General features: G+C 47.4%; 3 protein-coding genes and 1 long non-coding RNA gene across 8 annotated transcripts; 2 read left to right on the forward strand and 2 right to left on the reverse strand.

The window, feature by feature from the left end:
* Positions 1 to 59249: 59249 nt before the first annotated feature.
* Positions 59250 to 95113, reverse strand: BANF2 (BANF family member 2). Of its 5 annotated transcripts, none has more exons than XM_058433077.1 (5): positions 94966 to 95113; positions 72194 to 72346; positions 71298 to 71463; positions 69902 to 70030; positions 59250 to 59453 (listed from the first exon to the last, which is right to left on the reverse strand). In XM_058433077.1, the coding sequence occupies exons 3-5, from the start codon at positions 71373 to 71375 to the stop codon at positions 59307 to 59309; spliced, it is 354 nt and encodes a 117-aa protein (XP_058289060.1). In that variant the 5' UTR covers positions 71376 to 71463; positions 72194 to 72346; positions 94966 to 95113; the 3' UTR covers positions 59250 to 59306. The 5 variants fall into 5 exon arrangements, with proteins under 5 accessions (XP_058289060.1, XP_058289058.1, XP_058289061.1 ...); XM_058433075.1 differs by lacking the exon at positions 71298 to 71463 and adding an exon at positions 82584 to 82753 and having other exon boundaries at positions 94966 to 95102; XM_058433078.1 differs by lacking the exon at positions 94966 to 95113 and adding an exon at positions 74488 to 74508.
* Positions 95114 to 112699: 17586 nt separating this feature from the next.
* RRBP1 (ribosome binding protein 1) lies at positions 112700 to 181238 on the forward strand. The gene is given in 25 exon segments (XM_032142810.2): positions 112700 to 112940; positions 134481 to 135792; positions 135795 to 136283; positions 151782 to 151930; positions 153089 to 153211; positions 158269 to 158421; positions 159343 to 159461; positions 161400 to 161553; positions 165077 to 165215; positions 167258 to 167436; positions 167558 to 167592; positions 169334 to 169424; positions 170261 to 170353; positions 173017 to 173109; positions 173191 to 173274; positions 173417 to 173506; positions 174163 to 174255; positions 174601 to 174672; positions 175242 to 175337; positions 176285 to 176368; positions 178127 to 178234; positions 178948 to 179031; positions 179431 to 179529; positions 180079 to 180222; positions 180694 to 181238. Coding segments are annotated over 24 exon segments (4101 nt in total). The 5' UTR covers positions 112700 to 112940; positions 134481 to 134501; the 3' UTR covers positions 180733 to 181238.
* A 5431-nt stretch (positions 181239 to 186669) lies between these two features.
* DSTN (destrin, actin depolymerizing factor) lies at positions 186670 to 224803 on the reverse strand. Its single transcript, XM_032142811.2, has 4 exons — positions 224649 to 224803; positions 193843 to 194150; positions 190281 to 190357; positions 186670 to 187886 (listed from the first exon to the last, which is right to left on the reverse strand). The coding sequence occupies exons 1-4, from the start codon at positions 224649 to 224651 to the stop codon at positions 187777 to 187779; spliced, it is 498 nt and encodes a 165-aa protein (XP_031998702.1). The 5' UTR covers positions 224652 to 224803; the 3' UTR covers positions 186670 to 187776.
* A 7041-nt stretch (positions 224804 to 231844) lies between these two features.
* Positions 231845 to 237559, forward strand: LOC131382218 (uncharacterized). The gene is made up of 4 exons (XR_009211501.1): positions 231845 to 231947; positions 234080 to 234156; positions 234285 to 234506; positions 236032 to 237559. It is a non-coding gene; the product is annotated as an uncharacterized LOC131382218 (long non-coding RNA).
* The last annotated feature ends 15404 nt before the right edge of the window (positions 237560 to 252963 follow it).

Genomic DNA, 252963 nt, shown 5'->3' on the forward strand with positions numbered 1-252963 from the left:
ATGAGGTAAGCATTACTCCATTTAAGAGCTAAGTAACTGACGCCCAAGCAATTTCAAAGCTCTGCTACCAGACGTACTCTAACAGTAGAAAGTCTGATTTTTAAAAATGACCTAGTTTACAGAGTCCAGGGTTTTAAAAGTTTCTTCCAAAACCTCAACCTGCATCCTGTTTTCAGAGTTGTTACTGCAGTTGCTTATTAACCAAGATTAATAAAGACCATGGCAGTTATTATCTGATAGTCACAACTGTTGAGAATCTTAGGAAATAGACACATGGGTGAGAAATACCAGAGCTTGATGCTTGATTGGCATTAGCCTTATGGGGCTCATGAGATAGTGACCATGGTGTTTGCAAAGCATTTCTTGCTGAAAAAGGGAAGCTAGAGCTTAATGCTGGGGCTACTTCATGCCCGACCATGACCAGGATCTGTCAGGCAGTACTCTCTGAAGCCAGTCTCCTAATTTTTCAGACATCACAAATGTGACCTTTTTTTTTATAGTTGTGAAAGCCCCCAAAACATCAGTTCTCCCAGATCAAGGACTGACTGGGCCCTGGCTTCTGGTCCTTTGCTCTCCAGGGACCATGGTGAATTATTTGGCTTAGATGTGTGGCAATGAGGCAATGGAATAAATGCAACTTTCCATTTTGCCGCAGAGTATCATGAACAAGCCAGCTGACAAGCAACTCCCTGGCCAGTTCTGTGGCCTTGGGCAAATCGCTTAACCTCTCTGGGATCCAGCTGTTTGTATGTGAAATGAAAGTGTTTGGTTAATCAAGCAGGTAATCTGGGGCACTGGTGCTGCCACTCCTCTCTCCCTGCCCACGGCATAGGGTACTATTATGGCACTTTCCGTCCAAGCTAGACATTGGCCTCAGAATCCTCAACACAGCAAATCAGGGAATCATCACTGAGCACTCAGAGTTGGCAGGTGGGTTTGAAACCTGTCTGCCCTCCCTGGCCTGGTTGATCTCTGAAGTTCCTTTAATTCTAACTTGTTGGATTCTGGGAACATGTAAACCAGGGATCTGCAAAGTACACCCAAAGGTCAAAGCTGGCCCTCTGCCTGTTGGTGTAAATAAAGTTTTATTAGAACACTGCCATTCAAAGGCCCATTCATTTATGCATTGTCTATGGCTGCTTTCATGCTGCAATGGTGGAATTGGGTAGTTGTAATAGAGACCATATGGCCTGTAAGGTCTAAAATATTTTCTTTCGGGTCCTTAATAGAAAAGGTTTTGCCACCTTGTGATTAAATTTCCCTCCTTCCCTCCGTCTTGTCTTCCAGGTCATGAGGGAAATTCCTCTTTGTCCCTGAGGGGCCTGTGTGGCTGAGCAATGCTCCAAGTGCCTGTGGGCCTTCTGCATCCCTAAGTCAGGAGAAAAGCAGGAGAAAAGCCAGTAGGAAAATACAAGGAATGAAGACATTGTGACAGAGATAGAGGTAGGGGGAGGCAGACGGGTGGGGAGCCAGGGTTCTCAAGGAAAAGGTCAAGGGGCACCCAGAGGAGAGGACCATGGCATCCTTTTGTGCTGTCACTGAATGGTCACAGTGGTACTTGGAGACCTCCGCCAGCCAGCCTATCCTGGCATCCAGCTGGGGGCTGAGCCACCTTGTTTGGTTCTGTGCTCCAAGAACCCTGGCATGGCTGGCTGCCCGCTGGCTTCCACCAGTAGTTTGGCATGAAAAGTGCTGGCTTGGGGCCTTTTTTCGTGAAGAAAACAATTGCCTTTTCCTGGTCCGTGGACAACCACTGCTGCCTGCCTGGACGTTGGCAGGAATGTTAAATTGCACCCTTGATGGCTGCCCTAGAAGCTGGGGTCTAGGCAATGTCCCTACAGCTATGTATGCTGGGCTACCATATCCATTTTCTCTCTGTGGGGTCAAAACCCAGTGCCTCAGCAATGAATGCTGCAGTGTCTTATATGAATTATTGGTGAATGTAATGAACTGTACACCCTCATCTCTTCTCCCACTTCCAGGTCCACTGGGGTCTTTTTCCAAGGTCTGTGTGCTTTGCTGTGAATGGCTCACCCCCGAGACCTTCAGGGACCTGCCCTTGGGCACTGGGGCTCCCGGGCAGCCCGTGGCCACGACTAGTGGTCATGTGGACAAAGGCCCAGCTCCTTTGCTGTCGCGCCCTCCAGGGCTCCCTGCAGGATTAGGCACTGGGACTTTGTCAAGCTCAGGTGCATATAATTCAGGGCAACTCCAAGCCCTGATTCAGGGGCTTTATTTATAATAGATTCAGACTGTTTATTACTTACATAGACAATGAAGAGTAAGCCAAAGTTACCAGTGCCCCAGGTCCTCATTCGGCATATCAGAAAGGAGGGCACCCAAACAAGAGAGGCCAGGTGACTGTCATGTGAGCTGGGGGATGACACTTGGCTGAGATGCCAATTCTCGACTGAGGCTGAGCGGAGGCGGGACAGGGAGCCCCATCACTCAGCAGAACCCAGAAGGGATGACACACAGACCCACGGCGGCTCTCTAGGGGCTGGGAGGCGATGGGGAGATGGCCTGGAACTCTGCAGCCTCTGCCTCTCACCCACTTCTGATCCAGGAGGACCACAAAGCATTCCTCCAGCACTCAGCGTGTTCAATTCCTGTTGCTGCTCCAACAAACCATCACAGATTAGTGGCTTAACACAAAGTTATCTTACAGTGCTGGAGGTCAGAAGTCCAAAATGGGCTTCCCTGGGCTAAAATCAAGGTGTCAGCAAGGCTGGTTCCTTCTGAAGCCTGTAAGGGAGAATCCTTTTTTTGCCTTTTCCAGTTTCTAGAGGACGCCTGCATTCTGTGGCTCATGGCCCCAGCAAGCGCGTCCCTCCAACCTCTGCTTCTGTCTTCACATCTCCCTCTCACTGCCCCTTGTGATTATATTGGGCCCATCTGGGAAATCCAGGAAAATCTCCCCATCTCAACATCTTTAATTTACTCACATCTTTTTTGCTTATAAGGTAACATATTCACAGATTCCATGGATTAAGACACAGATGTAGGGGTGAGGGGCATTATTTCACTCACCACATTCAGATTGGCTGTGGGTCAAGCTCAGCTGAAACGGACGCCTCTTTAACCCCTTCCCTCTCCCTGTCCTGCTTCTCTCCTGCCCAAACTGGTTTCCCTTGAGGGTGATTCCTTCATAAACATCCGCATGGAGTCTTAGGAACCTGCCCTGAGACAGTGGGGGTCCCTATGTGCAGGAAAGGATAACTTAAGTGGCTGGTGCTTCCTCTACGCCCCTTACCTAGGATTGCAGGCTACGAGTCCAGCGCCTCCCTTAATTACGGAGAAGCCTGGATGAAATTTCTGAGGGTTTAGGTAAGGCTGACTCTGAGGGAGGGGAGGTTGAGTGGAAGTGTCTCAGACCCCTGTGCAGTCTAAGGAAGACTCAACAGGGCTTTCGGGGAGCTCCATGTCTCCCAGAAGTGAGCCTGCCTTAGTATCCCCACCATGTTTGGTCACTGGCAGGTGCAGCATATGGCACCGCCTCTGTGCAAATGTGGTGTCCTTACACTCCCTGAACTTGGAAGCCTCATGGCTCCTGCAGAATGGTGGGGTAAACAGGACATAGAATTTGAACTTCATCACTGGTAGGCTGGGAAACTCCTAAGAGGATTTAAGCAGAGGGATGACATGACACAGCCGGATTGACCATATTGAATGGTCACTCTGGTTGCAGAGGGGAGAATGGATGTGGTGGGGCCTGAGAAGGGGCAGGAAGGCCAGAGGGGAGGCTAAGCCATTGTCCAGGGGACAGGTGAAGGTAATGGGCCTGCACCACTCATGTTCTCAGGATCCCAGAAGGAATGCTCTCGGGGAGCAGAGCAGAGACCTCAGCTCAGCTGCCCGCCTCACCTCCTGGGTTCCCAAATCCCACAGGGTCTGTCGTTTCCTACCCTGCCCACCTCCTTTCCCATGTCCTTCCCCCTTGACCACGCCCCTCATGCTTCACCCGAGGCACACCCTGCCCTGGCATTTCCCAAATCCCTCCACACTCTGCATTTCTACTCCCAGCTCTCTCCCCAAAGAACAGATTGCCCCTGTTTTCCAAAACTCTCCTGCATCACTTGTTAGAAGTGCAATTCTGTTAGCCAGGCATGGTGGTACGTACCTGCAGTTTCACCTACTCCAGAAGCTGAGGTGAGAGAATCACTTAGCCCAGGAATTGGAGGCTGCAGTGAGCTGTCACCATGCCACTGCAATCCAGCCTGGGCAACAGAGTGGGACTTTGTCTCTTAAAAACACACACACAAAAAAACCCAAAGCATGGATTCTGGAGTCTCACTGCTGATCTACTGAATCAGATACTCTGGGCAGAGGTTGGAGGAGCAGCAATTTGTGTTTTAAAAAGCCCCTCCCCCACCTCCCGCCCGGGCCCAAGGGATCCTGATGTGGCTCAAGTTTGAGAACTCCTGTTGTACACACCCTGGAATCATCTGGGTAATTCTTTTAAAAATCTCATTACCTGGGTCCCAACCCAGACCAATCCAATCAGGATCTCTGGTAGGACCCGGCTTCAATGCTTTTTTGAGGTTCTCAAGTGATTCCGACGTGCAGCCAAGATTGAGAGCTGCTGTATCTGTGGCGAGTGGCCCTTGTGTGTGGCCCGCACACAATCCATTCCACAGACATCCGTCAAGCCCTGACAACATGCTCCACGTGGAGTCAGGTGGGCCATGCGAATGCAGAGCTGTGCCTCCCTGGGGTTTTGGTGTGCGGACAAGGGACTGCAACTCTGTGTGTGTTGCCATCTGTGCAGAGGGAGAAAAGGTGTGAGAGGAGAACACCACCCAAGACAGGCTTTTAAGAGAAGCCATTAAAAGTTGAGGAAGTTGAGCTGGGCGCGGTGGTTCATGACTGTAATCCCAGCACTTTGGGAGGCCGAGGCGGGCAGATCAAGAGGTCAGGAGTTCGAGACTAGCCTGACCAACATGGTGAAACCCCTTCTCTACTAAAAATACAAAAAATTAGCCGGGCATGTTGTCGCGCCCCTGTAATACCAGCTACTCAAGAGGCTGAGGCAGAAGAATCGCTTGAACCTGGGAGGCGGAGGTTGCAGTGAGCTGAGATTGCGCCATTGCACTCCAGCTTGGGTGACAGAGTGACACTCCATCTAAAAGAAAAAAAAAAATTGAGGAAGTTGCAGCTTCTGAGAGGTCGGCATCCTCACGTCCTGCCTTCCCATTTGGGAATGCAGGATGTCAGCCTGACTCTGAGTGCTTAGGATGGGTCCAGTAACTATCTGGATAACCCCAAATCATGAACCTGAATGTGGCTCTCTGGTTCATAACCTACAATCACACTGTCCCCTGACCACTTGCAGGCTGAGCACACTTCTAAGAGTTGGGGATTGGGGCCTGGGAGATATGTCAGGAATTTGCTATCATGCTCACTAGAGGGGAATCCCCTGTGCCCTGTGCCACTGGCAGAGAGGGGAGCATGGTGGGTGACCACTCACATCTCCAGGCTATCGGAAGGCTGCTGTGGGACTCTCCTGATTTCTGCAGGCAGAGCTCAGAGTAGTCTCTTTGTCCAAGTCCCTCTATTAGGAAAGGTCATTTATATCTGGAAAAACTGTGAGGCAATGAAACTCTGGAACAAAAATTATGCAGGCCCCTGGGCACTTGTCTTCTCCCAGTTCCTTCCTAATGGCTTCGTTTTTGCCAGGAGGCCTTTCCAGGGAGGGTGCCGGGTGGCCGAATCTTGAGTGCTGAGAGCTATGATTTTGTGGGGAAGCCCAGCTGTGCATGTGTTCTTGAAAAAAGAAGCGCGTTGAGGCAGAATTCTTGTTTGGGTTTTGGCAACATCAGCCCAAACAGGATTTGCATCCTTTCTTGTAGAGGAGCTCAGAGCTGTGGTAAAATTACTCCTTGTGGCCTCCAGGTCAGATATGGGGTCAGCAGGAGCTGTGGCCTGGGCCGGGCAACAGAGGCTTCCTGTTTGGTGGCCAGGCTGAAGCTTGGAGTGCTCTGATGGAAGGGGAGTTGGCAAGGGTCGGAGGCCTTTCCTGCAAATTTGGGTGGGTACCTTAGTTGGATTCCTCAAAAGCAGAGCTGAGCAAGAACTTAGATGCAGGTAGTTTATCTGGGTGGGATCCCAGGCAAGGGTGCGGTGTGGGGAGACTGAGAGGTGGAGGATGCTTCGTTGAGAGGCTTCATGAGGTGGGCATGACAGCTCCATCCACAGAGGAATCATGTAGAATTCTCCCACTAGAAGGGTGTCACCTCCCAGAATTGTGCCTGTGGGTGGACTTTGCTGCCTCTCAATGCTTCAGGAAAAACCCCACAATGGGAGAGCAGAGAGATGCTGCAGCACAGCTGAGAAGGGATGTGGGCCATGTACACGCACTGATCCCCCACCGCCAGGCCGAAATCAGGGGGTGAAAGGGCCAGGGCCAGGTGCCAGAGCATCAATCACAATGGTCAGATATGCTGGTTCTTACTCAGGCCCAAGACCAAATCTCAGTGGTACCATGTGCTATCTCTGTGGCTCTGGGCAGCTTTTTTACCTTGGAAAACCTCAGTTTCCCCATCTGTAAAATGGAGTTGATAACACTGCTTCTCTCCTGGGGTTGATGTGGGAAGTCAAAGAGAATATTCAGACAGTTGTATATCTACATACAAAAGAATAAAGCTGCACCCCTACCTCACACCATGTGCAAAAAAATTTACTCAAAATGAACCAACCATAAGACTCTTAGAAGAAAACATAGGAAATCTTTGACCTTAGATTTAGCAATAAATTCTTAGATATGACACTAAAGCACGCGTGACAAAAGAAAAGCTGGATAAATTGGGCTTCAAAATTAAACACTTTTGTGCATCAAAGGACATTCTCTAGAAATTGAAAAGACAGCTTACAACATAAGAGAGAGTATTTGCAAGTCATATTTTTGATAAGAGTCTGGTATTCAGAATATGTAAAGAATTCTTTTTTTTTTCTTTTTTCTTTTGAGACAGAGTCTCTCTCACTCTGTTGCCCAGGCTGGAGTGCAGTGGCACGATCTTGGCTCACAGCAACCTCCACCTCCCGGGTTCACGCCATTCTCCTGCCTCAGCCTCCCGAGTAGCTGGGACTACAGGTGCACACCACCATGCCCAGCTAATTTTTTTTTTTTTGTATTTTTAGTAGAGACGGGGTTTCACCATGTTAGCCAGGTTGATATCCTGACCTCGTGATCCACCTGCCTCGGCCCCCCAAAGTGCTGGGATTGCAGGCATGAGCCACCATGCCCAGCCCAGAATATATAAAGAACTCTTACAACTCAATAACAAAAGGACAAACAGCCTGATTTCGAAAAGGACTTAGGTAAACTAATCAAATAGACATTTCTCCAGAGAAGATATAGAAATGGCCAGCAAGCACATGAAAAGATGCTCAAGATTATTCATTATTAGGGAAATCCAAATCAAAACCACGGTAAGTTAGCACTTCACACCCACTAAAATGATGTTTAAAAAAAAACGGAAAACAACAAGTGTTAGCAAGGGTGTGGAGAAATTGGACCTTTTGTGTATCACTGGGGGTAGTATAGGTTAGGGCTAGTTGGAACCCAGCCTCATGGTTCCTCAAAAAGTTAAACATAGAATTATCATATGACCCAGTGATTCCAGCCTTGCGTATATACTCGAAAGAATTGAAAACTGGTGCTCAAACAAATACACCCACATGTGTGCTTATAGCAGGACTATTCACAATAGCTAAAAGGTAGAAATAGCCTAAATGTCCCTCAGTGGATGATTGGATAAACTAATTGTGGTATAGCTAGAACGTTATTCAGTCATGAAAAAGAAATGAAGTACTGATACGTGCTAACATGGATGAACCTTGAAAACATTATGCTCAGTGAAAGAAGCCAGTCACATATCATACAACTTTATTTACCCAAAAAAAAAAAAATGCAGAATAGGTAAAATCCATAGAGACAGAAGGCAGATTGGTGGGTTCCAGGGGCTGGAAGAGGGGGGATGGGGAAGAACTGCTTTATGGGGTACAGGGTTCCAACTAGCCCTAACTTGCTGGGAAGGCACACAGAATTGCACATTTGCCAAGCCTTATGAAAATATGAGGGTGGGGAGGGGGCAAGGTGGAGTTCTGGAATGGGGGACTTTCGGAGGGCAATGTCCCAGCTGGATGGAGATCACCTGTCGGGTTGGAATTCCTGAGAGAAAAAGTGGCAGCTTGCACCATCCCAGGGTCCTGCATTCTTCAGAAATCAGGGGAGAGTAGAAACCAGTAGGCAGCCTTCACGTGGGCTCTTAAGGGCAATGAAAATGGATTCCTAATGCCACCACTGATCGGCATTTTACGGGGAAGAGAGAGGAGCTTCTTCCCTCTTCCTGAGCTTTCTGTGCTCCTGCTATGTGTCAGACATGGTGTTAGGCCACAGGCCCACAGAACAATACTTGTTCCTGCCAACAAGAAGTTTCCTAGAGGAGAAAAAACATAAAGAAATGTGAACCCAATGTGTTTTGTGCAGTGATGGAGAGAAGCCAAGGACATTGGGTGTGGAGGGAGGCAAGCAGGTGTCAGTGAGAAGCATCGCAGGTTAAGGGAGCCTCGGTGGGGTGGGGTGGAGGGAAGAGGCCCTGGAAGCAGGTGGGGAGTGCGGCCCCAGGAGCAGGAGGAGAAGCCCGGGAGCTGGCTGTCACGGAGGCCATGTCCAGAAGACAGGCTGGTCTCATCCTCAGGGCCACACTGGCTGCAGCTGCGGTATGGACCTTTCCTGTGCACACGGATGGCTTCCCACCTTAAGCACCCCTGTGGCTGTGTGTTTTTCTGCCTCAGGAGTTAATATCCCTGGGAAGTGACCTTTAACTCATGGGCTCCAGACCAGTGCCTCTGCCCTGCAGCCTTTGGAGGGACAGTTCTAAGGTGCATTCTATACAGCCCCTCGGAGGGTCCCAGCAGGCTTCCAACCCCGGATGCCCACAGCAGTGCCCAGCCCAGTAACACACACTTTTTCCTGGGCTCGCTTTCCTGGCATCTTCCGAGGATCACCCCCTACATACACTGGCTGCATGCAGGGCTTTGTCTCAGGTCTCTGCTTTAGGAGAATACAATACAAATACAAATACATCATGAAAGTAGAGGGTTTTAAGTGAAAGAGAGTGAGGGGTTGTTTCCTACAGGATGGAGCAGACGGTGAGATCAGTTCTGGAACATGGCCATTGAATTGAGTGGTGAAGAGGCCCTCAGTGGAAATTTGTTGGAGTGCTTGTGGGGTGGGCAGCCCCAGAGGGCCGAGGTGCCAGTGCAGACCCAAGAGGTGTTTTGAGAACCTTAGAGGAGAAGGGGAGGAGAGGGTCCCTGCAGTATCAGATTGTCCCTTCCCCCATGTCTCCATACCAGTTCCCATCACACACTGCCTCCTCCCGTCCACTGAGCTCTCAAGTCTCCTTTGGGGGATGCTGTTGCTTTGTACTTTTTTCCTGGAATTTTCCACGATGAGTGTTCTAGCACCCCAGAGTCTGGCATCCTGGAGAGGCTGGGTCTCTGCCTTTCTGTCGGTGCTATGGAACCATGGGCCACGGGCCCAGCTCTGTGTTTGGAAAAATTATTGGCCCCTTTTCGAGGCCGTCTCAGACATCCACTCAGCCATCCCCAGCAGTGAAGTTTGCAGCAGCTGATGGTGGAAAAAGAGGCACAGAAAAAAAAAACAAAACTGTTTGTCCAAGGTCAGCCAGGAAGTCTGTGGTAGCCTCGAGTCTGGGATGCAGAAAACAGATCTCCCTAACTAAGCCCCACTGTGATGATCTAAGCCCACTCACTTTCAGACAAGGAGGAGGAAAAGGAAACTCTCATTCCTTTCTGTCTGCAGGGAAATCGCCTGTGGGTGCTGGCAGGGCCTGTAGAGACACCTGTGAGGAGCCAGCAGCTGCTCTGTCACGAGAGGGTGGGAAGTATCTCTGACCAGGCCTGGGCCCACTGTCAAGAGCAGACCCCGAGAACCTCTGTTCCGGGTCCCAGGGCCTCACCAATCAGCTGCAAGTTCTGGTTTTCTCCTCACCCAATGCCCATTTCAATTCCAAGTCAGGGCGGGCCATGGATTTGAAAGGAGAAGGGGAAAGGGAAGAAGAGGGATGGGAGAGGAGGAGGCCTTCCACCTGGAGGACTAGTGCCAGACTTGACACAGGGCCACACTGACTTGAGAAGGGCTGTGTGCGCACGCGTGTGTGTGTGTGTGTGTGTGTGTGTGTGTGTGGAGCGTGATGTAAAAATCCCAGAGGACCAACAAGATACATCTTCCAGAAGTTATGAAGGTAAAATTTTATATTTTGAGTGTATGAGGAAGCAAGACACGCAGGCACATTAAGGTGTAGAAGGTTAAATTAACTGTAGATTCAAAAACTACAATAGGAGATTTTTTTTCTTTTTTCTTTTTTTTTTTGAGATAGAGTGTTGCTCTGTCACCCAGGCTCAAGTACAATGATCCAATCTCGGCTCACTGCAAACTCTGCCTCCCGGGTTCAGGGGATTCTCGTGCCTCAGCCTCCTGAGTAGCTGAGATTACAAGCGTGTGCCACCACATCTGGTTAATTTTTGTATTTTTAGTAGAGATGGGATTTCACCATATTGGCCAGGCTGGTCTTGAACTTCTGACCTCCAGTGATCCGCCTGCCTCGACTGGGATTATAGACGTGAGTCACTGCGCCTGGCCTACAGTAGGAGAGTCTAAGGAAGATTCTAAAATGCTGAGATCCCAGGCCTCTGGGGTTATGTATCTCAGCTGTCCTCTGCCACTAGGAAACATTAGCAAAAGCGTTTGAGAAGCACCCATCTAGTCCAGTGGTGTGCTGGTAAATATTTAGCAACTAACTCTCAAAAAAAAAAACACACAATTTCGGATTGGTGGCATTTGCCACTTCCCATGGTATAACTGCTTCCACTATGGCCAGTTTCCACCTACCAAGGTGACATCACCGAATATGGAGCTGGGAGGAGACACGCGCAGTCTGCTGTCACAGGCTGGGGTGTGCCGGTCCAGCCTGTCATTGATTCTGCCCAACCTCTGCATCCTACAGCAGGAAACACAGAGGCCCACGGAGAGAAAACAGCCACTCCAAGGTCACTTGGGGGAACTGGTGGCAAAGTTGAGCTCCTAACTGATGCCCTACACTTTTTTCCATGTTCTCATATTGTTTGTTTTATTTGCTCTGCTCTAGAATATGAATATGTGCACATGTGTGTTTCTACTTCTTTTAGCTTTGCATTTGGCCACCCCTCTGTCAGGAGGACACTTTCTCATCTGCCCAAAGCTGGCATCTTTCTGTTTTTCAGGTCTCATTCACACATTCCCATATCATCTCCTAAAGAGGACTTCCTTGGCCTCCCTGTACATCCAGTCACTCCCCATCACAGAGCCCTGTTCATTCACGGCACTTAGTGTCTAAAGTCATCTGAATGGCTTGCTTATTGCCGTCTCCTCCCCAAAGAGCAATCTCCTCCCTACCCCCCCGCCAACCCCACCATGAACAAGGAACTGTGTCTGCTTCATTGTCCTGTCAGCTCCTAGGACGGCCTGGAATCACTTCCTTTATTTCCCAAAGATTTATTGAGCACCTATTGTATGCCAGGCACTACCTTGAAACCTGGCTCCCAGAGAGGGGCTGGGTCCCACTGCTCTGGAAAGGGATGCATTTAGAGTTTCTTTCTGTAACTGTGTGTGGGGCTTGGATTGCGCTGCCTGATTCAGGAACAAGGCAGAGCAGAGAGAAGGGGCAGAGCAGAGCGAAGGGGCAGACCTGGGATAGAGAACCGCATCTATCTGGCTGCGGAGATGCCTCGGGCAGGTTACCTGGTGTTCCAATTATCTACTGTTGTGCAGCAAATCATCCCCAAAACCTGGTGGCTTAAAACACTGCATTGTGTTATTTTATTTATTTTTAATATTATCTCTTGCTGTTCTGGAAAGTATTATCTGCCACACTGAGCCTGTCAGTTTTCAGCTTCTCCATAGAATTATTGTGAGGATTATATGTATGTGTGAAAGTGTGAATTTTAAAAGATGAGCTAAAGTGACGAGCTGGTTGTCTGACAGGCAGGAGGCCCCAGAGGGTGGCCATCTCCTTCCCACCCTACACACCCAAAGGCTGATAGCTTTTGCTTCCTTTTTTAACTGTTCATAAAGATCTTAGAATAAAAAAATGTTCAGGAAGTGATTGCCAAGCTTTTTTGTTAAAGTCGAGTTTTATTGAGGTGTAATTTACATACGGTAATTGCATAGTTCTGTGAGTTTTGACAAATGCTGACAGTCATGTAACCACTGCCACTATCAGGATAGGAAACATCCCTGTTAACACAGAACCCCGCGACCCTTTATGGTCAACTCTTCCTTCCCAGATCCTGGCAACTGCTGAGCTGCTTTCTGTCCCCATAGTTTTGTCTTTGCTAGAATATTGTGTCGATGGAATCACGTAGTATGTAGCCTTTCGGGCCTGGCATCTTTCATTTAGCATTACCCATTTTGGATTCATCCGTGTTGTTGCTGAGCAGTATTCCATGCATTCTGAACAATGCATTTATCCCAAGCTTGCTTTTCAGATATGGAAAAGCAATGATATCCAGTGTGGAACCTCAAAACATAAAACAGATGAGGACTGAGATCTGGTGAGGCCAGGAGGAGTGGAGGTCAGGTGGGGAAACACAGCCCCATGTCACAGCTCCAGAAACCTCTATAAGGCATTCAGGGGATTCCTTGAAATGTAGTTTGAAGTCCCTTGGTCTAGCCACTTGTGAATAAAGCAGGCTGTTCTCCAGCCTCTCTCAAGTTTTGAGGCCTGGATGAGTTTTATTTTGCTGAAAGTTGTTTTCCATCCTAAGGAGACAGAGCTCAGTGAGTGAGGGAGTGTGAGGCAATGGGAGGACACGAGCATGGAGGTCAGGTTGCCTTGACCTAAGCATGACATGGGCAGGTTCTGGCTCCCTTTGGGTCTCTATCTCCCCATGTGCAGAATGAGGGTTGCATTAAACTAGACTCATGTGGGGAACCCTAGGGATGGGGTGAGAAGTTGAGGACGCTGACTCTAGACCCCCATCCCATACCTCGCTTCATCCAGCCATGAGAAGGGCTCAGTCTTGTTGTCTCCAGAGCCACCATCTTGTCTAGCAATGCTGGACCAGATAAAGGACAGGGATGAGTAGCAAACAGAATGCAGGTGTGGTGCAGAAGTGAGAGGAGAGGCTATTTTTACCTTCTCCGACTGCTTAGAAATGAAACCACCTCTGGGCCTTGCCCAATCTGGCCAGGACAATTGGAGATCATCTTATTTATTGAGTCCGGGAGTCATAACTTGTTCATCTTGCCAATGCCCCACACACTGCTTATGCCTGTGAGGACCGCCGAGCAATACTGCCTTGTCCCTTGCACTTGGCAGAGTTTCTAACTGTTGAGTTTCTGTTCTTGGCCCTGGTCAGGGACGTTTGTGCATATAAAACATAGGTGTCTGGTAAGGGTGATAGCGTTCTTACTGGAATAAATAATAAATAGTGACACCGTACAATTTAATAGCCAGTAGTATCATTTTCTCTAAAGCCCAGGGACTATCAGATTTACATCCTGTTCGGTGAGAGAAGGAACATTTAACTTGATCTCAGACTTTTCTTGTTCGGATATCTTTTAAAAATACTCCCCACGTCATACATACTTGACACACTTGGGGTTGGGACTGCCTTAAACAAATTGTCTTCTCCTATTGTCACCCTAACCACTGATAATAACGCAATTGTCATTATACTTCCAGGTTACTCAGGTAAGAAAAATGGTCCCCTCTCTCCCTGGCTCCCACCCTGCTCAGCCCATCTCCAGATTCAAGAGCTGCAGCGTGTTTAATGCCATTCAGTGGGGCTGGTCCTGACCTCCTCATGCACTAGGCTGGTGACCCACCAGGGAAGCCTGGCTTGGTGTGGCCCCCAGAATCTCTGCCACAGATGAGAGGTTTCCACTGCTGCTGAGACATCTACCCATGCAAGACAACCCACATGACCCTTCCAGGGCCCTTCTCTGGGAAAGGCCTTTGGTCAAGTCTCATGAAGAGACATGAAGAAAGCACTTAGATGCAGCAATTCCAATAAGTGACAAAAACCCACCTGAAAAGCTGCTTTGTTTTCCCTGGATACATCTTAGATCTTCATGCTGTCATTTAGCACTGACAGTTCCCTATGCCTGGGACACTTTCCCCCTAGATTTCAGCAGGGGTCACTCTCTCAGCTCCTTCACATCTTTGCTTCACCTCCTCATGGGGCTGACCCCGACCCCCCTATGTAATACTGCAAACTGACCACCCTTCACTTCCAATCCCCCATACCCTGGTCTACTTATTTTCTTATAGCATGGAGCCTTTCTTTTTTTTTGAGACGGAGTCTTGCTCTGTCACCCAGGCTGGAGTGCAGTGGCGTGATCTCGGCTCACTGCAAGCTCCGCCTCCCATGTTCACGCCATTCTCCTGCCTCAGCCTCTCCTAGTAGCTGGGACTACAGGCGCCCGCCACCACGCCTGGCTAATTTTTTGTATTTTTAGTAGAGATGGGGTTTCACCGTGGTCTTGATCTCCTGACCTCGTGATCCGCCCGTCTCGGCCTCCCAAAGTGCTGGGATTACAAGTGTGAGCCACCGCGCCCGGCCAGCATGGAGCCTTTCTAACATACCAAAAAAAGTACCTATTCATTATGTTTATTATTTAATGTCTGTCTTTCCCTGCTGTAATGTAAGCTCCACAAGGCAGGGATCTGTGTTTGGTTTCTCTACCTAACTGAAATGCTGAGAGCAGTGCCTGGCAAACTGTAGGTGCTCAATAAATCATGTTAAACGAACAAATGAGCAATGGAAATGTCATCCACACAACCAGCATGTTCAGTTGCTTGGCTCATATCAACCCAATGACTACAACCAAGGAGGACTTAGCAAGGGGATGTTATTACTTGTAAGAAGTAAGGAGAACACCAGGGATAGTTCCCAAAGCATCATCTCCCTGAGTTAGGGGCTGGGTAAGGTTTTATAAGCATAGGGTAATGAGGTGAGATCTGATTGGATCCTGCAAAGAGGTGATGCCAGGAGGCGTGATATGACTGGGTCCTGCCACGGGGTGACGCCAGAGCTCGATCTGATTGGATCCTCCATCCCAGCACTTAGGATCCCCCCTCTCCCTGAAGCCATCTGGGCATGCTCATGTTACGTGACCTGAGGGTCCCTGGCTACTGAAAAACACCTCACAACTTTGTTACATAAAAGTGAAACCAATAGGTTGGATGCAGTTCCAGAAAGAACACGGAGGTCTGAAGAGGGGTGTCTGAATTTGTATCTGTCTCCTGGGGTCTTTCTCACCTTTACACGCACCATTTGGCCTCTCTGAGTCTTGGCTTCCTCCTCTGGAAAGAGGAAATCATGGTGTGCGTACTTCACAAGGTTCTGGTAGCCACGTTAAATAAGTAAAACGAAACAGGGTATGTTCCTTTCCTAGGGCTGCTGTCACAATATGCCACAAAGCGGGTGGCCTAAGACCACAGACGTTTATGGTCTCGCAGCTCTGGAGACCAGAAGGACAAAAATCAGGGCGCCCGCAGAGCCGTGGCCTGTGTGATGCCTGTGGAGGAGAATCCTTTCCTGCCTCTCCCCGCACACGGTGCCTGCTGGCAATCGTGGGATTCCTTGGCTGGCAGCTGCATCACTCCAATCTCTGTCTCCATTGCCACATGGCTATGTTTTTGCTGTGTCTGTATCTTCTTTTTTTTTTATAAGAACACCAATCATATTGGATCGAGGGCCCGCCCTATTCCAGTATGACCTTTGTATGAGTCTGCCTCCACACTGCTATAAAGAAATACCTGAGACTGGGTAATTTATAAAGACAAGATGTCTCATTGGCTCACAGTTCTGCAGGCTGTACGGGAAGCATGGTGGCTTCTGCTTCTGGGGAGGCCTCAGGAAACTTATAATTATAGCAGAAAGTGAAGGGGAAGCAGGCCCATCTTATGTGGCCAGAGGGAAGAGAAGAAGGGGAGAGGTGCTACACACTTTTAAACAACCAGATCTCATGATAACTCATTCACTCACTATCACAAGAGCAGCACCAAAGGGATGATGCTAAACCATTCATAAGAAACCACCCTCATGATCCAGTCACCTCTCACCAGGCCCAACCTCCTACATCGGGGATTCCAATTAGACATGATATTTGGGCAGGAACACAGACCAAACCATATCAACCTTATCTCAACTAATTGCATCTGCAACAACCCTATTTTCAAATAAGGTAGCATTCTGAGGTACTAGCAGTTAGCACTCCAACATATCTTTTTGGGGACCACAATTCAACCATAAAACAGTGAGATAAATTTTAATAATATATTTCATTTAACCCAATCTATCTGAAATATCATTTCAATGTGCAATTGATATAAAACTATTAATTAGATACTGTATCTTATTTTCCTTCCAGGTCTTGTAGTCAGTGTGTGTTCCACCCTCACAGCACATGGCAGTTGGACCAGCTGCATTTCACATGCCCACTGGTCACATGTGTATTGGATGGCACCGGTATCGATGGAGTTAATACAGCCATGCAAATCGGTGCAAGCTAAGACCAGTTAACAGCAGCCCAAAGAGCTACCTCAAAGTAGATGTTTCCAATCTCTGACCCTAGGCACCCCTCTACTCTCCTCAGTAGTTTCTCTGCCCACCTCTTCCCCATACTTAGGGATTTCTTTTGGGGTCCAGGGCAGTGTAAATATCGGACCAATTCAATGTGACTTGTAGTTAGTTATTTAAATAGATGTCTGGAAAGCCCAACTGAAGGGTCACCAGACCTATGACTGAACCAGGGACGCTGAGCCAATGGGGTGAGCGCAGATCCCACTCTGGTCTCCTAAGGCCTCATTCAGGGCTTGGGCCCAAATCCTATAGCCTGTGGGTGTGGGGAAGGCATGCTAGAAGGACATGCTTCTTAGACTCCCAGCCTCCATTGCCGGTATTCCTGGTGCCCTCCTCTCATCCTCATCAGCCATACATGCCCACCCATCCACCTCTGATGCCAGGGGGCATCTTTAACTTGGGATCCTAGATGTGCAAGTTCAGAGCTTGGTCCCATCTTCAAATAGAGGCTGTGGCCCGCTGGCTGTCGGAAGCTTGGATCCTCCAGCTGGGAACCTGGGAAGGTCCACCCAGGGTCCCTTATCCCTTAGACATCTCTATCAAGTCTCTCAGGGCTTCTAGTGCTTTCCAGGGCATTGCTCCATGCTTTACTGGCACCTCGTAGGATTCCTGGGCCTTCAGAGGCTGGAATGGAGGGAGGTACACAGGCAGTGAGCTTCACTCAACCTACAGCACCCAGGGCAGAAGCCCAGCCCCCTCCAGGCACACATGGAGCCTCTGTTGAAGGTGTTGCATTTCCAACCTTAATTTCTGTGTCAGCCACTCTTTACCGTGTCCCTGTGGCCTCCTATTTTCCTTTATCCCCAGCATCCTGGCTGCTCCTCTCAGTTTGGCAGGCACTGCCTTTCCTTTCCCAAGTCCTCACTGGCCTGTGTCCATCTGATCCCCGCCCTGTGTCTGCTGTAGAGGATGCCCGGCAAGGGGCCTGGGCCAAAATGCCCACATGCAGCTTAGGGCCAGATAGGGAATGGACAAGGGAAGCCTTCTATTGGATACAGGGCCCCAGAAGTGGTTCCTGAAGCAAGGATTCAAGGGCAAGGTGTTTATTTGGGATGTGGCCCTCGGAGATATTGATAGGAGTGAGACAAGGAAGGGAAAGAGGTGTCTTAGGAAGTAGGTGTTGGGGCTCAGAAACCAGTACCCCAAAATACGGCATTTTGACATGCTCAACTGAATGTTGGAAATAATGTTTAAAATTTTAAGGAAATGAACATTTATTTATTTATTTATTTTGAGACGGACTCTCGCTCTGTCTCCCAGGCTGGAGTGCAGTGGCACGATCTCTGCTCACTGCAAGCTCCGCCTCCCGGGTTCACGCCATTCTCCTGCCTCAGCCTCTCCGAGTAGCTGGGACTATAGGCGCCCGCCACTATGCCCGGCTATTTTTTTCTTTTTTTGAGTTTTTTAGTAGAGACGAGGTTTCACCGTGTTAGCCAGAATGGTCTCTATCTCCTGACCTCGTGATCCGCCCGCCTCGGCCTCCCAAAGTGCTGGGGATTACAGGCGTGAGCCACCGCGCCCGGCGGAAATTGAACATTTAAAACAACATGAAGAAGCCTCAAGTTCTCTCTGACCTTCCCCCTACGCCCACTGTCTCTCTCAAAGAAGCTGAAGTCCCTTTATCTGCCTAAGACCCAGACCCACCAATGAGAACAATTTTTTTTTCCTTCCCCTCCCTCTCTGAGGCTTGTTCATTCTCCCTAGAAATCTCCTCAGAAGAATTCCCCATTGCCCCTCCCGCTCTGGCAGGACAGTGTATAAGCCTCTGAGCCGCCATGGGGCTGGGGTCTCATTCTGAAGGCTCTCGTGTATATGTGTTAAATCATTTTGTCTTTTTTTTTTTTTTTTTTGAGACAGAGTCTCACACTGTTGCCCAGGCTGAAGTGCAGTGGTGTGATCTCGGCTCACTGCAGCCTCTGCCACCCGGGTTCAAGTGATCCTCCCCTGAGTAGCTGGGATTTCAGGCACACGCCACCATGCCCTGCTAATTTTTTTGTATTTTTTATAGAAACAGGGTTCTGCCATGTTGGCCAGGCTGGTCTCAAACTCCTGACATCAAGTGATCAGCCCACCTCACCCTCCCAAAGTGTTGGGATTACAGGCATGAGCCACAGCGCCTGGCCCCTGTTCTATTATTAACCAGTCTGCCTCGTGTCAGTGATTTTTCAGCAAAAAAAATCTTCAGCAAGCCTTTAGGGGGCCCAGGGTCATGGTCCCCACACAGGTTACCACTGTGGCCAAGCGGAACTCAACTGCAGGGTAAACTCAGGGAAGCAGTGGAGCCCTCCCTCAGAATTACCCCCAAGGAGAGGGAGCTGAGGTGTTTATATACCAGCTCCCATCAGTCATGGGCTGAGGGTTGGGGATGCAGAGCTTGATTCCCCGGCCCTTTCACTGTGCCTTGGGCATGGGCAGAGCAGCCTTCTGAGGCTTCAAAGAAAGCTTTTATGTAAAAAGACACAGACCCCAGTAGATGGAGTGCCACACCTGCCATAGCCACCTTCCAAGGAGCTCTACACACCCATCCATTGTGACCACATGTTGGGTATATCCTTGTGTTGGACCGAGTGCTAGTGGCTGGGGCTCTGATGGTGAGCAAGACAGGCAGTCCCTGCCCTCTTGGGGCTAGATCTGGCAGGAGATGAAGATACTTATACAGGTGATTACACAACAGCACCATGGATGCTCTGAGGAGGGTGCTAGAGGAGCACCCAGGTGGAAGCAGGAAAGGCTTCTCGGAGGAAGAGATGTTGCAGCTGAGAGGTGAAGGGTGAGCTGGGAGAAGTGATGGGCAGTTGCTGGGGTTGGCTGGTGTGTTGGGAAGAGTACTGTTCCTGGTAGGGGAAGTGATCTATGCAAAGGTGAGAGAGATCCCACGTGACCTATTTAGTGACCTGAAGTGGATTCTATAGGGGAGAGTGAGGTGTGGAAAAGAGGAAGGGTGGTGACAGAGGAGGCTGCAGTCAGCTCCGGAGAGGTCCTGTAAACCCTATTAAAGCGTTGAGATTTTTAGCCTGAGGACAAAGGTAAGATGTTGAAGAATCCATCATGTGGGTGGCTTCCCCAGATTCGTGTGTTGGAAAGATCTCTGTAATGGCCGTGTAGACACTGAGGTGGGTAGGGGATGGGTGCAACAGGGGTAGTGGGGAGACCCAGCAGGAGCTGGAGGTGATGGTGGCTTGGATTGGGGACGGTAGCAGAGGCTGGAGAAAAAACGACCTTTGCCTCTCGATGGCATTTAGGGGATCCCTAATAGAGCGAGAAAAGCAGGCAGCTGTGGGCTACCTCTTCCCCTTTTCCAACCTTTACTTTTATGTTGTTTTGTTTGTTTGTTTGTTTTTTGAGACGGAGTCTCACTCTGTCGTCAGGCTGGACTGCAGTGGCGTGATTTTGGCTCACTGCAACCTCCGCCTCCTGGGTTCAAGCATTCTCCTGCCTCAGCCTCCTGAGTAGCTGGGATTACAGGCACACACCACCACACCCAGCTAATTTTTGTATTTCTAGTAGAGACAGGGTTTCACCTTGTTGGCCAGAATGGACTCAATCTCTTGACCTTGTGATCCGCCCACCTCAGCCTCCCAAAGTGTACTTTTATGAGTGTACTTTTATGTTTTTACTTGACTTGTTGACTTCTTTATTGGCATATAACTTACGGTAAAGGGCATGAATTATAAGTGGGCAGCTTGCTGGATTTTTGCATATTTTCAGCTTCCAGCAGGGTCTCTCGCGCTGCCCCCTAAACTAGCCATCGTTCTGACCTTGGTCATCATGGGGCAGTCTTGCTCGTCTTTGACCTTCAAACAAAGGAATCCCTTTGTTTGAAGGTTCCTCCACGCTGCTGTGTGTGGCGGTAGTTTATGCTTTTTCTCATTGTGTTGTGTTCCATTGTATGAACGCACACACATAATTTATGTCTCCTCCTGCTGATGGATATTTGGGTTGTTTCCTGTTTGGGGACATGATGAGCAGTGCTGCTATGTGTATTCTTGTACATGTCTTAGGAAGCTTCTGTGCAGCACAAGCACTGGTTTCTGGTAGGCATACACCTAGGAAGAGAATTTCCAGGCTTCATTTCTAGGAAGTTCTCTTTCACCTTCCCCTATTCTTAGGCAACATGGAAAGTTTAGGGGCAGTGGGGGATGGGCCATCCTTACGCTGAATGTGGTCGCACAGCTGGACAGTTGCCCACTTACCGGGCACGGGGTCTGTCCACAGCTGAGATGCCCACTCGCTGTCCATAAGGGGACACAGGCATTCCACTGAACTGGAAATAGCACGCTCTTGTTATTTTTAAGGCTTACCTTCTTTTTGGTTTTTCCTTTTTTCTTTTTTGGGTAACAGTCTTGAAAGAGATTCTTACAGGGAAAATAACAGAAAGCAAAGACTTCTGTTTTTGATTCATAAAATGATTTATCCAGGGATGAATCCACTGAAACCTCCTAATTCAATGTCACTCAGAGGAGTTCATGGACATCTGTGTCCAGGAATATTAATAGCAGTAACTTAAAAAAAAAAAAAGCTTCTTGCATCAGGGAAGTTTGGGAGACACCCAGTTGAACAAAGTGAGTTAGATTTTCCTACTCAGGACTTGTTGGAGCTTCGGTCAGTCTCCAAGAGGCCCCCTAGAAGCCACTTTCTCTCGGCACAGCGTTTCGTGGGCTGGAAAACCCACACTGGGAAAGCCTGTGAGGAGGAATATTTTTGAAGTATTCTTGGAACATGTATTATTGTTTTAGTCTCTGGGGCCTATTTCCTCCAAACCTGAGCCTGCAGTGGAGGTCGGGCCGGCGGGGCGTTGTTCTCTGCATGAGCTACGCAGCCCTGGGTCTCTTTTTGCATTTGGCTCCACCTGATTCCGAGCATGGGGCTGACTGATCCAAGTTCAGAGAAACCAAGTTCATACAAAACCAGGCCTCAGGGGAGTTCCCAGGAGCTGCTGGGCACCCAGACCCCTCTACAAACGGTGGAGGAGCTTCATCCCTGCACTTGATGTCCTTCCAGCTCCTCCCCCAGATATCTCCAGAGCCACTGCCTCGCCTCCTCAGGCCTTGACCTTCTCTGTGAGGATTCTGCTGACCACCTTGAAGTCACAGCCTTGCCCCCACCCCTACCACTTTGAATTCACTTTCCCTGCTGTTTCCCCTCCTGAGCCCTTACCTGGATTTAACATACTCCATCTACTTATTTATCTATTTATTTGTTTATTTATTTACTTGAGACAGGGTCTCACTCTGTCACTCAGGCTGGCATGCAGTGGCATGATCACGGCTCACACACAGCCTGGACCTCCCAGGCTCAGGTGATCCCCCTACCTCAGCCTCCTGAGTGGCTAGGACTACAGGTGCCCGCCACCACGCCCAGCTAAGTTTTGTATTTTTTGTAGAGATGGGGTTTTGCCATGTTGCCCAGGCTGGTCTCCAACTCCTGGGCTCAAGACATCCACCTGCCTTGGCCTCCCAAAGTGCTGGGATTACATGCGTAAGCCACGGCGCCCAGCCTCCATCTATTTACTTAACTTGTTGATTGCCCCCTCCTCCTCCAGCTAGAAGGCAAGAAGGGCAGGGTTTTTATCCGTCTTGCTCTGCCGTACCCCAGAGCCTGGAACACTGTGCGGCACACAGTAGGTGCACAGCAGATGCGTCCAGTGCGAACGAAGTTGTGTCCACTGTGCTCTTGTGAGAATGCTTTCTTCTAATTTGTGATATTTCTGCCTAAAGAAGGTCAAGTTGCCAGCCTGACTTTGGTAGATGGGAACCACTGGTGAGGACTCCACATGCTTCACTCAAGACAGACCTATCTGTTATATATTCTGAGGCAGGCACTTTGCTGGGGGTGCACACAGGAAACCCACTGTGAAAATGCACACCCCAGTGAGTGCATTCAGACTGGAAAGCAGACTCTTTTACCTTTCTTTTTATTGATATTGCATTTGAAAAATACATACATACAATCAATAAAATATACAAAGTGAAGTTTCTTTCTCACCTCGAACCCCTACATTCCACTTCTCCTCTCCAGAAGCAATCTCTGTTAGTTTCTTTTTTAGCTTTCCTGAGGTATTTCATGCAATTGTAAGCATTTTTTTCTTTTTTCACAGGTGATAACACACCATACATGCTCTTCAGCATGTGGCTTCTTTCGCTTAACAATATGTCTGGGAGGCACCTCCACCTCGGAGCATAAAGAGCTCTCTTTGAAAAGGCCACAGAATATTCCATTAGGTGGATATACAAGACTTAACCTGCCATTGTCCATGGGCACGAAGGTTGAATCCAGTTTTTTGTGTATTACAAGCAATGACATGTGTATACTTTTGAAAGGAGGGAAAGAAAGGAAGGAAGGAGGGAAGGCAAAGAGAAGGGAAGAAAGACAGGAAGGAAGAAAGAGAAAAAGAAGGAAGGAAGGGAAAGAAAAAAAGAGAAAGAAAAGGGAGGAGGGAGGGAGGGAAAGCAAGCCACCAACGTGGTTCAGAATTTGACAAATATTTATTGGCACATATTTTAAGTGCCAGGCCTGTTGTTAAACTCTGGGCAGCTCCTGCCCTTGGAGCCAGTCTGACAGTGAATCTCAAAGTCCTGCCGCTTTTTTCTCTCCATAGAAATTCCTCATGGCTTCTCCTGGGGAGGGGGGCGGCGAAGGGGAAAGTAGGGAAGAGGCTCTGCTTAGCTTTGAACTGCACTCAGGGCACGGTTTTATGTGGACGCACTCAACCGCAAGCACGGTGGCTGACTATCACAAATGTACATTCGGGCAGCCTGAGGGTTATGAGTTTGTCATGATATATTTAGAACGAGCCCTTTAGTGGTGCCCCGAGCCAGAGAGTAAATAGCTGCTTACACGGGCATTTAAAGCCAACATAGAAAGAGGCTGTAATTGCAGTGCTCAGGAAATGCCATACTTGAGAGCTTTTCTAAAATGACATGCTATTTGACCCAATATTTTCCAGAATGCAGAGGCTTCTTTGATCTTTACAGTACGGCTCCCTTGCACAATGACTGGCTCACAGCAGCACTCCGGATGAACACGCCCTGCCGGGGGTAGAGCTGGTAACTGGGAGGACTTGGGCTGAGAGCTGGTGGACCAGATCTTGGGTTGAATTCTCCCAGAAGTAGAGAAGGATGGAGTTCAGAAGATTGTTTGGAAACCCACTTCTGAAAGCCCCCCTGGGGAGCGGGGAAGGGAGACAAACCTGTTCAGAGTATTGATGGGCAGTTAGCACCATGGACAAGCAGGACTCAACACTGTGGGGACCCTGGGAGACGGCAGGGACATGCTTCACAGCAGCCCACCTGAGGGGCAAGGAAGCTGGAGTATTTATTCCACCAACATCCATTCCTCATTGGCCAGAGTTGTCTTGGGAGGGAGTAGGGGGTTGAGTCTCCAGTCAGCCCTGCTTAAAGCTGGGGAGAGAAGCTGTTGCGTTGGCCTTCACAGGATTTCTATAGAAAAATCTCCCAATTGCCAAGTGTTGGCAGATGATCCCCAATTTTCTTTTCCTTTTTTTTTTTCTTTTTTTTTGAGCTCACTCTGTCACCCAGGCTGGAGTGCAATGGTGTGATCATGGCTCACTGCAGCCTCAACTTCCTAGGCCCAAGCAATCCTCCTGCCTCAGCCTCCTAAGTAGCTGGGACCACAGGCATACACCACCACGCCCAGCTAATTTTTAAATTTTTTGTTGAGATGGGGTCTCCAATATGTTGCCCAGGCTGGTCTCTAATTCCTGGACTCAATCAAGCACTCCTCCTGCCATGGCCAAGGTGGGCATATCGCTTGAGGCCAGGAGTTCGAGACTAGCCTAGCTAACATGTCAAAGACTCTTGTCTACTAAAGACACAAAATATTAACTAAGTGTGGTGGCGCACGCCTGTAATCCCAGCTACTTGGGAGACTGAGGCATAAGAGTTGCTTGAAACCAGGAGGCAGAGGTTGCAGTGAGCAGAAACCATGCCACTGCATTCCAGCCTAGGTGACAGAGTGAGACTCTGTCTCAAAAATAAAAATAAAAACTCCATGAAGTCAGAGAGAGCTGACAATTTACTCCTCCTCAGTTGATTATACCTTAGCTTACTTTTTTCTTTTTTTTAATTATACTGAAAAGTTGCAAAATACCTCAGTTTATATGAGTTTTCCAAATTAAAATATTACTGCTTTTTAGTGAAATCTTTACAGATGAAATGATGTTTGGGATTTGTTTCAAGGTAATATAGGAGGTGAAAAGTGGGTCAATGGATACGGAAAGATTGGTCATGGATTGATAAGAATTAAATTGGGTCACAATAGTCGTATACTATTTTTTATTTTATTTTATTTTATTTTATTTTTTGAGATGGAGTGTCACCCTGTTGCCCAGGCTGGAGTGTAGTGGCACGACCTCGGCTCAGTGAAACCTCCGCCTCCTGGGTTCAAGCAATTCTTGTGCTTCAGCCTCCTGAGTAGCTGGGATTACAGGCGTGGGCCACCACGCCCAGCTAATTTTCGTATTTTTTGTAGAGACGAGATTTCGCCATGTTAGCCAGGCTGATCTTAGACTCCTGACCTCAAGTCATCCGCCCATCTCAGCCTCCCAAAGTGCTGGGATTACAGGCATGAGCCACCATGCCCAGCCTAGTCATATACTATTTTTATAAATGCTAAACATTTTCTGTAATAAAATTCTGAGGGAAAGCTTTGAAAGTTGTAATTGTCAATGAGTGAACTGAATGTGCACAATAGAATAAGAGTGGAACCGAGTGGTGTGCTGAAGGCAGGCAATACCTGGAAGTAAATTTTACAATGTCAGGTGACATCTCTTCCTGCACATTTCACTCTAGAGCCTAAAGTAGCATTAATCTTGATTTTGTAAGTGGCTCTAAGTTCTAGAAGAGAATTTAGGTTTCTGTCTTGGATTGTCAGCAAGTGTTCTTGAGTGACTTGGTAAAACAATCTTGAAGAAAATTCTGATGTGGTTCTAGGGTCACATGGGAAACAAAATGTACTCGAAGGCTGTGTTGTGCTGGAGCCAGCTCACGTCAGGTCTCAAGAGCCAATTATGTGCATCTTTTCTCAACTCTGCTTTTATTAAGATCAGGTTGATAGTTTGAAACCAACCATAGTAGGAGCATGTACATCATGGAAATTGGCAGATGCTATAAATAGAACTTTTTTTTTTTTTTTTGAGAGCTGCTTGTTGCACATGTACCACCACACCATGGCTGTAAGGTCTTCCCTGGGACTCTGAGGGTACAGAGACAGCTGCCATTTTAAGCGTGTGCAAACATACTCTTGAAACAGATGCTGTCAACACTTATCAGAGCTTAGGCAAAGGTAAGATTGACAGGGAAAGGGATGCAGTGGCAGATAGCTTTCCATTAGAAAGCTGATGGTGTTCAAATGTGCCTGTCACAGGGTGTGGACCATGGTGGATACCTTGTCCGTGTCAATAAGCTTTTGTTGAGCACTTGCTAAGGGACTGGGGCAGGTTCTGAGGGGAGGTGATGCATTTGAAAAGGATGGCAGTTAGTTTCATCTGGAGTGCTGTGTTGAGAAGGATTCTTACGCTGGTCCGGACTCAGCAGGGAAGAGAACAGCTATCTCCTGATCATGTCTTCCATGTGAATGGCAGGCATTAGTTGCCCTGGATCTGATATCGTGCCAAGCCCTGGGCTAGGCCCTGGAAAATGCATCCCTCTGGCTCTCAAGTAGCTTAAAATATTGTGACCAATAAATATTTGTTCCCTTTTTCATCTATTTATTTATTGATCCGTCCATTCTTCTTAGGCTGCCTGAAATGATTTATCAGCAACTTTCCTGAAAGGAAAGCATAAGACCACCTGATATTTTGTTTTTTTCTAGCCACCTCATTCACACCATATTTTTATTTACTTATTTAATTTTAATTTTTAAAATCTGCTGTTTTGGGCTGTTCATTTACCACTTCTCCTTTGTCTGGAAACAGCACCCGTTTCCTTTGGGGGAACCCCTCCTTCTCTCTTAGTGCACCCTCTGACTCCTGGGTGGCAACTCAGCACATCACTGCCCTCGGCCACAGTGATTGTCTCAGGCTGAGCATACAACCCAGGTTAGACTAAGGGAAGCCACTCCTGGGAACCGCTTGGGAAAGAAGCCCTTCCCTTTCCACCGGTATTAATAAGCAGGCAAGACATACCCGTACTGTTGGTGGCCATGCCTTTTATCACATGGAGAAAAGTAGCTTGAAAGTGTAGCCAAACGAGATAAAAGAAGAGATGAAAATGAAGAGAGTAGGAGCTTTCTGATATTTTTGAGGACCTGGAGCCTGCTATTCCTGAAGCCAACACCCCTGGGTTTCCTGGGTATATAAACCAACACATTTATTGTGTTGCTGTTTACACCAGTTAGAACTGGATTTCTGGCCCTCTCATAGAGAGCCCTGATAATACCCTGCACTGACAGCTCCAGAGGATCCAAAGGGTAAGAAAGAACAAGACACACAGAAAGACATTCCTACTACATAATGAGCAGTAAAGGCAGTCCATTTCCAGATTGGTCCCCATGTTAGGAGGATTTTGACCAGGCCCACATGTTGTTGGACTCCCAGGCTCTGTGCATTGAGGACAGAGGAGGACTACCCTGCCCCACCCTACACCTGGCTGCTCACAGGTGCCAGAAAAGAGCCCAGGAGATGGCCTCCCTTCCCAGCGTGCAGCACATGCCCTTGGTGCACAGTGTGAACAGCACTTAAGGAAACCATGAGTGTTTGCTACTGGGATCCCAACCCCAGAGAGAGCCCAGGGGCAGCCAAGGAGATGGGGCATTTTGGAAGCTGAGCAGGGGCCATCCGTAAATGTGTAAAGCTGAGTGCGGTGCCTCATACCTATAGACATAGCACTTACGGAGGCCGAGGCGGGTGGATCACCTGAGATCAGGAGTTCAAGACCAGCCTGGCCAACTTCGCAAAACCCTGTCTCTTACTGAAAATACAAAAATTAGCCGGCTGTAGTGGCAGGCGCCTGTAATCCCAGCTACTCAGGAGGCTGAGGCAGGAGAATTGCTTGAATCTGGGAGGTCGAGGCTGCAGTGAGCCAGATAGTGCCACTGTACTCCATCCTGGGTGAGGGAGCAAGACTTTGTCTCAAAAGAAAAAATGTGTAAAAACAAGTGGACTTTCAAGTGACTTCCAGGCTTGGGGGGAAAGAGAGGTTTGCTTGTCTCCAGTAGGTCTTTTATTCTCTCTGAAGCTTCCTATACCAGCTCTGTGAGCCCTGGGGGCTGCCATCCCATAGTTAAAAGAGTTTTAGAGAGGAGACAGGACCCTGAACCCAAGAGAGACCTGTGGGGAGGAATGCTGGGTTATGCTAGAATCCCTGGGTTCTAGGACTGGTTTTGTGCTCGGCCTTGTGGACAAGTGAGCTTATCCCTATGTCCTTCTTATTGAAGGGCAGGTGACATCTTTTCTTCCTTTCACTGCTACCAACCATGGTTGTGCCTCCATCATGGCTTACCCAGACCCTTTCATCACCTCCTAGCTGGTCTCCTCACCTCCACTCTGATCGCCTTGCAGCTCTTCTCTATAAAGTGCCAAGCTGATCTTCCCTAAATATAAATCAGGTCATACCAGGCTCCCACTGGGAACTCTCCATCAAATTCTCAAACCACTCTGGAATACTCTTTAGCAGAATCTACTAAGGTCACTGTAAATCTATGGCCTAGCAGTTCCACTCCTGGCTACATACCCCACAGAGACGGCACCGTGACCACCCACAGACTTATCCAAGAATACTCATAGCCACGTCTTTCACTATGGCCCCCAACTGGGAACAACCCAACTGCCTATCAACAGGAGATTGAATAAATACATTGGGATATATTCACACAACAGGATATATACATAGCACTTAAGAGATATGACATGTACATTTCCATGATGTACATGCTGCTACATGTGGTAAAATGGGTGACTTACAGATACTATGTTGAGAGAAAGAAGCCAGATGTAAGAGAGCACATAGCCACATGTTTCCATTTATACAAAGGTTAAAAACAGGCAAAGCAAGCCTTCGATGATAGATACTGGAATAGTGGTTATACTAGAGGCGGCTTTTGACTAAGAGGGGGCCCTTGGGGGGACTGAAGATGTTCTGTCTTGCTCTGGTGGTGCTTTCATGGGTGTATACATATGTAAAACATGTTGATCTGCACACTTAAGTCTGGTGCATTTTATTGTGTGTTAATTATACCTCAATATGGAAGAAACCAAAACCCATCCAGTAGGTCCCCACTTCTCTGAAAATAAAACCTTCATTTCTCTAAGAACTGCATAATCTTCCCTGCTTACCCCACTGTGCTCCAGCCACACTGGCCGTCTTTCTATAAACTCTATCCTGCCTCAGGGTCTTGGCACCTGCCATTTCATCCTCTTGGAATGTTCTTCCTCTGGGTCTTTGCATAGCTGGCACCTACCTGGCATTTCTCCTCCCCCAGGTAGTCCCTATCCCAGTTAATACAATCATTTCTGCCATTAAAGCCACGAGCCCTACTCCTGCCTTCTCGGCCATTCCCTTCCCCACCAGGGAAGGAACAAATGGGGCTGATGGGAGATTTTCACCCAGATCCCATGCTCCATCTGGTCACAGCCTGGAGACCTGGGACCCTAACTTGACCCAGACCACCCAGCCCTGCCCCCAGGGCTGCACAGGGCTTTTTTCTCTGGGTCTGTTCTCCCATGGGCAGATTGCAACACAGGCATGTGTGCCTGTGGAGGGGAGGGTGGTGGGAGGTGGCTCGGTACTTGGGTTGTATTAAAGCCCCTTCAGACACAGTTCGGAGCATAGAAGGGGTGTGGGCTTTGGACCAGTAACCTCCATTGGATCTCTTGTCTATCATCCACAGATATTAGGGGTGTATCTATTATTATCCTGTTAAATTGTCACAACTTGTCATTGTCTTATTTATTCATTTGCTTTTTATATGTCAGCACTGTGAGGAGAGGGGTGGATTGCAGCATCTGGTACAGTTTCTGGGACCTACTGGCCTCTCCGGAGGCTGTGAGGACTGTGGCATGGAGAAACAGGTTGAGCTGAGCCAGTCAGAGGAGTGACATTGGCCTCAGAGCATGGCAGCCCTGGCAGGCTGGTGACAGCCGGCCTGTCTCAGCTCCTCCTCAGGGGCCTATGACCCATTCCCTGGAGGGGCAGGGCTCACCCACCCAGCCTTGGCTGGGCCTGGCCTGGAGTCCAATGCAGCATGTGCCTGGGCTAGAAGGTGGCTGGGGAAATGTTTGAGTCCTGGGGACAAGAACAGTGCCCCATCGGATGTGGCTCAGCTACTCTGGTATGGGACAGGTCAGGGAGGTGGGTCATCTTCGAGGCTGCCCCTGCCCTGGGCGACATTCAGGAGGCTTGGGGGTTGCTGTAGAGCCTGATGGACCTGCACCCTTCCCACACCTTCTCACCTCTCATGACATCCAAGAGGCCAGGCAGCAGCTGCTATGGTTTGGATTGGTGTTGTTTGGCCCCACCAAGTCTCGTGTTGAAATGTGATCCCCAGTGTTGGAGCTGGGGCCTGGTGGAAGATGATTGGGTCATGGGGGCAGATCCCTCATGAATGGCTTGGTGAGAGTGAGTGAGTTCTTACTCTTAGTTCCCGAGAGAGCTGGTTGTTGAAAACAGCCTGGCATGTCCTCCTCCCCTCTCTTGCCCCCTCTCGCCACGTGATCCGCACACGCCAGCTCCCCTTCGCCTTCTGCTACGATTGGAAGCAGCCTGAAGTATACACATGCCATAGTATAAAGCTTGACAGATTCTCACCAACTGAACACACTTAGGTAACCAGGACCTGGGTCAAGAACCACTGTGATCCCAGCCCCCAGAAGCCCATCACACCCTGTCTGGTCTGTGCCCTGCTGAGGCAGTGCTGCCATTGGACAGCAGAGATTCACTTTGCCTTTTGCACTTTATAAATGTGGCAGCACCCAGCAAGTGCGCTCTGTGTTTGGCTTCCTTTGCTCATCACGATGTCTTTGTGTAGAGTTTTAGGTTGTTTATTCTCATTACTGGAGAATATTCCATCAAATGAGATGGATTATCTGTTTATTTATTATGATTATGATTATTTTTTGAGATGGAGTCTCGTTCTGTTGCCCAGGCTGGAGTGCAGTGGTGCGATCTCAGCTCACTGAAACCTCCACCCCCCCAGGGTTCAAGAGATTCTCCTGCCTCAGCCTCCCGAGTAACTGGGATTACAGGCACCTGCCACCGCGCCCAGCTAATTTTTGTATTTTTAGTAGAGACAGGGTTTCACCATCTTGGCCAGGCTGGTCTTGAACTCCTGATCACATGATCTACCTGTCTTAGCCTCCCAAAGTGCTGGGATTATGGGCGTGAGCCACTGCGCCCGGCCAAAATGCTTTCCCCTTAATTATGTCCAGAAGAGAAGTGCAGGGGCTTGGGGTAAGTGCATGTGGTAGGTCAACTTCCATTAACTCATAGAACATGGTTTCTTTTTTCTGGGGGAAAGGGCAGCCTGTGGTTTTCTAAGGCTTTCGGTCCTTCTCATTTGGGGTACAAGGTGTATGGTTTGGTTGGAAAATGTTCTTATTTTCAAATTAAAGAAAGTTGCCACTTCCTCTTCTCCCCATGACCTTCACAGATTGGACTGCCAGAGCCTGGATCCTGCAGGACCACATTCCTTCTTCCTCCCTGGCGCTGTAAGGAGGGGAAGGAAATGGGATCATGGTGGTGGGAGGAGACAGAACCCTGAGGTCCTACTTGGTGTCTTGTTGTCTGCACCACCCAAACTTAGCAAGAGAGATAGACAGAGAGAGGCAGAGACAGAGAGACCGGGAAAGAGCGAGAGCGAGAGAGAGGCCAAGACAGAGATGAAAGACGGAGAAGGTGGAGAGAGATAATGGCTGTTAGAAATGCAGAATGAGAGAAAGAAAGGGAAGAGGAAGAGAAGGAGGGAGGGAGAAAGATAAAGAGCGAGAGAGGAGAGTAAAGACTGGGAGAGAGATTAAGAGAGGAGCAGACATACTGCGAAAGACAAAGACAGAAAGAGGGAGAGAGAGAGAACCACAGAGACAAATTCAGCTACAAAGCAAAAGGGAATGAAACCTGGGGCCTGCGAAGTGAAACCGAATAGCTCTGGGAAAAAATCTGTATCTTCAAATAGGTGACAATTGTGTTTTTCTACCAAATAACTGTGAGATGTGACTTCAATTTGAAAGGTTCACAGAGCTCAACTCAACATAACTCCAAGGAAATGAGATAAGTGAGGCCTCTGGCTACTCAGAGGCAGCAGGAGCCTTGGAAGGAGGAGGGAGGCCTCCTAGGAGCCAACCAGGACCTTTCCACCACAGTCCTCAAACAGCCAAGGCCTTCTGGTCCTGCTGGCCAAGCGCAGTGAAGGGACTGGGTGAAAGGAGGCTACAGGACAGTAATTCTTCTCCAGGACAAGCAACAGGCCCACGGTGGGTTTCCCAGCAGCCTCTGGCCCAGCCCCTCCCCTCAGGCACCTGCCCTGCACCTGTGATGGCCTGTGCCCTCCTCCTGCTTGTAAAGCAGCAGACTCTTTTTACTGCACCAGCCTCACTCAGACAGAGCTGGGCACATTTCCAAATGCCAGGCATTCGGAGTAGGAAACCGTGATGGGAGGGTGAAGCCAGGACTGGGTAAGGCAAGAGGCCTTGGTACAGCATTGAAAGGGGCACCAAGAAACTTGGTAATCAAGATAAATAACATTTTTAGTAATATTTTAAAAAATCAAAATGAATGCAAAAAATAAATCCATAATGAGCAAAATGTTAAAATTTTAAATAAAGATGGGATTGAATCCTGTACTGGCCTGACCCTGCCTCACTCACCTCACGCTCATCTTCGCCCTGGTTCCAATAAATCCTAATTTACAAAACTAAGCAGCTGGCCTGCAGGCCGTAGCTTGCCAATTTGGTTTTTAAAAGGTATTGGGTTAGGCCAATCATCTTCTTTCTTGAATCCATTGGCCTGCTGGGTCTCTGGGTATGACAAGAGGCAAAGACTCCAGGTGTCTTGGACACTGAGACTAGCAGGCAGGGACAGAGGTCCAGGCACTTCTCCATCCAGAGTGACTGTTGGACAACCTTGGGGAGTGGTAGAACCAAGGAAGGTCTATCTCAGGAGGTGATATTTGGGCTGAAACTTTAAGATCTTCTCCATCTCTTGCTTTCTCGTCCATGGATAGCTGACTGTGTGGGCAGGAGGTGGGGTGGCAAGTCAGCCAACAGTCCACCAAAACATACATTCCTCCTTATGTGGTATAACATCATGGCTGGGAAGCAGTTGTGCACCAGGAACTACATTTCCCATCACCCCTTGCACCCTGCATGGCCATGTGACCAGCTCCCACCAATAGAATGTGAATGGGAGTGAGGTGGTTGAGAAAGGGTCTTCTCCACTGTCTTTCCCCATTTTCCTTGCTAAATGCAGAAGCCTCTGAGATGGGGAAATGTGGAGCCACAAGGTCAGAGGAGAATTTTCATCCCTGGATTAACTTCAAACACACATGTCAGACTTTTAAGTGAGTCAGGAAAATACTTGTATTGCATTAACCCACTGCAAAGGAGGGGCTTATTTGTTACAGCAGATAGTGTTATTCTGATTCACAGAGGACGTTATGGAGAGTTAGACCCCAGGAAGGGGGTCACAGAGGAGGCTGACCTGAATGGCTCCTTGAAACTTGGGTAAGATTTGGGCTGGAGTCAAGCAGACTTTCCAGATTGGGAGAGAGCTTCATGTGCCTTCCAAGGGTCTCACTGGAACCTTCAATGTTTGCAGTAAACTCGGAGCCAACAGCTGTGGTTGAGTCTGCAAGGCCTGCCCACTTTGAGGACCTCTTGCTCTCCCACCCCCACTATCTGATAAACTGTCCATCATGGTGCCCCACCCCTTTGCCACTACTGAGCCTGTCCTTGCTCTCCCCAGGACTTTAAATACTGGAACAGGGTCCGGCCCTCTGTTTCTGGGAGGCTCCAGGGCTGGTGGCACCATGTTCCTTGCATTGTGGAATTGGCAATCTGCAGTCACAGAGCATAAAAGCTGATGAGCAGAGGACAGAGATGAGAAACAGAGAGAGTAGCGGCTGGGTTGGATTGCAGATTCCAGCTGCCTGAGACCCAGGCTTGCTCCCCTCCTTCCCACACTGACTTAATATATCTCAGAAATGACTCTTTCTGACAAATTCTGCCTCTGGACCAGGCAACCTCCAACTGGATTTCTGTGATACCACACCAAGAATTCCAACTAAACTCTATCCACCAAACCCAAATATTTATGGAGAATCTACTATGTGCAATACAATGGGGTCAGCTTTTGTGACTTTGAGAGGGGCTGTGGGAAAGGATGCCCAAGGAAGATATTGAAGGGATGGGAACCAACAACTGGGCTAGGAGCCTCTGTTTACCGTCAGAAAATGAGGAATGGCATAGAGAGAGAGAGAGAGGATCAATCTTATCCACAGGCCTCTGCTTAAGGACACCAGAAAGTCTTCCTGCTCTCTCTTCTCTTCCTGGCCATCCTCACTGACCTGAGGGTGATTTACACTCAAAATCATCTCCTGAACCCTAGGGCAAAATGCCCTGACTGTGGCAGCCTCACTGGAAGAAGACAGAGAGACTACAAATGTGAAGGTTTGTAGGATACATATCTATTAGAATTGTATATGTTGTTTTCCTTTACAAAAACAAAGCTCAGAAACTAACAGACACTTAACCAAAGAGGATATACAGATGGCAAATGAGCACATGAAAAAATGCTCAATATTTTTAGCTATTAGACAAATGCAGATTAAAGTCATGAGAAGATATCATTACACACCTATAAGAAAGGCTAAAACAGAAATTAGTAACAAACACCAAATGTTGGTGAGGATACAAGAAACTGGATCACTCATTCATGATTGGCGGTCTTTACAATGGTACAGCCACTCTGGAAAATAATTTGGCAATTTCTTTAAAAAACCAAGCATGCAACTACCATGTGACTCAGCAATTGCACTCCTAGGTATTTATTCCAGAGAAATGAAAACTTATGCTCACCCAAAAACCTGGACACGAATGTTCATGGCAGCTTTATTTATAGTAGCCAAAAGCTGAAATCAGCCCAGAGGGACTTCATCCAGTGAATGGTTAAACTGTGGCACATCCATGCCATGAAATAAAGGAAAGAACCATTGATACATGCAACTTCAATGAATCTCCAGAAAATTATGCTAAGAAAAAAGCAACAACGAAAATTCCCCAGAAGGTTACATACTGTATGATTCCATTTATATAACATTTTTGCAATAATAAAACTTTAGAAATGGATAACATATTAGTGGTTACAAGGAGTTAAAGGAAGAGTAATGTGGGAGGAAAGTGGGTGTGGCTGTGTAAGGGCAACATGAGGGGTCCCTGTGGAGATGGAAGTGTTCTGTATCTGGACTATGTCAGTGTCAATATCCTGTGGTGATGTTGTACTATAGTTTGGCAAGATGTTGCCACTGGGCGAAACTGAGTTAAGAGTACAGGGAGTATCTCTGTGTTATTTCTTACAATTGCATGTGATTATGTAATTATCTCAAAATAAACATAACAACTGCCCAAAGGCATTACAGAGTGAACAAAAGCAGGCAGAAACAGGAGGAGGCTCTGCACTTGGAAGAAAGGAATGGCATGGAAAGAGATTGCTGGTTTTGTTTTTATGACTTTTAGCCTAAAAGCAGTTCTCAGCCTGAACTATGCAGGGTGGTTAAAATTCCAAGAGAAAACCTGCCGTCTGTTGGGCTCAGTGACTCACATCTGTAATCCCAGTACTTTGAGATGCTGAGGCCAGCAGACCACTTGAGGTCAGGAGTTCAAGACCAGCCTGGCCAACATGGCGAAACCCCGTCTCTACTAAAAATTTGAAAATTAGCCAGGCGTGGTGGTGGGCACCTGTAATCCCAGCTACTTGGGAGGCTGAGGCAGGATGTGGAGTTTGCAGTGAGCCAAGACCGTGTCATTGCACTCCAGCCTGAGCAACAAGAACAAAACTCCATCTCCAAAAAAAAAGAAAAGAAAAAAGAAAACCTGCCATCTTTCTGGCTTGGAGAGCCAAAAGTTAGAGTCTGGGCAACAACAGCTGCTAGAGAGTGAGAGGGGAGCCCCAGAAAGGTGAGGACCAGTGAGGAGAAGCCCTGAATTCTGTGTGTTTTCTCTTTCCAAATCTCTGGCTGATCCCTCAACTGTGTATGTGTGTGGAAGACTTCCAATAGCCCAGCCAAGACTGGGCTGAGCTGAGGTTCAGTTTGCTGCCTGAGAGGCAGGGTTGGCAGCTGGAGTGGAGAGAACAAAGTTTATGGCTTTATAAAACAAGTAAACAGACAAACAAGTATCAGCGCTCTTCAGAAATATAATAGAATCCAGAGTCACTGCAAAATAGCATCCACAATGCCCAGAATACAATCCAAAATTATTAGACACAGGAAAACCTAGGAGCTGTCCTTGATTCTTCCCCGTCTCTTGCTTTCTGCAGTCAATCCATTCATGAGAGCTGTCAGCTCCACCTGAACACAGTGTCACTTCATCTTTTTCCTGTCTCTACTGTGACCTCTTCCCAGCCACCACTGTCTGTGACCTGGATTACTACCCGAGGCTCCTTACCAGTGTCCCTGCTTCCACCCTCACTCATCCCCCGCACATCAGCCAGGGCCGTCTCTTTAAAGTACAGGCCTCCTTGCCTGGCCCACAGGCCCTGCAGGGTATCCCACCTGCCTCTCCAGCTTCATCTCATTTCACTCAGGCCCTTCCTCACCACTCTCCACTTTCCCCAACTGCTGTCTGCTCCTCCAGCATCCTTAGCACCTTTGTTCTTGCTGTTCTGTCTGATCCTCCTGCTCTTGTTAAGCTTTCAGCCCAAATATCACCTCCTGAGATAGACCTTCCTTGATTCTATCACTCCCCGAGGTTGTCCAACAGTCACTCTCATGGTCCCTGGTTTTATTTTTCTAAAGCATTGAGTCACTGCTTCCATGTTTGTTTTCATTATCTGTCTTCCCCAGTGAGAGTGTTAGCCCCACACAGGGAGGGACTGTGCTACCTTGCTTATTGCTTATCTGCAGGGCCTGGAGTAGCCCCTAATGACAGTAGGTTCTTATTTCAGCCATCTATTATGCATAATGGCCTTTTCAAATGTAGAGGCCTAAAACAACAAGCGTTTTATTATGCCTGCAGATTCAGACAGGGCCCAGGAGGAATAGCATGCTTCTGTTTCATGATGTCTGAGACCTCATGAAAACTGGACTGGCTGGGGGTGACTTGAAGAGCTGGGACTGGAGGGTCTACTTCCAAGAAGTCTACCTCCCTCTCTTGGCTGGGCCCTGGGCTGGAATGGTTGAGACACTGGGCTCAGTCGGGAATGTGGACTGGGACCTACCTGTAGGCGGCCCCAGCCTGACAACCTCAGGATAGTCAGATGGCTTACAAGGTGGCATAACCTCTCAGGGAACTAGGCTAAAGCTGTGTAGCCCTGGACACAAAGCAGAACTTCCACAATCCTCTGTTGGCCACAGTAGTTACTAGGGAATCTATACCTCAGTTACTTATGGGAAGAGTCAAATAATTTGTAGGCACTGAAAAAAGTCTGCGATAGATCTCAACAAAGGTTTGTTGGAGGAATGAATGAATCTGTATGAAGATATCCCTAGACAATTGGTTTCAACTGTCAGCTACTGAAGTACTGAGGACTATCCTAAAAGGAAGGACTTAGATAAATCCACCTTCCCCCTATACCAGCCCGATTATAGGGTCCCGCCTGTCATCGGCTCTACTTCTTGTTTTTCCCGCACTCATGAACAAAACAGCAAATGACAGGAGTCACTGCATTACATTTTCTAACACCTTAGCTTCCTTCTCAAGCCAATGACAGTGGCTGCTGGGTCAGGCATGAGCAGTGCAGCAGGTGGCAGCAGCCTTTCCCAGGCCGGATGTGCAGGTGTCCTGCCGATCTCATGAGGCAGTCTACGATGGAGGATGGCAAGGCTCCATGACTCTAGCAGGTGGGTACTGATGATCAGTGCGCATGTGCCACTCTAGATTACTTACCTGAAGGGAGAAGCAGAAAGATACAGGTCCTACCCACCCCCCTCATCTCTAATGAAGGTTTAAAATCATCTAAGGACTCAAAGGGATCAAGAGCGGACACTCACTTCCTAAGCAGGTGTAAGCACTTTCCAAGAGAGAGAAAAAGTCAAAGAAGAGCAAAAGGAGAGAAGGTGTTCTCCCAAAACTTAGCCAAGCAGAGGAAGTGTTGACACACAAACGCAAATTTTCTTTTCTTTTTTTTTTTTTTTTGTTTACCTACTGGAATTAGAAAGCAGAAATACATGTTTTTAAATACCCATTGCACACGCAACATTGCACAAGTGAACTGAAGCCTGAACGGCCTTGGAGCCTGCCTAGGTCTCTCCCTGGGTGAGGCGGCCTGTAGAATCATTTCTACTCTCACCGTCTCCACACCCCTGCCTCCTATTCACTTCTTACCTCACCCCAATCTGCCTCTGTCCCCACTGAAGTAACCCTTGCTAAGGTCACCAATGGCTTCCTTGTTGCCAAATGTCACGGACACTTTCAGCCATTTTCTTGCTTGATCTTGGAAGAATTTGATGCTGCCTTTTGGGAACTCTCCTCTCTCAGTGGCCCATGGAACTGCTCTCTTCTCGTCCCCTTCTGCTTCTCTGGCTGTTACTTTTTGGTGTTCTTTGCGCATTTTTCTACATCCTTTCACCCTGAAACCTTGCAACTCCCCAGGATTCTGTCTCAGCGACTTTTCACTTCCCACCTTCCTGGATGGAAACATCACCCACAGCCATGTCTTCTGCCTGTGTCCTGATGACTCCGAGTCTCTTCCTGCCTTCTAGACCCATAGAACCATCTGCTTACAGAGAGTTGACCCTGGGATGCTGCAGAGCTACCTCCAGCTCGATGTGTCCAAAATAGAACATATTAGCGTCCCCTGCACCTGAATCTCTCTCCTTGATTTCATTCCCCAACACTGACTTAGCTGAGACCCCACCATTTCTGACCTTGATTCATGCAATCACCCCCCAGTTCTGCCTCCCAACCTCTGCCTTCCCCCTGCTGTGGTCATAGTGACATTACCCTCCCTGCTTAAATTCTCCAGGATCTCCCCGCCATGGTTGGAATAAAATGTGAAGATCTGAGAGTAATACACGAGGTGTTGAATGCTCTGGCCCCATTCCGCCTAAGCATAAGAAGGCTCTGATCCAGCCCAGGTTCCTCCATTGACTGACTGTGTGACCTTGAGCAAATAACCTCTCTATGTCTCCGTTTTTCCATATGTAAAGTGAACAATAATAATTTCAACTCCTGTTAGGAAGATGCAATGAAAAATGCACGTAAGTGCTTAATACCATGCCTGGCATCTGGTGGACTGTTACTCATCTCTCTCATCTTTCTGGACAATCCATGGTCTCTCGCCTCATCCCTCAGAGCTCCGAGCCCCTTTTTAATTCTCCACATGTTGCTCGTGCCATTTTCTCTTCCCTGTCTATGTTCCCTTCCTGCCCTTTCCCATCTTATTCCCCTAGCTATCTCCTTCTCAAGACCCCACTCAAATATCAAACCCTTCAGGAAGCTTCCCCTACCTACTCTCTTGCTGGGTAAGTCTGGGTTGGAGTCACCATGATCCCTCTACACATCTTGATTGAGCTCACCAGGGGCAGCAAATTTATGGTCTATATGGCAGATTATAGCTATTGATGGGCTTTCTTTGCCCTGTATAGTATTTTAAATTTATTTTGAATTTATTTTGACATTAAAAAGTTGAGAGATACCACGTGAAAATCTGGATGCAACTCTTGAAAAACTGAAGGAGATGGCAACCTGGCCACCACCAGCCAGGAGCTGAGTGTCAGCTGCTACCTTTCAGGGAGCACAGAAGTTCACCACAGTCCCCACCATTCCCTATTGTATGACACCCAGCTGCTTCACACTGCCTTAGTGTGAATTCCTCCCAAACCAGACCCTGAGATGAGAACTCGGCTGCAAGTAGTTTATTTGGGAGGTGAATCCAGGAAGCATAAGGGAGGGGTTGGAGAAGTGAGACAGGGAGGAGAGAAAGCCCGTAAACAGGATGCTAATGGACCAGTTACCCCATAGGCAAGTGGGGCTGAATGCTACTGGGCACCTCTGAGAAACATCATAGAACATGCCTCACAACGGTCCCACTGGGGTGGGTGGCTGGGGTATTTATTGCCAGCTGCCATCTCTTGTTGGCTGCAGGCCACCCCTGGGGTCATCCATCCCTGGTCCTCTCAGCTTGCCAAGTGTGCAAGTACAGCAAGCCCCTAGAGAAGTGGAGAGCTGCAGTGCATCTGTGGATGTTCACTGCATCCTCAGGCGAGCCCTGAGATGGGTGAGGGGACAGAGCACCTGCCTGGCTCCCGCAGACACTCACGTTTGCAACCTCTGAACCCAATAGCATTGCCCTTGTCTGGTTATTTTTCTTCCCCAACCCTAAACTGTGAGCATCTTCAGGATAGGGATTGTGAACTTTCTCTCTTTAACTCTGGTGCCTAGCACTGTGCCTGGCACGTAGGTACTCAATTTTTTTTTTTAAAAAAAAGTGTGTGTGCCTCAGTTTGCTTATATCAACACAAAGGCAGTTCAGCTTTGTGATGGACACAGATCCACACCCTCTGCAGGAGTGGAACAGATCCTCTCAATCGCTGCCCAAATATGTGAGTAGGGACAGCTCACCTTCCTGGTACTGCTACAGCTGAGGTAGGAAAAGCTAGTGGCTTGCGAGCCATGGTATGGATTCAACCACAAGTTGTTGGAACCAGAGAAAGGGAGGAGACCCATAGGATCCGCCCCTGCCGCTACTGGAAGCATGTTAGAATTCATCCAGCAAATACCTATGGGTTTCCTGCAGAATGCTGGCCACACTTAAGGGTGCTGGGGATATACCACCTTACGTTCTGGAGATGGGGAGACAGACATTTTAGAAGCAAATCAAGATCTTTTTAGAGGGTGATAAGCACTTGAAGAAAATAAAGAGGGTGATATGACAGAGTAGCCAGAGGAGATGACTGGAGGTTGAGTGGTCAGGAAGGGCCTTTTTGAAGAGACAACATTTGAACTTTATGCAGATACCAGTGGAAAAGGCATTGCAGGTGGAGAGAACAGAATATGCAAAGACCCTGAGGCAGGAATTAACTGGCTACCTCAAGGATCAGAAAGAAGTCTTGAAGATGAGGGGACAGGCGTACAAGACAAGGTCTGAGAAAGAGACAGACACAGGTCACGTTTGACCCAGGGAAGCCCCAGAGAGCTTGAATTTTATTCCAAGTGCAATGAAAGGGCATTGCAGTTTTAAAGATGTGACTGCATCATCTAATTTGGTTTTTAAATAATTCTTCCGGCTGCTGGGCAGCAGACCAAAGGCCTAGGGTAGGGAGGGGAATAGAAGGGAAAGTGTGGAAACAGGGCTGGTGGAGAAGAGCTGTCCTCTTCCAACTAGAAGTAGTGTGTGGCATGAGCTATGGAAGTGGGAAGATGGTCGGTACATTCTGGAGTTGGTGTGGACAGGACTAATGTTGAACAGGACATGGGTGGGAGAGGAGGGGAGACTACGCCTTTAGGGTTGACAAACATAATCGCTTCTGGGCTGAGCTATTGGTAATTCTCCAAAAAGGGGCTGTCACTTGTCACCCCTTCATCCTCCATGGCCTGCCTGGGATATTAGGACAGTGCCTTGAGACCTTCCTGGGGAGGCAGCACCCTCACCATCACACAGACTTTTTGGAACGAGGCCAAGCTTCTCTCCATGGGCACCCCAGATTCTTGAGGTTGAGGGAGAGATAGGTAGTGTGAGAGACTATTTCTGGGGATTCTGTGTGCCTGCATGAGCAGAGTACTCCATGGTCCCTCCCCAGTCCCCAGCCCCTGGAGAAGCACTGCATTCTGCAGCCCAGGTGTCTGCAAATCCTGGGAAAGGGAACTTCAACAGACCTCAGAATTGTCCTTTTTTTGTATGTCTCTGAAAGCCCCTGGATGATTGGAATTTTTGAAGCAAGCTTAGATGGTACAGGACTGATGTATTAGTAGTGATATCAGACCTTCTGCTCCCAGGTGAGTGGACCAGTTGGGCACTGACTGGCATAGTGCTGCCCTGATTCCAGGTACTGGGGCTATCTTCAGAGCCCCATTACAAACCCAACATGGTAAGTAAGTACCCCCATTTTTCTAAGAGATGGCTTAAGTATTTGTTTTTCTATGTCTTTTCTCATTCTCCTGGTTCCCCACTTCCTACTTAGCCCTTTAGAAATGCAAATATATCCTTTTTCCTCCCCTTCACCAGACTCCCTGCAGGGCAAATTCATCTACATGCTCCAAGACAGAACTCTTGAGAGTTAACAGTCAATTTACAAACCAAAGCATGCCCCTTAAGAAACTCTCACCCTCCAGGAGGTTGCCTCAAAAGAGAACAGCCTGCCCATTAGGGCACCAGCAGTCACCAGCTCAACCACCTGGTACCACCACCAGCTCAACCACCTAGACACCAAGCTAACACTCGGACCCCTCACCTTGCCTGCTTCCTCCTCTGCCTTTAAAATAATTTTTTTTTTTTGGAGACAGGGTCTCACTCTGTCACCCAGGCTGGAGTGCCCTGATGCAATCTCCACTTACTGCAACCTCCACCTCCTAGGTCAAGCAATCTTGCAACCTCAACCTTGCAAATAGCTGGGACTACAGGTGCACGCCACCACACTCGGCTAATTTTTTGTATTTTTTGTAGAGATGGGGTTTCATCATGTTGCCCAGGCTGGTCTCAAACTCCTGAGCTCAAGCAATCTCGCTGCTTCGGCATCCCAAAGTGCTGGGATTACAGGTGTGAGCCACCACGCCCAGCCCCTCCCCTGCCTTTTAAAAGTGCCCACTTTCTGCTCCAAAAATGAAGTGATACATTCAAAGGCAAGGTGGACACCAGCGCTTCTTCCCATAAGCTAGCTTTGAAAATAAATCAATTTCTTTATAGCAGACCTCGCTTTTATTCAGTGGACTCTGCAGGCAGCAAGCGACTGTCCCACCAGCCTTTTAGTTACAATGCGGACGTCCCTTTCCTTCTTTTACAGCCACACGTTAAGATTTTTAACAATGAAGACCATATTTCTAAATGCAAATTAAAACTGAAAAATGTGGGTGTGGTGGCACACACCTATAATCCCGGCTACTCTAGAGGCTGAGGCGGAAGGATCACTTGAGCCCAGGAGTTTGAAGCTGCAGTGAGCCATGATTGCATCACTGAGCCTGGGGTCACAGAGCAAGACTCTGCCTCTAAAAACATTAAAATGTAACTTTAAAAATAGTGAAAAATTTAATGCTACTACACCTCCCCCAGGATTGATAAGACTAAAAAACTGACCCACCAAGTGTCGGCGAGTTGGGGCAAGCAGACTTCCCGTACATGGCTGGCAGGAGTATAAATTGGTCCAACCATATTGGGCATCTGTTTCGTGGTGTCCAGTAAGATTAACATACATATGCTTTGTTACCCAGCAATCCCACTTTGAAGTACACCCAAGAGAAACGAGAGCATACGTTTACCAAAAGACACATACTAGAATATGCTTAGCAGCACTATCTGTCCTAGCCAGTAAGTAGTCTATTCATACAATGGAATACTATACAGCCACGAGAAAGAATGAATTATTACTGCACACACTATCATGGATGAATCACACCAACATAACACTGAAAGGAGCCAGACACAGAACTGCACATATTTTATGCACCCATTTATATAAAGTTCAAAAATAGACTAAACGGTCTCTGCTGCTAGATGTCAGCTGTGGGAAGGTGGACCTGTCTGAGACGGGGCACGAGGGGCCTGCCAGTAATGTCCTGTTCTTTACCTGGGTGGTAGTTAAGTGGCTGTGTTCACTTCTGAAAATTGATCGCACTGTTCGCCAATAATTTGTGCATCTTCCTGTGGGTATTACACTTCAACAGAGTTTTGTAAGAGACCATATTCCATAACTCAGTCTCAAATGGATCTTCAGAAGACTTGTTGAGAATGGATCAAATGGGTCGTCACCATGTTGAGGATAGTATAGAGAACCACTTGGGGCTCTAGTGGCCGTTCCAAAGGAGTAATTCCAGAATGTTCTGAGCCAGGAGTGGGTAACCTCAGCAGTGGCTGGGTCCCCCAGGGGACTGGGTGGACAACATCCTTACGGGGAATGAGAGAGAAGCCCTTTGGCTCTAAGGAGGGGCCTGCTTGCCTGTGGGTACCCAGAGCAGCTCTGATTTTGCTTCCTTTGCTGAGGGCCCAACCCTGAGGCCATTAGTTATGGGGCATTGTTTGTCCATTGACTTATGGACACTTTAAAAGCATCACTGTATTAGGTTTGGGAATTTTGATCCTGTGCCTGCCCTGGAAGCCCAAGGAGACAGGCCGGAAGTGTTACACAATGGGGAGGTTCCCGAGAGGTCCCCGCGGCTTTGCCAGACTCAGCCAGCCAAGGGATTTCCCTGCTTCCCGTGGGTTCTTCCTCTCCCGCCCCGTTGCCTGGGTCACATTGTGGCTGTTCAGGAAACTGCCTGCTTTCAGGAGCGCCAGGGGGCTGCTGTCCTTGTTTAGGCATGAGAGTTTGATCCCTGGCAGGTCCTGGTGAGGTCACAGCACCTGAGTCTGTCCCATGGGCAGTCAGGGTCTGGAAGTTGGGTGGGCCACTGGGGGTCCCTGGAGGGCTCCACTCTGTGTGAGCCCTGGGAAGCTTTGCACGCCTCCCAGAAACAAACTTGCTCACCCCAGTCACGAGCGAATTTTTCTCTCAGGGTCAACCTCTTCCAGGTTTCACCACAAGGCAGAACAAACAACCCTTGAGGCAGTTGTCTTTCTAGTTTGCTCCAGAGCTGAGTCAAGAAAGAACAGCTGATGAGGACTTAGTAGAAGACCAGAGCTCCCACTGATGGCCGGGGAAGAGGGTCGGACGGCTGGGCAGTAGAGGCCCCCAGCTCTCAGTGCTGGCCATTGGCTTGATTCAACACTTACTTACTGGGTGCCTACTCATACTAGGCACAGGGCCAGGCCCTACTGATTAATATGAATGGGTTGACATAATGAAATAACTACATTTTAAAATTATATTAGAAGATGATAAGGGCTCCTGTGAAGAAAAAAACAAAAATAAAGCTGGTAGAGGAGATGGGGTGGTGTTTTTAATGAGAGGGCCTCCTGAGAAAGTGTAAGCAGGGTCTTAAAGAGGTGAGTGAGCTGGGTGGAGTCTGGGGAAGGCTGTTCCAGGCACAGGAGGAGCCGTGCAGAGGCTGGGAGACCTCCCTGCCAACAAGCGGGTCTGGTGTGGTTAAGGACCAACAAGGGGCCGGTATGGCCAGGCTGGGGAGGAGATGAGAGAAGGAATAGGCCCAGATCGTGCAGGGTCTTCCAGGCCATCTTAAGAAATTTGGTTTTACTCTGAGATGGGGTAGGATGTCATCAGACCAACATGAAGCCAGTCCCCAGGTTGGTGACTAGAAAAACCAGCTGCAGTAAGAATCAAAAGTCTTAAAAATGTCTCTGCCTTTTTATTCAGTTAAATGCATTCTTAGGCATCTTCCTTAAAAGAAGAATGGGAAATATTGCAAAGATTTCTATTTAAGAATTCATTCATTCATATTTTAAAGAATACATATATAGCGGCTCATAAAAGCTTTGATTGTAATGGTGAAAAAACGGAAAGCCTAAAAGTCAAAAATAGAAGGCACAAATCAACCCATTATTGCACGCAAATTTGATGGATTGTTATACACATAGCTGTTAAAAACCATTTTTCAGGCTGGGTGAGGTGGCTCATGCCTGTAATCCCAGCACTTTGGGAGGCCGAGGTGGGCAGATCACCTGAGGTCAGGAGTTCAAGACCAGCCTGGCCAAGTGGTGAAACCTCGTCTATACTAAAAATACAAAAATAAGCCTGGCATGGTGGTGTGCGCCTGAAGTCCCAGCTACTCGGGAAGCTGAGGCAGGAGTATCACTTGAACTCGGGAGGCGGACGTTGCAGTGAGCCGAGATTAGGCCACTGCACTCCAGACTGGGTGACAGAGGGAGACTCCGTCTTAAAAACAAAACAAAAAACCTTTTTTCCAAAAAGATTTAATGATGAGGGAAAATGTTTAAAGCATACGAATGAAAGAAACAGGGTAACTTATGTTTGATATGATCATTTTTTAAAACTTTAAATTTTATTTATTAAGTTATTTTTTTGAGACATCTCTCTGTCCCCCAGGCTGGAGTGCTTCCGGTGGTTTCTTCCTCTCCCGCCCCTTTGCCTGGGTCACATTGTGACTGTTCAGGAAACTGCCTGCTTTCAGGAGCACCAGGGGGCTGCTGTCCTTGTTTGGGCATGAGAGTTTGATCCCTGGCAGGCCCTGGCAGGGATGCATGATCTTGGCTCACTGCATCCTCTGCCTCCTGGGTTCAAGCGATTCTCCTGCCTCAGCCTCCTAAACAGCTGGGATTACAGGCATGTGCCACCATGCCCAGCTAATTTTGTTTGCATTTTTTAGTAGAGACAGGATTTCACCATGTTGGCCAGGCTTGTCTCGAACTCCTAGCTTCAAGTGATCCGCCCGCCTTGGCCTCCCAAGTGTTGGGATTACAGGCATAAGCCACCGCGCCCAGCCTCTCAATTTGCTTTTGAAAATATACAGCATACATGTGACATTGATTTGCCTTGAAAACATGATGCTAAGTGAAAGAAGCCAGTCACAAAAGACTACACAGCATGTGATTCCATTTACATGAAAGGTCCGGAACAGGCAAATCCATAGAAACACAAAGTCGATTTGTAATCGCCAGGGGCTGGGTGGGGCTGGGGGAGGGGAGCAATTGCTAGGGGGATATCTTTTTGGGGTGATGAAAATATTCTAAAATCAAATAGTGGCGAGAGTTGTATCGACTCTGTGAATATACTAAAAACCACCAAGTTGTACACTTTAGAAGAATAAATTTTATGGTATACAAATTTTATTGAAATAAAGCTATTATTTTAAAATGTTCCTATAGGCAATTGAAAAAAGCCTGGAAAGAAATCCCGTAAAATATTAGATGGTAGGGTTTATTTCCTAACTTACTCATTTTCTTCTATACATTCCCCTATATTTTCCAAAGTTTTCACAATGTAAATCCACTATTTATTCATCATACCCACACACATTGGTTAAGAAACTCAGTCATTGTTGTAAATCTGTAAAAAGACAAAAAAGGGGCAAACATTGCCTATAACAGAGCCTTCTCAGGGACTTCCTGTGACTCTCACCCCCACTCCCAAGATAGGTTCACATGGTAGTGATTTGTGATGTTCACCCCAATTTTCCATTCTCTCCTCTCCCAGCAGACAGCACTACCTGGTCCCCTTGGGGCTGGATGGGGCCATTTGACTGGTGCTGACCAGTCGTTTGTTAGTGAAAGTGACATGTCACTTCTGAGCCAGAGCATTTAATGGCTAGTGTGAGACACTTCTTTCTGCTGAAGTATCCTGCATACATTCAAGATGAGGTTGCTGTGTCAGCTCAGGTTGTGGAGACAGGACAACACAGAGCTGTCCCAGCAGAACTGAGATGGGCACGGAGTGGGCATGAGATAGAAAGCTTTGCTGTCCTAAGCCACTGAGCTCCTGGGGGTGGTTGTTGCTATCACAGCACAGCGTAGCCTGCACTGTCTCATGCACACAGACGGTGAGGTCTGAGGAGCTGCCACCGATGTTAGTCATCTGCAGCTGCTGTCCAAAGTAAAATATATCAATAACTGCATGTTCCATTGCTGCACAGCACCTCACTTCCTTTGCTTTTTTGTTGTTGTTGTTTTCTTTTGTTCTGAGATGGAGTCTTGCTCTGTCATCCAGGCTGGAGTACGGTGGTGCGATCTTGGCTCACTGCAACCTCTTCCTCCTGGGTTCAAGCAATTATCCTGCCTCAGCCTCCTGAATAGCTGGGATTACAGGCCTGCGCCACCACGCCCGGCTAATTTTTGTCTTTTTAGTAGAGATGGGGTTTCACCTGTTGGTCAGGCTGGTCTCGAACTCCTGACCTTGTGATCCACCCATCTCAGCCTCTCAAAGTGCTGGGATTACAGGTGTGAGCCACAGGACTTGGCCACCTCATTTCCTTTTCTATTTAAATGTCTTCAAAACAAAGCTAGGAGGTAAGAAAATCAGATATTTTTCTCGTTTAACAGTCCAAGAAACAGCAACTCAGGCAAATTGTTTTGTTTTTGCTCCCACCCACTTAGTGGCATTATCCGGCCCTCTAACTTTCTGCCCAGTGCCCTGGCTACAGTGGCTTCTCAATCTGGTCCAAGAAGAATCAATCACCAGGCCAAGCACTAAAGCAGCATAGTTTATGCAGTTAAAGATTATCCTTAAAATAAACCAGAGACTTTACTATTAAGGGGGCACCAGTGCACAGCTATGAAGAATCTGCTAGAAACAGGCACAAAGAAATGAGTCAAGAAAGAAAGACAGCCACCCTGCATTTCTCCAAGGTGACCTTGGCCTTGGGAAAGTAAGCAGAGAATTAAAATTGGAAGGTGTAAGGAGATCCAAAAGTCTCCAAGACAGAGAAATGTAGAAGGCGCTCTCTTCGGCTTAGAAAGAGAGCTCCTGATATGAGACAGCGACACAGAGGGAGAAGGGTGGGTGTGGGCCCACAGAACGCTGTCCCAGGACCTCGTCCCCCTGCTCTCTACAGCTCCAATGCTTTGTGTTCCAAAATGGAAATGTCTGTCTTGCTTTTTTCTGATCTGTAAAAGTAATACTTATTGCAAAAAGTATTTTTGCAATACTTATTGCTGAACTACTGCATAGAGTGGAGCGTGAAAGGGCCCTTTAATCACATCCCTCAAGGATAACCACTGCTGACAGTTCAGTATCTCTCTTTCCACAGTTTTTTTCTATGCATGTATCATAGAATAGCCAGGATCTATGCTATGGATAATGGATATCTATCTGTCTATCCATCTATCATCCAATCCATCTATATCTATTATCTATCTATCTATCATCTATCTATCTATCTATCTATCTATCTATCTATCTATCTATCTATCTATCTATCTATCATCTATCTATCTATCATCTATCTATCATCTATCTATCTATCTATCATCTATCTATCTATCTATCATCTATCTATCTATCTATCTATCTGTCTATCATCTATTTATCTACTTGGCTAATCTATATTATTTATACTATACTGTTATAGTATATATATATATGTCTATATTGTTATACCTTCTCTTTATAAAAATGCATCCACCTTTCCACTGTCCTAGGCAACTAGCTCACACTTCATCTTTACTCCCTATTCGCATTCATAGCCTGCCATCTTGCTTCCTGTTGCACTGAGAAAACAGAAGCCACCAGAAGAGAAATTCCTTAAACTCCCACTACCACAACACCTTCTTCTCTGCGTCGGGGCTGCCTGCTCTGCCTTCCCTCCTATGGCCCACTGTGGGTGTCCTCCTAGTCAATGTCAGTCTTTCCTTCTGTTTGGATCCCAAACCTGTTGTCTACTCGAGGACACGCTGCAGCAGCTCTTCCGTCTCTCTCCCACATCTCCAAAGTTCCCCTCCTCACTCCCCCCACCCCCACCCTGGGATCTTTTGCACAGCATCCAAAAACACTGTCCTTCATCGATTCTCAGTCCTCCCCTCATCTGACCCATCGGCAGCATTTGACACAGTTGCTCACTCCCTCCTCCTGGAAACACCTTCTTCGCACGGCGTTTAGGAACCCCCGCTCCTCCTCGGTCATCTCTCTGCCTTCTAAACATTGGTATGTGCAGGACTCAGGCCTTGACCTCTACTTTTTTCTTCCTACACTCACTCCAGGGCCCTACCTTCAAAATAGATGCAGAATCGGAGGACCTTCACCAGGACATCACTCTCATCCTGGCCTAACCCAGCCTCACCTCTGCCCTGGGTTCATGCTGTAGCCTCCTAACTGGTGTCTCTTCTCGTGCTTGCTCCTCCAGAGTGTTCTAAACACCATAGAGTAATACTTCAAAAATGCGTGTCTGACCTTGTGGCCCTCCAGTGGATTTCAGGCTCAGCTGGAGTAAAAGCCAATGTCTTGTCGATGACCCTCAAGGCCCCATGCAATCTGATCCCACCCGTGTTCTCTTCAACTGGCTCACTCCACTCCTTGGGCCCATCCCACCCCAGAGCCTTTGCGTGAGCTGCTCCCTCAGCCTGGAATGGTCTTCTCCCAGCTGCCCCACTGCTCTCAGCCTCACTGCTTACTTGACTCTAATTAACCCTTGCAGTGAGGCCTTCTGTGACTACTCTACTTAAAATCCCCACTCTCCTTAGCCTTCTTGACCTCCTTCCTTTGCTTTATTTTCCTCATAGCACCCTTCATGAAACTAACATAGTATCATGTTGAACCATATGAAATTGCCTATATTCAGCTATTTTCCTTTTTTTTTTTTTTTTTTTGAGATGGAGTTTCGGTCTTGTTGCCCAGGCTAGAGTGCAATGGCGTGATTTTGGCTCACCACAACCTCCACCTCCTGGGTTCAAGTGATTCTCATGCCTCAGCCTCCCTAGTAGCTGGGATTACAGGCATGCACCACCACACCCAGCTAATTTTGTATTTTTAGTAGAGATGGGGTTTCTCCATGTTGGTCAGGCTGGTCTTGAACTTCAGACCTCAGGTAATCTGCCTGCCTTGGCCTCCCAAAGTGTTGGGATTACAGGCATGAGCCACCAGACCCGGCCCTATTCAGCTACTTTCAACCAAAAAAGTGCCAATTTCATGATTCATATTAATACTTATTTTATTTAACCCTTCTTTTCTGCCTCATCCATAGAATGTCAGCTCCTAAGGAATGATGGTTTTGTCTGCCCTGTTCTCTGTTGCACCTAGAACTGTGCCAGGTGCATAGTAGGTGCTCAGTAAACATTTGTAGATTGATTCTTTTTTAGTGAATTGCTTCCCCCTTAATGCATCATGGTCCTCTTTCCATGACCATTCCAACGAGTCTTCCTCATCCCTTGTGATGCCTGTCTGTCCTTGGTCAGTGCTCCCTTCGAGATCCTGAGAGCATCTCGGAATCACCAGATCCGCTCCCCACCACCAATGGGGGTTCTGCAGACAGCAGGCACAGCTTCAGCGCCAGACAGACTTAGAGTGAAATCACCAGCCAAATCATCGTGGCTGTGTTAACCTTTTTGGTTAAGTTTCTCCGCTTTTGAGACAGAGAAAATACCCCTCATCTCAGTCCTGGGAGGCTTTGGGGGTGTTAGTAAAGTGGTAGCACCCCCAAAGCCTCCTGGGGCTAAAGTGAATTAACCATGGTGCAGAATAAAACATTCACATTCATGTAGAACACCAAACATTCAAAACTTATATATTTCCAGACACACTTGCTAAAGGTTTATCTCCATGAGCCAGCTTTCTTTCTGAGGTTTCCAGGAATAAATCACCCAGGCCACCCACAGCTGGTCACACCATTGATAAGTCTTGTGTCACCTTCTGAGATTCAGTCATGGTTTTGTCCTACCTCCTTCTTCTCAGAGTTGCGCTTTTTAAAAATGACTCTGTTCAGTGCTTAGCTTTTATTGCTCCCCCCACTCCATGCCCATCATAGTGACTTGGTTTCTGCATGTGAGTGGTGGTGATCCTTCTATTATCATATGCCTGGATACCACTCAGGGTGCTCTCTAAAAGATAAAATAGGAGGTTCCTTCTGATATCAGGAGATACTCCACACTCTAAGACTTCACATGGGACTTGTATCAGTTAGCTCTAGCTGTATAACAAAACGCCCCCAAAATGTAGTGGCTTAAAACATTGGTTCGTGTATGAGTGTGTGGGTTAGTTAGATGGTTTTTCTGGTCTGAGCCAGGTATGGCTGATCTTGGCTGGGTTCTTTCATGGATCTGAGGTCAGCTGATGTGTTGGCTAGTCTAGAATGTCCTCGCTCACATATCTGGAGGTTGGCTAACTGCTGACACAGGCCATGGAGACAACTGGGCTATGTGTCTCCCATCCTCCAGCAAGCTGGCCCTGGCTTGTTCACATGGTGGTTGCAGGGGTACAAGAGCACAAGCAGGACCCCAGGTTGACAACTGTCACAGCGTCTCACCCACCATATTCTTTTGGACAAAGCAAGTTGCAAGGTTAGTCCAGGTTCGATAATAGGGAGCTAGACTCCCAGATTCAATAGTAGGGAGTTAGACTCCACTTCTTGGCTTGAGGAGCTGAGAAGTTGGGTAAAGGGTGTGGTCAAGGAGGATTGAAGGATTGTATTTTTAGGATCCGTTACTACAGGATCTTCCTCAGGCACGAGGAGCAGGTCTGCCATGTTCTGGGTTGTCAGCACAGACGGAATCTCTGATCCCTTCTGACAGCTGATAGCTACAGAACACGAACGTTTCCCCAGGATGGCAATCCTGTAATGACTGACTTCTCAGACTGGGCTGGCTACCAGCTCACCTGCCACTTCTGTCAGGGGGAAGTGGGAGGAAGCCTCTTGGCCCTACAGGATTCAGCCCCATCCCTAACCTGTTCCTCGGTTCCCACAACTCACTCCCTCTAGGCCCGTTGGGTTTGTCTTCCCTCTCACAGACCCTTCTCTGTCCCTTCTCCCCCTCCTTCTTCTCTATCTGCAGCTTATTCAACCCTGACCTCTCCTTGCTATGTTGCCTAGGCTGGTCTCAAATTCCTGGCCTTAAGCAATAACCCCTGCCTTGGCCTCCCATAGTGCTGGCATTACAGGCATGAGCCGTCACCCGGCCCCTGAGCTCCCCTTTTAACAGCAAGCTTAAATGTCATTTCCAACAAGGAGCCTCCCCTGACCACTCTGGTCTGCATCAACCTCTCCTTTCTTTAAATAACCATACACAATCAGTGCCGCACATTTTTAAAGATTATTTTTTATTGACACATAATAGACATACATATTTTCAGGGCATATGTGATATTTTGATACATTCATATAATGTATAATAATCAAATCCCCTGATTGATTACCCTTAATTGAAATATCCTTAAACATTTAATTGAAATATCCTTAAACATTTGTCTTTTTCTATGCTGGGAACATTTGAATTATTCACTACCAGCTACTTTGAAATATACAGAAGATTATTGTTTACTGTGTTCGCTCTACTGACTTAGGTCTCATTCCCTCTAACTGTATTTTTGTACTCATGCATCAACCTCTTTTCATCCCCACCGCCCCCCATCCCTTTCCCAGCCTCTGGTAACCATCATTCTATTCTCCCCCTCTATGAGATCCATGTTCTTAGCTCCCACATATGAGTGAGAATGTGCAATATTTGTCATTCTGTGCTTGGCTTATTTCACTTAGCATAATGACCTCCGTTTCCATCCATGTTGCTGCAGTGACAGGATTTCATCCTTTTTGATGACTGAATAATATTTCATGGTGTATCGATACCACGTTTTCTCCATTCACCACTAGTGGGCACTAAAGTTGGTCCCATATTTGGGTAAAAGTAGTGTGGCACCTTTTAATGCATAGGTTTTTAGATATACTGTGCATAAAGATTTTACTGGTGCAAGGATTTTAATCTGCCTAACCCTTGAGCAGGAACTATTATAACCATTCTACAGTTGCATAGCTGGGCTGAGAAGGTGGCTTTCCAAAGGTCTTATAATGGGAGGGAAGGGGTGGATTCTGTTTTCAAAGCCAGGCCTGTCGTATTCCAAAATCCATCTGTGGCAGGGGCTGGCAGTGCCTGCCCCGTCCCTCAGAGCCCCTTGCTACTTCAGGACGGGGGCCGGTCCACCTTCCACTGCCAGGGCCTGCATTTCTTTGCCTGAGCACTTGCTCACAGGTTCATTTCCCAGGTAGTAGGCTCAGGAGCTGAGGAATAAACTTCCTGCAGGAGCACCCTTCCACAAATGACTGATAAGACTGGTGCTTAGACACCCAAGGGTGGGGTAGCTTCAAATGCTTGTTCTACACTGGCTCCCAGGACTGCCAGCAGGACTGGGGGGCCAGTTGCCTGCTGTGATGAGCGGTGATATCACCTTTCTTGGCTGCCTCCCCTCTCTGCCATGCTCCCCTGCCTGCCCTTTCCTGGGAGCAGCTCCCAAATCAACCACCTTCACTCAGACCTTTGTCTCAGGGTCTGCTTCTGGGAAAGCCCAAAGGAAGACACACCTCTCAACACCTTTGCCATGTGACCCTGCATTCTCACAATCAATCACCCCTGGAAGCCAGAGACTCATACTTATTACCCCTCCCTCTCCCACAGCACCTGTGGATACTTACACATCCCATAAATCCTAATCAAAATCGTTTATTGATTCATGGATACCTCAGAACTACAGATAGCAGACCAGGAAGAGGCACCCAATCCCTCTTCCTTGTAGACATTTCATCTATAGTTTAAGAAGCTGGTCAAATCTGTGACAATCAAGAAATGTTTTCAGGCACTAACCCTTTCCCAAATAATCGATGGCCCTGAGAGGCAGAAGAGGTGCCACTGCAGGACTGGGGGTGTACATGCAAGCCCACTCCTCTTGTGCACACTTTAAAATGTATTTGGGGATCAGTGGGTTAGTGGGACCCTACAAGACCACAGTCAAAATCTGAGATAACTTGATTTTCATCTGTTATTTCTTACCTACCCATTAAAGAGTGTGTAATCTCTAAGTTATACAGTGTCCAGTACTCATATGGTGGGACAAAATTGGACTAGTTTGGATAAGTTGATATCTCGGCTCCCTTTCAACTCGCAGCTGTGAATTCTCTCCCAAGGGCCATGAGAGGACCAAGAGTGCAAGAGGCAAGGACTGGAAGGAGAGCTCTAAGAAAACAGCCATCAGTGGCCATTCATCATGTTCCTATTCACCTCATCCTTTACATGTGCTTTCTTTTTCTTTCTTTTTCTTTCTTTCTTTCTTTCTTTCTTTCTTTCTTTCTTTCTTTCTTTCTTCCTTCCTTCCTTCCTTCCTTCCTTTCTTTCTTTGTTTTTCTCTCTCTTTCTTTCTTTCTTTCTTTACTTCTTTTTTTTTTTTTTTTTTTAGACAGAATCTTGCTTTGTCACCCAGGCTGGAATGCAGTGGCATGATTTCGGCTCCCTGCAACCTCCATCTCCTGGGTTTAAGCGACTCTCCTGCCTCAGCCTCCTGAGTAGCTGGGATTACAGGCACCTGCTACTACACTCAGCTAATTTTTGTATTTTTAGTAGAGACAGGGTTTTGCCACATTGGCCAGGCTGGTCTCGAACTCCTGGCCTCAAGTGATTCACCCGCCTCGGCCTCCCAAAGTGCTGGGATTATAGGTGTGAGCCACTGTGCCCAGCCTACATGTGCATTTTCATTGATCCACCCTGCAAGACAGGGTTGTTACCTTCTTGACTCATTTTACAGATGAGAAGACAGAGGCTCAGCAAGGTTGAAGTAGCTCACCCGGGATAAGGTAGGGACTGGTAGAATTGGAATTCACACCCATGCCTGGCTGGCTCCAGCAGCAAAGTTTTTCACCCCACCCTAGGCTGCTTCTCCATCTAAAGGTGGGTTGGCCTTCATTGTGGCACACTTTGGCAGGGTAAGGACATTTTAGACTACAAAGAATGTATCAGTTAGATATTGTTGCATAACCAACTGTCCCAAACATCAGTGGCTTTAAATAGCAATCCTTTGTTCTCCTTCACAAACCTATGAGTTGGCTGGGGGTTGGCTGATGTAGGCTGGGCTCAGTTGGGTGGCTTTGCACCAAGCTGCAGGGCTGGCTGGCCTTGGGTCCCGGCAGCAGGTTGGCTCAGGTCAGTTTCACCCGGTTTCATTCTGAAGCCCAGGTTGAAGGGGCAGCAGTTATACAAGGGAGTAGCTCTCCTCTTGGAGGCACAAGAGAGCAAGTAGAAATGAGTGATGTGGCTCAGAACTAGCACACTTTCACTTTTGCCACATACCATTGGCCAAAGCAAGTCCTATGGCCAAGTCTAAGTCAAGGAGCTGGGAATTACACTCTGCCTCTAGTGGGAGGAACTGCAAAGTCACATGACAAACATGGGGAATGCAGGGAGAAGGGAAGAATTTAGATCAATAATTTTATCTACAAGGATGACAAAAATCAACACCAGGGAATGAATGACTGATGGGGAAAGTTCCTAGTGCCTTTGGGAAGATTTTTACACTAAATAGGGAACAGCTACTCTTGTCTTCAATATCTGTGATAGGGTCCCTCTTATAAAGGCTTTTCAGTCTTGGGGGCCCCATGTCTTCCAGGTTTCTCAGCTCCCTGGCCCTCCTACATGATCCTGGACATCAACCCAGCTAGAAGGATGAATTTCAACAATGTTGGAGGCATGTGGAAACAGACTGAGAGATGAAGGTACCTCTCTCTTTCCTTTCCCTAGAGCCATCCAGCTCCTGTCTTAGAAAATTAGTTACCTCTAAATACCATGACTATTTCAGTGAAGAATTAGTCCAAGGGTGGGCCATGCAAGAAGGAGGAAAGGAAAGCTTCTGGCTATTGAGCCCTGGAGCTCTCAGAAGATGAAGCTATTTAAATCTTTGGGCCAACCCACTGGCTCTCCTGGAATTCTTGATTCTTTGGTTTCTCCTTGGAGAGAGCAAGAAAAGCAGAGCTAGAAAGAGCTAACAGACTCCAGCAGAAATATTCCAATCACTTTACGAATTTAGGAAATATTCATCACCTTAAACATAATACCTGCAAGGCTTTCAGGGGAAAAATAATAAACTTTGGTTGGTTTCTGTTTTTTCAAGAAAACATTAGCAAGTAAAAAAGTTATAAACTTAATTGATGACAGTGGTCTTGATTAGTGCTGCCACTAAATGTTCCCACTTCTCCTGCATTCAGAAGGGACCTTGCCCATTTGGAGTTAGGTGTGGCCATATGATTTCCTTTGACCAATGAAACGTGAGTGTAAATAGAATGTATTACTTTGAGAAAGAGGCTTTTACAGACAGTATGTAATTCAGCATGGCTCCTTCCCACCACCGTGGTAATCATGGAAGTGTGTGTTGAGAGGGTATCTCCATTAACCAAAACCTCAGAGTGACTACAAGAGACATAGCTCCCTGATGACATGTACTGGACACGTAGCATGAGAGAGAAGTCAACCTGTGTTGGATAAATCACTGAGATGTGGGGGGGATGTTTGTTATAGAAGCAGAACCTGGCCTATTCTGACAGATAGATACACTGATGCAAGTCAACCAATAAAGACATTATCAAAATAAATAATTCAGGAATGACAAAGATATGATCTTTAAAATAATGATACTAACAAGGATTAGTGATAAGCTCTTAGATACACAACTAGGACTAACCAATCGTAGGAAGAATGTAAATGCTATAAACCTTGACAAATTAAAATAATAAAGCCAATAAAAGTGGGAGGGAAGTAGAGAAGAATCATGAATATCAATTTCTTTTTAGTTTTATAGCAGGAATTCATACCATCTGTATTAGTCAGGGTTCTCTAGAGGGACAGAAAGGGGAGTTTATTAAGTATTAACTCACATCATCACGAGGTCCCACAATAAACTGTCTGCAAGCTGAGGAGTAAGGAGAGTCAGTCTGAGTCCCAAAACTGAAGAACTTGGAATCCGATGTTTGAGGGCAGGAAGCCAGCATGGGAGAAAGATGTAGGCTGGGAGCCTAAGCCAGTCTAGTCTTTTCACGTTTTTCTGCCTGCTTTATATTCTAGCCATGCTGGCAGCTGATTAGATGGTGCCCACCCAAATTAAGGGTGGGTCTGCCTTTCCCAGCCCACTGACTCAAATGTAATTTCCTTTGGCAACGCCCTCACAGACACACACAGGATCAATACTTTGCACCCTTCAATCCAATCAAGTTGATACTCAGTATTAGCCATCACACCATCTTTCACTGAAAACCTGAGTTTAAAATAAACCTAATGATATTAACCTCTTACTCTTTTCCTCCATATTATTCTGAAATTCAGGGAAATTGAATTAATAATTTATGACTATATCCAGAGATGAAGAAAAAATTCATCAAATTTCAGCAATTCTTTACATTTCAATTTTTTCTTTCATTTAAATAAAACTAAATTCCAACACTTTTGTCTTAGGTTGGGTTCTCCCAGAAGCAGAACCTGAATCTAAAATTGGAGTATTTTCTAGGGAGTAGGAGTAGGGGGATGATCCCAGGAAACACTGGTAGTGGAGTGGGGAAACAAGACAAGGAAGGGGAGAAGTATGAGCTGTTCAAGAGCAGGTGACCACTGTGGGAAACTAGGGCTGAATACCACTAGGGAGCTCAAACAGACTGTCTCAGAGTTTGTCCTATCTGCAGGGTAAGCTAGGACATTTATCCATCACTGTTCACCCATCACTGTGGGCCCTACTAGGCATTAACTGCTTGCCACTTCCCCTCTGCCCTGTGTGTGGGCTGATCCCACTCTTATAGCCAGAGAGACCCTCAGGCAGAAGACATTCAAGTGTTTGCTAGGAGAAGTCACTGGGCTCTACCAGAACAGCAAATACCGACAGGATGTGGGCTGGGCACCAATAGCATCTAATAAACCTTTCTTTGAGTTTAAAAAGCCTGTATAATAGACTAATCTCAGATGAATTATGCTAACTGAAAGAAGCCCACCTGAAAAGGCTACATATTATACGATTCCGTTTATATGACTTTCTGGAAAAATCTAAGCTATAAGGATGGAAAACAGATTCATGGTTGCCAGGGGTTGGGAAGGCAGAAGTGATGACTACAGAGATGCACGAGGGAACTCCCTGGGGTAATGAAAGTGTCTTACATCTTGATTATGCTGGTGAATTTGTCAAAATTTATAGACTGCACACCTGAAAAGGGTGAGTTTTACTATATGTAAATCAGGCCTCAAGAAACTGACTGTGATTTTTAAAATGTGTATGCATATCATTTCAAGAATGTTTCATTATCCTCCCTTGAGAACTTAGTGACTTGCTTCTAACAAATAGAATAAGGCAGAAGTGATATTGCATGTGTCAGAGATGAGGTCATAAAAGGCACCGTGGCTTCCTGCTTGCTCGCTCTCTCTCGGGTCACCAGCTTTGGGGGAAGCCAGATGCCATGCCACGAGCAGCCCGATGGGAAGGCCCATGTGGTGAGGAACCAAGGTGTCTTGCCAGCAGCCATGCGAGGCAGCCATCTTGGAGGTGGGTCCTCCAGCCCTGGTCCAGCCTTCAGATGACTGCTGCTGGGCCAACAGTGAGTAATCTCATGAGAGACCCTGAGACAGAACCAGCTGGCTAAACAACTCTCAGGTTCCTGACCCTCAGAAACCCTGTGAGATAGCATCATTTTTTGTTTTGAGAAGCTGCTACATGTTGGGACTATTTGTTATGCAGCAATAGATCACTAATACACTGACTTAAAATTCAATTTCTGTTTTTAAATAAAATTATCCATTCTTTCATATAAATTGTTTGCTGAGAGATATTTGACATGGTATTCATCTAAGGGGAGTGATTATGGTTTCTGGGTGGTGGGTTTGGGAGTCATTTCTCTTGCGTTTGTCCTGTTTTATGTTCTTGAACTGCTGTTTATAATGGGCGTGTATCATTAAAATTAAAAACACAAATGAGGACTCGGAGCCTGGGCATAGGTGGAGAGGGTGTCATTTTCCCCAGGGGGTGGGGGGCAGCGATGAGGTTTGTGTCTACAGGAAGCAGGCACACCACTCCTTCAGGCAGTGAGAACTCTGCTGGGCCTCACACTCAGTGGCACCAAAACAGCAAATGAGCCACCTCTGAAACTCGGCTTCATTCTTGTGCATCAGAAGGAACTGTCCCAGCAGGATGTAGGCCTGGGGAGGGGATGAGACAGGGAGGAAAGCGGGAAAGGTTACCATAAGCCAGCTCAGATGCGCTCTTCCTCCCCAACCACCAGGGCTCACGTGACAATCAAAGGAGGGGGAGCAGAGCCGATTCAAGGGAGCCTGTCAGTCCTTGAAGACCTGACATGGGTCTTAGCCCTGGTGAGAGCTAAGGCCAAGTTAAAAGTCCATCTCTCAGGGCTGGTTTGAGGGCCATCCACCCTGGAATGAATCAGACCCTGCCCTCTTCAAACTTTAACAAGCACATGAATCATGTGGGAGCTTGTTAAAATGCAGGTTCTGAAAGTCTAAGTCCAGGGAGAGGCCTGCATTTCTAACATGCTCCCGGCTGCTGCTGATCCAGGGACAACAGTTTGAGTAGCCGGGGCCTAGCACACTCCTGAAGCTCGCTTCAGACCTCCAGTGAAGCATTTCTCTTGGAAACACACACATAGCCCAGACAGAGTAAGAGACATTCCCGCCCCACTACTTCTGCAATTGTTGTAGCACGGGATTTTTCTTTTCTTCTCTTTTCTTTTCTTTTCTTTCTTTTATTTATTTTATTTTTTTTTTGAGACAGAATCTTGCTCTGTCGCCCAGGCTGGAGTGCAATGGCGTGATCTCGGCTCACTGCAACCTCCGCCTCAAGCGATTCTCCTGCCTCAGCTTCCCAAGTAGCTGGGATTACAGGTGCCTGCCACCATGCCCGGCCAATTTTCATATTTTTAGTAGAGATGGGGTTTTGCCATGTTGTCCAGGCTGGTCTCGAACTCCTGACCTCGGGTGATCCACCTGCCTTGGCCTCCCAAAGTGCTGGGATTACAGGCGTGAGCCACTGTGCCCATAGAACAGGGTTTCTAAACCTTGGCACTATTGATATTTTGGACAATGCTTGAAATGTTACGGGGGGCTGTCCTGCACATTGCAGGATGTTCAGCAGCACCCCTGATCTCTACCCATGCCAGTGGCCCCCTCCCTCCCCGACTCAAGCAGTGACAATCATAACCATCTCCAAACGTAGCCAAATGTCCCCTTGGGGGCAAAATCTCCCTGGGCTGAGAACCACTGCACATGGGGCTGACAGATGAATGGCATCTTAGCATTGATTTGTTTTTGCAAACCACCTGTGTGATCTCAGGCAACTCATGTAACCTGAAGTAAGAACCCACAGAACCTGGATCTCAGTTTCTGCACCTTCCTAAGGCACATGGTGTGCTCTGCAAATTAAATTAAGTGAATTAAGTGGGAAGGCATTCAAAAAATGTAAATTCCTCTCTCATACTGGGAGCTGTAGTCCTGTAGGAGGAGCATAGGTTTAAAACATGCTAAACCTTGTCCACATTCCCCTTCCTCAGTCTCTGTGGATAAAAAATACATGGAAGATAAGCACTCAGTGCACCATGATTTATATTTCTATGGCATTCTCAAGCTTTCTAGCTATTAATACTTGCCTCGAGGCTTTTAATCCATCGTTTATAGTTTTATTACACCATTATTGACAAGGCACAAGGACTACATGGAGGAAGGGAATTCCCAAGGCCACATAGCCAGAAACTAGCCAAGCCACTAAATGGTGGAGGCTGGAGATCTCAGGTCACATTAAACGCCCATCTCTCAGGGCTGGTTCTGGGGGCTCTCCAGCCTGGAACCAACAAGAACCAGCATCCACCCATGCCTCGAGTTCTGGGCCCTTTCCAGGAAAACCTGATGGTGTCTGTTTACTTTTAGTTATGTAAAATAAAGCAAACTTCATCTTAACCAAAGACAGCATACTTTTTAAGAAGAGAAATCAAATAAAAGCTGAATCCCAGTCATAAAATATACCCAAGCATTGAATTTTGGGGGTTTTATTTTTAGTTATGGTCCAGTTGTTGACAAGAGAAAAAAGCCAGGATTTTGTGGTGATTCTGAACTGCTACTTTAATCTTTTTTTAAAAAAGCAATTTAGTTGCTTGGTGTGATCTCATCTTACTTTATCAGTATCTTCCCATTTTGAATGGTGGATTTTACTGAGATGTATTTAAATTAATGTTTTTGAAAAATAACATTTATTAAGTGTTAATTGAGCCAGTAGGCGTAGGTGTGGGAGGTGCCAAGGTGAAGGTAACAGAAACAAGAGACACAGAGCTGTGTCCAAGGAGAGAGAACATTAATAATAATTAACAATAATTAATAGTAAGTGGCTTACACAAAGCTTTCTCCATAAAGAGAAATGTTCATGATAATACTTAATAATAATGATTAATGCTAAGTAGCACTTTTTAGCACTTCTGTCGGCCACGTGCTGCTAGACACCTGACACGTTTTAATCCACCTGATCCTCACATGTACTCACCCCTCCCGTTCCCCAGGTGGAGGTGCTAAGTCTCCTGTTTTCCTCTGCACTATTCCTGCACGTCCCAACTGTCTGCAGTCTGGCCTGGAGGCTAATGCATCCCCTGCCTGTTTTAGAAGTGGTATTGCTGGCATCAGCTGGCCTGTTAGTGAAAGCCTCCACATACCCACAGGCTCAGCAGCCAGGATGCCTGGGAACATGTGGACCCTGGGCAAACTTTCCAGGAATGCTACAGGAAGCCCCATCTTGCAGCCTCTGGAGCCAAGTGGCAACCTGACACTCCCTCCTCAGTTTTCCCTCCTGTCTCCCTGTGGCATCTTCCAGGAGGGAAAGTTGGCTTCCGTTCTCCCTTCATCCCTGAGCACTTCACCCTGCTCCCCAGGGAAGCTGAAGTCGTGGGATCCCATCACGGCCCTGCCAGATGCCTGCTTGGTTTCTCTCCCGGCTCCAGAAAGCTCCCTAATCAAGGAGAAAAGATGCTGCCCCTTTCCCTCCTTGGGCCAGAGCTCCCCAGAATTCAGCTACTGGGGTGGGAGGGGTGACACAGAAACACAGAAACCCTGAGCAGATGTCCCTGTCCTCCTACCACCCTGGACAGTGGCTGTGGCTGTGGCCGTGGCCATGGCCAAGCCAGGGAATTACATTCCTTCCTGCAGCAGTAAGAGCGGGGCTCGGCCAGGTGTGGTGGCTCACGCCTGTAATCCCAGCACTTTGGGAGGCTGAGCGGGCAGATCACCTGAGGTCAGGAGTTCGAGACCAGCCTGGCCAACATAGTGAAACCCCGTCTCTACTAAAAATACAAAAATTAGCCTGGTATGGTGGCAGGCGCCTGTAATCCCAGCTACCTGGGAGGCTGAGGCAGGAGAACTCAGGAGGTGGAGGTTGCAGTGAGCCGAGATTGTGCCACTGCACTCCAGCCTGGGCAACAGAGTGAGACTCTGTCTCGAAACAAACAAACAAACAAAAGGATGGGGGCTCAAGGGCAGAATGCCCCTCAACTCCAAGTGCAAACAGTGAGGTTCCTCCAGGGGCCGGCCCCCAAGCAGGGGAGGAATCACCCTCCAGTTTGCGGTGTCCACTTCTTGCTAAACAGCAGCAGTTTGAGCCTATGCCAGGGTTGGGTTCCCTTGCATCTGAGCCATGTTTGCACACAGTGCCTGGTGCTAAGAGCACCCTGAGCTGGTTTAACACTCGGCTCTTGTCATCTGGAAATTCTTACTAAATTTCTTTTATTTTTTTATTACTTTTTCTTTTTTTCTTTTTTTTTTTGATGACATCTCCCTCTGTCGCCCAGGCTGGAGTGCAGTGTCATGGTCTTGGCTCACTGCAACCTCTGCCTCCCAGGTTCAGGCGATTCTCCTGCCTCAGCCTCCCAAGTAGCTGGGACTACAGGTGCGTGCCACTACACTTGGATAATTTTTTGTAGGGACAGGGTTTCACCATGTTAGCCAGGATGGTCTCGATCCCCTGACCTCGTGATCTGCCCGCCTCGGCCTCCCAAAGTGCTGGGATTACAGGCATGAGCCACTGCGCCTGGCCTACTTTTTAATTTTTTTCTAAGAGACGGGATCTCATTCCGTCACCCAGGCTAGAGTTCAGTAGCAGGCAGTAGCTCTTTGCAACCATAAATTCCTGGGCTCAAATGATCCTCCCACCTCAGCCTCCCGAGTAGCTGGAACTACAGGCTCGTGCCATCACACCCCCTAATAAATTTGAACTAGAGGTCTCACATTTTCCTTTTACTGTGGGCCCCAAAAATTAAATAGCTGGCTGAGATCCACCCTCATTAAAATGCTCAGTCCTCACCATAATGCCAGGCCTTGTAAAGCAGAGATAAGCTGTCTCGGCCCTCTCATTCTCTGGCTGCTTACAGTGCTCTCTGCCCAAGTCCGCAGGTCCTGAGCACCTGTGCTGAACGGACTTCAAACACCACAAGACTCCGTGGTGCAGTGACACGACTTTCTCTGATTCTCTCTCGCCAGTTGCCTAAGTCTTCATGTCATTTCGGATTTAAACTTGTGGTTTTTTTTCTTCTTCTTCTTCTTTTTTTTGAGACGGAGTCTTACTCTATAGCCCAGGCTGGAGTGCAGTGGCACAATTGCGGCTCACTGCAGCCTCCACCTTCCGGGTTCAAGTGATTCTCCTGCCTCAGCCTCCCAAGTAGCTGGGATTCCAGCATGCACCACCATACCTGGCTAATTTTTGTATTTTCTGTACAGACGAGATTTCACCATGTTGGCCAGGCTGGTCTTGAACTCCTGACCTCAAGTGATCCTCCCAAAGTGCTGGGATTACAGGCAAGAGCTACCGCGCCCGGCTTAAACTCTGTGTGTTTGGTGTGAATCCTCACTTCAGGGAATGTTTACCCCTTCTTCCTCCTCCCTGTCTTTTAATTTTACACTAAGAAAATTATTTGCTTATCTGAAACGTAAATTGTGACCTGGCAACCCTAGGCAGAAAAACCCCAAACTTAGGTGACTGGCCCCTTGTGGGGCTCCGGCATCAGGCAGTGGAGCGCAGCGTCTCACCGCCCACCCAGCAGAGTGGACAGAGACGAGTTGGAGCCTTCAGAGGCTTCGCGGTGGAGACCTGGGGACATGATGGAGGCAGGGCCTGGCCACACTGGGGCCTTCTGGTCCTGAACTCAGTCTCGCTCCTGTCCACCGATGGCCACGAAGTAACGGAGGGAGGAGATGGGAAGCCCCGGGCATGGAGAGTCTAGAGGTAGGGCTATGGTTGGCTGCAGGCAGACATGCGAGAGAGAGCAGAGCCGCTCCTGTAAGGAGGGAGCAGAACCTCGCGGTAAGGAGGTGAGGGCGAGGGAGAGCAGAGCGAGCCTCGCCGGTAAGGAGGTAAGAGCAGCCATGCGAGAAGCACCTCCCTCACAGCTTCAGTTTTAGGGGCAGACGGCACAATGGCTTAGTTTCCAGACCCTGCAGCCTATCCGCCCAGATTCAAATTTCATCTCTGTCACCCCACGTGATCTTGAGCAATCCACACGTGGTCTCTATGCGCCTCCACTTTCCAATCAGGAAAATGGAAATGAAATAGTGTACTTTGTAGGACTGTTTTTTATAATTAAATAAGATAAATATACGTAATGCACTTAGAGGTGCTTGACATGAAGCAAATGCCAAGTGTTGCTTCTGTTTCTTCCAGTCCTATCCTCCAGGCAGCTCTTAGGAGGAATATTTAGGCTCAAGGATATGGCTTTATGGCATCTGCAAAGGGCATTGAACCGAACCAGATTCTCTGCAATGCCAAACTTACTTTTGCACTGTGGGAGAACTCAAGCACACCCACCCCACAGGGCCCTGCCCCACAGTTCTGCATTCAGGGGATGTCTGAGAATTCACCTGCCACTAGGCGGGGTTTTCACAGGGAGAAGAGAAGAACAAAGAACACAGACCTATCCCCTGCCTCCACGCAACTTAGGGAGAAAAGCATAGGCAAGCTGTGCGTCTAACATTGTGAGTGTGGACTCTTGGGGCACGTGCAGAAAAACTAGAGTCGACCATTTTTTTTTTTTTTTTTTTTTTGAGACGGAGTCTCCCTCTGTCACCCAGACTGGAGTTCAGTGGTGCAATCTCGGCTCACTGCAACCTCTGCGTCCCGGGTTCAAGTGATCCTCCCACCTCAGCCTCCCAAGTAGCTGGGACTACAGGCATGTACCACCACACCCAGTTAATTTCTGTAGTTTTAGTGGAGATGGGGTTTCACCACCTTGGCCAGGCTGGTCTTGAACTCCTAACCTCAAGTGATCTGCCGGACTTGGCCTCCCAAAGTGCTGGGATTACAGGCGTGAGCCACCATGTCCAGCTAGAGTCGACCTTTTGTCAGATGTCACAACACGGAGCTCCCACCAAAAACCCAAACTGCTCAGAAAAAGGAGCCTGTTGGGTGGGGTGGCAGAAAGAAGGCTTCCCAGGGGAGGTGGGCTGTGAGTAGGGTCTTGAAGGGGGATCAAAACTCGTTTCAAGAGAGGCTTCAGGTTGGCAGGAGGGTAGTTGGCGGACAGTCTGGCTGTAGTATAGGGGTCAGGGATGGGGCAGGGGGTCAGAGAAGACAAGACAGAGCTAGAGTGAAGCACAGAGAGCCTCACTGGCATGTGCACCATGAATTTTCTGTTTCCACAGTTCCTTTCTCCCTTACAGCTCTTTCGCCCTTACATCTAGACCAGTGCTGTCCAGCAGAAATAAGTGAGCTAGCCACATATGTGATTTTGATTTTCCTAGTAGCCATAGTAAAAATTGGGAAGGAAACAAGTGAAATTCATTCTAATAATATATTTTATCTCATATTTCCAAAATATTATCATTTCAACATGTAATCAATAAAATAATTACAGATGAGCTATTTTACGTTCCTTTTTTGGGCTGTCTTTAACACTGCAGGGTGTGTTTTATATTTCTAGTACGTCTCAGTTCGGACAAGGGCACAGGTACCTGCGGCCGCTGTCTGGATCTAGAGCCTCAGGCCACAGCTGACGCTGATTGCTCCTGGGAAGGGCAGATACAAAACACCCAGAAGACGGCTATCACATGTGGCTTTTAAGCTCCCGCAGAGGCTTATGCAGCTCCATGGCAGAATCAATAGTTTTGAAAGTCCTGACTTAAACCAGGAGCCGGAGACCAGTTCATGCCAAAAGCCAAAGCTCTGGGGAAAATGGGGACAGGCAGTAAGAACAATCCCCTCCCAGCACCCCACATCTTCCGTTAAAAAAAGCTGAAAGACCTGTGTGAGAGGAGGAATGGAGGAGAAGGTACTCGATGTAGGGGCTGGTAAGAGTTTGAGAAGGGGACTCCCAGAGAGGTAATAGGACATCCAGATAAATCGGCGGGGTGTCTCATCTCCCCCAGGGCATCCAGCACCCTGGAGTCTCTATAGAGAGAGCAGATGGCTGAGTGCGGAGCCCAGGGAGGTAAGTGTGAGGGTGGCCCACAGGCCTGCATTCCAGCAGGTGCACAGAGAGGGTGCAGAAAGGGCTGAGAGAGCAGAGCCCATGGGACGAGGCCAGGAACGCTGTCACAAGCAAGGGTGACCCAAGTGGCTTTGTGCACAGCAAAGAAACTGAAGCTGAGCCCCAGCCTGGGGTGGGACAGGGAGCAGGGGAGGGTGATGGCTGCACCTTGGCAGAAGCCAGCAAAGACAGGAGGTCGCATGAGGTCCAGAGAGATGTCCCTCCCTGTGCCAGGATTAGGTATCCTGCAGGCAAGGTATGAAAATACAAGAGGCTGGCGTGGTGGCTCATGCCTGTAATCCCAGCACTTTGGGAGGATCACTTGAGCCCAGGAGCTGAGACCAGCCTGGACAACATGGCAAAACCGTGTCTCTACAAAAAAAACACAAAAGATTAGCTGGGCATAGTGGTGCATGCCTCTAGTCCTAGCTACTCGGGAGGCTGAGGTGGAGGCTGCGCCCAGGATGAGGAGGTTGCAGTGAGCTGAGATCATGTCACTGCACCCCAGCCTGGGCAATATGATGAGACTGTCTTAAAACAAAAACAAAACCAAAAACAAAACAAAATAAAAACCACCAAGAGTCGGCATCTTTATTGGCTAAATCTGAGAACCCTGTCCTGCCAGGATCTGCCCGCCCGGGATGCTGTCATTGCTGACCCTGACTTCAGATGGGTCGTCACCCTGAAGCACTTGCCTATCTTGGAGAGGACGCATCTGGGTCTCCTCCTGGGTCTCACTACAGGCCCAGCCAGACTCCAGACCCTGATACAGGGTCTCACCGCCAAATTTAGCCTAAGCCTCCTCCCTGCCGGGCATAACCGCCTGGCCATAGATCTTCTTGTGCAATTTGTGACAGTACAATCCACGGCTGCTCCAGTCCTCACCTGGGAGCGGACCAGGCACTACTCCTCGGAGCCCTTGTCTCCTCATTGGTAAAGTGGAGAGAGTGACCCTCATCTCAATCACAAGTGTGGGCGGCTCAAAGCAAAGGACACAGGTGATAGCCCCAGTGCCAGTGCCTAAAATTAGCAGCTCTAGGAAAGTGCTCACTGCACTGGCCAGGAGGTCATGGACACAAGAGGAGCACATCTACAGGGACCTGGCTGCACACAGACAAACCGTCCCCACAGCCCTGAGTCAACAGGCAAGTTTTCAGATGCCTGACATTTTTCCATTATTCATTCATTTTTTGTTCTAAAACCCACCCACCTATAATCCTCATTTAAAACACAGTTAAGCTGTTCAAACACACAGACTTAAACTGGAAAAGGCAACACTACAGAGACAGAAAATAAATCAGTGGTTGCCAGGGACTGAGGCTGGTGAATATGAAGAGCACAAGGAAATATTTTGAGTACTGGGATTGCTCTGTGGCTTGACTATGGTAGCGGCTGCATCACTGCATGCATGTGTCAAAACTCATAGAACTACGTACTAAAAAGGGTGAAATTTACTGTATGTATGTCAATTATACCTTAATAAAAACATTTTTAAAATAATGAGTATAGCTGAACAACAACCACAAAACCCCACAATTATGGACACATTTAATCAATGGTGTTCGACATCAGGAGAGTGGTTACCCCTAAGGGTAGGGGATAGTCTTGGCCAAGAAGAGACACAAGAGAACCATTTGGAATTTTGGAGACATCTGATTGCTGGATCTGGGTAGTGGGTACATAGGTGTACATATGTGTGTAAAAATTCATTGATCTGTACCCTTTATATCAACACATATTCTCCTAGGTATGTTACATCACAATAGGAAAGTAAAAGGAAGAATGATTTCTTTTTTTAAAAAAGGAATTTTTTGTCAGGTGTGATGGCTCGCACCTATAATCCCAGCACTTTGGGAGGCCGAGGTACGTGGATCACTTGAGTCCAGGAGTTTGAGACCATCCTGAGCAACATGCCAAAACCCTGTCTCTACAAAAAATACGAAAAATTAACCAGGCGTGGTGGCATACACCTGTAGTCCCAGCTACACAGGAGGCTGAGGTGAGAGGATCGCTTGAGCCTGGGAGGCAGAGGTTGCAGTGAGCCGAGATGGCACCACTGCACTCCAGCCTGAGCAACAGAGTGAGACCCTGTCTCAAATAAATAAATAAATAAATAATAAAAGTACAAAAATTTTTTCATTTAAAATTTGTTCCCTAGAGAATGGTTCTCCCTCCTTCGTCTGGGAGGAAAGAATCCAATCTACCCAATGGGGCGCTTCTGTTTCTGACGATACATCTACCAGACATTAAACTGGCTCATAGATTGGGGTATTATTCCGAATATTTACCGGCTAGTGCAGAGCAATGGGGTAATCAGAAAACCACGGCTCTCATGGTTCAGATGTAGATGCAAGCCAAACTAGTCATCAGCCATGTGTGCAGCAGTTCCCAGCCTCTTTGGGTGTTTCTGTAACACTGTCTCGCCTGGTAGACTGACTTGGGGCACGGAGGAGAATGAATACCAGCAGCTCTAGCTGGTGCCTCTCCTGACTGGGCGTGCCATGTTCTGTGAGCTCACAGTCTGCCTCGTCTGTGCTCACTCTCTTTGCGTTGTCTTTGGGACTATCTCATCCTCTCCTGAGGCCCTAAGCAGCTTTTTAAAAGCCCCATAAAAACAAACAATGACATAGAAAAGAATATTCCAATTCCACTGGATATCCTTGAGGTCATTCTTGGGCTGAGAGTGACATCATAGAATAACTCACTCTGGTGTAGACCCCAGGCTCCTGTTTCTTCACCTGCCATTGCCAGGCTGGTGCCCTGGCAGTGGCAAGCGAGATGCCATGGGTCCCTTCATGGGGGCGTGGAGTGCACCTAAATCATCCATCCTGACAGCTCCTCTCAGACCCCGGCGGCTGAGCTACTTCTGTTGACCCCTGAGTGTTTGAACACTAAGTAAATCATGCCCAGCCCAGCTGCTCTGAACTGAAGCCGTTCCACGTGTATGTGCCCATCATCTGCAGGCCCTTGAGGCTGCCTGAGCACGTGGGGTCAATAACACGAAAGCATGTGGCACCCCGCCAAGTGGCAGCTTTGCTCTCTGATGGCCCTTCACAGGGACATGTGGCAGGAACTGCCATCTGGCAGGACTGGGGGAAGAAAGGTAGGGAAGAGAAGTCAGAGAAGTAAGAAAAAATGAATTACCTTGTTGATACCTTTGGTGGCCAAATTGATCGCGAGCTCATGGCTGACGCCATCCACCCAGCAGACATCCTTTTCTCCAATGGGTTCGGAGAGGAAGGCTCTCAGCCTGGGAGACATGTGGTCCATCTCCTGCGACAGCAGTTGGGAGAGAGGAGGATTAGCAGATATCTGAGTGCTCCCAGTGTGCATGGACACTGGGGAACTCCCTCAGCCCACGAAGGGACTGGGGCAACAGATGGCAGAATTCCTTCCATCATCCAGCATTTCCTGGGGTCTGCTAAATGCAGGTGCACTGGCCTCCACTAAGGCCTTCACACATCCATTCCTACCTGGATGGACCAAGAGAAGCCTAATGATGGCCACAGATGAGTCTAATAAATTTCCACGAAAAAAGTGTGCTTAATATTAAGAACTGCAGTGGGTTCTTTCCAACTCACTCCATTCTAAATGCCTAAAGCAACAACTTACTTCTCTTAGCTAATTAACCCACCTTCTCTCTTAACCACCCAACACTTTAGTCATACTTTTATTTCAGTGTTCATCACACTGTATAATAGTGTAAACTCTCTAGAAACCCTTCAAACTGGCTCAAATCATAAAGAACACGTTATAGAAATCCAAAGCTTGCAGGTGGGAATGGGTCACAGCGCCATTCCTTGGGGATTGTCCAGCTTTCCCTCCTTGTGTTGGCTTTATTCTTGCTTGGCTCCCCTCACGGTGGTGAAAGGGCTGCTCCAGCACTCGTTGGCCTCACCAACTCCACCTCAAAGGAAGGAAGAGAAGGTGGCTTTTGCTTAAGTCACCTCATTTGTTGCCTGTGCTCCAACTTTAGCCAGACAAATCAGCTTTCCCAAACAGCAGGACTTGCTCATCAATTTCCTGCAACTTTAGATTGCAGGCCCCAGGCAAAAAGACTCTTTCTTAGCAGAACTATTTTCATCCCTCTCCACTTTTAAATGAACCACCATCTCCCAGGAGTTGGGTCTCCTAGGACCTTAATGAAGACTGCCAGAGGTAGCCAACATCCTGAATATTTCCTGGAAGATCTCGAAATATCATGGGCTCCATAAGCATTAGGTCTGCATCCCAGCAAAACTGGCCATTTTGTTAAATGAGGGTTGCCATCTTCCAGTTTTTTGTTTTGTTTTGTTTTGTTTTGTTTTTGTGATGAAGTTTCACTCTTGTTGCCCAGGCTGGAGTGCAATGGCATAATCTCGGCTCACTGCAACCACTGCCTCCTGGATTCAAGCGATTCTCCTGCCTCAGCCTCCCGAGTAGCTGGGATTACAGGTGTACGCCACCATGCCAAGCTAATTTTTGTATTTTTAGTAGAGATGAGGTTTCACCATGTTGACCAGGCTGGTCCTGAACTCCTGATCTCAAGTGATCCACCCACCTCAGTCTCCCAAAGCGCTGGGATTACAGGCATGAGCCGCTGCGCCCGGCCGCCATCTTCCAAGTTTGATAGAGACATCTTTGCTGCTCTCCGCCTGAATGTCTCTTCTCAACCAATCCACATTTAAGGTTTGTTCATTGTAGCATTCCCTTCCTGGTACAAAATTCTGTGCCAGTTTGGACAGTTTATGATGAAAGTAACAGAAAACTCAGTGTAAATCAGTTTACACAATAAGGAGGTGTTATTAGCACATGCTACTGAAAAGTCCAGAGGTAGATCAGACGTAGGTTGAGCAAGGCTTCAGCTTGATTTCCTGGCAGCTCTGTGGACTCAGTCTTTCTTTGTGAATGGGCTCAATTCTCAGCTTAACTCCTTCGTGGAAGTACTGGGCTGCAGCATTGCTTTTGCAAGCCACAGCCCTCTCCCCCAAAGAAACACAAAGCTGTCTTTTCCTAGAGGCCCCCAACAAATGCCCTCTCTGGTTCAAACTGTAATATGCCAACCCCTAAAACAAAAATTATGGTCTGATATGTGTGTTCTACCTCTGGACTCAGCAAGGAAGTCAGTGTCCCTCAAAGCCCATGGGCTGCAGGGGTGGGGCTGGGGGGACCAAAATCAAGATAGTTATCCTGTTCCTGGGGATAGTTACCCCTTACCGTACGGGACTATGTTACAGGAATGACCCAATGTCCTCCACACATTCCCCAGTAGATCATGAGGCCCCGAAGGGCTGCAGCTGCCTCCTAATGAATGGCCTTTGCTCCCCACTCCACACCAGCCCCTCTGCCGAGGACATGGTAAGCATTCGATGACGTAAATGATCAGGTGCATCCAACGCCTCCCTTTCACAGCCCCATCCCCTCTCCTGTCCCCATCCTCCCCATTCTCCTCCAGACCTTTCTATAAAGTTGAGCTCTGCGTGTCCACCTTCTTGCCCCGAAGGACGTTTTGTAACACTTCAGAAGACACTGAACTCTCCTGGAAGAGATGAGTCCAAAGGCACTGATTTTGGAAGTCAGGAGGAAGTGGCCTTGATGTGTCAGCAGATTCTAGGAAGGGGAGAAAAAGACATGAGAGATTGTTCAGGGTCCCCTGTCTCTGTGGATCTTAAATCCACAGACGTGTGAGCTGAGGGCATCGACCTCTCTTTAGCAGCTAAATAGGAATCTCACTCTTCATCTGTGAAAATATGTTTCGTAAGTACAAGATGGTGTTTAATGCAGGTGTTAACAGGAGAACGCCTCAGCACCCATAGCTTTATGGGATGATGAATTGGGATTGAGAATTGGGATTGATGAATTGGGTGAGAATCCAGAATTTCTGAGCAAGGAAAAGCCTGAAAGTCTCATGAGCCGCTCTGTCTTTGCTGAGGGAAAATTCCATTCACTATCCATGCTGGCCATCTGTTAAGTTAAACATCTCTGCCTATGAAATCTAAGAATAAATGGAAACTACAACATTGCTATCAATGCATCAGCAGCATCAAAGACGGGTAATGGTTAGTAACACCTTGTGTGTGTTTGCTTTTCTCACACACCTGAGCTCACTTTGATCCTTGCAACACCCCTGGGGCGGGGACATAGGCAGTGATTTTTGCCCTCCTGGGGCTCTCCAGCAACGTTGGAGGTCAGAATAAAAAGGTCTTCACATTCTTTACGACACCTTTGGCTGCAACAGTGGTGCCCAACTGGGGGCCATTGGCCCCCCTCCCCGGGGAACACTGGTAATGTCCAGAGACACTCAAGTTGTCACACCTGGGAGAGGGGGAAGGACCATTGGCTCTAGTGGGCAGAGGCCAGAGACACTGCTAAGCATCCTGCCATGCACACGACTGCCCCACAGCAAAGAATTATCTGGCCCTAGGTGTCAATAGCATCGAGGTTAAGAAACCCTGGGCTATAAGTAACGAAAAATCCTGCCTCATGTGGTCTGAAACAATAAATACGTTTCTAATCTCATATAACAAGAAATCCTTTGATGAGGTGGACCCAGGATCTTATCAGTCAATGACTCTGTGTGAACAAGGGTCCAGAATTTGCTCGGGTCCTATTCCAATATGCAAACTTCCAAAGGTGCCGGGTGTGGTCGCTCACACCTGTAATCGCAGCACTTTGGGAGGCTGAGGCAGGCAGATCACTTGAGGTCAGGAGTTGGAGACCAGCCTGGCCAACATGGTGAAACCTTGTCTCTACTAAAAACACAAAAATTAGCCAGGTGTAGTGGCGTGCACCTGTAATCCCAACTACTCGGGAGGCTGAGGCAGGAGAATTGCTTGAACCTGGGAGGTGGAGGTTGCAGTGAGCCAAGATTGCACCACTGCACTCCAGCCTGGGCAACAGAGTGAGACTCCATCTCAAAAAAAAAAAAAAAAAAAAAAAGAAAAGGAAAGAAAAGAAAAAGAAAAAAAACTTCCAAATGAAGGAGAGGTCTTTTCTTCTTGGGTGTCCTTAAGGGAGGCAACCTCCCGCAGAAACTCTCCAGCGGAACTTCCTTTAGTTTCATTGGCCAGAACCAGGCAACATGCCAACGTGTAAAGCAGCCACCGGCCAGGGGAGTGGGACCACTATGGGGCTATGGGGGTGTGGATGAGATGAGCCCCCTCTGAAACATGAGACTACTCAGAGAATGTCAGTTTCTGTAAGAAGGAAAGAAGGAAGGAAGAGAGGAAATGAATGCTGGGTAGGCAAACAACAACATCTGCTACATCTTCTGACCTTCTAAACCCTGGTCTAATGCTTGGTTCTTACAACTAGCACTTCTCATAGTTGAGTGAGTGCACGAACCACCTGGGGGTTTTTTGTTAAAAAAATGCAGGTGCTGACTCAGCAGGTCTGGGACGGGCCTCAGATACTGCATGTGTGACCAGCTCCAAGCAGATGTGATGCTGCTGGCCCACAGACCTCACTTCTACCAGCAAGACATTCATGATGCCACTTACTCTTTTTATGTTATTGCATTAATTGTGGTAAAATATACCTAACATAAAATGTCCCATTTCAATCATTTTTAAGTGCATGGTTCAGTAATGTTAAGTGCATTCCCATTGTTGTGCAACCTATCTCCAGAACTCTTTTCAACTTGCAAAATTGAAACTCCATACCCATTGAACAGCAAGTCTCTATCTTTCCCTGCAACCCCTGGCAACCACTATTCTACTTTCTGTTTCTATTAAAATGACTTCTCTAGATACCTCATATAAGTGGAAGTTACATATAAGTGGAACTGTGTAGAACTTGCCTTGCAGAGAATCTAAAAAGAAAAAAAATTTTAAGTGGAATTATATAATATCTGTCTTTTTGTGTCTGGCTTATTTCACTTAGCATAATGTTCTCAAGGTTTATCCGTGCTGCAGCATGTCTCGGAATGTCCTGCCTCTTTAAGGCTGAACTATATTCTATTGTATGTACACAACACATTCTGTTTATTCTTCATCTATTGATAGACGTTTGGGTTGCTCCCACCTTATGGCTATTGTGAATAATACTGCTATGAACATGGGTACACAAATATCTCTTTGAGAACGTGTATTCAATTCTTTTGGGTATATACCCAGAAGTGAAATTGCTGGATCATATGGTAATTCTATTTTTAATTTTTTGAGGAATCGCCATACTGTTTTCCAAGCGGCTGTTCCAGTGGCACTTATTCTTAAACTTGACAGCACATTAGGCCTCACATGGGGCGAGTTACAAATTACTGATGCTTGGATCCCACCTCCAGAGTTTGATTTCATTAGCATAGGGTATGCCCTGGACATAGAAGTTTTAAAAACTCACCAAGTGACTCAAGTGTGTTGCAAAATTGGAGAACCACGTCTTGTCCTTTGCTTCTATCTGATAAAATTCCAAGCAGATTTGCTGGGATGATGGGGTTCCAGCTAAATGGACCGTTGTGGTGGGATCTGCAGCGTCTGTGCTGCCATATGGCGCACGCTCGCAGCTCCCAGGCAGCGTCTACCCCCAAATCACCAGGCGCACTGTGTCCTCATTAGCCATCAATAGGAAGACAACTATGACCCCAATGGCTTTGAAGTCAGAGAACTTCAGTGCAGACAGACCTCAATAACAAGCTGCTCCTCTTTTTTTTTTTTTTTTTAATTAAAAAAAAGGATCTTTACTTCAAAGGAAATTTTACCTGGAATTCCTCTATATAAAATAGATCAAAGCAGAATTACTCTCTGTTGGCTTGGGAATGAGAAGAGGACACCAGAGCCCCCCAATACATGATGCCATCCCCATGCCCTTCTTGGGCTTCCCGAAATCCTTCTCTAATCTAGCCTAAACCCCTCATTTCTCCCATGAGAAAACCAAGGCCCAAGAATATAAGTGACCTGCTCAAGACAATGCACCTGGCCCAGGTGTGGTGGCTCACACCTATAATCCCAGCACTTTGGGAGGCTGAGGCAGGCAGATCACCTGAGGTCAGGAGTTTGAGATCAGCCTGGCCAACATGGTGAAACTCTGTCTCTACTGAAAATACAAAAAAAAAAAAAAAATTAGCTGGGCGTGGGGGTGGGCACCTGTAATTCCAGCTACTCGGAAGGCTGAGGTGGGAGACTCACTTGAACCTGGGAGGTGGAGGTTGCTGTGAGCTGAGATCAAGCCATTGCACTCCAGCCTGAGTGACAAGAGTGAAACTCCATCTCAAAAAACAAAACAAAACAGAACAACAACAACAACCATGCACCTGGCAAAGCACACCAGCTCTCCATCTTCCAGGGGAGCACCCTTCTTCTAAGGCATCCCTCTTGTAACCCCGGGCGAGCTGCAGCATTGGGTCCATTATGGACAGCTTAAGCACTTGGCCATCATACAACAGAACTAAGCAGATGCCTCAACATAATCCTGCCCTGTAAAAGTCCTTGTATTACAGGGTGTTCTGTCAATGACCCTACTGTATTTTGAACCACAAAGTCCTGTTTGGGGAGGACACAATGCAGGGAATGACCACAAACAATTCTGGTTTTAGATGCTTAGAGCGTCACCTTTTTAAATAAGGAATAAAGGAATCAGTAGAATTTAATCTCACTTCCCAAAGGAATGACCTCCCAGTTGCAAATGCTTGACATCCTTTAAGGTTGTTTTTAAAAGCTGTAAGACAGATCTTCATAAGGAGGTGATCACAAATATGCCCCCTCTATCAGATAAATGGGGTGAGGATGGGGAACTGCTCCAATGCCATACAAATGGCTATTTGGGGCTTGGGATACAATTTCCGGTGGGGACACTATACATGGATTCAAAAAGGGACATCTCTTCCACCATTGGCTGGAAGTGAAGTTGTTATTCTCTAAAAATTCTACAATGCAGGCCGGGCACGGTAGCTCATGTCTGTAATCCCAGCACTTCGGGAGGCTGAGGCGGGTGGATCACCTGAGGTCAGCAGCCCTGTCTCTACTAAAAATACAAAAATTAGCAAGGCATGGTGGCGGACGTCTGTAATCCCAGCTACTTGGGAGGCTGAGGCAGGAGAACTGCTTGAACCTGGGAGACAGAGGATGCAGTGAGCTGAGATCTCACCATTGCACTTCAGCCTGGGCAACAGAGCAAGACTCCACCTCAAAAAAAAAAAAAAAAAACAAAAACAAACAAACAAAAACCTCTACGACACAAAAAGTGACTCCCATTAGAATACCATTGTTTTTGCAAAAGGTCAATGGGAAAAGTGCAATATTTTCATGTATTATTTTGCCATTAACAGATTGCTGCATGAACATTTCTAAATATTATTTTATGTAATATGTGATTTCAATTGTATGTAATTAAATTATGAAATCAAACGGTACCCGTAAGACTATTTTATCTATATCCCTAAAAGTTTATATATTCAAGTGGCCAAAAAGCATTTTTGGAATTTTCTTGCTGAGAAACTGAGATTATCTTATTTTCCATGTTTGCTTTATATTTAGACACATGTGATATTGCCTACCCCAGGGAAGTGGGATGTTAATACTTAAAATTAGTGTTTTTCCCTCACCTATTATAGAGGGTAGTCACAAGGTATATTACAGGGGTTGGGCAGGGGAATCTGCATCTGTGGGAACGTGGTTGAGACTGTTGCTGCTCACATTTTGTTTTATCAATTAGCCCACATGATATATTTCTTTTGGAACTTAATGCCAAGAAAAAAGTATGCCTTTCAAAATTGGTATATTTCTACCTTTATGAGAAAAAGCATTTGTAAAGATCTTGTTTCCTTTTTTACTTGGCCTACTAGGAAGCTCTGAGCTAACCCTAATGACCATATAGGGAAACTAGCCTAGATAAATAGCTCTTTCACTTTGTAGTTAAATTTGCTTCTTTTGCTCAGTGCCTTCATTTTCTGTTTCTACTTTTATTTTAAAATGTAGATTCGTATATTCCAAGCACTGACATCCTTCGTTAAAAGCTACTTTATTACATAGTTAACACCTCACAGATATGGAGAATATAAGTATCTCCCAAACCAAGCCGATTTATAGGAAAACAGAGCATCCACCCCTATGACCTGAGAACATTCCAGTCTTGTAGCACCAAGCAGCGGGGAGAGCATGAGGGTGAGAATGACCCCAGGGTTGTTCCTTGGAGGCCTGCTGTGCCTTCAGTCTACAGTGAGAGGATGATGGGACCTCCACACTGATGGAGTCGAGCCCGAGGGAGCCCGGATGCTCACCCCTCAGAATCTGAGGGAATACTGTCAATGCTGCTTCCTGGCTCTCTGTACATCTACCCACACTCCCCAGAGTTGCAGTTTCTCCCTTCAAATGACCAGTGTTTCATAGAGAAAGAATGAAAATGAGGGTGGCTGGCCTGGTGCTGTCACTCACTCCTGTAATCCCAACAATTTGGGAGGCCAAGGCAGGAAGGTGATCACTTGAGGCCAGGAGTTCAAGACCAGCCTGGGCAACCGAGTGAGACCCTGTCTCTCTTTTCTTCTTCTTTTTTCTTTCTTTTTCTTTTTTTTTTTGAGATGGGGTCTTGCTCTGTCGCTCAAGCTGAAGTGCAGTGTCGCAATCTTGGCTCACTGCAACCTCTGCCTCCTGGGCTCAAGAGATTCTCCCGCCTCAGCCTCCTGAATAGCTGGGACCACAGATGCGTGCCACACCACCTGGCTAATTTTTGGTAGAGACAGGGTTTCACCATGTTGCCCAGGCTGGCCTTGACCTCCTGAGCTCGAGTGATCCACCCTCCTCGGCCTCCCAAAGTGCTGGGATTACAGTTGTGAGCCACTGCACCTGACCTGTCTCTTTCTTTAAAAAAAAAAAATAGAAAGGAAAGACGGGTGAGCCTGGGCAACATGCCACAACCTTGTCTTTACAAAAATTAGCCAGGAATGGTGGCACACACCTGTGGTCCCAGCTACTTGGGCGGCTGAGGTGGGAGAATTGCTTGGGCCTGGAGAGGTCGAGGCTGCTGTGAGCCGTGATCGTACCACTGCACTCCAGCCTGGGGGAGACCCTGTCTCAAAAAAGAAAAGAAAAGAAGGGGGGATAACCTTCCTATAACACTAAAGGTCAGACTCTGAGGGGCCCTCTCCCACCTAGGCTGTTAAGGGTCTGAGGAGACCCTGTCAGGCTGCACTCATACACTGGAGGGAGAAATGCCTCCATTTTGGATGGAAGCTCATGGCCTCAAGAGCTTCCACAGGGCTCCATTTTGTACAGTCCACTCAGGAACTACTTTCCAGGGTGTAACACGCTCACCACAGTATCCTGGGGTGGGCAAGTGACCACCCCTCACCTTCTTGGGCCGCATGAGTCACTTTCTGTGAGGGCTGCTCGGCGGGTGGGACCTGAGCCTGCTGTGGTCATGGTCACCACACTTGTGGAGAGCTCACCTGAGAGAGAAGCCAGGGTGGAGGAAAGCAGCTCTGAGAGAAGGGAAGAGACAGATTCCCCAATAATCATTTGCAGGCCTGGATTTAGACATGCCTGAAGGCGCCTACCCTTGGAATTTTCAATTATGTCAGGCAAAAATAAACAAAATAGGCATTTTTGCTTACTTCAGTTTAAGTTAGAATTGTGCCTTTTATAACAGAGTTCTAACTGATGACCCCGATACTCATTCACTCACTCACTCATCCAACAAGTGTTTGTGGCGCACCCTTTGTGTACTGAGCACTGTGCTGGGCACAAAGGCCTCCCCGTTCCACCTAGAGGGCTGGGGCGGGGTCAGACCCATGGCTTAGGCATCAGGAATGAAAGAAATCAGTTTCTAATGACCATTAATGCTCGTTGTTCAAAAATAAAGTAATATTTGCCTTCCTTGCCGTTAGCTCTGATTCTGCAATGGGGAGCAAGATCTTTTCTTTCTCTGCTCGTTGTTGGCTGTCTTACATATGGTCCTTTGATTATACATCCTTGTCTTGATGGGTCTACAGGTGATGAATAACCAAATACATTCAACAGTTCCTCAGACATTCACTGAGTGCCATCTGTATGCAAGGCCTTGAGCTAAGTGCATGAACCCTCAGGACGATGTCTTCTGCAGATACCTCTCCCAGAGAAAACAGAACCAGCACACGGCAGGGCACACCACACACGGTGTACTACCCATAAGGAGGCATTCCCAAAGGTAGGGCTCACCTTTTCAGGGAACTAGGAAGGAGGGGGCGGCTCAGCTTCATGGACTCTGGGTCTGGAGGTTCCTGTTAACTCCTGCTGGAGGAGCTGGGCTGAGGGTAGGAGATCCTTGCCTGACCTTAGCTCCACCAATGACCAGCAGAGTGACATTGGGCCTGTCACCTCCATTTCTTATTTATAAGATCAGTGTTAAATTCACTGACCTCATCCTTCTGGTTCCTTCCTATGTTTTATCTCTGTTCATTTACAGTCTGTAGATGGTATAAAATTCATATAGGTCCACGGTCCCTAAGCTACCATTTTCATATCCAAATGGCTCTGAAATCCAGAAATTCTTTTTGGGGGCACAGGGCGGGGAGACTTACTTGGCAGCAAATGCTGGCCTGAACTGACATGAGGCTATTTATAGTCTTTATTATCCCAGTTAGTGTGAATATTTATACACTCCACCACAGGAATATTAATGGGTTTACAGGGTGCTGAGCCAGGCTCCACTAGGAATGTTCTGTAATATACAAAAGAGGCATTACATTGCCCATTTAAAAAAAAAAATTTTGAATTCCCTAGAACTTCCGGCCCCAGCAATTCTAAGTAAGGTTTCATGGATGTGGGCTAAGATCACCATGCCTGCAGCCAAGGCAAACTGCAAGGATCCATGAAGAAGCCAGCTTGTCTCCCAGCTTGTCCAGCCTCCACGTTTCTTGTCCCATGACTCTGTCTCCCAACCTTTGTGAATAGAATTGTCCCTTGTCTATAAAATTCCATGTAGGCTGGACATACTTGTCTGATAGTGGTTCTAGCTAGGACTATTTCTGGTTGCATTTTTCCTTCATGAAAATATTCCCTTCCCTTTGGGGTCCTGTTATCTGCAAAGGATCAGGAGCTGATGAAATAGAATAAAGAATGGACAAGCATATTAGTTCACCCTCCATGGATGAGATATCTGCATTTGTAATAGATGTGTTTTTTTCACCTTTTATTCTTCTTTTTTCTTTCTTTCTTTTTTTTTCTTTTCTTTTTTTTCTTTTTTTTTTTTTTTGACAGAGTCTCACTCTGTCGCCCAGGCTGCTGGAGTGCAGTGGTACAATCTCGGCTCACTACAATCTCTGCCTCTCGGGTACTTGTACCTAAGCCTCCCGAGTAGCTAGGATTATAGGCACCTGTCACCATGCCTGGCTAATTTTTGTATTTTTAGTAGAGACGGGGTTTCACCATGTTGGCCAGGCTGGTCTTGAACTCCTGACCTCAGGTGATCTGCCTGCCTCGGCCTCCCAAAATGTTGGGATTACAGGCATGAGCCGCTGCGCCCAGACTGCTTTTTATTCTTAATTGTGGTAAAATACACAACTTAAATTTTTACCATCTTAACATTTATTTATTTATTTATTTATTTATTTATTTATTTATTTACTTATTTTTTGAGATGGAATCTCACTCTGTCACCCAGGCTGGAGTGCAGTGGCCTGATTACAGCTCACTGCAGTCTCGAACTCCCAGGTTCAAGCAATCCTGTTGCTTCAGCCTGGTGAGTAGCTGGGACTACAGGCACAAGCCACCACAGCCGGGTAATTTTTTAATATTTTTGTAAAGATGAGGTCTTGCTATGTTGCCCAGGCTGGTCTCAAACTCCTGGCCTCAAGCAATCCTCCTGCCTCTGCCTTCCAAAGTGCTGGGATTATTACAGCCATAAGCCACTGCGCCTGGACTATCTTAGTCATCTGTAAGTGTACGGTGCAGTAGTGTTCAATGTATTCACGTTGTCGTGCCAATCTTCAGAACATTCTCATACCCAATAAACAACTCCTAATTTCCCCCTCCTCATTTCCCCCTCCTCATAGCCCCTGACAAACACCATTCTACTTTCTGTCTTTATGAAGCTGACTACTCTAGATGCCTCATGGAAGTGGAATCACACAGGAGTTTTCTTTTGGTGACTGGCCTATTTTACTCAGCTTGATGTCCTTGAGGTGCATCCATGCAACAGGATCTCTCTCTCTCTCTCTCTCTCATTTTTTCTTTTTAAAATGGAGTCTTGCTCGTCACCAGGCTGGAGTGCAATCATAGCTCACTGCAGCCTTGAACTCCGGGGTCAAGTGATCCTCCATCCTCCCGCCTCAGCCTCCTGAATAGCTGGGTCTACAGATGTGCACCACCATGTTCAGCTAATTTTTAAATTTTTTTGTAGAGATTGGGGGTCTCCCTAAGTTGCCAGGCTGGTCTTGAACTCCTTTCCTCAAGAAATCCTCCCTCCTTGATCTCCCAAAATATTAGGATTACAGGCATGAGCCACCGTGCTCGGCCAGGATTTTTTCTCTTTCTAAGACTAAACAACATTCCACTGTATACACTACATTTTGCTCCTCCATTCATCCATCATGGGAACCTGGGTTGCTTCCACCATCTGGCCGTTGTGACTAATGCTGCTATAAACATAGGGGCACTGTAACATATTTCTAAACCTCTCAATGTACACCCCCTTATGAGTAGAGCATTTTGATCCCACCTCTCTCTGCCATTATTACCCCACAGAGAAGGGGAAAGCAATGTTGTCTCGGGAGGGAGAAGGAGTTTCCCCAGAAGACAGGAAGGGAGAATCTACCTTCTCCGCCCCATGGATTCTAGAAAGAGGAAGAAGGCTCACCTCATTGTCTGCACTACCCTCCCAGGGAAGGTGGAAGAGAAAAGAAAGATGAAGTTTCATGGGCACGGGGCTTGAACTTCCCTACCTGAACAAACATCCAGAAGTGGGCAGACTCTTTAGATTCCAGGAAGGTTGTCGGGCTGTGGGAATGGTGCATGGGACTTGGTGGCTTGCCTTCCAGGACTTGGCAAGAGATGACAATAACGGTCACTTCTGAAGTGTCTTGGGCAACAGTGTAGCAGCAGTAAACAGTGGCTGGGAAGATAAGCTTGAGGCAGTGCCCTTGGCTTTTTGCAGCAAAAAGTTCAGGGCAAGATAGGGCAGAAGATGCTTTAAGGCCTGATGGGTGAACTGAAGCCTGGAGTCAGGAGGAAGAAGTCCCCTGCATGGGGACCTCACAACCATGGGCAAATGTCCAGGCCACAGGCTGCAGCAGTGGAAACTAAGATAGCCCTAAAAGACAAAATGGGGCTGGTCACTCCTCCACGGCAAGGAGCAGATTCCAGCGGCCACACTGCCACAGGCTCAGGCCATCATCCTGCAGATTCCATGGGTATTCAAAGTCCCCTCTCCCCACTGCCTTGAAGACACAGTCAGCACCTGTCTCCACACACACCTGGCAGCCATCACTCTTTAGGAAGGACAGGGGAGGGGGGCAGAGCAGTCCCTAAGGAGACCGCATCTCCCAACAGGGACTCTCTAACACGGCCTGGAGAGAATCTGACTATTCCATTGCGAGGAGACAGAGCGTAGTAGGTGCCGTTGGTGCCATTCCCAGGTCTCCTTGACCAGCTGGTGCGACCAGCTGGTGCACCCAGCTGCTACAAGTGTTGCAGGGAACTTCAATGTGTGGTCATGGCTTTCTCTGGACTGTCACCTCGGCCATGGAAGCTGCTACACCTGGAGACACCTCTGCCTGAGGGCAACTAATGGCCTGAGGATGCGGAAGCACAAAACCCTAACCCCCTTGTCTCAAGGTGGAGCCAACTCCCTGGTACCATTCCTGCTCCAGAGCCCCCCAGGGGGTCAGGTAGAAGCTGAGTGCCCCTGGTGCACACCTCTCAGCTCCTCCCCTGCCCTCTCCTGCTTCCTTCACCAGATCAGGGGCACCGGAACCCGGGTCTCAGGCTCTGCTTCCAGGGAACCCCACCCAACACATACACAATTTGCAGCTACTCTGTTCTTACCACATTGTATGGAGATGTCTAAGAATAAAGAATCATATTTTCTTTATACGGGTAAGTGTGGTGAGAGTGAATCTGTAACTGACTCCACTGTGTAGTTAAACAATGTCTTCAGGCAAAAGTGACTCTCATGAGGGCTTTACAGGCCCTGGAGGGGGCCCCGGGGGAGGCCATCTGGGGGCAGGCAGTGGCTCCACACTGGCCTTTGCCTGCAGGAGGATTGCTGTGTTCATCTCTAACCCAGACCTCCCAGGAGGTTTGTTCTCCATTCCCACCAGTGTAGGGTTGCCACATTTAGGTAATAAAAATGTCAGAGGCCCAGTGAAATTTGAATTTCAGATAAACACTACATAACTTTTTAGTATAAGTACGGCCCAAGTATTTCACAGACTGTACTTATACAGAAGGGGCTTTTTCTTGTTTATCTGAAATGTAAATTTCACTGGGCATCCTGATTTCATCTGGCGGCACCCCCGCCCCCGCCCCAACACTCCCACACACTCTGACTCAGCAGAAGCCCCCAGATCTGCCCACACACCCAGCCCTGGGCTGCCGCGGGAGCTGCAAGGGTCCGAAGTTCTTCCTGCTGGGATTCCACTCCTGGCTCAGCCGCCGTTAGGCCGGCCAGTTATTCTACCCTCTCTGGATATGATGAAAGCCACAGACTGACGAGGCTCGATGCTAAAGGGGAAACAAGATGATAATACACAGCTTGGGAGATCACTGCAGCAGCCTGTCACTCAGAAGTCACCTCGGAGGCAAGCGCTAGTCTGGATGTCAGCTTGTCCCCGCTCACATGGAAAGAAGGTCTGGTGCCAGCCTGGGCTCACTCCGGGACTAGAAACAGAATAAGGATCACAGGCAAGTGGGAGAAATGGAATCAAATCGAGCTGGCGAGTAAGGGGGCTCATGGTGGCCGAGCACCTACTACGTGCCTGCCTCTGTATGGCCATTGTCACACATAGTCCTCAAAACGAATTCTGCAACATGAGAGAATTGTTCCTATTTTAAGAGATGTGGAAATGGAGCCCCAAAGAGGCAAAGGGGGCCACCTATCTAGTAAAAGGCAGCGATGAGCTACAGGCTGAGGTCTGGGTGGTTCCAAAGACCAGCTCTTCCCTCTCCAGGACAGGTGTCAGAACAACAAGGACAGTTTTAGCAGATGCTGTCCCTGCCCTGCCCATGTCTCCCCAGGGCTCTTCACGGTTTCCATGGTGGCTCTTCGCCCTGCAAGTGGGCAGGGCTGGGGACGAGACACCCTGGGAGCAGCCCTTGGCCAGGATGTGAGTAGGTGGGTAAGTATCCAGCCCCACACCCCTCAGGTGGCACAGCTCTGGGGCCTGTCCCACATTAGGTGATATCCAGACATCCCTAGTGGGAGGGAGCCCCCAGTGCTCATGGCAGTAACTGCTCAAGGCCACCTTCCCTTCCGGTCTCACATCCTCACTCCCTTCCTCATGGGACCAGGAACCCTTTCCATATCAACTACTTGCACTGCAATTAGATGATCAGGTCAGCAGCTGGGAAACCCACCCAAGACAGCAGCTCATGCTTATCCAGGCTTCCCAAGGCACCGTGCTAAGCTCCGCACCAAGATCATCTCATTTCATCCGCCCACCCGCCTTTGGGATGAGATAGGTTCTATGATTATCCCATTTCACAGACAAGATAAATTAACTGACCTATGACATTGCCAGGCCTCAAACCGAGTGGGCCTCAGCCTAATATCTGTGTTCTCAACAACTGAGGTATTAAGCAAGGCTTCCATTGAGCTTCTGGGCAATCATTTTCTCTCCTTCTAGCTTTGGACTGACTTCCTCTGCTTGGGTGCAAATATAAACAGGAGATGCAGCAGTTGGCCACCCCAAAACAAGGGGGCATCTTGTGTACAGGTGTAGCTGTGCAGCGGTGCAGTGTTTTAAGCATTGCCTTCATTCTACTCATAGGATATCGAAGGCCCACTTGCCATGTATTTACCTCCCGTTCTTTGCTGGACAGAATGCCTCACCCAAGATTTAATTTTCCTTCATTCCTCTGCTCTCACATTTTGTGTGTCCTGCCCTTGCCTGCTAGGCCTCGGCACGGTGGTTCTGGATCCTTCTAAGGACCAAGGCGTCTGAGTTCCTCCAGCCCTCCAAGTCCACATGTCTCCGGATACGAGGGTGTGAGTATGTGCATCTGTGAGTCTCAGTTCAGAAATCGGCTCTAAGTGACTTGCCTGGTCTTCCCAAATGCAAAGACCTACTTAAGATCCTTTCAAAAGAAAATCACTAGGCTTGCTGGCTCTGGCTTCAGAAAAGGGGCCTGAGCAAATGTTCTATCTGTTTGATTTGTCTCCATTCAAAGCCAAATTCTCAAGGTTATAAAGAAAGGATTTCCCAGATTGTCATTGCTTTCATTGATTGCATTATCACCTGAGCAGTATCTTGCAGAGACTATAGATAGGAGTTTCAGTAATTTCTAAATAGCTTTTGGTGTTTTATAACATCAGCAGATAAGCTTGCCATTTGTAAACATGCCCTTGGACAAACAGCACACACGCATTCCTTAGGAGGAAAAGAATCTGTTTCTGGGCCTGGGAAGGGTGGTATTCTGCCTCTACTAAGAGTCAGTTTCAACACTGGATTGTTGGGAAAGAGTTTAAGCTGGAAAAAAGATCTCAGTTTCAATGATCTTCTTAAAATCAGCCACCCTTTGAGCATCTATTAAAAGTTCAAATCACGGGTTGCAAATGAAAAAGCCAGAGGGACAAGGCAAATTAAAAAAATAAAGCAGTGAAGAAAACAGTGCAAGGGTGCTGACAAAAGAGGACCAACATTGGACATCCACTGGGGAGGTCACAAAAGTGCTATGGATTGTGTAGCTGACTGGGGTCCCATACCCCATCTAAAGGAGGCCACCTCTTTCTGGAATGTGGGTCCCATGTGACTGGATCTTGTGAGTCTTTTCAAGAGAAGCCCAACATTAAGATTTTTATGTACTAGTACCCAATTTTTGAATGTTGGGAAATCATTCAAATATTCATAATGCTATGTGGACCCAACAAAACAAAGCCATGCCACAGTTTGCCTCTCCTGCTATGGACCTTCCTTCAAGAAAAATGCCCCCGTGCACATATAAATACAATTTGACATCATATTTCAGGCTTTTGTGGATCAGGGATCTCAGGTTTTTTTCTGTTTGTTTTTGTTTTTTTTTGAGACATATCACTTTGTTGCCCAGGCTGGAGTGCAGTGGCATGATCTCAGCTCACCACAACCTCCGCATCCTGGGTTCAAGTGATTCTTGTGTCTCAGCCTCCCAAGTAGCTGGGATTACAGGCATGCACTGCAACACCTAGCTAATTCTTTTTTTTTTTTTGTATTTTTAGTAGAGACAGGATTTCACCATGTTGGCCAGGCTGGTCTCAAACTCCTGACCTCAAGTGATCCACCTGTCTTGGCCTCCCAAAATGCTAGGATTACAGGCATGAGACACCATGTCCAGCCTATAGTCAAGTTTTGATTCTTAGAAAACAATCTTGGCTGGGGCTGGGTGCAGTGGCACATGCCTGTAATCCCAGCACTTTGGGAGGCCAAGGTAGGTGGATCATCTGAGGTCAGAAGTTCGAGACCAGCCTGACCAACATGGTGAAACTTCATCTCTACTAAATACAAAAACATTAGCTGGGTGTGGTGGCGCATGCCTGTAATCCCAGCTACTCGGGAAGCTGAGGCAGGAGAATCACTGAAACCCAGGAGGTGGATGTGGCAGTGAGCCGAGATCATGCCATTGCACTCCAGCCTGGGCAATGAGAGCAAAACTCCATCTCAAAAAAAAAAAAAATATATATATATATATATAGGATCAGGTCATTCTCATCCTGAATCTTGGATGTGGTTTCCCTGGGACATGTTCTGACCTTCCCTGTGAAAAATATCTACAAACAGGGACTGCCATTCTTGCCTCTGCTGTACTTCCATCTTCCTACTCAGGGGCCACATGCTACTCCCAGCATCTTCCCTTAAATCCCTACTGGGATTTTCATCTTTTTTTTTTTTTTTTTTTTTGAGACAGAGTCTCGCTCTGTTGCCCAGGCTAGAGTGCAGTGGTGCAATCTCGGCTCACTGCAAGCTCCGCCTCCTGGGTTCATACCATTCTCCTGCCTCAGCCTCAGTAGCTGGGACTGCGCCCGCCACCATGCCCGGTTAATTTTTTTGTATTTTTTTTTTTTATTAGAGACAGGGTTTCACCATGTTAGCCGGGATGGTCTCAATCTCCTGACCTCGTGATCCGCCCACCTCGGCCTCCCAAACCGCTGGGATTATAGGCGTGAGCCACTGCGCCTGGCCAGGATTTTCATCTTTAAAGCATCCCTGGTGAAGCTTTGATTTCCAGTGCTTGCAAACCCATCTGAAAGTGCCAAGATGTGGTTCCCAGTCTCTTCCCTCTGCATGGCCCTTGGGTGTTGGTGGCATTTAGATGTTGATCAAGTCATGCCTAGCCCTGGCTCTGCTCTAGAGGTTTGGATCTGTATATTCCATCCTGCTCACAGCCTCTACTTCCCTGCACGGACTTTGGACAGAGTCACCTGGAAATGACCAAAGATACACATATGCCATCCCTCCTTCTTTGCAGAGAAGACAAGAAAGCCCTTTGCACTGATCTGCACTCTGAGCCACTGCCATCTGCTCATCGAATGCTAACCCTCTCTTCGTGGCAGTGAAGAGGCAGAAGGAGCCACAGCTGGCTGGACCTGTGTTTGATCTTGGCTTTACCCTTTACTTGGTGGATCTGTTCCTACCTCTCCATTCCCGCCATCATTTAAGGATCCCCTACTATGGATGGGCTAAGTGTCTCGCTAATTCACAGACATCTTATTTAATCCTCACAACAAAGCTATGATGTGGGAACGTATCTGAGCCCCATTTGCCAGATGAGGCAATGGAGGCTTAGACAGTTTAGTAACATGCCCAAGATCATATGCTTGGCGAGGAGAAGAGCCAGAGCTTGAATCCTTCGTGTTAACCTCATACCTGTGAGTTCAGTCAACTAACCAACAGCTACTTTTTTCTTCTTGATCTATATGGGTCATGATAATCCCCAAGCCGGATCACTGAGTGGCTTAGAATGAGCTCATATGAAGTGCCCAGATGAACGAGGGTCTCAAAGGTGATGTTGCTATAACAGTCGCCCTCACGTCAGCACACCCCAGCCCTGACCCACAATCTCTCCCTGGATTTAAGTGTGTACTTGGCTCTAGGAACCTTCCTTTCCCTTCACCCTTCAGCCTGGCACACTTGGTGTCTGTCTGTGCTGACTCTCAGGATTTGGCCAACCTTCAAGCCCCTTCAACCTCATCTATGCCATCACCTTGCCAGTTGGGTGGCTGTGTTTTCCTAAGTACAGACCCATGTGGTTTTCTGCACCTCTCAATATTTCCCTCAGGCATGCAGCAATGAGGGGCATGTCCCAGGCAGGGGTTGGGCACTCTGGGTGCCCATGGCCCCTCACAGGAGCAGTGCCATAGAAGCCCATAAACCCTTATGCACAGACTCCAGACAGCAGGAACACAACCAGGAGGACAGGGCTACCCTGAGGTACAAAGAGATGCTTCTGCACAGCATGAAGTATGTCTCAACACAGCATCTGGGGTAATCCCAGCATGAACTAGTTGCATAACCTTGCCCAAATCACTTTCCCTTCTTGGCCTTAGTTGCTTCATCTATGAAATGGGGAGGAACAGAGTTAGGTTACTAGTTTTCCAAACAATAGTTCCTAGGCCTCCCCCCATTCTCGGGGATTCACAATGTACACCAGCCTATTTACGGCTTTGAAAAGTCCTGTAAAGCAAGGAAACTGCTGACCTGGCCTAGCCCATTATCTTTTACCCTTCCTAGACCAGAGAGCCTTTCAAGTAACATCGTTTAGCTTCCCTTGAACCAGTGTTCTGTGGAACATGCGTTGGCTAATTTTCAAGATTCTTCTGGTGCTAAAGATCTTTAAGTCGACAGCCTCTGAGTCTGTGCTAGGGGTTGGGAGGCCTGGTTAGCTGCGGGCCCTCTGGAATTCATGAGGCTCCTGCCCTCTGTTTTCTCAGCCATCACACAAGGACTCCAACACCTGTTCTCATGATCAATTGGGACAATTTTTTAGCTTCCTAACTGCTCTCCCTTCTCTCCAATTTTACATGGAGAATCACCTCTTCCTGCTTTCATCCAATGTGGCTTGGGTGGGGCCAGTCTCCCACCTGGCTCCAGGGACACACACATGACCAGGCCTGGCCAATGAGGTAACAACACACATGACCAGGCCTGGCCAATGAGGTAACACGTCCTCCTGGCCACAGTGACTGCATCATTGTGGACACACGACCTCAGCTGGGCCAGCCAGAGAGAATCCTGGCACTTTTGCCAGAAAGATTAGGCAAGAAGTGGTGCCCCCTTCTTGCTGGGGTTGCTAAGTGAGAGTTCGTCTCTTCTTCCACTTGTGGGGGATCCTGTCAGAGAGATCCTGGCGATGGAGAACTGGAGATGGTGACAAATAGTTTCTTGACAACATCGTTTGAGGGCCTAGATACAGCTAGTCCTGAAGCCATACGTGCTCCAATCAATCCTTTGCCTTTTAACTAGTTTGAGTTTAGTTTCTAATCCTAACCGAAAGAGCCCCATTCCACCAATTTCACAAGGGACGCGATGATAATTAAATGTTAAAGAAGGAAGGGGCCTTAAAGGCTGGTAAAGCAATGCACAAGAAGTGCTTGGGAGGTAGGATGGGACAGTTACCCCATGTGGGCACAAGCCCAGATGCCAGGGAAGAAGGGACCAATCATGTAGACCTCAGCAACAGTGGGTAACGCTTAACCCAAAGAAGTGATGTCCACTCTAGAAGTGGAATTGAGGGCCCTGCCATGTCAAATCTAAGCACAGGCTCAGTCCTGATAGGATGCGTTCTAATACAGCCTTGCTACTCCACGTGCAGCCTGTGGGCCTGCAGCTTTGATGTCTCTTGGAGTTTGCTAGGAATGCAGAATCTCAGGCTCCACTCCAGACCTACTAAATCTGCATCTTAACCAGACCCCAGATGGCCCATGTGCATGATCAAAGTTGAGAAGCACCACCACAGCACTGTTGAAGTGACTGTGTAGCGTGTCCATAGATCCCTTCCTGCTGGTATGAACATCCTGCCCGCCCACCCGGAAGTAGACAGTTTCCCCTCCCCTTTTAACTGGGCTCTCGCCCTGTGGCTTAGTTAGCCTGGTAGAAGGTGATGAAAATGGTGCTGCCAGTTCTGGGCCTGGCAGCCTCTGCTTCCTCGCTCAGAAACCAGCTGGGTACGGTGGCTCACACCTGTAATCCCAGCACTTTGTGAGGCCGAGGCAGAGGCTTGAGGTCAGGAGTTCGAGATCAGCCTGGCCAACATGGTGAAATCCCATCTCTACTAAAAACACAAAAACTAGCTGGGCATTGTGGCGGGCACCTGCAATCCCAGCTACTCAGGAGGCGGAGGCAGGAGAATTGCTTGAACCCAGGATTGGGAGGCAGAGGTAGCGGTGAGCCAAGATCTCATCACTGCACTCCAGCCTGGGCAACAGAGCAAGACACTGTCTGAAAGAAAAAAAAAAAAATTCAGCCTACTTGCCCTGAGACCTCCATGCCATAAGAAAATCCAGACAAACCGCATAGAGATGTTTCCTGGAGAGCCCAAAAGTCCCAGCTGTGTGAGTGAGGCCTTCTTAGGCCACCCTGTCCAGCCTAGCCCCCAGCTGAGTGACCCTCCCTGACACAATGTGGAACTGAGTCCTGCTCACATTCCAGACCCAGAGAATTGGAAGAAATACGAATCTTTGCTGTTCTAGGCCACTATGCTCATGTTATTTTGTCACACAGCAGAAGTTGCTGGGGCCATGACTGCCTTTCCTCCTCACTGAAGGAGGGGGCTGTCCTGCAGAATGTTCACGCACTCTCAACGCCACACTGAGCACTTTCTGCCTGTCAGGCGCTGTTCCAGGCACAGAGATGGAGTGGGAGAGGGCAGACTACATCCCTGCTCTGGTGAAACTGGGATTTTTATCCAGGGAGAGGGCAGTAGACAAGAAAACACACAAACGTAACTTCAGAGAGATAAGGAGCAATTGGAATGGGGCTGGGGACACAATTAGATAGAATAGGGAAGGCCTTTCTGAAGACACACACTTGATCTGCGGCCCCCCTGTTGAACAGGGGCAAACCATAAAATGATCAGAGGAAAAAGTGATGCTGGCAGAGAGAACAGCAAATGCAAAAATCAAAAAGTGCAGGAGGTCTGGGAGTGAAGGCAGAGGGAAAGGGAAAGCCAGGAGAGGGGAATGAGATCAGAGATGAAGTCACAAAAGTCAGCAGGGGCCAGAGCAGCAGCATCTAGCACATCAGCCACCAGCCACCCACGGCTATGTAATCTAAGCTTCCATTTAAACAACAAGCGCAGCTCCTCAGTCCCACTGGCCACATCACAAGTGCCCAGTGGCCCTGTGTGGCTAGTGGCTATCATATCAGACAACACAGAGATAGAATATTCCCATGATGGTTCTGTTGGCTGAGATGGCTACAGAATAACTCAGAAGCACATCAGAACCAGAGTTCAAGGTCAGACCATGTGTTCTTGGGCTTAGTATTCCATTAAATTTCTGAAGGTTCCAGTTTTCCCCAGGGTTAAATGAGGCTTTTCCAGCCCAATAGTGAGTCCAAATTATCCACAGCAAGAAGCCAAGTCCACAAACAGTTGCACACGGGTCCTATCCAAGGAGCATCAGCAAGGCCTCATCCATGGAAACTGACAGTAGAGGTCTGTGTAACTGACTTCTTTGCAACCTCATTTAAGTTGCCAATTGGGGCTCCTTGATGTGAAAAAAGAACACAGCATGGCTACTATTTCAGGGCACCACGCAGAAGGGAAAGTGCCACAATTAGCTGAAGCTGCTTTCGATTAGCAGATTTTCTTCCTTGGCGCATAACATCTGTCCGTGTACAGACATCGCTCCATCTTGCTCCGTTAGAGCAAGTAGCCGGGCCAGTGAAACAGGTGGGCCCACAGGGAGTTCAGCATCCATCAGGGCAACGTCCAAGAGGGGCTGGAAATAGGCACTGCAGAACTTGACACATCGATGGCAGTTTGTCTTAGGGAAAAGCTAAGAAAGGAGACCCTGCTTCCTCACACAAGCTGGGAGGCGGCAGATGGAGGCATAAGTTTTCCTTGGGGTTAGAAAGACCTGCTTCGTCATTTAGTATTTATGACATCTCCACAAGTACCTGAACCTCTGGGGTGGTTACCTAACCATGCTCATCTGAGAAACGGGGCCGATGACACCCACCTCGTGGAGTTGGGGAGGAGAAGGTGAAATAATTTCTGGAAACACACTTGACATGCGGCAGGCATTCTGTAAATGGTGGCTGATAGGAAAGAACCAGGTGAACGAGAGAGATGGGCATGGGGACGTTGGATCAGCACTCAGAACTGGCTCCTCCATTTGTTCAGTCAACACAGGTTAACTCTGCAAATTGGCTCTGGAGCCTTGGAAAACTCCCTCAACCAGCCTGGGTTCCTCTTTCCTACCTGGGGCCCGTAGCTGATCTCTATGGTTCTTCCCAGTTCTCCTTGCCTAACAGAAAGTTTGCAGCCACCCTTAAGGCGTGACCCACCTGAGTTCAATCACAGAGGGTGGGCAAAGTACTAAGACCCAGAATCCTACAGTCTTAGATTTGGAAACAGCCTTTAAAGATCTTTTGGTCCAGCTCCCAGCTGATCACAAGAATCCCGTTTCCTTCCATGCTGACGGAAGAGCCGTGGCCTGCACACTCTTGCTGCCTTGCAAAGCAGCCCATTCTCTTTTCAGAGAGCTCTAATGTTGAGGATAGTCGATAGAGAGTGAATGCATGCTCCAGGTTAATGGCCCTCTTTAGACGTGGCACCAGCACAGAACAGTCTTCAGTTTCTGTGTCTATAGAATGAACCTGAGAACACCTGCTTCACAGAGGTCAGAATTAAGAGCAATAACATAGGTGGCGGGTCTGGCACGGGAGGTTCAGCGTTTGCTCCCTTTCTCCTCTCCAAATTAAACCTGCTGCAGCACGGGGACCACAGGTTGCTCTAGCGCTGGCCCCTCTACTGTCTTTTTTCCTTTTCCAGTGGGGCCTAACAGGGGCTAAAATGTTCTTAGCATGCTTGGTGAACCATTGGCGTCTTGGACTTGTGTGTGAAGCAGAGGTTGGCTTCAGCCCATCACATATAAAACTAAGGAGGGACGGCAAAGCCTAAGGGTAAAATATTTCTCTGATCCACACCCCACCACCTCCCTTTCTACCTTACACAGTCAGGGAGAGCCAGGAGCCTGCTCAAAATCATGGGATCCCTGTAGAAGTCACTCCTTTGTGGGAGAAGGGATGCAGCTGCAGCTGTGTGGACGTGTTGGCACTCACAGATGGTGAATGGACCGTGGACAGACTGTGGGAAAACACGAATGGGCCATGGTAGGGAAGGCAGCTGTGCCTCCTGGGGTCCAGAATGGGTACCCACTGTTTGTTGTAGAAGGCCTTGGGTCTCAAACCACCCTCGACCGAGTGCAGGTGGCCCGTATGGAAAGAGCCAGCATCGTCTTTGAGAGATGGCTTTAGCCTCTGTCCCCATCCCCCCTACCTTAGATTTTGCCCACTTTCCTGGTGTTCTAATCCACCTACTCATTCCCTGTCACCATCCTAAAGCTCTCTTACTGTCCCAAAAGGAAAGGAAGCGATTTGATATACCAGCAGGTCACCAGGAGGTGGATTTAAAAACAGCCAAAGCAGGAAGGCCTCTTACAGAAAGGAAGGACCGTCGTACACACTTTGGACGGGAGGTGGCTGTGTCAGCTACCTCTGCTCATCCTGCTATGTGGTGTGTCATTTGGCCAATGGCTGTCCCTGACCTCAGTTAGGGCTAGAAGTGATGCTCTAGTGAATTTGCCATCTGAAAGCCTGGCCTCTCTGCTCTGTCTATTAAGAACACAGGTGACCTTTGCCCAGGGAGCTGGTGCAGGTGGCAAGCCGAGTCTTAGGGGAGACTAGAGTACCACCTCCCACAGATGGTGACACAGCAGGAAGAGGCTGGGAAGGGGTGTGTGCATCAGGTGAGTCAGCTTTCCTAGGAAGAGTTTGGGGCTTACCTGGTGAACTCCTGTCCACCGGTTTGGCCCATTTAAACCTGTGTGAGAATGAGACCCTAAAGTGCTAAGACAGCCAGCTGTTGGCTGTATCTCCTTCCATGCTGCTTGGGGAAGTTCTGAATACTCACCAGGTGCTCCTGATAAGCCAGTGGCAGCTGGCAGTTTGTCTCAGTCACCTTGGATCTGGAACTGCAGGCCAGAGGTTCAGCTTCTGTCTTAGGCCCATGGGGCAAATCAGTCTCAAGATCCTGAATGGACTATATTGTGATGTCACACCACAGGTCGGGGGTGAGCACAGAAAGGGCTGCAGTGGCTGCTGGCATCAGGGCACAGGGCAGGGCAGGAGCAAGAGCCTCAGGCCTCTCCAGAAGAAATCGGCATGTCTAGGTGCTGTTCTCAGCTGGGGTTGCTGGGAAGGAGTGAGGGATGTCTGCTGTACAGAAAACATCAGCCTGGAAGACTGCTTATGAATCCACCTGATGCCACTTGCTGCCACGGTTCTTCTTCTCATCTGGCCTGGGTCAATTCAGTTAAACCAGGTCCATCCTTCATACAGTTTTCCTGCACAAAGTGACTTCCGTGGGTATCCCCAGCTCCTTGCACATCTTCTGTGGTGGACTTAAAATTCCAGAGCAGCTTTTTCTTCTACTGGTATACCCGTGACTTTCCCCCTACTGCCCACCTGGTAGGGACTCAAGGAAAGAGAAGTAACTTAAATATTAGCTCAGGAAAACAAGCAGAAATATAAATCCTCCCACCTTCAAGTTAAATTCAACACAGGTGTCTTTTAGGTTATCTTCTATAGCATATATGTCTGGGCTACTTTCCATTGTTAGTAATTGGTAACTTGGTACAATATATATTTACTAAGCCTAGAAAGAAAAGAAAAACTCAAAAAAGGGGGCAAAGTATAAAATGTTTCTGGAGGTTCCATTCCCTTTTGCTGCTGGTGCTTGGGATTGGGGGTGGAGGAGTTCTAACCAAGAGCAAACAGCTTCGCTTTGGAAACTGTTGGGTGGCCCTAAATTTTAGAGTCCAAAACAGTGGGTCTTAAACTTTAGGTTGCATTAGAATGACCTGGAAGACTTGTTAAAATACAAATTCCTGGGCCCCACTCCCAGAGTTTCTGACTCAGTAGGTCTGGGGGAGAACCCAATAATTCACATTTCTTACACGTTCCCACATGACGTTGAGGCTGCTTGCTCTGAGACTACACACTTTAAGAACATGTAAGGGTGCTGGCATCTTAGGTTTGATCCTGAAATAGTATTGCCAGCTGCTGGCAGTATTCAGGGGTTGCTGGAGAATAAACAGGAGCTGTAGCTTTGGGGCCAAAGCTGGCTGAGCTCTCTGGGTTCAACCAGCACGCTTTATTGAGGATCTATTCATTGCCAGAACTGAGCCATGTTTTGGGGAAGCACAGCTGATATTGTCAGTGCCCTGCCCATAGCCTCTTGGCCTTACAACTTCATTGGACAAAGGTAGTCTGACTCTCAGCTGCCAGCACCTGCATATCTTTGCTTGGGAGCTTTTGCCAGCTGCTGGAGTCCACCCTGCCTACAAGCGGGCAGCTGCAAGTTCCAGAATGTCCTCATTCAATGACTATTATCAGTTGGTAGATAAATACCCCAGCTCCCTCCCTGCTCAGGTGGAATAACTTGGAGTCATGTTCTGTACCATGTCCCAGAGGACCCACAGGACTCACCCGTAGGTACCTATGCTAGGCCATTCTCTTGCTATAAAGAAATATCTGAGCCTGGGTAATTTCCAAAGAAAAGAGGTTTAATTGGCTCACAGTTCTGCAGGCTGTTCAAGAAGCATGGTGCCAGCACCTGCTTTGCTTCCAGTGAGGCCTTAAGGAGCTGACAATTATGTCTGAAGGCAAACAGGGAGCCAGTGTATTACATGGCAAGAGTGGGAACAAGGCAAGGGAGGTACCACACATTTTTTTTATTTTTTTTTTTTATTTTTGAGACAGAGTCTCACTCTTGTTGCCCAGGTTGGAATTCGATGGCGTGATCTCGGCTCACTGCAACCTCCGCCTCCCGGGTTCAAGCAATTCTCCTGCCTCAACCTCCAAAGTAACTGGGATTACAGGCACCCACCACCACTCCCAGCTAATTTTTTTGTATTTTTAGTAGAGATGGGGTTTCACTTTTTTGGCCAGGTTGGTCTCAAACTCCCGACCTCAGATGATCCGCCCATCCCAGCCTCCCAAAGTGCTGGGATTACAGGCATGAGCCACCATACCCGGCCGGGTACCACACACTTTTAAACAACCAGTTCTCACAATAACTCACTATCATGAGTACAGCACCAAGATATTCATGAGGGATCTGCCCCCAGGACCCAAACACTGCCCACCAGGCCCCACTTCCAACATTGCAATCACTTTTCTACGTGAGATTTGGAGGGGACGAATATTCAAACCATATCAATGCCCACAGTGGCAACTGGCTTGCTAACGTACCCCACATTGCTACCCCCATCCCCTGCCTCACTTCCCCACTCCCCTACCTATGTTTCCTGGGATCAAATTGCAAATAAACTACTTCCACTCAAATCCTTGTTTCAGGGTCTGCTTCAGGGGGATCCCAAACTAAGACTTTATAAATAAGAAATGGTGTCTGTTCTTTATAAGTTCACACTTAGATGGAGAAACTACATAAATTGGCTTGGTACAATTCAGAATGTCTGGGAACTGGTGAATGTCAGGTCTCACGGCAGATGGAGGTGTTCTGCTGGTTGGCCTTTGGAGTATCATTAGGAATGTCTTGAGGAAACACATGAGCTGATATGCTCAGGGGGAGGCCTGGCAACTTGGCCCAAAGGTCTTTTCTTCTGCACAGGGAGGCCTGAATGTGCTACCCCCAGGGGACTGATTTGCTATACAAATTCCACCTGCTTTCCACCTCCCTGGACAATTCCTCCTGGAATAAGAATATGGAGGTGGAGTTAGCACCATATAGAATATGGCTCTTGTTCATGCTTTTGGGGGAGTTTCAGGTGCTTAGAGAAGGCTCGCTAGGGATATCTGCTGGCCTGTTAGGATTAATATGCTCTCCAAGGTGCTCTGCTCAATACCATACTATGCCCAGCTTCACACCTGCACTATGGTAGGATTAATCCAACTCTGCCATTGCTTTTGCAGGGGGCCTTAGTTTCCACCCTAACTCCTTCCATATTCGTCATCATCACCATCATCATCATCACCATCAGATCTCTTAGAGATCCTGCTAACACACTACAATCCAAATGAAAACACCATATGGCGAGAAAGTACTCTTCAAGTCCAGTTCTCATTCTTCCAATCAGACACAGCATGTACTAAAATTCTGGAATTGCCACTGAAAAGATCCAATCACGGCTTGGCTGGTCATTCACACAAATCATTCTTGGGCAACATGGCACCCAGAGTTATTTTCCTCCACATTTCAACTTGGCTAGAGGAAGAATGAAGCCTACTGTACCAGAGCATTGCATCAATAACAATATCGATATTTTCAGCATTACCCAGGACTCAAAAAATATCCTCAAACAGTCTTTAGCTCTGCCTCCAGACAAAGAATTACAACTATAAAAACACTTACCTGTGAAAAAATGTTTGACATTATTAGCGATAAGGGAAATGCAAATTAAAACCTCTACATGCCCACCAGAATGGCTAATATTAAAAACAGCAACAATACTAACTGTTGACAAAGATGTGGGGCAACTGGAACTCTCACATAATGTAATATAATATAACCACTTTGGAAAATTGTCTGGTAGTTTCCTGTAAAATTAAACATAAAGACCTACCCTATGAGCTAGGATTCTACTCCTGGGTATTTACCCAAGACAAATGAAAACACGTCTACAAGCTGGGTGTGGTGGCTCATGCCTGTAATCTCTGTACTTTGGGAGGCCAAAGTAGGAGGATCATTTGAGGCCAGGAGCTCAAGACCAGCCTGGACAATATAGAAAGACCCTATCTCTACAATAAATAAGAAAAAAGAAAACATGTCCGCAAAAAGATTTGTGCAGGAATGGTCATAACCACTTTACTCATCATAGCCCCAAACCAAAAACACCCAAATGTTCATTAACAGGTGAATGTCCATTAACAGGTGAATGTATATTCTTATAATGAAATATTAATCAGCAACAAAAGGACAAACTATTGATGCATATATGATAACATGATAAACCTTGAAAACATTATGCTGAGCAACAGAGGCCAGACATAAAAGAGTACACACATGGTTCCCGTCACATGAAGTCCTGGAATAGACAAAACTGATCTGAGGCTACAGAGATATAAGGTCAATGATTGCCTGGAGTGGGGGATGGGGGAACAGGCTAAATGGCACAGGTGACTCCGTGGGATGAAGGGAATATTCCAGATCTCCATCATGGCAATGATTACTCGAGTGTATACATTTGTCAAAATTCATCAACTTGTACACTTAATGTGTGAATTTTAGAGCATGTAAATTACACCTAAATAAAGGTGACTATATACACATATATGTATGTGTGGTGTGTGTATATGTAATGTGTAATACACACACACACACACACACACACACCCTAGGTTTTTCTAGGGGAAAAAACCAGAAAGAATACACTAAAATGAGCAAGTTGTTATGTTTCACAGATGAGATTATAGGTAATTTTTGTATCTTCTTAAATTCACCAAAATTTTACCTATGCAATTCTACTGTTTTTTTTTTTTTTGAGACAGGGTCTTGCTCTGTACCCCAGGCTGGAGTGCAGGGTTGTGAACATGGCTTACTGCAGCCTTGACCTCCCAGGCTCAAGCAATCCTCCTGCCTCAGCCTCCCGAGTAATTACAGGCATGCACCACCATGCCCAGCTAATTTTTTTTTAAATTATTGTTTGTAGAGATGGGGTCTTCCCTTTGTTGACCAGGCTGGTCTCAAACCCCTGGGCTCAAGCAATCCTCTGGTCTCAGCCTCCCAAAGTGCTGGCATTACACCACCACACCCAGCCTTACTTTTTAAATAACAGAATGAAAAATGTTCATTTTTTTAAAATTTCAAGCCGCTAAAGGCAAGTGCTTATGGTGGTCTATAACAACTCTGGAGTTGTGCAAACAGAGTCCTTGGTCAAAGTCCCTGTCCCACTACTTCCTTGTTTTATGATCTAAAGGAAGTTACTTCCTGAGCCTCAGTTTTCTTATCTATATAATCGGTTTGTTGGGATGATTGAATTAGGATAGTGTATGTTCAAAGCCCTCTGCAGGCAGGGTGCGGTGGCTCATACCTATAAGCCCAGCACTTTGGGAGGCTGAGGCAGGAAGATTGCTTGAGTCCAGGAGTTCAAGACCAACTTGGACAACCAAGTGAGACCCTGTCTCTACAGAAAATTTTTAAAAAAATTATCCAGGCCTGGTGGCACGAACCTCTATTTCTAGCTACTTGGGAGTCTAAGGGAGGAGAATCACTTGAGCCTGGGAAGTCAAGGCTACAGTGAGCTGTGATGGCATGACTGCACTCCAGCCTGGGCAACAAAGCAAGACCCTGTCTCAAAAAAAAGAGAGAGAGAAAAGAAAAATAGCCCTCTGCAAACTATAAAACACTACAATGTTAGATGTCATGTTTCACACAATATATTAATAAATCCAGGCCTTACCTTTGTTTCTGACCTCTTAACTCCTTGCTCATGAGCACTACTTCCTCACCAGCTTCCACTCAGTTCCTAAGATTGTCGAACACCCTCCTGCCTCAGGGCCTTTGCACATGCTGATCCCTGCACCTAGAAGACCTCTGCTCCCGCATCTTCAACAGCTGGTTCCCTCAGGTGATTCAGATTTCAGCTCCAGTGTCTCTTGGGGCTTTACCTAACCATCCCAAAATAGCCTCCTCCCACTCTGTCCCATCACTCTGTTTTATGAGTGCTTGAAATTGTCTTGGTTTTGTGCTGACTGTCCATCTCCCATCGCATACCTCCTTGTGGAGAGGGTTTGCATTGGCTTTGTTCACTTCTGTATGTCCAGCCCCTGGAGCACAGTAGGTGCTCAAAAATCATTTACCGAATGAACGAACAAGTACTTATTGACAATTAGGCCACACGTTGTATGTATTCAGTTCAATCTGCCAATTCATTGCAACAAGGAGAGACTGTGAGGCAAACGCTGCTTGTTCCCACCCCAGTGGCTGAAGGAATCCATCCAAGACGTGCCCGTCGGCCACAGATCTGAACGCTTGCCACTGCCCGTCAGGCTCCAAGTCAGCCACCGTGGTGTGAAGATGGGTGAATAAGGAGGGCCTTGTGCTGCCTGCAGAGACACGTTCCGAAAAGAATTCAGAATTCGGGAAAGCACCTCCTCCAACTGGACACACCTCTCCTAGCCAGGTGATTTGTCCTTGCCTCCTTCCCCCCCTACCCCCCACCGTCCCCCCCCATCTCTTCCCCACTGTGAGCAAGGAAGTCAGACCAATCTGCCTTACTTTTGTTCCTCGCAGCCTTCGGTGCAGGGTTGCTTTAAAGTTCTGGTGCTGCATAAACCCTGCCAATGTCACAGTGGAATTTTCTAGCCCATGCCAAAGACGGAGCTCATTAATTTTCGTGCCTGAAAGAAAGAAAACACTTCTTTAGAAATTGGCGTGTTTAGCGCTCTGCTGAAGGAGGGTGAAGACTCCCTGCAAGGAAGATTAATCTAGGTTTGTAGGTAGGTCATTCAGGGAAACACCAGCACACTGCAAAAGACCTTGTCCATGCCAGTGACTGCCCGCTGCCTGTGGGTGACTTGAGCAAAGGCAGGAAAGCACCCACTCCTCTCAAAAGTGCCCATCCAGTACATTTCCAGAAAGATCTTCTGCTCTGTCTCTTCCCCCTCTTCTGAAATGTCCATGGTTCCTGGAGAGATCACACCTGAGTGCCAGCTTTTCCAAGTGGAAATCAGGCTGGGCCAACTCCCCAGGGCCTGGACCTGATGCTACCACAAAGATAAGCCAGAATCTCTTCATGCAGTGGTAAGTAATTTAAAACTTTTTTTATATTAAAACAAGGAATGTGTCTTAGAAAATAGTGTAGAAGGGAAAAAAATTAAACTATGACATCAGGGGGTTGGGACTTCTGGTGATTTTTACATTATTCTTGATATCTTGCCCTGTATTATCTGTATTATGCATTCAAATGTATTACTCTGATGTCATAAAAAAACAGTGATACTATTTCCATTTTTAGAAAACCAGCTTATGTGGAAATAGCTTGAAGGAGAGTAAAAAATCACATAGGGCCGGACACAGTGGCTCACACCTGTAATCCCGGCACTTTGGGAGGCTGAGGCGGGTGATCACTTGAAGTCAGGAGTTTGAGGCCAGCCCAGCCAACATGGTGAAACCCCGCCTCTACTAACAATACAAAAGTTAGCAGGGCGTGGTGGCGCATCCCTGTAATCCCAGCTACTCGGGAGGCTGAGGCACAAGAATTGCTTGAATCCAGGAAGCAGAGGTTGCAGTGAGCTGAGATCGCACCACTGCACTCCACGCTGGGCCACAGTGAAACTGTGTCTCGGAAAAAGGGAAAAAAATCATATGGGTGTTTAATGGTAACTTCAACGTCTTCTTGGACAGATGGCTTAAAGGCCACGCCCCTCCTTGGTGTCCACATTCACCCTTGTGTGACATTAGAGGTATTATGGCAAAAATGCTTGAAAGGCATTGCACGGTAAGTCAGTAAAACTTTAGTGCAAATTAGTCTATCTGAGGTAATCTCTCTCTCTCTCTCTCTCACACACACACACACACACACCGAAACACACACACACAGCACCTAAAATTTCATGAGAATCTGCGGATTCACCAGGAAATGGCACTGGAAGGAAGAATGAAAAGTTGCCTAAATTCAACCACCTAAGTAAGTTTTGCCCTGGCCTGGAGTTTTCTGACCACAGTGACGAGTAGCATTCTGAAGAAGAGTACCAATGGGGCTGCAGGCTATGCTCTCATCTCTCCAAATCTAGTTTTTCTGCAGTGCACATTCAGATCAGAGGCTGGGACGATTGTGCTGAGCTGGGACAGTTGGCCTGATCTATTAGCTGGCAGAAGGGCCTGCAGGGCTAAAGACAGGGAGCTGAACTCAATTGCCCTGGTAGACCCTTTCTGAATTCTACTATATTTTCTTTTTTTTGCCTCTGGTTTAAGGGCCTTCTTTAAAACTCTCACTAATCATTTAAAAATAAAGAAAAAAATGCTGATTAACAGAATTTGAGAAGTGTCACATGATGATTAAGTGGCTGGGGAAGAAAGGTTTAAGAAGCTGCAGTTTTTAAGTCTGGAGGGAAGAACCTGGAGAAGGGAATCAAATAATGATTTTTAAGTACCAGGCACTTACTAATCAAGTGACAGGCACTTTGTGAACACTTAGCAGAGACCCAGCATTGAGCAGAGTGCCAAAGCTCTGCCCTAAAGCCATGAAGAATAAGACTTTAAGAAATAAGTGCACAGTGATGTAGAAGTGATTTAAGGTAGACATAAGAAAGGACTTCCTGAAGCTAAAACTAACTCATTGCAGAACTGAAATCACAGGGAGTTCAGAAGGAAAAAACAAGTATGACTCAGGCCTTTTATAAGCTTTTTTGCTGAAGAGTCAGGATTGCTATGTACAGAATCTAGCAGTGAACTCAGGTGCCCAGTTGTGTTGTGGTGGTCTCCAAAGGGAGTTGGTGCGGCAGAGCAAAAGAGTGGTAGCTATGTATTCAGGAGTCCTGTGGAGGAATCAGCTCCATAGGCTCTTCAAGGGCAGAGAATAACCAAGTTCAATCCAACTTTGCACCCCTATCAACAAGAAGGTCTCCATTCTGTTTTAAAACCTGGCAAACTTAGCACCAACTACAGGATGAATGACCAAAGACAGCTCTTGAAAGATGAGAGGGCAAGAACGGCATGCAAGGCTACAGGGAGTGTGCTTTGGGCAGGGGCACATGGGATACAAACAGGAAGAGGAGGAGGTTGGTGAATGTCGGGGACACTGGTATATGGAGGTCCACAAAAGTCAGGCAGAGAAACAGAGACTTGACATGGTGGGTACAATTTTAGGCTCCTGAAGGGGAGACAAGAATAGATAGAAGTAGTGGTTTTGGAATGTTAAGTTTCCTAAATGTGAGCAGGATGGATTGGAAAGAGAAAGCAGGGGGGAAAAAGACAGCTGGGTCCTTCATAGTTTCCATATACCACTTCACCCTGTGAATTTACTTTGGAGCGCTTACCACAGATTAAGCATCCATCTATTGAAATACTGATTGCCTCCCCCCATCCCCCATCACCACTAGACTATCAACCCACAGAGGGTAGGGGTCCTATTTGTCTTGTTCTCTGCTGAATTCTTAGCAGCTCATATAGACTGTAGTGTGCAGCAGTGCTCTATAAATATTTATTGAATGAATGAGTTTACTAAACCAGGAATGGTAGATGAAGTTCTAGACTACACGTCAAAGTCCTGAGCTCTTCATCTCTGGTAATCTTAGAGAAGAGCCAAGTTGTCTAACTAGCTGGACTAGTTAAGAATGCCTTCTGCTCAGGGATGGATAGATGAAGCCCTATTGTGCCTTCCAACTCAGCGGACCTTGGATTTTATCCCAAGATGTCCAATGTGAGGCACCTAGTCAAGCCAGGCACACCTCAGGGCCATGAAATGTTTCTTCCAACTGGTACTTCCCATCTGAGATAGGGAGTTGTGAATCCAGAATTCTTAAGGCACCATAGCTGGACAGCACAGCTAGACAGTGTCATTGGTTCAATGAAAACATTTTTGACAGCTTACTAAGTGCTTGCTACTATTCAATGAGTGCACTGAAGGGAAGATGCATGGCGTCCTAGAAGGACAATAGAAAGGAGAAAGGTTTCGTTAACTCACGTAGGGTCTGTTATACCTGCTCATTTCTCCATTGGCATTTCTGTGGGAGAGGCAGAGAGATGTATCCTACAAAGGTGCCATTTCTGGAGTCTTCAGGGCTTATTTAACTTTGTTATCTATCAATGTGAAGGCTTCAGCAAGCAACTGTACTTCTCTAAACCTCAGCTCCTCACCTGTGAAGTGAGGATAATAATAATAATGGTTATAGTAACAATTATTACAAAGCACTTTACAAACAGAAAAGTGTCAGATAGATATCATTCATCTATTATTTTGGTTTTTCTTGTTTTCTCTGGGGACTCACCACCAGCCACTAAGTCAATCATTGTCATTTTTTGCAAAAACTCCTATCTGTAAGCTCACTTCTAACATCACTCACAGAACAAACCAAATATTCTTCTCCCAAGTTCTCTTTTACTACGACTTTCAGCCACAAAAATTGGCAACTTGGGTTCATACTTACATCTATTTCCTTTGTGTATACTTTATTTTTGTTTTAACAATTACTATAGTCTATAGAGATTTTTGTTGTGTAACTACATTGCTCCGGTTTTGAGTAAAACTATTGCAGAATTTTAATTGTCTGGGATATCACATAGGTCCTCTGATCTAAATTTTGCAAAAGTGCATGATACATGTGCTGACTATGGAATGGAAGGCTCTCCATTCTGGTTTTTGCTTTTTGGGTTTTTTTAGATGGAGTCTCACTCTGTTGCCCAGGCTGGAGTACAATGGTGCGATCTCAGATCACTGCAACCTCTGCCTCCCGAGTTCAAGTTATTCTCCTGCCTCAGCCTCCTGAGTAGCTGAGATTACAGGCTCCCGCCACAATGCCTAGCTAATTTTCTGTATTTTTAGTAGAGAGGGGGTTTCACCATATTGGCCAGGCCAGTCTGGAGCTCCTAACCTCAGGTGATCCGCCCACCTTGACCTCCCAAAGTGCTGGGATTACAGGGGTGAGTCACCATGCCCAGCCTCCATTCTGTTTTAAAACTCTAAGTCAGTGTTTAAAGAAGCTCAAACGGTCCTACACTCATTCATTTATTTGTTCATTCATTACATAAATATTTATGAGTTTTGGAGCAGACACTGTTGGCACCTTGCCCACATCCCCTCTGCCATTCTTGTGCATATCAACAGCCTGTGATTGCAAACACCAGCAACCTTCTTCCTAAGTGCTTTCTCTGAGGTGTGGGCTGGAAATACCAGAGAGCTAATGCCTCCAGGAGCAGCCTTCAACCAGTGATGAATAGGAATTGGTGCATAAGTACTCTGCTTCCTTGCTTCTCAGTTTGGAAGCAAGAGAGTTCCTCAATGGGATTACACGTCAGCTGTTCACAGTGGTAACTTGCTGTTGATGCACTGTTCACTGACTTTCTTACATTCCCTGTCTTTCTTCCCCACTTCTCTACTGGTGATTCCTGGGATCACCTTCCAACTGCTTTCACTCCAACCCTTTTTCTCAGGGTCTGCTTCTGGGGAGACCTAAACTAGGTAGGGCGAATTCTTACCAGGACAAAGGCATTGGACTAGGTGTTCATAATTAAACATTGGGTAGAGCCACTGACCCTAATGAATCCACAGTTCAGACAGGGAGATGATATGTGTGCAGAAATGCCAACATGAACATGCACATCTCATTTTTCTAACATTTAAAAATCCTGCTGGGTCTCTCTCTCTCTTTCTCATGCACTCAGGCATGCATGTGTGCATGCACACACACACACACAGATACACACACACACACACATTCCACTCTGATCCACATGACTATTGTATTTAGTGGTATGGTAGAGCCAGCCTGCTTATGACAGCTGATTGTTACATTTTTAGGAATTTTTCCAGCAGTTGGTTAAACATGGTCATTATTAAAAATTAAATTATATAAACTTAAAATGAAATAGATCATATTAAAAACAAAGGTAATAAATACTCAAAACCATCACTTCCTAATTACTACATTTTACTATTATCTATACTCTTGGAATGATTTGTGTCTCTCATATTTTTACGGTAGAAATAGTAGACAGTGGTGTACTACTGCAAATTTCTTCCCATCTTTGCCTTCAGTGACTCCATAGCTTGAAATCAATTGGCTCTGATGGGAATATTTACACCACAGAAATTGGCAGATGCTGTAAATCAGGGAGTGCCCTCATCCCCATCTGCACCCGAGAGCCAGTTGTTAAATATTTACCAGCATATCATCAAGCATGTCTTGCCTGGAATCTTGGAACAGTCTCCTAATTTGAGTCCTGAACCCCCCATTACACTGTCCAACCTATCCTGCATATTGCTGCTAAAGTGATCTTTGAAAATGCACATCAGATTGCATCATTCTTCTGCTTAAAGCTCCCACCCAACCTCAGCTTCCCATGGTATCCTCAGGCCTCCACGGTCTGGGACCTTCCTGCCTGCAGACCCCCTTCCTTTCTCTCCCTTCCACTTGCCCATGAGCTCCAGCCACACAACCTTCTTTCTGTTCCCTGAACCAGCTGCTAAGATCCTCCCTGACCCAGGATTTTTCAACTTACCCTTCCTTTTCCCAAGACAAGATCAGCTTCTTTTCATCATTTAAGTCTCAGCTCAACCATCACCTCCTCAGAGAGGCTTTCTCTGTCCATCTTCTTCACATCCACTGCACTCCCCCTCTCCAAATCCCCGTCCCTCTCCATCACCTGAGCCCATTCTCATTTCCTTGTAGCCCGTTGCACCACTTCAATTCATCTTACTTATTTATTGGTTGCTTTGTCTACTGTCTCTCTTCCCACTAGAATGTGAGCTCCGTGAGAGAAGACCCTTCCTTTGTTCGTGGCTCTCTCCCCAGCAACTAGAACAGTGACTGACATGTAGTGGGTCCTCAGCTGGATTCGTCTGTCAGATGAATGGATGTACACTCCTTCTATCTTCTCCGCTCCCATTCATTTCTTAGCCCTCCACGATCTGGTGGTATCCTTACCAAACACCCCTCCTCTAAAGCTGTTTCCCCAAGGTCCCTGGTGACTCCTGAGTTGCCATATGCCCCGGTCTTCATCTTGCTGGATTTTCAGGCTACATTTAACAGTGCTTACCATCCCCCATTCTTGAAACTCTCTTCCTTTGCTGAGGCCATCCTCACCTGATTTACCTTTCCCATCTCTCCTTCTTGGACTCAGTAGTTGACTGCATCACTGGTGCCATTGCTTTACCCTTCCCTGTATTTCCCCACCCCTTGAATCTGGGCTTACCTATCCGATACACCTTGTATATGTATTTCTGCTTATTTTCTTTTCCTTCAACCATCACCATGAGAAGGGAATGCCCCTTACAGCTTGCTGATCACAGGAAGAGGGGGTGAGCCAGGTGCAGCAGAGCTTGTAAGGTGCCCCAGCCAAGCCCAGGCTGGAGGTGAGCTCCCAGGCCACCCAGAGACCTATGAGTGAGCCGACCAAGATCAGCCAAGCCTCAGCTGACCCACAGATGTGTGAGCTCTAATAAGAAACCATACTTGTTTTAAGCCACTGAGTTTGGGAGTGGTTTGTTACATAGCAAAAGCTGGTTGATACATACTCTTTTGTGGGTTTTTTCCTTTCTCTATTCAGGAGTCAAGCATTTTCTCCTGTTCCCATCCACATGCAACTCCCACCCTATCCACTGGTTATGGTCATTGCTGTCCTTGGGTCTGAACCACCAAGGGTATGCTTAGGTTTCCTAATTGCATCACTGACCCTGACATCAACCCCTGAGCCTCAGACCTACAGAAACACTGTCTCCACCTGGACTTTCCTCAGGCTCCTGAAATCCAACATGTCAAAATACAATACAACATTTCCCCCAGCTTCTGTCCCTGACCTGCTCATTCTTTTGTGTGCCTTGCCCCAGCAGTGACACCACCATGCTCCCTATCACTCAGGCCAGAAACAGGGGCTCATGGGTAACCCCTCTCTCCTTCACACCTGCTGATCTCCAAGCCTCACTTGCTACTACTTCATGTCCTAATACCCCTCCTGAAGGACCTTGCACCTCCTACCCCTGCCACTGCCCCATTCCAGCCCTTGTCACCTCTCACCTGAGCTATTGTGGGTCTTACAACCTTGTGGGCCCCAAACCTAGCATCCACCCAAAATATAGAATGTCAAAGGAGTCATCGCAGCTGTCATCAGTCACAAACCCTTCCTTGAGTTGCCACTCTCAAAGGATTAGGCTCAAACCTTGCCCCTTCTACAGGCACAGCACACCTTCCGTGACCTGGCACTGAATGCAAAAGTTATGCCATGAGCCTTGGGGATCAACGTTCCTCCTCCGACGAGCCCTGTGACATGGGCAGGTTCCTTGCTCTCTCTGTGCCTCAGTTTCCTCATCTCTAAAATGGAAATAATAACTCTAACTCCCTTATAGGGTTGTACTGAGGGTTAAATAACTTTACATATTTGTAGCGTGTCTCAAATGGTACCTGGCACAAGAGACCTAAACATGTTCTGTATTATCACAGTGGCTTTTACTTTCACATGATATTTTATTGTACTTGTCATTTGTCATCCTTTCATAGTTGTTTGACAAGGCAAAATCTCTTTTTAAACTGTAAGATATAATATATTCCCATCTTCCTGTCTACTCTTTCAGATAATATTTGCAATTTATTGTCATGAGTTAATGGACCATATTAGGTAATTATTCTTGTATGTTTAATTTTTTTCTAATAATAATGCTTTATTTGTTTTTAATACACAACTAAAACCAAATACATCCTTTTTTTGAGTCAGGTTGATTGAAGCATAATTTGCTTCCAAACCAAATGTACCCTTTTTAAGAGTGTACAATCTGATGAGTTTTACCACAGCCATGTAACCATCACTATAATCAAGATATGAAACATCTGCACCACCCCAGGGAAGTTCCCTGTTTCCCTTATGATCACCTGTGTAGAATCAGCTCTTCCCAGCCTGTCCCTCACCCTTCAGGCTTTGCCAACAACTGAGTTGTTCAACAGATAAACTGAGATGATGTGATCTCAGATCATCCTCTCCCCCCGCCCCTTCTCCTTCTCCTTCTCTTTCTCCTTCTCCTTCTTTTCTTCTTCTTCCAACCTGGAACTCCTGGGCTCAAGCAATCCTGCTGCTAGCTGGAGCTGCAGGTGCACACCACCACACCTGGCTAACATCATGCCTTATTTGCCCATGCTGTTCCACGCCAGTGTGCCCTTTTTGGCCTGGCTACCTCCCACTTCTTCACACCTCTGCCGTCAGCCTCTGCTCCCCTCAGGGTGGGGTAACTCCCCCGACTTGGGGGTTCCCAGACTGCTGACTTTGTGTTGAAATGACCTGTTCCCATCTGAGAGCCCCAGCCTGGAGGCTGGACTGTGGGATGGGCTTTCTCGTGCTGCTGGCGTGCTGCATGATTTAGCAGAAGACTTGAGCCTGGGGGGATGCCTCTCACTCCCACCACAGGAAACCCTTGTCCATCTAGTCCTAGGGATGGATCTGGTTTTTCCCAGATATGCCTTGGGAGAGCTGAGGAGGCTGCACGGGGTTAAAGATGGGTGTCCACAGGCACAGCAGTGGTTGTCAAAGTCGTGCCACCCTGAGGGTGGGCAGATCAGCCCCGACAGAGGCCGGTGCAGTGGGACTGATTTCTTCAGGGCATGAGGATGATGAGGCCGGAAGTCTTTACAGCACGTTGGGGCTGGCTGTGGGCAGACGAGGGGCAGGGAGAGAGGAAATGCAAAGGCTCAGACAGAGCTGCTCTTCCATCCCGAAACAAATGTTGTGTTGAGGCCAAATCAAATGTTAAGTTATGTAAGGGAACAAACAGGGAGCCCCTTTTCTGTAAACACTCCTCACTCCTAAGGACTTTGTAATTTTATTGCTCATGGGACAGTATTTGCAGAACACACATATACACAAGCCTCTATTCTGTGCAGGTGCTGTGTCGGACGCTGGTTCACAGTGTGGCAGACACTGCCGTGGCCCCCGACATGCCTCCGGGCACTCTTCTGCCAAGGGCTTCTTGCTGCAAGGCTTTCTCCAGCCTGATGTGACGCGGGGGTTAAAGTCCCCCCAGAAGTGCCATTAACCACAGAGGACTAGGAGTGGGTGGATAAATAACCAGGTCCTCACCCCTCAGCTGGGACGTCTCTGGGGCGTGTTCTACACAGTTTCACAGCATCCCCAGAGATGCCGAGCCCTGTGTGCCCACACCAGTCACAGGCTTGATATTGGTCCCCTTATTGGCTCTGGCTCATCCCACTTCTCCACCAATGTTTCTTATGATTATCCCCCAAATGGATGATTGAACAAACCCTACTGCCAGGATCTGCTTCTGGAAAAAGATAAACAGTGAACAGGATAAAGGAGGTCCCTGTCCCTGGACAGGCCCTTGAGGGCAGCTGGGTCTTCTCTGGACCTATGTGTCATTCTAGGCTGCTTGTCCAGCTTAGCACTGTATACCGGGCATTCCATAAACACCGGTGAATGAACGAATGAATGAATGAATGAATGAATTTCCTCCCTAAAACCCAGAGGAAGGAGTGATTGTCCTAAGGGAGTATACCCATGTTCAGAAAGGTTAGATGGCCCAGCCCTGGTCAAGTAGGACTCACTGGTAGCAATTGTCAGCCAGAAGCTGGGATTCTTGACTTTCATTTGAAGCAGGGTCTCACTGCTGGAAAATGACTGAGTGTTCCAGAGTTAATCCAGGTTAATTCCTGTTGATTAATCATTAATGGGCTAAGAAACCGCCAAGATTAAAAATAGGAATGAACGGTTTAATTTCAACCCAATCCCTCTTTATTCCCCATGAAGGCTTGTATTTTTCACATCTTTCTAACAACAGCTAGTACACTACCAGTGACAAATGGGGGCAGGGAAGATTGAAAATCGTCCGAGAAATAGATGTTAAGCACGGGATTCTGCAGCAACGGGAGCTAGGGAAGTGATGTGGGGCAGTCTAGGCAGCCTTTGGTCGCTCAGAATCCAAAATTCCAAAGAAGCTGGCTTTGGCTCAAGTTCAAAGGGTTGGCTTTAAGAGAGGCTGACATAATGGTTAAAAATCAAGCCTAAAATTATTTTAATTTAAAGACTTGATTGATTATGCAGACTGAGTGTCGGCTGATATTGGGGAGAAAGTCAGGGAATGAGGAAGTACCAGTTGCTCCGTTTTGTGGGACACGATGAGTTTTCTTAGGTCAGAACCTCTCACCTTCCCCATCCCATGGAATAAAACGACACAGAGTGGATTGTAATTATTGCTCTGCCGGCTGCGATTTGGTTGAGTATCTTAAATAGACCGTGCCTCAGTTGTACCCTCCCTAACAACGAGGGCGATGACATCCGCTTCAATTCCTCGTGCACCTTCTGGCTCTTCCACCCCAATTCCTCCATTTACTCAAGGAAATTCTGGTGCTAATTGCAATCTCTTTGATGTTAAGAACTTGCTCTTCCTGGGCTGACCCCCAGCAGAGCTTGTCCTCATACCCGGCGGCCCGAGAGGGCGCTGCTTCGGGCGAAGTTAGTTGGGTTTAAATAAAGCAGCTTCCTTGGCTGTTCGCGGTTGCGCAACCCTGTTCAGCCACCGCCATGTCAGCCCAGCGGTATCCAGAGGCGCAGGCCCGGGGCCGCCGGGACCCGAACCTTGTGCTTCCCGCCTAGGCAGAGCCGGATCCCAGTCAGAGACTGCTGGGAGCTCCGCGGGCCCATTGTGGGCGGAGCTGGCCGGAGACCCCCTCCCCTCGGCGGGCGGGGCGTTCCTGCTCCGCCCCGCCCCGCGCACGGCCGAGCGCCGCGCCGCTCGGCCCCGCCCCTCCCCGGCCCTGCCCCCTTCACCTCCCCGCAGCTCCTCCCCTCTCCCATTGGCCGAGGTGGAGACCCTCCTCTCTGCCCAATGGCCGCCGCCGCGGCTCGGCCGCCCGCGTCCTGACTGGCCAGCGACCGGCAGAGTGGCGGGGTGCGGACCAATGGGAAGAGGCGGCTCGATGAATGGCTGGCCCGGGTGGGGAAGGCAGGAGGCGGCGATCCCGGCGGAGGGGGCCGTTCGCCAGCTCCCAGGCAGAAAGTGCCACGACTCCACACGCGCGCACGCAGCCAGCGAGCGGCCGGAGCGGACGGCAGACGGGGCGGGCGGCGTCAGGGTCGCGGCGTGTACAGCTGCTCGGGGGCGGTTTCTTGGCGGAGGCTTGGCCGGCTCCTCTCTCCCGGCTCCGCGGCGGCGGCGAAGGCGGCGGCTCCTGCCCTCTCTCTTTCCCTCTCGCGTCTCTGGCTGCCAGGTAAGAAACTTGGCCGGGCCCTGCAGCGGCCGCGCGCGGGCCAGGCCGTCGGGGGGCCGGGGCCGGCCGCGCTGCGAGTGACACGTCTCCTCTGCGGCCCCTCCCCCGGCCCGCCCGCCGCCCGCCGCCGCGGCGGTGCACCATCGGGGTCGGGGTCGGACTCGGGGCGGGGGTGCCGGGTGAGTGCAGTGTAGGGGCGTAGGCAGGGCGCGCCCCGTGGTGTGGACCCCGCGGCCCTCGCCGTCGGGGGACCTGCGGCGGGCGGCCGGCGGGCGCGACGTGGCGACCGTTCCCTGCCTTCCTCCCTCCCGGCAGGGCCGTCGGGCCGGCCAGCGCGCTCCGAAGTTGGGCGAAGAAAGTTGGCGGCGGGGCGGGGCAGCGCACAGCTGGCGGAGGAAGGGGTTAAGTTTCGGGAAGCCGCCGGATGACGTTGCCGGGCTGGAGTCCGGGCCGGAGGGGTGGGGGTGCGGGCGGAAGGCGGCGGAGGCCGGCCGAGGGGAGGAGGGCGGGATTGAATGGGGGCCCACGGGCCGAGCGCGCCGGTCCCGGGCCGCGGCCCGCTGGCGCTTCGCGGGGCTGGGACGGCCCCCGACGGGGCGGGCCGGGGCCGCAGGGCTCGCGGCGCAGGGACCGGGTCTGTCCACTGCACGGACGCCGGGCGGCCGCGGTGGCAACTTCCCGGAGTGCGGGAGGCGGCTCCCTGCTCCCCCTGGCGGCGGGGCCGGGGCCACCGTTTCCCCAGCTGGGCTGCGCGGAGCCTGGCTCGAGGGCTCCCGGCGGGGGGACGAGGGCGCCCGGGGCCCGGCCCGCCCCGCCCGCGGCCACGATGAATGGGCCGGCGGTGCCAGCCCCGGGCGGAAGCGGACACCTCCGGGCCGGCCAAGCGCGCTGGCACCCAGCCTGGTGCCCGCCCCGGCCCGCCCGGCTCTCCAGGCTCTCCGGCTGCGCTCTGATTAGGGGAGGCAGGCCGGGGTCTGCGCTTCCAGTGGGGCGCCCGCGATGCTTCAGGGACCCCTCCCCTAATAATAAGTCGCGAGTTTTAGCTCTAGAGTGTCCTGGCCGGCGAGGGTGACCCCGACCAAGTTGTTTCGTTCGGGGTCTCCATTTCCCTGTCTGCAAATCGGGGCTCCTGTTAGCTTCGATTTGCGAGAAAAGCTGTGGAGACCCAGCACTTGTAGGAAGGAGCCACAAGTGTTGGCTGTTCAATTGGGATGCGTTTGTAGGGGCACGCGGGACACGGGAGGACGGTGGGGCCTGGCTCCGGCACTGCGGCGGGCGCGGGGCTGCAGAAGTTGCACAGCCAGGGTTCTACACCCCGGGCCACGTACTTGCCGTCTACTCGCAGGTCCCATAGCCCCTCTGAACCCTAGTTTCTTATCTGTGGCCTGGAGACAGCACCACCCACTCACAGGGTCGGGAGCCACGCCGGGAAATGCTGGGACCTTGTACAAACAGAAGGCAATTTGGCAATTACTCTGGGAGGTCAGAGGTTAGGAGAGACTGGGAAGCACCAAGGAAATGAAACTCTGAGGGACCTGAGGAGCCTCCCACGTCACTGCTCAGCTGTTCACTCTGCGTGCGGGAACCTTCAGGGTAGGGGCCATCTGGATGGCATTTTCAGGAATTTGGAGAAATGGGCCTGGTAGGGCCTTATATCTCACATTAGATACTTCTTCAGAACTGGGTGTCCCCAGAGACCCAGGACGTCTGTCTGGCACTCCCAGGAAGAACAACTGCGAATGTTACCCCTCCCTGTGCAGCTGGGGGGCATTCTCCCACTGCCCCTGCCTCCTTCCTCACACTCCATGTTTGATTTAACTTCCTGTTAATCCGACACCTAGAGAAATCTGTGACCCTGCAGCATGTCACTTACGGTGTGATGTCTTGACTCGTTTATGAACTTGCCAAAGGTCACTCCCACTATGATCTGCCAACCACTTTCCCTTCCAGAAAGAAGCTTCCGGTTCTGAGGTCCTGGAGGTGCCATTTCCCTCTCTGTTGAAGCAAAGGCCGGGGCAGACCTCCTAGTAGGTGAAGTTTTCCTTTTGCATGGAGCACCGCAAAGCCGGCTTGCAGGGATCTTGGGCCAGTGGAGGCCTGGAGGAGGCTAAGGTTGGGGGAGGGGAAATCAAAAAGGGATCTTGGGGTTTAGAAGCAGAGGGTTTAGAGCTCTAGGCACTATAACAACTCTTACCTTTCATACTTAGGAATCTGCCTCTGAACATTTACAGAGAGATTAAGAAGTTACAGTGGTATCATGGTGTATGAATATTTTTTGGTGATGGGAGAGTTTTAAATAAATCTTAAATTAAGTCACATTTGAGCAATTATGCTCTTTAATGCAATGAGCCCTAACTCAACAGGCTGCAATAATTACATAGCAGCAAACTCAGTTTAAATGGTTGAATGCCAGTGATTGAATTGGAGTATTGGTTTATTATGTAGCAAGGACACCTTTTAAAAGTGTCGGGATTCCAGACTCTTCTTGTCTTTTTAGCCCTGGGAATTTTAACTAATAGATGAATGACACATAGAGGATCAACAGTTCTGTTGAGACAGCAAGTTTTTCTTTGCTAAAATCTTGTTTCAGGAGAAAGAAAAATAATGGTCAAGTCAGAATGATGAAGGCAGGGACTGTGCTGTCCGTCTGTGCATGCTGGGCCTGCAGTGGTTAAGGCCTGGCCTATAACATTCATAAATACTGGTTACACCAGGCGGACAGCCCCCACATACCTGTTAAAACTATTCCCAGCTGTCACATTGGATAAATGAAGCCGAGCCCAACTTGGTTTTTAAGGTTCACTTTTTAGAATCAGATTCCACAACTGTGGTTTACATTTAGGCCTTAAAATAGCCCTGTTGTAGAGGGTGGGAATGGTTGTCACCCATTCAGTGGATGAGAACGTGGAGGTCCAGCTGGTCAGAAGGTTGTCAGGCCAGTTCCTGTTGACCAGTTGCTAGGCGATGCGGGCCAGGCCTTCCAAGTGTTCCCTCCTGGCCATATACCTCCACCTTCCTGGGGCAGTAATTACCCAAGGGAGGACACAGAACTTGAAGATCAAAATTAAGAGCTTCAGTGGCAGGAAGGTGGGGAGACATTTTGAAAATCTGGCAGTGCTGAAGGTATTTTTCATTTCATTTTTTTCACCAAGGGTCTCCTGTGTGGTGGGCCTTCAAACACTGCAAGTGAGACCTAGTTCTTGCCTGAAAAAGCCACTGTCTAGAACTGTGTTGTCCAATACAGTAGCCACAAGTAGCAATTTAAGTTTAAAACAATTCAAATTAAGTAAAATTAAAAATTCAATTTCTGAGTCAAATTAGCCACATTTCAGGTGCTCCGTAGTCACAAGTTGGTCAGCGTGGCTGTAGATGGTTTCCACCATCACAGAAAGTTCTGGACAGTGCTGATCTAGAGGCAGCTGGTGTTCTCTAAACATTCATGTCCCTGTTCCTCTTGATCATGTGGTAATATGTTGAACCACATGAAATTGCCCTCTGTAGGTCAAAACCAGTTGACTAGTGGCAGTTGATACACTTCACCTGATAAGATCTCACCGTGAGAAAGCATTAGTGCCGCCTCTTTGTGTGCATTGTAAACTGCATTCCAAGAAAAAGGAGTGGGAAGGGGGCAGCACAGATAGTGGCCCTGTCCTGGAGAGATTTTTTACCCAATGCCCTCAGCATCAAAATAGTGACTTGTGACAAAGACAGAAAATAAATAGATATTAGGTAGAAAGTGATGGCTTGTAAGGGAAGGTAAATATTTAATTTTATGTAACAGTGCCTAGGCAAGGAGGCACTCTCACTTAGCATATAGAAAATTAGTTCATGGGCCTCCTAGGAGAATGTTCTCTTAGGCAGACAAATTCTGGCTGAGTCTCCTGAAGCAGACAACCAGACTCCCCCCAAAACCAGACATATCTGTGTGTCCTTTATGTGCATTCAGTAACATATGTCTTCCACCTGTCAACAATGGGCAGTAACTTTAACTTACCAAGAACATTTTGTGATTTCTAACTTAGATTTTTTTGGCAAGACTAGATAGAATACCTGCCTAGTCCCGAAACCTTTTCAGTTCCGAAGTATTGGAGTTCCAGTGTTCTTGGGTGGCATAAATTGGTTCCTACACCGGTGACTATTTACACAGCTCTGTTATTCTCCATATAACTTTTTTTTCTTTTTCTTTTTTCTTTTTTTTTTTTTTTTTTTTGAGACAAAGTTTCATCTTGTTGCCCGGGCTGGAGTCCAGTGGCGTGATCTCGGTTTACCACAGCCTCTACCTCCCGGGTTCAAGCGATTCTCCTGCCTCAGCCTCCCAAGTAGCTGGGATTACAGGCATGCGCCACCACGCCCGGCTAATTTTGTATTTTTAGTAGAGACGGTGTTTCACCATGTTGGTCAGGCTGGTCTAGAAGTCTGACCTCAGGTGATCTGCCCTCCTCAGCCTCCCAAAGTGCTGGGATTATAGGCATGAGCCACCGTGCCTGGCCTCCATATAACTTTGAAAGGATCATTGGGCAGTACTGGGGAAGAATTTTTGAATTCTTGGTGGTACTTGTGAGTTCATCTTAGTATTAGTACTCTGTAAAGAATAACATAAAACCAAAGTTTAACTTTAAAGGAAGAAGCTGAATGATGGACAGCTACTTGATCTCTTTCTGGTCAGAAAGGAGGCCCACTAAGACTACTGGAAGTTACAGACTATTTATAGTGATAATGAATATCATCTGCTGACTCAAAAGTTGGAATGAAAGACCATCTTGAATTCAAATCTTTAATTCTGTATCCTGGGCAAGGTATAAGCAAACAAGGTCTGTTAGGCTGTCTTGAGAGGAATTCCAAACTGGTGCCTTGTGTGAACTGAACTTGGCCTTCACATGGAATTTGTTTCACTGACCTCGTGTTATTAAGCAATTGAGTCACCTTTTAAAAATGGAAATTTTTTTTTTTTTTTCATTAAAATCTAGATTTTTTTGGGCTGGGCACAGTGGCTAATCCCTGCAATCCCAGCACTTTGGGAGGCCAAGGCGGGTGGATCGCTTGAGCCCAGGAGTTTGAGACCAGCCTGGGCAACATGGCAAAACCCCATCTCTATAAAGCATACAAAAACTAGCCAGGCGTGGTGGCATGTGCCTGTAGTCCTGGCTACTCAGGTGGCTGAGGCGGGAGGATCATTTGAACCTGGAAGGTGGAGTTTGCAGTGAGCCAAGATCACACTACTACATTCCAGCCTAGGCGACAGAGTGAGACTCTGTCTCATAATAAAAAACAAAAACAAAATCTAGATTTTTGGGTTCTCTAGGGGAAAATGGGAATTTCTGACTACACCAGGTTGACTTTCTTGTGTGGCAGCCGTGTACTGTGGTTGTCCTCTCTGGGCGGGGCCTGTGCTGTCAGTACCCAGCATCCTACCCCAATTTATGTTATGTGCTTGGGTATTGGCAGTCCCTCAGGGTGCTGGGGGCTGTCCGGTGTGACCGGACTAGTCATCAGCATGTCCCATGGAGCTGCTGTGTGGAGCAGTGGGGGAAGCACTGGTTGGGTGTTCTAATCCCTGGAATAAGTGAGTAACTTTGGACATGACTTCTCCTCCCTGGGCTTCAGTTTCCTCCTCCTATAAAATGAAACTAGGCCAGCTAGCTCCCCCTTTCAGGCCACAAACCTCAGTTTATCCTTAACTCCTCGCCGTCTCATACCTGTACCCTGTACGCAGTAGGTCCCATGAGCCCTACCTTCCAGACAGAGCCAGAGTGACCGTTCTCACCACTTCTGCCTTCTCCCTGGTCCAAATAGCTCTTACCTTTTGATTTTTTATTTCTGAGAGGGTCTTGTTCTATCACCCAGGCTGGAGTACAGTGGCGCAATCACTGCTCACTGCAGTTACAACATTGCAGGCTCAGTTAATCCTCCTGCCTCAGCCTCCTGGGTAGCTGGTACCACAAGTGCCTGCTACCACACCCAGTGAATTTTTAAGTTTTTTTGTAGAAATGGTGTCTCGCCACGTTGCCCAGGCTAGTCTTGAACTCCTGGGCTAAAGGAGTCCTCCTGCCTTGGCCTCCCAAAGTGTCAGGGTTGTAGGCGTGAGCCAGCATGCCCAGCCTGCTCTCACCTCTGCCTTGGGATGTTTCCCCAGCCTCCGGTGGGCTCCCTGCCTTTGCCTATACCCCCTGCCTTCTAGTCTGTTGCCAGAGCAGACCATGTCACTCCTCTGTTCAAGACCCTCCTTGGTCAAGGTCTCCAGTGGCCTGCCAGGGCACTTTTGCTCTGGCTTCACTCCTACCGTCTCCCTGTCCTCTGCTGCAGCCACGGTGGCCTCTGTTCCTCAGGCGTGCTTCTGCCTCAGGGCCTTTGCGTCTACTTTGGCCTATCCCTAAGAGCTTTTCCTCAGATGGCACATGGCTGGCTCCCTCGTCTCCTTCAGGCCTGTTGGCTACCCTGTGTGGAGTGACAGCCTCTGATGCTCCCCCACCCCCACTCCCTGCCGCACTTCTCTGCATCACTTTCTCTTCATCACCCCCTGACATGTCCCGTATTTGACTGACTTTGTCATCTCCCGCTCTGAAGCGTAAGCTCTACCAGTGCAGGGATGTAGCTTTTGTTTCCTGAGGTGTATCCAGTGTCGAGGGCAGTGACTAGCACGCGGTAGGTGCCCATTCTTGCTCAGCTAATGGAGATGATTTTGTAGCGCTGGCGTTCTGTGAGTGTATCATGTAGCCCGAAGGAGTCTGGATTCCTAGAGCATCACATATAAATACAAAAACATATTCCAGAGCCAAATGCAAGTGAAGTTGGGATTACCTCCAGCCTGCCTCCAGTTGAGAAATTGACAGTCACATGCAGAGGGCACTGTTAAATGTGGACATCCTGCCCTGCCAGCGGAGGCTGGGGTTTGAAGTGAACCTTAGGAGACAATGTGGATGCTGGCTGTCTCCTGGGAGCCCTCAGTCTCCAGCCTGGTTAGATTCATCCCAGTGTCTCTGGGAGTCCATCATGCATGGCACCTTGACAGAACTGGGCGCTTCCCAGGTGCTTGCTCCAGTTCTGGGGAGGAGACTTGGCTGTGAGCATCCTTTAATTCCTTGTATAACCAACGAGTGTGAGGTGGGCCTTACAGAGTCACTGAGCATTTCAGTGACGACACACTCACCAGGAGACAGAACGTTTGTTTTGGGTGTGAACAGTGTGCTGGCTTGCTCTGAAAAGAGGTAGATTTTGTGTTTAGTGGGCAGAAGTGTTCCTTAGGTTCCTTGGGGGGTGAAGGGAGAATTCTTTTTTTTTTTTTTTTTTTTTTTTTTTTTTTTTTTGAGAGGGAGTCTCACTCTGTCTCCCAGGCTGGAGTGCAGTGGCGCATCTCAGCTCACTGCAAGCTCTGCCCTCAGGTTCACGCCATTCTCCTGCCTCAGCCTTGTGCTGGACTACAGGCGCCCACCACCACGCCCAGCTAATTTTTTGTATTTTTTTTAGTAGAGACGGGGTTTCACCATGTTAGCCAGGATGGTCTCGATCTCCTGACCTCGTGATCCACCTGCCTCGGCCTCCCAAAGTGCTGGGATTACAGGCGTGCGCCACCCAGCCCGGCCGGGAGAATTCTCATAGTTGGCATTACATTTTATTTTCTCTTAGTCAGTCCTCATCCTGCTAGGAAGTGAGGGAGGGGACAAGGTTCCTCTCCTGCCTCATCTCATGGTGGTTTTCTTTTCTCAGAGGAATTTTGTGTGGCAGTCTGCTAAGTAGGAGGAGCAATGGCTGAGGCAGGGTGGTCTGGTTGGGAAGAGGCAATACGAGGTCCAGCCTCATCCTTTGTTTCTCCTCTTCTCTCCTGTTGATTTTAGGTGAAGAAGACTAGATACTAGATTTCTAGCCCTTTCTAATGGGAATGTCTGACCTACTCATTTTACTTGGAAAGGTGAAAGACCCTTGTTCAAACCCAGGTGGTGTTTTTTTTGAAGTTCTCATTCAGTGATTAAAGTGTACAACTCAACTGCATTAAATTGGTTTTTAATTAAGTCTGATCCTGAATAGGAATTAGATGTAGCTTTAGTTTTATGAATACATTTTTATTTCCTTGGTAGTTCTAGGTATTTGTAGTAATTAGAAAGGAAAGTCTTAATTTTCAGAATAGTAATCACAGTGATTGAGGGGAGGAAGGAGTCAAGGCTGAAGAATAAATGAATTATTGAAACTCTTCATGAAAAGTCTTATTGGTGATGTGTCAAAGGACTCTTAAAAGGTCAACTTTAGCCACTGCTCAGAAGCTCAGTCTTTTCTATCTTAAGTCATATCCCTCTTAAGTTGGAAGATCTGGAGACTTATTCTATACAGTTTGATTTTAAAAAGACTGCAGGTGGGCTGGGCATGGTGGCTCAGCCTGTAGTCCCAGCACTTTGGGAGGCTAAGGCAGGCAGATCACCTGAGGTCAGGAGTTCGAGACCAGCCTGGCCAACATGGTGAAACCCTGTCTCTACTAAAAATACAAAAACTAGCTGGGCATGGTGGTGCATGCCTGTAATCCCAGCTACTCGGGAGGCTGAGGCAGGAGAAGTGCTTGAACCCGAGAGGCGGAGGTTGCAGTGAGCCGAGATCACACCACTGCACTCCAGCCTGGGCGACAGAGTGAGACTCCATCTCAAAAAAAAAAAAAAAAAAAAAAGAAAAAGAAAAAAGAAAGACTTAAGGACAGCAAGGTGGCATGGCCTCAGGACTATAAAGAGCTGTGGGTCCCACTGAGTCACTGCCCTGTCAGGTCAGGAGGTGACTGCCTGCCTTGACCCTGGCCTCAGTTACTTCCTGTCTGTGAAGGGAGCAATCCTGTGTGGGTGTGAGCACTGGGAAGTGGTAGTAGTAACAGGGCTCCGTAACAGATTCTTCACGCCTTAAAGATGCTCTTCCTGCAGGATCTGTGGGGCACGTTTTCCAAGGAAATATGACACACATTTTAAACTCTTTATTAAAGTAAAATATATACAGAAAAATGCACTATCATGAGTCTACACAATAAGTATCCACAAGCTAAACACGCTTGTTTAACCAGCAGATCAAGAAATAGATTATTCCCGACCTCCCCAACCTCCTTTTGTGCCCCCCTTCCAGCTGCTGCCCATCCGTGGGCAGGGAATACCTGCTCTCTTCTTAATAATACCAGTGATTGATTTTGCTTGTGTTTGAACTTGATGTAAATGGACTCCAACGGCATATGCTCTTTTGTGTCTTTCACTCACCGTTACGTGTAAGACTTGTCAGGTTGTTGGGGTAATTGTAGTTTGTTCATTTTCATTGTTCACTATTCCAGCATGTGAATATATGAGTTTATTCACATTACTATAGGTGGGTACTTGGAGAGTTTCCAGTTTGGGGCTATTAATGCCGCAGACTTTTGGTGAATATCTATACACATTTTCATTGGGTCTGTACACCTAGGAGTGGAATTGCAGGACCAGAAGGAGGTAGGTGCTTGGCTTTAAAAGAAAGTGCCAGACTTTTTGTCTGAAGTGCTTGTACTAATTTATACTCCCACCAACAGTATATGAATGAGACCTTGGAATATATTATAAAGTAGCTGATTCTAAAAGGAACCAAAATGAATTTTGAGTTACCGTTGATAATAAATAAGAAATGACTCACTCAGGCTGAAGTTCTCTGCTATCACAGAGATAGGATGTTTGGTTGGCAGTATTTGTTAATCAAAGGTGGGCCTTGGGAAAAGAGCTTGTGAGAGGGTCAGATTTTATTGCCGATGAGCAGGTGATATTTCCTAATATAAACCTGAGTGGAAATGCAGCTCTTCTCGAAGGAGTTAATGGAAGGGAATTCAGCAAAGCTCATATCTTGAGATTGAAGTCTTCATCGGAACTCTTCCCCCACAAAGTGAATTTCTTAAAAACAAAAGAACCAATAGTTGGGTACCAGACCTCGTTTAGCTCTGGCCCACGCATTTCTAATTAGAAGCTCTGCCCACCTCCAGGGGTTGGCGGTGTCGGGATACTCCTGCAGGAGCCCTTCCTCCCTGGCCCACCTAGTAATGAAGGATGGTGTATCCAGGTCCAGAGTTGGTAATAGTCTCCCTGGCACAGCCAGCCTCCTGGCACATGGCAGCCACGTGCTCCCTTTTCTTTGAAGAGCATGGTTGGCTGGGATTTGGTTCGGCTGTTGTGGGCGACAACACTGGGTTTCTGGTGATAGAATAGGCTGGGTGGCCTGAACCAGTCTTCTAACTTGCTGGATGGCCTGGACAAGAGGTAAGTGACATTAAAAATACCTTCTGACAAACCTAGAATGGAAGACACTGAGGCAGGCCGTGAAAGGAGTGACCCAAGAGGATAAGGACAACCCTGGGGGCCTTTGGCAAAATGGGCAAACTCTCAAGTTCTGATAGCATCTCCAGGCACAGGGGGCAGAGATTAATGCTGGCAGCATGATAGGACACAGGCTCCCTGAGTTGGAACCACAGGGGGCCATGACACCTTCATGGAGAAGGGGTGTCAGAGGTAAGCCCATTCTCACCCTACAGGCAGGATAGGGAGGGGCATATTCTGAGAAGTGGGTATCACAAGTTGTCCCTCATACGGATCCCATGACCTGAGTAGTGGGAGACTCCAAGCTGATTTGAAGATTCTTTATTTGAGAGTGGACCTGCACAGCTAGTGTTCCTGGGCCAGTCCAGGGGCGAGCAGATCTTTGAAGGACTGCACCTTTATCCTAGGCTCACCGAATTCCCAGGTGTAATTATCAAGCGAAAGAGAACAGTCCATAGTTAGGAACAACTAAATGCAAAGGATGAAAGCACTGAATGAGGACCAGCAGGAACAGATCTCAGAAAACATAAGATAATGGACTTGTTGACGCAGATTTTAAAGGCCTTACTCAAACTAATAGGCAAGATTGAAAATACCTGTGAGGAAGAGGAAACTATACAATGACCTAGCAAATTTGAAAAAGGAGCCAGGAACAACTTGTAGACATGAAAAGTTCATGTCTTTATAATAAAAATCTAACAGATGGGTTTACTAGCAGATTACATAAAACTGAAGAGAGTGAATGACCTGGAAAGTAGAGAAGAAGAAATATCATTTAGAGAACCACATAGATGAATAATTTGTAAGACCAATTAAGATTCAGGAAGAGTAGATTCAGAAGTGTCTCTAATTGGGGTTCCAGGAGAGGAGTGAGGGAGGACAGTGCCAGTACTTGAAAAGCTAATGACTGAGAATTTTGCGGAATGCGTAAGACACCCAACCAAAACCCAAGCAGGGTAAATAAAAATAAATCCACATGTAGACATTTAGTGATACAGCAACTCAAGGGAAAAATTCAACAATGAGAGTGAAAAGATCGTTTTAAGACAAAAACCCAAGGTAGCTACTGACATATCTTTGCTAAAGGAACTTCTGAAGGAAATTCTTGGAAGGAAGGTGATGGCAAGTGGAAAAAGATGATGAGTAAAGAAAGTGGTAAATATTTGGACAGTTCTAAATACATGTAAAAGAATAATGTTGGAGAGGCTGGAACAAGGATAAGATTAAATACATGAAAACAGTAATGTCTAAGTTGGAAGGGATAATAGAATTAATTTGGGGGGTAAAGATTTGTTTAAGTTTGAATTTTGTGAGTGCTGTGTTACTGTTTTTTTTTTTTAAAGGTAATTGCTAAAGAGTAGAAACAATGAAAAAAAAAAAGAATCCTACACTACTCATTTTGATGCCAGCCAACCTTGTTACAAAACTTGACAAGAATGGTAGGAGGGAAGAAAACCATCAGTCAGATCTCATACCTGAAAAGATAAACCAAATCCAGCAGTATGTATGACTAAATCGTTTTATCCTAGGAATTCAAACTTGGTTTAACGTTTAAAAATAAATTTATATTCACCCCACACCTATGGGTATAGGAGTAGAACAGTATGATTATCTTAATAGATATAGATAAAGTATTTGATAAAATTCAACATCTATTTATGTAAACTAGGAATAAGAAAGCAACCTCTTTAACCTGATAAAGGATGTCTACAAAAAGGCTTTAGCAAATCTCACACTAAAGAGAGACACCTAAATCTTTCCCTTTGATATGAGAAAAACAGAATACTTGCTGTCATTCCTTCTCTTTAGCACTGTGTTGAAGGTCCTGCCCTGTGCAGAAATTCAAGAAAAATTAAGCAGATGATAGGAAATTGGGAAGAAAGAAACAACACTGTGATTCATATGCTTAAATATGTAGAATTTTTTTTTTTTTTTAATCGACAGATGTGTTACTAGAATTAGGCAAGTTGCTGTGGGGGAAAAGTCACCCTACTGTAATCAGTTACGTTTCCGTATACCAGCAACAAGCAGAAAACGAAACTTCGGAGCTACCGTTTGTAAGAGTGTGAAAACTATGAAAAACTAAGAAGTAACTCTGAAAACGTGTAAGACTCCATGGTGTGTATTATTTTCCGTCTGGATACTTGGGTTGTTCTGTTTAGATTTGATCCTTATAATCGTATACATTAGCACATATGATCCTGATATGATATTGAGTAGAAGATTGATTCATCACTTACCATATTTGATGTGGTGAGGTTTGATTTGATACAGTATAGATGAAACTGACCCCTGCTTTGGGGAGACAAATGTTTACCCCAGTAAGAACTCCCTTGTGGGCTCTAGTGCATCTTAACTGTTCATGTCCATTTTGAGACATCAGTTCTTGATTCTTACCGCATAGGCATGCTGTCTTCCTCAGTAAGGTGAAGCCTGTAGGCTTCTTGGAAGTTCACAGAAGATTTAGGTCTGTTTAAATACCTACTTTCCAAAGACTGTTATTTGGAGAGACACCAAAAATTGTCAATTCTTTATTTTTTTTCCCCCCTCAGGCAGAGAAATTGAATCTGAAATGGCTGATGAATAAGCAAAGGCTTATAATAGAGTACATTTCTATTTTTAGTGTTTCAATTCTTCTTTAAAATGGGTAACATTGTTTCTTTAAAATAGGAAGTCCATTATATGTATCCTCTTAGAAATGAAATAAATTTTTTCAGACTCTTTGTTACTGCATTTTCTCTTAGTTTCTTTGGGTTAAAAAAAAATCAGAGATTGCACTTAAAATTTTAGGTCAACTGATGTGAAACCCACTTTTGCAACACTTAGAAACATTACATAGTTAGTAAGCAGTCTTTAAAATGCGTAGTAGTGCATTCACAAGGTAGGGAAAGAGATGACCAGAGTTCATAAGCCAAGGTTGCAGCGAGTGACTGGGACCTGCAGTGAGCTGACCCTGGGACAGGGGTAGGGGTGCGGTATTATCGGTCGAAGTCATCTGAGTCTTTAGCTTTAATGTCCAGGGGGAATGGGATTTTGTCTGAGACCAGGAATGGGAACTGAGCCTTCTCTCACATCCCCCTGTAAGACTTGAACCCTTGAAGGGCTGTACCCTCCATGGGAGGACAGACTAGAGAGAACACCTGCCCAGCAGTAGCAAGGGGAGATGACAGGTAAGAATTTATCTGTTTTGTCCTGGGCAAGGGAGACACAGTCTCCTGATAATTTGTAAGAGGAGACCATGCCTCTTGTAAAAGTTAGTCCCTGGCTGGTCTTCCCTGAGGGCCTAGTTGAAGCAAAGATAAAACAGCTCATTAGAGGCAGGCCCACAACTCAGCCCATTAAGGGTTACCAGTGATAAAGCCCCACCAAAGATATAATATAAAATCACTATTAAAGGTAGAAAAGAAGACAATGAAAAATAGAAAAGCCAGTCAGACTTAAAAAACAAATGGGATAACTCGAAGGACTGATTATAGAGCTGGTGAGATCCAGCTGAAGATTGGAGTGTAGGTCTAACGAGTTCTCCAAATGGTAGCACAGAGAGATTGAGGTCTCAGTAGGAGCTCTACCAGGAAGGAATAGGGAGCAGACCATTTTCAAAGAACTGAGTGGCCAAGGATTTTCCAGAATTGAAGAATAACATAACTCCTCACACTCAGCACAGTGAGCCTGAATAAGTTAAATATACACTTAAAAACATTTTGCTGAATCCTTAGAACCCCAGAAGTGGATCTTAAAAGTAATGAGAGATTAAAAAGATATTATAAAGGAATGACAAATAGACTGACAGTGTCTTTCTAAACATCTCATCAAGAAAAGGCCGGAAGACAAGTGAAATAACATCTCAACATGGTGAGAGAAAACTGTCGGCATGGACTTCTGTCCTCAGTTAATCCATGAAGGTGAAGTAAATTTTCTCAGGGCTTTAAGGACTGAGAAAGTTTATGAAGGAGAGATCCTTGCTGAAAGAACGACTCAAGGGTGTACTTTGGCAAGACCATAAAAAAAGGAATGAGATGCATGTAGCAGTGATGAGCAGATGGCCAGCATTTGGGTCAACAAGCAAGTATCAGCTGTCCGGAACCGAACAACACTGACCAGTCCAGATGTGTGTGTGTTGGGGGCTTGTCATGGGGAAGGGCAGCAGACCTAAGACCTTGTAGGTAGTTTGACCACTGTGGAAGCAGCTGGAGACATTCATGAAATTCGGTCATGTATGGATGTTAGGAAGATGTGTTAGCATCACAGCTTGTAGGATGAAGCCATAGCAGTACTTAGGGGGAAATTTATTGCCTTAAATATTTGCTGCAAGAAAAGAGAAAGGACTGGAAGTTGATACATGGCCATGTCAGGAAGTTAGAAAAGACAGAATAAACCAGTGGAAGATGGAGGAAGGAATAATGAATATTAATTTTATAGATTGGATCACAAACCCAGCAGCTGGTCCTAGAATCATCATTGAAATTAATGTTGTTGTTAAATTGTATTGAAATTGTTAAAAATCAGCACTCTAGCCACCGTTCCCCCTTTAAGAAAAGATCTCAGAACACTAATCCTGACGGTTTTATGGGCAAGTTCTTCCAGATCTACAAAGAACGGAAAACCCTACCTTTACACAAGCTATCCCAAAGAATAGGGGAAAAGGAATGATTTTTAGCTCATTCTATGAGACTCAGGAGACCCTAATACCAAGATCAGAGAACAGTCTGAGAATCACCTCTGATTTTTCTCATTTTAAAATACACATAGAAATCTCACATAAAAATGTGAACAAACCACATCTAGTGATGTGTTAGAAAAGAATCTCCATCGAGAAACATTTATACCATAGAAACTTTCCGTGAACTGGCATTATTAGACTGTACGTTACTGTAATTCCACATATTTCAGGTTAAAGGAGAAAATATCAACTGGTAAAGACAAAGCAATTGGTAAAATCCAATACTCAATTATGTTAAAAAGATAACTAGGAATATAAGACATGCTACTTAACCTGAGGAAAGATTTCTGCCAGAAACCTGCAGTTGGTACGACACTGGTAGTAAAACATTAGAAGTAGTAACTTGTGAATGCTACAAGGCAGCTTATTGCACAGACTCTGCTCAGCACTGCATCAGAGTTCTCAGCCAGCTCTGTTAAGCCAAGAAAAAGAAATGAGATCATATGGTTTTGAAAGCAAGAAACAATACTGTCTTTTTTTCCACAGCTTACTTTTTATTAAAAAAAATCGGAAAGAATCTACAAACTCCTAGATTTGACAAGAACATAGATGATAGCTGGGTAAATGATATATATGCAGAAATGAATTACTTTGCTGGTTGTCTGTAGCTGAGGAGTAGAAGAAGTAATTTACAAAAGATATTCTAACCATCAACAAAACAACATGTAAGACATTTATGGAGAAAATCATTAAAATCTTATAGAAGTATGGAAGAAAACTTTTTTTTTTTTTTTTTTAAGAGACAGGGTCTTGCTATGATGCTCAGGCTGGTGTTCACTTCCAAGGCTCAAGTGATCTCCTGCCTCAGCCCCCCAAGTAGCTCGGACTAGAGACATGAACCACTGTGCCTGGCTTCGAAGAAAACATTTAAATCAGTGCAGTGCTCTAGCATACCATATTCATTGACAGATAGCTTCTATAGTTAGAAATATCAATCCTTCCTACGTTCATGTATAAACTCAGTGTGATTCAAATACAAATTCCAGTAGAAATTTTGTAGGGGATGCTTAAGCTGAAAATGTGGCATTGATGCAGGGCATAAATATAACAGTGGAACAAAGTGTAGAATCTAGAAACAGATCCACTGAATGGCACAGAGATGGCCATCTGAGTCTGTGGGGGAAGGAAGAGACCAGTCAGGAAATGGTGCTGGGTAATTAAACTGATGGGGAAAGTTTTATCACTGTTTCCTGTCACATACCAAAGTAAATTCCTGGTGATTGAAAACCTGACTTTGAAATGCATTATCAAAGTCTTTTGAAGAAAATAACTTATAAACAGTAAAACGACTTCTGTCACAATGGTTGTCTCCAGGAAGCGACCCTGGATGGCTGGCTTCAGGGGTATAAAGGAGATTTTTCACTCTGTATGGTAGACATGTCACACTACAATTTTGTGTGATAGCATAAATTTTTAAAACCTAAAAGCATAGGAGTATGGACAATAATTTTTGGTTCAGCTATGTAATATAGGAGTGAAAATAAATAAGCCCCAGCCTGGCCAATATGGTGAGACCCCGTCTCTACTAAAAACTACAAAAATTAGCTGGGCATGGTGGCACACGCCTGTAATCCCAGCTACTCAGGAGGCTGAGGCACAAGAATGGCTTGAACCTGAGAGGCAGAGGTTGCAGTGAGCCAGGATCATGCCACTGAGCTCCAGCCTGGGCAACAGAGAGAGACTTTGTCTCAAAAAAAACAAAAAGAATAAACCAAAGCTATGTGTATCTATATGAATATTCTCACAAAGTTTAGTCAATGTTACCAAATAGCACCCAGAACAATGTCACTTGCACAGCAATTACCAACACACAAAGCAACGGCTGTATTTTGTTTGTAGAAATACATGTAATAGAAGTAAAAGCAGGTGGAAGTGGTAAGTGACCCATTCAGGGTGTTGTACCCCTCTAGAAGGGAGATGACATATATATACATATACACATGTGTGTCCCTCCCCCCCACACATATATATATACACACAGGCACATACATATATATATATATAAATATCTGAAGTGCATATGGCAAAATGTTAGGGTTTGGTAAACCTGGGTGGTAGGCTAATGGATGTTCATATTTTTCTTCTTAGTCTTTTGTATGAGTCATTTCATAATATTTTAAAAATTAGGAGCTGTTGATTCTGATGTAGCCATGTCTACTAGGGTCTCTGTTTTATTGTCATTCTGTTTTAGTTCTGTACCTTCCTAGCAGGTCACCTTATGCCCAGGAAATGGATCTGGGGGTTTGTTTTCTTTGTCCACCCCTACCCCACAGCTTCTCCAAGCTTCCACACATGGTCCCCCATGGAGCTGCTGCTTAGTAATGAGACAGAGTCCTGGGAGCTGTTGAGGGTCTTTTCACAATACCTACCAAAATCCCAGCTGCCAAATTGGACCCAACTGGCTTGGCTGGGCCATGTGAATTAGCAAATATCTTCTGTGTCTAAAGAGTTTGGGGCTTCCTCTTACTTTTGTTCCCCGAATCTTAACAGAAGAAGAGCCATTCTCTTGAGATCTTAGAGGCGGGCCAGTGAGTTCAGTCTGTCCAGCCTCTGCGCAGCCTCCTACATCCTTCCCTCTTGGGGCCTTCATCTTTTTGTCTTACAGTCTGAGTGTGTTAGCAATATCGTAGTCGCCCTTTATCTATGGTTTCACTCTTTGTGGTTTCAGTTACCAGCAGAAAGCTGTGGTCTGAAAATATTAAATGGAAAATTTCAGAAAGAAACTCTTCCTGAGTTTTAAGTTGCATGCCATTCTGAGTAGCGGGATGTGAACCATCCCGTGTGCAGTGGATTCACGCCGTCTATGTTACCTGCCTGTGCGTCACTTGGTGGCCCTCTCGGCTTTCAGATCCACTGTCTGGTATCACAGTGCGTATGTTTGAGTCACCCTTACTTTACTTAATCGTGGCCCCAAAGTGCAAGAGTGGTGATGCTAGCATAATGTTATAATTGTTCTATTATATTATTGTTAATCTCGTACTGTGGCTAATTTCTAAATTAAATTTTATCATAGGTATGTAGGTATAGGAAAAAAAATAGTGTATATAGGGTTCAGTATTACTGCAGTTTCAGACCCACTGGGGGTGTTGGGAAGTTTCCCAGAGGATAAGGGAGGACCACTGCAGTGAGTAAAAGTACATATTTGACAGAAGTTTCTGGAATTGACAGAATATAGATCACTGTGGTCAGACCCTACAAGGTATGGGTGGGCACACATCTGCCCTAACTCTTTGGTGCAGTGGAGGAAGCCCTAGAAGAGGTTTCTGTTGGGGGCCTCTTATCACGGTGTGGATTTCAGGAGCAAAGCTCCCGGAATGCTGATTGTGAGAACCGAATTTGAGAGGCATCCCTGGCTTCATCATTTCTGTGAATCAGGGATCTCCCAGCATGATGTTTATGCCCCACTGAAGCTGACTCTGCAAAGCAGCAGAAAGGTTGTTTTTCATTTCGATTTCTTTGCTGTCTGTGGCGGTATTGCCTTAGCCTTAAATGTTTCAGTGTATTACTACTTAAGACTAGGGCTTTTCATTTTCTTGTGAAAGATTTCTTTTAAAAAATTCTAACTTGGGAATTAGTGGTGGGGATGTAATTTCTTTTTCTGCAAAAGTTGGGAAGACACATTTGTGCTGCTATAAAACATACATTTGTGTGCGTTGCAAAGGGAAAATATTCTCCCGAGTTTGCTTTTCTCGATTCTGGGTTCCAACAGAGAATATATTTTTGTATTCTTTGTTTGCCTATGTTGAGTAAGATTAAAAGTTCATTTTCCAGCCTTGGCTTTTCTGCCGGAGTTTAGAAGTTGGAAACCACAAGGCTGCACAGAGCCCCACAGTCCTCGGCTGTGAACAGGCCCCGCTTTGTGCATGGCTGTTCACTGTGTCACGGTCTGCAACCCGTGCCAATCGCGACTCGGTGGAGACCACCACCCCTCGAGCACATGGTTGTTGGGAAACCATTCGGGGTTTATGGAGCCTTGGTGAGGGTGACCTAGGCCCCAAATGTTCGTTTCTCTAGAGAAGGGGAGTGTTTTAGGGGATTTTTTTTTTTTTTAAATAGAGATGTGGTCTCACTATGTTGCCTGGGTTGGCCTTGAACTCCAGATCTCAAGCGATCCTCCCGCCTCAGCTTCCCAAAGTGCTAAGATCACAGGCTTGTACCACCATGCCTGGCCGTAGGATTTTTGAATGTAGTGATTATAATGTGGTGTCCATTTTGGCAGAGTTCTGAGAAATCTTGTAAGTACCCAGAGGAGTTTCAGTTGGTGGGTACCTGCCAAAAAGTGAGGGTTGACTGTACCATGTTCCAGACCTTCTTGTCCCCATCCTCCCACCCACTGAATCCATCCATGGCTGAGCAGGGTGCGATTTCCTTTTTAACACCCAGCTTGAGAGTGTGTTCTCGGAAGTACAGTTCCTGGTACCCTCCCTCAATGATCAAACGTGAGAGTGCCCTGGCTGTGGATCACACTGTCACTGCCCACGGCCAGAGGTCAGAACCCCTTTGGAAATATAAATGCTGCCTTACCCAGGATTCAAAGGCCTCCGTGAGCTCCCCTAAGACTTTGTAGAGGTTAAGACTGGAATGAAAAGTGTGACTCAGTCCCACTCAACGCAGAGTGACAGTGTGGGAGAAGTGTGTTGCCACAGCAGCTGATAGAGTTGTCCCCAGGGAGAGCATATGCTGGGAAGTTTTTTTGTCATGAGTGTTTTAAACCCTTTTCCTGCAAAGGTCTTAGAAAGGCCAAAGTAATGTGTTTCTTCTGTGATGAGTGTGATTTTTTTTTTTTTGAAAATTTTTTTTTGAGACGGAGTCTCGCTCTGTCGCCCAGGCTGGAGTACAGTGGCGCGATCTTGGCTCACTGCAAGCTCCGCCTCCAGGGTTCACCCCATTCTCATGCCTCAGCCTCCCGAGTAGCCTGGACTACAGGCGCCCGCCACCACGCCTGGCTAAGTTTTTTGTGTTTTTAGTAGAGTCAGGGTTTCACCGTGTTAGCCAGGGTGGTCTCGATCTCCTGACCTCGTGATCTGCCTGCCTCGGCCTCCCAAAGTGCTGGGATTACAGGTGTCAGCCACCGCGCCCAGCCAAGAGTGATTTTTCTTAGAACACAATGCCAAGACATTGAAAACAGTCTCCCTTCTCAGTCCCTTCTTTAAAATGCCCTCATGTCAAAATTTATATTTGATTCCTACTGTATTTGCCTCCTCTATATCCACTCAAGAGGAGTGGGGATCTCAATTTCTTAGGAGAAGAATCTCAGTATCTGAGCCTCTAAGCAGCCTGGACCCAGCCTCCCACAGCATCTAGAGGTTTTGCAGGGCAGTGTTGGGGGAGGCCTGTCCACTTCCCCTCCTCTCTTCTTCCACCTCCTTCTATCTCCTCTTACCCACCCCTCCTTACCCTTGAGTTCTCTTTGCTCATTCCATCGATCTTCTTCAAAGAGACTCAGGACTGGGTTGAATGTATCCAAATAAATACACCTCCTGGAGTTCCTCAGTGAAGTCAAACTTAGCCTGGGCTATGGCAGGAAGGTGTATGAACCTGGTTGCCTCTGACCCATTGGACTTTGGTCCATAGGCAGTGAGAACGGTGTTGTTCATCCTCATGGTTTGGGGAGCGTTGTCTGACAGAGGGGCCTGCTGACACTGTCTCCTCACCCTCTGTGCAGCTTCTGGATGTGAAATTCCAAACCCAGCATCTTCTGGGCCTCCCAAGACCGATTCTTCCTGTTTCCCAACATGCAAATTGCAGGCTCCATAACTCCTCAGGAGCTATTGCTGGCAAAAGGCTATTTTCTCTCACTGAATTTTTGAACACGTTTCAGGATTGTAATGCGGTTTTTATCTCTGATCCTGGGTAGCGGCATTTATTGGCACTGGGGAAGAGGGAAGCAACAGAGTGGAGATGGCACACTGTGGGCCTGCTGGCCAAAATGCTTGTGGCTGAAAGCCTGCAGATGTGTTTGGTTTGGTTCACATATTTTTGAAATCAGTCAATTTCACGTTGAGAGAAAAATTTTTTTAAAGTGTCTGGCCTAACATGAAAAATCAAAACATCTTCCAACTTAGCAATCACATTTCTAGGGCAGTCGGCCATGACAGAGTGTCACTGCCTAATTTTAGGTGGGGACGGGTGTTTTTGCTGCAGTCTCCACCACTCCCCATGGTCTCACACCTGGCCTGCGTTTGAGCTCCTGTGCATCTTTGACCTTGTGGTGGGGAATATCTTGCATCGGGGTCATGGCTGCTGAGGCTCCTGGGCGTGTGTGCTCCAGAGATAGGCCTGCACTCTGCTCTGACTCTACTGTTGCTTTGTATGGGGACTGCTCATGCCTTGGGTACGAATCACTCACTCCTAAAGAGGAGCAGGTGAGAATGTGGGACATCAGAGAGTGCCTGGGTTTGTTTCTTCTCTGAATTTATTAACCTGAAGAAACAATTAGTGAAACCTGAAGTTTGGTGGTAGGGTAGGGAAAGAAACTGTTGAAGGCCTCGATTTCTGTAAATAGTAACCTCCATGTATGTTTGACAGGTGAAAGGAAAGCAAGCCAGGATGGATATTTACGACACTCAAACCTTGGGGGTTGTGGTCTTTGGAGGATTCATGGTTGTTTCTGCCATTGGCATCTTCCTGGTGTCGACTTTCTCCATGAAGGAAACGTCATATGAAGAAGCCCTAGCCAACCAGCGCAAGGAGATGGCGAAAACTCACCACCAGAAAGTAGAGAAGAAAAAGAAGGAGAAAACAGTGGAGAAGAAAGGAAAGACCAAGAAAAAGGAAGAGAAACCTAATGGGAAGATACCTGATCACGATCCGGCCCCCAATGTGACTGTCCTCCTCCGAGAACCAGTGCGGGCTCCTGCTGTGGCTGTGGCTCCAACCCCAGTCCAGCCCCCCATTATCGTTGCTCCTGTCGCCACAGTTCCAGCCGTGCCCCAGGAGAAGCTGGCCTCCTCCCCCAAGGACAAAAAGAAGAAGGAGAAAAAAGTGGCAAAAGTGGAACCAGCTGTCAGCTCTGTAGTGAATTCCATCCAGGTTCTCACTTCCAAGGCTGCCATCTTGGAAACTGCTCCCAAGGAGGTGCCGATGGTGGTGGTGCCCCCAGTGGGTGCCAAGGGCAACACACCAGCCACTGGCACTGCTCAGGGCAAAAAGGCGGAGGGGACTCAGAATCAAAGCAAAAAGGCTGAAGGAGCCCCAAACCAGGGCAGAAAGGCAGAGGGAACCCCAAACCAGGGCAGAAAGGCAGAGGGAACCCCAAACCAGGGCAAAAAGACAGAGGGAACCCCAAACCAAGGCAAAAAGGCAGAAGGAACCCCAAACCAAGGCAAAAAGGCGGAGGGGGCCCAGAACCAGGGTAAAAAGGTAGATACAACCCCAAACCAGGGGAAAAAGGTGGAGGGGGCCCCAGCCCAGGGCAGAAAGGCCGAGGGGGCTCAGAACCAGGCCAAAAAGGTAGAAGGGGCCCAGAACCAGGGCAGAAAGGCAGAGGGGGCCCAGAACCAGGGCAAAAAGGGAGAGGGGGCCCAGAACCAGGGCAAGAAGGCCGAGGGGGCCCAGAATCAGGGCAAAAAGGCAGAGGGGGCCCAGAACCAGGGCAAGAAGGCCGAGGGGGCCCAGAATCAGGGCAAAAAGGCCGAGGGGGCCCAGAACCAGGGCAAAAAAGCAGAGGGGTCCCAGAACCAGGGCAAAAAAGCAGAAGGGGCCCAGAACCAGGGCAAGAAGGCCGAGGGTGCCCAGAACCAGGGCAAAAAGGCCGAGGGGGCTCAGAACCAGGGCAGGAAGGCCGAGGGGGCTCAGAACCAGGGCAAGAAGGCCGAGGGGGCCCAGAACCAGGGCAAGAAGCCCAGAACCAGGGCAAGAAGGCCGAGGGGGCCCAGAACCAGGGCAAAAAGGCCGAGGGGGCTCAGAACCAGGGCAAAAAGGCTGAGGGAGCCCAGAACCAGGGCCAAAAAGGAGAGGGAGCCCAGAATCAGGGTAAAAAGACAGAAGGGGCTCAGGGCAAAAAGGCAGAAGGGAGTCTCAACCAAGGCAAAAAAGGAGAGGGAGCTCCCAACCAGGGCAAAAAAGCAGATTCGGTTGCTAATCAGGGCACAAAGGTAGAGGGTATTACACACCAGGGGAAAAAAGCAGAAAGGTCACCCAGTCAAGGCAAAAAGGCAGAAGGGTCCCCCAACCAGGGCAAAAAGGCAGACGCAGCTGCCAATCAGGGTAAAAAGACAGAGTCAGCTTCTGTCCAGGGCAGAAGTACAGATGTGGCCCAGAGCCCAGAGGCACCAAAGCAAGAGGCTCCTGCCAAGAAGAAGTCTGGTTCAAAGAAAAAAGGTGAGCCTGGTAAGTAACTGATTTCTTTATGAACTTAAAAGGAAAGGCTGTCTTTAAATGACTTATGGATTTTCTCGGGGCTTGCCACCTGTATCAGTCAGCTATTGTCGTAACAAGGCTGCGTAACAAACATTCAAAAAAAGAATTCAGCGGCCCCCAGCAGCAGTCATTTAGTGTTGCTCGTGCTTCTGGAGGTTGGCAGATGTGAGCTTTCTTGGTTGGTAGCTCCGCCTCAGTCTGGTTTTAACTGGGTTTGTGACTCTTTGCTACAGGTTGAGCTCAGGTCAGTTCCATGTGTGGTCCTTCTGGCGCCCTCCAGGGCAGAGGCCCTTCATGGTTACAACAGAGGCACAAAAGGGCATTTCAAGCCAGCATTTCATTGACCAGAACGAGTGATGTGTCTGAGCCTGAGTCAAGGGGTAGGGAGTCCGCTGTGTCCAGGGAGAAGGGACTGCAAGGTGATGTGAGAAAGGAGAGGTGAGGAGTGAGCAATAGGTCCGCGTCTTGGCATGTCTTAAACATATGGGAGCACAAGGAGAGGTGAGGAATTAGGAGCAGTAATTCCGTCCACCACACAGTGTAGAAGACTTCTGCATGTTGGCAAGTCTTTCTTAACTGTCTAGCTGTGTTCCGTCAGCCTGTTCTATGTTCTTGCCTCACCTGATGCTTTTGTGCAGCCTGACTCGTGTATCTGTGCTTGTTGAGTGAATGACGGTAGGAAGGTGTTTTTAAGGAGCAGTTGCATTCTTTCCTCTTCTGCCTTCTCCTTCCCCTGCGCCACCCTAGTCATTTAGTAAAGCGTTATAGAGCATTAACATAGACACTGGATTACATAGATAGATATGTGATCATATGAAGCACTGGTTTACCTTTATCTTTTTAGCGTATATTACTGTAGAAATTGGTCCAGGGAGTTCCTGTTTCATGTTTGTCATTCATTCGGTTTCACGTATGTTTTCTTTCTCTCCTCTCCCTTCCCTTCCCTTCCCTTTCCTTTCCTTTCCTTTCCTTTTTTCCTTTCTTTTCTTTTCTTGTTTTTAAATAGCCATTAGCTGATTTGGAAAAATAATTGCATTTGTGTTGACAAAGGGTATCTTAGGAGGTGTGAAATGTTTGGACCTGTGTCGGGTTGCACAGGCCTTGTTGTGTCTTTAGCTGGGCTTCCCTATCTTGTCTCTGTCAGGCTATTACCTTCGTGGGGTTTCCTCCTCCTCCTGCTGTTTTTGATGGGCCATTTGCTAGGGCAGCAGCCGCCTGCTCCGTGTGAGAGGCCCTGTCCCTTGGGAGCGGCTGCAGGCTCCTGTGGGAAGCCAGGGACCAGCTGCCCAGCCCGGATCAGGTGGCCTCGAAAGCCCTTTGAAAACCCAGACGCTCTGGCCTCAGCCCTACTTCCAGAGGCTGGCAGGCGACACACTGCCCTTTCTTTAACATGATGTTCCACTTGATTCAAAGCTGGGGATGGAGCTGAGAATCGGCTTTTACTTGGTTCTTCCACATCAGGCATGTCCACAGCTTCCTGCATCCCATAGTCATTGTTATTTCGTGTGGTTTTAGACATTTGAAGCGAGATACGAAACAGAAGTGTGATGATAATATTGGAAAGGAAGACAGAATTGTTCTAATTTGCAGGTAATAAAGAACGTTGTTAGGGATGAGACCTATGTGTGACCTCTGTGAACGTAACACAACAGCTTAAGTGGGGTGATAAAGTTGGAACCAAGAAAACAAACCCCATATTCCAGGAGAAGAAGATGAAATAGTATCCCTGAAAGGATAGTAATTGTCAAGTTAATTTAGTGGTCCACCATTATTCCAGCCAAACTTTCTTGAGAAGATTTTCCCCCTAACTTGACGGATTATTCCAAAAGTCCCATCTGAGGGAAAAATAGGTAAGAATAATTTAACAGATTTTTTTACAGTGGATTTTAGAAGGCCAGTCCTGTCAATGTGTGAATGTCTCCCAACTGTTGTAATTACAAGTAGGGGACTAGAAGGCTCTGAAACTGACTGAGAACTTGAATGAGAGAAGCATCATATTGCAGTAGGGAAGGAAACGTTCAGCAGATGATCTAGGGCAGTGTGTTCATATATTCATAATTTGGAAAAGTCTACTTAGACCCGCCAAGCACTTGCCTCTATAAAAATTTAAGGTTTGGATGAAAGATATTTAATTTGAAAAGAAATGAATATGGATTAGCGCAGATGGTGGAAGATGGCCACTCTGACATTGTTATGAGAAGAAGTCACCAAGGCTGACATGGGGGAGCTTGACACACAGCCACGCAAGGCTGTGCAACCACAAGGAAGAGGCAGAGGCAGGGCCACACGTGCCACCGACACGCCGCCCGCAAGGTGGTTTCTTTCTTCTTCACAGTGTCGGGAGTCTGGAAAACATGGGGAAAGTTCTTTCTTGGACTTTATATTTTCATTTCTTGAATTAGCACTGAGGAATCTCAGGCCTGTTTTCCCATGGTTGATGTACAAAGGCATCTTCAGGGCCATCTGTGGTGGATTTGGGCCACTCCCCAGACACCGTGAGGATCCTGGAGACGTCCCCTCCTGAAGTGCTTCTTAAACTTTGGTATGCAGATGAATCACCCAGCATCTTGCTACGATAGTGACAGTGACTCAGTAGCTCCCAGGTGGGGCCTGAGATTCTGCATTTCTAAGCAGTTCCTGGGAGCTGCTGATGCTGTGGGTCCTAGGTCTCACACGTGGGGCCAGTCAGGATCCAGGAGACATCATCATTTAACTAGCAATTTTGAAAACTCACATTAAAGCCAGTAAGCTTTATTTAAAAACTGTTAATATAAATATATAATGTATATTTTTAAATGCTGGCATTGTAAATTGTGTGACCATTTTGAAAAGCAATTTTGTGAAATGTATCAAGAGCCTCAAAGGGGCTAGTAGTTTTTCTTCTCCCGGACTCCCCTCAGGAAACAGTGTAAACTGTGGCAGCCAGGTCTGTGGGTTAGTGGCCGGGGTGTCCCTCGGACCACCCCGAGGGCCTCAGTGCATGCAGCTCACCCAGACACAGTGCAGCCACTAACAGTGATGCCTGTGAAGATCCCATAGTAACCTGCAAAGACATGGTCACGTGGTACAGTGTGACTTTTCATTGGAGAAGTCGGGTGCCAAATTCTTTAGATGCCTCAAGAACAATGGAAGGTGGAGACATTAAATAAGTGATAACAAGATAAACCAGAACTGTAGGAAATACAGTACAATTCCTTTCTGATTTTTTTTCTTCAATGTAGTAGTAGTTTTCTCTTCAAAAGTCAAAAAGCAGCTGGGCGTGGTGGCCCACTCCTGTTAATCCTCAGACCCTGGGAGACCGAGGCGGGAAGATCACTTGAGCTCAGGAGTTCCAGCCTGGGCAACATAGTGAGACCTGGTTTCTACATGAAATTTTAAAAAGAAAAAAATAAAAGTCAAAAAGCAATGCTGAAGACCCTAGGACTTGTGTTTGTGACAGCGCCCCCTGGAGCTGGGAACGCCCTTTGGAAAGCCTTCAGTAATGCTACTGGGACAGGAATTCCAATGAACTGATGAAGCGAAGAATTTCCTATTAAAACTTTACTGATATAATGCCCTTCAGAAATTATTTTAGGGAGATAAAATTGAGTCTTGATATATTATCTTAAATACTCTCTTTGCCATTGCGAAAAATAAAGGAATAATGATACTTCCTTAATTCCAGATGTTAAAACAACTGAGAAAGATCCCTGGAAGGCAGGGGCTGCTGGAACTCCTGCTCCTGCGTGCTGTCTCTGGACGTAGCTCAGCACCGCAGGCCTCTGCCTGTGGGTTCATCTCAGTAGTTTGGGGGTGAAGTGCAAAGAAGGACCCGAGAGCCACAGTGGACAGACCTTAGGGGCTGAGGGTGGTTTATATAATGGCAGAGGCTATAGAGTCACCCAGGATTGTTGATAGGGGAGCGTGGACTTGGTGACGGGTCCAGAGCTCCAGCCACAGTGAAGAGACCCTCCATGATTCCATGACGCTCAAGCAGCAAAAGCTCAGAACAGATGAAAGGAGGCATTTATGAACATGGAAGGGAGTCACTAGCAAACACACATGTGATTGAGTGGTAAGGCCCGAAATTCAAGGTATTTGAAATCCCAGTTAACAAGCAATGTATTCAGTCTACTTCTTTTCCACAGAATCAGTAGTGCATATTGGTAAGGCTCCAAGTTTATCCACAGAAAACCCGTAAGTCCTTAATGTGTCTGGAGTTCCGTGGTCCCAGGTAGAGATCCTCTCACTGGGGGAGCAGCCTCTGTACAAGAAGAAGCATTTAGAACTCTGGCTTAAGATGATTCACACTCAGCACCTGCTGCCACCAGTTCCATGATGGGGTCACATTCAGGATGTAGGGGACATTTGAGTCCTGGAATGACAAAGGCTCTCCTGCAGGGAGATGGTGAAGGGAGGGTGCCTGCCCTGGGATGTGAGGAGGTCAGGTCTGTGTTACGTGGACGGCCCACGCCAGTCTGTGCGGCTAGCGATTGGGGTGGAGAGCCCTGTCCTTTTATTGTGTCCTTCAGTGCAGTGGTCAGACCCTGCATGGCCATTATCAAACCAAAACAAAGAAAAACGGGTTCATGCATTACTGTTAGCCGTACAGTGTGCTTTTCTCTAGTCTGTGCTGGTGGGTATCTAATATTAATGTCCCAGTCAGCATAGGCCTTTGGTGGCTGGGGGTTGTGAGGCATGCATGTGTGGCTCTTTCTGTCCACCTTGGAACCAGGTGGCTGTTCTTTTTTTTTTTTTTTTGAGACAGAGTCTCGCTGTGTCACCCAGCCTGGCAAGTAATGGCATGATCTCAGCTCACTGTGACCTCTGCCTCTTGGGTTTAAGCGATTCTCCTGCCTCTGCCTCCCAAGTAGCCGGGATTACAGGCACCCACCACCACGCCCAGCTGATTTTTGTATTTTTAGTAGAGATTCGGTTTCACCATGTTGGCAGCTGGTCTTGCACTTCTGACCTCAGGTGATCCACCCGCCTCGGCCTCCCAAAGTGCTGGGATTACAGGCGTGAGCCACCATGCCTGGCCAGGGCCAGGCTGTTCTTGGCCTGTGATCTGTATGTATTGGTCTCCTCTGGACTCTCTCACAGCCTGCTTATTCATTAGCACACATGTATTTTCTGCTCTTTGCAGCTGACGGGCTCCAGGGACATTCCTTGATTCATTTGTGGCTACCATCTTCTTGCTAACAAACCCCTAAGCCACTGCCAGGTGGCATGTGCAAGAAGGTCTGTCTGCATAGCACCCAGCTCCCAGCTGCTTTGCAGCTCTGACTGTAAAAGAGAGAGGCCCTGGGTGGGCTCAGTGAAGTGTGCACCTCTCCTCACAGTTAGTCTGCTTTTCCCACACACGAATAACACGAACACAGGGGAGAGCCCGAGGGCGCACTGGGCATGGTGGGCATGTCGCTGCATCTGGCAGAATTCCCACCACTGCAGAGTCAGTTGTCGGTGACGCTCTCTGGTTGCTTGGCCGTTTTGCCTTGCAAAGGCCCTTCTCTGCTCCAGGCACGCCCCATCACTCGCAGTGATTTCCCACCTTGTCTCTGTGCCCTCGGACGATTTTCTTGGTTTGCAGTTAGCCATGAGCTGTGGTGCCCGAGGCTATGAGGCAGAAATCTGTGAGTCCCCAACATGGGTTTTCACCAGTGGCTTATGGAATTGGTTTCACCCTTGCTACGTCTTATATGTGGAGTTTTCATGTTCCAGAATTATTTGGATTTCCACTTAACATTGGCGGCTGTGCCCATGTTGCCGGGTGAGCAGGCCCGGATGAGAGGCATGTTAGACCGTGGGTTCCTCCCTTTGTTGGAAAGGCTGCAGTGGCCCCCACTGGCCGCCCTGCACCTCATTGCCCCTCTGCTGGGGCTGAGCTTCCTGTCAGTCTGGGGCTTGCCCACTCCAGCTTCTCTGGGGGTCATGTGTGCCCAACCTGAGGCAACCGTAGGCAGAAAACTCCGGGTGGGCTGACTGTCCCTGGGCGTCTAGAAACACAGGGACCTGTGAGTGTGAGTGTGTTGGGTGGGAGGGGTGAGGTGACATGAGGGCTGTGCTGCGGGGATCTGGGAGGTGCTTGGCAGTGGGTTCTGGATCACCGGTGTGGAGCAGGCCGGGACGGGAGCTCCTCCCGTGAGTCCAGGAGGCCTTGACTTGGGCAGGGGAGGTGTAGGGCCTAGGGCTGTGCTGTCCCATATGGGAGGCACTGGTCACATGGGCGCATTTAAATTATCAGCTAAATCAGTCAGAAGTAAATAAAAGATTCCATTCCTCAGTCACACTAGCCACATTCCAAGTGCCTGCTAGTCACACGTGGCTAGTGGCTCCCCTTACACAGTGCAGAGACAGATCATCTCTGCCAGAGCAGAAAGTTTTGCACAGCAGTGCTCTAAACAGGACCATCTGAAAGGAGGTGGCCTCTTGAATCACTGGCCGGTCTGTGCAGACCTGTGTTGGTGTTGCACACTGCTCCTTCCTGCTTTGTTCTGGCTGCTGTGTCCTGAGTACAGGGCGGGGTGAGCTGTCTGACCTCTATATCACAGTAGGATGCTGCGAGGGGTCACGGAGGCTGTGGCTGGCCCATAGCACAGGACAGATCAGCAGCAAAACCAGTACTGGAGCTGGGCTCCACCAGAGACTTGAATTGCTTCTTCAGTCTTCCTGGCCTTACCTGTTACCTGGTTGGTCCAGCAGGGCCCCATGCTGACAGGTGCCCCAGAGGGAGACCTGGTAGGAGTGGTAGGCCCAGGACATGCTTTTGCAGACCCAGGCTGGAGCTCTTCCAGAACTTCTGCTCTGATTTTCCTCCAAGAGCAGATGGGGGCCCTGCAGCAGGTTTTTACCACTTGTCCGTGGCTGTATTTGACAGAGAACACCTGCCTTCCTAATCCTTGCCTTTTACAATTTATTATTATATAAATATGTGTTTCCAGCAAACAAAATTCACAGTATGGAAGCATGGAAGGTGAAAATAGAAAGTCTTTTTGCTCCATCCCAATCACCATCCACTTCCCGGGGGAGGGGGACAAATTCACTGTGCTCTTCACATGGGCACCCACAAACGGGAGCTGCAATGCACACTGCTGTCTGCTTAACAGTGTGTTGGTGACATCTTTCCCTATTGCACCTGAGAAGCTGCCACATTCAGCTGCATAATATTCCCTAGCATGAATATATTGTAATTTATTTAAATGACATTTAAGTAGTATGCAGTGCAGCTAAAATTAATGCTGCAATGATGTACATACACTGTTGTGTGTCTCTACAAAGTAAAGTCCTAGATAAGTAATTATCAAGTCAAAAGGTGGGTAAGTTTTTAATTTAGGAAGACAGTGCTGCATTGCTTTCCAGAAACGTTTCGCAATTTACGATGAGAGGTCCACAAGATTGTTTTCTGACTCAGCACTCCTCACACAGTGCTGTTGTGCTACTCTGGGAATGACTCTAACTTCAGGAGGTTTGGGGCCGGGGGGAGCATTATAAACCCAGACATGGGATAAGGAGAAAACCTCTTTCTTTGGAAATGAAAGGCACAAATTCTTTACTACATGTTTGGAGAGGAGGAAATTGATGGGATCCTGGAGAAGTGGAAATTCCCCGGAACGGAAGCTTCCCCATGTTCCGGGTACTGTCAGCTGACGCACGTGTCCAGGCTTTAGCTGGTTTGTTCTCTGATAGTTAACTGAGCACTTATGCACGGTGTCTATTAGGAAAGTCAAGTTTCTAGCACAAGACGTATGTGTATGCAGTGGTGTTGGTTTTTAAAAAAAATCTATTTTTATCCTCAGATTGAGTCTTTGTTTGCAGGATTATGCTGGTTTGCCTCCCACCCTGGGCTGCGCTGATCTTGTAGTAATCACCATCTGGGTGTTACACTGGCAGGAGAGCTGTCCCACCCAGCACCTGGAATCGAGTCTGGATCCTGCAGTGTGGGCGTAGACTGAGGAAGTACATACGTACATTCTGAAGACCCCACAGTTAGCGTGAGCTCCAGAACAGTGTGCTTTTAACTGGAGCTTGCTTCATTCATTGTTGCTGCTGGGTGGAAACAGGTGTTTCCTCCTTACCTCTGCTAGCACGTCACTCAGGGGATGCGTGGATGCAGGGTACTTGTTGCACTCTTGGGGAGTCTGGAGCTCACCCAAGGACCTGTGACCTTTCTGCCTAATGGAAGGGGGTGGGTAACCCTGGGGGCATGGCACTTCTCTCTTGGCTGTGGGCCTGCTTTCTGCGGGGCCCTCTTTCCCCAGCCTGCTGATGCAAGCCAGTTTTACTCTGTGGCCAGAGGGACCATTGTGTCATGGCCCAGGAGAACCCACCCAACCTCCATGAGGTGGCAAACACTTAAACAGGCATTTCGGAGGCCCATTCTTGCCACGTTGTCAGATAAGTCCATATGGGAAAAAGAGGCCACTGCTGGGAGGTAGGATTATGGGTAAATGTTAGTATCTCCCTTTCACCCTTCTGCGTTTTCCAATAACTTTTTTTTTCTTTTTTTATGGAGAAGAAACAACTCCATTATTTGTCTCTAAGTCAAATAAACAGGCCCTCATTATACCAAAGCTGATGGAACACTCATCTTTCTGGGTGTTTTGAGGCAGCCCTGTGTCCTCTGAGGAGCAGCAAGGAGCACCTTGCTCCTTTTGGGGTCTGGAATGAGGAAAGGTAGTGCCAGCTCTTCTGAGGCCTCCAGAAGGAGGCCAGTGCCTGTCCCAGCCCTGGCACACAGGCGCCCGGGAGGCATTCATGAACTGAGGCAAGGTGGAAAGTTAAAGGCAGTTCCCACATTGTGGAGCCTGGCAGTGCCCTGGTGGGAGGGGGCCTGTGAGCTCTGTGTCATGTGCAGTGTTGCTGAGCCCCCATTCTACCTCCACAATAGGAAATGCAACCTAAAATCCCAAGTCGTGTTCTGTAATCTGATGGGGCTGGGGTCACAGGTCAGGGGGTATGGGGAAGAGTTGTCAAGACCCCAGGAAACGGTATTCAAGGTGTCTAGAGTAGCAGGGCCCTCATCTTAAACAATTTGACTTGGTGATGGGAACACCCCTTGCTCCCAGCTCCTCACCCACCCACGCCTGTTCTCCCCATGTGTGGCCTGCTGTGCTCCAGACCCAGCGCTGCTTAGCACAGCAGGTGTGACGCCACTGCGCTCCCCAGCCAGGTGTTTGTTCAGATGTGCAGTTTAGGAGGCTGGTTTCCATGCCTTTATCCCTCATGCAATTCTCTAAGGTGGATTTGAATTTTTACCTGTTTGACAAAAGCAGAAAGCAAAGCTCAGACTTCCCAGAAGTCATGCAGATGACCAGCAGATGGCAGAGCAGCCGGTGTGGGCAGCCCCTCCCGAGGCCCCCGCCCTGCCCCGCAGGTGCCCCTGTGCCCTTCTCGCCGGCGGTTGCACAGAGAGGTGTACACGGAGATCAAGTCAGATACTTTTTCTTTTTGAACTTAACTCAGTTTCTCAGGGTCTGAAGCTCTGAAGAAAACTCTCTGGGGCTTATGAGCCTTTATTCACTTTCTGTGGAAGTTCTTCAAACCCAACTTTTTCTTTTCTTCTTCTTTTTTTAAAGAAGAACAAAAACATCCCCTAGGGAAGCGAGCCAAGTATCAGTGTGAGAAGCTGCTAGATGACACTCTTCCAGAAATCTCTTTTCAGCCACTTGAAAACATGGTGAGGCTGGGACTCCAGTCACTGCCCCCAGACGGCTGTGGTCAGACAGCCTGGGATTAAAAATCCCCTGCTGTTTTCTGCAGGCATTAGGTAGAGTCCTAACTGCTGTTTAAACCGTATCCTCCTCGGGCCAGCCTGTGTGCCTTGGGAAGGGCCTTGCCCAGAGGTCCTCCAGGATTGTCCTTCTTTTAAAAATATTGTGATGTGGGTTTTTTTAAACTCCAGGTATAAAATTGGTTTTGTTGAAATTTGGAGGAAAAAACAAAACTTTAAAGATCTTCAATTCATAGGCTATTTTAAATTCCATTAGATACCATTAAATATACAACTCCTTAAGTTTGTAGCTGATTACGTTTTTCTCCAACCAAAGGAAAAGGACTAAAGGAAAAGGGCTGATTAAAAGGCCCTGAATTGGGTTGTTCTTGACATTATTTGTATTTAGCTCCATTGCCCTTCAAGCTACAGATGTGACTGTTCATGGCATTCGGGGTCAAGTGCAGCTGTGCCTCTTTGGCCTGCTTCCTGTCAGGAGCGCTGACCAGCGCTTGGGCAAGGCTGGGCTCTGTGGCCTGAGCTGGGCCTGGAGTCCACTGTTGGTGCACTGCCCAGGGCCTGCCTCAGCTGTGGGCAGATGAGCAATGAGTGAGAGCAGGAGTCGCAGTTTGCCTCCAGGAGCATTTGGTAGATCTTCATTTCCTCCAGGGTTTCATAAAGCTCACTTCCCCCACAGCGAGGAGCCTTCACGGCCACAGTCCAGGAAGGAGCAGTTAGAGAGAGGCCAGCAGTGATGTTGGCTGGAGCTCCTCCCTAGAGAGTGTCTTGCGTTCCACCTCGGAGTGGGACCCTGAAGGGAGCCGGCTCCTCAGGTTGAGAGAGCGAGAGATGCCCTGGACTTTGGGTCAGCAGGAATGGGGAGCTTGTCCTCAGCCTCTGAATCTTGGTCTGCAGAGGCTGATGACTGCTTGTGCGGTGCTGGGCTTCCAGGAGGCACGTGGGAGCCCTTTCCTGGGGCCCCAGGGTCTTCACCTTCTTACAGCAGACCTGAGTTTGGGTTGGGTGACTGGGGACTGCAGGGCGTGGAAGGCACGCCAAGATTGTGATCTGGCTTGGGCAGCCATGCTGGGTCCCTTGGTCTGCACTGTCTGGAGTCGCCCCTGTGCAGGCCCGGAGGCAGCAGCTATTCAGACTGCATCTGTGTGTCTGAGGGAGGCACCCTCAGAACTGATCTGGACAGTCTCTTAGGAAATGAGAATTTTTGCCAATGGAGTTCTTCCCCAAGCCCTCAAGTCCATGCTGTTTCAGGTTCCACTGTCAGAGTCCCTGGGTTGACACCTGGGCCTCTCCCACCAGCTCAGCTTCCTGAATACTCGGGCCTGGATCCTAGTCCTGGTGATCTGCCTGCTTCCAGCCGCATCCCCCTGGGCATCCTGAAATCTTTTTCTCAAATTCAAACATTCCTCTCTAGGCATCGCTTGTTGCCTACAGAATAAAATCCAGATTCCCAGGGCCTATGAAGACTTGGACCTAGTCCAAGCTCGGGTGCAAGTCTGACACGCTAGGGCCCAAAGCCCCTCACCGTGTCCTTACCCAGCTATGCTTGGCCCAAGGCCTTAAAGCCTTTCTCGGCATTGCTGCCACAGTCGTTCTCCAGGTCCCCCTTGTGTCACTCTTCTGCCTTATGGCCCTGTGTCCTCTGCTTCTGTTGGCCACAGCCCAATCTATAACTTAACTTTCCAGGCCCAGCAATTTACAAACTGCTGGCTATGCAGGTGGTACATACTTTGTGTCTAGAGACCACCTGGCCCTGCCTGCCCTGGTCAGGGCTGCTGGGCTGTAGCAGCAGCTGGAGCTGAGCTGGAGCCTTTTGTGGGGCCCATCCCAGGGCCGAGGCGATAATCCCCTCCTATTAACCACCAGCTGTTGCCAGGGCTTAGGCGGCAGTTCCTGGAGTGGTTCTGATACCCTCCCCGTGGACTGAGAGAGCCAGGCGTGCACAGTGCAGGGGTGCTCCAGCAGCTGATGTGGGGGGCTGGCCGCTGAGTCTCATGAGGCCCCTTAGGGCTGAGATCCTCCTTCTATGCCTGAGCCCTGGCCATGGGGGATCCTGGAAATTATACAGAGAGAAAAGCCTCATCCAAGAACGCCACAGTTGACAGTGAGAGAGAACACTAAGTGCCTCTTTGCCAGATGAGTTTAATTTTAGGTGCCTGAGCCTCCCAGCGTGGTTGCAGAAGGGAGAGTCGTTTTGAAATTTGGGTTGTGAGGTGCATTATCTGAGCTGCTGTGAGCTGCTTGAAGGCCGGCCATGCTGATTTATTTTGCTGTGCGTTACCCTGTGCCAGGCATGGTTCCAAGCATGTTGCAACTTACTCTTTCCAGCCACGCTGTGAGGGGAACAATGATCATCCCGATTTTGTAGGCAAGTAAACAGAAGCAAAGGAAGATTAAGCCACTTGTCCAAGGACACAGGTGGGAAGGAGCTGAGCTGGGATTCGACCCCAGGCCACCTGGTCCCAGAGGCCTTGCTCTAACCTTGGTGCCCCACTGCCCAAGGACAGAGGTGACCTGCAGACTGGACGTGGCCCACGGATGTGTTTGTTCACCTGTACAGTGGTTTCATTCATTTATTTATTTTTTATTGAGTTAGCTGTCAGCAGTAAAGATGAGAAGATAGCACTTAAAAATCTCGTTTCCAGGCTCTCGGGCAGGCCTGTGGCTCTGAGGGTTCTGGCTCAGATTCCCCTATTGCAGCCATCACCTGGAGGTGAAGTGCCGTGCCCAGGGCCACCCAGCTCAGGAGAGGCCCACCCCCCTGAGCCCAGGCCTGTGTGGTTGTCACAGTACCTGTCCCATTCCTGCAGGGCCTGGCACCTGGGGTGTTGCTGTGTCCCCTGCCAGACAGAGGTCTGGATTATCCATCAAAGTGAGACACTGACCTGCGTCTCTACTTTTGGGTCTCCTGCTCCCTGGTCACTCCCCAGGCCTCCTGGCCTGTCCTTTCCTGGTATTTCAGACCCACCAAGATGGGCAAAGCGTTAGCCACAGGAGCAAGCCCTCAGTGAGCTGAGCTTTTCCGGTGTTCACTGCACCCTGGGCCTTTTGAAGTCTGTGATTTCACAGACTAGGTGTTGAGTCTGACAGACTTAGTTTAGTGCGTTAAGATTTCACAATTCGGAAGGTTACTGGTGTCTTCAAGTATTTGATGGAGCCCTAAGTGATGTGCTGGGCACGCCTTAGGCTCCCGTTAGTACGTTATCTAAATGCAACTCATCTGGAGGCCCAGAAATCCTGCCTCTGCTTCTGAGGGCTTTCCTTTCTTCTTTCAGTTGTGCTGCCCTTGATGTGGGGACAATTGAGACAGCACGGTTTTTACCTAAAAGATTTAATGAAAAATGTTTTGTAAAGTTATAGCTCTCTAAAAACAGTATAAAAGGTGGTGTTTGTATGAGTGTGGCAAAGGCTGTGGAAGTTTCTGGGGGGCCATGAGGGATGGCAGAGGAAAACGTTAAATTTTGCTGTATGAAGCTTTGCGTTTGTTTTACTTGTTGCAAGATTTTATTTTTCTGTTAAAATATCTAATAGAATGGAATCACATTTGAAAGTTTTAATAAAGATTTATGAGAATGCTGCTCCGAGAACACTCTCGGGAGCACTCTGTGGACTGAGCCTGCGGGGGGTGAGCATGTGGCCACGCTGACCCCTGTGCAGGAAGCGGCGTCCTAGAGCGTGTGCTCTCCAGAGGCCTTATCCAGATGTTTCCCCACCCGGCAGTGCAGTAGGGGCCATGGGGCCTGGAAGGGTGGTCTTTCAGGAGAGAGTTCAAGAGAGGCCAGAGCTCTTGGGTCACTCTGGAACCTCTGCAGGACCAGGGGCTGCGAGGAATTCAGCAGGGGGCGCTCTGGGGGTCCCCAGTTCTAGAAAGGAATAGGCCAGCCGGTCCAGGAGAAACAGAACGTGAGCCACACACGTGTGAGCCATGGATGTGATGTAAATGTCCTTAGCCACATTTAAAAAGGCAAGCAAGAAACAAATGGACTGAATGATAACGATACATTTTATTTGACCCAGTTTATCCAAAATGTTATTTCAACATACAATCCATATATAAAATTATTACAGATACGTCACATTCTTTTTTTTTCATACCAAATCTTCTAAATTCCATGTGTACTTTCCACTCATAGCGCATCTCGAGTCGGGCCAGCCACGTTGCAGGTGCCCAGTGGCCACACGTGGCTGGTGCCCAGCACATCGGACGGCGCAGGAGACTTTTCGGAGTCAGGAGGGGGAAATGTTTTTGCAGCAGCAGCTAGACGCCGGCTGAAGCAGCTGCCCTGCCCAGTCTGTAACTACAGAGGTGTCTTTGAAACAAGTGGCCTCTGTCTCCTGGAAAGTGCTGGCAGTAGACATGCACCTGCAGGCTGTGGGGGAAGACAGGAAGGCTGGGAACCGAAATGTGAACTAACACGGGGGTTTCTCCCGAGAGTGAGCCATGCATGTTTTTATTTTCTTTTGGCTTTTGGGTTAGAATTTTCTCTTGTGAGTGCACTAAAATTACGTTATATACATACACATACTTCAGTAAAAAGAAGGTTGAAAGGGCATGCTTTTGCCAGGACCCGTTTTCATGGCACCCATGACCTCTTAGGCCTTTGTGTCAACATGGTTATTTTTAAACTCCCGAGCCTCACCAGGGTAAGAAGTTAGGAAATAAAGGTGCTCATAGCAACCAGCTCGCCCACATCCCATGTTCCCCTCATTAAGGTATCGTGCCAAATGCTTTGACTTGTAATGAAAATATTGTGACTAGTAAGTGAAAATATTGTGACAAGCCAGAGAATTGAGGGTTGCTATGGAAACCAGCCCTCTCCTTTGTCCTCCCAAGGTGGGCTCAGCTGAGGGGGCTGCTGTAGGCCGGTCCGCTCTCTGATTTGGCTCATTTTTAGTGCTGTCATTCGGCTGTGGAAGAGTCCAGGCACTCAGGCGTGGCATCTTGGTTCACCCTTTCTTGCTTCCAAGGCTGCATTCAAGCCCCAATGAGAGCAAAACCGTGTGTGTGTGTGATGGGGGGGTGGGGGTGTCGGCAGTTTTCGTTTTTCAGAAGTGATGGTTGTTGGCAGATGGCTCCCTGCCCTCCAGGCAGTCACTCATGGACTGGCGAGTGGACAGGCCCTTTCTGTAAGAACCCAGCCAGCCTTCCCTCTCCCGAACCCTGTTGCTGCCTAAGCTTCATCCAGGGAGCTAGAAATAGAGGGTTTGCACTGATGTGTGGAAGCAGCCTCTCCTTGCCTTCTGTGCCCCTCCCGTGGCTGCAGGAGTGTGGCTCTGGGTGTCTGTGTGTGGCGGACGGTGGATTCGCTGCCCAGTCAGGTCCCACAAGGCCATGGGGCTCAGTCACGGCCAGTGGGGAGAACCTTGGTGAGCCATGCAGGTTGAGAACAGGACCAGTGCATTAGCGAGAAAAAAAGGAAGGGAGAAAAGCCTATGGGAAAAGTACGCCTTGCTTAATTTTGTTGCAGGCCATCTTGATGGTAGAAAAAAAAAAAAAAAGAGGAGCTCTACTTCCACCCCAGGCTGGGACTTCCTATGGGCGAGTTAGGACGGTGCAGGGACCCATCGTTGAGTCAGTTTCTTGGTGTCCTGAAAGAGCAGGAGACACTGGAGCAGGCCCGCCATGCTCAGCCTGCCGACCCCAGGCGGTCGGAGAGCTCTTCTTGGCTGTGAACGGAACCTTCTTGGTGTGATGGGCTTTGTGGCCACGTGTGTTGTGGCATATGGGCCTAAGTCTCAGCTCTTTCCCTCTCTCTGCACAGGGCCCCCAGATGCCGACGGCCCTCTCTACCTCCCCTACAAGACACTGGTGTCCACGGTGGGGAGCATGGTATTCAACGAGGGCGAGGCCCAGCGGCTCATCGACATCCTGTCTGCAAAGGCTGGCATCATTCAGGACACCTGGCACAAGGTGGGCGCACCCTCCTGCTGGCCATGCTCAGAGGCCACTGCAGCTGGCGAGGGCGCTTTCGCCCTTCCCGCTGCCTCTCCCCCTCAGGGGCCAGTGAGTTGCAGTGGTTACCTGGGTCCTGGGGCCCCATGCCTCCCACCACCCGAGATGCCCGTCAGGATGGCCACACGCACCCCGCCACGCCACAGAGAGGACATTCATAGAACAGCCCCCACTTCTCTTTCCTGGCAGAATTCTGCCACCCCGAGGGATCGCTTGCAGGTGCTTTGGCTTCTGTCAAGCCACCCATGGCCTGGCTCCTGAGATGGTTAGGGCTGGGGCAGAGCTCTGTATTGGCAGGGGATGGGATCTAGGGAGCAGGGGCCTAGCCAGTTTGTGGCCACAGCTCAGAGTGCAGAAAGGAAGGAGGGACACAGTGTGTGGGGCCCTGTGAGGTTCCCCAGCTCAGAAGCGCCTCTGGTTTCCGTCGTGCTGCCAGGGGCAGGTTCAGAGGCTAAGAGCTCTGAGCTATCTCGTGCCTCTGGCCAAGAGGTGTCCCCAAGAAGTGCTGCATGGCACATTCCTTCACTGGAGTCAGAGTTCAGGGTAACTTTGCTGGAGAATTTAGTGGTTAGAGATGCTCAGGTGTGCCCTGAGGCCAGTGGGGTCACTCCCTTCCTGGCCATACACATCCTGCAGTCTCAGTGGCACCGAGAGCTTGTCACTCGTCACTGGGGGCTCTACTGGGTATGAGTGGCCATAGGAGATTCAGATGACCAGGGAGAGGCCTGGCTCTGCTCAGGTCACTGTCCCCAGAGTACCCGGCCCCCATACTGCACCCAGAGGCCTACGGGCTGCACGCCTGGCTCGGGTAGGCTCCAGGCCAGAAATGGTGGCCGGCTGCCCCTCAGAGGAGCTGGCAACACCACACTCCTAAATGCCACTCCAGGGATCCAAAGCCTTTGGCCTTGACAGTCCCAACACACCAGGGGCCCCGGCAGGCTGATGGCTGAGGCAGGGCCGCCTTTCCCCACAAGTATCTAGAGTCCCAGTGGAACCCTTGACTCGAAGCCCCTGCTCCACTTCATCAAGCCCTCAGGCCTCTGCTCTTGTCCGGGGTCGGGGGATGAGCCAAGTCCCATTTGTCCCCTCTGTTAACGCATCTCTGGGTACTTCTAGGCCACTCAGAAGGGTGACCCTGTGGCGATTCTGAAGCGCCAGCTGGAAGAGAAGGAAAAACTGCTGGCCACAGAACAGGAAGATGCGGCTGTTGCCAAGAGCAAACTGAGGGAGCTTAACAAGGTACAGCCTGAGTGGGCTCAGAGATGGCTTGTTCTCTCCCGTCCTCAGAGGACCCCCGCCCCATCCACGGTGGATCCCGGGCTCCGAGATGCTGGGGCCTGCCTGGAACGTAGCTGGCTGTCAGGCCACTGAGTAGGGACTGCCGCTTATCTGCTGCCTAAAGAGCCGAGGGCCGTCGGCTCACCCTTGGCAGTGCTCATGGCTCTACGGTGTGGTGGCTTCCTTCGTGGCTGTAAGAACGCAGGGAAGTGAAGCAAGGGTTTGGAAGTTAAGCAGCATCAGTTTGTGATGGGGATGGACCAGACCTGGCTTTCACTAGACAGGTCCTGCAGTCACAGGCCACCTTTCTAGGGGCCGTGCCTGGAAAGGAGGGTGGCCACAGTAGATTCAAGGTTGTTTTCTTGAGAATTATGCAAAACCTTGTGAGGAGGGGACTGGAGGGGCTGCTCTTCTCCCTTCTTCTGATGTCAGAGGAGGGACGTGCAGGGAAACCCTGGCTCCCCGCATCAGCAGATGGCGTGGCAGGTAGCATTTGCACTCTGAACAGCAATCGGTGGTGGGCGGGTGCTGCCGTAGGACGGGGCTGATGGCACGTTGAGATTGTGTTGGGATCCATGGCATAGGGGCTGTTCTTCCCACTGCAGAATTCACCGGGGTCTTTCCCCACCTCTGCTTCTGAGGGTGAGCCCTGGTGCCCCAGCCTTCCTGGAGGAAGGGCAGGGTGAGGGGCCCCCTGGCCCTCTGGGAGTGTTCAGGCCCTGTTGAAAGCCGTCTTTGCCCCATGCAGCACTGCAGGCTTGCTCTTGCCCTCTCCCTGCCTCCCTGCCTTCTGCATCCTGGGCAGCGGGCGCAGGGAGAGGGCCTGGATGGTGGACTGTCCAACAGTGTCTGGGCTACAGCCCTTCCTCCGGGTGGCTTTGTCTGCTCGAGCACAAAGAATTGGAAGTAAGGCAGCCTTACTTTTTGTCGCAAATTCAGGGTCACAGCTGTGAGCCAGGTGGGAAGTTCACTGGGTGGGGGATGGGGCAGGACCAGAAGACACACCTTAGATGGCCGCTGTTTGATGCTGCCCCCCACCCTGCTGGGGTGGTAGAATATCTCTCTGGCTGCATACTCAGGGCAGCCTGTGGTCCTCATTCAGTACCCAGCCTCCTCGGAGACCACCGGCCTTGCCTCTTAGGGGAGGAGAAGGTTAACGGTGCATGGCCTCCCTCCCACCCACACTCTGCTCCCTAAGCCTGAAGAGGTCCTGTTGGGCTCCCAAATGCTCATCTGTGAGGACCCCCATCAAGCTCTGCCAGAGGCCCCTAATCTTCAGACCTAAGTCTGCCCCCCAAGCCCCAGCTCCTCACCCTGCCTCTGGCCTCACCTCTTCCCCTTCCCTACCTGTGCGCAGACATGCTGTGCCCTTTCGTGACTCCTCTGGGGCTCTCCTCTTGCTCTTCCCTTGGCCTGTAATGCCCTTCCGTGCTTGGATGTCTGGACATTGTCTTCTTACTCTGGAAGACTCAATCTGGTTTCTCTCCCTCAGGAGCCTTCTGGAGCTCCCATGTTCCTATTCTGCACGGAGGCCATTGGTACAGTTAGGCATCACCCGGCTGCATCTGGCTCCTGTCAGACCTCAAGCCTGGCGGCGCAGATGCACTCTGGTGGTCTCGCCTGGCTCAGCCTAGCAGGCCGTCAGTGAACAAGTGGCCACCGAGGGCCAGGCCACCTCGCAGCTGAGGGGAAGCCTGGAAGCATTTCTGAGTATTTTACATTGTCTTCTTGTAAATAGTTAAATGTTTGTAGTCGATGCCTTTGGCCGTTTCTCTCCCTGTGCTTGTGCTGTCTGTTGAGAGTCCTGAGCAGAGCCCATGTGTTTATCTTATTCTTTTTTTTTTTTTTTTTTTTTTTTGAGACTGGAGTTTCACTGTTGTTGCCCAGGCTGGAGTGCAATGGCATGATCTTGGCTCACTGCAACCTCCGCCTCCCGGGTTCAAGCGATTCTCCCGTCTCAGCCTCCCGAGTAGCTGAGATTACAGGCATGCGCCACCATACCCGGCTAATTTTGTATTTTTAGTAGAGACGGGGTTTCTCCATGTTGGTCGGGCTGGTCTCAAACTCCCGACCTCAGGTGATCTGCCCACCTCGGCCTCCCAAAGTGCTGGAATTGCAGCCATGAGCCACCGTCCCTGGCCTGTCTACCTCATTCTTAGAGTAACACTGCAACTTCCCAGCACTGCTGAGGGAAATGTTACGAGACAGTAAATTCCAGAGAGTGTGGCAGTTCCTCTTACCTTAATCCCCCTCAGGAGCTGGGGAGATGGATGGAACCTATGTTTCTTGTTCTAGTCCCTTCGATATGTTTTCTTTGTCCTTGTAGAGAAGTTTTTATAGTTGAAAAGGGTTTTCATTAATTCTCTTTCTTGGGGTCTGATGCTGAAGGCATGATCTGGACACAGTGAGAAAGAAAATTTGGGTCATCTGCTGTATCCAGGTCTCCCAAATGTGCGAAGTCCCAGCAGAGTTGGGTACAAGGACCAGTCCACACGCTGTCTGCAGGAGTTGATGGGCTCAGATGCCCTTGAGAACTCTGTCCTGGCTGTCTGAGAATCTTTGGGGGGTTTGAGGAGTCCAGGCAGAGCTCCAGTGATGTAACCAAGAAGGCACAACCTTCTGGAAAAACATTCCAGCTGTCATCTTCCCGGGCACCAGAACCTCTGTCCTGAAGCCACGCCTCGGACTGGTCCCGTCCTGGGCTTGGTCCCGTGTTCTGGCTTTAGGGCCCAGAAGGAGATGGGGCTGTGAAACAGAAGGAGCCCCAAGGCCCCCTGGGACCCTCAGAGGGTTTACCTGGGGGTGGGATCATGGGAGGAGTTCTGTTACCAGGCCTTCTTGGTGGAGGTTGCTTCCTTGCTTGGCTGGGGAAGCAGGTTGGAGGGCTCTCTACAGTCCTCGAAGCTTACACCATGAGGGGCCCCACTACTCCTGGGGAACAGTGCCCAGAAGAAGTAGGGACAGAGAGTCACTTCTGAGCCGATGCTGGTGATGGTGCCAAGCCTTGTCTTCTTGTGTGCCGGAACCCCCCACCACCATCAGGAATGCTTTTCAAGAAAATAAATCTGACTCTTGCAACTGAATTAAGAATTTGACAGGCAGTAGGAACCCTGGGACTCTGAGCTCTTTGAAGAAAAAGAAACCATAGAGAGCTAAACAGCTGCACTGAGGACAAGTGACTTCTCTGCTCTTTAAAAAGCCTAGAGGCAAAGGAGGGGGAAGATCCCATTGAATCCTGGCGGCCCTGGGACCCTGACCCCCAGGAGATAGGGGTCTGCAGACCCTGAGCAGGTTGGACCTTGGAACTGCACGAGGCCTGCCCAGGGCTGGGAAGGGTGTCTCCAGGTGGCAGAGGAGGGCTGAGGATGACCCAGGTGTGGCTTCCCAACCTGCCATCCATGTGGCTGTGGGAATGCCTGGTCTCCCTGAGCTTTGGTTTCTTTGCAAGGCTGGACCATCTACTTGAAAGGGCTGTTGTGTGGGAAACTCAGCAAAGAGAGCGGCCTCCTCTCTGCTGGTGTTTGGAGGCTTCCAGCCATCCCCACCACACTCGTCTGCCAGCAGAGGGCCGGTGGGGCCACGTGTGTTAGAGCAGGAGGTGCGGAGGGGTCCTGGAATCACCGCTGAGCTGCCCTCCCTTTCCCCAGGGGCTTCCCAGCCCACACAGAAGGGCAGGCGTCCTCATTCCTCCCCTTTCTGGGAACCCCTTGGTCTTGTACAGTCCTAGGTTCGGGCCCCACCCCTGCCTCTTAGAGCTGCTCCCCAACCTTGAACAAGTGTGTCCTCTCTAAGGCTCTGTGACCTCAGCTTGGATGGGGATTGTAATCCTCGTCTTCCAGAGAAAATTAAATGGGACAGTGCTGGGGCGCAGTGTCAGCTCCTCCCACCCCCAACTTCTGTAGCTAATCAGTGAAGCAGACCTGCAGGCTCCTGTGGGCCTCTCACCCCGGGCAGAGCCAAAAAGGTGATTGTCTTTGAAAAGTGAGGCCAAGAGTCCCAGGAGGTCCCAGAGAGTGCCAGGAGCACGGAACAGCACCAGCACCCAGTGGCTCCTCCTCAGGGTTCTTTCCCATCTCAGGCAAGAGGGACACTCTGGCCTTTGGGATGGGCCTCCCTACAGCCCTGGTCTGGGGAGGGGGCGGACTTCCCCACTCCTGGCCCACTGCCCACGGAGCAGCCTTGACGCTCGTGGGATGCTTGTGCCCTGGTCACCCAGGCCTGCTGTGTTTATGATATGTATTCACATCACATCAGTGCTGGTCTGTCCAGGCATGCTAGACAGGGAGCACCCCCACCCCAGGGGCTCATTGTGTCAACCTTTCCTTGAGTTGTCATCCTGCCTCCTTGTGGCTTCTGGTTGAGGCTGTCCCTCTGGGATGACACAGACCATGACCAGCCTTCCCATCCTACTCTGTCCCTGCTGGAGACCCCAGACCCCCCAGACTCGGCATTCATGTTCACCTGTGGGTATCTGGCACTGATCGGAGCCGATGTCCCGCTGGGTGGAGGACAGAGTGACTGCCTGCAGAGACCCATGCCCTACCCCCAGCCACGGCAGAACTGGCAGCTGGCCCCACCCCCACCTTAGCCATCAGGGCTTGCCGCCTTTCAGTCCTGACGAAGGCACTTGAGTAGAAGTAGGTGTCCCAGGGGCCTGGATGTTGGTGACTGAGTCAAGCTGGGGTGTTTTCATCACAGCAGGGCCGAGCCAGTGCCCTGGAGAGCCAGGGATAGCACCGCATGTCTCTGCTGTTCCTGCCGCATCTGCCACCTCCACTGTGGCCAAGGCCTGACATTGAGCCCACAACCAGCCAGGGCCAGCAGGGTTTCCAGGGATCCCTTGTTGTCTGTTGGTGTTCCCGCTGCTGCTGGCTTGAGTCTAGCTCAGAACTCGGCCAGCAGGAGGGGTCTGTGCTCTGCTCTCCAGCCTCCCAGCCCGGGTGATGCTCTTGCTCCCTTCTCATAGGCTCCTGCCCTGCAAGGCTCACCAGCCCCTCTCTCTGCTACTTTCCCCCCAGGAGATGGCAGCGGAAAAGGCCAAAGCAGCAGCCGGGGAGGCCAAAGTGAAAAAGCAGCTGGTGGCCCGCGAGCAGGAGATCACGGCTGTGCAGGCGCGCATGCAGGCCAGCTACCGGGAGCACGTGAAGGAGGTGCAGCAGCTGCAGGGCAAGGTGGGCAGTGGCTGGCGGCATGGGAAGGGACAGGACCCAGTCCCAGTCCAGGACGGAGGGAGTCAGAGAGGCCCAAAGGGCGAGGCATGAGGAGGGGGTTGAGGATGCCCACAGGGGTCTGTAAGGTCTGGTCAGGTTTAGGGGTCCAGGGGCTGTTGCATTTGGCTGGACAGGGTCTGGCAGCCCAAGTGTGTGTATAATGTTAAAAGCCAAGGAGGTATGAAATACATTTTAAAGAACACTTTTCAAAGCAGCCTAGTCTCAGATGGCCAGCCCTGTTTCCCTACCTCCTGGGTGTCTGTGAAGTTCTCACCCTTCATGTGAACCTGGAGAAACGCTGGCTCTATCTTCTTTCCACGTGGTTGGGAGGATCCCATGATACCAGAGGCCGGAAAATCACACAGCTCCAGCGTGGGGCTCCAGGCCAGCACTGGGCGGCTGCCCAGACTGGCCCTGTAGTCAAAGTCTGAAGCCTGCACCCTGCTCATAGTGGGCTGCGACCTCCTCCCTGCTGCATGTCTCAGGACGTGCTGGAGGTCAGAGGGCAGGAATCGAGGCTTCCTCAGGGGCGTTAGAGGCAGTGGCCGCGTGCTTTGTCTTAGAACAGTCAACCATGTGACCTTGGAGGCAGATGTTCATGGCGCGTGTCAGAGACCCTGGGCTGAGTGTTCAGCCTCGGGCAGGCCATGAGCAGTGAGGAGGGAGAGAGGTGTCGCTGGGTGTGGGGGTCGTGCTTGGCCGCTTAAGCCTCGCAATTTTCAGGCCTCTTGTTTTATGGGATCCTCTTAACTTCCATGTGGAAAAGGTGGAGGCTTTTGGGGGTTTTCTTTTGTGGGCTGTGTCTTCACTAAGCACGGCTCAGAAGTCAGTTCTGTGTGTGAGGCCGAGCTGCCTCTGATGCCCTTGCCCGTGACTTTCCAGATCCGGACTCTTCAGGAGCAGCTGGAGAATGGCCCCAACACGCAGCTGGCCCGCCTGCAGCAGGAGAACTCCATCCTGCGGGATGCCTTGAACCAGGCCACGAGCCAGGTGGAGAGCAAGTAAGCTGAGCCTTCCTGCCTCAGCACCTCCCCAAGGGCTCTGGAGCGAGGAAGGCTTCATGAGGCTGTGGCCAGGGCAGCTGGCACAAGAGCCAGGCATGGGCCCTACATGTGTGTGGAGCTGTCCTGACCTTCCATCTCCCATCTGGGTTCTGGGCCCCTGAGTCTTCTAACAGGTGGCCCAGCATTCCTGCGGTGGCAGTGGTGGGTCTCGACGGTGCCCTGGAGCGCAGCCTCCTGCTCTGCAACACCCGTGCTTCAGATGCACTGGTACTAGGGAGGGTTTCCAGCACACAGGCCCCACCTGCCTAGCGGGGTTCTCATCTCAGTGTTGTCTCTGAGTTGCTGAAGCACTGCAGCCCACAGCAAGTGGGCCGGAGGGTGCACTTCCCCTCCGGAGTTAAGTATAGCCGCACTTCTGCTTCCCTGATTTGAGCATTACACCCTCAGCAGCGGCCCTCGAGAAACCCACTGCAGTGTCTTCAGTTGCACAGTTCTTTGCCTTCTCTGGTCCGAAGTGTCCTGCAGGGACTTGGCAGAGCTCTGTGTTATCCCCAAAGCCTCTGCTCTCACCAAGGCAGGGGCTGACCACAGCAGAGCACGCTGGCACCCTTAGTCCTTGTGCTGGGAGTCGGGTCAGGGGAAGTCCAGTGTGGGAGCTGGACAGGGAGGGGAGCCGGGCCAAGTGTCTGTTTTGACTGTGGCTCCCTCTGACATGCAGTGAGACCCAGCAGCTGCCTTCCCCTCTGCCTGTCCCCTCTGGGTCCCCTTCCTGAGCCATTGGCTGGTTGGAGGTTTGTGGCTGCTGTTTCCTCAAAAGCCACAGCAGAAGGCAAATGTGGGGCTGAGAAATTCTCTGGCGTCTCCCTACACAGGATCTGCTGTGGCCTCCTTACTGGGTAGGGCTCTAAAGCCAGGAGACTTGTCAGACTGAGGCAGTGGCCCTGCCAGCCCAGAAGCTCTGGCTGGTGGGTGGCTCTCAGCAGCGGATGTGTTTTCCCAGGCCCACTTCAGAGCTCCCAGTCCATCTTGAGGGCACCACACGATCTTCCGCCTCCCTCCCAGGTCTCTTGAACCTTGGCCTTGTGAAGCATGCAGCTGATGGCCCTACAGTGGGCTTTGGTGTGGCCTCCTCAGTACAGACGAGGCAGCCCCCAAGTCAGATAGGTGGGACCTGCCACCCCGCAGGCAGCAGAGCAAAGCTAGCCTCAGCCCAGTTTCCCAGCTCCACCTGGCCTGGTGCTGCGTCCCAGGGTTTGGGACAGTCTTGTCTGGTGGTGTCCCTTGGCTGGACAGTCAGTCCTTGGCCTTGAGGCAGTGTCTGCTAGTGAGGGAGTGGCATCCTGATCACACGCCTCACGCTGGAAAGGCAGGCCTCCAGCTGCCCTCTTTTCCTTTAAGGCTCCTTCTGTAACTCCGGAACATTCCTCCCAGCTCCTGACACCCAGCTTTTGAAGTGCAGTCCTGAAGGGTCTGTTTTGTAAGCACCTCAGGCTCTGGCTTTGGGCAGCCTCCCCAGCCTGGCCCTGGTCCAGCTGGCCAGTGAGGGGGCGCATGGACTCTGTGGGCTGCTGCCCACAGGCCTACAGGGGGTCAAGGCGGGCGGATCTTCATCTCAGGGCTGGTTTGCACCCAGAACTGTGTTGCTGTTTTCTGTGAATTGCTGGCTGTTTCTGGGAGGGGCTCCCGTGGGGCGCTTTAGTGCACATTTCCTCTATGCTGTCTCTGGTTCATGCACTATATGGGTAAAACAATGTCTTCAGGAAAACACAATGCCGAACCCCACACAGCTGATAATGGAGAAGTGTCTTTGGTAATGGCTTCAAGACTTGGGCAACTGCTTACTTACAAGAGAGCTGGAGTCCTGGAGGGAGGGCTTGGACCACCGATCCCGTCACCCTTTTCTTTCCGTTAGTCGGGCTGGTGACTGTCTTGCAGGCAGAACGCAGAGCTGGCCAAGCTCCGGCAGGAACTCAGCAAGGTCAGCAAAGAGCTGGTGGAGAAGTCAGAGGCTGCGCGGCAAGATGAGCAGCAGCGGAAAGCTCTGGAAGCCAAGGCAGCTGCCTTCGAGAAGCAGGTCCTGCAGCTGCAGGTGAGTCGGGGCGGTGGCCGCCTCAGTGCCCTGTTCACTGCCCAGCAAGACTGTCTGCATAGCAGGGATGGGCCCAGGCTGGCCCTGCCACACTGGGCACCTGTTTCTAGCCTTGACTGGGACAGATGATGGTGTCTGCAGGGCTGGGGCTCAAACTCTTCACCTTAGTCTCCTCGGTAATAGTGATAGCTGGCATCAAGCGGGAGCTTTCTGTATACCAAGCACTGTTCTGAGCATTTTCAAGCATTAACTCAGCCACTTTTCCTTGTAACCCTATGAGGTAGGCATTGGTAGTGTCTGCATTTTTACCCATAAGGGAGTTTGAGGTGCAGAGAAGTTCAGCAACTACCTCAAGTACACCCAGCCAGGACAAGGCAGAAGCAGAATTTGAACCCCGAGTCTCGCTCTGGAGCCGTGTTTTTCCTCCCATGCTTGCCCCCACTGTGGTACTGCAGCTCTGGGGCAGCCAGATGAGCCCACAGGCTGTGGACGCGGCCTCTGGCTTCAAGGCCAGTTGGGGTTTCTTCTTTCTCAGCCTCTGGGTGTGGCCTGGAGGCCTGTTTTCCCAGGAGGGTGCCTGTTCTCCTTCAGAGGGAGGAAGATTGTCCCCCTGTCCCCAGGGGAACACGGGCAGCATGCAGCGTGTTTTCCCAGCCCAGAGGCCTTGCCTGGTGAATTCCCATCCCTCTGCTGGCCTGTGTTGGGCAGGTGGACCCCGCATAGGGCTGTTACCCAAGGCATGAGGCAGCTTGATGTCATGCCCACTTGGGTTTAACTTTTCTGGATAATGAGGAGACCCCAGTGACCCCAGGGGCTTAGGGCCCTTTTTCTGTCCCATCATTGAAACCAGGCTGTAGTGCGTGGGGGCATTAGTGCTGCCTCTTGGAAGGAACTAGAACAGACACGAAATTTTAAGAGTGATGTTTGAGCGTGTACAAGGACTAAAAGAGAACGTGGACAAAGAGACAGTTTGAATTGGGGTGGAATTGAGATGGATAATTTGGTGTTTTCTGATGTTCATGTGAAGCAGACCCACTCAGAACAGTGAGTTGAGAAGCTGTGGGGTGGGCCTGCCTATGGTTGTGTTTTAAAGGCTCCCGGATGGTTGTGGTCCATCTGGGCCTGGAACTGGACTTGGTTTGTCACCATCACGTGTCATTCCTACGAAGGATCTCGCCAGGGCCCACAGGCTCCCAGTATCTCCTGTCCTCTCCAGACTCAGGGTCCTTGTCCACAGCCTGGGGCTGGGCAGAGGATTCCCTGCTCTCCAGTCTGACACCAAAGATTCTGTGCCTGTCAAGTCTGTGATTGACAGTGAGGCCTTTGGCGCCAGCTGTTGGGTTCATGTCCTGGCTCTGCCACCTCCTAGCAAGTTATTTCAGAGCCTCAGTTTCCCCATCTGTACTATGGGCAGGATAGTAGGAGCTGTCCTGCAGGGTGACTGTGAGAGATAACCATGCTGTTACACCCAGAATGCCTAGGACTAGATCAGTGCTTTTCAGAAAAAGAGTTCAATGTGAACTCTACAAAATTTCATTCAAGATATCTCCAAGTCAGACTGGCGGTTGAGGTTGTAGAAAGTGTCTCTTTTTTGCTGAGGTGAAAATGGGGCTCTTTCCATATTGTGACTGTCCTTCCTTCACCTGAGGCCCCTTCGCTGCCAGCCAGCTCTGCAGGAATGAGGGCGGGGGTGGCCTGTGCTGACCTTCGGTCCTGGAGCACTGGCATCAGGGAGATGCCCTGCCCCTCATTGCCTGTCTCTCCCCGGACGGCCTCTTGGGGCCTGCTTGGAAGAAAGTACCCACTGAAGGTGCTGATGACATCCTTCTAGAAGAACTGAATTTTAGAAATCCGGGAGGGTCTTATGAAAGTCCCCAGCTGGCCCGCCCAGCCATGGGACCCGCTTCTGAAATTGTTCGGTGTGATTGGCTGTGCTAACAACATTCTCTTCAAGGCAAAGACAGTTGTCATCTCAGGTCTTAGGATGGAGGCCCATGGTTTCCATGAAAGATTTTAAGTTTAGGGTTCCTGAAGGTGGGTGGGTTTTTGTTTGCTTGTTGCTGGAATCAGAGTTCTAATCAATATTGGTAACAAACAGAAAACATGTGCGGTCAGTCTCCCTGCAGTCTGAGCTGGAGTCCCTTTTCTTAAAGAAAAAAGGCAGCAGTAGCTGGTGTGTTTTCTTCCAGTCGTGCAGTGACCCTGCCCTATGTATCTTGGTCGAGGCAGAGGTGTGAGGGTGTTGGAGCCGGTGGGTGCAGGGCAGGCTCCTGCCCGGGACACTTGGCAGAGGAGAAGCAGGTGTGCATTCTGGGAGCAGCTTGCAGTCACTCCTTTCTTTTGTTTCTTCCCTAGGAGTTGGTACTGAGTAATCCCCTGCTACGTTCTAATGCAGAAAGCACTGCCCATCCTAAAGCTGCCCCCAGTTTTCACTGCACAGTACACGTGAACCACGGCCTAGTGGCCACATCCTCGGCAATGGCTTCACTGGCTCCAGCCACGCCTCTGCCCGGATGGTGCTCATCTGAGCAGTTACCTCAGCTCCAGGTTGTGCAGCCATTGCCCTAAAAGAAAATGAAAACGGATGTGGATGGGATCAGCTTGGTAAAGGCATTGACGAGGGATAACTCACAGCCTGTTATTCAAACAGCAGTCATCTGTTGATGCCCCTCTTACCTGGTTCTGCCCCCAGACAAGCTTGTTAGTGAATAATCAGTGGTTGGGCTCTTTGGAGAACTGAGTTCTCCAAAGGGCTGGTTAAATGGAGGCCTTGGCCAGCACTTCTGCTCCAGTGTGTGGGAATCCTTCACAGGTGAACGAGGGTGTCCTTGGAGCACCGATTGGGACTGCCAGAGCCTGCCTGACACTGAGCCAGGAACTGGGCAAACACTGAAGCTCTGTGTGGCTCCGTGTGGCTCCTAAACAAGGGTGTGGTGGGCCTGTCTGTCCTGAGTGAGGAAATGTCTCTGAGATACTTTTGAACTGTGTGAAATTGCCATTTTTATAGGTAAAAATCGTCAAACACTGACAATTTCATGTGGTTCAACCTAATATTAAGAACTAAGAGCACTGCCCTGTAGCGTGATCGCAGTGGTGCACCGTGCGTGTGTGTGTGTAATGCATGGAGCTGCAGGTGGGAGATCTGCCAAGCTGTCCCCCACCCGGGAGAGGAATCGAGGACTGGATTGGGAAATGTCGCTAGTTTACTCTGAATCCATATCTTTGGACTCTTGCAGTAACCACGTCTTCATGAACCACTTGAGAATGTAAAAATAGGGACTCAGAAAAGAACTGGGAAGTGAGTGTGGGTCCCTGGCAGCTGCCTTCTCCCCATGAAAGGGTTCTGGCCGAAGTGAAGCCTGTGCGGGTTCTAGAGCCTTGAGGGATGCATTTCCTTCCCGCGTGGACCAGAGACTGCACGGGGCTTTGGTGGGGTAAAGAGCTCTGTCCGCCTCCACCGCAGAGCCGCTGAGGGCCTGGTCCTTCCACGTCCTCACTGCTCCACTCCCCTGCCTGTCCCCAGGCGTCCCACAGGGAGAGTGAGGAGGCCCTGCAGAAGCGCCTGGACGAGGTCAGCCGGGAGCTGTGCCGCGCGCAGAGCAGCCACGCCAGCCTCCGGGCGGATGCCGAGAAGGCCCAGGAGCAACAGCAGCAGATGGCCGGTGAGGGCGGCGGCAGTGGGGTTGGAGGTTTAGTGCAGGGTGCTGGGTCTGCATGCCGGCCCAGCCCCACTGCCAGTGCCAAAACTCAGTGGGTTAGGCCTGCTGGAGTGAGAGCAGCACAGATCCCTTGACTGCCCCTCAGAAAGTCTAAGAGCAGGGGATTATGCCCAGTCAGGGGCTGGCAGGGGGCACAGTCAGCCTATAGGCGCAGTCCAGAGGTGCGGGGGTGGAGCTGCGAGGATGGGACCTACAGGGGCTAGAAGTAGGGGGCAAGGCCTGTAAGGGCCTGGTGTGCATGGGGGCAGGGCATATGGGGGCGGAGGGCACTGCTTCCCTCCCAAGCCTGGGTCCACAGTGGCTGTGGGTGAGCCAGGGAGATCCTGAGGCGTCTCGGCTAAATGTGTGTTCTGGGCCTTTCTACCCTCCCAGCTCAGTCAGCCCAGGAGGCCAGGCGGCATTTACAAGCTCGTGGTTCCCTTGCTCCAGTCGATCATGGAAAGGGTGACAGGGATGGAGGGCCAAGAGCCCTTGGAGAAAGGGAGCTGAAGGTGCAGTGAGAGGCCCGTGGCCCTTGGCTCACTGGTGCTTCCCGAGCCACTCCCCAGGCCCAGCACTGCCGCGGGTGCCGGGCTGGGCTGGACTGGGGGTTCCACGGCAGGGTCACCTGCAAGGACGGGGTTGCACAGCAGGGCCCTCTCCACAGGGACTGTGTTCAGGGCAGGGTTGGCAACTGTTGCTGTGAGGGATGGATGGTGAATGCTTCTGGCCAGTCTCTGTCACAACTGCTCAGCTCTGCCACAGTGGGCAAAAGTGCCCATTAACACCGGGTGAACAGAGGCGCCCGGCTGTGTTCAAAGAAAGCTTCATTGATATCACTTGGAAAAATGGAGATTGGGAGGCACGGCCCCAGCTTGCCGGCCCCTGCTCCAGAGGGCTGGACATGGCTTTAGATTGCGTGGTCCTGGAGACTCTCTGAGGCAGGAGGGGATGCATGGCAGAGGCCAGCACAGGGCCCGGAGTTGGGAATGAACTGACTTGGCCTGTGTGAGAAATGGGCTAACAAGTGTAGCTGGAAGGAGAAGGCTGGTGGCAGGGCAGGGCCAGGTCACCCTCCCTCTGAGGAGCTTGGGCACTGTGGAAAGTGTGACAGAAGTGCTTGGGGCAGGAGATGAAGTGGTCTCATGTGCGCTTCTGGACGCTGGCACCAGGTGGAAAACAGACCAGAGGGGCAGGAGTGGCCCATGGAGACCAGGGATGAGGCCTTGCAGTTGTCGAGGCCCAAGGCAACAGGGCAGGGCCCAGGTGGCCGCAGAGGTGCTGGTGAAGAGGGCAGCTTGACAGATGGCGGGTATGGGCTCGTAGGCTTCAGCAGTGGGCGAGGGAGGAAGATGAGGAGTCCTGGGAGGTCAGGATGTTGGGTTTGCGTTGTCGAACTAGAGCTTCATTTAGAAGTGGCAGATGGCAGAGCCTGGGGTTGGGGAGAGTGCAGCCTCAGAGGCATGAAGATGACACTTGGACCCACAGGACTGTCTGAGGTCACCTGGGGAGGAGGACGCCTCAAGGGGAGAAAGGGGCCCAGGGCAGAAAAGTCACCCCCTGGCCTTTTTCGACTGTGAAGAGGTCTTGGGGGTTGGGGGAGACCCAGCCAGGGAGGTGGGGGAGGTGTGGCAATGGGGTCCACTTAGCCACTTTCTAAGGAACTTCTGGTCTCGGTAAGAAAAAGAGTCTTCTAGAAGATGAATCTTTAAAAGCCTCAGCTGGAGTCCATTTCCACTCTCTGTCATTTTCTCATGAGTGTCCTGAGAGCGTTGTATTCTACCCTGACGGTTCTCAGAAGTGATGCCAGAGTGGCACTTTCCTCAACAGCTAACAAGAGGCCCCAGTGGTCAGTCGTATGTCTTAAGAGCCCCAGACACACAGAGGAGGTGGGAGGAAGCCCTTGGTGCCCCACATGTGCTAAGAGGGCAGCAGTGAGGGCATCCTCCCCACCCCCCGGGGTTTGCAGTCTCTTAACTTCTCTCGTTTGCCTTCCTCTGCACCAGAGCTGCACAGCAAGTTGCAGTCCTCCGAGGCGGAGGTGCGCAGCAAATGCGAGGAGCTGAATGGTCTCCGCGGGCAGCTCCAGGAGGCCAAGGCGGAGAACTCCCAGCTCACAGAGAGAATCCGTTCCATCGAGGCCCTGCTGGAGGCGGGCCAGGCGCGGGACGCCCAGGACGCCCAGGTCAGCCTCCTGCCTGGGGCCACGGGGAGGAAAGGGAACTCATCCAGCAGGTGGGTGGACTAGCCCCGCTGCGGGAGATGAGTCTCCTGGAGACCAAGGAGCTTTTTGTTTCTCATTCCAGGCCAGCCAGGCGGAGGCTGACCAGCAGCAGACTCGGTAAGCTGGGGAAGCACCCTGCCTACTCACTTGAGCCTCAGCCCGGGGGACCAAAGACCCTTGGGGGCCAGGGTTTTCAGGAGGGTGCTCAGGTCCTCTGCAGAAGAGCCCCTTTCAGAGGCTCCCTTCCCTCCCCCATCCTCCGATGATTAGAGGACGGGGGACAGGCCTGGGCGGGAAAGAAGGCGGCCTTGCAGAGAGCTTCATGATCACGTCGTTCGAGTGGCCTCAGCCAGGCGGGAGCACCCCCTGCCACCTGCCGTCCGTCCATCCACCCGTCCATCTCTCTGTGGGAAGGGACTGACTGGTCAGAGGTTCTGTGTGTACGAGTAAGGGATTTTAGGGGCTGAGGTCAGGAACTCTTAACAGGAAAAATGGTTGCACAACCCAGAATGGCAAACCCAGGCTTGCTGCTGGAGCACAGGTTCGAGGCATCGGGGCAGAGCTGGCAGCGTCTCAGGGTTGTTTTCCTCCATCTGTGAGGTGACGTCACTGCTGGCCAGACCTTGTTTTCCCTCCGTGTCAGCAGCACCAGCGCCAGGCCATGCTCGGGGAGTGTTTGTTTGCTGTTGCTAAGGCCGGAGCCAACACCTGGGTGGGGTGGCTCGAGTCGGGGCCGGAGTCCTCGTGACCGTCACTTCTGGGGCTCGCCTCCTGTAGCACATGCCCACAGTCTCGGGAGGCAGGTCCTGGCCGCCATGGCTAGGGGTCCATGCAGCAGCAGGTGGGGGAGGCATGGAGGGTATCCTGCATTCCCTTGCATACAGTCAGATGCCATCAGTTCACAAAGTTCCCTTGTCCTGGCCCTCGTCACCAAAGAAGCACCTCCCCTGTGTGCCTCTCAGCAGAGGCAGCTCCCCAGGCCACAGTCCATGTTCCCTGGCATTGGGCTCTGCGGCCTGGGGACTGGGAAAGGAAGCCAGCCACCCTGAGGGCCCAGAATGACCCACAACCAAACCTTGTCCACCTTCCTTTCCCAAAAAGCATGGGCAAACTTTGTTTCTCCTGGTGGTGTTTGTTGGGGTAGAGAGGTTATTGTTTTGCTCTGTGTTTTAAGATCAGATTCTTGGGCCACACAGCATATTACTAGGATAATTAACTCATGTTGTAGTTAGGATCAATTTGAATTTTCTTGCATCATGTAGATGTGTCTGGCAGAAATTGGTGCTTTTATTTCCTTCTCAAACAGTTGATCTGAAAGTTGTGTGTAGGCTGGGCCATGCTGCTCTGGAGTAGAGAGGAGTGATTCAGCCCCAGATATTCTGGAACTCGGGCAGTGGCTGCCAAGGGCGTGATTGTCAGTGTGTCCTTGCCACTGGCCTGCTGACGCCTCTTCCTTGGGGTCTCATTCTTTTGGGGACGCTCTTGGGGTGATTTGCCGGCGGAGGCTGTCACATGATGTGGGGATTGGAGGGAAAAGCTGTGAGGGCCCCAGGAGAGCTCTGAGGGCAGGGTCACGATTCCACCTCTTCTGAAAACCCAACTCTCCGGTGTCACCAACTGGGACTCTGGTGACAGCTCTGGGGTCAGTGCTCTGGATGGGGGGGAGGGGAGGGGGTTGGGGGCTGCTCAGGCTTCCCTGGGAGCTCACACTGCGTGAGGTGGGGGCAGCCAGAGGGGACTGTCCCTGGCCAGATGGTTCAGCCTCGAAGGTGCTCCTCCCTGGATGGGGCCTCAGGTGGGATCTGTGGGGGCTGTAGCCCCTTGGAGCCTGGGCGGTGACCTCTCTGTGTCCCTTCAGCCTCAAGGAGCTGGAGTCCCAGGTGTCGGGTCTGGAGAAGGAGGCCACCGAGCTCAGGGAGGCCGTCGAGCAGCAGAAAGTGAAGAACAATGTGAGTGCGGCAGGCACAGGCGGGGACGGACGGGCCAGGGCAGCATAGGTGGGGCCGGGAAAAGTTCTGCTGTGTGGCATCCACTCCGGACTCGGGAAGGCCGAGCTTGTGTTTCTACACCCCATTGTGCTGTGGGGGTCCAGGGTCTGGGGGGTGCTTCTGCTCACCCCGGAGTTCCACCAAAGACCCAGGGCTGACTGCCTGTAGATCAGCCTGTGCCACTCGCTCAAGTGTGGAGTCATCCCTGGGGTGGGGACAGTGTGCCGTTGGCCTGGCCTGAGTCACAGGGTCACCCTAAGTGGGGATCCTGGTCCCAGGAGAAGGGGATGTAGAAGCTGGGCAGGTGGCATGACTGCTGTCCTGGTGTGGCCTCGGCCACACCCTGCTGCCCCCTTCTCACAGAACCGGGCTTGCTGGCTGGCCTGGTTGCTCCCTGCAGAGGCTGCAGCTTCCCAAGGCAGGCCCTGACCTTGGCCTCCCTGTGCCAGGCTCCGCCAGAGCTGGCCCGAGGGATCAGCACTAACCATTTGGTGGCAGGAACCTCTTCCCTCTGAGGACGCAGGCTGGCCCTCCCTCCTCTCTCTGGCTGGTGGTGTCTTCACCCTGTGCCATGCTGCCCACCTCTGGCTACGGCACCCAGGCCTTATGTGCAGGCACCATGGTCATGGGCCAAGGAAAGGGCCTTTTGTCCCGTGGCGGGTCCTCTGTGGGCCAGGGTGGCATCAGGGAGGGTCTCTGGGCCCTGTCCTTTCTGACACCAGCTTAGGCAGCTCATGGGGGATGTGTCAGCGACTGACCAGCTCAGGCTGCTGACCTTTCACCTGTGTCCCCTCCAGGACCTCCGGGAGAAGAACTGGAAGGCCATGGAGGCACTGGCCACGGCCGAGCAGGCCTGCAAGGAGAAGCTGCACTCCCTGACCCAGGCCAAGGTCAGAGCCCAACCACACTCACACCCTTACCATGCAAAGTGCACTAGGATGCACAAATGCACTAAGACGTACAGACGCACTAGGACACCAGATGCACTAGGACGCACAGGTGCACTAGGACAAACACACAGAGGCACTAGGAACGCATAGAAGCACTAGGACGCACAGACGCACTAGGATGCACAGAAGCACTAGGACGCACAGACGCACTAGGATGCACAGACGCACTAGGACTCACAGATGCACTAGGACACACAGGCACTAGGACAGACACAGGCACTAGGACGTACAGACGCACTAGGACACACAGACGCACAGGTGTACTAGGACGTACAAAGTGCACTAAGTGCGCACAGAGTGGCCTTGACCTCAGAGCTCCTGAGTCCACACCAGACCACGGCTCTACATCCGCCTCCCGCTCCCACCTCTTTCCCTGCCCTCCTTCCCTTCTTCACTTGCTCCTTTCCAAGAGAGGGATGGGGGTGCCCCCTTGATGGGCTTCTCCGTGCCGGTCCCTCTGGCGGAGGGTACAGAGCTGCTTGGGTGGGACTGGAGGCAGTGAGCCTGAGGCTGCACTCTTTGTGACCTTTTTTGGTGTTATTTCTGTTGTGTGTCCTTTTGTCGGGGTAATCCTGCTGCTTGGGCCTCTGAAGTCATGGCCGGGGGGCTCTGTGAAGAGTCTTCTTTTTGGGACGGCGTCTTGCTCTGTCGCCCAGGCTGGAGTGCAGTGGCGTGATCTCAGGTCACTCCAACCCCTGCCTCCTGGGTTCAAGCGATTCTCCTGCCTCAGCCTCTCAAGCAGCTGGGATTACAGGTGTGCACCACCACGCCCGGCTAAGTTTTGCATGTTTTGTAGAGATGGGGTTTTGCCATGTTGGCCAGGTTGGTCTCCAACTCCTGACCTCAAGGGATCTGCCTGCCTTGGCCTCCCAAAGTGTGGGGATTACAGGCGTGAGCCACCACTCCCAGTCCCATGAGGAGTCTGTAAGTCACAGAGGGGAGGACATTGTTTGCAGCGAGCACTCGGGGAACAGAGGCTGCGTTGGCCCCGCGCTCCGTGCTGTCCAGGTGGGGCGTGTGCAGGCGTCTCCCGGTGTCTGAGCCCACGGGTTGCCTCTGGGGTGCTGGGCCGTCCAGGAGCCAGTGAGGAGGCTCTGGCCAGCAGCAGCTGCGACTAAAGGCCCTGCCCACACTTGGAGGTCACACACATTTTCCTACCTCATGAAAGGGCCTCCCCTCCCAGCCTCCCTCACGGAGAGTATCTGCCCCAACGGCAGGAGCTTTGCAGTGACTCCCAGGAAGCCTGAGGGTTGCATCAGATGAGGACCACTAGCTAGGGCAGGAGGTGAAGGATGGCTTGAGGTCGCCCTGTGAGAGCTATGGTTAGACTCCTAGAATCTTGGCCTTGTAGCCCCCAGTGACCTCAGAGACTGTCTGGCTACCATGTGGTAAATGAAGCTGTGACCAGAGATGTCACCTGACTTGATTGTGGTCACACATCCAGATAGAAGGTGGCCTCTGGGTCTCCAGCTTGCCGTGACTCACAACTAGAGGCCTCGGTGGTCATGAGGTCAAGGGTCCGCATGGGTCACAGGCCCTACCTGTGGATAACTTGGCCAGCCAGGAAGGGCCCGCTTCTCAGGTGTGCGTCAGGCCAGAGGGCGCTGCGCTCAGGCTGGGTGTCCGATGGTCAGCATCCTTCACGCACATTCCAGGACTCTGCTTGGGGGAGTTACACTCCATCGGCTCTGATCCAGATGGAGTTCCTGGGGCCTCCCTGGGTCTTAGGCCAGGCCTGTCCAGGTGGTGGCAGGGCCAGACACAGGCTGTTACTCCAGCAGCCACCCCCTCGGGGTGTGGGAGGGCCCAGCTCTCTCCCCGGGGACACTGTGGTCCTAGGCTTTGCTTCATGATTCCCTCGGGCCCCCTTTGTTTCCTTTTGTTTCCTTTTCTTTGCTGTGCTTTGAATGGGGGCCGCTGGCTCTTCGTTGAGGACCGAGGGGGGTGTCGGACCCAGCATGGCACAAGGTGCAAAGTCACTGTCTCCTCTGAGTGAGTGGGCTTCTCCCTCTGCAGAGGGGGAATGCTGGTCCTCCCTCTCCAGGGTGGCTGGAGATGAGCCTCTCTGGGTTGCCCCTTCCTGGCTGCCACTAGCCCCTAACCATGGTGCTGCCAGCAGACGCACCGCTTCCCTGCCTTCACCCCCATCCCCATCCCAGCTCTAGATTCCAAAACATTGGGGGCCGTGAGTGTCCTCCCATCCCTTCTTCCTCCCCTGGCTCCCACATATCAACTGGGGCCCCCCCAAATTCCCCCACACATGCACACATGCCCAGAGAGCTCGGGAAGTGAGAGCTGGTGGAGACTGTCCCTGCTGGGAGATGTCCCGGGAGCTGGCACCTGCCATCTTGGCCTGACCCAGTGTGCTCCTTTCATCAGAGCTGAGTCTGTTTGAAAATGGACCAGACACAGGCTGGGTAACCCCTCTGCTTACAGTCAGCCCCATGGAGCCTCATCTTCTCCTTTGATTCTTGTCGCTTCCCTGAAGAGCTGAGGATGTGCCCTTTCTGGGGCAGAGACCTGGGCATATCAGTAAAGACCTGGGGAGGTGCCCCACACCTCCACAGCTGAACACCTTCCGCTCTTCCCCACCCACCCCCTAGGAGGAATCGGAGAAGCAGCTCAGTCTGATGGAGGCGCAGACCATGGAGGCCCTGCTGGCTCTGCTCCCAGAACTCTCTGTCTTGGCACAACAGGTAGGAGGGGAAGGTGGTTCCCGGGGACCTCACAGTTCCCAGGGAACGTCCCCGGGTCTCACCGAATGTGTTTCGTTGCAGAATTACACTGAGTGGCTACAGGATCTCAAAGAGAAAGGCCCCACGCTGCTGAAGCACCCGCCAGCTCCCGCGGAGCCCTCCTCGGTAAGTGTGGCTGCCTGGCAAGGGTCCTCTGTCGGGCTCCCCTGTCCCCAGGAAGAGGGGCTGCCCCAAGTCATTTCAATGGGAAGCCAAGAGAAGAACCTTTGTGTGTGGCTAACTAAACGCCTGTTCTTCCCTCTCTCAGGACCTGGCCTCCAAGTTGAGGGAGGCCGAGGAGACGCAGAGCACACTGCAGGCCGAGTGTGACCAGTACCGCAGCATCCTGGCGGAGACGGTGAGCACTGGGAACCTGTCAGCTGGGCATCCCGGGAGGCTGCAGGGAAGGAGAGCTTCGGGGCCTGTGGGGCAGGAGGTGGCCTGGTGTTTTGGAAAAGCCCACTGGCCTTGTGACTCTGGGCCCCGTTCTTCGGCTGCATGGTAAAGGGAATGGATGGTGCCCTCTGAGGTCGTCATTGTGTCTAAGCTGAAGAGAGAGCCAAGGTGAAGGTTTGGGGCCGGCCTCTAAGCTGGGGAAGGGGAAGGATGGGGTAAGCAGCTGGTGACTGCCAGGTTGAACCCCCTTTGTGACTCTAAGAGCAATGCCAGGTCCAGCCCTGCCACTCTCTGGCCGGCCCATCCTGTGCTCCTCGTCCTGGGCTGCTGGCACACTTGGTGCTGATGGCAAACCCCGGCAGTAACAAGCGTCCTAGTGGTCCTGTGCAGGTCAGAGACCTCATTTCCTTGCGTGGCACTGCAGCCACACTGGCCCACTGGCCAGAGGACCTCCCTCCCAGGACAGTGGCTGCCTTCCCTCCCCACCTAATGCTGGCGCTCATGAAGTCAGCAGGGGGAGCATGGCAGGTCACCAGGGCTGCAGGGACAGGAAGATGCAGTTCTGTGGTGCGGGTCCCGGGAGGAAGAGGGCCCTGCCTCAGCTCGGTTTCCCCCCAGGAGGGCATGCTCAGAGACCTGCAGAAGAGCGTGGAGGAGGAGGAGCAGGTGTGGAGGGCCAAGGTGGGCGCCGCAGAGGAGGAGCTCCAGAAGGTATATGCAGCCCTGCCTGCCTCCCGGCGCCGTGGAGCACATGAAGCCCAGGGGAGAGTTGACAGGATTGTCTCTTGTCACCTGTGAGACTCGTGTGTCTCGGTGGGGCTTTTCCACGACACCCTATGAAGCACAGTTGCGGGATGACAGCTCAGTCCGTCCTCCAGGAGGCCCCCGCCTAGGAAGGCACTGCCAGATGGTGCCAGGGTGACCGTCCCAGCTGGGCGGAGTGGGCATCCCCGGGGCTTCCTAAGTTGGGTCAGTCCTGTTCGGGTCCCAGTATGGCCTCGGAAGGAGACACCCCCAGGTGCTCGTGTCTGACGGAGCCTTTCCCTTGCTTTGTAGTCACGGGTCACAGTGAAACATCTCGAAGAGACTGTAGAGAAGCTAAAGGGAGAACTTGAAAGTTCGGACCAGGTCTGTGCTCTGCTCAGAGAACTCTGTCTCTTGTCCCGGGAGCCTCTTTGGAAGTGACATTAATGCGGAGGGCACTTCACTTATTTCTTCCTCATGGACCGTGTGCCTTAAGAGAGGCATTCTCTCTCAAGCCAAGGGATCTTGTCCATCCTGGTTTTCCTTAATGAGAGACATTTACTACCTTAGAGGACCCTGAGACCCAGCCACGGGCCCTGTGCAGACCTGCCCAGCCCTGGTGAACAGGGCTCCTGCCATGGCCTTCACAGTCAAGGTGGCCCCACTGCCCCCTTCAGACGCCACAGGGAGCCCTGGAGAAGGTACCCTTGGTACCTACCTTTGCAAGTAAATCTAAGAGCATGTCAGTCCCCAGGAGTGCCCAGGTGCAGCCTGCCACTTTCAGTGAGGGGCTCCCTTGCCGCGAACTAGTTTCTCGTTGCTTGGTAGCTGGTGGGCCTCAGGGATCTCCCGAGAGCCCTCACCTATCCCAGGGCCATCCTGCTCCCTGAGGTTAGTGCCCTTTGAGCAGAGGCTGCTGGCGCATGCGTGTGCATGTCTGTGTGTCTGTCCAGGTGAGGGAGCACACGTCACATTTGGAGGCAGAGCTGGAAAAGCACATGGCAGCCGCCAGCGCCGAGTGCCAGAACTACGCCAAGGAGGTGGCAGGGGTGAGTCTGCCCCGCAAGGAGTGCAGCCCCTGCCCAGCAGAGCTGCGGTCCTCCCTGAGCTGCTCCTCAGCCCTGTGCGAGCAGCTCTCGTTGACATAAGCCTTGAAGTCCGAGTCCTCAGGTATTTGCCCAAAGCCTCGCAGGCCCCTCATTGGGCTGGCAGGCCTGAGGTGTGTCTCAGGGCAGGTTTCAAAAAGGCAGCCTCCCAGCCAGGACAGGGGCAGAGCCAGGCAGCCCTGCCCTGAGGGAGGCGTTTGACATTCTAGGCTATCCCTCCGCAAGGGGACTCTCTGCCTGGCTTGCTGATGTCATATCTGGTGGGGAGTGGATTTAGATCTGATACTTTTTCTGCCCTTCAGAAGCAGAAGCACAAGCCCAGTATCCCAATTCTGGTTTAATCTCAAACTTTTGGGCCAGGCACAGCGGCTCATGCCTGTAATCCCAGCACTTTGAAAGGCTGAGGTGGATTGCTCGAGGCCAGAAATTCGAGACCAGCCTGGGCAACACAGCAAGACCCTATCTCTACCAAAAGAAAAAAAAAAAAAAAAAAGCCAAGCACAGTGGTGGGCACCTCCAGTCCCAGCTGCTTAGGAGGCTGACGCAGGAGGATTGCCCAAGAGTTCAAGACCGGCGTGAACGACAGATTGAGACCATCTCTAAAAAAAAATCATCTCAAACTTTTGGCCCTTTTTTGCCGGAGATAATCAGTAAACATTTGTGAAGGCCTAAAAGAGGCATGCAGTGAACACCATTCTTCCTAAGTCCTCAAGAAAGAAATTGTAGCTGTAGGAAGCCTGGTGAGCCCTGTGCCGGCCCGATGCTGTGACCCTCCTCAGGGTTTTGGTTAAGTGGATGTATTAGGTTCTGTTTTGGCGCTAACTCATGGTGACTGGTTTTCTCCTTTTCTCTCCTTTTTTCCCATCACCTGCCTCTGTTTTCTCCCCAAGCTGAGGCAGCTTCTCCTAGAATCTCAATCTCAGCTCGATGCCGCCAAGAGCGAAGCCCAGAAACAGAGCGATGAGCTTGCCCTGGTAGGTGGCCTCCATGTCCCCATGCCAGGAGTGGGACCTGGGGCGTTGCATGTGTGAGATGCATTTGCCAGTCATGCATTTGTGTCCACTCAAAGATAAACAAAGCCTAGGGAAGGGACAGTGTCACCCGTTGAGAAGCATGGGGCCAGCTTCTGTGGGCCTTCCTGCACATTTGCCCAGAACTCTGAGCTGGGCCTGTGGCTGTTGGGACCAGGGTGCTCCCACTCCATCTCTCGTCCCCTGGCCATCTGGTCCCCTGTTGAAGGTAGTGAGAGCTCTGGGCATCTGCATTCCCCGTGAGCCCATTGTAGTCACCTGGGGGCATCAGGGACATTGCAGTCCCCGGCATCACAAGACCGGGAAGCCTGGGGGTTCCTCCTGGCCTGGCCACCCATCGCCCTGGGGCTCTCAGCAAGTCCCGTGCCTTCTGTGGGTTTTCTCACCTCAGTGACAGCTCAGATCAATTCAGTCACAGGCATGCAGGGAAGACCTGCTCCACGCCCGGCCCCCGTACCAGCTGCCGGGTGCAGAGAGCAGCCCCATTGGCAGACCACAGGAGCTCTGCCTGTGCAGGCGGCCTCTTGAGTCCCTCCTGGTGTTTAGCTCGGGTGTCTGATGCCAAGTCCCAGCTCCTTGGCAGGTTCCACCCAGCCTCACCAGATCTGGTACCGCCCCAAGGCTGGTGTTGTGAGCAGCACCCTGTGAGGCCGCAGACATGTTCTGTTTGATCTGCGGTGTTTTTTTAAATCTTGAATTAGTTGTCAACAGGGAGAAATTGGGAAATTTTCAATAAAAATGGGCTGGCATTCCCCCTGCAGCAGCCAGTGAGTCCGGCACACACTCCCAACACCCTCGGTTCCCCTTGGTCATTCAGGTCTTCCCCGGGCCAGAACACCAGAGGGCAGTGCTGCCCAGGCAGGTCTCCTTCTGTGTCTAGGGGCCACTCACTGAAGCCTTGGCTGAGCGAAGTCTGGATAACAGGCCCCGGGGGCGTGGCCCGGGTGGGGGTGTGCAGAGCAAACCCCCTGGAGTTTCTGTTGTCTTCCAGCTGTGCAGTTTGGCATTTGCATTGGGAGGGGCCGTTCAGAGGGAGGGAAGAATGTCTGGGGTTCCCATTTACTTGGGGTGGCCCCTCAGCACAGGCTCTGAGACCACCCATGTTCCCTGGAGGGCTTATGCCAAGGGCCCCACCCAGGTCTCCAATTGGAACCTCTCCCTGAGCCTCTCGAGTGACACCTGCCTTTCAAATTGCAGGCCCAGTGGTTTGGGGGCAACCAGATATGTCACCCACCCCCAGTGATGGAGCTCAGGGGTGGGGGACCTTGTTAGGCAAGAATGTCATCTCATAATCTTTTCTAGACCCCAGAAAGGGCTCTGAGCAGTGGACTGTGTCCTTGAAGGAGAAACGAAGGGTGTAGACAGTGTGGCGGCCACCCCCTCGTTCCATTCGGATTCATTTACTCTGTGGGCCATGCCCATCAGGGGTCACCTCACTCCCAGGGAGGGCTCCCCTCCGGTTGGGCTTGGAGCAGAGCACATGGGTCTCATTAGCCCAGATGCTTGGTGGCCTTGGTTTGGCTCAGGTTGGCGGGGGGCCGGGGGGGACCCAGCCATAGGTCACAACTACCAAGCCAGGTCCCCTGAAGGGACTTTGGCTGTTGAGAGCAGCCATGGTCCTCCGAGGGGGTCCCTGCAGGAGTGAGCATGGTGGGTGTGCGACTGGCCGTGCATTTGCAAACACACCCCTTCCTGTTCCAGGTCAGGCAGCAGTTGAGTGAAATGAAGAGCCACGTAGAGGATGGTGACATAGCTGGGGCCCCAGCTTCCTCCCCAGAGGCCCCCCAAGCCGAGCAGGACCCCGTTCAGGTTAGGGTGGTGAGCTGGTCCCCAGACACATCGCTAACCCTAGGAAGAGTGCAGGCCCTGCTGCCTCTGTTCTGACTAAACTCCGCACCGGCTGCTCCAGCCTCCACTGCTTCCCCACCCCACCCTGCTTTGCCCCATGTGGGTCGTCCAGGTTCGGAGAAAGCCCCAGAGCACGGGGCAGGAAGGTGGCCAGGTGGAGAGCCTGGAGGAGTGGGGGGAGGTGGGACTCGAAGAGGGAGTCGGCGATTTGGGGTCTGCACCTACAGGGCTGGGGAGCAGCCCTGGGCAGGGTCTGCAGCCACCAAAGGGGACTGTCTCCCACTGCAACCCCAGCTGGGACATCGCTAGCAGGATATTCGCTCTTTAGAGAGGCGATAGCCACCAAGAGCCCTCACCAAGAGGCAGGGCCTGTCCCTAGGGTGGCCATGGTGTGGCTGCTAAGGGGATTGTCGTGGGGCCAGGGCTCGGAGGCATCTTTCTTGTCCTGTGAGTCTCATTAAAGGCCCCTGAGGTTGTAGAGGCCCCATCAGCTGCTCCTGAGCCACACCCAAGTCTGTACCAGAGGCTGAGGTGCCCTCTCCCCAGCAAGGGGAGCATTGGGGCAGGGAAAGGGGAAGCTAGAAGCAGCTAGAGAGTGGGGCCTGTGCTGGATCCCTGGGACCCTGGAGGGTTCATCACCGGGCTGCCGGGTTATGTTTGTGGTGTTTGCACAGCTGAAGACGCAGCTGGAGCGGACAGACGCCATCCTGGAGGATGAGCAGACGCAGCGGCAGAAGCTCACGGCCGAGTTTGAGGAGGTCAGGCCCTGCCTGGTGGCTCTCAGCCCCCATCAGCCCCTGGGCCCTGAGTCTCCAGGGAATGAGTGGGTCAGCCCTGCCCCGCTCGGCTGTGCCCAGCAGCACCTGGACTGGGCCTGGGCCTTCTGGGGAGCAGTGGGTGGGGCCCGGGCAGGTGGAGCACAGGCTGGAGGCACCTTGGGAGCCCTGTGGGTGGTCTGTATCCCTAAGGAGCCTTGAGGGCCTGGGGCTGGGTCAGAACTTGTGGGTCCGGCCCACTCATTCCATCCAGCTACAGGATGGAGCTGTTGCTCCATCAGGCTGGGGGTGCCCCTGGTCCCCAGGCATGCTCGGTAGGGTCTTGACAGCACAGCCATTTATAAGACGTCTCACCCAGACCCCACTTCCCTCTCTGGCAAGGCTCAGACCTCGGCATGTCGGTTACAAGAAGAATTGGAGAAACTCCGCACAGCCGGCCCCCTAGAGTCTTCAGAAACAGAGGAGGCCTTACAGCTGAAGGCAGGCAGGGGCTGGGGTGGGGGTCACCCTGTAGGGTCTGCTCTGGGGCTGGGGCCACTCTTGGCCTTGGAAAGGGGCCAGGAAGGGGAGAGCTGACCCCACCGGGGCCCGCCCTCGGCACTGGTTCCCCTTGTCACTACCCGGGGCTGGGTTGGGGACTCCTAGCCCTGCAGTGTCACATGGTCACATGGCAGCCATTGGTCCTGGTGGCTGTTGAAATGTGAATCATGCAGAGCGTGAAGTGCGTTCCTCAGCCACATGTCTGGTGCTCAGTAGTGGGGTGTGTCTCCTGTGCTGCCTTGGACAGTGCGGAGCAGACTGCTCCTGCCCCAGGAAGTTCTGGCGGTGCTGAGAGCACAGGACCCAGCCCTCACGGTCAGCATGGGCGGTTTCCTCCCTGTCGTCACCACTTGTCTCCGGGTGACCAGGAGTTGCCTTCCTTGTGTCCCCAGAGGGCTCCAGCCCCTGGCATGAGGGTCCTATGGGTGTAGCTGGGGTGGCCCTCCTGCTGGTGCAAGGGCTGACGCCCGTCAACCTTCTGACCATCAGGAAAGACTAGAAAAAGAGAAGAAGTTAACAAGTGACCTGGGGCGCGCTGCCACAAAACTGCAGGAGCTTCTGAAGACGACCCAGGAGCAGCTGGCAAGGGAGAAGGACACGGTGAAGAAGCTGCAGGAACAGCTGGAAAAGACAGTGCGTGCCTGGCGCCAAAGCAGGGCGGGAGGAGTCGAGCTGCCGGGAGCGCTGGGCCGGGAGCCCCGGGGAGGCAGGACCGGGAGAGGTAGAGCTGGGCGGAGGTAGTGGGGACGGAGACTTCCTAACGAGGGCTTCAGCCCACCTTGCCCAGCACCCACCCTTCTGGGGCTCCCTTGCTGGGAAGCGAGTGTCTGATCCCCCTGCTGGCCCAGGTCCTCACTTTGCACCTGCGTGGGCCCCTTAGCCAGTGCCCCAGCCCCTGTGCTGCAGGCTGATGGTTTCCCTCAGCTCCCACCAAGTCCTTCCTGTCCCCCAGCCCCAGGGGTCTGTGGCTCCTGTTCTCCGGGGGACTGGAGTGGCTTGAGGGGGTCAATCCAGGGAGGGACCCAAGGCCCAGGGTGGAGGGCAGGTGGTTCTGCCGTGGCTCGTGGCTCAGCCCCCCCTCACGCCACCTGCCTTCGTTCACAGGAGGACGGCAGCAGCTCAAAGGAGGGCACCTCTGTCTGAGTCTCCTCTGTGGAAAAAGAAGTTACTGTTCAACTTACCAAAATGCCTTACACATTCCTTACAAATCAACCAACCAACCTACACAGCGTTACCCAGGCCCAACTTCCGGTAGCTCCGAGAGAAGCCATGAGAGACAAGAGTCTCTTAGAGCCACAGAAGTAGACCTTCCAGAGCCCCAGTTTGTAAATGAACCTGTGTCACATTTGATAAACACTATCCTGGGCGCAGCCCCGGGCCACCGCCGAGTGACGCCAAAGCCCTGGTTGACTCTGACAGCCCCGTGGGTGTGTGGGAGGCCGGGCGCTCTGGGGTCTGTCTGTCAGTGCAATCGTTTCGTGTTTTTTCAGTGGGGCGGGGCGGGAAGCGGGTGGGACCGGGCAGCCAGTTCTCAAAGGCTGTGGGGCCGCCTGGAGGCCACAGCCCCTCACCCCTAGACATTGCCAACCAGAACTGACGTGCGACCTCCTGGGTGTTGATGCCATTAAAACCAACGTTGGTGCCCGGTGCTGCGGTCTCGTCTGGTCTTCTGCTGGGGCTCCCCCACCCGCTGCTGGGCCCAAGATGAAGAACCAAGGGGTGGGGGCGCACTCGGGAAGAGAGCAAGCATGGGCCTCAGCTGCTTTGAAGGCAGAGGCTCTGCAGCTCCGCATAGCGTGGGGCTGAGACTCGCTGCTTCCGGGGCCCCCAGCAGTTTTCCTTGTCACCTCCCAGACCTCAGTGCCTTCCAGGCAGGATAAGGGAGCCGGGCCTCCAACACCTGAGAGCCAGACACGTTGACTGCTGCCGTGCATCCCAGAGGGGCTGAGGTTTGTGGGCACAGCTGGTGGCCTGGGTTACTGTGTGATGGAGGTCCGGGAATGAACAAGGGGTCTCTGTCCTGGCTGGGGCTTCAACAGACACCCACATCCCAGGAGGGTGGGCCAGGGCTGGAGCAGCCCACTGCCTGCCCTCGGGAGGTGGAGTTTCAGCTGCAGAAGCCAGCTGAGGTTTGCCACGACCCTCAGACCCAGTGTCCTCAGCGGCCCCTGACAGCATGGTCTTTGGCCCCAAGAAGTGTGTCTCTTTGAGTGTAAACAATAGGAACCTGGAGCTTAGTCCACAAAGAGACGTTCAGAGGCTCAGAGTCACAGTAGGGCCCCGACCAAACCCGGAATGGAAGGCAGGTCTGCCTTGACCAAGGACTGTTCACTCTTATCTCCCTGCCAAGCCTCAGAATCTTGGGAGAGGGTCTGCATGGCCGAACTTGGCTGGGGGACAACTGGGCTCTTGGATGGCAGGTCCTGCAGGACGACATTGTGAGAAGGGTGCTGTCGAGGACTGGCAGCAAGAACGAGGGTCTCCACAGGCCTATGAGCATGGCAGGTGGCCTGCTCTGGGATCTCTGTCGTGCATGGCCCCTTCAGGTGGTGGCAGTGACTTAGGTGGTTTTCACAACCTCAAGACCTAGGGAAGCCCTGCGGGGTGCGTCTGCCTCCCTTCCTCAGCCCCCCACACGGCCTCTGCCTGCAGCCTTGAACTGCTTAGCCTCAAACTGCTCGGCCCAGCCCTGGTGTCAGCTCTCAGGAAGTGCCTGTGGGCCACCCAGCCGTGGTGTGTGGCACTGTGCATCATGGCTGTTCTGGGTGCTGGGAGTCCTGGGAAGGCCCCTGGAGAAGTGGGCTTAAGCTGAGCTCCCAGGAAGAGCAGATGTGTGTGAGGTGAGGGGGGCTGGCACTCAGGCAGCAGCGTAGAGGCGTAGAGGGTGGGGTGAGGCACGGCCTGTTGTGGAGCCAGGTTACCAAGGCTGGAGGGTGCTGTACTGAGGAGGCAGTACAGCCACTGAGGTTTCTGAGCAGGGAGAGCCAAGCCTGCCTGTTTTAGAATTCTCTAGAGGAGGCTGAAGCAGAAAAGATCCCATGGTCTTGGGACACTGACATCCTGGCTTCTGGCTGGGAGACTGAGTAGCAGGAAGTGCCCGCAAGGACACCTGATGGCTGCCCGTTTCCAGCCCTGTGCCTGGCAGTCAGCGAGCCCTTGGTCCTCCCGGTGAGGTGCATCCCGCCCCATGGAAGTGAAGGTACGCCCCCAGGCTAAAGGCTGGGCAGGTTCAAACCCACCTCTGACACGTGGCTAGGCCCCGCAGCCTGGGAGGTCAGTGCTTGCGGGGCACGGCTGGGCTCTGGAATGTGGGGAGCCCGGGGAAGAGCACCCTGGGCTGAGCGCCCCACAACAGCCACTGGGCCCCCTGCATCCGTGCCCCATGCATCTGGTACAGGGGTCTGAGTGGGAGCACAGGTTATGGGTGAGGGAGGTCGCCTGCAGGAGGCAGAACTCTGCACGTGGGTGGCCGTAGGTCAGGTCAGTGGTGTGGGCCCTGGTGAGTGTGGGGAACGGGCAGACCTGTGCCAGGGCTGCCACCGAATTGCCCCCTTGACCTGCCACACTGCGAGACTGAGCGCCCCATGCTGGGTTGATGCCCTCTGAAGGCACAGGAATGGGGCAGGGGTACCCATTTTGAGCAGAGGAAAGGGGAGACCTTGGGGAAAGAGACAAGGGATGCTGGGGCGCCACGCTGCTGCCTCTGGGTTGTGAGGGGCAGTGGCCTCCTCCTGGACTCTGGCTAAAAGCCTGCTCCCTCAGGCCACCTGCTGGGAGCCCCAGGTCTGTGCATGCAGAAGGGAGGAAGCTGAAGGCAGGTAGCACAGGGTGTGGGACTCTTGTGCGGCTGGCCTGGGAGTTTAGGAAAATGCCGCTTGGGAGCTTTTCTCCTGCAGCTCCAGTTCTAAGGGCCCATCATCTGTTGTCCCCGCCTGCCCCAGCAGGGCCAGAGCAGTCCTCAGGCCCGGCAGTGGTACCTCCCAGGTGGGCAGAGGGAACCTGAGTCTGCCAGGCCGCCAGCTGGGCCCTGCCTCAGGTGGGCCAGGCCTCCTCGGCTGTCCCAGGCCAGGTTCCATGTCAGAATCCAGGGAAGCCAGCTGAGGCGCAGCCCTCGCAAACTTCCTGCAGAAGGGGCTAGCAGCCCTCCCCAGCCCCACAGCATTCCCCAGCGTGGCACAGGTCACTGGCCTGGCCATTCGCAGCCCCGTCCTCCAGCTGTAGCCGAGCTCAGGCAGCACCAGAGGACGGGCTTGTGCTGTTCTTGGAATGAAGTTCACTGTGGAGGCAGGACTCACCCAGCTGCCGCCCGACAGAGGAACCACTGCTCCTCCCTGGCCCAGCTTCACAAAGCCAGACCCTGGGTTTGGGCCGCTGGGTGAAGATGACCAGAGCCCACAGAGTAGATGTGAAGTTCCAGGTTAACGTGGCTCATAGACAGCACGAGACCTGAAGCCCCTCACAGACAGCTGCGCCCTGACGAGCCCCCTCAGGTGTCTCCATGTGATATTCTGGAACACGCAGGCACCACAATGCTGCGCCTGCAGGCCGCACCTACGGCACCCGGACAAGGAAGCGGTGCAGTGAAGGCAGGGAGCCAGCGAGGCCTGAGGGACAGGTGCGGGGAAAGCAAGGTTTTGTTCTAGAAGCCACTCCACACCCTCCACAGATGCCATCACTGCACTTCCTTCAGGGCTGGGTCTGACGAGAGCTCCGAGCCCAAAAGAAATGCTTTCCTTCTTGGCCCTTTCAAATCCCACCCCTAGCACTGAACAAGGTCTAACCTTTGAATTTCAGATGTTAGAAATGTGGAAAGATGATCCAATTATAATAAGACAAATGAAGTGAATTCTCCTGAGGTGGTGGAAATAGCTCAGGAACAGAAATCAAGAGGTCTGAGTTTTTGTCCCAGTTCTGCCACTTGTGAGTCGATTAACCTTAGGCAAGTTACTTCACGTCTGGGCTGGTTACTGAGGGTACTGGCCAGAGGCTCCATAAGTCCCTTCCCCAGTGCCCTTTTGGGACTGTGCAGAGCCCAGAGAGCCCTCAATAACAAAACAGGGTACTCAAGCCTTCCTTCCACTGAAACCCTGGCTCCTGGAATACTCCCCTCACCAGCCATAATGCCATTACTGTCCCTTCCAGCTGCAGTCCGGCTGGAACCCAGTCTAGAGCCCGTTCTCAATTTCAGAAATGCCCCAAATCACTAAGAAGTGACGCGTGTTGGGCATATTCAGTCTCTGGTGGTCCGAAGGGCAATTCTAGTCAAGAAACAAGTTGTACTTGCTGTGCCTGCAGCAGCCAGTACTCTGCAGAAAGGAAACCACCAAACCAAACCTATTATCCAAGTCACTGTGTCCACTCTTTTTGCAGAGTAATATTATCTGAGATAACTTCACAGTCAAGCTCTGAATTCTGTTAGCAATGGCTTTATTTGCTGCTTTGTCAGGGCAAGATAGTAACCGCTAGATGAGACTAAGTCAGCTTTCCACAAATATATTTTTGCAGTGTGTTAGCATTTGTGAAGAGGTAAACGTATTTTCTGGAAACAGAGTATACTTGCAGTTTTGTTCCTGACCAACAGCAGACCGATCAGCTGAGGTCTGAACCCCAGTTATGTACCAGAATTGCCCTGAGTGCTTGTTAGCACAATTCTTGGGCCTCAGGAATCCACTAAGACTTTCTCAAAAGTTCCCCTAGAGACTAACTACTAGCATTTTATTCAATTTCTGGAATGAGTTCTAGATGCTTACATCCCATCTCTTTATACTGTTGGAAATCCTTCCCACAGAACGCACCTCACACATGCACAACAGTGCTACACTTAAGCCGACACCACAGGAAAAATTTCCTCCTTCTAAAACTCTTTGACCAAATATCTTGCTTTACCTACATGGCTGACTTTTGAGTACGGCAATCTTGGGCTTATGTATGGCACTTCTCTGGAGGCCTGTTAATCACAATCACTAGCAGGACACAGTGGCTCACACCTGTAATCACAGCACTTTAGGAGGCCAAGGCAGGAGGCTTGCTGGAGCCCAAGAGTTCAAGGATGCAGTGAGTTATGACTGCACCACTGCACTCTAGCCTGGGGGAAAGAGACCCTGTCTCAAAAAACAAAACCCACACTAAAAGCACTGCTACACAGTAAAGAAACAAGAAATTCAGGATGAATGACAAGCAGCCAGCACTATTTTCTAGACAATTCCGAAATATTTTGATTAAAGCATAACCTTGTCTCACAAAAACCTGGCACGTGGATCAACATTAAAATGTTCCCCACCCTAGAATGCACTTAAACAAACCTAGATGGCATAGCCGACTACACACCCAGGCTGTATGGTAGAGCCTATTACTCCTAGACTACAAACCTGGACAGCATGTTACTATACTGAATGCTGTCGGCAACTGCAACACAATGGCATTTGTGTATCTAATTACAGTAGCAAATACATTGTAATTGTATGGGACCACCATAGTATATGTGGTCTTTGACATGTAATAATGCACAGCTGGGTATCAAAATGCTAACCATGTGATGGTGTGTGGTAGGACAATGTATAATTTCCCTTTTCTCTATTTTCTAAATTTTTAAATGTGAATTTATAATTTTGTATAATATTTATTACACTTACAGTGTAATAAACATTGAAAAAGTTCCCAACTTTTACACCAACTTTCTTCTTCACCAGAGGGAGTTGTGACTTTTTTTTTTGAGACAAGGTCTTGCTCTGTCATCCAGGCTGGAGTATAGTGGCAGGATCTCAGCTCACTTCCTGGGCTCAAGTGATCCTCCCACCTCAGCATCCAAAGTAGCTGGGACTACTGACATGCACCACCACACCCAGCTAATTTTGTTTATTTTTAGTAGATGAGATCCCACTATGTTGCCCACGCTGATTGTCAAACTCATGGCCTCAAACTACCCTCTTGCCTCGGCCTCCCAAAATGCTGGGATTACAGGAGTGAGCCACCACACTCAGCCAACCTTAATTATTGGAAATACCCAAACCTCAATGACTTACCCCATATGAAAGGCAAAATCCTATATTCTCAACTCACATATGAAAAGTACACGAGAGATAAGTCAAAAATGCTTCGTTTATTACATAAAGCCAATACTGCTACTTCTAAGTTCAACTGTTTGTGCATCTCTATATTGTTCAAAGTGTTACTTACGCCCGTGATATTAACAATGACCGCTTCCAAGTGCCAGTGAACAGTGGCTCCCTGTGTCATCATGGTACCTCTCCCCATTGCACACAAGTCAACAAACTGCTCTAGAAAATTAAGTTCTCCCAGGCCCAGAGTAAACATATACTCAATATTCTTCCATACTTTATTATACTGTAAGAAGCAAACTTCTGAAGGAGATACAATTAAAGATACCACAGGTGTCCTAGCTTGTCAATATTCTGTTTTATCATTTTCATTAACAAAGCAGATTACAATGTAGCCCTAATTTGCATTATAATTAGTTGTTACAAGATGCTGCACATTCTCCTGAAGACACACAATGATTTCCAAGATGCCAGGTCACTCTTCCAATCAGTGAATGGCGAGCTCACCGGCAGGTGCAGCGCTACTTCCTGTATTCCAATGATGTGCTTGAAATAGCGCTTTGCAAGATCAGCGTGGATTATGTGGACACAATTTTGAGGCAATCTCCATTACACATTTGGTAGAAGTAGAAGACTGCCCGACTTAATCTTACTATTAGTGTATTAGTGTTGTTATATTATGAAGACATATTATATTCCATTATTCTGCTTAGCTCAAGAAAGAATAAAGAATTTGGACCAAAACTATAACCAGATTATGAGCAATTTTCTAGGCAAAAGAAACAAAGTAAATACTGAGGTTAATAAAGATGTAATAATTCTCTTCACATGGCCTTTACTGTTTTGTGAACTGCGTAATTTAAAATCCTGAGCTTAACAAAAATCTTCATAAATCAACTCATCAAAACAGGCATTTGGCCAATAAGAATTTAATTTCACATCAATAAAACTTTAGACTTTAGATTTATTTAGGGCTGTTTGCATATGTTTATAGAATATTTAGTTTACTCTAAAAGATGACAAGACAGCTCCCCCTCAGTGAGACCCTGGCCTAAATATATTTGCTGTATTTATATAGCAAGAGGATAACATTAAACATGGAAGCTTTCAATTTGTGGCACTGAATAATCTACACAGGGCATCCTTCAAAGGCTACAATTAAGGATCCACCTAACTTTTCAGCAATACAAGCCCGATTGAGATCTTCTGGTCCATTTGCTTGACATTCATGTTTTATGCCTAGAGAGGAAAAACAACACTTCTATTTAGAATTATGGCAGCAGTTTACCTCTTTCTCTAAGATACCAAACTTTTAAAAGACCAGTTCTAATCTGGATAAACTGGGGTATATACAAACACAGAATACTACACAGTAACGAGAATAAATAATTGTAACTACATGCAACAAGATAGATGGGCCTCACAAACAGCATTCACTGAAAGAATCCAGATTTAAAATGCATATATTCTATTATATATATAGGTATAGCATACAAAATCAGCCCACGCTAACTTAAGCTGTTAGAAGCCAGGGTGCTGGCTACCTTGAGGAGGAAGGGGCAGGCAGAAGTGCTAGGAATTGAAGGGAACAGCACCAGGGAGGCTTCTGGGGTGCTGGTCATTAGATTAAGAAATAACCATTATGTTCACTCTGAAAAATTCAACACCTTCTACAATAATTTGTGACATACACTTTTCTAAAGATATGTTGTACTTTGCTAAAAAGCTAAAAGGCAGGTCTAGCAAAAAAATTTTCTTAGTTTTTAAGACATAAAAATACAAATGATTTTTGATTGCACAGTTGATTTTGTCAACTGTATTGAAAAGTAAACAGCTGGCTCTTCAGTGGTATTACACTACACATTTATGAAATCGATCACAATGAAAACTATGTGAAATACGTTACTGATTGCTTTCTTAGAACAATTACACTACCACAATGCAAAAACGAGCTCAATTATGGATTACATAGAGTAGCTTCTCTGTAAATGGCCACTGTCTTTTAAATAGCTGCATGGTTATTCCCATCATTTAAAGACCATTATTTCTCAAGCTGCTGAAAGCACAGCAGGTCAGCTTTTGAGCTACTCAGGACTGATCTGAGAAAGCCAGTGGATGCTTTCATTAGAAAAAATGTAGCATGGTCACTTTTTTTTTAGACAGAGTTTTGCTCTTGTTGCCCTGGCTGGAGTGCAATGGTGCGATCTCAGCTCACTGCAACCTCTGCCTCTTGGGTTCAAGCATTCTTCCTGCCTCAGCCTCCCAAGCAGCTGGGATTACAGGCACGTGCCACCATGCCCGGCTAAATTTTTTTTGGATTTTTAGTAGAGACAGGGTTTCACCATGTTGGTCAGGCTGGTCTCGAACTCCTGACCTCAGGTGATCCACCTGCCTTGGCTTCCCAAAGTGCTGGGATTACAGGCATGAGCCACCACACCCGGCCGGCCACAATCTTTTCGTATCACCAAATCAAGTGTGCAAAGCAATTCCCTTTACTGAAAGGCAATGCAGAATACAGATAATAAGGAATCCACTGTGAACCTTTTGGTCGGGCTGGGAAAGTGTTGAAGCTAAAGGATTTAAAAGTGTCAGTTAGCAACCCAGTGACACACTTCTGGGGGGTGCCAAACATCAAACCAAATGCACAAAGAACCTGACCCGGCAATAAACTATGCAGCAGCAAGGCTCGGGAAAGGAAGCAAGAATTTTTTTTTTCCGAACTAAGTAAAACAGGCTAGGGCAAACCTGTTCTACCATGAGAATATAAAAACCAGTGACAGTAAAACAAACAAAACAAAATCAACATCAGGCCAAGCCCTTGTGACCTTGGCTCACTCAGCTGTTTGGAAATAGCCATGGCAGGAAGGTGGCAGGGCAAACTCTTAAACTAAAACTCACACATGAGACCAAGTCTCCCCTTCTACAGCTGAGAGAACCAAGGCCCATGGAGGTTAAGCAGTTCTGGCCAAGGCCACACAGCAGTTAGACAGGCTTCGCCCTCAGTGCAGGCCTTTGGGCACTTGCCCCATGCACATTCTTTCCATCATACCAACATTTTCTCCTGGCTGAAGTCTGGCCAGGCCATCTCATCAGGATCCCAATCACCCAGTGGCAAGTCAAATACAACTGACCAGCTCAGGAGTGGGTGCACTTTCCTTGGGACACAGATGAATTAATTACCTAAAATCATGCCATTCAACAGTAAAGCTGGAGAAAAGAGCATCCTTTCTCATTTAGGTACATTTCCTTTTTGCAACTTTATTATAACAACTACATTCAAAGGCAAGAGCAAATTTACTATTATGTCCAATGTTAAACAATCAGTCTCCACCTCCTACATGAGAAAAATGGCAGCACCTCAAACCAGTTTAAAACCAGCCTGAATAAACGACGTATGTAGACAATGTCAAGGGTAGAGTTATTAAACACAGGCTGGGCAGACCCAGAGCAACCAGCACAAAGCAGAAGATACATGGAAAGCCAAATTCAGTCTTCTGCTTTTCTCAAAACAAGTAACACTTCTCCCTTGTGCCCGAAGCTCTGCAAAAAAATAAGATGCTTCTCAGAAAAGGTGCTGCCCCATTCTGAGTGTTCACCATACCTCTACATATTCAGAGGTCATCTAGAACATACCTTGAAATTTCTTTTTAATTGCATCCTTGGAGCTTGCATAGATCATTTTACTTTTCAGAGGTGCTAGTTCTGGTGCCCTAGATAGAAAGATGCCAAAAATGAAAAAAGTGGTTTAGAGAAAGTACAAGTTGCAACTTGTTAAACATTTGCTTGTGTCAAGGGGAGAATCCTCAGACTCTCCTATTTTTTCTTAACTGCACATTTTTTCTACCTCCCCAGCAGCTCAGAGAGGAAATGCTACAGACAGGCGTATGCAGAATCACTCAGGTTGACCAGGGTGGGAAAAAAGAAGAGAACCACTGGTGGCAAAAGACAATCACCAATTAAAAATCAGATTACAGTGGCCATAATGAAAGAACCAACACTGAGTACTTCACTGTATAACCCAATTCTTTTTCTTCAGAATATTTTTCATTATTATTAATAAAGGATTGGATTCAGGCTAATATTTACACAAGGTTTTTGACAGTTTTTCTAGTTGGAAAAAAGTTTTAAAATACATAAAAATACAGAGAATAATCTGTAAGTACGTGTGACCCAGAATTAAATGCTAATATTTTGGCACCTTTGCTTCAGATTGTTTTCTAAAAAAGAATAAATCAAAAATTTTAAAAAAAGGAAAAAAAAGAATTACAAATAAAAGTCCTTTTCTTAGACTTCCCCAGTCCCTTTGTCTATTCCAATAGCAGATTTTGATCCCACAGGTACTTGTTTTCTTAGTCTAACATAACAATACATGTTTAATTATAGATCTGGGTGTCCATGTTTCAATAATTCTCTGGAAAAAAATATTAAATCCACTTGTATAATCTCATGATTCTAAAGATTTCTAAATGGCAACTCACCAATAATTATGTCTTAAGTGTCAATATTATTACTATCTTTTTACATTTATAAAATTTGAGCACGTTCTCCCTTTTGAAGGGAAGTGTGTTAGAAGCACAGCATATGCGTCACAACACCTTCAGCAGCAACACTGAAGAATAAGTATGATTAGTAATGGACAGAAACCCCTGTCCCACTCAGACTGCTTGCACATGAGTCCTTCTTTCCTCTGTACGCCAACCCATAGGCCCACCTCCATGCCACACTGCTAAAATATCACAGAGATGATGCAGTACAGTAAGTCCACACTTAACATTGTCAATCGGTTCTTGGAGCCTGTGACTTAAAACAAAATGACATATACCAAAACCAGTATTTTTCTTCTCAATGTTGTAACCAAACTACATTGAAAGAAATGAAGTTATTTGAGGACCTGGTGTATGTTGTTTTGCCTAAAGTTGCAGTTTCCAAGAGCCTACTGGGAGGTCATTAAGATACTACTGTATAGCTAAATACTTCTGAGCATTTAATAATTCCATTTAGCTGCCGTATTTCCAGGACATTCAACAGCCATGAGCACTGGCATGTGGACCTCACCTAGTGTACCCCTTACCCTACTGAGCAGAGATTCCATTCTTGGGAAAAAGGGCAGTCTGTCTCTCAGATGCTTATTCCTCCCAATCCTAAGGTCCAGTGAAGGAGGCAAAGCCATCACAACCTCAGGACTGGCAGATGTTTGAGCTACAGAGTGGGTACTTTTTTTTTTTTTTTTGGGAGAGAGTCTCGCTCTTTCGCCCAGGCTGGAGTGCAGTGGCGCGATCTCAGCTCACTGCAACCTCTGCCTCCCAGGTTCAAGCGATTCTCCTGCCTCGGCCTCCCGAGTAGCTGGGACTGCAGGCATGTGCCACTATGCCCAGTTAATTTTAGTAGAGATGGGGTTTCACCATGTTGGTTGGCCAGGATGGTCTCGATCTCTTGCTCTCGTGATCCACCCACCTCCACCTCCCAAAGTGCTGAGATTACAGGCATGAGTCACTGTGCCCAGCAGAGTAGGTACTTTTCTTATGAAAATAGGTCAGAAACATAAAAAAGCATCAGCTGTTCTGATTTTATTCTAACCAAATTGTTAAACTACTTTAAGAGCTGCTCCCTGGGCCCTGGGCGGAGCTTGTTATAGAAAATGCCTTTAATAAGGTTCTACCTTTTCTTAAGTAATAGTGTAATAGTGCAAAATAAACCACTGCACTAACACTAAATTTCCTTTTCTTCTATTATTTTCCACATTTTAAAAAATAAAAATGTATACTTTTCATAATTACAAAATACATAAAAAGCAGAAAAAATACCTGCAAATTAAGGAAATACCGACCAATTTAAAAGCTAAACCATTAGCTGGCCTATCTGCCACTCAGCTGTGAATGCCAGAAGAGCAGGGACTTAACCTGTTTTATTCACAGCTGTTTTCCCAGGCCCCTAACACAATAGCTGGATGTATTAGAAATAAAATTCAGTAAATGCACCTTCATTCAAATCCTTGTTAATTTTCAGTCTTATGTACCAGCTTCAATGGACTCTAAGCTGCCTGAATACGTGCACCCTGACCTCATATTTGCATTCCTCACAGTAACTTGGTTTAATCAAGTGCAGTAAAAGCTTACTGAAATAGAAGTGAGGTGTGACCTCGAGTTATCTTCCTTGTTAAACCTCAATCCTCTGCATCTCCTACTCCCATATCCCTTACACTCCAAGCTATTGATGGCACACAGCTAAAAGCTAAGTCCCTCCCTGCCTTGCCCTTACTCAGGCCAAAGTATCAAGAGAATCCCTGCCCCTCTAAAATAAATAAATAAATAAAAATAATAATCAGGTGGTGTTACCATTTCTCCCTCCCCTTGGAAACTAAAGAATTCTATTCCTGGCCATATCAAGGAATGTAGTATAATATTCAATAAACGAGGGATCCAGGTGTAACTTTTTTCTAAAGCTTCATCTCGAATACCGACTTGCCTGAAAAGACCAGAATAACTAAACATTTCAAGAAAAAGGCCATAAAAATAACTTTATAGCACTGTTTCACTATCTAGAGTAACACTGCCCAACAGAGTTTTCTGCAATGATGGAAATGTTCTGTATCTGTGCTACTCAATAAGGTGGCCACTAGTCAGATGCAGCTACTGAGCATTTGAAATGTGGTAATTCGTTCAGCTAACAAACTGAATTTTTAATTTTAAATAAATAGCCACATGTGGCTAGTGACTACACTACTAAACAGTGCAATTGTATAGCAAATTATAGCAGGAAGGGAATGGTACCAATTTCTTCAAAAGTAGCAGACCACAGAGGCACAAGTAAGGGGTGTATCTTTAAAAGAGTAGAAGGCTGGTTCCTGGCATGGCTCGTTGGAAAAGTAGGGTTTTGGCTTATAAGTAAGAAAGTTAAAAGAAGTAGGAAATTTTGGCTTATAAAAGCAGTACATTCAGAGGATGCCTCCTGTCCTTTCCCCATAAAAAAAAAAAATCAATTACTGAGAGTCACATAACAAGTAGATAGAAAATAGTCACAATTTAGTTTTGGTCCCATAAACATCAGCCCTGGTAACATTATGAAACCTGTAAATAAAAATTAAATGACAACAACTGCAAATAGTCTGAATAAAAATTACTTTGGTGCTGAACTGGTTTTCCCGAGTGCTAACAAAATGAGTTTTACAGAGGCTCAATATTTCTCACATGCTTACCACAAAAAAAACATCAACTCTTCTTTTCTGGATTCTTTTGTTTCAAAGCTTGCATCATACAAAGCGTAGCGACAATCTTTTTCAGGAAGCATTCCCACAAAATGCTTGAAAGGATCAGTTATGGTTACACCAACATCTCCAACCAAGATCTCTTTGCCTTCTTCTACAATGATGCACTTTTTGTCTGCACTGAGACAAAAAATGACAGCCTTCTTTCTTTTCTTGATTTCTTCTGGTGTGGAGCATTTACGAACTTTCATGTCATAAAAAATGCGACATACTTCATCAGCTACTTGCACTCCTGAGGCCTATGATGAGAAAATGCATGAGAAAAAGACACAATTTTTATTGTGCCAAACATAAAATAATAAATTCTGCTTATAGATTGGCATATATTTAACATTTTAAAGGTATATCATCTAATTAAAAAACTAGAAATTTGAGCTGTAATCACTACTAATTTTGGACATCAAACTTTTTAAAAGATCACAAATATATGCCATTCCTCACTACTGCACAGGGGTAAGGAAACATCCAACTATAGCAGCCTCTCCTACCCCAGAACCTTAAAAGAAGTGTTTCCTAAGGTGCTGGGTTATTTTCTTCTTATACAGGTTGCTTAGAGCCTTGACCACAGGCAGATCATCTTCCCAGTCTGTATATTCATGATACCTAAAATTCCTTTTGCAATACACCGTAGCTGGTCATAGCTGCTAGATTGGGAAATTTTCATCCCTACAGCATCTCTTTCTCTAATAAAAAAAAAGATTAAGAGGTCTTTGCTCTACTCACATTTCAAAATTATGTGATCAATATTCAGTATTAGTCACTTGCTATTAAAATTTCACTTAAAAATTCCAAATTTTAAACTAAGATTAGAATAAATAAGAAAATGTCTACTGCTATAATAAAGAGGGTAGCTTAATTAGGGATTATACTGACCAGAAAAATAAGCTTTCACTATGTTATACTTGCTATTCTGGGCTAAAGGACAGTTAAACAAAATCTTGATAGCACAAGATCTTAAACCAGTTTTTAATTTTTTCCTCTTGAGGAATGTGCTATTTATTTTATTAACTTTACTATATCCGTAATTTTTAATGCCTCATTAACTACTTTGTTTTGCATGTTAGCTTTTCTAAAGCAAGAATTATAAAGCCCAACAAGAGATGCCCAGGAGGCTCTGCCAGTCATGGTTGAACAGCACTGGAGGATGATCAGACTAAGGGAAGAATGTAGACAATCAAATATGTGATTGTAGGAGATGTGTCTGTAGGCAAAGCCTGCCTCCCCATCAGTTATACAACAAATGCCTTTCCTAAGGAGTATATGCCTAATGTCTTTGACAACTACAGCACCCAGACATCTGCAGATGGCCAAATCATCAGCCTGAACCTGTGGGACACCACTGGCCAAGAGGAAGAATATGACCAACTGCGACTGTTCTATCCCCAGACCAATATCTTTGTCATTTGTTTTTCCATTGGCAACCCATCCTCTTATGCCAATGTGAGGCATAAGTGGTACCCAAAGGTCTCCCATCATTGCCTCAATGTATCTGTTATGCTGGTAGGCATCAAAAGGGACCTGTGGAGTGATCGTGAGACAGTGAAGAAGCTGAAGGAGCAGAGCCGAGTGCCAATGACTCCTCAGCAAGGCCCTTCCCTGGCTGAGCAGGTGGGAGCTGTGAAGTATCTGGAATGTTCAGCCGTGATGCAAGATGGGGTGCATGAGAAATGGGGTCTCGTTATGTTGCCCAGGCTGGTGCCTAGTGGCTATTAACAGGAATGATCATAGCACACTACAGCCTTGAACTCCTAAAATTGGGCAGTCCTCCTGCCTTGGCCTCCCAGATAGCCAGGGCTGCAGGTGCATGACAAAGCGCCTGGTTACTTCATTCTTTTTACCGTTGAATAACGTTCCATTGTTTGGATATCCCACATTTTCCTTATCTATTCATCAGCTGATAGACATTTGGGTTGTTTCCACTTTTTGACTATTAACACTGCTATAAACACTCATGTACAAGGTTTTGTGTGGACATGTTTTTAATTCTCTTGGGTAGAAAACTAGGAGTGGAATTGTTGGGTCATATGGTCAATTTATGTAAAACCATGCTTTGGGTCAAGAATGGTATCTTTAGGCTGGGTAGTGGCTATGCCTGTAGTCTCAGCAGTTTAGAGGGAGAGGGCAGGAAGATCACTTGAGTTCAGGCATTTGAGACCAGTGTAGGCAACATAGGGAGACCGTGCCTCTAAAATTTTTTTAATAAAAAGGGAAAAATGAATCATAAGCAATAGAATTTAAATACGAAACAATAGAAAAATATTAATGATATCCAAATTAATGTCAAATCATTTAAGAAATAAAAATGCACATAAGATGAAGGTAACCAACAGAATGAGAGAAAACATCCGAAAATCCTACAAGGAACTTGTCAGAATAAAGAACCCTTACAACTCAATTATAAAAAAAGGCAAATACTTCAATTAAAAAACAGTTTTAAAGGATTTAAATAGACAGGTCTCCAAAGATGTATAAATGGTTAATAAGGACATGGAAAAAACGCTCAACATCAATAGTGATTAGGGAAAAGCAAATCAAAACCATAATGAGATACCTCTTCACTTCAAAACATAATGAGTCACCCACTAGGAGGGCTAAAATAAAAAAGATGGACAATAGCAAATGTTTGTGGGGCCATGGAGAGCTTGGAATCCTGATATGCTACTACAGAACTGTAAAATGGTACAGCCGCTTTGGCAAACAGTTTGGCAGTTTTTCAAAAAGTTAAACATACAGTTAACACCCGACCTAGGAATTCCACTCTTAGGTACATATACTCAAGAGAAATGCAAATGTGTCCATACCAACACTTGTACGCAAATGTTCATAGCAACATTATTCAAAATAGACCAAAAGTGAAAACGATCCTAAAGTCCATTTAGTGATGAATAGATGTTTAAGATGTAGTATATCCACACAATGGAATTATTTCTTGGCCATTAAAAAAATGAGGTACTGATACATGCTACAATAAGGATAAACCTTGACAAACACTGTGCTAAGTGAAAGAAGCCAGACAGAAAAGGGCACCTATTGCATGATTCTATTTATATGCAATGTTCAAATTGGGTAAAATCAACAAATGGAAGGTAGATTAGTGGTTTCCAGGGGTTGAGAAAAAAGAGGAATGGCAAGTGACTGCTAATGAGTATGGGGTTCCTAATGGGGGGAGAAATTAATGGGCAGAATCTATGTCATTTGGGTGATGGATACCTAAAAGATCTGGCTTCACTACTACCATCCATGCATGTAGCAAAATTACACTTGTACCCCCATAAATTTATACAAACAAATAAAAATAAAGTTGTCACTTTAAAACACATGCAAGAATTTTGGGAGAAAGATACACTAAGATCCTAGCATTTACTTAATATTAAGGTAACTGGGCTATTTCATCATCTCATTCATTAAAGATCTCTAAATAACATACTCCAATGCCATCTACTCCACATTTTCTGTTCATAAATGAACACTCTAATAAAGTGGCAGAAACAGAAAATTAGGACTAGAAAACTCATAAGTACACAATATTATCACATTCCTAATTTTAAAAAGCACTTTTCTTAAACCTTTTACTGCTTTAGGAGTAGTATATTTCTGATCTTTACAACGTATCTTATGTTAAGCAAGTTAAGAATCTTCATTTTGCAACAGATGAATAAAATGTTCAAAGCAACAAAAATTGAAGAACTAGAAACAGACCCCAATCCCTCTAACTCCCTAGTCCATAATGTTGAAGTCACATTTGACCAAACAAGCAATTTCTAAAAGCATGAAGGCAACATCTAAAGCCTTATATTCAATCAACCAATCTTTAAATACATCAATCAATATCTAAGCATCTCAAACATTCTAAATTCTGATTTGTAAATTAAATCAATGATGTACTAGTAATCAAAAACAAAGTAAATGTGTATTCTGCAGTTATAAAACAGATAAATCTCAGCCAAATCTGGCTGTAACTTAACAAGCTCCTTAAAAGCCTCAGTAAGGAAGAATTTTGTCTTTTTTTTTTTTTTATCAGAAATGATGTCTGTGGAGGTTTCTTATACCATTAGACACTTGTGCTTGAGGAAATTAACACTGAATACTGTGAAGGAGAAACTGGCACAGAAACTGGAAGCAGAAAACCAATTTTGAGACAATTACAAATATTCAGAGAAGAAAGCTCTGAACTACAGCAGTGAGGTTAAAAACAGAAAAATTCAAGGACAAGTCAAAGTCAAACCAGTATAGCTGAATGAGACACAAAAGAGTAGTATCAGAGAAGCCCTGGGATTCTCTTGATTAGTGACTAGACTGCGATATATGAACAGAAAAGGAAATATGGCACAGTACGACACATCCACTCTGATGACTGTGCAAGACATCTAGGTGGAGATGACCAGGCAGCGGCAGAAATATGAGCACGGATCTTGCTGGAAGGCTTCACCTAATCCATATTTTGGACTAGCCGACATCATGGGGTCACCAACATTAAGCAGCAAAAGAAAAACCAATCTAGTTTCTCACCATTGAGTATGTAAAAATTAAAAAGAGAAACACATCAAGGACACTAAAAAGAGGTAATCAGAAAACTAAGAAGAAAAAGTAAAAAGGAAGAAAGCATCTTAGAAGCAAGGGAGAATATTTTGAGGAGGAAAGTCATCAACATCCAATTCTGCAGTATTTGAGAGAATGAAAACAGACCGCTGGGCTTGGCAATTGGGCCTCTGAACACTTCAACAGATGGGAGAAATGGGGCAGAAGTCAACCATAATGGACTGGGGACCCATGGGGAATTGAAGAGATAAAGACAGAAAACGTAAGATGGTTAACAATGAAGAAAAAAGAGAAGACTGAATGCTACTTCATGCAAGTTGTCTTATGAATGGGGAGATGTAACTATTGTAGATATTTAAGAACTTGAACGAATAAGAGGAAGAGCCAAAACGTTAAAAAAAAATTAAAACACACACTGAGTACTATTGCTGACACTTCTAAATCAAAACAATTCTATGAGACAGCTACTATCACTATTTGCATCTTAAAGATGCAAATTTTTCTACTGAAGCATAGCAAAATTAAATAACTTGCCCAGGGTCACAGAGTAAACAATAGAGGAACTGGGATTTGAACTCTGGTAATTTGGCTCCAGAGGAGATACTTTTTTTTTTTTTTTGAGATGGACATTTGCTCTTGTCACCCAGGCTGGAGTGCAATGGCACAATCTCGGTCGGCTCACTGCAACCTCTGCCTCCTGGGTTCAAGCAATTCCAGAGGAGATAATCTTAATCACTCACACAATTAACAGTATCAGAGATCTAAAGAAATAGGTAAGATCCACAGCACAGATGGGAGAGTTAGCCTAAGAAAAAGATACACATTTTTTTCTCTGAAATAGGGAGGAAGGGAAAATGACAGTTTTGAGGTGGAAGATACACTGCCAAAAATTGAGTCTGAAAGATTCTATTTTCTCTGTGAAGTATAAGGCAGGAGGAGTAGGATGGGTTTGAGGGCACTCCTCCAATCTACTACTACTAAGAATTCAGAATAGCTATGACAGGGAGTTCCAAAAGGAGCTACCTAAGGACAAGAAAAGGGGCTCTGGGGACCTCCAAAAGGTCAGCTGAGGTCAAGGGGTGGGGGTGGTAGGACAATGCGGCAGAAAGCAGAGGCTGATGGCAGTGTGGAAGGAAAGGACCAACTCTGCATTCTTCCTCAGAGAGTTTACCCAAGCTCAAGCTTTCAATCATCTAAGCCAAAACTTACATGTTGTTCAGATTTCTGCTCTTCTGAGCTTCTAGTCTTTACATTCAATTTTCTATCTCACATCTCCAGTTGTGTGTCTCAAAGGCATGTGATGCACAACATGTCTAAAATAAAAAACAAGCTGGTCCATTTCTAACCAGTCTTCCTTTCTCAGTAGCTATCATCACTCTTCTAGTCACATAAGGCTCCAAGCCTAAGAGATGTTCTTAGCAACTCCTCCATTATCTTACTCTTTGGATTTTCATCTTTCTCTGATACATTCATCTCATTTCACCCTAAGTCCAAGCTCCCATTGCCTCTTACCTGGACTGCAGTAACTTCTCAAGTGGCTGCAGAGGAGGGAGATTAGGATATGTATACATCATACTGTTTTCTCTTCTTGGCTGAACAGGAAAGACTGCATTCCCCAGCGTTCCTGGCAAACTGAGTTGGCTATATGACTGAGCTCTGCACAGGCAAGCTGGGCCCAGTTATGTAAACTACTTCCAGTCCTGGCCCTTTAAAAATGATCTTTAAATACACTAAATATAGCTTTTTAGATGTGAATCCTACCACAATAAAATGATTTTTAAAACATCAAAAATTAAATAAAACTTAAATAAAAATGATCTTAAAGCTCTGTTTTCTCCCACCAAGATGACCTTGGTAGACATACTTCATGATAGGAGAAGGCTGCCCAACCCTTCTGGACTCTGCGTGACAGAGACAAATCTTTACTGTGTTAAGTCACTGAGATTTTGAATTTAATTTGTTATTGCGGTTCTAATACAAGACTGCTCATACCAACTGCCCATCACTTTTACCCTCCAATTCATCCTCTACATAAACATGAATCTGATCACCATACTTAAAACAGTCCAGTGGCTTTCCATTGATCTGAAGGTAAAAAATAGCTATTTATTTATTTATTTATTTATTTTTGAGATAGGGTGTCACTTTGTCACCCAGGCTGGACTGCAGTGGCATGATCATAGCAAACTGCAGCCTTGCACTCCTGGGCTCAAGTGATCCTCCCACCTCAGCTTCCTGAGTACTGGGACTATAAGCACGTGCCACCATGCCCAGCTAATTTTTAAAATTTTTTTTGTAGAGACAAGGTCCCACTATGTTGTCCAAGCTGGTCTCAAACTTCTGGCCTCAAACTATTGTCCTGCCTTGGCCTCCCAAAGTGCTAAGATTACAGGTATTAGCCACCACCCCCAGCCCAATAATGGGCTCCATTTGGCTGTACCTATCTCTTTAGCCTTATCTTGCAGACCACACACTCTGCAATTTCACTACCCTGGCTTTCTTTCAGTCATTTGTATTTGCCATACTCCGGCCCACTTCAGGGCCTTTGCTCATACTATACACCCTGCCTAGATAGCACTTCCCCACAGTTCTTTGGCTAATACTCTTTAGATGTCAGATCAATTCTCACTATGCAGAAAAGTCTTCCGCATCAAAACCAGTATCACATGCTCCCATAAGATCATGTATGTCTAACACACAACACCTCCTACCACTTCAATGCTCTATCTTTAAAATTACTTAATATCCTCTCCTTAAGGCTACAAGTTCTTAAAGACTGTAAGTTCCTTAAGATAAACTGTGTCTGTCTTATTCATTATTGTGTTACCCTGAAAAAAAAATCAAAGATCAGTCAGATGAATCGTTAGTTTGACTTATGGAGAAGATAAGGACAGCACATACAAAGCTTCAATACTTGGTAGAATATACATTATTCCTTGACAAACTCCAGTAGAAGGGAATTTAAAGAAAGTAGCTTAAACAGAAAGACAGGTCATCAGGTAGAGTTTCACGCTGACTTAAAAGCACTCTAAAACAAGGGGACTGAAAGGATGAAAAGACTGCTCCTGACAAAGAGAACCCAGCAAATACAACATGAGAGGAGGATAAGGGAGAAGGAAAACTGGAGACTCGCACCAGGCTGAGATGGAAATGGCCACCAACAGAAGGTTCAGGGGTTTGGAGACTGGATATTTTTAAAAAGAGTAAGAGGAACAGAGTTGTGCTTTGGGAAAATATATGAAGCCATGCATAAGAGAATAAGAAGAGGAAGAGAATTATAGTAGGCACTCCAGCTAAAAGACTAATTCAGCAACCAAGGCAAGAGGTGCAAAAGGCCTTCACTAGGGTAGTGGCAGCAGTACTAAGGAGGAAGTGATGGGTGCTGACACTGCATAGGTGCAATCAATTGTAGTTGACAATCACTGGACTGGGAAAGGGGAGGTGGAAAGGAAGGAGTCGGTATGGTGATCAGGAGGCTAATTAATAATGCCAAATGCTCACTTTCCTTAATTTCTCCACTGTGGTGGCTTTGATATTAGAGTAGTATGGCTCTTCATGACTAGTAACACTATATACTAAATTTTGCCTGCAAAAATAATAAAAACCCACAAGGTATAGTATATGTTAGATTTAGTGAATATACTTAAATTTATTATACCATGGTTTACTTACCACATCCTTGAAATATGGTGAATATTAAAACTGAGATAAAAGAAATAAAGATTAAATAACCGGTTCCCAGATTCTTTTTTTTTTTTTTTTGAGGCAAGGTCTGTCTGTGTCACCCAGGCTGGAGTGCAGTGATGTGATCATGGCTCACTGCAGCCCTGACCTCCTGGGCTCAAGCGATCCTCCCACCTCAGCCTCCTGAGTAGCTGGGACTAGAGGTGCATGCCACCACACCCAGCTAATTTTTGTATTTTTTTATAAAGATGGGGTTTTGCCATGTTGCCCAGACTGGTCTCGAACTCCTGGGCTCAAGTCATCTGCCTGCCTTGGCCTCCCAAAGTGCTAGGATTACAGGCATGAGCCACCATGCCTGGCTGTAGTTCCTAGGTTCTTGATAATGATTTTTATACAGTAAAACTAAAACCATGAGGCAGACTGAGAGAGCATGGAATACTAACCCTAAAGCCTGCCCAGGGCCTGTCCAACACTGCCCAGGGCTCTGACCTTCTTCTAAACTCCATTCTCATAGTGCCTGTGTATCTCCTCTCAATAAGCTGGCAGCTCTGTTACGTCTTTGCCTCTAGTGGGTAAACTGAAAATCTGGGGTAAAGATTAGTAGGATGGAAAGAAGATAATGATTAAAGTAACTGCAATTTATTAACATCTCAGAGACCAAAAGAAGATATCTTAAAGCACTAAAATCATGAGAGTAACAATTCATCTCCATTCCTCTGCTAACTAGCTATGTCACCTTAGGCAAGTCATTATCTCTGAATTATGTTCCTTTAACTGTACTTAGGGGAGTGGACTAGATCAGTTGTTATCTAACTTTAATATGCACAGGAATCACCTGCAGATTTTAAAGATTCTGATTCAGAATATCTGGGGTAGAGTCTGAATTTACACTAAGCTTCAGGTGATGACCACTAAGATTGCTCTGAAATTTCATGAAATAGAATAAAATTGTAGCTCATTGCTATATGGGCTTCTTTGCCTACAGGCATAATTTTTATAATGAAGCAGTAGTGATAAAAGTACTTTATTTTACCAATATTAGTAGGTCCAAAGTCAAAGCATTTTTTGGGTGTGCCACGGACTCCTGGCAAAGCCTATGGGCCCTTTCTGGAAATAGTGTTTCAAATAAAATAAAATATACAAGATTGTACCCCCCCCCCCAAAAAAAAGCCAATTATGCTAAATAATAGTTTATGATAATAGTTGAGAGTTCTTGTACTAATTTTGGATGATTTGTTATCACAAAGCAACATCATGGTGAATATTAAAACAAAAGTGGCTGTAACACCAATATACAGAATTATCTGCTTTACAGTATCTTTTTACCTAAAAGAGCCTTTCCCATCAGTCTCATTCTTTTAGTACTTCCGTGGTTTTTTTTTTTTTTTTTTTTGGGGGGGGGAAGGGGGACAGGGTCTTGCTCTGTTGCCCTAGCTGGAGTGCAGAGGCACAATCATGGCTCACTGCAGCCTCAATCTCCTGGGCTCAAGAGATCCTCTTACCTCAGCATCCAGAGTAGCTGGGACTACAGGCAAACACCACCACACCTAGCTAATTTTTTAATTTTTTTGTAGAAACAGGGGCTCATTATGTTGGGCAGGCTGGTCTTGAACTCCTGGCCTCAAGTGACCCTCCTGCCTCAGCTTCCCAAAGTGCTGGGATTACAGGTGTGAGCCACCATGCCCAGCCCTAGTATTTCTCTAAAATGTTAGGTTATTAGATTTAATTGCTCATTTGTCAAGAAACCTAAACTTTATTTTTAAAAAAGCAAAATCAAATTGTTTTTACTTAAAAATTTTTCTAAGAGTTACTGATACTCAAGTACACAGTTTTAACAATAAAGACCATTAAAGGATACTCTGAACATAGCACCAAGTTTGCTGCACAAATGGGAAGGAAAATCTTGAGAGCAAAAATAGACTGCTATCATAACAAGAGCTTTGTGATTACCTTAAAAAGATATGTTATCCACAACTTCAGTTTCTCCATGTACCAGTGGCCACTGGAGAACAGTTGCTCTTAGAGCTCCACCCCCATGTCAAAAAGTAGCTGTTAAAAATATACTTCACTGCATTTGATCTCGCTTGACTACCAGTTTTTAACTTGCTCTCAAACCTGTCTGAGTCTCCTCTGGCACAGCTTTTGTGAAATAATGATTCAGAGATTAAATCAATACATCTGAGGCCCTGCCTGTATACTTAAGAATCACTCAGTGTAAGCTTCTTTAAAAATGTTACTACTCACTCACAGAGAGAAGTAAATGTTACAAAGAATATGGAACACTGGGTATTTTACAGTTGCGAAGGACAGAACACAACTTAAAATAACAATGCTCTCAATTCTAGCATAAGGATAGTAACCTTTGAAACGTGAGCATTAAATTTTTCTAATTTGATTTTTGTAAACAACTGAACCAGTCCAAAAGCTAAATGCAATGATAGCTTACAGCAGTCCCTCCTAAACCAAAAAAAATCAGAAACGGTGGTCTTTTTCCGTACTACTAAACTCAAGACAGACACCTCACCTTGCCTACACAACTAATGCCAACTAAACTTCACATGATCCTTATTAATAGAGAAAACAGGATGAAAGCTATTTTAACTACCTCAGAAAATTATTAATTAAAAAAACATTTTTCTAAGGTAAAGTCTGAAATATTTGAATGTAAGATACTGCAGACAAATACAAATTTTCAAACTGGCAAAAATGTCATCAGCGTCTTAATCTACCTACTTCTACCAACTTCTCAAAGGAGTTAGGGAGTTAAAAACTGGGTTCACGATTCTACTTTATTTATACCATGCCTTGCACAAGGGCCAATAGAAACAGAATGACTAATGACAAAATATTTGGGCTTTTGGCTGCTATAACTGATGCCTCTGAACAATAACGCTGAGACAACAAATAAAATGAGAGTGACAAGTTCTTCAGCACATTTCTGCTTCATACAAGTGTTCAGGGCCTCACAGGTCCTATATTAAGATGCGGAACTTGGCTAGGCGCTGCGGCTCATGCCTGTAATCCCAAAACTTTGGGAGCCTGAGGTAGGCAGATCACCTGAGGTCAGGAGAGCAGCCTGGCTAACATGGTGAAACCCCGTGTCTACTAAAAATACAAAAATTAGCTGGGCATGGTGGTGTGTGCCTGTAATCCCAGCTACTCAGGAGGCTGAGGCAGGAGAATCACTTGAACCTGGGAAGCGAAGGTTGCAGTGAGCAGAGAGCACCCCACTGCACTCCAGCCTGGGTGACAGAGCAAGACTGCCTCAAAAAAAAAGTAGGGGGAGGGAGGGTTGGGGGTTGAATATATACATCTCCCTACCAAAACTCTACTTAAAGTATAAAAATGGGATGAAAAAGAACATAAATCCACCAGGACAAGAAGAGAATAAATATGGAAGTTCAAATAAGGAAGAATGAGTGAAATTGGTCTGAGAAGCAGAGATCCCTAGACTCTCTCCTGAATGCCATCCTGCTGCCAGCCCCTTACCCCTGGAATTCTGGAGTTTATTCTCTGGAGAGGGTAAACAGTAGTTCTGGACTAGTCACTAAACTGAAAAAGAGGATACAGGTGACCATACGTAAATGAGTGCTAAAACACTCTCCCCACCACCACAACTTGAAGTCATGCCTTACTAAATCCTCCGTCCCACTGTTCCAGAGAGCTGTGCTCTCCAACAGGACTTTCTGTGATGATACAAATGTTCCTTTTTTTTGAGACAGAGTCTTGCTCTGTTGCCCAGGCTGGAGTGCAGCGGCGTGATCTCGGCTCACTGCAAGCTCCGCCTTCCGGGTTCACGCCATTCTCCTGCCTCAGCCCCCCAAGTAGCTGGGACTACAGGCGCCCGCCACCATGCCCGGCTAATTTTTTTTTGTATTTTTGGTAGAGACGGGGTTTCACCATGTTAGCCAGAATGGTCTAGATCTCCTGACCTTGTGATCTGCCCGCCTCAGCCTCCCAAAGTGCTGGGATTACAGGCGTGAGCAACCGCGCCCGGCCAAATGTTCCTTTTTACTCCCCTCAATTTAGAGTTTATTTTGCCAAGCTTAAGGACATGCTGATGACATAGCCTTAGGCGGTCCTGAGAACATGTGCCCAAGGCGGTTGTGTGACAGACTGATTTTACACATTTTAGAGGGGGCAGAAGTTACAAGCAGACATCAATCAATAGAGGTAAAAGTGTACATTGGTTAAGTCTGGAAAGGTGGGATAACTCACAGGGGATTCCAGGACATAGGTGAATTCTGTAAACCAAAAGTATCTGAGGTCTCAATCAAGTTAGAAATTTATTTTGCCAAGGTTTAGGACATGCCTAGAAGAAAAGAACCCAGAAGTACAGAAACAGTATGTGGCCTATGCCTTTCTCCAAAGATGATTTTGAGGTCTTCAATATTGAAAGGGGAAATGTGGCTGGAGGGGAAAGAAGGACGGTATGGTCATACACAGTGCGAGAGAAAAAAAAGCAAGTAGGGAACAGTACATTATGTACTACTGGTCTCATGCTCAGTAAATCAGCATTTTACATAAGGTGAAGATGTCCCTTTTCTGCACTGTCTAATATGGTAATCACTACCAACTGTGGCTACTGAATACTTGATGTGTGGCTAATAAAGCTGAAGAAATTTTAAATTTTATTTTAAATAGTTTGATATAAAGTAACACATACAATTAACTCAATACCAAAGTAGTATGTCTGGAGTAAACAAATTTATTGACCATATTTCATAGTTTTCTGCCTCAGAAAACAATATATTATTTAGCTTTACTGATGCCTGCTGTCATTAGGAAACTCAGTTATCACGTACACAATGACAGACTAATGCCTCTAATATCAAAGTCACCAGAGGAAAAAAGAAAAAAAAAAAAAAAAGAATAATGCCTCCAAAGGTAAAGACTTCAATTCTAGTTTACTACAATTAACTATAGTTAACTATTTCTGAGGGTAAGGAAGAAATCTTGGGAGAAATTCAGATAAAATCTTTTTTTTTTTTAAAGTACCTATTCTGAGTGTCAATTTGGAAAGAGTCAAAACAACCAAAATGAAGGATCATCATCAAGTTTCATACAAGAGGGCTTGACTTAATCAGGTGTGGTGGCACATGCCTGTAGTCCCAGCTACTCAGGTGATGAGGGAGGATCACTTGGGCCCAGGAGGTGGAGAATGCAGTGAGCCAAGATCACACCACTGCACTCCAGCCTGGGCAAAAGAGCAAGACCCTGTCTCAAAAAAATAAAAAGGACTTGACTTTAAGCAAAGACCTTAATTCTTACAGATGGCAAAAAAATTTTTTTTTTTTTTTTTTTTTTTTTTATTCCTTGAGAAACAAAAGCCTAGTTATTGGGGAAGAAGTGAAATAATGGATTTAAAATATAAGGTTTATGTAACAGCAATAAAGATAACTTCATTGTATGTAACAATACTACACACAGGGCTATTTCTGATTTTACAATTAACTGGGAAAACTGAGCAAGTCAAATACTGAATAGATATATATTTTTAAACTGGCTGCGTTCTTCTCAAAAACAGAATTTGGAACATTTAACCTTAGAAGACCTTTTTAACTAGAGGAGAAAGTGTACCACAGGGTTGAATCAGACTTACTAAAATCTTGTAACTTGGGCAAGTCAGCTAACTTCTTTAATCCTCAGCTTCATCATCTGTAAAATGTGAATTATCATACTGCCAACTCAAGAGGACTGATTAAAACAACACACATAAGGCCTTCCAGGCACTAAGCAAAGACTCTTACATTATTAACCAGAAAATCTGGTTAGAGCTTCTTCGACTCTTTCTAGTTACCAATGTGGCCAACTTTTATTGAAATCTTTGGGTAACAGAATGTTATGGATAAAGAAACCAGATGGCTTAAGACTGATTTGAAACAGTAATTTCCATTTGTTCTCTGACAATCAAAACTACGAATTAAAAACAAACCTAACAATTTAATGTATATCTCTTCTTTCTCCACATGACTATTAAGTGGTTAAACAGCAAAGCCTTACCAACAGCAAAGAGAAGGGTAACAGTTCTCTTAACACGGTAAGATTCAATTACAATACCTCGTACCATTCTCCTAGGCACAACCATCACCTGCAGCCATAAATCAAAATCTGCAGTGATGAAACTGGGGCCTATGAGGCAACCCGTAGGTTTTGTCCTAAAATATGTCCCTTTTCCTAGTATATACAGGCATACCTTGGAGACACTGCAAGTTCAATTCTAGACCATAGCAATAAAGCAAGTCACACAAATTTTTTGGTTTCCCTGTGCAAATAAAGGTTATGTTTATACTATACTGTAGTCTATCAAGTGTGCAATAGTAAGTTGTATCTATTAGTTTTATCTAAGGTAGAGAAAGTGACTGTTTCAAGGATTTATGCGCATTAGAAAGAGGAAAAAAATCCTTCTAATATTCTGCCCCATCCTTCACTGAGACAAGAAAAAATTAAAATATACCTCTCCAGGGAGACCCTCTCTTGGGCAACCTGTTTTCTCAGCATAAGGAAGCTTTCTCTCTCTCTTCTTGTCTATTAAGCTTTCTGCTCCTTAACTCAGAAAAATAAATACATAAATAAATAATAAAATAAAATACACCTCTCCACTAGGGAATGGAATAAAATTCAGCAATAAAATAGAATTGCTGAGGCACAAATGCCTTATGCTGAGTGAAAAGAAGCTAGACTCAAAGTGTATCAATGTACAGTTCCATTTACATGGCAAAGGTAAAACTATAGAGACAAAAAACAGATCAGTGGTTGTTGGGGACAGGAGGAGGGATTAATGAGGAATTTTTTTGTGTGAAGGAATTATTCTATATTTTGACTGTGGCTGTAGTTACACAACCATGTATGTGTGTGTATATATATGTGTGTGTGTGTATATATGTGTATGTACATATATATATGTGTCAAAGCTTCCAGAACTTACACCAGAAAGGGTGAATTTCACTTTATGTAAATTATACTAAATTATATATCTAATTTTTATTTCAAGGTGAAGAATACTTTTAGTATTCTACTCTTTGAGAAACAGCATATTAACCAAACAATAAGCTAAATGTGAAAAATTTCTCCTTGGTTTAACAAGCTGTCTTAGTTCTCTCTGGATGGTTAACTGGCAAATCAATGAATATGAAACAGATTTGATATTGCTGGTTAACTGATCTACCTGTTTCTCAGTCACACCTAGTTTTCTAAGCCCTGCCAATTCCTCCTTAAATGTGTATTTCAAATCTATTCCCTCTCATTTACTCTCAAAATCTCCACTACTCCCAAGATGAAGTCTTTAACAATTCCCAAGCACCCACAAGATAAAGTCCTTATTTATTAACAGAGCATAAAAAGCCCTTTATTGTCTAAACCAACCTACTTTTCCAGATTTGTCTTCCACCACAGGCAACCCTACTTATTACTCATTAATACCTTTTAGAAAGCAATTTGGCCATTTATATTATACAGCCTTACAATAATCCATACCCACTGACCCTTTAACCCAGTAACCTCACTTCTAGGAATTTATTCTAGGAAAATAATCTACATAACACTAAAAAAACAGACAGCCCAAATAAATAAAAACAGGAGAACTGCAAAGTAAATGATAGCATATCCACAGGATAGTTCCTGATGCAGCTGTTAAAATCATGTTTATGCAAAGTTTTTAATAGCATGTGGGAAATACTTATGACTTACTTTCAGTGAATGAAGAAGCTGGATATAAAGTTACAAGTACAGTATAATCTCAATTATGAAAAACAGTACAGAAGAAAAAGAAGTTCCACAATTTTATCTCTAAAAGTGAGACTATAACAGATTTTTATCTTCTCTCTAGTTTTCTTTATTTTCTAAGCTTTCTCTGGTAAGCCTTTTTTTTTTTTTTGAGACAGAGTTTCGTTCTTGTTGCCCAGGCTGGAGTGCAATGGCGCGACCTCGGCTCACCGCAACTTTCGCCTCCTGGGTTCAGGCGGTTCTCCTGCCTCAGCCTCCTGAGTAGCTGGGATTACAGGCATGCGCTAACACGCCTGGCTAATTTTTTTGTATTTTTAGTAGAGATGGGGTTTCTCCATGTTGGTCAGGCTGGTCTCGAACTCCCAACCTCAGGTGATCCGCCTGCCTCAGCCTCCCAAAGTGCAGGGATTACAGGAGTGAGCCACTGTGCCCTGCAGGTTAAGCGTATTTTTTTATATTAGAAATACACACACCTTTTTGATTCAGTGATTTCATACCTAGGACTCTCTTTTGAAGAAATGCAAGATTTATGCACAAGATGACAGAGTATTTCTTATAAAAATAAATTTAACATGAGGGTGATGTACATGCATGATATTATTAAACAATTTAAGTAGTTTTTACAGATATATTTTATATACCATGAAATTTACCTGTTTAAAGTGTAGTAAATTCAGTGGGTTTTCAGTATAGTCACAAAGTTGTGCATCCATCACCACCACTTCCTAATCTTAGACCATTTTGAACACCACAAAAAGAAACCCTGGGCTGGGTGTAATGGCTCATGCCTGTAATCTCAGCAATTTGGGAAGTTGAGGCAGGAGGATCACTTGAGTCCAGGAGTTCCAGACCAACCTCGGCAAAATAGTGAGACGTCATCTTGACAAAAAAACTTTTTAAAATTGCCAGGGATGGTGGTATGGGCCTGTAGTTCCAGCTATTCAGGAGGCTGAAGTGGGAGGATCGCTTGAGCCAGGGTGGTAGAGGCTGCAGTGTGCTATGCTCATGCCACTGCACTCCAACCTGGGTGACAGAGACCTTGTCTCAAAAAAAAAAAAAAAAAAAGAAACTCCAAACCCATTAGCAGTCATTCCTCATTCCCACTCCCACCCATCCCAGTCCTTGCTAACCACTAATGTACTTTCTGTCTCTATGGATCTGTGTATTCTGGACATTTTGTATAAATGGAATCACACAATATGTCATTTTTTGGGACTGGCTTCTTTCACTTAGCATATTTTCAACGTTCATCCACGCTGTAGCATGTATCAGTATTTCATTTCTTTTTATTGCCAAATAATATTCCCTTCCCTTGAATGGATATACTACATTTATCCATCTATCCATCAACTGATGAACACTGGGTTATTTTCGCTTTTGGCAACTATGAATAATACTGCTATGCACATTTGTGTACAAGTTTTTGTGTGAACATACATTTTCATTTTGCTTGGATATGTAGGTAGGAGTAAAACTGCTGAGTCATACGGTAGCTCCCAAGTTTAATTTTTTCAGGCACTGCCAAACTATTTTCCAAAATTACTGCACCATTTTACATTCCCACCAGCAATGTATGGGTGCTCCAACTTCATAGCCTGGCCATTTGCTACAATAATCTTTTCATTATAGCTGTCTTAGCAGGTACGAAGCAGTATATCGTTGCAGTTTTGATCTGCATTTCCCTAATGGTTAATGATGTTCCGCATTTTTTTCCATTGGCTTATTAGTTATTTGTACATCTTTAGAGAAACATCCATTCAAATCCTTTGCCCAAACGAGTGGGTTTTTTATTGTTGAGTTGCAAGTCCTTTAATATATTCTACACACCAGCTCCTTGTCAGGTATACGATTTGCAAACATCTTTTCCTATTCTGTGGGTTGTGTTTTCATTTCCTTGATGGTGTTCTTTGATGAACATTTTTTAATACAATGAAGTCCAATGTATCTATTTTTGTCACTTGTGCTCTTGGTGTCATTGCCTAGAAAGGCCAGGAAAACTACCGACAAAAATTGCCTAACACAAGTTCACAGAGATTTATACCTATGTGTTCTTCTAGGAGTTCATACTTTAGTGCTCACATTTAGATTTATGATCCATTTTAAGTTAAATACAAAATACAGTATGAAGCAGGGATCCAAATATGTTCTTTTGCGTGTGGATATCCAATTGTCCCAGCACTATTTGTTGAAAACACTATTTTCCCCCCAGCTGAATTATCCTGGCACTCATGTCACAGTGGGAAATGGGAAATACAGTTTTATCCTTTATAGATTAACTCAAGTGTGTGAGAAAAATCTATACTGGCAGTCTCCAGATAGTCACTCTCTCATTCCCTTATTTTCATCATAATATCTATAAAATCTGTAATTATTTTATTTGTTTACTTATTTCTTAACTGTCTCTCCCATTAGAATGTATAAACTTCAGGGCCGAGTGTGGTGGTTCACACCTGTAATCCCAGCACTTTGGGAGGCTGAGGCAGGCAGATCATGAGGTCAGGAGTTCGAGACCAGCCTGGCCAACATGGTTGAAAACCCATCTCTACTAATGATATAAAAAATTAGCCAGGCGTGGTGGCATGCACCTGTAATCCTAGTAGTCAGGAGACTGAGGCAGGAGAATCGCTTGAATCTGGGAGGCGGACGTTGCAGTGAGCTAAGATCGCGCTAATTGCACTCCAGCGGCAACAGGGTGAGATTCAGTCTCAAAAAAAAAAAAAAAAAAAGGACAAAAAAAAAAGAAAAAGAATGTATACTTCATAGAGACAGGGACTTTTTCTTGTGTATTATTGAATCTCTAGAGCCTACAACAACAGTGCAGGTTCCTAGAAGGTAGCTAATAATTACTTCTTGAAAAAATGAGAATATATATTAAATGGCTTAAAAGAAAATGTCCCAAATGTTAATACTTTGGTTGGAACTATCATTACAGCTAAATTTTTCTTAAGGTTCTACAATGAACATATACTACTTTTATATAATCAACTATGAAATTATGGTATTTTAAAGATTTATAAAACTTTTGAATCAATTTTTTTATTCCTCAAAATTCTAAGAACCTCAATTTTTGCTAAACTATTTTGTTTTAGCTTCTTTTATAGGACCTCAAGCATAATGACACCATCAAATATCTGTTAGGTCAGGTCTAAGCCTTACGAGCCATCTTTGATATTCTTTCCCTTATGCCACACATCCAAATTATCATTAAGTCCTTCCAGCTCTACTCCCAAAATATATATCCAATCTTACCACCTCTCATTAACTCCACTATTAACAAATTTTAATTCAAGCTACCACCATCTACCATCTGAATAAAGCAACAGTTGGTTGTGGTGTTGTTTCTTTGTTTACGGACAGGGTCTCGCTTTGTCCCCCAGGCTGGAGGGCAATGGCGTGAACTTGGCTCACCATAGCCTCGACCTCCTGGGGTCAAGTAATCTTCCTGCTTCAGCTTCCTAAGTAGCTAGGACTACAGGTACGTGCCACCATGCCTGGTTATTTATGTTTTATTTTTTTGGTAGAGACAGGGTCTCTCTATGTTGCCCAGGGTAGTCTTTAACTCCTGGCCTCAAGTGATCCTCTCACCTCGGCCTCCCAAAGCACTGGGATTACAAGCATGGGTCACCATACCCAGCCAGCAATAGTTTCTTAATTGGTCTTTGTCCCTATTTGTATGTCTCTACACATCAACCACAGGGATAAATCATATCTCACTCCACTACACTACTTAACACCTCCCACCATCACACACCCAATGGCTTCCTGGTGCCATCAGAATAAAATTCAAATTCCTCACCTTTGACCTAATGGCCCTTTCTGGTGTAGTTCTTGCCTATAATCTATTTCCTACTTATTTCCCCCTTGTTGACTGAATGCTAACCACACAAGCCTTTTTTCTGTCCCTGGCAAATGGCAAGCTCATTCTCTTCTACAGGCCCTTCTACTTAAGAGTTCCTTCTGCCCTAAATGCTCTCCACATAGCTAGCTCTTTATTGCCATGTAAGTCCCACCTCAAAAGAGGCCTTCTCTAAATTCTAGCTAAAGTAGCCCATCTCTTCTAGTACTTCCACCCCCACTTTTTTTTTTGAGACGGAGTTTCACTCTGGTCCCCCAGGCTGGAGTGCAGTGGCGTAATCTCAGCTCACTGCAACCTCTGCCTCCCAGGTTCAAGTGATTCTCCTGCCTCAGCCTCCCAGAGTAGCTGGGATTACAGGCACGCACCATCACGCCTGGCTAATTTTTCTATTTTTAGTAGAGACAGGGTTTCACCATGTTGGCCAGGCTGGTCTCAAACTCCTGACCTCAGGTGATCCACCCACCTCAGCCTCTCAAAGTGCTGGATTACAAGCGTGAGTCACCACGCCTGGCTTTAGTACTCCCTATTCATTACCTTATTTTCTTCATACTATTTATCACCAGCTGAAATGATCTTGTCTTTTCTATCTCTTCCTCCATATTAGATTGTAACTTCCATGAGGAAAGAACTTGTTTCCCTAGTGCTTGGACCAGTTCTTGACATACAACAATCTCTCAAATATTTGTTGAATAAATGATTGTTATTCTAAACATTGAGGGCAACGCAAAACTGATTAGTTCTCCATTAATTACTCCAGGAAAAATATAACTAAGAGTGTAAAATGGTATTTTTACATCAAGAATCAAGTCACCTGAAAATTCAAATTAAAAAGTTGATTATATATAATGATTCCAAGTAAAATAATATTAAAGAAATAATGAAACTATTGAAACACATTCTAATGCATTCCTCCAACTCTTTCCATTTGCTCTACAACTACTGAGGCACACACTGGTGTCATTAGAATATAAAGATGAACACAGGATATAAAGATGAATAAAACTTTGAACGATTCTAAAGATATATCCAGTTGGGTAGAGAGAACAGATATAAGAAAGAATCCTATATATGATTAACGCTGCACCAGCAGCAAGCTCCCCATGCACTGACAGCCCAGGAAATGAGTGATTCTGTACGAGACATCATGACAAGAGGGATGTGTCGTGTCAGGCAGGTCTTCCTAGAGCTGGCCCTTGAAGGATAAACTGCCTTTTGATTAGTCAGGCAGGAATCCCTTTTTAATGAGTTAAATAAATGATTCTGGCTTCTTCCACTTAGATAGCAAGTAATAACAAAAGACTATGAACCTAATTAGGTCTAAGGTTGCCACTATTTATTTTAGCTAACACTGATAAACTGATAAGCATTTTACTACGTGCCACTGCTTTTTTTTGGCATCAGGGTCTTGCTCTGTCGTCCAGGCTGAGGTGCAGTGGTGCAATATTGGTTCACTGCAGCCTGAAGCTCCTGGGCTCAAGCAATCCTCTCACCTCAGCCTCCCAAGTAGCTGGGACCACAGGCATGCGCTGCCGCACCCAGCTTTCCCTTTTTTTTTTTTTTTTTTTTTTTGTATTTTATGTAGAGACTGGGTTTTGTCATGTTGCTCACGAACTCATAAGCTCAAGTGATCTGCCTGCTTTGGCCTCCCAATGTGCTAGGATTACAGGCATGAGCCTCCACACCTGGCCTGTGCCACTGCTTTAAACTAGTTATATGCATCATTCATACTGTTGTGGTGGTAGGTACTATTATTATTTCCACTTGGAAGAATGGTGAAATTGAGGCACAGAATGCGTCAGGAACTTACCAAAGGTCATATAGTTAGTGCAAGTGGCAGAGTCAAGATTTAAAAAAACCCAGCAGCCAGACACTGAGCACATGCTTTTAACGTGGCAGTATAGTTTAACACAAATAATATCTATCTCAATGAGTTGCTATAAGGGTTGAATGAGATAGGGTAAATACTTGTTAAGTTATGTAAGACAGCATTACTTCTTGCTTATTTTTTTTTTTTTTTTTTTTTTTTTTTGAGATAGAGTTTTGCTCTTGTTGTCCAGGCTGGAGTGCAATGGTGGGATCTTGGCTCACTGCAACCTCCACCTCCCAGGTCCAAGTGATTCTCCTGCCTCAGCCTCCCAAGTAGCTGGGATTACAGGCACGCACCACCACGCCCGGCTAATTTTTTGTTTTTAGTAGAGGAGGGATTTAACCACATTGGTCAGGCTGGTCTCGAACTCCTGACCTCAAGCGAACCACCCACCTTGGCCTCCCGAAGTGCTGGGATAACAGGCGTGAGCCACTGCGCCCGGCCACTTCTTGCTCTTTCATTTGTTAGGCTTTTGAGTGCTTTTCTATGGTTCAGGATGCCTCAATGAGCATCAAATTCCACTGTTTCATTTTTAAGGAAAGAAAGGAAACTGGCATTTATTGAGGACTTTCCATATGCCACAATCACTTTAAAGGTATTACTCTAATAACAGCCTTATCTTGAAGGATTTTTACTTCTAAGACTCAAAGTAAATTGTCACGCAGTATACAAAGAGGAGGTACTATTCAATTAATTCCATACTTAAAACCCAATTTCCATTGCATTAAAAAAGGTATGTGGGAATAGAAGGTATAAAAATTAAAGGAACCCACCTCCATGGGAACCTGTCCTTTGTCATAATTAAGAATACCCTCTTCCACTCACTCATTCATGTTCATTCAGTAACATCTATGTGGGCCTACTACGAGAGTGGTATCTTGCTACTGGAATGTACGATCCCCAACTTAAAAGAGCTCAACAGTCTAGTTTCATAAAACATCTTAAGTCCTATAAAGAAATTCATATGCTACCTCAGCATTGTTTCTTGGACATGTGCAGAAATGCAGAGAATTTAGTTGGTACGCATACTAACTTCCCATTACAAATTAAATAGGCCAACTCACAAAGTCTTAGGTTGGTCCAATAAAGTGGCCACTAGCCATGTGTGACTTAATGAGTCCTTTAAATGTGGCTAGTGTGACTGAGGAACTGTATTTTCATTTAATTTTAATTAACTTAAATTCTAAAAATTTATTCTTATCCATTACTGGAAAACTTTTAGGTAGTTCTGGAGCAACTTGAGTATATGAATTTACTTTTTCAAATGTAAATTTTATCATATCTAAATACAGATCAAATATTTCCAATGACAATTTAGCATCTGAATTGACACGTGCTTTCAGTGTAAAATATATACTGGATTTCAAACAATTTATATGTAAAATTTCTCAATTTTTATACTGATTAAAAATATTACTAGAAAAGTTAAAAGTATATACATAGCTTGTATTTTCTTTCCATTTGACAACACTGGCCTAAAGATGAAATATTCTTATAACTAGAGCATTCCTCTAAAGATTTTTTTTCTTTGAGACAGAGTCTTGCTTTGTTGCCCAGGCTGGAGTGCAGTGGCGCGATCTCAGTTCACCACAACCTCCGCCTCCCAGGTTCAAGCAATTCTCCTGCCTCAACCTCTCAAGTAGCTGGGACTACATGCGCCTGCCACCACGCCTGTCTAATTTTGTATTTTTAGTAGAGACGGCGTTTCTCCATGTTGGTCAGGCTGCAGATTCTTACAATGATTTGAGAATTCCTCAAAACTCCTGAGCTTCAACAACTGACTTCAAAGATTGCTCCACAGCAAGTTGGAGAAGCCTTACCTGTATTTGCCTGTGCTGTGCTTTAGCGTTAGTTCTATTACTACAGGTTAAGTACCTTCTGGTACCAAGCATTTCAGATTTCAGATATTTTCAAATTTTGGAATATTTGCATATACATAATGAGATAGCTTGAGAATAGGACCCAAGTCCAAACACATCTGTGTTTCATATACGCTTTATACCCATAGCCTGAAAATTATTTTATATGATAGTTTAAATAATTCTGTGTGTGAAAGTTTTGTCTGCATTTTGACTTGACTTGTCACATGAGGTGAGATGTAGAATTTTCCACTTGTGGCAATATGTTGGTGTTCAAAAAGTTTGGGATTTTAGAGAATTTTGGATTTTTAGATTAGGGATGCTCCACCTGTACATGAAAACAGCAACAGAAAAGTTGTGAAACCATTTTAAAATACACACTAATTACATTTACAAGCTATTTTCTGAAAGCAAGCCAAGATAGAAACAAGGGTAAGAAATTCATCTTTGCTTTTCTGTGATAAGGCAAACAGAAATAACAACCTATGAAGTAATGTAAAAATGTTCAAAGGAGTAAACAATCTTCCTTTGATGTGATCCAAAAGCACAAACACAATGACAAATGACCTTCCAGGTGTAGTATGAACTTAAGTTTCTATCTTTCAAGCACTCATCTATGCCTTGCTGCAACAGACGTTCTCAGTCTTTTCACACCTTCAACTAGAGATTACATTAATTTTAAAACTTTAATTGCATTTTTCACTGAAATCAATTGCTTTTAAAAAATCTACGTAGGATGTGAGTGCGATCTGGCTGCAACATCTGTCACCCTATTGATCACCAGGGTTAATTCGGCTGATCTGGCTGGCTAGGCAGGTATCCCCTTCCTCCCTCACCACTCCATGTGCGTCCCTCTCAAAGCTATGCACTCAGTCGAAGAGAATGACCATTCCCGATAGAGGAGAACTGGTCTTTGGTCAAGGTGATATAGCAGCTGCGCTCCCCTGCTAGAACCTCCAAACAAAAAATCTACGTAAAACATAACAAAGCAAAACATGGAATAGTGTTGGCAGCATGTAAGCATTACAGTATCAGCTACTAGAAGACTAATCTTGGAGCTAAGAATCACTCTAAATATTCACCTCAATGGGGGTCTTAGTACAGCAGATTCAACGATGAATATAACATTTTGGCCCAAAGTATTACTGAGATGAATAAACCCGATGTTTATTTGTCTAAGTCTATGCCTCTCCCAATTGTAAAATTTCAAGAAAAATGAGCAGGAGGTAATTCAGAAGCACAATTCCAAGTGAAAACTTCTCACTTCTAACATCAATGAAAGGAGGCATGAACAGAAGAAAAGTTGTGGTTACAATATCGCTGAAGTGTTAGGTGTAAATCTTTGTGTATGACTTTCATGGACAATCTAGACAGAAATGTTACGCCACAAGGGAAGTAAGCTCAAGATACTTTCACGGCTGGGCGCAGTGGCTAATGCCTGCAATCCCAGCACTTTGGGAGGCCAAAGTGGGTGGATCACTTGAGCCCAGGAGTTCAAGACCAGCCTGGGCAACATGGTGAAACCCCATCTTTATAAACCCCGTCTTTATATACAAATTTATATTTATAAATCCCATCTTTATATATATAAAGCTTTTAAAATACAAAGCTTAGCTGGGAGTGGTTGTGCGTGCCTATAGTCACAGCTACTCAGGAGGCTGAGGTAGAGGACTGACTGAGCCTGAGGGTGGACAATGCAGTGAGTTGTGTTCACGCTCCTGCACTCCAGCCTGGGTAACAGAATGAGACCTTGCCTCCAAAAAAAAAAAAATGCTTTCACAACATTCTACTTATTTATTATGCTCTGTGGTTTACATATGCAAATGACAGTACAATGAAGAGACTAGCTCTAGTTACTCAGAGACTAGAGTGTTGTTCTGTGGACAAAAACAACGCATTTATATGTTAAAATCAGTTTTTCAAGACTTGCAAGTTTTTTTTTTCAAATTTCAAATATAGTGTGCTTCATCTCAAAGTATTATTGAAAGAAAATATAAAGTTATATTAACATAAAAACTCAAAAGTTTGAAGTCTTCCTGTATACTAAGTTAAACACAATTTTGATTTAAACAAATTCTATTTATGAAAAACAGTCACTAGGCACGATGGCTCATGACTGTAATCCCAACACTTTGGGAGGCCAAAGCGGGAAGACTGTTTGAGACCAGTCTGGGCAATGTAGCAAAATCTCATTTCTACAAAAAATTTTAAAAAGTTAGCTGGAGGGCCGGGCGCGGTGGCTCACGCTTGTAATCCCAGCACTTTGGGAGGCCGAGGCGGGCGGATCACGAGGTCAGGAGATCGAGACCACAGTGAAACCCCGTCTCTAATAAAAATACAAAAAATTAGCCGGGCGTGGTGGCGGGCGCCTGTAGTCCCAGCTACTCGGAGAGGCTGAGGCAGAGACTCCGTCTCAAAAAAAAAAAAAAAAAAAAAAAAAAAAAAAAAAAAAAAAAAGTTAGCTGGGTGTGGTGGTGCACATCTGTAGTCCCAGCTACTCCGCAGGCTGAGGTGGGAGGATCATTTGAACCCAGGAGATCAAGGCTGCAGTGAGCTCCAGCCTGGGTGGCTGCAAGAGAGTCTGTCTCAAAAAAAAAAAAAAAAAAGAAAAAGAAAAGAAAGAAAAAAGAAAGGAAAAAAAGGAAAGGAGAAAGAAGGAAAGTCAGTCATGTTTACTTGTTTTGCATGTTTGTTTTTTAGACTTTTTTTCTTTTTTTTTTTTTTTTTTTTTGAGACGGAGTCTTGCTCTGTCACCCAGGCTGGGGTGCAATGGTGTGATCTTAGCTCACTGCAATCTCCACCTCCCAGGTTTAAGCGATTCTCCTGCCTCAGCCTCCTGAGTAGCTGGGATTACAGGCACGTGCCACCACACTCAGCTATAGACTTTTAATTTTTTAGAGAAGTTTTAGGTACACAGCAAATTTTCGCAGAAAGTGCATTGTTCCCATATATCTACTGTGTGTGTTTTTACGTTTTGGCTAGAGGAACTGCCAGGAAAGAGAGGGGTAAGTGTAAAGTGAAGGATGTTCATCTCCACAGCCCTTGGCAAAGAAGGAAAGAACTCTGTCCTAAGTCACTCTACATTCTACCACTACCAGGGGCCTAAAAATGGCAGGTGGATAGAATTAAGAGAGAGTATTGAACTTCTGGTAATTAGCTGGGTAAGGGGCCTGGAAAGAAATTCATGTGCCAGAAGAGAGAAATATTACTCCTCAGTATGAGGTTCTGGTATTGACAATCACGTTCTTGTTTTTTGAGACAGGGTCTCCCTCTGTGGCCAGGCTGGAGTGCAGTAGTACAATCATAGCTCACAGAAGCCTCTAACACTCAGGCTCAAGCAATCCTCCCACCTCAGCCTCCCGAATAGCTAGGAGTATAGGCACATGCCAGCATGCCCAGTTAATTTTTATTTAATTTTTTTGTTCAGACGAGGTCTCACTATATTGCCCAGGCTGGTCTCCAACTCCTGGCTTCAAGCAATCCTCCTGCCTCAACCTCCCAAAGTGCTGGGATGACAGGTATGGGCCACTGTGTCCAGCTGATTTTTTTTTTTTTTTTACTGCTACATTTACTTTACGGCTCTGCAAATAAGCTTAGGTGAAGATGATAAGTATTTACAGAATGGTCAGATTTGCAGGATGCAGCATGCATGTAAAAACCTAAAATGCAATAAACATACGAAAAGAATCAGCTCACTAGTAATCAGAGAAATGCAAAATAAAATAATGAGAAACCATTTCACAACCATCAGACTGGCAAAGGTTTCAAGTCTCTTCTTAGGCGGTGAAAGGCAATGTAGAAACAAGCTGTTGATGATGAGATACAACCAGAACGAACCAGTAGTAGAGTAGAAAATATGTATGTTCCAATCCAGGGCTTCCGCTTCTAGATATATACCATGGAGAGATACACACTGGGGCTAGAGAAGTAATATATAGCAATATATGACATGGAAATTGCCTATTATAAAAACTTTAAATAGATAAAAAAAAAAGGCAAAAAATTAGGAAATTGCTGAATGTCTATCAACAGGGGAATGGATAAACTTGCACAATCATATAAAAGAACACAATTCAGCAGTTGAAGAACCAAAGCTACAAATAAATCCAAAAGCTGCCCTCCCCTGCAAAAAAAAAACACCCCACAAAGTTTAATTTTTTTCTCACAGAGCTGCAAAAGGATACATGAAGCACAGTAAAAGCACATCGAGGCAATACATATGAATGATTAAGTAGCTAAAAGTATAGAACTATCAATGAATATCAATTTCAGGTGACTACTGTGAACTTTACCTGAGCTCTGTGTTCTCAGAAAGCAGTGATGGTTAGTCCACCCCATCGTTTTGTGTTCTGGGAAACAGGTAACTGCAAAGAACTGGCCTGTTGCATATTTTCAAATAAGGCAATCAGGAATGCTCTCCTAATTGCAATAGCCTGAATAAAATCATCTCCTTAACCAGCCAGGATATTATGTCTTTGACACAGGAATGGTTATAACTCTAGGGAGGGAAGGGAGTGGGATGAGGAAGATGATGCATATTTAGCTGTAATGGTAACATAAAAACCTGAAATATGGCAATGATAGCCCTTTTTTTTTCCGTACAAAAGGATCTGTTATTCTGTGTACTTTTCTGCTTAAAATGTTTCAAAATTATTATTTTAAAACTTATTTTAAAAGATGATTTGTCTCAAGTCAATTAATCTTTTACAATCTGTTTTCTCATATGTTAAACAGGCATGTGAATACATGCCCAACCTATTTCACTGGGTTGTAGTGTTTTTGCTAATCACCAAGTATTAGAATACTTGAATACTGCGCCAATTAGTTCAGTCCGTGAGACCACAGTTCAGATTAGGATAAGGTTAAGGGTTAGATTATCATGCAAACCTTTTAACTCTACTTCAGGGGCAAGACTACACTCTTACTTTCCAAGAAGCATAAAAGATACTCTTTGGTTACAAGAGGAGCTAGGCAAGTCTAGGTGTGATGTCTCAATCCATATCCAGTAGAACTACTGGGCAAATAACCTTAGTAACTTGATGAGGGGCTACTAAACAATCTCTGTATAAGGAGGCTGGCACACTCAGTACACACACACACACGTTTTGTTTGGGGTCTGTAATTGTGGTTCATGTGGAGGCAGACGTTGTTTTTTTGTTGGGGGAGACATCTGAAAACATCTAATCTCAGCCTGAAGTGCCCAGCTGGTTTCAAACTGCTTTATTTCAGGTGCTTCTAAAAAGACTTGGTGAGTACAAGGAAGTGATTCTGCTAATTTAGAACAAACCCATCGGTAGTTAAAATTTAATCTTAAAAGAAACTTGGAACCAAGCATCTAACCAAAAGAGCTAAAAGGCAAGTGTTAGACTCTGGGATAATACCCACAATATTCTCTAATCACTGAACTAAATAAAGATGCTCCTGCACTCACAAGGCTAAAAACAAAAATAACCTTTAAAAATGGGGGGTCTATAATCTGAACTCTAAGAGTAACTTGTAAGGTCTTCTTGATCTCCCTAAAGCCAACAATTTTGAAGCGTATTTGGAAATCGCTCATTTCTAATTTTTATTTCTCCCACTCCTCACAAGAACCAGGAAATATAAGACTCTTCCTTCCTTGAATTTAGTTAAGCTTTAACTAAAACTAAGCATTTAACTAAAAGTAAAATGTTTGGTCCCTTATTTTCAAACAGAAAAATAAAGTCTGTATTAGCCACTCAATAAAAAAGTATAATGTCAAATCAGAAGTCTCTAGAGCAGACCCTAGTCAGCTTCAAAGCACTTTAACAGAGTGAATGGTCTTAAGCGTACCACAACTCAAAGCCCCTAGATTAAGTCTTTTAGTATAAAGTGCATATACATTTAAAATGTTATTAAATTTTTAATAATTAGATATTAAAAAGACTCAAGATGCTGATACTTTGTAGCTTACAGCATTAAACCAAAGAACCAAAAACTGAACAGTATCAAATCCCTATTACATACATATCTACAGTCATCAAGAAACTACCGGTTAATCTTTTCTTTCACTAAGGGGCCGCCTGCATGTTCACGGAAGTTGCAATAACTTAAGAAAACCAAAACTGTTACACAGTGAAAACAGTTTGTATGCAGATAAGCTGGTACCAACTGCTTCTAGACAGATGCAATTACAGTGTAATATTTCTAGCAAAGTCTGGTAAGGCTATGCCTGCAAATCACTGACCAAAAATGGTAACAGTGTGTGCAGACTAACGAAAATGACAAAATGTTCCATCTGATAGTTCAGTTGAGAATACGTTTTTAAATAGCTAATTAGAGTGACAGTGTAAAGGGGGAAATATGTAAATTAAGCAAAATGTCCATCATATAGAATATACTAATGAGCACCTGTTTACTTTTTGATGACTCCAGTATTTTAATGGTTTTTAAAGCTCTTAAATTTGCTTGTATCAGCATCCCAGCATCATGCCCACACCTTGCGCACCAAGTTCTGGCAGAGTCCAACTGTCTACAGGTCAGAAAAAAAATTCTAACCATACATGGACAGATCGGGCAGGGAAGGGTTAAAATAGACACTGCCAAGCTTGACAAGCACGACGAGAGTGCTGCTGGAAGCCGATTGCCAGATAAAAAGAAAAAAACAAAGGGGCTGCAAGGCCACCCCGTTCTAAATCATGCCAGGATCCTGCTCGTTAGCGATCATTCCGTGCTCTAAAGGCTTTATCTTCCTTATTGAGATAGACCTCAAGGGCTGCTCGAACGCGCACAAGTCACCAAGCGCCTCAGCGCCAGCTCTGGGGAAACCCACGCCAACAAGGACGGTGGCTGGATTCCGACGCCCCCCGCCCCCCCACTCCCCGGCCTCGACGTGCAGACCTCCGCATGGATTTCACAGAGCGGGTGGGGGCGCTCAACCCCGGCCAGTTGTTGCAAGGCCGGGTCCGGAGGCACCTCAGAGGCCACGCTCAGGGCGGCGACCTCGCCCCAGCTGGGAGCTGCGCAACGGCCGCGGATCCGCCCCGGGGCGCGGGGGCCCAGCCAGGACGGCGGGCGACGGAGGCCCAGAGACACCCCCCCACGGCCCTGCGGCCCGGATACTGCAGCCGGACCGGGTCCCTCCCCGGGCTGAGGCACGGCTCACCCCCTTAGCCCCGACTCCGCGGCGCCCCAGAGGCGCACTGCTCCCGGCCGCCTCGGCCCACGCCTCGGCCTCCCTCCCACTCACCATCTTCGCCGCGGCGGTCGCAGGAACGCGGGGGAGGGAGCCGGCGGGCAGCGAGTCTGCAGAGCGTCCTCCTCACCGCTGCGGGACCGAGAGACCGAGCGCTGAGCTGACGCGGCGGCGAGAGCCTACCCTGGGGCGGGCGCGCCTCGGGACGGAACGCGGCTGCGCACGTCACGCACCGCCCGCCGTTGCTACGCAACCAGCCCGCCCGGCAACGCCCCGCCCGGCAGCTATCCAGACTCTCGGAGGGGAGCTTCCCTCATCTGCTTAAGGCTGCGGGGCAGGGTCCCCCTAAACCAGAAAGTGTTTAGGGGTGGGGGTGCGTCCTCTCTCGTATGCAGGAGGCTAGAAGGCGGACTGGGCTGGCTCCTGATGGCAAGGGGCGGGCAAAAGATGATGGGGGATGGGTGGCCTTCCTTCGCCTCCACGGCGGGGCCACCTGACGCCCCACCCATCGTGCAGGCAAGGCCTGCGCGGGGAGGCAGCCACCTGGCCAGGTGTGCCTGCCGCAGGGGGCGGGGCGGGGCCGTGGAGGGGAAAAGGAGGGGAGAGCCGGGGGAGAGGGGGATAGTGTGGGAAGGAGGGGGATTTGGAGGGGAGAGGCGAGGGGCACATAGTTGGGGAAGGAGGGAGATGGAGAGGGGAGGGAAGAGGTGAGGGAGAGGGGACAGAGTGGGGAGAGGAGGAGTATGTGGGGGGAGGGGCGAGGGGGCACTTAGTGGGGGAAGGGTGAGGGAAGGGGAGAGGTGAGGGAGAGGGGACAAAGTGGGGAGAGGAGGGGGATCTGGGAGAGGTGAGGGGAAGGAGAGAGATGTTGGGGGTGGGGAGGGCAGGGCCCGAGGAGGGGGAACGCGCTGGGGGAGGACCCACGGGAGCGGAGTCGCGGGCCGCGGCAGCGGGGACGCCTCCCGCATTTTTTACCTACTTTGGTGCGATTCCCGCCGCCCTCCCCTGATTGGCCCAGTCTGGCTTGTCCTGCCCTCGCATGAGGGGAAAAAAGTCTGCACATTTTTCCTCCTTCCCGAGGCGACCGTGGCCATGCAGAGTGCTCTGTGAGTCACCGTTAATTTCAGGTCTGGAAAAACAAGGAGGATTTATTTATCTTTGGGAACTGCCGGGGAAGGAGGCAGGCGGCGCGCAGGGGTGTGGCTGGGAAAGCCCGCGCTGTCCTGGGACGGTGGCGCCAGCCCCGCCGCTCAGTTCTCCGGGTTTTTAATTTGGAATTGTGTTTTTCTAATGGGCGGTTGCGTCGGAAACACGGTTTTCAGAGGGCCCAGATGAATCCCAGCGTTTTTGCTGCGGATGTTTTTGTGGGAAATAAAGGGAACAGGAAGAATTTTATAAATTAATTTAGGTTACCGAGATCATCATGGCCTCGACCAAAACTATTTTAATTCTCCAAATATGAGACTTTTGGACAAGATGGTCAGTATTTTTTTTTTCTGGCACTATGTAAAATCTAGGTTGTATGTGGCTTTTGTTCTGCCTCACTCAACATAGAAACCCATTTCTCATTACCCTCGTTCTTTTTAGAAAAGACAGTAAGCAAGTTGTGCAGTTTTAAGCCTTTACCACCTGATACATGATTTTTGGCGGGCTAGAGCAGTGGTTCTTAACTTTAGCATGCATCAGAATCACCTGGAAAAGTTGTTCAAAGCTAGACTTGTGTGCCCCATCCCCAAGGTTCCCTCACTGCTTCTAAGATGATGCTTGAGAATGGGCATTTCTAACAACAACTAGGTGATGCTGAAGATGCCAGTCCGAGACCACACCCCTGGGCTGAGAAGGAACCCCCCTCTATCCTCCTGCAGCTGGAACCCTCTGCTTTGCTGTCTGCCTAGGACCCTGTGGCCCCTACACTTCTTAATATTCAGACTTCCTTTCTAGTCCAAAAGTGAATGGTGCTCATTTAAGGATACATGCCTGCCTGCCTGCTCCAGCCTCTCCTGCATTTCGTCCTCCACTCTGCCACCAGAGTTAGGTCCAAACATAAGACTGGTCTTGTTACGTTCTTGCTTAAAATTTGCTGTGGCTTCCTTCATAATCCTCAGCGGGTCAGTCTGGCCCGTCTGCCTCTGGCCTCAGCCTACTTTTTCTGCCCTATCTCCCATATCTTCCTAAGTGCCCACTGCCCCCCCCAGACGAAACTTCTCATTCCAGAACACCTCTTACTAGTTCTAACTACCTTGATCATGGGCCTGCTTATTTTTTCAGCCTGGAATGTTCCTATCACCCCTCGCATCTGAAGACTTCTCTTACCACTTCCCAAGGATCAATAGTAGTTCCTTCTTTTTTTTTTTTCCTGCCCCCTACCCCTTCCAACTCCTTCACCCCCCTAGTTCCTTCTATAATCCCAGAGTTCATCACTTCTCAAATCTTTTCTTTTTTTTTTTCTTTTTTTTTTTGAGACTGAGTTTCACTCTTGTTGCCCAGACTGGAATGCAATGGTGTGATCTCGGCTCACTGCAACCTCCGCCTCTCAGGTTCAAGCGATTCTCCTGCTTCAGCCTCCCAAGTAGCTGGGATTACAGGTATGCGCCACCACACCTGGCTAATTTTGTATTTTTAGTGGAGATAGGGTATCTCCGTGTTGGTCAGGCTGGTCTCGAACTCCCAACCTCAGGTGATCCGGCCACCTTGGCCTCCCAAAGTGCTGAGATTACAGGAGTGAGACACCGAGTGCCTGGCCACTTCTCAAATCTTAATAAAGATCCAAATCACCTGGTATCCTTGTTAAAATGCAGATTCTGGAGTTGAGGGGTGGAGTCTTAGATGGCCCCAGGAGATGCAGATGCTATACTTTGAGTTAGGAGGTTTTATGGTTTTTCCCTATAATTACTGTAGCTCTGTAATTATTTATGTGCATTTGCCATTACTACCAGATTAGCTGGGAGTTCCTTGAGGTCATGGGATATTTAAGACGCATATGTATGAACTGGCATAGCCCATGATACATAGTAGGTGTTTAATAAGTGTTGAGTAAGTGAACCAGTATCTGAAGATGTTTTACAATTTATCAAACTTCTATATCAGTTTATCACAACTTAAGATGAGCCCCCATTTTTTTTAGGTCCCACTGAACTTCAGCCTCTGCGTTTAACACCCAGGTTTTCTAGACATTGACATTCCTCCTCCCCACACAGAGGGAAAGAGTTTTCATACAATGCTATAGACTAATAAAGATTTATGCCCTCCGGAAGTTGAAAGGCAACCCCAATGTGATGGTATTTGAAGTTGGGGCCTTTGGACAGTGATTAGGGCATGAGGGCAGAGCCCCCTTTAATAGGATTAGTGCCCTTATAAAAGAGGTCCTAGGCTGGGCGCCGTGGCTCATACCTGTAATCCCAGCACTTTGCAGGGCCAAAGCAGGTGGATCACGAGGTCAAGAGTTCAAGACCAGCCTGGCCAAGATGGTGAAACCCCGTCTCTACCAAAAATACAAAAATTAGCCAGGCATGGTGGCAGGCATCTGTAATCTCAGCTACTCAGGAGGCTGAGGCAGGGAATTGCTTGAACCCAGGAGGCAGAGGTTGCAGTGAGCTGAGATCGTGCCACTGCACTCCATCCTGGGCAACAGAGCGAGATTCTGTCTCAAAAAAAAAAAGAGGTCCTAGACTGCTGCTTGCCACTTCCACCATTGTGAGAACACAGCTAAAATGTTCATCTATGAACCAGGAAGTGGGGTCTCACCAGACACTGAATCTGCTGGTGACTTGATCTTGGACTTCACAGCCTTCAGAACTATGAGAAGTAAATTGTTGTTGTTTGTTTATGATATTCTGCTATAGCAGCCTGAACAGACTAAGACACATAAGGTCTCTCCTTAAATATGAGATTGGTATATTTCAATTTTCGTTTAGAAAACATTTTGCATGCTTAATCTGTGAACATATAGGCACTTTCATTTAAAACCATTAATATAAGTGGCAGGGAAGAAGAAATGATACATTAACGAGGAGCCTGAAGAGAGATGTGTATTAATAGATAGGCTGGGGAAAGCTCCTTTGCTAGGAGACATAGCACTGTCAATATACAGCATAGAAAAAAACTTTAGTTTCTCTCCTCCCTCTCCACAAATTCACCTATTTCTTATCCCCTATCCCTATTCATGTCAGTAGTCTTTTTTTTTTTTTTTTTTTTTGAGACGGAGTCTTGCTCTGTCACCCAGGCTGGAGTCAGCTCACTGCAACCTCCGCCTCCTGAGTTCAAGCGATTCTCTTGCCTCAGCCTCCCGAGTAGCTGGGATTACAGGCACCCGCCACCATGCCCAACTAATTTTTATACTTTTAGTAGAGATGGGGTTTCACCATATTGGCCAGGCTGATCTCGAACTCCTGACCTCAAGTGATCCGTCCGCCTCGGCCTCCCATAGTGCTGGGATTACAGGCATGAACCACCATGCCCGGCCGTCAGTAGTCTTTTTTTAAAAATAACTTAATCCTCTAAGACACAAGTGTAGTTTTATTGTAAAAGATTCAAACAATACAACAAAGGAAAAACCCTTCTCTCTTTTCCCATAATTCCAGTCCTCTCCTCAGAGGTAACCACTGATGTCAGTTTGCTGTGTGGACTAACAGAAATACACCTTGGGTATATGTTTTGTGTTTCGTTTTGTTTTCACTGGTGTTCTGTGTAATGGTTTTATGTTGGGTATGTAGCATCTTGTAACTTGCTTTTGTGCACTTAATGATTGTCCTGGCAATCTTGCCATTATCAGTAAATCATTTCTTATAATTGCTGCAAGGTGTGACTGTTCATTCATTTAACTTTTCCCCTACTGATGGGCATTTAGGTTATTTCCAATCCTTTGCTTTCACAAACAGTTCTTCAGTGAACAGCCTTGGGACTGGCTTCTTTGCATACATGAGCTGGTAGACTTCTCAGAAAATTCCTCCCATAAAATTACTAAGTCAAAAGGAATGCATAAATTTTATTTTACTAATTACATATTACCAGATAGCCTTCTAAAAAGGATATGCCAATTTATAATCCCTCCTACAGTAGTTAAGAATATCTGCTTACTCTCCACTGACAGTTTATTAAAAGTTTGAGGAATTTTAGAACAGGCAAAACTACAGTGAAAAAAATCAGAATAAGTGTTAAATAGGGTGGGAGTGGAGATTGACTGCAGAGGGGTCTGACAGAGCTTTCGGGGTGATGGTCATTTTTTTTTTCTTACTTTGTTAGGGGTTCAAGTTACATGGGTATACAGGAGGCAGAGGTTGCAGTGAGCCAAGATCACACCACTGCACTCCAGCCTGGGCAACAAAGTGAGACTCCATCTCAAAAAAAAAAAAAAAAGTTACGTGGGTATATACATTTGTCAAAACTTAAGATTTGTGCATTTTGCTGGACATGGTGGCTCACACCTGTAATCCCAGCACTTTGGGAGGCTGAGATGGGCAGATCGCCTAAGGTCAGGAGTTCAGGACCAGCCTGACTAACATGGTGAAACCCTGTCTCTACTAAAAATACAAAAATCAGCCAGACGCAGTAGTGGGTGCCTATAATTCCAGCTACTCAGGTGGCTGAGTCAGATGAATCGCTTGAACCCGGGAGGCGGAGGTTGCAGTGAGCCAAGATGGCGCCACTGCACTCTAGCCTAGGTGACAGAGCAAGACTCCTTCTCAAAAAAAAAAAAAAGAAGTAGTAGTTTAAATGAATCAAATAAGGGGTAGTTTAATAAGGGTTGTGTTTGGTTACAAGTAACAAAGACTTGAAGAATAATGGCTTAAGGCTTTATTACATTTGTGTGTGTATATGTGTATATGGTTTACTTCACACATAGAAGTACAGTGGCAAACAATTCAGATTTGTTATATTGACTTGGTGGTGCTCAAAACCCAATTTCTTCTTTCATTTTTTTTTTTTTTTTTTTTTTTTTTTTAGCCAGGGTCTCACTCTTACCCAGGCTGGAGTGCAGTTGTACAAACATGGCTCACTGTAGCCTTGAGCTCCTGGGCTCAAGCAATCCTCCAATCTCAGCCTCTTGAGTAGCTGGGACCACAAGCTCACACCGCCACCATGCCCAGCTAATTTGTGTGTGTGTGTGTCTGTGTGTGTGTGTGTCTGTGTATGTAAAGAGAGTCTTGCCATGTTGCCCAGCCTGGTCTGGAACGCTTGGACTCAAGTGATCCTCCTGCCTCCACCTCCCAAAGTATTGGAATTACAGGCATGAGCCACCACACCTGGCCCCAATTTTTATGCTGTTGCTTTGTTCTGCATAGATTGTCTTCTTAAGGTTACCTCATAGTCCAGGATAACTGCTAGAGTACCAGCTATTACTTCCACATTTTAGGCAGTAAGAAGGAGGAAAAAAAGATAAAAAGGGTATCCTTTTTTTTTTTTTTTTTTTTTTTTTTTTGAGACACGGTCTCACTCTATCACCCAGGCTGGAGTACAGTGGCACGATCATGGCTCACTTCAGCCTCAACCTCCCAGGCTCAAGCAGTCTTCCCACCTCAGCCTCTCAAGTAGCTAGAACCACAGGTGCACACCACTGCCCCCAACTAATTTTTAAACGTTTTGTGTGTAGAAACAAGATCTCCCTATGTTGCCCAACATAAGCATCCCCTTTTTTATAGAAAGATCCCAGAAACTGGTGGGGTGGTGGGGAGGAGGTGACTCACACCTATAATTCCAGCACTTTGGGAGGCTGAGGAGGGTGGATCACCTGAGGTCAGAAGTTTGAGACCAGCCTGTCCAACATGGTGAAACCCTGTCTCTAGTAAAAATACAAAAATTAGCCGGGCATGTGCCTGTAGTCCTAGCTACTCAGGAGGCTGAGGCAGGAAAATTGTTTGACCCGGGAGGCAACAGAACGAGACTGTCAGAAAGGAAGGAAGGAAGGGAGGGAGAGAAGGAGGGAGGAAGGAAAGGTAGGAAGGAAGGAAGGGAGGGAGGGAGGGTTCCAGAAACTTATATCATAGAAACTTTTATACCATATTTCTAGACCACATACCCTGTACTATATAGGATTTCTCCTTTTATCTCATTGACCAGAACTTAGTCATATGGCTGCAAGGGAAGCTGGGAAACATGGTCTGTTCTCTGACTAGCAGTGTGCTCAGCTACGACACTGTTGTTCCTTTACTAAGGAAGAAGGGGAAAATGGATATTGGGAGATAACCAGTAGTGACTGCCACAGGTAGATATTATCACTGGCCTCATCCCACAGATGGGGTAAGGTGAAGAGATGTTCCTTGGGAGCCCAGAGGAGTATAGGATCTGATCCCAAGCCCTTTACCATCAGGCCGCTTGACACAGCACTTGTGAGTAAGGCTGAACAAGAGAAATGAGGTATGTCTTGTTGCTTGCTTAACACCACAGAGGAGGTTAATTGGCAAAGTAAAACAAATAGAAGCTGTAGAAAATACATTCTGAACATTCCTTACTGCCCATACCCTGGTGCTGATGGGTCAGACAGCCCCAAGGGCCCTGGCATCTATTTTAGGAAAAGGCTAAATATGTTTAAGTATATTCGTGGGAAGGATACAGTACCACATGCTAACATTATTGATTTCTCTATTAGTTCTTATGGTAGAGTAAAAATCATATACCACTATTTTATAACATTAAAGATTGACCAATTATGTATGTTTTTCAGATAATAGCATGCTTAAGTAGTACAATTGTCTCGACCAGTGCTTCTTAGTCCCTCTTAGGCCATATATATACCCTTCGGGATTCTTTTTTTTTTTTTTTTTTTGGAGACAGAGTCTCGCTCTGTTGCCCAGGCTGGAGTGCAGTGGCACGATCTCGGCTCACTGCAACCTCCACCTCCTGGGCTTAAGCAATTCTCTTGCCTCAGCCTCCTGAGTAGCTGGGATTACAGGCATGCACCACCGCGCCTGGCTAAGTTTTTGTATTTTTTAGTAGAGATGGGGTTTCACCATGCTGGCCAGGCTGGTCTCAAACTCCTGACCTTGTAACTCACCTGCCTTGGCCTCCCAAAGTGCTGGGATTACAGGTGTGAACCATCGCTCCCAGTCTGGGATTCTTATAAAAAGTATAAATCCTCTGGGCGCGGTGGCTCATGCCTGTAATCCCGGCACTTTGGGAGACCGAGGTGGACTGATCACGAGGTTAGGAGTTCGAGACCAGTATGGCCAACATAGTGAAACTCCGTCTCTACTAAAAATACAAAAAATTAGCCAGATGTGGTAGTGTGCGCTTGTAATCCCAGCTACCTGGGAAGCTGAGGCAGGATAATTGCATGAACCCAGGAGGCAGAGGTTGCAGTGAGCCGAGATCGCACCATTATACTCCAGCCCGGTTGACAGTGCGAGACTCCATCTCAAAAAAAAAAAAAAAAGTATAAACCTTCTCTCTAGAAAGACGGACATTTGTTTCTACTCACAAAGCTTGGCCTATAACCTTAGGGAGCTCAGGAACTGCCCTGAAGCCTATCTAATAAATATTTCAAGAAAGTTTTTGGGAAATGTTCTAAAAAGCGAATCCAGTGCAAGGATAAATGAACAATCCCACAGTTCCTTGCATACACACATCAAGGTCAGAGTGGGCATCACACCTCTCAACACAGCCTTTCAGAACTTTATAATATAGAGCATTTTATAAAATACAAACGATCTGAACAATACATGCAGGAATGCAGCTTGTTTTTATTCATTCATTCAGCACTATATCCTGGGGATCTCTCCAAGTTGTCTTCCATTTTTCATAAGCATGATACATTCTTTTTTTTTTTTTTTTTTTTGAGGCGGAGTTTCGCTCTGTTGCCTGGGCTGGAGTGCAGTGCTGCGTTCTGGGCTCACTGCAACCTCTACCTCCCAGGTCCAAGCGATTCTCCTGCCTCAGCCTCCCGAGTAGCTGGGATCACAGGCACCTGCCACCATGCCCGGCTAATTTTTTTGTATTTTTAGTACAGATGGGGTTTCACTGTGTTAGCCAGGATGGCCTCCATCTCCTCACCTCGTGATCCACCTGCCTCGGCCTCCCAAAGTCCCGGGATTACAGGCATGAGCCACCATGCCCAGCCTCCATGATACATTCTTTTTACACTTCTGATCTGGTTGTTGTGTTTCCGGAGAAAGAAAAATGAACCACAAAATATTCAGAAAGGGGCAAACAAGGAAATCAAGCATTTTTTTAAGGATAGATGAAATGAGTTCAGACTCTTCAGCATGTAGGATTGAGTGTAATCACAAGTCATAAAATCATGAAGGATAGGAATGAAGAGACTAGAAATTTCACAGTAAACCTTAACATATAAAAACAAGAGAGCTTTTCTAAAAGCTCAGAATAAGTCACTTTAGAAAAAATGAAAGGACTGTTTCACATGGTGGTTAAGAAAAGGAGGAAAGTGACAGTCAGAGGAGGAAAAAGCATGTCACAGACAGCAATGGGCTGGTCGTGGCAAGCTCTCTGGTTGGGACTCATTTTTCCCCAGCTCGTCCCATTATTCCCTGCAGACTGCTGCCTCACCCATTGGTACTGCAGGGCAGGAAAAACTCAGAACCAGCAAAGCGCCCACCCCAGAGGCTGCCAGGTAATGTCAGGGCAGTGCTGAAGCCCTGCTGGGATGTGGAGGTGATACCAACACATGCACGTGGGCATCTTGTTTATATTCACAATGAGAAGCCACTGTCAAATCTAACTGAACATTTTTTCATTTAGATTTGAGGATGTTTCCTGAGGTCCTACTGTGTGCCAGCTGTGGCCATGTTAGCTACCAGGAATATGAAGATGAATAAGGAGATCACAAGCAAAAACAGAAATGCCAAGATAAACTTGGCCCAGGTTCCCTTGGGAATTCTCAGGATCCTACCTGGTGCAGCAGATCACACCAGGGAGAAGTTACTGGATCTTTGATGAGTGGAGCATCCACAGAGGAAGGAAGTGAGTGTTTGTTAATGACATCATTCCTCACTTATGTTGGCAAATATGAATATGGAAGAGATGGCTGGAGGGTTTATTCAAAGTTGGATATTTGGAGGAAGAGAATGCCTGATGTTCCTACCAAAAAAAATTAGACCCTATGGACCAAGATACATAAGATAGACGTAGATATGTAATGGGTTTCCTTTCTGCTTTTTAATTTTCTTTGGAGTCTGCTCTGGCTTACCTCCCAATTTTCCTGTCTTCTAGGGGGTAGGAGGAGGGATGTCAAATGATGGTTCAGCCAAAGAAACCGAGCTCTTCCTGATGAGGGAACTCTGAGTTGTATTCAAGGAAAACAAACACCAAAAACAGATAGCCAAATGCCAATGGTCATGATTTGAAATTTGAGTGCCTTTTACTGTAACAGTTTTGCTCCAATATTTCCATTACCAGTCCTTGGGTGAGGTATTTGACTCTACATCAGAGGTCCCCAACATTTTTGGCATCAGGGACTGGTTTTGTGGAAGACAATTTTTCCACAGACGGGGCAGCAGGGGGATGGTGTTGTGGGGTGGTTTCAGGATGAAACTGTTCCATCTCAGATCATCTGGCATTAGTTAGATTCTCAGAAGGAGTGTGCAACCTAGATTCATTGCATGCACGGTCCACAGTAGGGTTCCCACTCCTGTGAAAATCTAATGCCGCTGCTGATCTGATAGGAGGTGAAGCTCAGGTGGTCATGCTCACTCACCGCATTCCTAACAGGCCACGGACCGATACTGGTTCATGGCCCAGGGTTTGGGGACCCCTGCTCTAGATGACACAAATTCTAGTCTTGCCTAGCCCTACTGTTGACTAGCCATAGGACCTCTGCAAGGTGCACCCCTTTGGGACTCCTTGTCCCCACCTGTAAACTCAAGATGTTGACTAATTTGACCCTTTTAACTCTAAAAGGTGATGCTTGCACTCCACAGAAGAGATACTGAGTGCCTGGCACGGTCTTAGCAATTTGTGAAGTATGCTGTTCTAGTAATACTAAGGCAGGCTCTTAAATTTTGATTTATAAACTCTAGGCCGTGGGCTCTAGATAAAACAGGGCTCTAGAGGGCTTTTTTTTTTTTTTTTTTTTTTTTTTAATGGCAAAAGCAATAAATTGCTGTAGTTTTCTAGATTGTAGACTTAATGTGGTTCTCCCAGCTATCCATGTCTGGGGAAAGGAAGCTGATAGACACAAGAGATCAAACAGCATTACCTTCAACATCCTTACGTGTAAATGAGGCAAACACGTCACATCTTGCAATTGGTCCTGCTTTTTTTTTTTTTCTTTACTTTTCTTTTTGGAAGGGGGAGTGGAGGTGAGTGGTCACTAAATTCAGGCCCAGTCATTAAGAGGTGGTCCCTTACTAAAATTTTCCACGCTGGAGGTGGAAGGAATTGCTTGCTCATTTATATTCTCTGTCCTGTGGAAAGCCTTCCCTCCCACCCCTTGAGCCAGTGAGTCACTTCCTCTCTGCAAACCTCTAAAGCCTCCTTTCTTTCTCAGCCCAGACCTGGCCCTCTGGAGAGGGTTTTGGAGTCCTGGGTAGTCAGGGTACCTCAGGCAGCAGGCAGCACACCTTGGATGTGAGCTGAATGGATTTTCAAATTTCAGAGAAGGAGCCTCCACGCAGGAGAAAGTGTGTAAGTGTTCTGATAAACGCCAAGTGTTGGATTCTAGGTTCAGCATTTTTTTCTTTTTACTTTAAACAACTCTAGGAAAGAAACACCCATAGAAGGTACAGCAAGCGGGTTGCAGGTTTGTTTTATGACTCATGGAAATTTCTAAAATGATAAATATTGGCTCAGCAGTAGTCTGACATAAGACACACTCAACTAAAGCACCATGGTTACAAGAAACAAGAAGTGCATATTCGGTAAATAAAGTGTGGCTCCACTTCCAAAAGCTTTCAGAGAAAAAAGAGCAGCACCCAAGGCCTGGATTCTTGAGGTTCCCTTCTTGAACGGCCAAAGTTCCATTTGTTTTTCCCAAGGCCAGAAACTTCCCTGAGATGACTGCAGTGTCTTCCCAGCCAGGAAGCCATTTTAAATGGTTTGGGTGCTATACTTTATTCAGTCCAGAGTCTTTTTGGCTAATATAATGAAAAAATTTTATGCATCATAAAAATTAATGAGGTTGAAGAGACAAGTATTTTTCTCCTAAAAAGAAAAAGGAAAGTAAATATTTTTCTTGCTGAGTAAAACCACCCCCATCTTTGTGTGTATAAGATGCTAGGCATCTTGGAGAGATGTAAGGAATCTGGAATATCAACTTTTCAGATGAAATTTAGAGAATGTGAGCCACAAATAATGGCTGGGGTCCTCCTGAGTCGAGTTTTTATTTCTTATGAAACAAAGTCAGCATTACTTTAACTTCTCATCAGCTCATTTTAGTTTCTAAAGAAAATATAATAGACTAAAATTCATACCCAATGAAAGGCCATTGTATCCACTTACTGACAGCTGGGAGTGAGCAGCTCGGATCTGCCTTTCAGCTGGGTTTTCCTGCATAACAGGTTTATTAACAGAGCAGCGTGACTCACAAGCAGTGTTCTTTAGAATCACCCCCCAACACACACACTGGAACCACGATAAACACTTGGTAAGGAGGATCAATCACAAAATAAACTGAGGAAAGACTCAGGCTACAATTCTATGCTTCAAATAAAGCAGCAAAAGAGACTGTTAGGCGCATGAAGGTCCCAGACAAGAGACCTGGAAGAAGGCACCAAATCTGAAAAGGTGATTCAGTAAGTTGGCTGCGTCATGCTGGCGACCCTCCTACAACCACTCATGGATATATGGACTTCCCTTGAGCCAGGAGGGCCCAGGACTGAGTCACTAGAATACGTCGTAGAGGAAATACGGGGGCAGAGAAAGCTAAAGCCATTCTGTAAGCTCCTGCAGAGAAGCCCCCTTGAGGTAGGGGAGAGATGAGGTGCCCCGCATGGTCTGCAACACCAGTGCAGGTGGGAAGGGATATGCAATGAGGCGCTGTATCCAAAGGCCCTTTGACCCAGCTGCTGGGAAACGTATCTCAAATTTCTCCAAAGAGAAACTGCGAGGGCCAGATTATTCAGAGAGATTGACCTGGAACCTGGTATCAATGCTGCAGAAACGGACTTCTCCTTTGCACGGCCTGGCCCTCTGTATTTGCCCTCCCTTTGCTTTTCCACTCATCTTATATTAATCAGTGTTGCAACAGAGGGAGCTCTCCTCACCAGCGAGGCAGTGGCAGGAGTGTCTCTGCAGGTAGCCAAGGTGATGCTGGCAGCCAGGGAGGCAGCAGTTGGGATAGCTGTGGCAAGATCACCTCGCTGGCTGCCAGGGAGAGAGCCTGGGCCCTGAGCCAGGACATGGATGGGCCTGGATCATTCTGCTGGTTGAGCCAAACACCATTAAAAATAATTTCAGAAGGGAAACCACTTTGGTGCATTTTTTCTGGCTATTAAAAAAAATACAGATTTAGGCTAGGCGCGGTGGCTCAAGCCTGTAATCCCAGCACTTTGGGAGGCCGAGGCGGGCGGATCACGAGGTCAGGAGATCGAGACCATCCTGGCTAACACGGTGAAACCCCGTCTCTACTAAAAATACAAAAAATTAGCCGGGCGCGGTGGTGGGTGCCTGTAGTCCCAGCTACTCGGGAGGCTGAGGCAGGAGAATGGCGTGAACCCCGGGAGGCGGAGCTTGCAGTGAGCCAAGATCACGCCACTGCACTCCAGCCTGGGGGACAGGGCAAGACTCCGTCTCAGAAAAAAAAAAACAAAAAAAAAAAAACAGATTTATCAGGGGAAAAAAATGCTGAAAATGTCTAAGAAAATAAATGTTCTCTATTAATTTTCCTGCCACATATTTATATAATAATAAAGAGGTCATTTTAAAAAATTTAATTATATAAATTATCTGGGAATGTCTTCTTATTAAAAAAAAAACTCTGGGTAGAAAAATGTCACCTTCACTCCCCTGCAATTCTTTTCCCCCTCACCAAATTTAAGCTCTACTGTTGGTCTAAAATGTACAGAACAAAGTCTGTCCTTCCAGGTTTTGCTTATTTACACACACGATAGAGAGATAGATCAATAGATATTAATAGATAGTTTTGTGTTCCTGTGATTTTTTTTTTATTATTTTTAATTTTTTCTTTTTTAGAGACAGGCTGTCAGTCTGTCACCCAAGCTGGAGTGCAGTGGTGTGATCATAACTCACTGCATCCTCAAACTCCTGGGTTCAAGAGATTCTCCCACCTCAGTCTCCCACATAGATGGGAGTACAGGCACACACCACCATGCCCAGCTAACCATTGTATTTTTTTGTAGAGTCTTGCTATGTTGCCCAGGCTGGTCTCAAACTCCTGGGCTCAAGCAGTCCTCCTGCCTCGGCCTCCGAAGGTGCTGGGGTTACAGGCATGAGCCACTGCACCCAGCTGATGATTGTATTTTAAATTCTGCTTAAGAAAGCCTTTCTACCACCAAGATTTCATTTGGAATTAGTTTTATATATTGTGAGACACCTAACTTTATTTTTTCTCAAATATATATCCATTTTCCCCAAAACTTTTTGTCTAACTAGCCTATCCTTTCCCATTGGTAGAAAATGTCATTTTTACCATCTATTCCATTCCCATGTAGAAATGGACCAACATGGGTCTGTTGCTTGCTCTATTCTTTCTACTGATTTCTTCATTCTTATACAAATATCACCTTTTTCATTACTCTGGCTTTATTGTATATTTTAAATATTTGATGGGCCCTTGTTCTTCTTGTAAAAACTGTCCTTAGTTATCCTTATACATTTTCTCTTTCATATGAATTTGACAATCTTCTTGTGAAGTTCTATTTAAAAATCTTGATGGTATTTGATTGGTATTGCACAGTTTTTAATCATCAATTTGTGGGGAATCCATTATCTTTATAATATTGATTCTTTTCACCTGTGAACATGGCATGTTTCTGTAATTATTATTTTGTTTGTTTATTTTGTTTTGTTTTTTGAGACAGGGTCTCGTTCTGTCGCCCAGGCTGGAGTGCAGTGGCACGATCTCAGCTCACTGCAACCTCTGCCTCCGGGGTTCAAGCGATTCTCATGCCTCAGCCTCCCAAGTAGCTGGGATTACTGGTGTGGGCCACCATGCCTGGCTAATTTTTCTATTTTTAGTAGAGACAGGACATCACAATGTTGGTCAGGCTGGTCTCCAACTCCTGACCTCAGGTGATCTGCCCGCCTCGGCCTCCTACAGTGCCGGGATTACAGGCATGAACCACCACTGCCGACCATGTTTCTGTAATTGTTTAGGCATTCCTTTGTGACTGTCAGTAAAACTTTGTACTATTCTTTTTTTTTTTTTTTTTTTTTTGAGACAGGATCTCACTCTGTCACACAGGCTGCAGCGCAACCGCACAAACACAGCTCACTGCCGCCTCAAGCGATCCTCCTGCTTGCAGCCTCCCATGTAGCTGGGACCACAGGCATGCACCACCATGCCTGGCTAATTTGTTTCATTTTTTTGTAGAGACAGGGTCTCACTTTGTTGCCCAGGCCGGTTTTGAACTCCTGGGCTGATGTGATTCTCCCACCTCAGCTTCCCAAAGTGCTGGGATTACAGGCATGAGCCACTGCACCTGGCCTACTTTTCTTCATGTAGAGTCTATGCATGGCTTAATTGGATTATTTCAAGGTATTTGTGATTTTAATTAATTATATTTTATAATTCATTATTGTTTATTAAAGATAAACATTTGATTTTTGTTTATTAGTCTTATAGCCAGCCATCTTACTGAGCCCTCATTAATTCTAATACTTTTCCACTTAATTTTCTTAGACGTTTTTGGAATGAGCTATAAGCAACAAACGAGAGTTCTATTTCTTTGTTTCTAATTTTTATAACTAATTTCTAATTCTTGTCATTGCATGGGTTAGGTTTGGAAGCATAATGCTGACTGGTGGCGATCCTTATCTTGTTCCTGACTTAGGTGGAAAAGCTTCTAATAGTCCATCATCTCTTCTGCTTTCTGTTAGGCTTCTGGCAGATATCCTTTAATATGTCAAATAAATTTCTTGTCTTATTTTTGTAAGAGTTTTCATCAGTGGTGGGTGTTTAGTTTCATTAACTAGGTGTTCCCCTCCTTTAATTTGTTAATGTAGTAAATTATATTAATGGATTTGCTAATGCCAAACCATTGTGGCCTTCTATGATACGTTCTGCTCGGGCTTGAGGTATGTTCTCTGGAACTGCTGCTAGTTATGGTTTATTAGTCGTTTACTTAGGATCTTTACATTTATTTTCACGAAGAAGGCCTATGTTTTATTTTGGTTTTGTGTTTGTGAAAACACAAAATAAAGAATAAATTGGGACTATTTCCTTCTTTGCCTTTTCTCTGAACAAGTTATATAAGGCAAGACTTACCTGTACCTTAAAGCTTTGATAGTATTGGCCTGAGAAACCAGCAGGTCCTTAGACCTGATCTTAAACATAAATCTAACAAACTCAGCCTTAAACTAATTTTTATATTTTCTTTTGTTCTTCTCAAGTTTTCTATTTCTTGAGTCAACTTTGGCACTTTGTCTTTTTTTCTAGAAAATCATGCATTTTATGTAGATTTTAAATTTGGGGGACATAATACTGTACATAATAGTTTCTATTCCCTAATGCTAAAAATATGCCATCTGCAACTGTAGTTTAATTATTTTTCTGCCAAAGATAATTAAATTGTGACTTCTCTTGTATTTACTCAGACTTGCCATCAGAAATATATATATATATATATTTATATATTTTTAACAGGTCTTTTCAAAGATCCCAATTCTAACTGATATAAGATGAGCTCTCTACTAATAAATCCAAAAGGCCTTGATGATCACGTTATCTAAAGTAGTTTGCCGCCCCACTTGCCTCCACTGTCTATCCTCTTTCTGTTCTGTATGATTTTTGAAGCACTTATCAGCAACTGACACATTGTGTATTTGTTTAGTTGTTTATTGTCTCTTTAACCCTTAATAGAATATCTGCCCCATAAGTGTAGGTACTTTGTTTTCTTCATCACTGAATTGCCAATGAAGTTTTCCAATATCGCTTGGCACATAGATGATAAACACTAAATATTTGTTGAAGTTGTTGATTGAAGTAATTGTTCTTTCATTGAGGATTTTTTTTTTGTTTTTTTTTTTTGGTCTACCCTGTGAATTTTATTCCATAGATTTTAGTTGTTCTTGTTGAGTTTGGCATTTCATCCTCATAGTTTCTTCCCCACCACTTTCCTGAAACTGCTTTTACCCACGTGACCATGGAACCTCACACTGCTAAATCCAATGGCCAATTCTTAGTCCTCATCTCATACAACATAGTCAGTCATATCTTCCCTTCACTTTGAAACACTTTACTTACTTGGCTTCTAGAATCCCACACACTCTTCCTGATTTTCCACCTACCTATCTGGTCCTTTTCAGGCCCCTTTGCTGGTTCCTCTTAATCTCCTCACCGCTGATCTCCAGAGTCCCCATGCATACTAAGTTCTTAGACTTCTTCTCTTTACTCTCTGCAGAGAGTTTTCTGATTCAGTTTCATGACTTTAAATATCTTCTCTCTGCTGTTGGTTCCCAAATTTATATCTATCCTTGACCTCTCTCCAGATTTCTGACTTGTAGATGCAACTGTCTATTCAACACTTGCCCTTGGATGTTTCGTAGACATCTCAACTTCTCATAATTAAAACAGAAATCTTGATATTTTTCCCCCAAATCTGCTTCACCTCCAGTCTTCCCCATCTTGTAAATGTCAGTTTCATCCTTCCAGCTTCAGATTTATCCTTGTCTCTTCCCTTTCATATCCCACATCAGTAAATTCTGTTGGTTCTGCCCTCAAAATATACCCAGAATTCTATCACTCCTCATTACCTCCATTGCTGTCACCCTGGTCTAACTCACCATCACCTCTAAACTGGATTATTGCAATGGTCTCTTGGCTGGTCTCTCTGCTTCTGCTATTCTCAGCACAGCCATGAAAGCCATTCTGTTAAGCTGTAGGTCAGTTTATGCCACTTCCTTGCCAAAATTCTCAAAGGCTTCCCTTTACTTTCACAGTGAACCCAAATCCTTATGGAGGATTTGTAGAAATCCTGTGGGATCTGTCCTCTGGTTGCCCTTCCTGACCTCATCTGACCTGCACTGTATCCTCACCTGCTCCACTCTTGCCATGATGGCCTCTGCACCCTTCTTTGAACAAACCAGGCACATCCTATTACATTTATTCTTCCCCATGTTTAGAACACTCTTTCTTCAAGAATCCAAATGGCTTTCCCATCACTTCCTTCAGTTCTCTACTCAGATGTAACCTCCTCAGTGAGGTCTTCTCTGACCACCCTGTCTAAAATTACCAGATGCCCCACCATCCTCCCAGTTCCCTTTTCTTTATTTTTCTCTGTAACACTTATCACCACTTATCATACTCTATTTTTCAGTTGTTTGTCTTATTTACTTTCTGTTTTCTCCAATTGAATATAAGCTCCACAAGAACAGGGATCAGGGATTTTTATTTTCTCCTTTTTTTTTTTCTTTTTGCGACAGTCTTGCTGTTGTCTCCCAGGCTGGAGTGCAATGGTGTGATCTCGGCTCACTACAACCTCTGCCTCCTGGGTTCAAACAATTCTCCTGCCTCAGCCTCCTGAATAGCTGGGATTACAGGTGCCCGCCACCATGCCGAGCTAATGTTTTTGTATTTTTAGTAGAGATGGGGTTTCACCATGTTGGTCAGGCTGGTCTTGAACTCCTGACCTCAGGTGATCTGCCCGCCTCGGCCTCTCAAAGTGCTGGGATTACAGGTGTGAGCCATCACACCCAGCCTTATTTTATTTTTTTCACTTCTGTATTCCAAGGCCCAGAAGAGTGTTGGCACAGAGTAGGTTGTCAATACATATTTGTTGAATAAATAAATGAATAATATTGGTGGTGTAGATGTACAAGTGATTTCAGGTACAGATGTGATGCCTAAGGGTAGCAGCCGTCTGTGAGCTTGAGCATTGATATAGTTTGGATGTTGTCACCTCTAAATTTCAAGTTGAATTGTAATCCCAATGTTAGAAGAGGGGCTTGGTTGGAGGTGATTGGATCATGGGTGTGGATCACTCATTAATGGCTTAGCACCATCTCCCTGGTGCTGTCTTTGTGACAGTGAATGAACTCTTGCGAGATCTGGTCATTTAAAAGTGTGTGGCACCGCCCTGCCTTCCTCCCACTCTCACCGTGTGACCTGACAGCTCCCCCTTTGCCTTCTACCATGAGTAAAAACTCTCTGAGGCCTCCCCAGAAGCCTAGCAGATGCTGGTGCCATGCTTCCTGTACAGCCTGCAGAACCATGAGCCAACTAAACCTCTTTTCTTTATAAATTATCCACTCTAAGGTATTTACAGCAATGCAAGTATGGCCTAATAACAGGCTCTAAGCCACATACTAAAGCCAGCAGAGTGAAGAGTTGGAATGAACCTGGGACTGAAGGCTCCACCATACTCGCCCTGAACTGCCTACCTCTGGACTGCATGTCATCATGTTAGGGAAGCAGGAGCATAGGAGAGCCAGAGTGGCACCATTTTAAAATCAACTCCATCTTAAAACTGGCAAGGCACATTTCTTGTCTATCATGACCTGTGGTTATATGATGTTTACAGCTGAGGAAACAGCTTAACAATGCCTGCAAGGATAAACTATGACAGAAGAAATGTCCAGATGTCCTGTTATTGCATACTAATACATGCTTTTAAAATGATTGTAGTTGGCCAGGTGCAGTGGCTCACGCCTGTAATCCCAGCACTTTGGGAGGCCGAGGCGGGTGGATCACCTGAGGTCAGGAGTTTAAGACCAGCCTGGCCAACATGGTGAAACCCCATCTCTACTAAAAATACAAAAATTAGCCAGGTGTGGTGGTGGGCAGATGGGCACCTGTAATTCCATCTACCCAGGAAGCTGAGGCAGGAGAGTAGCCTGAACCCAGGTGGCAAACGTTGCAGTGAGCTGAGATCACGCCATTGCTCTCTAGCCTGGGAGATGAGAGCGAAACTCCGTCTCAAAAAAAAAAAAAAAAAAAAAAAAAAAGATTGTAGTCATGCTTTGATGTACTTATGCACTAAAATGCCAAGAATAGTTTTCTTTAAGTCAACAAACTAATAAATTTTGTGACACTGTCAGCCCCCCAACAGGTAGATATGGCTTAACTTTTATATAGGTAAGACCCTATATAAGAAAAATGTAAAACAAAGATGAGACATTTCTCCTCTTGCTTTCTGAGGACACCCTACTCTGTAACTAAGTAGGTTTTAATAAACTTTCTCTTCTCACTGTACTCTGTGACTTGCCTTGACTTCTTTCCTGCACAAAGTCCAGGAACCCACTCTTGGCGTCTGGGTCAGGACCCCTTTTCTGGCAACAATTAGAGAAAAATAATCCTTATGTGGTTAAGCCTATTGTGTGCATCTGAAAGCAATCCTGAGTGGTACTACCTCATGGCCTGGAAAGGTTGAGAACTATTCTGAGGGTAAATAGAGAAGTGGGCTTGGGACAGATCACATAGTGATATGGTTTGGATCTATGTCCCCACCCAAATTTCATGTCTAATTGTAATCCCCAGTGTTGCAGATGGGACCTGGTGAGAGGTGATTGGATCATAAGGGTAGATCCTTTATGAGTGGTTTACTTTTTATTTAATTAATTAATTTATTTTTGAGACAGGGTCTTGCCCTCTTTCCCAGGCTGGAGTGTAGTGGCATGATCGTGGCTCACTGCAACTTCTGCCCCCCGGATTTAAGTGATTCTCGTGCCTCAGCCTCCTGAGTAGCTGGGATTACAGGTGTGTGCCACCACACCTGGCTAGTTTTTGTATTTTTAGTAGAGACGGGGTTTCACCATGTTTCCCAGGCTGGTCTCGAACTTCCAACCTCAAGTGATTCACCCTCCTTGGCCTCCCAAAGTGCTGGGATTACAGGCATGAGCCACTGTGCCTGGACTGTGAATGGTTTAGCACCATCCCTTTGGTGCTGTTCTCATGATAGAGTTCTCACGAGATCTGCTTGTTTCAAAGTGTGAAGCACCTCCCCACTCTCTCTCTTGCTCCTGCTCTGGTGATGTAAAATGTGCTTGCCCCTGCTTGCCTTCTGCCGTGATTGTGAGTTTCTTGAGGCTTCCCCAGAAGCAGAACCTGCCATGCTTCTTGTACAGCCTATGGAACCATGAGCCAATTAAACCTCTTTTCTTTATAGATTACTCAGTCTTGGTATTTCTTTATAGCAGTGCAAGTGCAGACTAATACACCCAGGAACCCCAGTAATTCAAAGATGTGATATTTAAGAGGATCCTTTCTAGCGGCTGAGAAGGAATAACAAACGTGACAAAACACAGAAGCAACTGGATTCATGAAGCCAAGATCAAGTGCTGCAAAAGGGAAATATGGGCCTGGCATAGTGGCTCACACCTATAATCCCAACACTTTGGGAGGCGAAGGCAGGAGAATCACTTGAGACAAAGAGTTTGAGACCAGCCTGGGCAGCATAGTGAGACTCTATCTCTACAGAAAATAATTTAAAAATTAGCCTGATGTGGTGGCATGTGCTTGTAGTCCCAGCTATTTGGGAGGCAAGGGCAGGAGGACCCCTTGAGCCCAGGAGTTTGAGGCTATAGTGAGCTATGATCACACCACTGCACTCCAGCCTGGGTGACAGAGCAAGACCTCATCTAAAAACAAACAAACAAAACCACCACCACCAAAGAACAATAAGTATAAGAATCTGTTTTCGTTTGTAACAATACACAGTTGGAGGCTGATTATTTTACCAAGGCTTTGACTGAAATGTTATGCTTTTAGACTGATTTTTAAAAAATTGAGGCTGACTCCAAGAACTGATAAAAGCCCCTTGGGGAAGACTGTCATCAGACTTGGTCTATGCAGTCTCCGTACCTGGTAAGAAAAGAATGTCACTTTCTAATGGCCCAAGAACCCCAAGTTATCTTGGGACCTCCAGAGGAGAGGAATTCACCCAATTCATACAGGTATTTGCAGGAACAGATAAATTTGTGGCTGGGCTTGAGTCTTTAAAAAGTCTGGATCTGAGATTCCTTATGTGAAAAGTTTCAGCAAAGCCAGTTTAAGAGAGCCTGTAAGGCAAATAATTATTATTGGTGAACTTTATGCAAATAATCAGGCCAAGAATAGTAAGACTAGAACTTATTTTGTAAATAAATTGATCCTACCATAATTCGTTTTTAATGAAAACGAGAGACTAGAGAGAAAAACATTATCATACACCTGCTATTAGATTCTAGCCTTGTCTGTCGTTTTTGAGGGTTTTTCTTTTTTTTTGCATTATTTTCTGCAATTTGGACTAGAGATCTTAAATTCTTTCCAGGCTACAACTCCAAACTAACATTCTCTGGATAGATTATGCCCACTATTAATATTTGTTTTTCCCCCGTTTCCATAAAAATGCCTCTATTGGCTGGGTGCAGTGGCTCACACTTGTAATCCCAGCACTGTGGGAGGCTGAGGCAGGCAGATCCCCTGAGGTCAGGAGTTTGAGACCAGCCTGGCTAAGATGGTGAAACCCCTGTCTCTACTAAAAAAAAAAAAAAAAAAAAAAAAAAATTGGCAGGGCATGGTGGCATAAGCCTGTAATCCCAGCTACTTGAGAGGCTGAGGCAGAAGAATTGATTGAGCCTGTGAGGCAGAGGTTGCAGTGAGCTGAGACTGGGCCACTGCACTCCAGCCTGGGCAACAGAATGAGACCTTGTTTCAAAAAAAAAAAGAAAAAGAAAAAGAAAAAAACATGTCTCTTATTAAAAATCCACTTGCTTTATGTTTTAGACAGCAGGAGGCTGGTTTTCCACCCAATTCACTTAGATTCCAAATGCCATCAAATTTCTTTTTACAAGCATTGTTAAACTGGGCTTAAGCATTTTATTAATTATCATTGGGTGCTATTTGATCTTTAAAATAATTATTTGTTATATTCAACAGGGGTACAGATGGTTAAAGTTTATGTCTTCTAGGCTTCAACAGTTCTAAATCAAGCTAATAATGGCCCAAATATTCCAATCCACACCATCCCAGGAGAAGCCCAGTTTTTATAGGTCTTTAAAACAGTAAGCGAGAGATTTCAATGCCCTCAAAATTAGGCAAGGATGACAACCCTGTTCAGCAGGAAGCAGCTTCGGAAGATGAGATCTTTGGCCCTGTCTCCTTAAGAATAAGAAGGATGAAATCTCTCTGGGGGAATCGAGATACAATAGGAATGGGACAGACTTCCTCCCTCATATATATCTTACTATTTTTTCCTTAATTATATTTAATTTTTTACAGAGAGAAAGTCTTACCATGTTGCCCTGACTAGTCTCAAACTCCCGGACTCAAGGAATACTCCTGCCTCTGTTACTGGAAAAAGGAGTTGATATGGTTTGGCTCTGTGTCCTCACCCAAATCTTTTTTTTTTTTTTTTTTTTTTTTTTAGATGCAGTCTTGCTCTGTCACACAGGCTGGAGTGCAGCAGTGGCATGATCTCAGCTCACTGCAACCTCTGCCTCCCAGGTTCAAGCAATTCTCCTGCCTCAGCCTCCCAAGTAGCTGGAATTACAGGTACCTGCCACCACACCCGGCTAATTTTTGTATTTTTAGTAGAGACAAGGTTTCACCGTGTTGGCCAGGCTGGTCTCAAACTCCTGACCTCGTGATCCACCCACCTCGGCCTCCCAAAGTATTGGGATTACAGGCGTGAGCCACTGCTCCTGGCTGAAACAAAGAGCTGCTTTCTTCTTTTTTTTTTTTTTTTTTTTTTTTAAATGGAGTCTCACTCTGTCGCCCAGGCTAGAATGCAGTGTGGCGTGATCTTGGCTCACTGCACCCTCCACCTCCTGGGTTCAAGGGATCCTCCTGCCTCAGCCTCCAGAGTAGCGGGGACTACAGGTGTGTGCCACCACACCCAGCTAATTTTTATATTTTTAGTAGAAACGGGGTTTCACCATGTTGGCCCAGGCTGGTCTCAAACTCCTGTCCTCAGGTGATCCACCTGCCTTGGCCTCACAGAATGCTGGGATTACAGGCATGAGCCACTTTGCCCAGCCCCAAATCTTATCTTTAATTGTAATTTCCACATGTTGAGAGAGGGACCTGTAATCCCCACGTGATTGGATTATGGGGGCAGTTTCTCCCATGCTGTTCTCAGGATAGTGAGTGAATTCTCATCAGATTTGATGGTTTTATAAATGGTAGTTCTTCCCTCAGTCTCACGTGCTCTCCCTCTCTCTCACCTGTCACAATGTAAGACATGCCTACTTCCCCTTCTGCCATGATTGTAAGTTTTCTTAGGCCTCCTCAGCCATGCGAAGCTGAAAATCAATTAAGCCTCTTTCCTTTATAAATTACCCAGCCTTGGGAAGTTCTTTATAGCAGTGTGAAAATGGACTAATACAGGCGTCTTGATCCAGACCCCAGGAGGGGATTCTTGGATCTCGCACAGGAAAGAATTCAAGGTAAGTGGTAAAGTGTGATGAAAGACGAGTTAGTTTATTGGAAGCCACTCTGTCGCAGAGTAGCACATTTTCAGAAACAAGAGGAGGAACACACCATTTTTGTTTCAAGTTTTTCTCATATGGGGTCTTGTCTATGTAAAGACTAAACTAAGCTGTGCCAATGTGCAGGTGGGCTGACAGCATAACAAAATTTATTACTCTGTTGATTTAAAGAAAACTATCTTTGGCATTTTAGTGTGCAAGTACATCAAAGCACAAGTATAATGATCTTGAAAGCATATCTTGTTATTGGTATTGGGATATCTAGGCTTTCTGTTGTTGTAGGAGTTTGCCCTTGCAGGCATTACCAAGTTGCCTCCTAGGTTGTAAACACCTTAGGACCATGGGTTGTGACTGGAAAAGAGTGTGCCTTGCTAGTTTTGAGATGGAGTTGATTTTAAAATGTTTTCACTCTGGCTGTCTTAGGCTCCTGCTTCCCTAACACCTTGGCCTTTCAAAGTGTTGGGATTACAGGCATGAGCCACCGTGCCCGGCCCCCTCCTTCATAATGTTTAACCGTGCCTTTTACTTAAAGAATTCCAGGAACTGGCCTTAGGAAATCTAAATATCAAACCAAGGAAGGAATGCTGAACAATTGATTTACAGCCTTGTTGATGCTGGCCGGACCATCAGATGGCCCATTACTCAAGATAACCATCACAACCAGTTACGCCACCTGCGTACCCTACCTCTCCTGTTCTTCGTCCGGCCCAGCCCGCAAACCCTACTCCCGGTGTCAATGCTCATGCTTTGCCTAATAAAAAAAGCCCTACCTGCTCTTTTTGGAAAGTCAGTCAGGCAATTCTCGTTTTCTCTTGTGCTATCTCCCTTTTGCCTGGGCATAAGCTCCATTGAAGCCTCGCCTGGGAAAACTCTTTTGTCCTCATGTCAATTTCTATTGCATTGAGAGCCCAAGAATGAAAGGTTAGTAAAATATTGACTTTCCCCTTTTCACATGACAAGAACACAGACGATCAGATTATGTAACAGATACATTTCTCAGCTTGAGAATGCAGTTTGTAGGTGTTAATGATCATTTTAGTATTTGAACATTTGTCTGGATGCATGGGAAAGTCTTAAAATGTTATTTGTCCTAAAAACTTGATTGGTTTCAGTTACTGGGGAAGCCTATTATCACAGCTGCTAAAAGCTTGGTGATTTTTGGAAAAAGAGGGATGTTTTACTTTTTTCATGAAGGCTTGGCTATTCCACAGCACTGTGAAAAATATCAGATACATCTGTATCTTAAGTGATGGATATTGAGGAAGTGGTAAGAGGTTCAAAACAGAATTGTGGTTTTAACTCCATATATTATTCCTAACTCTGTGTTGATTTAATGGGAACTCTCATACTGATTTTTTTAAGTTAGGTAATTTATTTCTTGTCTTAGTACTTCCATTAAAACTAGCATAGAATAGACACAGCTCTTTTGTTTTGTTACATTATTATCTCTAGAGAGCTGATCTATTAAAATAACTATGTAGAGGTACTTCAGCTAATTTGATTACCTGAAAACAATAATGTGGGGCTGTAGCAGTGGCTGTGTGGCACCCCCGTACCCCCTCAGCACTCACCTCTATGTGCCAAAGGCTGCTTACTCTAAACCATCTGCCACTTTCTGTTCCACAAGTGCTGCACAATTGGGAGTTGGGGCTGTGTAGGGAGCAGCCCTCAACCAATGATGGATAGGGGATTGGTGGATAAGTACACAGCTTCGCATCCCTTGCCTGGGATATCTCTGTGATGCATTCTACTCTGTCTCCTAGAACCCTTAGATACATTGAGATCCAGTTGCCCCCATGGTGATGGTGGTAGCCCTGCCATCACTGGCTTCTTTCCCTTCCCCATCTCACTTCCCCACTCTTCTACTGGTGTCCTGGGATCATGTCCAAAATACACTACTTGTACTCAAATCCTTGCCACGGAGTTGGCTTCTGGGGGACTTCAAGCTAAGACGGATGCTTAAAATAAACACAGACCATGTGCAAAAAATAAAGGCAGATATTTGTTAATCACTTACCATATGCCAGACAACACTTAAGTCTCACAACAACTCTTTTGGGAACTTCTATCACCTCCAGTTTATATATGAAGCATGTGAGGCTTAGAGAGGTTCAGTGTCTTGTGTAAGTCATGTAGCTAATGGGTCATGAAGGATTTAAATCTAGACTGTTTAACTTAAACGGACATAGTTTTCATGACCACATGTCCTACAACAGCATATCAAGTTGCTTTGCATATCTTCACTGGTACATATTTCATAAGCTTTTGAGGGCATTTTGCTGGTGGATTTTTCTGATAGATGAGCTGATAGATTTTTTTGTAACCTATCAACAGTAATAATGTTGCATAACTTGGATGAGTCTGCATTCACCCAGTGAAAATCTGAGTCACATGCCAGAAGGTTTTTTTTTTTTTTTTCAGCCACATCAAGAAGTTCAATAATGTTTTATTTTCTCCTGGCTCTTCTAAAATGTTTTTGCAGCTAACCACTGTTCATGCTGCTTTTCTTAAAACTGGCTGCCCAGCTTAAAATTCATTGTGTGATAAATAAAGGTCACTATTTATGCCCTAATAACAAGCTGGATTGATCCAGGGTTTTAGTTGGTTGTGACGCTGTGTGAGGCATATTCATTCCTGATGTGAAAGACAACATTTCATGGGCTCTGGATGACCCTTCTTTGAACTGAAATGCTCTTCTGGCTGCTGACTTTATCAAGTTTTTTCTTTGTTACACGGCAAAATACACTCTCTGCTTACCGCCACTGTTGGTCTTCAGAAAGAGTGAAACAAATGATTTGTGGTTCCTAGAAAATGTTATAAAATTGTTTCCCAAGTTAGGTCACTGTAGTTACAAAATTTTTGTTTCAGTAGAGGAGTTGGCCAAAAACAACAGAGCCAATGGTCAGCCATTATTCCAGGGGAAAAAAAATATTGAGATTAGCTAGGAGTAACTGCCTCCTTTTCCACTGAAACAGAGACAGATTCCTCTAGTGGTGCCAAAAATATTTTGAGATAAATCTCTTTCTCTCTTTATTTACTGGCTGACTTCCCTAGTTTTTGAAATTGACTTATAAAATTTTGGAAGGCATTTTAACTTTATAAGGCAATTTATTATAAATTATTTTTCAGAAACATCTTGAGCCAACTAGAAATGAAAACAAACCATGTTCTCAGGCTATATACTCTAATTCTAGTCTAATTTTTTTAAACTTAGCATTTAAATTTAGGGTTCCCTGTAAAACAATACACTTAGGAAGACTCTCTTTGAGCTTAATGAGACTGAGGAAAGAATGCCAAAATTTCCATCACCAGAGATATGGTATTATTCATAGGTAATGTGAGGTTAGTAAATGTTTAACAGCTGACTTTTTTTTTTTTAAGACACCACAGCAGGCATGCAATGGTGCGATCACAGCTTACTGCAGCCCTGACCTTTTGAGCTCTAGTGGTCTTCCCACCTCAGCCTCCTGAGTAGCACAGACTACAGGTGCATGGCACCGCACCTGGTGAATTTTTTTTTTTTTTTGGTAGAGATGAGGTCTCTCTATGTTTCCTAGGCTGGTCTCGAATTCCTGGGCTCAAGCAGTTCTCCCATCTCGGCCTCCTAAAGTGCAGGGATTATAGGCATGAGCCACGATGCTTGGCCAACAGCTGACTTTCTAGGAGAGAAATGTCTTCATTTGTAGTGTTTATCATTCCTGTGGTGTAGATACTCTCACCGTTTCCAACTTCAAGCTACCGATGAGGTGTCAACCAGCTTGCAAAATTCCTGAAAATTTAGCAGCTGGTTCTCATGAGCTCCTAAGAGGCAACTCCAGAACACTCCTTCAGGTGACTCAGCCAGCAAGTGCCGCAAATGCAGGCAGGAGAACATTGATGTGTTGACTCTGCGATGCCC

The sequence above is a fragment of the Hylobates moloch genome, unplaced genomic scaffold (genome assembly GCF_009828535.3).
Source record: "Hylobates moloch isolate HMO894 unplaced genomic scaffold, HMol_V3 SCAFFOLD_21, whole genome shotgun sequence".
Taxonomy (NCBI): Eukaryota; Metazoa; Chordata; class Mammalia; order Primates; family Hylobatidae; genus Hylobates; species Hylobates moloch.

What these genes read in the sequence shown, in the direction of transcription:
- BANF2 (XM_058433075.1), bottom strand. Translation starts at nt 82,655, where the DNA reads ATGCACCATTCCCACAGCCCGACAACCTTCCTGGAATCTAAAGAGTCT. An exon ending in ACTTCTGGATGTTTGTTCAG is followed by an intron (nt 72,347 to 82,583) that starts GTAGGGAAGTTC and finishes TCCCCTTCCTAG; the next exon opens with AATCTGCTGACACATCAAGG. An exon ending in GAGCTCAACTTTATAGAAAG is followed by an intron (nt 70,031 to 72,193) that starts GTCTGGAGGAGA and finishes CTGCTGTCGCAG; the next exon opens with GAGATGGACCACATGTCTCC.
- DSTN (XM_032142811.2), bottom strand. An exon ending in GAGTTGATGTTTTTTTTGTG is followed by an intron (nt 190,358 to 193,842) that starts GTAAGCATGTGA and finishes CTTTCTATCTAG; the next exon opens with GGCACCAGAACTAGCACCTC. An exon ending in AATTAAAAAGAAATTTCAAG is followed by an intron (nt 187,887 to 190,280) that starts GTATGTTCTAGA and finishes TTTCCTCTCTAG; the next exon opens with GCATAAAACATGAATGTCAA.